We start from the raw sequence: 288,358 nt of genomic DNA on the forward strand, positions 1-288,358 counted from the left end.
GCAGTCAAATGGAACACTGATCGGAGCGATCGAGAGCAGTCAAATGGAACACTGATCGGAGCGCTCGAGAGCAGTCAAATGGAACACTGATCGGAGCGATCGAGAGCAGTCAAATGGAACACTGATCGGAGCGATCGAGAGCAGTCAAATGGAACACTGATCGGAGCGCTCGAGAGCAGTCAAATGGAACACTGATCGAAGCGATCGAGAGCAGTCAAATGGAACACTGATCGAAGCGATCGAGAGCAGTCAAATGGAACACTGATCGGAGCGATCGAGAGCAGTCAAATGGAACACTGATCGGAGCGATCGAGAGCAGTCAAATGGAACACTGATCGGAGCGATCGAGAGCAGTCAAATGGAACACTGATCGGAGCGATCGAGAGCAGTCAAATGGAACACTGATCGGAGCGCTCGAGAGCAGTCAAATGGAACACTGATCGGAGCGATCGAGAGCAGTCAAATGGAACACTGATCGGAGCGATCGAGAGCAGTCAAATGGAACACTGATCGGAGCGATCGAGAGCAGTCAAATGGAACACTGATCGGAGCGATCGAGAGCAGTCAAATGGAACACTGATCGGAGCGATCGAGAGCAGTCAAATGGATAACGCTTTGGGAGGCTTAGTAGTAATTACAGAGCGTCCAAGTACGTCAGCGCGAATCAGGTAAGAATTGTAGATTTTTCAGCTTCAAGACCTTTAATCAGCTAGGCACCACCTTAGGTCCAAGCTAGTTAGCGACTTTTAATGCCTTTGAATAAGGTGGCCGAGACAGAACGCGTTGGAAGGTAGTGGCCAGCCCTTCATATTAATGGCTACTGTCCCTGAGCACTCTGACGCGATTCGACTGCAAAATAGCCACCGTCGTCATGTTTTTCGCATCAAAAGTTGATCAATTTTGGTTTTTGGTCACTTAATCTATTTTTTCTATTTTTGGCATTTTAAAAATTTTGAAATTTGTTCAAAATTTTCACATGGGGGCCATAGGAATCGGTCAGAATCCCATGTTATTTTCAATGGGAAAATGACAATTTTTTTGTTGTCAAAAACATTTTTCGTTGCCATGGCAAAACGGTTGCCTATTGAATAAATTCCCTTTAGGAATTTTCAAGTTACACGAAGGTCTACCAATCCCCCGAGTTTGAACAAAATCGGTGGGTTACACTTCGGGATGTCTCCTTGAGAGTATAGTTTTCAAGAATATTTCGATACAAAAGCAACTCGTACAAGTTTCCACTACACGTTTCCTATGGCGGGTTTAACCTCTATTTAACCAGATATTTATCGTTAAGCGTTAACGAAATAAAATTGTCGTTAGGTACCGATAAATTTTCGTTGAGTAGAATCGCATTGTAAATAAAATAAATTAGGTACAAAACAATATTTATTATATAAAATAATACTTTTTACATTGTTAAAACAAACACATTTTAAGAAATAATTTTAACGCTTAAGCAGCTGTGAGCGCTATCGATTCGAGCCCTTCAACATTGTCGTTTGGATCGTTAGTTTTAACGTGTAAATAGTTAGTTTTTATGTTGTTGTTGTTAGGCTGAACTTTCCCTCCTAGAGAAACATCCGCGCATCAATTAAAAGTTTAAAATTCATAAAATAATCAATTACCAATTATTTGTGAAACGACAACTCCAACCAGATATGTCACCGCAAACCCAATGGCTGGATACCACATGAAAGAAATTTTGTACAACGGCAAGAAGTAGCTGAAACGGACATAGTTTTTAGACAGTTTCGAATGAGATAATTAACATGATCAGTTTATGGAGAGGTCAGTGCACACCCGTTTCTTTCTGCGAAACTCGTTAGTCAGTTTCAGGCAAAGAAACAAAATGACCGTTGTTTTGCGTAAGAAATTATATAAAATAAATTATTTTATTATACATTAATAATTATATTATTTGCAATAATATATTAACATTTAAAGATAAATTATGTATAATAAAATAAAATGTTAAGATTCAATAGATGGCGTATCGTAGTGTGTAGCCTTTATTCAATACATTATAATATTCGCGCTTAAAGGAGATACAACACCAGCAGGGTAGATGAAGGTTCAGCTAATACTCATTGGTGGAGCGACAGTCTAGAAAATCCTACTGCTAGCGAAATTTTAAAAACTTCCCAGCAGGAAGGGAAATTTGAATTTTCTACTACATTTTAGATTGTCACCCCACGAGAGAATACTGATTGAAGCTTGAAGTTCCCCACTAGGGTCATACTCCCTTTTAAGTAATAATAGTTACAATAGAGGTTGTTAGATGTTTCTGTAAGACTAATATTTTCCGCTCTACTATTTTCCACCCACAAGGAGCAGAAGCAGCTTAATAGGCGAAACTATAAAGTAGAGGGGGGCTGAAAAGATAGTAATCACGTGACTTAGTGGAGAACTGCAGCGCCATCTATCCTAAGAAATACGAACTATTATTCATTTTATTTTGCTAATGGCCGTTCATCTAAATTATCTAATTATGAATATTAATATTACTATTTAAAACATTTGGTAATAGAAAGGTGCAGTATTTGGAAGGGATAATTTTTTCTTTACCGTCGCACGGCCAATTATGAACAGGAGTTACCGAATGGAAGTTGGCTGTGATATGGTAGTCACATGATTTTGTTTTCCCATTTTAACAAGTTGGTTAAGACCATATTTACTTTATAGTTTTGCCTATTGTGACAAACGAGTTGCAACAGGCGGTAACAGAAATTATTTTGGTTGTAGCTAACTTGTTAAAATGTTCCCGGAAATCCGTCAGAGCACTGACAACTTCTATAAAGCGCTTCCGCTATCGGGGTTGGCCGTGGTTAAAACATAGGGGCTGCTTCACTAAGCCTAGGTTAAAAACCTGTTATAGTATATGTTTTAATTTTTTTTAGAATTTTCTACTTCGCGCCTACAGCGCCGGCTTGTGTAAAGTTTCTGAACTATAATCAACTATTGTTAAAATAATATTTATATTTAAAAATGGAGCGCCACATATATTTTAAATTTAAATGTATCGTAGATAATTAATAAATTCTAAAATACATATTATCAAATTATAAATACGGTAGCTCATTAGTGTATTTATAATTACAATTTATAATAAATTAATTAGTACTGTTTATATACATTAGAGGGCGTACCAGTAGCATAGTAGAAGAACTTAAGAGGCTCAAAACGCTAGCACGTATGAAGGTACAAGTAGTCTAGCCTGTGTAAATATATAAACCGTGACCTGTACAGGTTGCACTCGCTTTAGTTAACACAGACTGCGTATCCCGCACGTTTCGCCTATGCGTTTGCTAGAGCGAGCTTCACCTCGATAACACTTTCCGCTACCTTTCAGATTCGGTAAAGGTGACGTTCCTGGTAACGTTGACTTCGTTCGTCAGAATGAATGTCTCTGCGTCGTCCTCCCAGTGGCATTCCTCGGTTGAGTGGTCGAGCGCCGTGAATTTCCGATTGGAAACATGCACGAAACTACCCACGATAATCCAGGCGTTGAAAGCGATGCCTATCAGCAAAGACCCCACGCAAGACTACGACATTTGAGATATTAAGTTATATCAGAAACAAAACGTACGGTTAAAAACTATACAAAGGGTATCGGCCAAAGTAAATGAACCGAAGTTATCAGACTGCTATACTCCTCATGTTGGAGGCGTTTTCCTTATGAAGTTACATTTTAACGTCGAATTTTAAATTTTGCGCGCTCCTAGGCCGAAAAAAAAAACGTTTGTAATACCACGGCCAACTTTGATCTCTCGCGCTACAGCGGCCATCTCATTCGTTGACGTTTCTGTGTTAACCTATGAGCAAAAGATGTGTATGACGTGAGCGCCCCTAGCGGATTATTATTTTTAGAATAGCTTTTACATTGAAGCCAATAGAAAAACCGAGCGTGGCGCTGAACTCCTACACGTTATAGTACAGTTTATAGGGGGAAAATCCTTGCTCGTGGAATTTCGACGAATATGTTGGCCGCTGTAACGCGAACAGCGCGTGATCAAAGTTAACCGTGGTTATACATAGAAATAGCTATACCCACAATTCCCAAGTGCAATTTATCGCGTCAATAGACGAGGAAGGAAATTAGGTATAATTTGGCTCGATTTTCTCATCATTTTCATAGGGAAAATGCCCTCCTATTCTGAGCGCTATTTCGATAACTTCGGTTCATTTACTTCTGATATCGGTTAATGACACGCATCTTTCCGTACAGATAAGTTTATACCTCGTGTTTGAAAGAATTACTAGCAGGTGTAACGTTGATGGAGATACGTAACAGCGAAAACGTGTTTAAATCTCAAATTTGAAAATGTTTGAAATTTAAACAATTTAATTTAAAAAATGATTACCGTACAAACCTTGAAACATTTATATGTTCGAACTATATTTAATCATTATTTATACAAAAATAAGCCTTTGAAAGTTTTGGAAGTTTCGTTAAGCCTTTTCAATGTTAAAAAGACAAACATATACCTGCAGTTCCCAAGGCTAGTCTTTAGTTTAGTTTAGATCAGGGGTACCCAAAACTTCCAATTAAGAGATATTAATATATTTTCGACAGAAAATTTTTGAAGGTCGATATCACCATTTTCAAGGTCAAACTCACAACTTGGGTAACCTTGACATTTTCATAACATATTCCGAATTAAAGAACTCTCAAAAGTAACGTGAATGATAGGTGAAAACTATTAGTAAGTTCGCAACCGTTCAAAGAACTGATTCGGACTAAGCTATGACGTCACGAAATCGTCCCGGACAGTTCAGAGCTTGACCGGATAGTCTGAAATTCCAGCCTAAAAGCACGTATTGACTAGTCTAAAAAACTATTGCAGACGAATTTATCAGAGCTCAGCCTTGGGTTCTTGGTGGTACCTGCTCTCGAACAAGTCTTGCTTGAACAGTCCCGAAAGGTATCCGAGAGCTCTTCAAAAGCTTCCAGACTGGCGAACAATTTTCACCAATATTATCGAAATGGAGGGACAGTCCTAGTAACGGATGACTTACTTTGATGGTGGTTTTGTGACAGAATAACACGAGGAACGAAGCTCCGACTAGTGGTCCTCCGAAAACCCCGTTGACGACACCCAATGCTTTGACGGCGTTACCAATCAGGGGTATCAAGAAGCTACCAAAAATTGGTACGATACCAAAGGCGAAACCTAGACAGTTGATAGCCGTTACGAACGGTATAAATTACAAAATGAATCGGTAGTATCACCATTGAGTTGGGAATATTAATCTAGAGATCCAATCAAATCTGCTCGCCGCGAAACAAGTTTTTGAAAATTACGAATGTGTCGTCTCCTCTAAAATGACGAGAAAGCTTAATCAGATGACCCGTGGCGCCATCCATTTTTTTGAAATGGAAAACGCGTCTTATTTGAACGAACCATTGAGAGATAGACGGCGCCACGGGTAGAATGATTAAGTTTTCTCGTTATTTGGGAGCAGACGGCAGTATTCTTATTTTTTAAAAATTTGTTTCGCGAAATACTGAAATCCGACGGGTTGATTGGACCTCTAGATTAATATTCTCAACTCAATGAGTATCACTTACTCAAACACATGCAAATTAGCAAGCTGTGTTTCTCGGATATCTTTGGAAACATTGGCTTGACGAAGTCCTCCAAACTCACAGCGGCGAAAGAATTGATGAACGACGAGAAGGTACTTAGAGAGGCGCTGATGATACCAGATATGGCCACTCCTTTCAGAAAAGGGTAATCCGCGAACAAGTCCCCGATGGCGTACACGAAAAGCTACGTACAAGGTAAGATATTGCCTCGGGAAATACGGAATTGAGCTCGTGGCCGAGGGACAGGTCACTTCCTTGATTAACGACGCACCCCTCAAAAGATTAAATCCGATTTAATCGTGATTATTTTGATTAATTTCAATTTAATCACGATTAAGTTGATTAAATCACGTTTAATCATGATTAGAATGTTTAAATCTGATTTAATAATGATTAAATGATTTAATCTGATTAAAATGATTAAATCTGTTTAAAATTATTAAATCCTGATTAAAAATTTTTTATATCGTGATTAGTATGTTTAAATCGTACTTTAGTTTTGATTTTAATGATAAATTCTATATTCGACCGATTATATTGGTTAAATCGTGATTAAAATAATTAAATCTAATTAAAATGATTAAATCTAATTAAAATGATTATATCATGATTAGAATTATTAAATCTCGTTTAAATGATTAAATCCTGATTAAAAAGATTAGATCATGATAAGAATGATTAAATCTCGTTTAAATCGTGATTAGATTTTCTAATCTTGATTACCCTGATTTAATCATTTTACTATGATTAAGACGCACCCAAAATGGAAGTGACCTGCCCCTCGCTCGTGGCTCATGTTTGTACCTGGTCAATTCGATCGACTCCCGTGTATTTCGTAAACTTCATGGGATCACATTCACGATAGTAAACATACATGACAGCCCCGGTTAAGGCAATTGCGACTCCAAATACCAGACTCAAGAATCCTCCGAAGATGACAGCTCTAAGAATGTATAATCGAGTTCGGTAAATGGTTGGTGAAAGCGTATGTAACAATCACTCATAAGTATGCCTCTGTATAACATTTCCATAGAAAAAATTTCAATGAGACCTTGTGTCAAATGGAATATACAATTAGGAAATTTAGCGCCATCTGCCTTAATATCAGTGAACTAAATATGTGAAGAAATAGCAGACGACTTTCGAATTTCAATGTTTTTCGGTTGAAACCATTGAGTTGGGAATATTAATCTAGAGGTCCAATCAAAACCTCAGATTTCAGTATTTCGTGAAACAAGTTTTTAAAAAAGAACTGCGGTGTGCTCCCAAATGACGAGAAAACTTTATCATTCTACCCGTGGCGCCGTCTATCTCTCAATGGTTCGTTCATATAAGACGCGTTTTCCGGCAAAAATAATTTGTTTTCTCAAAAGTAATGGATGGCGCCACGGGTCATATGATAACGTTTTCTCGTCATTTTAGAGGAGTCGGTACATTCGTAATTTTCAAAAACTTGTTTCGCGGGGAGCAGATTTGATTGGATCTCTAGATTAATATTCCCAACTCAATGGTTGAAACTTTCAGCTGTTGTGAAGATAATTTTGAACGAGCAGACAGCTTTCATATATTCAATTTAAAACTCGGTCGGTAGGCGGCGATACTAAAATTTAAACTACGCACGAAGCTTAGAAGTGGACCCAAAAATGCATAAAACCGTATAATGCTGGCGCTATTGAAAATGTTACCGCGGAAACGAAATCTATAAGATTGATAAAGTTAGAAACCGCTTCTCTAACTTTAGTTTCCTATCAGTAAAGCGGATGACGCGTTTAAGTGACGTAATTTGCGCCATATCCCGTGAACGAGGTTTCATTGAAGAAAATGCTTTTATGGCATACTTATGTTGAAACTTGAAAGTAACAACAAGATTCTATTTATAGAGAGGGCAGTTCGTAAATAAGTATAACCCTTCGTTCCTAACGTAGTCTGCTGCTGGTGGGGGTGAGGAGAAAATATCACGGTCTCTTTGCGCCATCTAACGAGCGCTAGTAAAACTAAATAGGTTTCGGCGCGTAAGTTATGGTAGACTGAATACAGGCTGCACTACGGTGCGCCATCTATAAACTAAGAATGCTTTGAAAATGCGACGATGCGTTTGGAAATTTTGTCTTCCCATATTCAAGGTAACATAATTCTTCATTTTATAATTACCATTTAAATATTAGTACGATATTAAAAATAATTAAGAAGACCAAAATAGTTATATTGGTACCATAAAATAATTCTATGTAGTACCAGTATAGATAGCGCAAAAAGGCACAGTGATATTTTCCCCAGCCGGAAACTGACGAACGAGTCACGCAAAAAACAGCGAAGTACGTCGACCTCTCCATAAAACGATCCTGTATAATATCGAGGAGTACTTTTTGGCGGCGAGGTCCGAATGAGCTCCGAAAATCCGTTGAACTAACGCCTGGTTGACCATGAATAAATCCAGCGACCACATAAATCCAAAGGCGAGTGCTGACCAGGCGCTGTACCGTGTAGTGTCATCTTCCGTAAAACTGAAGATGAACACTAATTAGTTACGCCTTAGTAGCAAAAGGTGTACACCTTTAAAGACCTAGGTTTTCTTCCGCCTGTTTTCCTTTAAGTTTACTTCCCGCCGCGCAAATATCCTGGTGGTAGGCCAACGTGCACTGCGGTTGGCCTACCACCAGGATATTTGTGCGGCGGGAAGTAAACTTAAAGGAAAACAGGCGGAAGAAAACCTAGGCCTTTAAGGCTAAATTAATCTATTCGCTTGTTCTGGTGGAAATAATTACTTGGGGCTACACTTTTTACTCCTTCTCAAAAGGAGTTGTAAAGATATTAAACTAATAAAATAGTCTGCTTATCCGGAATGTGTCTGCTAAAAGAACCGTTTGAGAAATCATTTTCAGCCAACTTTTCGCCACCACAGAATCGGAGTAGAATTCCCTACTCCGAAATCCCAGAACAAGCGACATCGAAAGAATATCAGTGGTACTTTATAGCCGTGACGAAATGGTGTTCAACCGCTTCCTCCCACAGTTCAGAAACACCACCAATTCTAATGATTCCTTGGAAAGCGACCATCATCAAAGTGACGAACATCAGAAGCCCTTGGATTACGTCCGTCCAAACCACAGCTCTCAAACCACCCTAACCGTTACGTAAACCGTTACTTCATCTTCTAGTGTCGGGAATTTTCAATATATACTCACCAAGGTGCTGTAAAGCGTGCAGACGAATCCCAAGACCACGGTGGTGATTCTGTAATCAAATTTCGTCAGAGTCATCAAGGACAGAGCTGGAAGGTGTAACACGAGTGCCAGAAAGAGTAACTACGCGAAGAAGAATGCGGTTAAAGGAAACTGGTCTTTAAAGTAACGAATGTAAATTTAAAACCTTTTGGAGGATGTACGCCATGGAAAAGACCTTCCTCATGGTACGATCTAATCTCTTCTCCATAATCTAAGTGATTTACATTCCTTTATTCACATACAGCCATTAAATTATCAAGTCGTTAAGTTATACCTCAAAGACACTGACGTACTGGCATTCTCTGTAAATGGGCACGATGAAATACGCGGCGAAGACACTTCCGAGGAAGATGCCGATGTACTCGACGCAATACTGAATCCCGTAAAGGTACAATTCCCCCGTGACGCTGGTCAGGGAGAAGGCTGACAAGGACGTGGCTGTAATGGACACGGCCACTGGGAAGACCGACAAGTTCCGACTGGCCAGGACGAACTCCATCAAGCCAGTCCCGTTGTCGTCACGCGCTCGCTTCGTTTTCTTCTGCCGGAAGTAGAAACCCAACCCGGTGCATAAAGCCAAGACGCCGAAGATGACAAAGTAATCTGACCATTCCAGAAACGTTTTTGGACTGAGGCTTACGGACATCTTGTTTCGCTGGAAAGTATACCACTAGTTTAAAAGAAAACTATTCCTAATCCTTGACACCCGAATTTTTCCGCCATAATCGCTTTGCGCGGCTACTACGGAGTGTTCAATATTGTCTACATTTTTAGGGCGCACGGCGCTAACTACTAACCGTTTAAATACATTGCTAACCGAGTGCTTCATTTTCGCGTTTCTGGCGTCGCGAGGAATCGATTTTGTACGGGGTGCAGCGCGCGCATTGGGCTTAAGTCGAATTTGACTACCTCCCCTTTATCGACCATTGACGAATTCTATAGTTAACGCGATTCAGAAGCACGTGACTACTCATTTGTTGAAAATCGAAAGTCTCGGTACTACTTGTTTTTTTACGTGTTGAATTATTTAGCTCCACTCATTTTGGGGTCATTCTTTAAACGCAATGAGGAAGATTATCGTTTGAGGTTAAAGGTGATAATAATAATAACAATTACCTTTCGCAGACGGCGACACAAAGGCTTCGGGAGTGATGGAAGGCGAAAAATTTACCTTTTTAAAAAAAATGTACTAGTACTCTTTCCGGAGGTTATTTTTGGGACTGAACTTTTCCCCAACTCGTTCAGGCAATTTATGGATATTCTTAAATGAGATTTCAGAGTAGAAAATTCCGGCAATTTTTTTCTCGTACTTTTTTCTACGTATATTTTAACTATACCGGTTTAAATTAGAAAAGCAAATTTGTTATTAATTTTTTAATTAATGTATTTTATTTTACTGTACGTTTTTTCCCGCTAAATTCGGGGCGTTTTAATGACGTAAACGGTGTTAGACGCTTTAGTACAGCTGCGAGCGTAAAATACAATTTTTTTATGAATCGTGTACTTTAGTATACGAGTCATTATAGGCTGGTATCGTCCATGTGTGTGTGATCGGGTATGATTGGGAACGCGAAAAAACGTAGCCAAGCGGGGGAAATTCCTCTGAGTTTGCGTTGTGTAGATCATCAAGAGCGCTATATATTGCAACGGCAAATTGACGTGGCAAAACAGTTGGAAGTATATTCGTTTCACCAGTGCGCGCATACGTTTTTCGGTTTCCCGGCTAGAAATAAAATATAAAAAATATGGCCGAACGACGTCGAGAAAATATGAGCATTCAGGCAAAACGGGTTTAATCAAACTAAGGAGAGTACCCGAGGTGTTTATTGCCGATTTTGTTCCAAGTCGGGCGTAATGTAGACCTATATGAAATATGAAATTTCCCAAAAGGAGACGTTGTACTACCCATTCGATTTGCCATGGCAACCGAAAATGTTTTTGACCACTTAAAACCAAAAAAATCTCTTTTTAAAAAAGCATGGGATTTTCTCCGTTTCGATTTTTTTAATTTTTTTTTTTAAATCACGAAATGGGTAACATGGACCACATTTAGGTAAATTTCATAAAGTTTGGGTAAATTGGAACATTTTTGGGTAAAATAAGGAAAAAATCTTATTTTTGTTTTAAGTGGTCAAAAACATTTTCGGTTGCCATGGCAAATCGAATGGGTAGTGCAACGTCTCCTTTTGGGAAATTTCATATCTCAAATAGGTCTACATTACGCCCGATTTTGAACCAAATCGGCAATAAACACCTCGGGTAAAGGACCTTCCCAGTTGGAAATAAACGCAATATCGTAATAAGTATAATAAACGTGATTTTTATTATTAAAAGGAAAAACATTTAAAAATGTGATTTAAAATGCGCGTAAAAATTGTCCGGTTTTCTAAAAGTCGTAAGCGCCACTTTGTTACGACAAGATGAAGAAGCATTGAGGCCTTCACGAGTGAATATTGGGGTTGGTCATTTTCCGGGGCAGCGGAAGGTCAATGCGTTCCATTTCGAACTCGGTGGGCGGTGGGCCGGCGTTCTCCAGTTCGTCCTTGCACAGATGGCCCACAATTCCGCACGCGAATGCGTCTCCCATTACGTTGTTGACCGTTCGGCTACGGTCCCTGCAAGACAAAGATGCTTTTTAACATGAATTAATTAATAAATGTAGACTCTAAAATAAACATTACCACGCCACAATATTTTAGAAAAGAAATTACCACCAACACTGTATCATTGTATTTGGTATCTGTTTTGAATTTTGACCCGTATCAACTGATCTAAAAATATCTGAGCGTAACAACTCGAAACTACCAAATATTTATAAAATGCGAATCTGGTGGCAGCCATGTTTTAGCGCGAAATGACGCCTATAGAACGAAAATATGTTTTGTATGCTTTGAAATAATTAGCCTTTTAAATTTACATAGAGCTTCATAAACTGCTGTATTTTTGTCCGCTATTATAAAACACGCGGCTCTATTTAAGCTGAAAAGCCTTATTGGCCAGAGTCAGAAGTAAAGTAAATGAACCGAAGTTATGAAAAAACCGCTCAGAATCGAAGGGCGTTTTCCTTATGAAATTGATGATAAAATCGAGTAATCCTTTGACGCGATAAATTGCACTTGGGAATTGGGGATATAGCTATTTCTATGTATAAAAAATGTTTTCTTAAAAACAAAAACGCGTTTTATTTCGGCCTAGGAGCGCGCAAAATTTCAAATTCAAGGTCAAAATGTAACTTCATAAGGAAAACGCCTCCAGCATGGGGAGTATAGCAGTCTGAAAACGTCGGTTCATTTACTTTTGCCAGAGTGTATTTATATTTGTTCCTACAAATTGTTCTAAATGTAAAGATTAGTTTGTAGAACTATGTAGGAAATCGTTTATAGATAAATCATGTGAATTGTTTCCCTTACAGAATCCATTCCATGACAACGATGAAACTGATATCTTCCACCGGAGCTCCCACCACGGACAAGGTCATCACCATCAAGAATATCGAGGCGCTTGGCACCGATGAAGTGGCGATGCTAACGGCCGTGGCTGTTAACCTGACACAAACCCAACATTGCATTATACTCGATACCTTACAAATCAGTGGCGTACCAAGGGTATATGGCGCCCCCTATATACCAAAAAATTTAAATTGCTTTGTATTTTTTCATTATAGTCTAGACTATGCTAAATTTCACCGATCGTTTAGTATCGTCGTTGGTACGGTCTTACTTCAATTTTTATATAACCTACCGATTAATTTACCAACCACGAAACTAGTCCGTTTTTCGTAAGTTCGATTTGTACTGTATATATCATATACTTATATATCATATACTTATATATCATATACTTATATATCATATACTTATATATCATATACTTATATATCATATACTTATATATCATATACTTATATATCATATACTTATATATCATATACTTATATATCATATACTTATATATCATATACTTATATATCATATACTTATATATCATATACTTATATATCATATATACTTAGAATGCTTATCCTGGCGTATCGCGTTTGGTAAGATCACTCTGACACCTTTGGCCCCACCTACGAGATAAAAAAATCCCCTCTACGCGCGCTCCCCTCTCACGTTGTTGTTTGTAAAGTGAACATAGTGACGTCAAAAAAAACTTATGCCACATCCAGACGAAAATCTGCCGCGATAAGCATTCCTAGTAGAGCTATGGATTCCTGATATGAGATATTGTGATAGATTTTGGAAAAACTAGAATTTGTTTTAGATAGAAATCTGAACAACTGAAAGATTAAAATTCTATTGAACGAAGAATCAGAATTATCACTGGTTGAAGAACAATTGGACATTAAAGATAGGAGTGTTTTGGCGCCCCCCCCCCCCTATATGATAGCCAGCTTGGCACCCGGTTAAATATTAACTCTCTTAACCCGGGGCTCGGTACGCCTCTGGTACCAATATTTGAAATAATTACAGTAGAGCGATGACTTCTCCAGCGCCGATGGTGACTTGACTGATTTGCGCGATGAAGATGGTGGCCACCGTGATGAACAACGCGGTGCCATCCATGTTGACGGTGACCCCGATGGGCACCACGAAACGAGTGATCCGACTGTCCACTTTACATTTCTCCTCGACGCAACGGAGCGTCACTGGCATGGCTGCCGAGCTGTCGAGGATATTGTCAACGGAGAGGCACTTTTATCTGATAACGAGTCCTTACCTGGAGGAGACGCCGAATGCCGTAATGGCCGCTTCCAGGCAATTCCACATGTACTTGAACGGGTTCTTCTTGGTGACGATCCAGTACAGTAGGGGTTGTAAGGCGAACAGTTCCAAAGCTAAACCCACAAGTACCGTGACGATAAACAGGGCCAATTGGTTGACTAGTAACACGATGTCGCCGGCTTGCAGAAAGTTGGCAGTTATCAGGCTTACCACGCCCACGGGCATTAGACTGCAAATTGATTATCTTCGGTAATTGCGAATGTTATTAAACCCTTAATTATTATCTTACTAGAGAATGGTCAGGGCTAACTTCATGACGATACGATCCAGGGCGATGAAGAATTGTTTCATCAGCTTAGCGTGTTCGCCCATAGCACCCATTGACACCCCGAAAATCGCGCAAAATGTGATGAGTCCTGGGAAAATATAACGCTAATTTATAGCGATATTCTTAACGGATTGCTTTCGCCCGAAACGAACCTAGCGAGTTGACACCCAGTCGTTTTGACACGACTTTTTCCAAAGACACATTTTCCGTCCCGTTGACGTCCACTTCAATTTTATCCCTGTAGTTGGTGTATTCCTAAACGGTTTATTCATACCATGAATACCGAAGAAAGAGCTTCGACATAATTTTTAAATACAGCACTTACTTGCCGGAAACAAGCTTGTACTAAATTATCGGGAAACGCGTTCCTACCAAGAAAATAATTGGTACGTAATTGTACGAAAAAGTCCAGAATACTTTACCTGACCATATCCAGCAACGTATCCACAACTTTGGTATGATAAGCATAGCCTCCGATATCCAAATCTTTCCCCTGGATTTCGCGTATTTCGGGGGAACCCGGCTGTATTGATACCACCAACACCAGTCCAATTAACGACGATATGAAACTGGTAATGACGAAATAACTCATGGTAGTCAGGGCGACTTTTCCCTGAGATTTTCCCGTCAAGGTAGCGCTACCTGTCACGAAACAAAAAGCGGCTCTTGTAACGTCAAAAGTCACGCGGGTTACTTTAAATCCATACCGCTAATCACGCTAGAGATCATGATGGGCAAGACTAACATTTTCATCAGGCTCAAAAAGATGTATCCGGGTAATTTGACCACCATCAAGATTTCCTCGGACACGTCGGTGGTCCGCAACGCCAGGGCCAAGGTGATGCCCAATATAGCGGACGCGATGGTGGCCAGTAGTAGCCATTCCCGTCTCAACCATCTGGCGACTCTCTTCCAGCGAGGCGGCGAAGACACGTAAATTCCGTCTTCGGTAGTCGCCATGTCTTGAAAGACGCGAAAACTTTCTCGGGAACTTTGGCAACGGTTCGTTTCGGGAGGGAGAGTGGAGCACCCAAAGAGGTTGGTAGTTGCGTCACGTGTTAAGCTTATTTTTGTTAGCAATTACGAGCTGTTTCGAACGCGAAGAGTTGAAAAGCGTCGTCGATCTGATAGGGCTGATACGAAATAGCTTCTAGAATTTCTCCCTTCCAGATCTGTCACAACACATTTAATAGTCGGAGATACGTTGGTTACTCTGTGGAGACTCCAATTTATTACGCTCGTTTATGGATCAAATTCACAGTTGCTTACAATCGTTATACTAGAATCTCTTCTTCTTTGAGTATGTCCCCGATCGTTTGAGGGTTAAAAATAGAAGATAAAAATTAGGGTGTACACTAAATACTTATAGGCAACGTTTTTGGTTAGTTTATTTTTCTCTTTTCGTATTCTTGGCAGCTTACGAAGTTGTTTATATAAAAAACCCTATAGTTAGTGTTGTCGGTAGTTGTACGAACGTGTTTGAGATGCAAATTTCGTATAATTTATAGCTATATTGACTAGGTAAACAGGACTAGTTTTGGATATAATTTTATTTGTGGTGTTAAGTTGATTTCCGTGTCTCGAAAACACTAGAATTAAAAGCTGTTGTTTTCACGCTAGCGTCCAATTACACTCAGTTGCCATTAATTATTATTTTATTTCTTTTAATTGGGGGCAATGATGTCTAATTAGCTAACACCCACGACAGTCTGACTTTAAACAATAATAAGTTGAGACCAAAAAGAGGAAGCGAGGTAATTACCGCTTAGAAATTTAACGGGATGCACGTCAACGCGTAGCGCTGGTTGATTCTACTGGGATATTTTTACAGCCGACTTTACCCCTTTCCTCTCTTCAAACTGCGTTTCATTCCGTTCTATTCGAGGACTAGACTATACGCGTGTTTAGACCATTAGCTTGATATTGCTTGATAATTATGGGAACATTTGTGACGAAGAATTTCAATTGGAGTTCCAGCCCCTCTTTAGAATGACATTCGCGTTCAGAACACGTGATCTATTGGGATAATTTTTGTTTATCGAAAACATGCTAAATTAATTATCAATTTAATTTTAATCTGACATAGAAAAATAGGCTACTATCTTCTTTAACTATACTGTGCTTTCTTTTGTTTTGGTTAAAGTAGGAAAATGTTCTTAACCATTGTTCTGACTTCAAATGTTACTTCATTTTTCGCGCTTCAAAGTTTAGTTCTGTTAACTGCCACAGATGTCGCTAGTTGTCCGTAAAGGAGACTCTTTTTCGCTTTTAAAATTTGTCCTTGAGATTCCCTTTCACTCTCGGTGAAACAGAGAATCGAGCTTACAGGTTTTAAAGCTTTGTCTGTCCCTCTCTTTCGTTTGCTTCTTATGAAATGGAGAGTGACCTAATTTCGATATTATTCGATTATGATTTGTTAAAGATGCTTGTTAGAAATTTAAGTTAAATTTAAAGCACAATTTTTCAAAGTATAATTTACTAAATATCACGCAATGCTATTAAAAAAAGTTTCATTCCGAATTTCCGGTAGCTCCTCATTTTCCATACCACGTGATAGCGGATCCTACCAATCATAATTATGATAGGAACAATTTTGTGGACCCATAAACCATTTGAATTGTGTCGTACCTGGGTATTATATATTTATACACTACGTATATATCTGTGGAATTGCTTGAGTTATTGTCGTAGAAACGGTCGGGCTATTTGTACATTTCAGGGCGCAAATGTGCGTAGAGCACGACAGTTAATTTGTAATACACCTTACGTTTTAACATTATACGTAGTTTAAGCCCCGCCCATGTCTCCAGCTGGTTTTACAAATATTAATATTTTATTCCTCCTGTAATATCTACGTCTTATATCACTAAAATATATTTAATTACATATATTAAATTGAATTAAATAATATATATATATTATATTAAATAAAAAAAAATATAGTATATATCATATTAAATAAAACAAAATATAGTATATATCATATTAAATAAAATATAATATAATATATCATATTAAATTAAAATAAATTAAATATAGTATATCATATTAAATTAAAATAAATTAAATATAGTATATCATATTAAATTAAAATAAATTAAATATAGTATATATATCATATTAAATTAAATTAAATATATTACATCAGATTAAATGAAATAAAATATATTACATCATATTAAATTAAAAAAATATATTACATCGTATTAAATTAAACTAAATATATTATATCATATTAAATTAAATATATTACATCATATTAAATAAAATAAAATATAATACATCATATTAAATTAAATTAAATGTATTACATCACATTAAATAAAATAAAATAAAATATATTACATCATATTAAATTAAACTAAATTAAATACATTACATCATATTAAATTAAACTAAATTAAATATATTACATAATATTAAATTAAATTAAATAAAATATCTTACATCATACTAAATAAAATAAAATATCTTACATCATACTAAATAAAATAAAATATCTTACATCATACTAAATAAAATAAAATATCTTACATCATACTAAATAAAATAAAATATCTTACATCATACTAAATAAAATAAAATATCTTACATCATACTAAATAAAATAAAATATCTTACATCATACTAAATAATATAAAATATCTTACATCATATTAAATTTAATTATATAAATTAAATATCTTACATCATATTAAATTTAATTAAATTTAATTATATAAATTAAATATCTTACATCATATTAAATTTAATTAAATTTAATTATATAAATTAAATATCTTACATCATATTAAATTTAATTAAATTTAATTACATAAATTAAATATCTTACATCATATTAAATTTAATTAAATTTAATTATATAAACTAAATATATTACATCATATTAAATTAAATTAAATATATTACATCATATTAAATTAAATTAAATGTATTACATCATATTAAATTAATTTAAATATATTACATCATATTAAATTAAATTAAATATATTACATCATATTAAATTAAATTAAATATATTACATCATATTAAATTAAATTAAATATATTACATCATATTAAATTAAATTAAATATATTACATCATATTAAATAAAATAAAATATAATACATCATATTAAATTAAATTAAATGTATTACATCATATTAAATTAAATTAAATTAATTTAAATATATTACACCATATTAAATTAAATTAAATATATTACACCATATTAAATTAAATTAAATATATTACACCATATTAAATTAAATTAAATTAAATATATTACACCATATTAAATTAAATTAAATTAAATATATTACACCATATTAAATTAAACTAAATTAAATATCTTACATCATATTAAATTAAATTAAATATCTTACATCATATTAAATAAAATAAAATATCTTACATCATACTAAATAAAATAAAATATCTTACATCATACTAAATAAAGTAAAATATCTTAAATCATATAAAATTTAATTATATAAATTAAATATCTTACATCATATTAAATTTAATTAAATTTCATTATATAAATTAAATATCTTACGTCATATTAAATTTAATTAAATTTAATTATATAAATTAAATATCTTACATCATATTAAATTTAATTAAATTTAATTATATAAATTAAATATCTTACATCATATTAAATTTAATTAAATTTAATTATATAAATTAAATATCTTACATCGTATTAAATTTAATTATATAAATTAAATATCTTACATCATATTAAATTTAGTTAAATTTAATTATATGAATTAAATATCTTACATCATATTAAATTTAATTAAATTTAATTATATGAATTAAATATCTTACATCATATTAAATTTAATTAAATTTAATTATATGAATTAAATATCTTACATCATATTAAATTTAATTAAATTTAATTATATGAATTAAATATCTTACATCATATTAAATTTAATTAAATTAAATTAAATATCTTACATCATACTAAATAAAATTAAATATATTAAATCATACTAAATAAAATTAAATACATTAAATCATATTAAATTTAATATATTACATCATATTAAATTAAATTAAATTAAATTAAATATATTAAATTAAATTAAATTAAATTAAATATATTAAATTAAATTAAATTAAAATAAATATATTACATCATATTAAATTAAATTAAATATAATATATTACATCATATTAAATTAAATTAAATTAAATATATTACATCATATTAAATTAAACTAAATTAAATATATTACATCATATTAAATTAAACTAAATTAAATATATTACATCATATTAAATTAAATTAAATATATTACATCACAATAAATCAAATATATTATATTAAAATAATTTCATTATATCAATTTAGCTATAGTCGGTTCTTGGGCGCATAAAGACTCGCCAGATTCGTGATAATTGCGCATTCATCCGGACTGTAAATGGCCCATTCTCACGCTCCTAATGGGCGTGGCTTCCAGCGGCCATTCTTTGGTGGCGATGCCGGGGTGCGTGATTCGTGATCCACCGAAAGCGGATCGTGTCGCTTCCATGATCCCGGCAGCGATGCTGTCGTTGAAGTTTCCGAATAAAAACCGAATATTAGATTTCTGACCTCAAATATGTTATTAATGGAACCACTTGTCAATCCCATTGTTTCAAACTCGTGAAGATTCAAATTAAAATTACTTATCGAATTAAATCTTCTTTTATATAAAATAAATACCGGAAGTAATTCATAACAAAGAAATTTACCGGTTAATATTTCGGAGAATGATTAAAAAACATGTATTATTCGGAAAATTTCAGCTTTTTATCGAAAAAAAAACGTCGTTTTCCCGATAAATTTTACAAATTTATCAAAAAATTAATCGGGTAATACAGAAATATAAATTACTTGATCAAAACATTTTACGAATAATTTTGAGAGCTTTATCTATTGAATAAATGTTAACCATCCCCGACCTCTATAATGGCTAACATAAACCTTCAAAATAAAAATAAATAGCTAATAATAATCAGCTAGGCTAATTCCCAAGGCACCACTTGACTTATAATGCCATTAATTCGGGTTACAATGCGTAGGAGGGTGGTGGTAAGCCCTTCATGCCACGCGAGCCAACAATTCCCTACACTCACTATTACCGTTAAGGGGGAAGACTACAGTGGACATTGTCTACTTTCGCGCTATTTCAAGCTGAACTCTTTTAATTTTGTATTTTAAATTATAAAATTAATATTTAAGTGTAGAACAGCCTCTTGTTTAGTGACTAAAATAATTTAGAAAAATTAAAATTTAAAAGTAATTAAGTTATTACGTTTTAATTCGGACCCGCGGAGCTAAACAAGTTGGGCAAGCGCCCAAACTACCCTTTAGTTAGGACCTTTTATCTCGTTAACTATTAATATTAGAAATATCAAAATTATTTTAAGCACTAGAGGAAGGTTCTGTCTAATATGAAAAATATAATTAAATTATGTAATTGTTAAAACAGAAACGTTCAGATTGAACGAAAAAGAGGCTTTTACTGTATTCTTCCCCCTTAACATCTACAAGCTTTTATGGAAGGGGAAACCGAAGAGCTTAGGGGAAAACCCCTTAAACCAGTGAAGAGAGAACTTGCAAACTCAACGCGGAAGGAGTTGTTCCGAGTTTTCACCCAGTGCCACAAGCTGGGATCGAATCCGGCTCCTCTTGCTGCGAAGCGAAAGTGCTAACCACCTTAAAAAAGCAATTGATTTAAAAGTCGTTAAAATTATTTTAAGCACTTGGATTTAATGTATGTTTAACATCTGATACGAAAATTTACTACACTTTGATCTTACAGGCCTAGGTTTTCTTCTGCCAGTCACCCTTTAAATTTACTTTCCTTCCAAACAAATTTAAAGGGTGCCTGGCAGAAGAAAACCTAGGCTTTTAATCAAAAAAATAATTTCATACAAAACTATTTTAAACATTCGTATCTACACATAAACGTTTATGTTTTTCAAAAGGTATGTAATGCTAAAATATCAACCTTTGTAGAGAATCTAGAGTTCGGTAACGCGTCCGTACAAAACACACGCGGGAGTTTTAGTGAGTAAAACCTGTCGGCACTTGGTTTTTAAATTTTCTATCGCGAAATTTGTTGGTTTAAATTTTATTGTTCTCATATCTGCAGCGACTAATCGACGAAGGGCGAGGTAGTAGACACGTTAACCTAGTGTTGTAAGACAGAAAATTTTCAGCTCGGAAATTTTTCCTGAAAATGACCGAGACCTTTTCTTCCGGAAAAATACGGAAAAAAGTTTTCATTCCATGATTAGTCTAATATATTGTTTGCAAATTTAAATAAAGCGGAATTTTCGCCTAAGTTTTTCGAATCTGAAAGTAAAACTAAACCTCTAGACTAGTTTAAACTGATTAACAATGTAGCACTATTAATGTTTTGTAGTATGTTTACTCAGTGTCCATGGTTTACTGTTATTAGACGTTTTATATCGATAAAAAGTTTAAAAAATTAAAAATCCTTAAAAAGAAATTTATGTTTCAATTTTTATATTTCCGACTTGCGGAAAAATTTATCGAAAATTTTATTTTTTCCGGAAAATTAACAACACTACGTTAACCAATAGTACACGTACGTCTATACTTCTAGGGTGTACTTAACGTGTCTAATTTATCACCAAATTGCAAAAAACGAACGGTCACCTCTTGTCTGCCCTTGAGTCGAGTGAACGCCATCAAATATCACTGTTGGCACTATAGCTTCGAACCCTAAAACGATGACCTTTAATAAACAAGACCATTATTATTTGTCTCTGAAACACCGCCTTAGGTTTTAGGTTATCACGCAAGGCCAGCGTACTTCGATATACATTTTCCTTTCGTAGACCCAAGAACTACAGACACGGGGACTAAGTCCTGGCTCGCTAGCCCCCTATTTTGATACGTCTCAAAGTAATTGAGGAAGTTGAACCTAGTTATCTTAGCAGTGGGCGGACTGAGTCGATTCCCCCTTGTCCCTTCCCAAGTTGCTTTGTCGCGGAGTCAGTTGGCCCACTTAGATTCGACGGGATTCAGAATTCGTTTTAAATGTTGAATGGACTCCCTGGTTTCGCGTCTAACGAAGTTTTTGGGATAATTTTGCGTCCGTTGCGTTTGTAATTGGGCTTCGTCCCAGATTACCTTGATTTTTTAGTTTAATGATATACTTGGGTGAAAGTGTCTGCTTTTATCGGAAGTTATAATGGAGAGGCCTTCTTGTGGATTTACTCGACGTTTTCACAGTTGCAAATCCAATTGAAAATGCTTAGTTTTCATCCTTTGAAAGTTGAAATTATCTAAATTAAAGTTGAAATAAGGTGTGGTTGGAAATTCATACATTATTATCTTTTTGAATTCGCTATTAGCATAAGTAACGTAATATACATAAGTATAACCTAACGACTAGTAACAGTTAGCGGATAGTTCTTTCTTTAGAACAGGGTTGCCACTTTTTTGATTTTTTTAATAAAAATCAAATCAATATATTTTTTTGGATTTAAATCGATTTTTTGTATTGAATTTATTGATTTTTATACAATTAATGGCTCTAACTTTTTCAGTTAACTAATCTTGAATTAAATAAAATCTTAATTGAATTTAATTACTATTTAATATTTTAGTTTGCTCAGAATTTCTATGTATTTTAATTTTAAGAACTTCTTTTTTTGCCAATTTTTACTCCCCCATTGAAATACATTGTGTGATTTAAATTAATGATTTTAAAAAAATTATTTGATTTAAATTTTTATTTTAATTACGATTTAAATTAATTTAATTAAATTCAGCCAACCCTGCTTTAGAAACGAAATTATAATTATTAGCTAAGTCAATATCCAAGGCACCACTTTAGGCCTAAGTCATCGAGCGACTTTTAAAGCCATTAATTCATGTGGCCGGGTTACGATAATTATTGATATGGTCATTTTCGAAAAAGACTAGCATTGAAAAACAGAACAGGAAACGATATACTTAAGTTAATTATGTTACTTACGTTATAAATCATATACAAACTACCCTAATATCAGATTTTGTAAAAGGGACTCATTTTAGTCAAATGCTTGTTATGCCCATTAACCGCGTTTCTAAGATGTTTTCGATTTTTTGACAGAAGCCACTTTTGAGATAAAGTAAATTTTTGTAAGGACTTAAATCTTTCAGTCATTAGGTCTGTTCCTATAGACAAACAAACAATACCATCAAAGCAGACAGACTGTCCACTTTGCAATTTGACGTGATCCTCTTGTACTCGTTGAATGTTGATTTTGGAGTCGTAGGAGCTTGAATTTACGAAATCTTACACAATGGTGGTTTAAAGTTTCTGAGAAACAATATGTTTTACTATTCGAGAAACGTAATGGGCGTTAAAATAAAGAGCATTGAATTTGTCACTCGCATTTGAAAGGGATACAAAATACGTTTGAACAAAAGTATACAATATCCATTTCTCTGTAGTGCAGGACAAAATAGGTAATAGAGAGGTTAAAGGGAATATAACCTTCTCAGGAATTTGGGGCAATACATAATTCCCTCCTCTCATTTTTCTAACCACGTGTTATACGTAGTGTGAAATACAGTGGTTTTTGAGAAAGTATCCCCGCTTTGGTAGTGCTTTAATTTCTCATATCTACTAGAACGCCTTTCGTAAATCTAAAGCCACGTACCTCATTATTAAGAAATTATATTTGAATAAATATCCAAACTATAATGAAAATAATTAATTTATAGCTCGGATACTGTTGTTTATATGTTAAGTAAGGGTGCATTTAAAAAATAAACACTAAATGTGACGCAATAAAGGTTTCAAGCGAGAAAACCTCTTCAGGGCGGGCACGCTTCCTCTAATAGAAGAATTGGGTGTTTTAACCAGGGTGGAAAATAAGGATTTTTTTGAAAGTGGACAAATGACCAGTGACCCCCCTGGCCAAGAATAAATAAACTGGACCATGACCAGTGCATGTCGTCTGCTACATTAGAATACAGTGTTTTAACTTTTAACCATTTTTAATAGGGTTAATTTTAGGGCTGTGCAAGTACTCGAACATCATCGATTACTCGGCATTTTTTGAAATCGAGTACTCGAACTGGACCTCGAATAAGTAATTGGAAAACACTTGTCGATTATCGAGTACCAAGAAATTGAATAGTTGGGTATCCGATTACTCGAATAAGCGGCTGTAAGTTCAGAGACGAGTGTTTGCAACTTTTTGGGGTGGAAATAATAAACGGTACCTACAATAAGTTAGAACTTAGGAGTCTTAACTTCCTAAGCAATATACGAACAGATGGTACATTAATAATTTAAAAAATGTATATTGTATTGTTATTTTACTATTAATTACTATAATTAGGCTAGTAGTTTAGTATACTAGTCTTTTTATATACCACTAGTCACTATAATGTTACTAAAGTTCTGGAAACTGTGGTTCATTTAAATTTGAGGAATATTTTTCAGCATTGAAAGCTAGTTAATACTCATTTTAAATTTAATTTCCTAATTACTCGAATAAAACCAGCTCCTATACAAGTATACTCGATTTTTTTCTGAATGAGAAAGTTTCCCCTTAATCAAGTACTCGACTACTCGACTCGACTTCAATATTACTCGACTCGAATTTTCGATACCCGACACGATTGCCTAAAACCACTACTCGCACAGCCCTAGGGAATTCGAATTGGAGTGTACAAACATGCCACAGCCGCCGTTACACAGACCTTCAAGTCCAAAGACTTATAATAGGCCAAAACTATTCGCTTGCTTTGGGACGAAAAGAGTACACCTTTTACCCCATACTACCAACTTCTTTTATACAATAACAGCCAAACTGTATTTGGAAGTTGCTCGCTATTTCCTAAAAATTACTCCAAAACTAGCGAATAGTTTTCGCCTAATATAATCATTTAAAAAAATTAAAACACCTCGAATTAATTAAGTGGTCCAGTGGACCACTAACCCCCCTCCGATTTAATTAATAAACTAGTCCGTGCAATTTTTAAACTGGTCATTTGCCCACTGCCACCGCCTTATTTCCCACGCTGGTTTCAACTATCGCTCTAGACTAGCGCCATGAGCGAGAAAAGAGAGAAGCTATGGCGCACCCTACCCAACAAGAAGGGTTCTTTAAGCAAACAACAACATCGAGGTACTCAACGTTCGAGGAGAAACATCAACGCAAACAAATACGTTTGCAGTCGTATTTTCACAAATTGCGCGCCTTCCGCTAACCCAGGGTGCACGAAGAATTAAAAACGTCGTTAGAACAATACTCAAACAGGAGTTATGTAATGATATGAGTATTGTCCAAATACAATTATTTGTTTCTTCGTGTGTCCGGTTGTACCTCGTACTTATTTCGCCAAATTCGTCTAGGCGTATTTCAATCCAAACAAGTTTTTACCATCTTAAAGTGACAACAAGTACGCTGCTAGATAAATAATAATTTGGTAAATTATAATTATTTAAACACTATAAATATATTACGACGTGTCACGTAAGCTCTACAGAAATATGTCGTCAGCTCTACAGAAATATGTCGTCGTCTTGAAGTTGTTAATTATTCGACTCCGAAATACAAACGTGAAAAGTAAAACGTCTAAAATGTTGACGAGACTCGCGACGTTGTTGTTCAAACTCCTATAGGGCTCTGCTTAACCTATCAATTTGTTCAGTCGTAAGCAAAAATTTAACCCATTAGAAACAGTTTTATTTTAATGACCTAGAAATATATAATACACTTTTGATTTGCCGAATTTATTTATGGAACTGCGCAAGCCCTCATTACGTTCCTACTAGAGTCTTAATACATCGTTATAAGTTCCCTTTGGATAAGTGGGATTAGGTTGCTGGCAAGATTACGACAGAACACACCCATTCATTCTGTACTTGATTGGTTAGGCATGGACACCGTGCTCTTGCAAAATGTCTCTCTCGGAGTTTGCGCAAACGATGGTTAAAGAATCCAATATATACAGACTTAGCCTAAAACTTCGTCTTTTTAAGTAATTACAAAGAAACAAAGCACCACGTTTTTTTTCGGTTTTTACGATGATAAAATTCTGGTTTAGAAAACTTTAATATTTTTTCTAAAGGAACGTGTTTTTTTTTGATGGGGTGAAGTGGTTTTTGGGCATATAATTTTTCTTATTATTTCGGAAGAAAATTGAAGCAAATCTCAAGACGGGCCTTTTTATATTATCTCTCCTACACCCAAAGAACGGCCTACATTCGATACAGGCCCCCACAGATTTTTCATTTCATTTCTCTCTCGATTGTTTAGTTGAAATATTGGTTCTTAGTTGGGAGGGGCGATGGATAAATGGCGAATCGGTTTTTAAATACCGTATGGAAATTCAGACACACCAGACAAATTAATAGATTTCGAAAATTTATTTAAGCAAATATATAGCTATACACGTTTAGTTCCGGTTAATTTTAATTACGAAAGAATTAGATTTATTTGATTAGATAGTTTCATTTCGGTATTATCGCTGCAAGTTAACAAACGGGGCATAGCATCAGATAATGATGTGCTAACGCAAGTTTTCATTTAACAGTAGCATGAAAGTCATTCATAATGAACTCTATAACTATTGCTAGATCTGCTTCTTCTTGAATTTAATATTTTATAATAAACTTTAATTTTTTCAATTAATGTAACTAATTTAGAATAATTTATACTGCTATCATGGTATAAGAATCATGTTTGTTTCCAGTTGAAATGTAAATATTATAAAACATGATATTATAAAACATGATATTATAAAACATGATATTATAAAACATGATATTATAAAACATGATATTATAAAACATGATATTATAAAACATGATATTATAAAACATGATATTATAAAACATGATATTATAAAACATGATATTATAAAACATGATATTATAAAACATGATATTATAAAACATGATATTATAAAACATGATATTATAAAACATGATATTATAAAACATGATATTATAAAACATGATATTATAAAACATGATATTATAAAACATGATATTATAAAACATGATCTTTCTTAACTCATCAGCCAGAATATCTATTTTTGTAATATAGCTAAGGTCACCTATACGAAGACAGTATTATTGAAAATATAGCAATATTATTAATTTCACCACATACAAAAGTTTATTTTAGAAAAGTTAACCAATAAATAAGTTGGGTGCCGCATTCATATCAAAATATTTCAAATTTGGGAAAAAAACCTGAACCTTTTAGACTCAAAACAGAGAAACCATTCAAGCAAAAGCCGCTGTAGGATCATAAAAGGAATTTTCCAATATCCCCGCCTACAATCGCTACTAGTAGAACGAGAATAGAGGACTAACTTGTAAGTGAGTTGTAATGGCGGCCGCCATGTTTTGACGCGAAACTAGGCCTATAATTCTACCGAAACAAAAAATATAGTGTTTTTTGCCAGGTTACCTGATAGAACAATGCATGCCCAGTAGTACGGAAAGAACTTTGCTGGTTCGAGTATCAAGTAACGATCGACGATGGTGGTCTTCTTAAACGCGTATATCTATTAATTTTTAATTTATTTGGGAGTGCTTTCACTCTCAACAGGTGTGACCTAAATGTGTCATTGTAAGCCGCGCGGTTCTAATTATTTTATTTTTCCTTTTAAGTGTGAGGTAGCGGTTCTTATATGGCAAAAAAAGTTACCAAATACTCTTCCACGCGATGTTAACGAAATTGGGGGAATTCACTGACCTGTCGTAACCTTTTAACCTTGAGAATTTGGGCGTTTTCCCAAACGTAATCTTAAGCCGTTACAAAATCACAGTTTATTCTATAATTTGAGTTTATGATTTGAGGCTTTTTGCAGTTATTGCCCATTTGAGAATAACAAGATAAGGTGTATTTATTAGTATATATTAAACTTATTATTTACCATGGTGAATATTAGTAGAAATTATGTTTAATTCAGAGAAAACGGCATGGTATTAGAAGATAAAACTTATTTTATACAAGACGTTTCGAGCCGAGGCTCTTCTTCAGTCGTTCGTTAGTTTTAATTTGATTTAAAATTTTACCACGCGCCATATTCAAGTTCTAATATCACGCGAGCAGAAGGTCAGCGTGTTAAAAAATAAACAAAAGTTTTACTGATTTTAACAATTTACGTGTGTAATAGAATCAATGTAACCGATAAATCCAAAGTATATGTAAGTCAGTGTGAATTATTAAAATATAAATATAAAATAAAATAAAATTTTAAATCACAATATTACCCCAATTAGTTACTTCTTGACATCCTTTATCTAAATTTAAATTACCTAGTTTACGAATATACAATCCTTCATAGAATTTTCTTTTGTACCAATTGGTTTCCCGTTTTAAAATTTTGTAATCATCCCATTTAATAGAGTGGTTTAACGTAGACCAAATATGTTTTGAAATTCCGTTATTCATATCGCCCTTAGCCACGCAGGATTTATGTTCACGTATCCTGTCTAAAATGGAACGTTTTGTTTCACCAATATACGTTTTTCCACATGAGCAAGGGATTTCATAAATAACGCCTCGAATGGCGGAATCTTCTATTTTAGGTTTTAAATGAGAAATTTGATTTTTTAGTATATTAGTGGTTTTTGATACTAAGTTTATTTTATAATTTTTCAAAATACGTTTAAGTTTCTCTGTGGTTTTAGGTATATAGGGTAAAACTAAAACCTCCTCTTTAGGTTTACTTTTCATATCAGAAGGCATGCTGATTAAGTTTCTGTCAAATATGGTTTCTATAAGTGTTTTTGGATAATCTGATTCAATTAACTGATTTTTAATTTTTAATTTATCCGCAATTGGGTTATCAGATATGGATTCAATATGGTGTTTTAAACCTTTTACGACTGATGTTTTTACATGGTTGGGGTGGTTTGAATTAAAGTTTAAAAAGGTTTTTGAATGAGTAGGCTTTTCCAAAAGCCTACTCATTCAAAAACCTTTTTAAACGTTATTTATGAAATCCCTTGCTCATGTGGAAAAACGTATATTGGTGAAACAAAACGTTCCATTTTAGACAGGATACGTGAACATAAATCCTGCGTGGCTAAGGGCGATATGAATAACGGAATTTCAAAACATATTTGGTCTACGTTAAACCACTCTATTAAATGGGATGATTACAAAATTTTAAAACGGGAAACCAATTGGTACAAAAGAAAATTCTATGAAGGATTGTATATTCGTAAACTAGGTAATTTAAATTTAGATAAAGGATGTCAAGAAGTAACTAATTGGGGTAATATTGTGATTTAAAATTTTATTTTATTTTATATTTATATTTTAATAATTCACACTGACTTACATATACTTTGGATTTATCGGTTACATTGATTCTATTACACACGTAAATTGTTAAAATCAGTAAAACTTTTGTTTATTTTTTAACACGCTGACCTTCTGCTCGCGTGATATTAGAACTTGAATATGGCGCGTGGTAAAATTTTAAATCAAATTAAAACTAACGAACGACTGAAGAAGAGCCTCGGCTCGAAACGTCTTGTATAAAATAAGTTTTATCTTCTAATACCATGCCGTTTTCTCTGAATTAAACGTATTTATTAGTATTAGCATAAGTAACATAATAACAATAAGTATGACACTTCCTATTGCTTTAATGCTAATTTTCTAACCGAACGTTTTTCGGCACTGATACTCTCTTCAAGCTGTGACTTGGACTCGCGACTTATCGTTTTGGATGGCTACGTTTTGATAAAAATTTAAGCCAAATATCGGAGAGCACGTTCTGGAGTCTCGAGGGGCTTTGGCTTTGTTTAGAAGCGCGCGTGCGAATCACGCGTGATAAAAAAACATGAGCTCGTGGCACCGAGAAAAACTTTTTTAATTTTTATCATTTGAGCCTAATATTCCGCCTATCTATCGGAAACCAGATATTTTGGCTTAGTGGAAGTCTCGCGTATTTTAGACACTAGAGGGCTCTGTAGTGAGAAAACATCTTGATTACGCAATAACTATGAAAATCAGTTTGGTTGTGAATCTCGTTAATTGTCATACTTATTGTTATTATGTTACTTATGGTATTAGTATTAGTATTAGTAAACACGTTTCCTTAGTTGCGAACAATATTGAACTAACTTGTAAATTATAGGTGGTTTACGACACTAAGTACCAACATGTCGTAAATCTATTGTTAGAGGCACTATGGAACGCTAATATTCGAAATAACGATAAAATTAGGACAAACGAGCACCTCGACCTTTCGGCAAACCTTTTGGGAATTGAAAATACTCCAGATACGGGGGCCAAGTGGGCCTCTTGTTCTAGATAATCCGGCTAACGTTGTCCAACGGTTTCCTCGAATGATCAATGAAAGCGTCGAAGGTACTTTGGATGGCGGGGGTCGTACTGGGTCCGCGGACCGTAGGTCGGAGATATACCCGAATTTTGATACTGATAGTGTCGGAAATTGCGCGCAGTCCGAACGAGATCGCCGGGGCTTGTGTCCCAACGATCCGTCGGACGTCTGCGAGGAAAGATTATACGCGGTTCCGATATAGATTAACGGAAATTTGGCAAAAGGTGCTCTGATTTATGGAAAGTTGTTTTTTTATTTTATCCGTCGACTGGAAGGCCAAGAGGGCTTCGGGTTTGATAGTTAAGGAGGGGCCCACACTACCAAAATACCTCGTCAGGAAGAAGGGGCCCAGATTTTTTTAATTGAAGAGAGCCAGGGTTGTAATGGGGATGGCGAGAGGTATATAAAGAACATCCGCTTCGACAAACGGACAGTTCATTCGTGTGCCACGAAAAGAAGCATTGCAGTTTCATTTGGATTCATTTCGGTGTTTAATCGTTGGAAAATGAAGGTAATTTGGTCTCTCTTTTTGGTATCCGAAACGGAGTTTTTATAATTCGATTCGTTGACAGGGTTTGCTGGTAATTCTCGCTTGCGTGTGGTCAGTTTACGGAGGCGTCGTCAATCGTCCCGTCTTGCAAGCGGCTCCTTTCGGGGAACCACTCTACTATCCCGAAGAACAGCCGTTATTCGCCGCTCCTCAGCCGGCTCCATTCTTCTCGGCACCACCCGCACCATTCCCGCAAGCACCCTTGTTTCAAGCCCCTCCCGCACCCTTGTTTCACGCCCCTCCCGCACCCTTGTTCCACGCCCCACCCGCACCCTTGTTCCACGCCCCACCCGCACCCGCACCCGTCCTGCACGCCGCCCCACCTCCACCACCCATATTTCAAGCCGCTCCCATCGTCCACTCGGCTCCAGCACCACTCTTCCACTCCGCGCCCATTTCGTACAGCTCGCCATATTCCTTCAGCGCCCCGTTCTCCTACAGCGCCCCACTGTCGTACAGCGCCCCTCTTCCAGTGGCTCCAGTTTTGCACTCCGCAGCGGCGCCGATCGTTAAAGCTCACCCAGTAGCGCCCATCGTCAAGGCGGCACCCGTTGCGCCCATCGTCAAGGCCGTACCAGCGCCCGTGTTCTCGTCGTATAGCACGTACACGTTGGCCGAGGAAGCGCCCAGGTTTTTGGCCAGCGCTCCAGCTCTCTTCAAAGGCTGGTAAAGTCCTAAAAAGGTAGGCATTTTTCACTCTAGACCCGGTGTTCATATTTAGTTCAATGGTAACGAGTTCCTTTTCCCTTTAATTAGAGAAGGATTTTTTTGAGTCAAACGTAAAAGACCTTTTTTCCAAATGCACCTATCACACGTTCAAAGAAATCTCACCTTCACCTTTAAAACAAAATCAGAACCTCAAGGCTACTTTTCTCTCAATACAACGAAAATCAAAAATGAGATTGTATTTTTTTTATTGTTTAAAGAAATAAAAAAATTTCTTTGAAAAAAACAAAAATTATTGTTCGTTATATTTTGACATATTTATTTTATTGTGATCGGTTTTCTGGTTATCTCCCAATTGATGGATTTTTCACATCCATTGTTAGTTTTCTTCAACTGCAGCTCGAGAATCGAAGTATGTAGGGTTTTTCTCGGTGTTGCATTTTGAAATCCTGTTAGCTCAATTTGGGTTAGGATCAGTGGAGTATCTGAGGTCTCCTAGTACCCCTCTCGAAAATAATTTTGGTGGGTCACTTAACAATCAGTGTCGTTAAAACCGTTTATTCCCATTCGACCGAAATCCCATTCGACCGAAAGAATTTTAAAATGTAGCCCAATTGGCGGGGTGATTTGGTATTTTATTTATAAGGTATGTACTATCGAAGATCCATGTTTAGGTTAGGTTAGGTTAGAGTTGGTTAAGTTTACTATTTCAGTTTTGGTTCAGTTACTTTTGTATCTTTCTTTTTATTAAGACGGAATAAATAATTATTATTGATGTATAAATACCCTCCTTTATTAGCTATCCGCTCCATTGCAAACGACTTCAGTAACTAAATTGAAAACATAGCAAAAGCCAATTTATATAGCAGCGTTCGGTCGAATGGGACACATAAAAACCGCACGTTTCGGTGGAATTCGGTCGAATGGGACACCTCAAAAACCGCCTTCGGTCGAATGGGATTTCGGTCAAATGGGACTAAAGCGTTAAAACGGGACATAATGAAAGCTCTTAGATAAATAAAAATCTATCTTTGTTCCAGCAACCATCGACTGTTCCAATCCAATTAAAAATTGGCCCTTTATTTTATAGATTACGATCTCGTATTAAAGTTTTTTCTTTAATTTTTCGTAAGCCGATTGAAAAACCACTTTCTCTATCTTTCAGCGTATCCTATCGATCTTTTATTTCAAAGCCTATTTCCTTTTCAGTTAAATAATTTATACAACGGGCATTTTAAAAGAGGGTTCAAATCTGGTTTTCAATCGGCTGAAAACACCGCTTCAGCGAACGACGACGCAAAAACGTTGTATTAGGCCTAACGGAGATTTTTTGCGTCTTCACTGGCTATCGCGTCGTTTTCGCCCGAGTGAAAACCAGCCATTATCTCGCTACTATACGTGACAGTGAAGTTAATGTTTTTTTTACTTTAATCAGCGGGAAGGACGCAAAAACCAGATCAGACGCTGCCCTCGCTAGAAAAGGGTTTGGTCGGCCACCGATTGGTCGCGCGAAGGGTGCAGCTTGTACTCGCCTGGTAACCTTTCAAAGTCGATTTAATCGTCCTATTTTTTCGTAATCCGGCAACCCCTACTTGTTTCCGTTTGAATTTGGGGCTAGCTTTGATGGATTACGCTTAAAGGGTTAACCTTTTTTCTGCTCGACTATCTAAGTCGAGATCGAACTAGGAAGAAACGTCACGTAGAACGACTTTTCAGGGTTCTAAAATGTCTGGCGGGCGTTACTTGATAAGGATTCAACGATAATTATAATTTTATCGGATTCACCGTTCGTTATCTGATATCGCTTCCGATATGCAATATGATCTGAGAAAACTTTTACTTCCAACTACGCTTACTTTTCGCGTTGAGTTGATTGACGATAGGAAGTGTGATACATTTGAAATAAGATAGTGCAAGTAGATTTTATTACGGTTTAACATAAATACCAATATTTTATTTATTCACATTTGACACCGAAGTTAAAAATATTTCGAGTTGAAGCGGATAAACTAACAATTTAGGGGATTGTTCATTATTGATTTCTCTACTATATAATAAGCTACTGGCAGAGTTAAAGACTTGAGGAATTATATCTCTAGGTCGTAAAACAAGCTCCAATATTTATGACACACAATGCGACATCAGAAGTACTCTGTAGATTAACCTTATTGAAAGTGTCCAATCTGGTGACCAAACATTGCCCAGGGCCTACGAAGGTTCGAATGAGCCCAATTTGATAAATTTCTTCTTAGAAATGGGGCCTACAAAGGCCTTTAAAAGGCAATGCATCTACCTATCATGGTAATGTTATTCGCGTTGGTTTTTCCAAAAACGTTTTGGGAAAATAAAATAGTGTTGATCGAAAACAGTCATATATTAATTTTCTAATAATAATAATTCTTCGGGAAAATATGCTTTATCCATACGCCTATTAATTTTTACATTTATGACTTTTAAGCGAAATAATAGACATTTTGAGCCGGGATGCAATTTAGCAGGTAATTCCCGGCCAACGAAATTTGCTTTCAATTTAATACTTATCCCGTATGAGATACATGTATAATAAAAACTTCTGATGATATGTATTCTTCATACATATTGAACGAAGTTCTTCGGACTACACGCGGCTAATAATTCAGTTTATGTAGTTTCAAGCCTTCACCAACGTACCATTTACGAAACGAAGACGTCAACAAATCTTCCAATCTTACATAATGGTTGACCAACCAACGACCGGCTTAGGAAAGTGCAAATTACCCATAGACCATAAAACCATCCACATTGAAGGGGTTTCGAAAAAAGGACTATCTCGGTAGGCTCTCTACGCGATAATTAGATGGGCGATGATTTGATTTAACATCCATCTACCGGTATGTCGCCATCGGAGAAAGCTAGAGGATGGTCTCCCGCTGGGTCCATCCGAAAGGGGACTCCGCGGTTGGTCGCAAATCAATTTTCGTAGGACCCCTAACCCAAATCCCAGTCGCGTACTATCGTCTACGGTGTCTACGCTACTTAGGAAATCTATAATTTCACTGTAAATTTAACTTAAAACCCGGGGAGGGTACTATTAAATGGGAAATTTGATGCCTGTACCGGAACTTCGTCTTTACTTCGTTTCGCGCCTCGTAAGATTGCGGTTAAATGAAAATTAAAATATTTCGTCAACTGAATTAAGCAGTTTCCGCATTTTGACGCGAGTATAAAAGCCAGTCGAGACGATGGCAATATCATCACTCGAACGTCGTCTTCGATAGCAACCAATTCAATCACCACAATGGCCCAGGTATGCTCGCTAATCTTCTTTGGATAAAGTCTCCCAACCACCACTGACCGCGTCTTCTTTTACAGATCGTGTCCGCTATTGCCCTGATGGTCGTCATCTGCTGCTCGGGTGTCTTCTCGGCACCCGTTCTGCTGGCTGCACCCGCTTCGCCGTACTTAGCCGCTGCACCGGTGTACAAACCAACGGGGGCCCTGATTCCGGCAGCTACGGCCCTAGCCGCGCCATTCTACGGGCCCGCGGCTACGTCATTCTCCTACACCCACCAAGTTCACCCAGCACCAATTCTAGCGCAAGCTCCGGTGTTAGCCGCACCAAGTTACGCTTCTCCTCTGTTTACCGGTTACTATTGTAAGTAAACACTGGCATTTGCACCATTTACGAAATCTTAATTAAAGGGAATACAACCTCTGAAATTAGTGACAGATTCAGCGTTGCTTAGTAGTATCTTGCGGAGGTAATCCCCAAAGTGTTGGGATCTTCCGTAAAGAAAGCCTTGGAGGCTGTAGTCATTCAGTTTGTTCAAAAATGAACTCAGGTGCCTAAAAATATTTATGCAATAGCATTAGACTCTGATAGCACCAAGAATTTAATTCGGGTACCTAAGAATATTTCTGCAATAGCATTAGCCTCTGATAGTACCAAAAATGAATTCAGGTACCTAAGAATATTTGTTCAGTAGTATTAGACTCTAGTAGCACCAAGAATATTTCTGCAATAGCATTAGCCTCTGATAGTACCAAAAATGAATTCAGGCACCTAAGAATATTTGTTCAGTAGTATTAGACTCTAGTAGCACCAAGAATCAAATCCGGTACCTAAGAATATTTCTGCAATAGCATTAGCCTCTGATAGTACCAAAAATGAATTCAGGTACCTAAGAATATTTGTTCAGTAGTATTAGACTCTAGTAGCACCAAGAATATTTCTGCAATAGCATTAGCCTCTGATAGTACCAAAAATGAATTCAGGCACCTAAGAATATTTGTTCAGTAGTATTAGACTCTAGTAGCACCAAGAATCAAATCCGGTACCTAAGAATATTTCTGCAATAGCATTAGCCTCTGATAGTACCAAAAATGAATTCAGGTACCTAAGAATATTTGTTCAGTAGTATTAGACTCTAGTAGCACCAAGAATATTTCTGCAATAGCATTAGCCTCTGATAGTACCAAAAATGAATTCAGGCACCTAAGAATATTTGTTCAGTAGTATTAGACTCTAGTAGCACCAAGAATCAAATCCGGTACCTAAGAATATTTCTGCAATAGCATTAGCCTCTGATAGTACCAAAAATGAATTCAGGTACCTAAGAATATTTGTTCAGTAGTATTAGACTCTAGTAGCACCAAGAATATTTCTGCAATAGCATTAGCCTCTGATAGTACCAAAAATGAATTCAGGCACCTAAGAATATTTGTTCAGTAGTATTAGACTCTAGTAGCACCAAGAATCAAATCCGGTACCTAAGAATATTTCTGCAATAGCATTAGCATCTGGTAGCACCAACAATAAATTCAGGTACCTAAGAATATTGGTGCAATAGCATTAGACTGGTAGCACCAATAATAAATTCAGGTATCTAAGAATATTTGTGCAATAGCATTAGCCTCTGATAGCACCAAGAATAAATTCAGGTATCTAGGAATATTTCTGCAATAGCATTAGTCTCTGGTAGCACCAAGAATCAATTCCGATACCTAAGAATATTTTTGCACTAGCATTAGCTTCTGGTTGAACGGTTAGCACCAAGACTGAATTTATGTATCTAAGAAAATTTGTGCAAAATCATTAGCTTCTGGTAGCAACCAAAAATGAATGCAGGTACACGAATGCGTTCTTAGTTTGCTAAATTTGTTCTATAATTTTAATTGAGATTCGGCTTTGAACAAAGTCAAATGGAACAATAATGTTTATGGGTGGCCCATCTTGGTATAAAAAAAGAGGGTGACTAGGGATGTAATAAATTTGGGGGAACTTAAAATGAGATCAATTAACCCAATTAAGAAGAAAAGAAAACTTGCTGGCGTCATTAGAAAACCAAATTTTTCGCGCAATTTTCAGCGACAAGTCAGCGATAGGACAGAATTATTAATTTCGTAATACCTGACTTCAGTGGCCCATTAACTACCTCTCTAACGACGACTTAGCGTTGTTGCAGGCAGACGATATTAAGTTTTCGGGTTCCAGTACTTCATTATAGTTTTTGAGGAATTTAAATTACTTAATAAAATTAACATTTATTCTAATTATGGAGCTACGTTATCGTAAATATTATGTAAACAGAAAATAAACGCTTTCAAAATGACTGCGAGATCCAGGTTGGAAATTCTGATAATACTTCTTTGTTTCGCGACCCTAAAAAATAATTTTAAAAGAATATTTCCGATTTCATAATAATTTAATATTATAAATAGTAACGCCCGGTTTTTCCTACGATCTGCGATAATTAATTATAAAAGTGAAAAAATTCGGGGTGTGTTTATAATGTATTCATAATCCAGTTTTTAACGAAGTTTCTTTTGATTTCTTAATGCAATTAATGTTTTCCTTGTTTCGTTGAAATTTATTCCAATATCTTTAATTTTCTAACATCATTTATTTTTTTTCAGAATCGATGAAATTTAAAATTATCCGGAACCTTACATTGATATTCTGCTCGGTACAATCCTGAAATTACACTTTTTGTATATATATATCTGAGAATTTGTATTTAATTTGAAATGAAATTAAAATTTGAAAGCAAGAATTATATCACTGTTTTTTTTTAATTCGTTTGTAAGCGAATTTATTTATTAATAACTTTTATTCTTTATTTAAATTAAAGATGAAATAATAAACATAGTTTTGTGTAAGTCAGATCAGCTTTAAAAATAATATAATATATATTTGAGGTTATTTGAAACCCTTTGAGGGTAACATAAATACTTAAATAACAATTGAAATCTAGATATTTGTTTTTATTTAGGTTTCAAGTCGCGTCAGCTTAAATCATTCTCTTAATCAAGTTCAACCATTGTGATTCTATATAGCAAACTCTGTCAATAAAATTAATTGACAACTGGAAAAACCACTATTGTTAGTTAAAGAAACCCGAAATTTAACTTTTTAACCTTTTGAAATTTCGAAATAATGTTAAATCATAAGTAACATAATAACATTAAGTATGTCAATTGGGAAAAATTATCACCGATATGTTTTTCAAAGCTATTAGCATATGTAACATAATTACTCATAAGTATGCCACTAGCTCTATTTCTTCACTAACGGTTTGTTTCACAGATATTGCGTCATCCGTACCCTACGTAATATTTGCCGTCATATTTGATGTAATATTTGACGTCATCAAATCTCAAATGCTGATTATGCCGTCGCCCAATTAGCTCTACGTCTGATAAACCGACGGCCATTATTTTAGTAAACAAACCGGTTTGAACAACCAAGGCTTAGGAGCTAAAATGAACTACAATATAGTGTCAAGTTCTGTTAATGTAATTAATTTGCAAATTAATGAAGTTCTCAGAGACTCACGTTCTAAAATAAATTTGCATTGTCAAATAAAAGAAGCGGGTTCATTGGAAAAAATAGTTGAAATTCAGGTTGAGCTTTTCTGGCGCATCTACAAGGCTGGAGTCTTTGCAAGTTCTTTTGAGCCTAGGCATAAATCTTCTAGGCTTGATATGGGTTTTAATAACGCTGGTGGAATATCCCACTTCGACGACTTGTTCCATTTTCGGAAAACGATCACCTTTTATTTTTCTAAATTACTCATAATTTAACTTCATCCGCACAAACCGAGTGAGTTTATAAATTTCAATAAAGCTACATTGGGCTGACTAAAATTCCGACGCAAAAAATTCCTTCTCAATTTCGAGGTTTTCCATTGGCTTAAATACATACGTTAGTAGCCAATAGTGTGACTCCCAAAATTACTAAGATGAATAAAAAGGTTAAAATCTAACGTAGTCCACCTTTTTACTGGTTCGTGGTGAAACAAACCGTTAGTGAAGATTTTTGAATGGAATAAAGTACAGTGGCATACTTATGAGTAATTATGTTACATATGCTATTAGGTTTAGTTCCCAACACAGAGCCCCCTAGTGTCAAATATTACCACGGCGAAATATATTAATACCAAGGATGATAACAGGCTACGCAATAGGAGTGCGAGTACAAGAGAATGTCAGTGTCGAAAAAAGGTTCGGTCAGAAAATTAGCATAGGAAGTGTCATACTTAAAGGTATTACGTTACTTATGGTCCAATTCACTTCCGAATTTCGCAACCGGATGTTTCTTGTTTTCCGGTTTTTTTACGGGATAATTTATAAGATAAAGGCGGTAATTAAAGTTTACTTATAAATAATCATATAATATACTAAGCTTCCAAATATCTGGTTTTTGATACACTATAATTTTGAACAAATCTTGAGTCATGAAACAAATAAAACCAATTATCCGGCAGTGCTGCCAATCTTTAGTTTCCTAGCATAATAGGGGTGTTTCAAGGTTATAAATCGCTATGAACATTTCATTTATGAGTAAGTTCGTTTTATGACTACGCCTACTCAAATTTTTATATAATTTTAGTGTAAATATGTTATAATTTAAATATTAAAAATGTTAATTTATATTTAGCTAAATTTAACGTTTATTTAGAGTTTAATCTAATTAGAATAACGGTAATCATAAATATATCATATGCAAATTTACTTATAATTTTTCGATAAATACGTAATATTAACACTATTAATTTATATTTAGTCAAATTTCATGTTTATTTAAAGTTTAATCTAATTAGAATAACGGTAATCATAAATATATCATATGCAAATTTATTTATAATTTTTCGATAAATACGTAATATTAACACTATTAATTTATATTTAGTCAAATTTCATGTTTATTTAGAGTTTAATCTAATTAGAATAACGGTAATCATAAATATATCATATGCACTGAGTCGAACGCCTATTAAAATTTCTTTAACATTTTACGGTAAATAAGTAATATTAACAATTTAAATTTATATTTGCCAAAAATTTAATGTTTATTTAGAGTGTAATCTAATTAGAATAAGGGTAATTATAAATGTAGTATTAGTGGGGAGTCGAACGCAAATTTGAATAATCTACTTTGAAAGTATTTTGGTCCGCAAATTCTGAAAAAGAATTTGGGTGTGTAAAATCGGAGACAGACCTTGTCAAGTTGGTTGATTTTATTTCCTAGATTCGCCGCGGCTGACTAATATAGGCGTTGATATTCATAAATTCGAATCTGCGGGCTCTTTAGTTTTTCCGGATTGTACAAATATCTGTGGCGCGATTTTCTAACCCTTTACTCTCAATTTCAATTTCTCAAATTGAAACTGCGATAAAACTATGGAACTGAGCTAGTATTTCTCGTATAGATCGATTTCATCTATACGATTTATGGAAAAATCCTGCAATGATTTTCTATATAAAAAAACCTTGAATTTATAACAAACAAAATTATCGACAGGTTCAACTCTTTATTTTGACGTAGAACTTCGTAACACGACGAAAACAAGTTTCGTGTTTCAATTCATTATATTTTTCGTTTCAAAACCTTAATTGTATCCCTAACAGTTTCTGTCGATCAACCGTGGTTTACTTGAAAGTACTATAAAAGGTAGCTAGTTACTAAGAAAACCCTACGTAATAATATAAAATTGTTAACTATAAATACTAAAACGTTGGACTCACGAACAATAAAATCTTTTATTTATTCGAATAACAATGAAGAAATGACCGGTTAAACGAGTGCTGATATTTCGATATATTTTTTAAAGAAATCTTATAACACGGTGACTGTAATTCGTAACCGCAAATGCTTATAAAATCCATCCAAATCCATATTCAAATCCAGTTCAAATTTGACGCGTTTAGATGACAGATAATTGTAACGTATGTAAATTACACAACCAGCCCGACGACAATCATAGTTTCTCAATAAATAGTTGATAAGATTTTAATTGGGGGGTAATTAGTGGTAACCGTACTTGAGGTTTTTCGTTTTGGGGGGGCATGCAAATTTAATAATGAGGTCATGGTTTAAACGAAATTATAGTATTTGACCAACGATAGATCGAAATGTTGTTTACATCGATTTTAGACGAAAATGCGTTATTAAAAATTGCAAAACTTTACCCTAAGTTCTTTATCGGGCTAGACGAATCAGCCCGACAAAGCCGCCAAATTATTTCAATTTATTAGCCATTAGTGTCCCTTATGGAGTCAACATTGCGTCAAGAACATAATAGTAGTAGTAATAATGGGAAAGACACGACATTTTACACAACACCGGCTCTCATTCTTCGTCCAAATGTACATCGAAGCTCTTCTCTTATTAACTCTTCCGGTTATCCAGCCTCTCATGAGCGGGGATTCACGACGTTATAACAATGGCCGCTCGGTTTCGGTTTACAAAAAACCTACTTTTCAGCGAGAAAGTAATACACCTTCAAAACGCGCGGGGAAACCATATTTTCTTTCCTTTCGGCCGAGATTTTTCCCGCTCGAAATGCCCCTAATTTCCCTTTCTATGGCGTGTCTGTCACGCGGAATTCAAAGCTGAGAGCGTTCTAGGGTAACACGCCTCCCTTTTCCAATGCCCCGCGGCTCCACGACGAATATCTCTGTTAAGCCATTGGAGATGGCGTAATCCTCTCGTTCTTAACAAGAAATAGCCCCCTCCATTTTCCAACTTCCCCCTGGTTTTTATATTATAAGCGTTATAATAAAACGGGACTTTAATGAGAGAAACGCAACGACTCCGTTTTTTTTTTTCGAGAAAAACCCGCTCGGGTGAAGGACAAGTTGAAGAGAAATTCGGGCTGGTGGAAGGACCCACCCTAAGGGTCATCGCGTTTCCGCGAAGCCAAAAAAATTAAAGAGGTTTTTCTTCCGCCCTCCCCTTCATCGTATAATCTTTGATTTCAACCAGTGAGAGCGCGCCTTCCGAAGGCTGGTGTCTGGGAGTGGTCCAGTTTCAACTGGGCTTCCACCACGACCGACTTGGGTAACTTTTTAGGGGTATATAAGGACGCCGATCTCTCCGAGAAAGTATTCCAACTTCTTCCATCGTTCTAGTATTATCTCTTTGCTTTCGCAAAAACCCTCAACTTATCTTAACATGGCCAAGGTAGGTTGCGTGGCGTTCCGCTCTAGGATAACCGTTTCAATTCTCACCGATTCTTTGCTTCGTACAGATCATCGCCCTCGTTGCCGCTTTGGCTTTCGTCGCCGCCGCTGAAGCCGGTGTTGTTGGTTACGGTGGAGCCATCGCTGGTACGATACTCTGGTCACTCTCACCCCCGCTCAAGTTCCCAGACTTAAGTTCCATTTGTCTTTCTAGCCCCAGCTCTCGGTTACGGATACGGCGGTTACGGTGCCGGTTTAGGTTTGGCTTCCCCACTTTACGGAGCCGCCTACGCCGCCGGTACGAGATTTACTCTCACGAGTCACCCACGAGACCAAAGTCCAAAATCCAATGTTTTATTTTTTAATTTTAGCCCCAGTTGTTAAGGCCGCCACCCCAGTCTACGCCGCCGCCCCAGCTTACGCCGCCCAAACCGTCGTCAAGGCCGCCCCAGCTCTCGGTTACGGATACGGTGCCGCCATCGCCGGTACGTCGATAATTTCTTTAGCAACTCACCCAAAGTCCAAGACTCAAGTGCAATTTGTCTTTTCAGCCCCAGCTCTCGGTTACGGATACGGCGGATACGGTGCCGCCATCGCCGCCCCAGTCGTCAAGGCCGCCGCCCCAGTCGTCAGGTACTTGATTTTCTCGGACAAACCCGCCTAGGGACCCGAATCCATAAACTAACGACCATTTTTTCCCGCTTCCAGCCACTCTTACACCACCTTCCACTCCGCCCCAACCGTCGTTAAGGCCGCCGTTCCAGCTTACGGTGCCGCTTACGGTGCCGCCATCGCTGGTACGTGAAGAGTTTATTTCGTCGCCAAAGTCCAAATACTGAAGCGCAATTTGTTTTTCTAGCCCCAGCTCTCGGTTACGGATATGGTGGATACGGAGCCGCCATCGCCGCCCCAACCGTCGTCAAGGCCGCCCCAGCTCTCGGTTACGGATACGGAGCCGCCCTCGCCGCCCCAGCCGTCTACCACGGTTAAACATTACTTGTGTGAGTATTTGAACCATTTGCCGCGAACTGTCTCCGGCCGTACTCGACAATTGGACTAATCTTATTCTCTTTTTTTTCCAGAAATTATTCACTAGTCCAATAATCTACATGTTAATTGCAGATTAGAGGGTGTTAAAGTATTTTAATATCGTCTACTTTGTTAGACTTTTACTCAAACCTGTAAAAAAATGTTAAGACAGAAAATGTGAGAATAAACTATTTAATTTTCCAGCAAAAACACTATTTTTTCTTTCCTTTCTTACACAAATCATTCGACGCGTGGCTTTTGCGTGAGGTAAAACATTAACTTTACGCTACTATGACGATGAGGCAAAGAGCGCGTATTAGGCATTACGATTGAGTTTAAAGTCCATCAAAAAATGTATGGTCATTCCAAGAAATTCCTCTCGGTAATAATGAAAGTGGCAGCTAGGAGCAACAAACACAGCACCCCACAAAAGGAGAACGCAACCCGTCCAAAGTCGTGGATTTTCTTGCGTACATTTTTCATTGGCTCGTGACGCTCGTCCAATGAAATTCGTACACAACCCTTCGTTAGCGTGTTTAAATGCTAGCTGCATTCTCCTTGTGTTTGTTGCTCCTAGGTGGCAGCTGATTGGGAACTTGGGACTTTACCGATCTTTTTATCTACCTCATTATATTGTTGAGTCTAGTTTCGTAAAAAGCTACCTCGAATGAAATTTTCCCGTAATTCAGTGGCATATTGATTAAATTCGGTTCTTTTACTCCAGAAATAGTTTAATCAATAAGTCGGAGCTTTATTTATCGAGCAGCGGGTTGCAGCTGCCTTCCAGATCCCTTCCGGACTCGAGTCACTTTTCCGTTATCGGAGGAGAAGACTGCGAATAAAATGAAATCAGTTCAAAGTTGCTCATTTATATTTTACGAGTCCGATAATTCTCCAGAAAGCCAGAATGCGGATTCGACTCTTCATTTGGCTCCGATCTCGAGAAGTACAACGTCTAACTAACAAGTCGTATATCCGCGCATCAGCGAAACTGGCTTTTTTACTGTCCAACCGGAAGCGAACGTGGCCTAACGCCTCCTCGGATGACGGCTATGACTTCAACTCTCTCAACAACTCTTCTAATAAGCCCAACGATTCTATCGCTTTGACGTCGGACGACGCGACATGGATTCTCACCGCGAGTTTCGTCATCTTTACCATGCAGACTGGTTGGTACTCGACGTTCAGTCGATACAATTGCTAAATTCATTCTATTTCTTTGTCGCTGCGGTCCAGGCTTCGGACTTTTGGAGTCCGGGGCAGTCACCAAGAAGAACGAAGTCAACATTATGATGAAGAACGCGGTGGATGTTGTCCTCGGCGGAATAGGCTATTGGATGTACGGTTACGGACTTCAGGTATTTATGAATCTGTTCCATTGCGCCGAATCCCATTCGACCGAAACCAATCCCATTCGACCGAAAAAGCCGCACTTTGGTGGATTTAGGATTCGGTCTAATGGGATTGTCCCATTCGACCGAAAAACCCGCACTTTTCCGTGTTTAGGATTCGGTTTTATCCGTTTCAGCATCTGTCAGAACAGCATGCAGTGTTACCTAACCTACTCTAACCTAACAGACTTAAAAATATATTAAAACGCTTCCATCAAAAATCAAAAGGAGTAGAAAGAATTTTTTTTTTGCGTTCGCTCAATTGTAAATATTGCGTCGGTCGATTAGAAAAACACAAAATCCGCCTTTGGGCTAATTTCATCAAAAACATTGGCTGATTTCGGTCTAATGGGAATTCGATCGAATGGGATTCGGCGCAATGGGAAGATACCGTATTTATCTGCTGGATTTCAGTTATTGAAGCGAGTCTTCAATAACTGAAAACCGACTCATATTTCGATGATAGCCGGGTTTGATCCCAGCTTGTGGCACTGCGTGAAGACTCTTCCCGCATTGAGCACTTGAGCTTGCAAGTCCTTAAATGGGTTTTCCCCGGAGTTCTTCACATGTTGAGGTTAGCGGTAATAGTGAGTGTAGGGAGCTGTTGGCTCGCGTGGCACGAAGGGTTTTCCACCACTCTCCTAAGTATTCTAACTTCACCACCTGATTTAAAAAGGTATTAAAAGTCGCTAGATGACTATCACCATAAGTAACATAATAACGATAAGTATGACAATTAACGAGATTTACAACCAAACTTATTTTCATAGTTATTGCGTAATCAAGATGTTTTCTCTGCACAGAACCCTCTAGTGTCTAAAATACGTGAGACATCCGCTAAGCCGAAATATCTGGTTTCCGATAGATAGGCGGAATATTAGGCTAAAATGTTAAAAATTTAAAAAGTTTTTCTCGGCGCCACGAGCTCATGTTTTTTTTTATCACGCGTAATTCGCACGCGCTTCGAAACAAAGCCAACGCCACTAACGACTCCAGAACGTGCTCTCCGATATTAGGCTTAAATTTTTATCAAAACGTAGTCATCCAAAACGGTAAGTCGCGAGTCCAAGTCACAGCTTGAAGAGAGTATCAGTGCCGAAAAAAGGTTCGGTTAGAAAATTAGCATTAAAGCAATAGGAAGTGTCATACTTTTTGTTATTATGTTACTGAAGATTTAAAATATTTGGGTTGTTACTACGAGACCCAAATTTGGTTCAGTGGTAGAGCAGTCGCTTGGCAAGCAGGAGGGGCTGAGTTCAAAACCAACATGACGCTTTCGTAAATTGATAATAAAACTTATAACGTTAACATTTGGTGGAAACCCTGACATTTAACGTAACCCTTAGCGCTCTGTCCGTCCCAAAAATCAATAAATAGAAGTTGAAGAGTAGAAACCCCTTACATACACACCACAAACACAACGCGTACAGCCGTACAACACAAACACAACACGCACACACGTCGTAACACAAACACGCATTTGAATTACGGCGTTTTAAAAACATTAAACCCTTTTCCAAAATTCGGTTTGGAAAACCCTGGTACACGCACACATACACCCCAATAGACACGTGGATTGTAAAACCCCTCTTTGGGAATCCGAATAGTTCCCTCGGAGAGGTAAAAACAGCCTAAAATAAAACCCCATAGCCCGCAGTTTAGCCGAATTAAAAGAAAGAACAGTGAGTTAATTAAAAATAAAGCTAAATCTAAATTGGGAGTGAAATCTATAACTATAAGTCTTAAAGCTTGTCCTTTTATTTATTTATTTGCATGTCATGTTCCTAGAAACTACCACACCTTGGGCTCTTCGCGACAATGGACTCCGTCACGTCGTTAACTGTCTTGTGGAACCTTTTTATGGATTTACTAGCTTTAATACCCGTCTTCGTACGGGGTCTTAGTTTATAGAATTAGATCTGAATTGTACGTAAGAAAGGTAAACGCTGTAGCAAAAACGCATCACGCTTAGCAAAAATGGTAGCAAAAACGGTAGCAAAAACGAAACACGCGTAGCTTTGAAATTTTAACTCAATTTTCAGGGCCTGATTTCCAACCAAACGCTCCTAATTCCAAATACCTGACATGGTTATTAATTTAATTCAATTTTATTGTACTCGACTTTGGACTTTCGCCTCTTTGTTTCCCTTATCTATTTTTCCGGCTGGTCTCGGAGCGAGGGAGGGAGGGAGGGAGGGAGGGTCGGGGATGGCGATTGTGGCTCCCCCTATCTCCCGCGCCGGCCCTATGCTTCTCTTATCTCCTCCTTTGAGTTCCTAGCGCCCGTCCCGACCTTTAAACTTTTTTAACGGGTTAGTGTGAAATTCGTAGAAGGGGAGTTAGTGTCAAAGAAAGGGACTTCGTAGAAGGGGAGGTTTAGTTGGGATTTTTAAATAGTTCAGGACTTTTTGCTACGCGTGTTGCGTTTTTGCAACCGTTTTTGCTACGCGTGTTGCGTTTTTGCTACCGTTTTTGCTACGAGTGTTGCGTTTTTTCAACCGTTTTTGCTACGCGTGTTGCGTTTTTGCTACCATTTTTGCTAAGCGTGTTGCGTTTTTGCAACCGTTTTTGCTACGCGTGTGGCGTTTTTGCAACCGTTTTTGCTACGCGTGTTGCGTTTTTGCTACCGTTTTTGCTACGAGTGTTGCGTTTTTTCAACCGTTTTTGCTACGCGTGTTTCGTTTTTGCTACCATTTTTGCTAAGCGTGTTGCGTTTTTGCAACCGTTTTTGCTACGCGTGTTTCGTTTTTGCTACCATTTTTGCTAAGCGTGTTGCGTTTTTGCTACGAGTGTTGCGTTTTTGCAACCGTTTTTGCTACGCGTGTTGCGTTTTTGCTACCATTTTTGCTAAGCGTGATGCGTTTTTGCTACAGCGTTTACCTTTCTTACGTACAATTCAGATCTAATTCTATAAACTAAGACCCCGGACGAAGACGGGTATTAAAGCTAGTAAATCCATAAAAAGGTTCCACAAGACAGTTAACGACTTGACGGAGTCCATTGTCGCGAAGAGCCCAAGGTGTGGTAGTTTTCCACCCAAGGTGTGGTAGTTTTCCACCCAAGGTGTGGTAGTTTTCCACCCAAGGTGTGGTAGTTTTCCACCCAAGGTGTGGTAGTTTTCCACCCAAGGTGTGGTAGTTTTCCACCCAAGGTGTGGTAGTTTTCCACCCAAGGTGTGGTATTTTTACACCCAAGATATGGTAGTTTTACACCCAAGATATGGTAGTTTTCAACCCGAGGTGTGGTAGTTTTAAACCCAAGTTTTTTAACTCAAGCTGGGGTTACAAAAATTTCAACCCTAAGTCGAGTTGCATTTTTAACCTTTCGTGGGTTAATTCTAAACAACCCAAATTTTGGGCTGGGTAAATATATGACCCAGGTTTGCGTTGAATTAGAACTCATTTTGGGTTGAAAACAACCCAACCTTTTTTAAGAGTGTAGGGCCTCAGATATTAGCCTAGCTGAGTATAATTATTAGCTTCCCGCTTCGCAAAACAAGTGAGACTCCGTGGGGTCACCCTAATATTTCCAACGATTCCCAGTCAGTTCACTGTATTTCGAGTGGTTTTAATTTTGTCAGTACGGCGATGGACCAGGAACCAGTCCTTTTTGCGGAGTTGGTAAATTTCTCCTGGACTCCGACATGGAAAAGATGGGAACAGTGTTTACCACCTTTATCTTCCAACTGTCTTTCGCTACGACAGGTTCGTAATCTTATTTCTATCATTGTGGTATCATTCTTAGAAATTCTTTCTCCATTAGCCACGACCATCGTATCAGGTGCCATGGCGGAGCGCACCGATTTCAACGTAATTCTCAGAATTTTTAACTCTTTCGCCAATTAATCTAATTTGGCGTTAACTAATACGCGAAGTAGGCCTATTGCGTCTTTTCGTTTTTGAACACGATCACGTATTGCATCCCGGCTGGCTGGTTGTGGGGAGACCACGGATTCTTGAGGAAATTGGGAGTGCTGGATTTCGCCGGTTCGTCGGGAGTGCATCTTCTGGGAGGAGCGTCAGCCCTGGTCGCCTGTGTTCTGTTGAAGCCCAGGCTAAGGCGATACGACAACGGCAACGCTTCCTCGCAAATGGGGAACCCAACCAACGCCATGATCGGAACTTTTACCTTATGGTAATTTCATTCAGTAACAAAAACGCGTTCTAGTTTGTACCAGAAGTTTATAAGAAAGACCATCGGGGGAGGTGACTAGCTCCCTATTCCACCTGTGACCAAAGAAATCACTTCACGAGAACGGACTTACCATTAAAGGCCTAGTAACCGATCCACTGCTAGTCCATAGTATTTTACAACAATCGATATAGCCCTGTCATGACGCAAACATGGCGCCATCTCCAGATTCACCGTTGAAATGTTAATTAGAAAAGCTCGCTGCATCCAGAAACTGAAGTCTGCTAAATTGTCGTTCAGTCGGGTAGCAGAGTGGTTAGCACTTTCGCATCGCAGCGAGAGAAGCTGGGTTCGATCCCAGCTCGTGGCATTGCTAGAAAACTCAGAGCTACTTCTTCCAAGTTGAGTTTCCCCTTTCCATAAAAACGTGTAGAGGTTAACGGTAATAGTGAGTGTAGGTAACTATTATTATAATCTAGAAACATACGCCACAAAATGGTGGTTCAGTGAAGAATCTAGTAACTATCGCCTGCTAAATAGTGGTTCAGTGAAGAATCTAGTAACTATCGCCTGCTAAATAGTGGTTCAGTGAAGAATCTAGTAACTATCGCCTGCTAAAAAGTGGTTCAGTGAAGAATCTAGTAACTATCGCCTGCTAAATAGTGGTTCAGTGAAGAATCTAGTAACTATCGCCTGCTAAATAGTGGTTCAGTGAAGAATCTAGTAACTATCGCCTGCTAAATAGTGGTTCAGTGAAGAATCTAGAGTGGAATAGGCCTTTTTTTAAAGTAACATTGGTCTTATTGTGTTGATGTTGCTGCTGCGTCACGGGTGACGTATCGATGACGTTTTTCTACGGATGGGCCTAGACATAAGTGTAAATTTGACGAGGCACCCTGCTTTAAAGCCTAAACTGAACTGAACTTCTACGCATTTCGTGACGAATGAGCTAAATAAAAATAATTTCAGCAAGCGTAGCTTATTTTATATAAAAGCCTATTATAAACTTTCGACTACTAGGGTCTTCAATCAAAATCTATTAGGACTGGACATACAACGGGTGTAAAGCCTCTAGCTTTGACTATACTAAACGGATTACGTCACTGAACCACAATTTAACGAAGACTAGTCAGTTTCATCATAGGGTGTTTCAAAAGGTGATGCAAAATTTTTAACGAGTTGTAGGGGGTAAGTTGAGAAGTATGCCTGTTCTTTCCCATTTCCCTATGATAAGTTAAAAGAGCGCCAGAGAGCTTCAAAGTGTGGCCTGCTAGCCCCTGGAAGCAGGCTGCAAGTGCAGAGGCTGTTCGAAAAAAGTACAGTTAGATACTTCTCGAAAAGGGCTTTCTTATAAACTTCTGATTTCACTATAAGAATATAAACGGATATTTAAATGCAATAGGTGGGGATGGTTGGTGTTCAACTGCGGCAGTACGTTTGGAATATCCAACAACAAGTGGCATTACGCCGGAAGGTGAAATATGACGTCTCGGAAGTGTTCAAAGCGGGCCTAATTACCATTTTAATTCGGTTAACAGGGCCGCCGTCACTACAATCAATGCTTCCATCGGCGGTGGTTTAGTGGGAATATTTTACAGGTAGGCCATTTGCGAATTATACGAGGGGTCGGACATTCAAAGAAATCCCGTACACTTTCCAAGAAATCCGAATTACAGCCTGGATTTCTTCAAAATATTGAAATCTGTAAAGAAATCCAAAAATCCGACGATAAATCCTGAAATCCGACGATAGATTTGGAAATGTGACGAGAAATCCCGAAATCCATCGAAAAATCCTGAAATCCGACGAGAAATTTCGAAATTTCACGATAAATCTCGAAATCCGATAAAAAATCCTGAAATCCGACGAGAAATCTCGAAATCCCTGACAAAAGTTAATAAATCGTAAATCCAACAAGAAAACCCTGGATTTGAAAATCCCGTACACATTTTTGGTGAATGTCCGACCCTCGGAATGAATGAAATCATCGGTACACGCTAACGATTCCAATCACGCAGCCATTTCATAAAACACATGTTCCAAGTGAGCGACATCATGAACGCCGTTCTAGCAGCGCTGGTCGCCGTTACTGGTAAGCGTTTACCGCTTCAATAGAGCGATTCACAATTCGCTTTGAGTTAAACAAACATTTACTTCGATTTTAAAGCTTACTAAAATGCTTCTAAAAGCGCTTCTAGGTGGCAGCACCTTCCGGGAACTTAAAGATAAAGGCGAGTTGTCCGCGATCTATAATTAGCTTCCCGAAACCACGTGTTTAATAAGTTAATAATCACGTGATTTTGAAAAGCCAATCAAAGCGAGAAGTTCCCACTTTGCCACAGCTTGTAGGCTAGATTTTGATGCTTACTCAACTGGGTTTGATTTATTTGCAAACGACATCTATAGTGCGAGCGAATGCAACTAGACAGGAGCCGCCACTTGCTTTAATGCTTTTAGCAAGAGTGACATAATTACCAAAAGTGTGCCAGATCCTATTAACTACCACTGGGGTCCCTAGGCTTGCGCTTTAATAGGACTCCTCTGACCTTTGACCTTTATTCCGGCCTCTTAGGCTTGAGACTACTGATATTTTCAAATGCTAAAGGTTTGCTGAATTCTGCTATCGAGATAGAGCGCGTAAAAGGATAAACCCACATTATGGTTTGTTGTTTCTTGTTTTGTATTAATACGTAGATAGATGGCGGTAGCTTTTCCGTCTAGTGACAAAAACTCCATAAGCCTGCTAGCTTTCTCGAAGCTCTCACCAGGCGACACTGTTTCTACTTTCTAACTTCTTTCCCAACTTTTAATTCACGATTAACGCTCATATCAAAAACGATTCAATTGGCACACTTTTTATAATTATGTCACTTTTGAGCCAACGGATGACACCAGTGACGGGACGCAATAGGTGCTTAAATAAAACATATCTTCGAGAGCCAGGACCTGAAATTTACTGTTTATATAGTGCTTGTTGAAATAATGGCCACTTTTTCGTCGTATTTTTGCTAAGCCTTAATATGTCAAAAAGGCTACCTGGTTAAATGGAAACACTTGTTGCATACCGTACAGGTGAAAAATTTCCATGTTTTATCGAAGCGTCTATTACGCCTATCATTAGTTAAACTATTCGCATGTTCTGGTGGAGAGAATGACTCTACACCGTTATTATGGACTTTTCTACCTCGTACCCTAGATTCGAAATCAGAAAGCTTTCCGTTTGACGATTTGTAACGATTCGCTTACCCACTTCCGGCACGTGACCTCCGAAAAATCTCTCTCCATCGGTCACGGTATTCATAGTAATAGAAATGAGACTAGAAGCACGATTAGATTGTGGTGAGATGTACGAGTTAGAAGGCTAGAAGGTTTCCATGAGAGTGGAATCACCAGTATTCTTTGTGGGAGCACGCCATCTATTAAAAAAAAGTTAAAGTTTTAATTTTCTTTAATAGATGGTGCACTGCTGCGTAGATTAGTAGCGATTCCACTCACATGGCAGCCTTCTAGCTTGCCCGTTTTCCTCGGGATTACCGGATAGCGCAGTGGTTCTAGTCTCATTTCTATTTCTATGGCTGTATTGTCCTAAGACGGCCAGCTTTGATGACGCGCTGTTGCGCGAACAGCAGCGCGTCATCAAAGTTGGCCGTTATTAGACTGTGGGTATTAGCCTAGCTGTTTATTATTATTATTATTATTATTATTATTATTAATATTAATATTTTGATTTATTCCAAAACAAAACCACTTTGAACACTATTTTCGCAGCTGGTTCAGGATACTACACCGCCGTCGACTCTGTGATAGTCGGGATCCTTGGCGCCATCGTGGTTTGCCCCGTCCCCGCACTGCTGGACAGGGCCAAGATAGACGACCCAGTGGGGGCCGTGGCAGTCCACGCCGTTGGAGGCATTTGGGGAATGGTCGCGGTGGGGCTCTTCGCCAAAGACGATCACCTGCTGGACTTGACCAATGGTCGAAGGGGACTGTTTCGCGGTGGTGGTTTCTATCTGTTAGGCGTTCAGCTACTGGCTTGCGTCTGTATCAGTGCCTGGAGCATGTCCACCACCTTTATTCTCTTAAAAGTAATCTTAAGACTATCAGAAGGTCCCCGTAAGTAAAGGTCTACCATAGGAACCCATGTTAACGGCGTTGTCCATGCGATAAGAAAATTAACGTACGACGATAGGGCAGTAGCGCCATCTTCGTTTTTAAAATGTTATCTTACTTGGTAGAGCACAAGGTTCCTAGAAAAATCTCTTATGGGCAGAGCAGCCACGCTCGGGTTGATAAATGCCACACAAAACGCGTCTAAATCTCAAATTTTAAAAAGAAATATCTTCAGAAACAAGTTATCTTATTTCTAAAAGCCAGTTTTAGGTTTTGATGAATCATTTTGCAACGATAAGTGTTAGTTTTAAGTTTGAAAGTCACAGAAAGTGATAAAATTGTGAATAAGCCTTGGCTACGGTGCTAAGAGCTGGCGGCGGAGATTTCTCCCGCGTGGTTCCAAGTTTAAAAACGTTCGCGCACGCCTTCTGCGCATTCATCATGCAACGCGCGAAATTCATTTGGGGTAATGCCTAGTTGAGAACATAACCACTAGGAGGTGCGGATTTAGAATGCCTACCTCATAATAACGGGTATGTGATCGTCAAAAATGTGGCCCAGACCTTTGCTTATGGGGACCTTATGATAGGCTTGTAAAGTAATCTTAAGTTACCGCGTCTTGTAATAACCACGAATGTATTTATTTCTATAATGAATATCTAACTGCATTGAATAGTCTGCCGCGGGCTGAAGATGGCGCCACACTACACTATTGAGCTTTCTCAATTCGATTTAGTAACGGCACGCGACGCACGCGCAGAGGCCCGCGTTTACCTACAGTTTAGGAAGAATATTGTTACAGTTTGATATTCATGGTAGCAAAAGTGACATAATTTCCAAAAATGTGCCAATTCCTATACTTTACAATGCTAAAGATTCACTAAATGCTGCTATCGAGATAGAGCGCGTAGAAGGCTAGACTATATTGGACGACGCACCCACTTTCTGGTTTGTTTTTTTCCGGTTTGGGTATTAAAACGTAGATAGATGGCGGTAGGTTTTCCGTCGAGTGACAAAAATGAATAAGCCTGATAGCTTTTTCAGGCTCTTCCTTAGTTCTCGAATTATTTTCATTATAGTTTGTATATATATTCAAATATAATTTCTTAATAATGAGGTACGTGGTTTTAGATTTACGAAAGGCGTTCTAGTAGATATGAGAAATTAAAGCACTATCAATTTACAATGTGGCCAAAACTGGTACATTTGTACTTTTTCGGTACGATTTAAAATAACCAAGTACAAAAGTACATTTTTAAAAATTTAAGGAGAATTTTAGTACGTTTCAGAATTTTGGGAAATTTTCCTTTCAAAACCGTAAAATTATGAGAAAAACGACCTTTAAGAAGCTCCTGACTAGGTTAATTAGGCTTTTGAGACTCACATGTTCAAAGTTACCAAAATTTGAATTTGGTTATATCACATTTCAATTTAAAATTGAAACATTTTTGAGAAAAAATAAAGTTAAGCGCCATCTATTAAAACTTGTTGGCATTAAAAATATACAGAAATAGGTGGCGCTCTGTTTTTTATAGCAAAAGTACAAAAATTAAGTTTCCGTATTCTATAAAGGTACATTCAGAAAATACCTAGCGACAACACTGCTACCAAAGCGGGGATACTTTTAGAGGGATAATTCCTCAAAAAACCACTGTATTTCACACTACGTAAAACACGTGGTTAGAAAAATGAGGGGAGGGAACTATGTATTTCCGCAAATCCCTTTAAGACAGATGCCCATCCCTCCCAACTCTTACTTCGCCAGTAACATTCATTTGAAAACGCTTCAATTGGAACACTTTTTGTAATTACGTAACTTTTGATGGTAGATACATTCGAGTGACTAATTTCATTTTAACCACAGGTGATTAATTTGGTGTTCCCAATCCGAATGCCATTGGAAGAGGAGATTATGGGCGCGGATTTCATCGAGCACGACATTCACCACGAGGGTTACGATTACGAGGCCATGATGGCCGGTATCGAGAAGGAATACGGTATCGATATGAATCACCATCGACGTAAAAGACACCAAATCCCGTCCAGAGTGGAATTCGACGAATATCTGATCGAGAACTATCTAATCAAGATCAACCCGATAAACGCGATGATAAACACTCGAGTTTGCGCTCGATCGCGCCCCACGTCTTCGAGAATTGGCGACCGAAAGAAAGATACCAAACTCAACGAAGAATCTTGCATTATACTTTAAAGATATTATTGACTCTAGTCTTAAAACCTCAATACCATAGCGTCTTTCGTAGTTTGTAATTTCAAAAAGTAATATAATTAATCGTTTCGTAAAACAATTTTAAACACCATAAAATAAGAAGGTCAACACGGGGTCTTTTTCTGATAATAATAATCAGCTAGGCTAATACCCAAGGCACCACGCGCTCAGGTTTTCACAAAAGTGACGAGTTAAAATTGTTTTACAGCACCACTACTGACCTTTTCTCGGCGATAATTTGAAGCATTTTACAGTTATGTTATTGAAGAAGATATCACAAATTGTAACGCGACAGATCTGTACCGATTTATGGCGGTTTTATTGCTGTCGCTATTTCAATTACTTTTTAATCTGATTTCAACGAAAGTGATTGACCTAATACCTCCAACGAGACTGTCTGGAAAATTTTCGAGTGTTTATTGGCGTCAAGAAGAAGCATCTAAACGTGTTTCGAAAAAAAATCTAATTATTTTATTTAAGAGCTATCAATAAAGTTCTAAAGTAGGTGATAATTTCGTTCCGTAATACCCCTGTAAAACAAAAAGAGCCTAAGCCCCAATAGGAAATGGGGAAACGTCATGAAGATTAGATAAAGAAGGCCAACCCAGCCAGCTAGTGCCCATGAGATGTCGATTACGAAGCTAACTCATCAACTGACATTCATCCGCGTCACGCGCTTTATTTTCCCCGCTCAATGTTAAAACATTTATCGTTCTTTGTCAGGCTTCGGCGGATTTTCTAATAAAGTGGGCGTTTTTTTGAAGACCTCCAAAATAGCAAAAACCCTATTTTATTTTAAATTTCATATAATTCACGCACGAGTACCGAGGGAAATAGTATTAACATCGTCCTGGGAATGCAGAATACGGAATTGCAAAGACGAAAACACAGTTTCTTCTTGAGAATCGGACATGTCGTTACAACCGCTCGATGCGTCGCTACGTTATTCTCGTGCGGCTTAGCCGCTTTGATTGTGGGAACTCTCTGCTTCAAACGTGGTCAGGAAATTGACGAAACGGACGGCGACCACGTTCAAGACCCGCTGACCACCGCCGGTATTATCTTTTTGGCTATAGGAGCTGTCACGCTGTTGCAAGCCTTTATACTGGCAGCCATGTCTTGCAAGAATTGCGTCTTGGCGCCCAAAACGTTCGCGTCGGCAGCGACTACCACCGATTTCGGAAACGATGAGCCGGCGGTCAATGTAATGATCGTCGAGGAAGTAACTGATGGTATTTTTGTGATTGAACTCGGTGAATCGTACATAGATAACCCACCCCCTTATCCGGAAGAAGAACCACCACCACCTTATCCTGGGATTGTTTAGTTCGTATGAAGTTTTTAAGTTTTGTGGCTGTAATTGCAAATTTTAATCGCCCACAAGGATACGAATATAATCGAGGGAAGTATCTCTTTCCAGTAATTATTTTATAATGAAGTTTTAAATTTCATTCGGCGCCTTTAGAGTTCGAATTTAATTGATAGGAAAAGTTCAAAAACCCCGCCATTTATCGTAATGATAGCTACCTAGTTTCCGAAATGAAATTTGGAGGGCGCCACGTGTCCCGTAAAGGTAGTTTTCCGAGCAGACTACGGTGAAAGGTATATGTGGAATCCTTTTATCTCGCTTCCCGAAGACAATATAAACGTTAACGGAGCTTTTCTTATCAATGGGTAATTTTATTAAACATCTTGAGAAAACCTATCAGTGAGAAAGTTCCGTTTTGAATAGTTAGAAATGGATGGCTATGTACGAAAGTGTTGTTTTAAGAGTATAAAAGTTTAAAGTCCGAAGCCTTTGGGTTACCTCGCCGGTTTTTGTGGACTTTGTGGTTGGTTTCCCGCGCACCTATCATTCCGAAGACCGTCATTTGCCGAACATTTTTTAATTTTGTTATCCTAAAATTAATGAAAAAAAAATGCCAAATCACGGCGAAGATTCGGAAATGGGCAACGTGATCGACCGAAATGTTTTGGTCAGTGAAGCTGGAGGATGTTTGGCGAAAAAAGTACTTCGCTATCCAGGAATTTTCTGTTCCCTTCTGGGAGTTGGAGGTTTTGGGGGCAGTTTCTTCAGCCTTTCATTTTTGAACCGTTGGCTTCACCTTGGGCATTTTAAGTGGATCTTACATTGTGTACCACTTCTCTTCGGCCTTATTGGACTCGGACTTATATGGTGTTCTTGTCCAAGCGCAAGAGCTAGAATAAAGCAAGCTTGCTGCGGCAAGTGTATGAAGCGTAAAAACCAGTATGATAGACTGGTTAACTCTTCCGTAGATGAACATGGTGAAATAGCCACGTAATGCTTGACCAAAAACAAATAACCGTGACAAGTTTTTGACATATTTATTTAAAAAAAGTAATTTAACTAAATATGCTTCATTTTTGTTAAAACAAAAGCCAATATTAGAAAATTTCCAATTAAAGCATATGTAAATATTTTAATTTAATCACGAGTAATTTCAACAATTGTTGATCTTTTTAGTTTTGTACTTGGCAAAATGTAAATAAACTTTTTTAGTGTCTTCTCCAGCTAAGATAAAACTTCTGTTTGATTGTAGACTTTTTTCACATACGATTCAATTAAGCTTAAGCAGAGAGTAAGCATATATTGTTCCTGGAATCCCAGATTCAATTAATATTCTTTCAGCAAAAACAAACCTTCTACCTAAGTGTTAGGGCTAGGGTAAAAAAAAACATATTATGGAAAACCTTCCACGTGGGTGGGAGAACGCCACAGACAGGTGTTTAATGTTTCTGTTTCCTATTACACTTATTTTCTATATACACTGATTATCTCTCATTGGTTGGTAGTTCAGCGAAAGGAAAACCCCAAGGTTCTAAACTTCTAATTCGCCTAGCAACCGAAAGAAAACTTGCAAAATTTCTTTATTTACTAAAGCAATTTATTTAAAAAAAGCACAAATTGTTTTGTTCGTTACAAGTACAGGCAACCATCCGTAGACGTCAATCCAAAGGTATAGCCGAGGTTGGTCGCGGCGGTTTCCGGTTTGCAAAATAAGCGTAGCTGTATCTTGTTTGTTTAGTTTTCGGGGTTGCCAGGCTGGGATCGGGAATACGTTGAATGCGAAAGAGGCTGGTGCTACGCAAAGTGATCATCACCACGCCCAAAAAGGTGAAAAAGACCAAAACTTGAACTTGCGGCGATCCGGCTTCCGAGAATGGGATGAAGATAAGGTAGTGGATCAATCCCGCCAGTATGAAAATAATGCCGAAGTAGATTTCCACCTTACGTAACTTGCGACCCTTGGCTGTCGTTACGTCGTACGTCTCCCGATCAAATTCGGTTACGGGACTCTTGTAGGATCGAATGAAATCCAGTTTCATTTTTTCACCGCTGCTAATGGAAACATAGTATAAATTACTGGATGATCGTGTTACGAATGCCGGAAGAAATTCCAGCTCGTATTACATTAAACGCACCCAACAACTTCTAACGGTTAGAAAGTAATGGCGTTAGGCGCTTAAATAATACATCCTTCAAGGAAATCGCCAAGAGGTAATGTTTTTGATAGCCGACACTGATTATATAGGCCTAGTGCTTGTTGATAATAATGGAAACTTTTCAAATGTAAACTGAACGCCGTGTTTTTGCTAAGTCTTATTATGTAAAAAAAAACTATCGGGTTAAAAGGGAACACTTGTTGCATACAGGCCCGTAGCCAGGGGGGGGGGGGGGCGCCCGTACTGGAATTGTTTTCGCCCGACCTGGCGTTCTTCGAACTTAATCTATAAAGACGGCACTGAATACTACTGGCCCCTTCTAAATTACGGTTCGCCCGGTCTACATATATAGCCTGGCTACGGCCCTGGTTGCATACCATAGAGGTGAAAAGTTTCCATTATTTTAACAAGCACTATATAAACAGTGACTTGCAGGTCCTGGCTCTCGAAAATTTTACTTCTTGGCAATTTCCTTGAAGATGTTTTATTGAAGCAACAATAAACATGCACCTTCGCTGGCTTCTGCTAATTTTTCAAAATACGTTTCAGAAGAAAACCTAGTGCTGGGCGAAATTCATCATGTAAAGCATGATTCTAAAACTATTACAGACAGAAAATGATTTAATTATGGGTACATAATCATACGCAGTGCAATTTTTACTATTTACACGGTTAGTAAGAGTAATTCGCACGGTAAACTTTGAGCAGTGATGAGGTGTATACATCCGCGGTCTACGTCGAGCCTGCGAAGGTTCTTGTTTCATATTTATGATGGATACTTATCTCGTGTATAAACTTCTGATACAAATTAAAAGTAGCATCGGACGCCTATTACGATGAATTTAGTGACGCCCCTCGTAACAATGAATTGCGTTAATATTAACTATTTTATTACCTTTTATTTTGTCGATATTCAATATGACAACTGTTCCGTTTATAGCAACAACTGCGAAGTTCGAAGGAATTGATTTTTGTATTCGCGTTATTTATATTTCGGCAAACGCGAGTTTGTCGTTCCGTGTAGCTGTAATATTTCCAGCCTAATAATATAGCGAGAGGCGATTCTTAACGCCAGTCGCCAGCGATCAAATAGCCTTGATAGAAATATACGAGCGCCTTTTTTAGAAGGATAGTTAGATCTTGGTGGAGAATGTCATCGCGTGAGGAATGAGGATTGTAACGAAAGCTAAATATCCTATTTCATTCCTTACGCTTAATTAATTCCAATTTGACCATTCTCGGTTTACGAAAGGAAGCGTCAGTTTATTCCACCCTCGTAAAAAATACAGAAGCGTAAGCTTTCGTTGTATTTCTTCTTTGCCTAATTATGAAGAACACTTTATTTTCAACGCGCAGAAAATTTTACAACTTTAAATGGTTTAATTTGCACATATACTGCGTCCCATTTTAGCGCCTCGACTAAATTTTTATTCGCTAATCCATTTGATTTGAATCTAATAATTAGAAAAATCACTGTATGTATTTCTTTAAAAATCAATAAATTACGAAAATAATTTAGATACCAAAAGATTGATTTTGTAACAGAATCTACCATTTTCAAGTATTAAAAAAACATTCTACATAATTAGCGTAATGGCGCTAGCTTCTGCGATGTAGCGCCTATAATCTAGCTTCTGCTACAGACAAATTAAAATAAAGCAAATAATAATAATAATATAAGCAAACGATGCAAAAATTATATTAAAATGCAAGTATCAATATTTATTAAGTCAAATTTACGAATAACGATGAGGAAAAACTAATAGCGTCTGCTTTAGCCGAGGAGTCGGGTATTCACCAATAATGTGCACGGGATTTTGGAATCCGGGATTTCACACTAGATTTCCTATTGGATTTCGGATTTCTTAACTTTTGTCCCGGATTTAGGGATTTATTGTTGGATTTCGCGATTTTTCGTCGGATTTCGACATTTCTCGTTGGACTTCGAGATTTGTCGTTGGATTTCGAGATTTGTCGTCGGATTTCGAGATTTGTCGTCGGATTTCGAGATTTGTCGTCGGATTTAGGGATTTATCGTTGGATTTCGCGATTTCTCGTAGGATTTCGACATTTATCGTCGGATTTCGACATTTATTGTGGGATTTCGTGATTTATCGCTGTATTTTGGGAATTCTTGCCGGACTTTGATATTTCCCGTCGGATTTCTGGAAAGTGTACAGGATTTCTTCGAATATCCGACCCCTCGGCTTTAGCCGCTAGCTTTCTAGGTTTCAACTAGGAGGATGGAAATACTGGAGGGGAAATATGGGATTCCTAGGCCTGGCAATGTGGGGAATTCAGACATAAGATACTAGGGACACCTAGCGGACACCGTAGTCAAAATTTCGTCCGCGTGTTCGTTGGGATTTGGTTAGAAATACGTGCTGGTCTTAAAATCGTGTTAAAAATTTATTTATTTTGTCTTCAAATTCCATAAACATCTCCGAAAATAGTTTCGTAGAATCCAGGTAGAATATTCGTGTTTCAGCTTGTACAAAAAATCGTTGTGAATAGAATGAAAAGTAGGCAAAATTTATAGTGACATTAAATTCCGCCTATTTTTACGATGGCGCTACGCTCGTATGTCCGAAATTGTATAGCTCTCGCGTTGCCGAAGCGAAAACAGTGAGTTAGTGATGGGGGAATACAAATTTCTGTTCCAGGTACGCAGTATTATATTCCTAGGTTTCAATGGCGAACCAAAGGGGGCGTAGCGATAGTTTTCGGTCACGAATAAGGTTCCCTAATAAAACACTGCATGAAAGTGTGCTCTTCAATAACGTCAGTTTTAGGGAACCAATGAGATATCTGGCTGATTGGTTTTTATTTAGGGGGGAGGAGCTTACTGTTCGAGCATGGCGTGGACGGTGGATAGGGAGCCAAAAACCGTTCAGCAAAGTAGGGGAAAAAACACATTCTTGATCATATTTAAAACGCGTCTAGGCATAAAATCTTAAAGGCCTAGGTTTTCTTCTGCCTGTCCCCCTTTAAATTAGGCCAACATGTTCAGCGGTTGGCCTACCACCTGGGTATTTAAATAACTTCAGAAACAAATCAAGTTTTTATAATAGTCAATTTTTTATTCCGATTCAATACTTCAAAATAAGCGATATTTTTTCTTTTAAAAGATTTTCAATTTTCAAGGGGCCTTGGCTGATCCGTAAAAAAATGCTGGCGTAGGATATTTATGGCAAGGGCCAGTTCACTTTGATGATTTAGTTTTCACCCTTGATCGATTCAGGCCCCCCGTAACCAGAGGGGGGCGATCCCTGAAAAATATCATTTTTAAATGTTTGTTTGCATCGTGAGTCATCTAAGACTTTTTATTATTCGATTTATAACCATCTAAAATTTCTAATAGTGCGTTCCACTGGTAAGACCTCAGAGCGCTCTAAAATTGGTATCTGACGTCATAGTTCTGCCTCCGATTTGGTTGGAGCGCCACTGATATATTTTATAGTGGAACACGCGTGGAAATGTTTCTTGGTCTAGGTTTTAATTAACCTTCCCGTGAAGTAAAAATCGAGGGGCTAACCACTCTTAGAAAGTCTGTACACCGGATTACGCTTAGATTAGCAATGCCAAAGGCAGGGACTTCAAAGATTACGCGTAATCCCATTAGTACAGTCAAAGGTACGGCTCTGTACACCGATTACGCGGAGTGACCAGCCCCTCGGTTAAAATGGCGGTAGTACAAAGACAAGGCTTAAATACTTACCTCTTTCTCATTTACATAATTAATAATTTTGGGTCTAGTTATGTTCGGTAAATAATATTATAATGCTATAGCTTCCAATTCTTCATCAGAGCTGTCAGAAGATGACTCCAATAACATAATTCCCAAAAGTGTGACAATCCCTGTACTTTCGTATGGTAAAGGTTTAATGAATGCTCGACTCAAGATCGACCACGTAAAAGACTATTTATTGTCGCCTTTCTGGATATTTTTTTAGTCTGTGGTATTATATCGTAGGTAGATGGCGATAGCATCTCTACAGAACGACGAAAAATCAAAAAATACACTAACTTTGACCAGTGCTACTTAGTTTCTCCATTCCTCACTAGGAGGCGTTAATTGTTGGTTTTAACTTCCTTCCCTCCCCAACGCATACTTTCCCTTCTCCCCTCCCAACTTGTACTTCGCTCGTAACATTCATTAAGAAATAGGTACGATTGCAACACTTTTGGAAATTATGTCACTTTTAATAACATGTAAGCTAGCCGAAATCGAGAATTTCTGTCTCTAACAGCCGACATTTCGCACATAAAAAATTTGCACAATTTGTTGATCTGGCAAAATTTTCGGATCGACTTCGAGTGCTCCCTGGTAGATCTCGATTTCCCAGTGGAATCAAAAATCGAGCTATCTCGGAGTGCCCGAGATCAGCCAGTGAACGCGCTATAAGATTTTTAAATCTGGACAAATTCAATTCTTATTACGCTAATGTGGGATATTGGATTGCTAGCAAAGGGCTGGATACTTGGGCAATAGTTGATTTTATAAAATGTCTCTACGCTTGCCCAACTTGTTGAAATGTTGCCCTGGAATAGTTCAGCCAATGCCTAAGAATGAGTTCATAAGCTCTTTAGTGGGAGAGAAAACGATCCACAGCTGAAGCGGGGAGGCAACATTTCAACAATATGGCCAAGGTTATTTTATAAAAAGAACTATTCACGAATGAATTCAGAGCAGATCAGGAGACATTTTAGGGGGTCCTGCAAAGTGTTTCAATCAAAGTTTTTTATCCGAAGCTGGGCCCACTTGTTCAAGACGTGAGTGCATCTGAGATCGATAAGAGATAGCACTTTCTTAGCTTCGTGAATAAAATAGTTTATAGTCTGACCAGTTGGTGTTTCAAATTACGCGCGTGATGCTGGCTTTACTTTGGACCATTTTAAACTGGTTCTTTACGGCTTCCGTATGTGGAGACCTGACGGTGAAACCATTTGCCTAGATAGGCCTCAAGAATTCGTGCGTAGTTTAAATTTTGGTCATAAGTATCGCCGCCTACCGACCGAGTGGGGTGGCGGAGTGGTTAGCACTTTCGCCTCGCAGCAAGAGGAGCCGGGTTCGATCCCAACTTGTGGCACTGGGTGAAAACTCGGAACAACTCCTTCCACGTTGAGTTTGCAAGTTCTCTCCCCGCTGGTTTAAGGGGATTTCCCCCGAGCTCTTTGGTTTCCCCTTCCATAAAAACTTGTTGGGGTTAACGGTAATAGTTAGTGTAGGGCGCTGTTGGCTCGCGTGGCATGCGGGGCTTGCCACCACCCTCCTACGCGTTGTAACCCGGCCACCTGAATTAATGGCTTCAAAAGTCGCTTGATGACTTAGGCCTATGGTGGTGCCTTGGGTATTAGCCTAGCTGATTATTATTAAATTGAATATATGAAAGCTGTCTGTCGTTCAAAATTCTCTCTGCTCAAGAGCTGAAAGTTCAACCGAAAAACCTAGAAATTCAAAAGTCGTCTGCTATTTCTGCCCCTCTTCTTCGAAATAAATGTTTTTTTCCATTTTTTTAATATAGTCAAAAGGAAGGTCTAATTTTTTTAGGGGCCCCAACTTCTACTTTGCCTTTGCAATAGTGTGATTCTAATGTTCGTGATTAAACAGATTAACTTGTGATTAAATCAAGATTAAAAAATAAATCAAGATTTAAAAGATTAAATCAAGATTTAAAAGATTAAATCAAGATTTAAAAGATTAAATCAAGATTTAAAAGATTAAATCAAGATTTAAAAGATTAAATCAAGATTTAAAAGATTAAATCAAGATTTAAAAGATTAAATCAAGATTAAAAAAATTAAATCAAGATTAAAAAAATTAAATCAAGATTAAAAAAATTAAATCAAGATTAAAAAAATTAAATCAAGATTAAAAAATTAAATCAAGATTAAATCAAAATTTAAAAGATTAAATCAAAATTTAAAAGATTAAATCAAAATTTAAAAGATTAAATCAAAATTTAAAAGATTAAATCAAAATTTAAAAGATTAAATCAAAATTTAAAAGATTAAATCAAAATTTAAAAGATTAAATCAAAATTTAAAAGATTAAATCAAAATTTAAAAGATTAAATCAAAATTTAAAAGATTAAATCAAAATTTAAAAGATTAAATCAAGATTTAATCAAGATTAAAAAGATTAAATCAAGATTAAATCAAGATTTAAAAAGATTAAATCAAGATTAAATCAAAATTTAAAAGATTAAATCAAGATTTAATCAAGATTAAAAAGATTAAATCAAGATTAAAAAGATTAAATCAAGATTAAAAAGATTAAATCAAGATTTAATCAAGATTAAAAAGATTAAATCAAGATTAAAAAGATTAAATCAAGATTTAAAAGATTAAATCAAGATTTAAAAGATTAAATCAAGATTTAAAAGATTAAATCAAGATTTAAAAGATTAAATCAAGATTTAAAAGATTAAATCAAGATTTAAAAGATTAAATCAAGATTTAAAAGATTAAATCAAGATTTAAAAGATTAAATCAAGATTTAAAAGATTAAATCAAGATTTAAAAGATTAAATCAAGATTAAAAAAATTAAATCAAGATTAAAAAAATTAAATCAAGATTAAAAAAATTCAATCAAGATTAAAAAATTAAATCAAGATTAAATCAAAATTTAAAAGATTAAATCAAAATTTAAAAGATTAAATCAAAATTTAAAAGATTAAATCAAAATTTAAAAGATTAAATCAAAATTTAAAAGATTAAATCAAAATTTAAAAGATTAAATCAAAATTTAAAAGATTAAATCAAGATTTAATCAAGATTAAAAAGATTAAATCAAGATTAAATCAAGATTTAAAAAGATTAAATCAAGATTAAATCAAAATTTAAAAGATTAAATCAAGATTTAATCAAGATTAAAAAGATTAAATCAAGATTAAAAAGATTAAATCAAGATTAAAAAGATTAAATCAAGATTTAATCAAGATTAAAAAGATTAAATCAATATTAAAAAGATTAAATCAAGATTTAAAAGATTAAATCAAGATTTAAAAGATTAAATCAAGATTTAAAAGATTAAATCAAGATTTAAAAGATTAAATCAAGATTTAAAAGATTAAATCAAGATTTAAAAGATTAAATCAAGATTTAAAAGATTAAATCAAGATTTAAAAGATTAAATCAAGATTTAAAAGATTAAATCAAGATTTAAAAGATTAAATCAAGATTTAAAAGATTAAATCAAGATTTAAAAGATTAAATCAAGATTTAAAAGATTAAATCAAGATTAAAAAAATTAAATCAAGATTAAAAAAATTAAATCAAGATTAAAAAAATTAAATCAAGATTAAAAAAATTAAATCAAGATTAAAAAATTAAATCAAGATTAAATCAAAATTTAAAAGATTAAATCAAAATTTAAAAGATTAAATCAAAATTTAAAAGATTAAATCAAAATTTAAAAGATTAAATCAAAATTTAAAAGATTAAATCAAAATTTAAAAGATTAAATCAAAATTTAAAAGATTAAATCAAAATTTAAAAGATTAAATCAAAATTTAAAAGATTAAATCAAGATTTAATCAAGATTAAAAAGATTAAATCAAGATTAAATCAAGATTTAAAAAGATTAAATCAAGATTAAATCAAAATTTAAAAGTTTAAATCAAGATTTAATCAAGATTAAAAAGATTAAATCAAGATTAAAAAGATTAAATCAAGATTAAAAAGATTAAATCAAGATTTAATCAAGATTAAAAAGATTAAATCAAGATTAAAAAGATTAAATCAAGATTTAAAAGATTAAATCAAGATTTAAAAGATTAAATCAAGATTTAAAAGATTAAATCAAGATTTAAAAGATTAAATCAAGATTTAAAAGATTAAATCAAGATTTAAAAGATTAAATCAAGATTTAAAAGATTAAATCAAGATTTAAAAGATTAAATCAAGATTTAAAAGATTAAATCAAGATTTAAAAGATTAAATCAAGATTTAAAAGATTAAATCAAGATTAAAAAAATTAAATCAAGATTAAAAAAATTAAATCAAGATTAAAAAAATTAAATCAAGATTAAAAAAATTAAATCAAGATTAAAAAATTAAATCAAGATTAAATCAAAATTTAAAAGATTAAATCAAAATTTAAAAGATTAAATCAAAATTTAAAAGATTAAATCAAAATTTAAAAGATTAAATCAAGATTTAATCAAGATTAAAAAGATTAAATCAAGATTAAATCAAGATTAAAAAAATTAAATCAAGATTAAAAAAATTAAATCAAGATTAAATCAAGATTTAAAAGATTAAATCAAGATTTAAAAGATTAAATCAAAATTTAAAAGATTAAATCAAAATTTAAAAGATTAAATCAAGATTTAATCAATATTAAAAAGATTAAATCAAGATTAAATCAAGATTAAAAAAATTAAATCAAGATAAAAAAAATTAAATCAAGATTAAAAAATTAAATCAAGATTAAATCAAGATTTAAAAGATTAAATCAAGATTTAAAAGATTAAATCAAGATTTAAAATATTAAATCAAGATTAAAAAGATTTAATCAAGATTTAAAAGATTAAATCAAGATTTAAAAGATTAAATCAAGATTTAAAAAGATTAAATCAAGATTAAATCAAAATTTAACAGATTAAATCAAGATTTAATCAAGATTAAAAAGATTAAATCAAGATTAAATCAAAATTTAAAAGATTAAATCAAGATTTAATCAAGATTAAAAAGATTAAATCAAGATTAAATCAAGATTAAAAAGATTAAATCAAGATTTAAAATATTAAATCAAGATTTAAAAGATTAAATCAAGATTTAAAAGATTAAATCAAGATTTAAAAGATTAAATCAAGATTTAAAAGATTAAATCAAGATTTAAAAGATTAAATCAAGATTTAAAATATTAAATCAAGATTAAAAAGATTTAATCAAGATTTAAAAGATTAAATCAAGATTTAAAAGATTAAATCAAGATTTAAAAAGATTAAATCAAGATTAAATCAAAATTTAACAGATTAAATCAAGATTTAATCAAGATTAAAAAGATTAAATCAAGATTAAATCAAAATTTAAAAGATTAAATCAAGATTTAATCAAGATTAAAAAGATTAAATCAAGATTAAATCAAGATTAAAAAGATTAAATCAAGATTTAAAATATTAAATCAAGATTTAAAAGATTAAATCAAGATTTAAAAGATTAAATCAAGATTTAAAAGATTAAATCAAGATTTAAAAGATTAAATCAAGATTTAAAATATTAAATCAAGATTAAAAAGATTTAATCAAGATTTAAAAGATTAAATCAAGATTTAAAATATTAAATCAAGATTAAAAAGATTTAATCAAGATTTAAAAGATTAAATCAAGATTTAAAATATTAAATCAAGATTAAAAAGATTTAATCAAGATTTAAAATATTAAATCAAGATTAAAAAGATTTAATCAAGATTAAAATATTAAATCAAGATTAAAAAGATTAAATCATTTCGGGTATACGCCTATTTTAAAAGGCGGGTAAAAATGTCGACCCAACCAGCAAAAATTTCATTAACATGAAAGACCAATAAGAAACGGCTATTTCGATTCACGTCGTCTGAAAAGCAGACGATTTTAAACCGAAAACACGAAACTACGCTAGACGGGAAATTCGTCTCCATAAAATTTCCAATTTCGTAGGGTGGGTCACGTTCGAAAAGTTTCCATTTTTATTTTATATAAAAAGTGACTTCAAAATACTAACCTTTTTTGTTATAAAATAGCGGCTGCCTTAATAAAATAAAATGGCGTATTTCCGGTCGAAAATTACCATTAAAACCATTAGTAGTGTTATTACAATAGTCCTCATTTTAAAATTACAATTTTTGTTAAAGTAATATTTATTTTAGTAATACTGTCGATTTCGCTCAATAGATGGCGGCATCTGAGTCTTACCAAAATGAATAATTTTTTTGTAAAACTACGCGAAAAGGAAATTTTGCCAGAACTTTCCTAGTTCTTCCTTGCGGAAATTGGTTATACTTTATCAATGCCCCTGGTAACAGGCTCAGGTGCAACGTTCAGGCAAGGGCAATAGCGGATGAAAGTAAATCAAAAATAAATCAGATTGCTGTTACGCGAGTGCTGTCTTTTGATGAATTCTTCGAATAATTCGCGTCAAGAATGTGAAATTCTGTCGTCGAAGAACCCGTGTTTAACATCTTTACGAGTGCAGACAGGATGTTGTTGCAGCAAAGCATACAACCTTTACTTTGGACATTTCTATCAGCGAACGACTATAGCCTCTTATCTTTTGCCATGATAACGGCGCTACCTCCAATCTGCAAAAGCATCGCGATACCTCAGAGAATAAGGTGTAAGCCTCGCTTACCAAACTCGCTAACTTTTCGGAAAAAAATAATTGTAAAATAATTAGCTAAATTAAAAATTAAATATCGTTGGAGACAGAGGATTACAATCGACAAAAATTGAGAAGCAATTTCGACAGTAAAACCCTACAGGTACGATCTCTAATAGTCAGTCATCTTTCGTAAGATGATAAGCTTAAAGTTGCTTTTGTTGTGACACGTAAAAATGGCGCGTCAAGTTGGGCCGATGATGAGGCGGTATTGAACCCTACTTTAAAATTAGTCAAATCATCGAATTCTTTTAAGCGTTGTTGAGGAAATAAAACTCTTCCAACCGTTCCATATACGGATAACGCGAACGCGTCAGGTAGTTAGGCTTAACAACTGTCCATAATGTACTGTGCCGTAACGTTTTTAACAAACGAGTGTAACATTTTCTGATCTAAACTTTTTGCCGCCCACAGTTCTTGGAGAATTTAGCGAGGAAATGGCGTTTTACAGCAAATTCAACGCGTTAAAAATGCGCAGTGGTGGTAATTACTTGAGGTTTCTTATCGCGTGCTCCGCCGGATTCGCTTTGATCGCTTTTATGCTGTTCGGGCTGGGCTACATCGTCTTCGAGCCGCACCACGAAACCTTAGAGGCCCGCAACGTCGAAGCCACAGTGGCTTGGATCGGCGGAGCGCTGTGCATGTCGGTATCGTTCCTCTTCAGCGCCTTGTCCTTGTTGCAGTTCCAAAGAATCAAGAAGATGAAGGAGTTGGCTCACATTTTGTTGGTTGACGGACAAGAAAACACCCTTTACCAAGTCATGCACCAAAAACGGGCCATCGTCGAAGGCGCCAATGCCGCTCCTCAAAATAATTACCAAGCTTTACAGAATGAAACCGTTACTGACGAAAGATCAACAATATAAATTCCTATTTTCAATTCTTATAACCATTTTGATCATTTAAGCCTTACCTTCATCCTAATCTCAAACGATTAAAATGTTTGCGTAAAAAGTGTAGTATAATTTAATTATTGATACCAATTTCCGAATTAAAGGTTTTTATTTTATATCGGTAGTTTTTTTACTCTACGTTTGTACCGAAAATTACCTCTTAAAGCAAGTGTCGGCTCGACGTGAAGTGGCTCTTTTTTCAACAGATGTCGCTAGCGTCGACATCAAAACAAGATGGTTAATCTACATTTTGACCCAAAAGGAGGGACATAAAAGTAACCCTCACGTTGATTGTCTAGTTTTTAAATTTGACAATAACTTAAATTATATTAATTTTTTACAATATATTTTATATGGGATGTATAATTTGGGTTAAAGTCCACTAAGTAGAGTATAATTTGTCTAATTGTAATAATTATAAATAGTTTTATGACGACTTTATCGTGTCGCTAATTTTAATTTGGGCTTCCTTTGCCGTTTATAGATGGCACCACGCTCTCCAGTAAAGTCGTATATTCATAGCCATCTCTAATAACAAGGGCCAATGATAGAGCCGACAGTTGCTTTAATGGTGTCTATTTTTTCGACACCCAGAAAATGGTAATTCCGACTTCCAAAACAACAACACTATCAACTTGTTATATACTTCTGATACTAGGCGACGTATCTTCAAGTAGCATTTCGCGGTTATGCATTTTTGGCGTTTCCAATTTTTTTTTTAAATTTTGGGCTTGATTGAAATTTTTGCAACGATGCGATTACCCACTTCCGGCTCGTGACCTCCGAAAAATCGGCCTCCATCGGTTGCTGATTTTGGCGCTATCTATAGTTGGTTACCATGGTAACAATGGAGCTAATTTTTTCGGAGTTCTGACAGAAAGTGGGTAAACGCTATTGACTACGCGCGAGGCGGTGATTTCGATTCTAGGGTACGCGAGGTCTATATCTTTGGTCAATCGCAGTTGCTCAAAAGTTGTTTCATTTTCATTGTTTTGTTTTATTTGCATAGTTTTTGATTGAATGAAAATATAAAAAATATTAAGAGCAAATACCTTCATTTACGATTATCAACTGATTTTGTACTTGTACCGGTGTTATTCGAAAAATTACAAATCATTTTCTTTGCCGGCTAAAACGCGCAATCCAGGAAACATTTTGTGGATCGATTCAATGACAAAAGCCGAAAGGTACCGTCCATCTTAGCCCCAGAAGGTAGAAAGGAAAATGATATAGTTAGATATTTCATAAATTGATGGTTGAAATGAATACATCGACTTCATCGTTTCTGCTCATGGTATAAACAAATTCATTCTCCTTCAATAAAACATCTACCAGAAAATTGCCAAGATGTAATATTTCCGAGAACCAGGACCTGCAAGCTACTGTTTATATAGTGCTTGTTGAAATAGTGTACGGTGCGCAACAAGTGTTTCCTTTTAACATGCTTTTAACAAGGTAGCTTTTTATACATATTAAGCGATTAAACGTGAAGAATGTTTTTGGGCTCGAGGGGGGAGGGGGTGCAAAACGAAGGACCCGTGAAAACTTCTGCACGGTCCTGGGGGTGTCACAAAACATTTCCGTACCGGGGACTGGGCTTTGCCATTAAAATTTTGATTTCTCGCCGAACATGGCATCGCGGCGCCATGCTCTTCCGAGGTAGCGCCCATTTTCCGGCGTCTGCTATTGACAAATGAAATACCATTACCAAAGATAATATAAGCCTCGTTTCCAAGATTCGAAATAATTAACAGCTTCGAGGGTAGTCAATAGCGTTTAACTATTTCGTGCCCGAACTCAGAAAAAATTAGATCCATATTTAATATGGTAAACAAGTATTTTACCAACCTTGATGGTAACCACAAGACTACGGCAACGACCGACGGAGGCCGATTTTTCTGAGGTCACGTGACGGAAGTGGGTAAGCGCTTTCCTTGGAAAGCTCTTAGAATTCGAACATAGGGAACTAGGTTTATATTAGCTTTGCCATCACAAACCTAAATCGGGGCGTCGTATTATCAGGGAGTAAGTAAGTCCTTACTCCCTGGGCATATCACCCTATTATTATTACTATTTATTAATTTCTGATTATGACTCATAAAAAAACTCCAGTTATTTCGAAACAGTGTTGCCAATGTTCAAGAGTTGAAATTCCCATTGCTGGAGAGTAGATTTCCCACGAATTCCCACACGTCATGATATAATTTTAAATTTTTTTGGAAAATTAACTTTTTAAAATAAAATTTTATAGAAATTACCATTTTTAAACATTTTGGTTGTTAGGCCTATGCATTGATTGTAGCATTAGGTGGCGTCTCCTATATATTATTTATAAAATCCCAAGATTCACGAAAATACACTGCTCTATAAAATTTTGAGCTTTCTATTAACCGATTTTTCGCGTGACAGTAAATTTACATTGTGAGGTATAGCAGGCATAGTTACCTGCTTTTATACCCTAATATGTCGGGGTATTTTCACGCGCAAAATGAATTTTAAGATCCACCAATTGATAGTCAAATTAAAAAAAAAGGATAAATCCCCGCAGACACAAAAATTCCCCCAAATCATAGTTTTAAAAAAAAAATCCTTTTTTTCACAAGAAGACAAATTTAAATCAGCCAAAATGGACCCCAAAAATTCCCACTATATGGAAAATTTTCCACAATCTGGCAACACTGCTTAGAAATTGCAATTCTTTTCAGACAGGCTGAATCATTGAGTTGGGAATATTAATCTAGAGATCCAATCAAATCTGCTCCCCGCGAAACAAGTTTTTGAAAAAATTAGGAATGTGCCGTCTCCTCTAAAATGACGAGAAAACGTTATCATATTACCCGTGGCGCCATCCATTATTTTTGAAAAAAAAATTGCCGGAAAACGCGTCTTATTTGAACGAACCATTGAGATATAGACGGCGCCACGGGTAGAACGATAAAGTTTTCTCGTCATTTGGGAGCAGACGGCAGTATTGTTATTTTTTAAAAACTTGTTTCGCGAAATACTGAAATCCGACGTTTTGATTAGACCTCTGGATTAATATTCCCAACCATTGAATTGGGAACAATACTGCTAGAATTACAATTACGATTTCAGTTGCCATGGTTACGCGGGACCTGTTCTGATAAGACTGTACGAAATTCAACTTTATAATTAGGTGGTAGCGCCATCTATATTTGGTAAAGTTATATGGCTAAAAATAAATAATTATTAGCTAACTCACCGTAACTTGAGTTAAAAAGGATCATGTTGACAGTATAAAATTATTTTTAAACAACTTCAAAGGTTTGTTTGTTACGATAAATCATACATTTCAATTTCGCATCAGATTCGCGAAAAAATTCAATTGTAATATTGTTTTCGCCACTAGAGACAGATGCCGCCACGGTAGAACGATAGAGTTGATAAAGTCTCCTTATTGAACGAAATTGGTCCCGCGCCAGCTGCTGCTACCTACTGCCACCTTTCGATAACCTTAGGAAATTAGTTTGAATAATTTTCATGATTTTTCATCCCCGTTGTTTTTGTTACACCATTGCAAGGATTTAAGTAATTTAAAATGGAAAATGCAGCGCAAGAGAACAACGATGATGAATGGATAGAAGAGGAAGTGTTAGTTTTGGGGGAAATTTCAGGAATCATAGATGAACAGATGTTAAATCTGAAAGACAAAAAGTGCAAGATTTTGGGTATGGAAACAAATGAACCCATCCTACAAATTGGCGAAGTTTTCTTTTCCGGGGAACATGATGAATGTGTGGGAACTGCAGTGCTATTTGAAGAAAAAGAAGCAGTGAATGAAGATTCCAAAAAGAAATTAGAATACTTTGACATAACATCAAAGAAAATAAAGTTCAAAAGGGTATTTCTCAAAGAGAAAGATGTCATTGAATCCAGTAGTGATAAACTTTCAAATCCATAATAAATACTTCAAAATTATACAACCCAAAACTTTTCATCGTAAGATAAAATTATCATTTATTGCAGTCTCATAGATTAATTTAAATCACAATGTTAAAGCACTTTCGTACATAATTTCTCAAAAAAATAAATATTAAAATTTTATTTTACCTATATTTTTAATTTATAGAGTAGAGGTTTAAAAAACATAACTGGTTTACATAAATAATTTTATTCATCTTTTTCCTGAGCTTCATCACCAACAGTTACTGTACACTTCTTTTCCTCATAAAGATTTTTGGCATAATTTATAAGTTGCGCAACCTAATTGACATTTAAATTTCAATATAGCCTTTTAACATTAGAATATAATGTCCTACCTTTTGAGCTATTTTCTCGGAATCACACCGAACTTTGGGCTTTTTACTATGGACATCTCCTGATAATGTTAAAGCAGCTGCTGTTGAACTCTCTGGTTTCATTACAAGCTCAACATAAAAGTATATATCTCCTATAACACCAACTTCCGTCGTAATACTTTGACATCCTATTAATTCTGACAGTTGCGCTGTTGTGACCAATGTGACATTTGTAGATGGGGGATTTAAGCTGACTATATGAATTTGTAAACTAGTAATTAGAATTCTAAGATCACTTGTTTCCGATCTTAACTGCTCATAAGCAATACACCTGAGGAAATTTTTTTAATTAGTTTTAAAGATGCATATTTGAAAAAGTGTAAAAGGCTTACAATTCTTCGTAATTTCTATTATTAAGACTATAAAGCAATTCTTGACCAAGTGACTGCTGGTTAGAATATTTTTGTACAAGTCCTCCTCTACCAACGCAAATTCTAGGTCTCCTACATCGAACTGCAGTGTGTCTGCTGCGTTTACTCGTATCACGAACTGCACTAGCAGCGCCAGAAGCAAAGTCTAGAAACCCCACAGTTGGTTTGGTAACTGTGCCGACTAAGCCTTTCCCAATTCCAGTTAGAAAGCCCTAAATAATAGCTTTGGTAAATACTTAGTTACACAATATTAAAATAAGTATAGAAAACCCACCTGAACACCTTCATTCGTTGCACCATCATAGGCTTGGCTAACTATACTGGTTACACCTCCCAAGAGACCAAAGCCAAGTCCTTTCAGTCCTGCCATGAACTGATCACTACCACCACCCGTATTCTCTTGAAGAATACGATTTCTAATGGTCTGATGCTTATCGTCCATTGTTGCCATACCAATACTGTCCGAAAGAGTTCCTGTTACCTATAAAAGAAAAGATTAATGGTTTTATCTAAGTTGCTAAATTTTACAATAAATTAATCTTTTTACTTTGGCTGCTGAGTTTGAGAGCCCATGAGCAACATTCTTGATGAGACCACCAACATTTCCATCGTAAATAAGGCCGGTTAGTCCATCCGAAACGTCGTTCATTAAACCCAAAGGATTTCCTAAAAAGTTGACAGCTCCCAGAATTTTAGCAGCTTGACTTCGTAGTTGCTAAAACAAATAATAATTAAAGAATTAAAATTACATCCTAAGTAAAATTTGACCTACGAGAACCCACTCTTTGATAATGATCCTTGATACTATCGAGAACAAATGGTAAGGTTTCAAAAGGATGGAACTCTTCAAAAGGATCCAAATTGACAACTGCATCTTCAAATCGAATTAGTGTCCATCCCATTTTCTTCTTTATTCTTTGAAGTTCCGGTGGTAAAAATGTGGAAGTAACGCAGCTTAAACGAACTTGTGGAAGACTAAGCCTAAGTGTACTGAAGTAAAAACGTTGACCTTGTGGACATGCTATTGACAATGATCTGAATAGAAAATTTTATCAACAAATATGTTAAGTACTATTGATAAGCCAAAGAAATAGTTACTTTGAGGTTGCAAGCATGTCCTGCTCGTCAATGTCTTGCAAGTCCTTGTTTTCATGTAGCCTCGCAAACTCCACTAGTTTCAACATCAACTTCTCTTCCATTAAAAGCGTTATGTTACGGACTGTCACTATAAGATGCTATAAAGAAAAATCAAAATTTATCTGGAAAAAATTTTATTGAAGCAATAAGCTTACTTTGAAAATTTGGGCATTCTTTTGCGGAGTTGCTGTTCTTTGAACAGAAACGCAAATGGCTGGAAGAAATCGAATTTCATCAGAGCGGCTCAGAGGAGCTAAATACAAAATTGCAGATCTCTCTGCATCCCTCAGTTGATTGTCAACTTGGATATTTTGCACGCTAACTTGGAATGTGTCGCCCAAATAACTTTTGGAATATTCAACCACGATATTCTTTAACAAACCATACAAAAGTTCTTCTCCATAGTGTGATATAACAGAAATTCCCAATCCACCAACCAGATTCAGAATAACCTAGATCATTTAGATACATTATTCCAGTTCAATGAGGAAGGTAACAAAAGTAAAAAACTCACCACCAATTTACGTTTAACCTTCTCACTTTCATCAACAGGAGAAAGATCTGGAGATTTTATAGAAATTTCGGAACTGGTAGATGGAGTAACACTGCGGGAAGACAATTTATTTTCATCCACTAAAACCCATTCCGAAGAAAGAGATGTTTTTGAACTTATTCGCTAGAAGGCAAAACAAAAATATTAGTGCCATAAACGGTAAGTTTCAAAATTAAAATTACTTATTTACTTTGCTCATTTTGTCACTAATTTGAAGAACTCTAGTTGGTCCGTCATTGATAACTTTAACACTTAGCATACCTGAACCTTTCCTCAATTTTTGACTAGAAACCGCCTGTTCAAATGGAATCCCATTTTCCATTGTATAATAACACACAGGTTGTGATGGACCTAACACAACATCGTTACCTAAAAATAAACTTTAATTAGGTTTTAGAAGCGTCGATCTAAAGACAAGATCACACTATCTCTTGAAAAGAGCTGTTTTCATAGTGAAATACTGAAAACAGGAATTTAAACTGGGTTTCAAGGCCTAGTCTCAGTTAAGAGTTGTTAGTGACTGGGATTTTGAAAGATATAATGATCCAAAAATACTTCTAATGACTATTAGACCACACTCCAACACAAATAAGCAGTGTTAGTTAAGCGTATTTTTATCTCTTACACATATTCCAGCCTGCAACATTACGACCTACAATAATGATTAACCAAATAAAGAAAAAAATCTACGATCAATCCTAGTAAATGAGAAAGGAACTTACCAGGTTTGATACCATCGAAACCATCCTTAGCCTGCACAAACAAATTTGGATGTCTACAAGACATTCTGCCATCTTCGGTGAATTTCCAGGTCTGAGTAAAGCTTCTTCTTTCATCATATTTACGAAGCATTAGAGGTGCATATTCCCCCGGTCGTGGACCCAATCCCGCAATGTCCAGATACAATGTTCGACCATTATCAGATTGTGGAGTGCTTGGCTTTCTCAAGTCTCTGGGTGGGCTAGACCCTTCATGTTGAATCATTCCTGTAGAGGTCATTCGCCACAGTTGCGATCGTTTCCCTGGTTCCTAGCAATTTTATAACGAGTTAGAGTATACAATAGGCAAGTTTTAAGAAATTACTTACTTTTCTGTTCAGTACCACTCTTGTTCCCTGAGGTACGTCTAAAACCAACTCTTGACTCAACATGTCATCCTTCCCAGTGGAACTATTATAATTCCTGAGGTAAAAGCAGACAATGAGAAAAATTAAACAATCCCATTTCTGGATATAACTAACTTTTGGAATGTAGCTGTAAATGCAATATAAATAAAATTTTCGTAGTAAAGTGGGTTGCCTTCTGCGAAGACATCCATGTTGTACGTGTCTGTAGACCCTCCAGGGGCACTAACAGTGATCAACGAAGGGAGTGACGGTTCATCAAATGCGTAAGGTACTATAGAAAAACACTGCTAGTTATTATTTCTATGCCTACATAAACGGCTGGTGCAAGAGAGATGGCAAAACTATACCACTAAAGATATTACCTGAAGTGTGAGGTTGTATTAACGATTCCAATCTTTCCTCTCTGTTACTTGTTTGATAGAAAGTGACGGATACTTCAGAAAGGTTATCAATACGAAAGGGAGGTGGCATTTTATCAGCATCTGTGAATATCGTGAAAAATGTTGCTCCTTGCAGAAGTGTCTCCACTCTAAGGAATTGAGACTGCCCTTGGCCATCTCTGAAAAACAATTTTGGTCATTTTCAGATAAAAATATAAGCTAAGAGAAAACTCACCTCATATTAATGTGAAAGGAGCTAATTTTTTCAATTTGGAACCCACCAGACCAATGACACTCGGGAACATTAACCATTTTAACGCAGAGCAAATTATCTAGATCAACTCTAGGCCAATGAAAAGGCAAACTACAGTTGGGCATTGCAGACATGATGTACTGCGTTTTTGACTAAAACGAAATTCTAGTTAATAAGCAATTAATGACTTTTTAATTATTAAAATCATTTGTAACATAATAACCCATAAGTATGCCATAAACCCTTTTAGCTTACTGACACATAGTTCAAGAACTGTGGTGTAAATTGTATGATGAAATATGCCAAATTTCTCTTGCCAGTGTCTTTAATTAGCAAGGAAAATCATCATCTTGATTTTGTGAACCTTTAACCTATTTTATTTCCTTTATATTAGTCAATTAGAAAAGGAAACTATATATCTATAGTTGTATACACTTGGAACGTCTAAGAGTTCATTGCCACCATGCTCCGAAAGTGGCTTGAAAAATGGGTGGAGCTTAAATGTTGAATGTAAGACGTGATACATTTCTTCATATTCATTGACTGGCTGCCATAGCTAAAAAGGCACGCTGCGGGAATAAAATGAACAACACTTGCTCAGAAATTTATTTTAGAAATTAGTTCTCATACTAAATCTCTTGTAGAATTTTCACGTTCTTCATGAAACTACTTTTGTTCCATGTAAAATCCCGTAATTAGGTCGTTTAGAAAGAGCACAGAGAGTAAGTCCAGGCTTAATGTGAACTACAGGCAGAATTTAGCTTAGCATATCGCGAACAAACTCCCCGCTGGAAACCACGCCTGCTTATATGAGAATAATCAGTGCCACCATGCTAAACAAGATCTCGTTATGAGTGATTATGTTACTTTTGGAAAAATCTTACGGAGTCTCTGGACTTGGCAGCAAATCTTTGAGCAAACTCAAGTTTATACTGACTTTTGTTGGTTAAGTAGAATCTCGGAGATAACGTAACAATATGGGTATCTCTGTACTTGCCCTTTCCAACTTGGACATCTATTCCTATAATGTAAACCCTGGAAAATAATATTGTTGGTCTTAAAATTCAATAAAAAACTAATCATACAGATGTATGGTTGACAAACCAGTCGGGTCTAGAATCCATAGGAGTAACTCTAAGTCTTCGCACACTCATTCCATGTTCTAAATGAAATCTCGAACACCACTGAGCAGCTCCGTCATAATGCAGAGATTTTCCAACTCGCATACTACACATAACTGAAGCTTCATTGTCAGATAACGAGAACAGTAACGGAGTAACACTACGTGCAGTTTCATGTTCTTTAAACTGCCCAGCTGCTTCTCCTGGAGTACCATCTTGCTTGAATATCAGTGGAAGACCCGAACGATTGACCATCCAAAATGGTGCACAGATTGACATCTACAGAAGCAGATCAACATTAATTTCCAGTACTATCAAAAGTACAATAAATGGAACGTACTTTCATTGCCCCCCCTTGCAAAACATTAACTTTGGCCGTTAAGGTTAAAAGCCTATCTTCTATATCATACATTTCTATTCTCATAGCAAAATCGTGACTACTGCGGTTAATAATCAAATCACCAGAATTGCAAAAGTTTTCCAAGGTAAATCGAAAAACAAGTTGATCTTGAATGTCAATGTTATGTAGATGAACACTTTTCCCAGGTTTTATATAGTCCTTGATTTCGGGATCGCGCAAATAAAAGTGTAGTTCATAAGGTAGCAAATTGACAATTTCCATCGGAGGAAGTAAAGATATTTTATGTCCAGGATTTGTGTGCATTTGGGTAGATGAAGTGTTAACGTCCAGAGGGTAATTCTCGCGTTTAACCATCACACATATGCTACAAACAAAATTATTTGTCGTGAATTTTACAAATTGTTGCATTTCAAAATGATCAACTCACTTGTAAGCATTTGTTCCAGTGCTAGTAGATTTGCATCTGTATATACTACTCACAAGCTCATTAGGTTTAGTAACATGTTCCCAACAAATGGTATTTGAGGATAATGATACAAAATGGTCACAAGGTCTAATCCAAATGTGTGAATAGACACAATTTAATGGGATTGGTAAGGTAGAGTTTGGAACCAGAAACATGGTTTGTGGAGCTGACCAAATTAGAGATAATTAGTAGGAGAACAAAAAAACAAAATTTGACAAAATTGAAATAAATAAATTAATACCTCCGGTAAAAATAGGACTGTGTTTGAGGTGTATTTCCATCGTGTCGCGTAGCTTATTCTTAAAAAGTAAGGCAGATCGTACTGTCACTAGTTTCTTAGCACTGCCTTCCAGAGATACGTCAAATACCACTCTAGCAGGTGGAACTTCAACATACTGAATAAAAATTATAGGAAAGTTATAATTTAAAGTATCCAATTATAGTGAATAATAACATTCACCACAGAAGCAGAACGTCTGACTTGAGGTTTTGCTTGACGAAAATAAACACCAACTCTATCAAGAGATATTGGAGAGACTTGTTGCCACCCATCAACACGAACAACTAACTGATGTATCTTTATTTCTTGAGATTTCTAGTAAAAGAAATATTAGCTTCAATAATCTCAAACTCTTAACTTAAAATATTCTCAATTACTCTATGTCTAATTTTTCCTCTTCCTTCAAATGAAAATGGTACAGTTTGATTATTAGCAACTTCAGTCCAAGATAGAGATGCCATGTCTTTTGAAGATAGTGAAGATTTGGATGTTTTTCTGTACCTTCTCGTTTCCTGGCTAAACGTGAAGTAATGATAATATATCAAGTAAAAGGATTTTATTTATTATTTTTAACCAATTTGTTAACTTGCCTATCATCGGTGCTGGTAGTCATGGAAGAGAACCACAATTTACAACCAGTATCATTCTTTAAAGCAAAAGGAATAAAAGGCTGGCGATGGCGATGAGGTCCTGGGGAAGCGGTTTCTTGATTCTTTATTCCGAGTTTATAATAATCTTCCATCCAGTTTTTCTTGACCGTACTATAGAGTTCCAAGAGGGTACGAGATATGTTGACATTCAAGGTATCATTAGCTATAATTTTTAAGGTTAAATTAGAAATATTTATAAGACTATTCATAGGTATGTAAATAATACCTTCTAATTTTACAAGCAGTTGAGACGTATTTTGAATTTTTTTCTCCCAATTTGCCGAACAGCTGCAATAAGAGGATTATTTCTTAAATATTTATATTATGTTGGAGAGGGAAAATTTATGTACTGTAATTTCAGGTAGATGTAAATAAATCATAAGATATATCGCAACAGGTTATAAGCAGCACCCAATGGAATAAGAAAAATAGGAACTCTGCCACTGTGTCACGATAGTATGTATCGCCCTTGACGGGCAGTTACAAATATGAATGAACGCAATGGGCCGTAATTGATATTTGCTATGTTTAGTAACACATTCACTTTTAACAGCATGTCGAAAGAAAAATCATTAGGAGGCAAGCCACATTACCAATTTTTTAGCTAAGAGAATCATAAGCTGCGGCATATCTACCTGAAATTATGGTAACTGTCAACAAAATGACCTACCTCCATGGTTCGATAAAGGGTTCCCAGCCAGATAAGGAACGATTAAAATAATCGACATTGACTGAAAATGAAGCTGATGCTTTTTCAGATCCAACTAACTTTTGTTGGATTACAAAATCTAAAATAAATTCAAATAGATAATTGAAAAAGAAACAGAAGGTAATCCCTTCAAAATTAAAGTGTTACCAGAAAGGGTTATTTCAACCAAAGGAACATCCGCATCGCAATCATCTATAATGCACAAGCTTCCACACTCAATTCTAACTTCCACAGCTTGCAAGTTAATACTTTTCTTCTCTTCAACATATGTTACAGGAGTCAGCGCTTGAGCAGATGCACTTTCATCCATAACTGAAGCATTCTTTGTGAGCCATATAGCAGCTTCATCCAATTTCCCATCGCAACTTTGAAGGGCTCTTAAACAATCCTCTCGTTGAAAGCCGAGAGATTGGAGATTTTCTATGATGTGAACTATAAATTGAAGATTAAACAAGTGTCGTTTTATACATTTCATTACATTACAAAATAAATTACCAGAGTAATCATTGTAGGAATCAAACTCTGCATTGGAATCCCTTCTAGGTTTTTCAAAATTAATTCCAGTTTGTTTTTTGAAAGACTCAAAAATTTGCAAAAACATTGTCATATCATGATAAGACAATCGTAGATTCGTTGTTTGCAATGAAATCTACAGAAAAACCAAATTTTCTTAGAATGAATCTATTTAAGAATAGTAATATATAAACCCGTGATGAAAACAGTATCAGTTACTGATATTGTTATTTTATTGCTTAATTAGTTTATGTCTAAATTACTGCTTGTCACCAACTAATCAGGAAAAACTAACGATAGAATTTTACTTGAATTTATGTAAAATACAATTCTATTAATATGGTGCGATAGATCAAATAACCTTGAACTTACAAAATATAAACATTAGATAATATTACAAATAAGCAAACAGGAGGATCTACAACATTGCTATAAAAGGGATGTTATAATTCTTTAATATAAGCACAAAACAGAGCAAGATATTCCCTCCCCTAGAAAATAAAGCATACCTCTAAAGTGTGAACGATGTTTTCAGCTGTTAATAGACTTCTAGCTAGAGAGTCTGATTTTCCAGTTATTTCAATGTGAATCGTAACTGGATCAATTATCGATAATTCTGTTTCATCTTCAATACCCAATATTGCCGAAAAAACCTCCAGGCTTTGCAAACTACAAGACAATGGCTTCTCAAGGTACGATGAGCGGTACGATAAAACAGCAGTTGCCTATAAAAATTTATTTTAAGAACCTATATTTGTGCCATATACATTACAAGTAAATCATTACTTTCAGTATAACAGCATTGGTATCCCATAGAGCAGGGTCTTCAACTATAACTAATTCTGTATCAGTAACATTCAATTTCATCTCGAACAAAGGTTGCTTCTGTTTGCAAAGAAATATGTATAAAGATATGTGAGATAAAGTCATAAAAGTTGTTCAGTTACCTCTGAATTATCTTGAGGTGTAGTTTGAAATGACCCATAGTATGATTTATTAGCTGCTATTTGTAGCGATTTAAAACCTGGAAAACATGAAAACTTAGTAAAAGAAATTATAAAATCATTATGGTACTTTGAAGAGGATTACCTGGAGGTTCTTCGGGGGACACAGTAATAAAATCATACACTTTTTTAAGCCAATCAAAAATGCCCATAACTCTCATGTTGTTCAACAAAACCGTCAACCTAGTTAAATCTTTCGTTCTTCGGTAATGAACTTCGGCTTGAAGTAATGAAGATTCTTCATCATTCTTCGAAGGTTGTAAAATGTGAGTGAAAACATTAGGTCTCGTATTTACAGGATCACCTTAACTCAAATGAAACTTATAAGTTTTAAACTCTTATAAATGCAAACAGAAACATTTTACTTTGATATCTGGTATCTAATACACGTATCTGGTGAGATACTAGATCAATATCTCTGGCTTGATCGGAAAAACTTTCATAGGAAAGTCTTGATTTGATTAAATCAAATTTAGCCAGCGGAGATCCAGAATTTGCACAGTCTGAGCGACAATGGCTGTTTACGAGTTCAACTGTGACATTGACAAGGTCTAAGTCGATAGACATACAAGTCCAATTGCGACCCGCTTGTACAGCTTGGAAGACTGGTTCTTCAAGTTTGCCTGTATTTCCCACAAACTGATCAGTGGCTTCACCCAAATTGTAATTGAGAAGGCCCAACACAAGTTTAAGCTGAGATTGATCAATCAAAAAATGTACCTGTAAAATCGAAGAAGTTAGTGCATGAAAGGTTCATAAGGTTAACTAGATACATACCGATGAAACCATTCCCTGTATACTCATGTCAGGAACTAAAAACCAAAAAATTGCTTATTATGGCATGCTATTCAGGCAAAAATGCACTTTTTCACAATTTTTGTGGAAAAAGGGCCAATATTTGTCTTTTAAACCAAAAAATAATAATTTTACAATCCAATGTCATTTGGTCAAAATTTAAAAAATATTTTCATGAAAATAAAAATGGCAGTCATGCATGTTTATGGTTTCATGCGTATTTACTAAGGTTGGGCGAATAACCGAATTAACCGAATAATTCGATCGAATATCGAGACGAATAACCGTCTCGATATTCGCTTCACGCCTTTTATGGTATTTGATCGAATATCTAATAGCATTTGTATTATTCGGTAATTATTATTCATTAAATATTCGGCGAATATTCGGTATAGTATTCGGCGAATATTCGGTATAGTATTCGACGAATATTCGGGCCTATTATTCGAAGAATATTCGATAAGGTATTATTTGTACTAAGCCTAACTATTCGGTATTTGGTTCAAAAACTACTATTCGTCTCGGTATTTGATTAGAAATTTATTGGGTATTCGATATTCGTCTCGATAGGCTAAAAATGCTATTCGCCCAGCCTTAGTATTTACTTTATTTTTCTTTCCCCAATAAATATATTTTTTTATGTAATTAATTTTGACCTGAAAGACAGGCAATAATAATAACACAAGGGCACAACATTTTCAAAACATTTACCAGAATGGCTCATATCTGTGTCTAAATTACGCTCAACTTGAACTCTCAACATGAATTTCTCTTTCAGAAGTTCACCACACTGAAATAAAGTTAAGTTTTGTTAATCACATCCAAATATAAAATAGGTTGCAAAAATTACCTCTCTCTGGATTAAGAAAGAAGGAAATTCAACACCATCGAGTTTTCCTTCCACAATATCATCAACATTTTTGGAAATTCGACAAGCTGAATACAAATCCATGTTGGAAAGTTCAATGTACATAACATCCAAGAGACAAACATGATCAGGAGTGGCAATTCGTTTTTCAAAATATTTGTCAATCATGAACTGAGCGTTAGCTGGTTCAAATTCCTGTGATCGCACATCAAAATCAAAACTTCCATAAATGCTTTGAGACATTGCACTTTGTTTTCCATCCACTTCAGAGTCGCAGACACTGAAATGCAACTGTCAAAATTACATATTCAAATGTTATTTAAAAGAGTAAATTTACCTAAAATCGGGTGAGATTATCCGTGACACTTTACTAATAGTTTCCGGATTTCCAGCCCATAAAAACTTATTCTTCACAGTCAATTTCCCCAAAACAGCAACCAACACATTGCTAGATTCATAACTATATGGAATTACAATTATAGGAGAGCCAGCATTTATATCCAACAAGATTCTAGATCCTCGGCTAGCTGTAGTATTTAACTGAAGAGATACATAATTACTGTATAATGCAAATATCTAACAAAGACGTGGCTTACTAAAGTTCCGGCAGCAGCTGCTCTGATTCTGGCCATAAAATCTTGCAGTTGACTGAAATATTGAAAGAAAGCCATAGTTTCAGTTTGAAACCTCTGCGTGTGTACATATTGAACTGACGACATGTTGCATTTGACTCTGATATCACAATCTCTTTTTAATTCTTCGTCACTTGTCCCATATCTGAAAATTGGAGAAGAATATTAAGAAGAGACCCCTAAAATGTTAAAAATGGGCTTACTTAAAAACATCAAAATGTAAGGCTTCTTTCCCAGTTGTAATAAAACGTTCCTTATACAGCCCATTTGGAAATGTTAAATCAGACAAAGACAAACTGCCAATTCGACCTTTTATCGATGTGTTTGAGTCTCTTAGGGTTATGTGAGATGAAAACTTTGATAAGTTGGCTTTTGCCAGCTCGTATTCTTGTTTGTTTAATATTAGAGTGAGACTGGATACATTGATTTCAATTTCCGAATTATTTTGGGATAAGTCAACCGAAAACGCATCTGTTGATGTAGATCTCTGCAAAGGGTTATCTTTTTTTGGAGAGTTAGTAAGTTGTACAGGATCAGAACCAATTCCAAAAAAATCCAAAACCATCACCCACGTTTGCAAGTTTATGGTTGTTTCTAAACAACTGAAGTCAATCTCAATGAATTTGTGGGTCTAAAATAAAAAGTGTAACATTTAAAAATGTATAACGTCTTAAGTATAGCATATTGAATTTCACATGGCAGCAATACACAAGCTTACAGATTTATATTTCCCTTTAAAATCTGGTGAAACTGGATCAACCATAAGGACATTAATGTTAACTAAAGCATTAAGAGATGCACCACTAGACTGCCTTCTTCCAACAGTCTGACTAGTTGGAGAAGGAGGAGGTGTACTTGGATAGCTTCCCGTACCAGTTTGTTTCTTTTTCGATTTTGTGGAGTCATGGGTACTTTGAGCTGGGAAGAAAGTATCAAAATAAAAATATTGTCATGTTAGATTCAAATTAATTGTAAAAAAAAATCTTACTCGAGTGCCTTTTGCCCTTGGATTGTTGTAGTTGAAACAGATTTTGGGTATTTAAATTATCAGGAAGTGAGAGACGAGAAAAGACCATCGACGATTGGTTATTACTCATATCAGGGCATGAGTTTGACAGATATTCTGATTTGAGAGGTGAAGTAAAACAAGCTCTTGGCGTAGACTCTCTCGAAACTGAAGCCATTAAAAGGCGATGTTTAGACTGAATCGGTTCCAATAGATCCTCCATTATAAGTCCGCGCAATGTGACCTAGATAAATTAGGACTGATTTTCAATATTTTATCCAGTAAATTTACATTACTGCGAAATTAACCTGAAAAGACGTTTCAAACTGTTGTATTTTAGCATAATCCAAGGTGAAGTTTTGGAAAGAAAGCTTGACAAGACCCTGTTCCCTTTCCCCCAAATCACTGGTTAGCTGAATTGTAAATTCAGGAATTGAAAACAGTGTTTTGATGGATACTGGGGTTGATATTTCCGGGCTTTTAGGGAGATTGATAAAAGCGACGTTAGTATTCGCAGGGTCTTCCATCAAAGATTCCTTTTCTTCTTCCACTAATACATCCAAGGCAGATACGTCTTTATGGCTATCAACTAGTTCCGTGGCTTTTTCGGTAGCCAATAAATTGTCCAATATCTTCAGTACTTGCTCGTACTGTTGTTTCAGGAGAACAATTTTAAGTGGAGTCACAACCTGCCCCTTAACTTGTATTAAGTGGCTATCTTTCCCTTCAACAGTCGTTTCTTCGGAAACTTGAAAAACATTTTCCTCCAAATCGGGTGTTACACTTTGATTGAATGTTACTATTTTATCTACTGAACATTCTATAACTGTATCATGCAAGATAGGGATTCCAAACTGTTTACAGCAGTAAAGTTCATGAATAGGTAACAGACTAGCATTTCCCAGAACTTCATCAGCGCAATTTTTACGGATATTCTCTTCAACATTTAACGAATGTAAGTTCATGTCTCTAATTTCAACAAAAAGGGTCTCTGCTCTGTAGGGGTCACAACTAAATAATGTAAACTCTTGACTTTGAAGTGCTCCTGAATTGATATTTTGTATGCAAATTCTTCCCAAATGAGCTACTAAGACATCAGGATTGTGAGGAGAGGTTGGTAGTACAATTACAGGGGTTTGAAGCAAAATGTCCAAACGAAGGTCGATGGATTTTTCTCTAGCAATATGACTATATGCAGTGGTATGTTTTGCCGTTACTTCATCAATATCAAATGAATGTTCGTAGAAGATTCCACCAACATCGGGCCAGCGACCAACAATGCCCTTCGCAACTTCTGTAGCAGCAGATTTTATATTATTTGCCAAAGTAGACACGTAATATTTGACTTCAGCTGCGCAAGATGCGAGTTCGGAAAGAGGTTCGGGTAAATGAGTGTAACAGACTGAAGCCATACGAATGTTAACTGAAACCTGTTCTTTGTCAAGGGATTCATTCTTGGAGTGTTTAACTTGAAAAGATAAGGCTTTTTCTTTGTCACTAATGGAAGTTGACGATTGACTAGGTTTATAAACCTCTGTATGAAGTCTTGCCATCAAGTCAGTTTGTTTATCAGCTAAAGGGTCATGACCCACACTCAATATCCTCTGATGACTAGTATTATCCGTAATAAGATCCAAAACTTGCAAACCTCCTAAAGCACCAGTAATTTCAATATCATCACCAACTGAAGCTTGAATTTTTGCTCCACTTAATGTGGCAGTAGCAATTTTAAGTCCAGAAGATCCGCGCTTTTTGGTAGTTGCTTTTAAAAGTAGTACATTCAAATGATGAAAGTCAAATGTTAATTCGGTCTTAGTTAGCTTATCAGGAGCACCTTTATCTTTTGCCAATGTTTCTTCAACAAGTTTGAGTTCATCTGGAGTAACGGGTGTCAACAATGTCTGTTTTCCTTTCAAATCACATATTCTTCTCACAAAATTAACCAATTCCACTATAGTTTCTTGGTTGGCAATCACGTCCAAATTGTTAAATTGAACAGAAATTAGCTTCAAAGTTTCACTGTTATTGGTATCACCTTGGACTAGAGTAAACTCAATGGATATAAGTGCATCATTATCCAATATCTCAATAGGAACATGTCGATGGGACAAGCATTTTCTCGGGTCAGTTTGAAGGGAGCTCAAAGCAGCGTGCAAGGCTGTAGAAGAAGCTGTATCCACCACATTAGTAGGAGGAGAAACTGCAAAATTAGGACTAGCAGGTGAAGTTGGAGAGTTTGGTTCACTGTCCTTGAGACTACCACTCATGCTGTCCATACTGCCCAAAAATATAATGTATTTAATAACTGAACAAGTTGACCAAATGACACAATGAATTATACCTCACTCTCTTATGAGATGCAATAAGTAGTTCAAAATCAGGACCATAAGTCTGTATAGCATCAACTAGAAGCAGGGAATGCACGCATAATGTGACAGATGACTCAAAAGGTTTCTTGGTTAGGGTAGCTTTCACTCCTGTTACTTGAAGTTCGGCTATGCTTCTCCCTGTTAAAAAAATAAAAAAAATAGTGACAGAAACTGTAAAAATCTTATGTTTACATTCATCGTACCTCTGCTTTGAACCTCAAGGGACATTTGATCGACACAAAATTGGGTCAAAAGCAATACTGATGCCGCTGAAACTTCTTTCTTACCCTCTTCTTTGCCAGAACTGCTAAAAAATAAAAAAAACTATCTTAATAACTTCCACACAAGAAAAAATTTACATTTTATTACAGATCAGAAATAGTTGAAATTGGATCGTCTAATTCTTCAAGTTCCCCAAAAGTGGCATCTGTATCTAGCACCCCAGTTCCTGAAAATTTCCTCGGGAACCCTCTAGATATGGGGGCACTCACTATGTCGATACAGGTGAGTAGAGCTTGAACTTTTTGCTCATTGACATGTAGCACCATTTTTGGTAAATTCCCCGATATGGTTATTGCGGGCCAAAGAGGGTCCAAAGAATACAGGAGGCGTCTTTCCAATAGAACGGAAATTGAAAATCTATCCAAAATGTGCATAGTACTGGTTCCTCTAATTTGGGCAAATTTCCAATTATCTCTGGCTCTACCAACTAACACTTGAATATCACAAAGTTCCATTGTATATCTGCAGATCAAATAGCTTATTAACTTTGTGGAAAGTTCAATTTTAGCACAGGCATTTGTTTACTTTTCATACAGCCGCTCCCTAATTGGAATATCAGTTGAGGAGGAATTTCCCGTTTGGCTGTTATCATCAAGTGTATAGCTGCCCTGAGTGTAGAAAGAGTTGGTAACTTCCGAACTTCCATCTTCTTCTTCATTAACAGGTGTTGAACAAGGTGTTTTGAATTCATCTAAATATAATATAAGGTAAATAAAAATATACCAAAACATTTTGCAAACTAGCTTCTACCATCGTCAGAATCATCAATATCTTCATTTTGTTTCTCTTTCATTTTGTTGGCAGGTGTAGAATTGGAAAACCGTAGTCTTCCCAAGTCAAATATCACAACTGTTGCATTCTTGTCTTGTAAATTATCTGGGATGATAATTTGAGGGGCACAAATATCCAGACTTATTTCCCAACGAACGGCTTCAGGCTAAAAATAAGATGTATATTAAAACCCATCATTTTGGTGTTTTAATGGATAACTTACAAATTTGTCTTTGCCCTCTAAAATTTTATCCAATTTCAACTTCAGGTCTCTCTTTGTTTGTTGCTTGATATTCTCATAATGAGTTAGAGCGGTGCTGGATAAAAGAGCCGTGTCCTTTTTGTCTCTAAAGTTGCTCAATGAAAAAAACTCTACCAACGCCTTCAAAGCCAATGGGTTGTATATCATGTCCAAGGACTTTGTTTCGACCACCAAACGATGATCACTCTTCGAATTGAAGGGTTTATACTCATAAATTAGCTCGAAAAGGGGATCTTCGCTATCTCCCCTTGGTAGAGTGGAATCAAGCAGATTCTTCTTGTATGGATTTGGGGCTGATGTCTTTATTACAGTTGGCCGACTGGCAAAAGCAATTCCGTAAGAAACAGATTTTGAATAACTTACGGTTATTTCCTAGATTATGAAGAAATTTTAGTAAAGTTTAATAATAAACATGAAAAAAAAAAAAACAAGATTGAATGGTACAACACTTACTTTACTCTGGGGAAAAACAATGTGTGGGAAAATTGGATTCTGGATAACTTTATCATGTAAATATAAAGCTCCCAATTTGATTTCAAACAAATAAGATCTATTTCTTGGACGAGTCTCTAATACGGTTTTCACATCAGAAAACTCCAGTTCAATAAAAGGTCTGATACGAGAAATGTCAGAAGTAAACTCATCCAGAACCTGGGGGGAGTTTCTTGCAAGATCTTTTTTGGGACAACCAACCAAGACAAACGTTCCTTGTTGTAGGGAGAAATTTAAACGCGCAAAGACTGTATCTCTCTTCAACAGGGTGTCATTTTCCACCGTATCAAGTACATCAAAGATTTCACCCTCTAGCAAGAAATGATTATAAATACAAATTTTACTCAGAAATAAAAGCTGACATTCCTACCAAGTTTAGTCCTGAGATTTTCATCTACATTTGTCATCTCACTTAGATCCTCATTTTCTGTAGATGCTGAATACCAACCTGACCAACCTGGAAACCATCGCTGCAAAACTCCTCGACCTCTTTCCGCTTTTGTCAAATCACTTTGACATGTTTTTTTGGTTTCTTCTTCAAGTTGGTCCAACACTATTTGTCTGAGGCTGCACAACTCTTCAAAGTCAAGTTCCCTTTCGTATTCATCCTTGCTAGCCTATACCATAATCAATAAATAAAATAACGTTATCAGACTTATTCAAGGAAGATGGTCACTCTACCTTCATGGCTGGTGTCAGTCCTTCTGGTTTAGTCAAATGGTATTTGTAAATATCAACATAGTCCACAATTTTTCTCGCTCTGCTAAGGGCAAACTCCCAAGTGTTACAAGAACTTTGTTTCTGTATCTCCTCTAAATGAGTCATAATTGCAAAATTCCACCAATCCTTTGGACTATGGAAGAATCAAGAAATCAAGCTAAGACCTTTTTTTTAAGATACCAGTATTTACTTTTTGAGAATGCTTTCTGAAGGTCTCCATTTCCTAAACTTTAAAACCGTATCTAATTCTCTAAATTCTTTCATCCAGTCAACCATTTGTTTGTACTGAATCTAAAAAGAAACAATCAAGTCAGTCAATTCCCTAGAGTCACGATGGTAGAAAAAACCAACCTCAGTTAAAGTTAGCGGTATTTTTTCCAAATGGAGGTCACAAATTAGCCTCGGTGAATTTCTCTGTCGGAGAGGTTGAGAAGAGCAGTTTCTTTGCAAATGAGCTTTAGCACACACGTGTGACAGTAAAAATTCATGATTTTTGACTAAACCTGTCATTGTAATGCAAGATTCTGTGTGCTTTTGCATAGCAACAAGGAACTCTGTTCCATCTAAATGGCCCAAGAGAGTTGCACTCGTGTCCCAATAAATGGCCAAGTTGTCCAGCTCTAAAAGTTTCCTCATGATATCAGTATTATCTCTCAAAACATATTTAGGCTCCTAAAAATGGGAAACCAATGTTTAGATACTTCTTAAGAAGGGCATGACTATTCGTGTTAGGGCAGTGTTAGAGAATAAGTAATTTAAACATAAAATCATGGTAGATTGAGTTGTTTTAAGAGGGCTTTAAGTATAAGGGACTGGAAAATCAAAATAGATAAAATGATTTTGAAAAACATTTTTAATAGTTTAAGAAAAAGTGTTAAAGCAACTAGTGGAGTGGTTTGTTTCAAAGAATGACAGCGAAGGCAAGGTAAAGATAATGATGTTTACCCAGGTTTCATCCGTGCTTTGAGCTGATAGATTTTTAATGAGAATCCCAGCACTAAAGGCTGTATTAGGAATGCTATTTTTGTCTTCATAGCGCAAATGTACATCTTTGATTTTAAGCTGAATATTTTCTACTATATTTGAAATGAAAGATGTGCCATAAGAAAGCCAGGAAGAATAAGAGTTTGCGTAATAGGAAGATTCCTTTTTAGCTTCATTTTCCACTTTCCATTTTGACTCTAACGTGTCTAGTTGACTTAGTTTATATTCTTGTTTCACTAGTTCTTCTTTCTCCTCGTCATACTGAATGATAAGGAATGTAATTGTTTTAGTGTCTCTAAGAGAAATCAGTTTTCTTTGGTTATTCAAGATTTCACCTTTTCATTTACAAGGGGTCCAACTACCAAATGAAGTTTTTCAATTGAAATAACCCATGGTTCACTTCTTAGTCTATATACTGGTATTTGAAGACGAATTTTACCAATATAACCTTTAAGAAAAAAGAAATATATAAACATTTGCAGCTTATTATGGTTACCTTTCCACGTAATAAGATCACATACCAGCTTTAACTTCAACAGGTAAACCTAGATACTTTAAAGCATCTTTTTTCAGAGGTAAGTTGTCAAGTTCAACTTCTCCTGAAATTAAATACTGTTGTTATGGTATTTTAATTAAAATTTGTTAAAACGGCAGATATTTATCAATACCCTGAAGAAGCCCAATGCTTAGTTGGTCGGTATTTAGATTTTCCAAGTACTCCCCTATGTATGTATTTAAGACCCAGGCTGCTAATCCTTCTAACATATTGATGCCCTTTTCATTACGTTTAACGTCAATTTAAATCTTCAAATAGTTACAAATCAATAATTTTTATTATAATAATATAAGAAGCGATGCATCATCTTCCAAATCATCAGTCATTCAACATTCATCGCCTGCATTATTGCATCATGGCAGGGTTGCCAGATTCCAAGCGCTGGATTATCGTACCGAGTTTCGATTTCGATCGTACTAGATGAAGAAGGATCGTACGGCTGAAAACAAGACAGTCACTTAACCCAGTTGATTCGTCCATGCTTAAGCCCATGTACGAAAAAACATGTTAGAAAATATTTTGTAAATATTTCCGATTCGTGGCAACAATTATCACGCCCCCAAACAAACCGCAAGAGAGTGTTTGGAAGTTGGAGTCTGGAATCTGGGAGATAACCTTTGCTTAAGATGCAATATTTAAAGATATATAAAGGTTTCCGCTCTAAAGAAAACAGTTTTTACACGGATCGTACTTTGGATCGTATTTTCTCGTAAGTAATGAAATGGAAAACGCTATTAAATTAATTTTTAGACAAACATTTTTTTTAGTTACCTGGTTTTGGAAATAAGGTAGCGAAACACAAACACCTTATTTTGCAATAATTTTTAGACAAACCGATTTTTTCGAGTTACCTGGTTTTGGAAATAAGATAGTGAAACGCAAATATTTTTGGAGCTAGATGGCGCCTGTATCAATTGGTACGAAATTCCAGGGAAATTCCAATATCACAATAGGGACTTGCGAGGGGTAAGACACTCTGCGAACTCGGTGTACACTGCTAAATGGAACTCTCGAACTCTTGAAAATATGTAGCTTTAACAGTGCTAAATGCAGGAACTCGGTGTACAGAGTATCTGAGACTCAGTGGCGGACTGGGTCTAATATTTTGGGCTGCCAGAAGATAAAGGGCCCCAGCTTTAACAACTATAACGCTATCATGTTTGAGGGGCCCACTTCATGAACGGTCCGTGGGGCCCACCTGCTACGGAGTTGATACGGAGAGACATATAGCGACAACGGAGGTCCAATGGAATAGTTATGTTGACACAGATGTTCGCAGACACGTGCAGTCTAAATGGCAGAATAGAGTAGCGGGACACAGGTCCCTACAGATTTATAAAGCCAAAGCTAAACCTAGTCCGGAAGATTTCTACGGCGGCAGTTTCTGCAGTGGACTCTTATTTCAAGCTCGGACCAGCGCTCTATTGACAGGCGAACGTTGCGAACAACTATTTGGCTGTTCGCCGAAATGTGTACAGTGTGGAGCGGATAAGGAGACCCTTGAACACGTTTTACTTCAATGTCCGGCCATGGAGGTTTTTGAGGAAATTCAAGATTGGAGAGAGTCGTATTTTCATTTGCCCATGGATGCCCTTCTTGGTTTCACGATAACTAACTGGAACCCATCACTTCTGAAGCATCTACTGAATAAATGGCACTGGAAGAAACGTGAGATCTTGCAGGGGAAGTGACAAAATCTAGAATTTCTTGTTTACTCTTTTGTGACCGCTTGATTTTTTATTGTGTGAACTCTATAACTATATCTCAATTAATATGTAATAATATTTTGTATATTCATGATAACTGATTGTGCTCCCCAAAGCGGAGCCGCCCTGATCTAAAAGGGTGCGTATTGTACGCAAATCAAATAAACTATTCATTCATTCATTCATGCTGCCAACTAGGAGCAACAAACACAACACCCCACACAAGGAGAACGCAACCGGTCAAAAGTCGTGGATTTTCTTGTGTACGTTTTTCATTGGCTAGACGCTTTAGCGCCGGCTGCCGTTGGAAGGGTAAAATTCGGAAATTGTCTTCCCCCCGCCCGTAAAACGTTCATCGTAAAGGCTCATGACGCTCGTCCAATGAAATTCGTACACAACCCTTCGTTAGCGTGTTTAAAGGCTAGCTGCGTTCTCCTTGTGTTTGTTGCTCCTAGCTGCCAAGTCGCGTACGCGTGTTGTGGGCGAATTAGCCAAAAATCTCACTTAAATTTAAAATTTAATGCGACTGAAAACCTAGTTCAGAAATTATCAGCTAGTACTAACTAAAAATGTAATTTCCAATCAAGTCGGTCATAATTTTGAAAAAAGCATGTAGATTTAAATCGCCAAAAAGCACTAAAATGGGAAATTATCACCTTGTGGGCCCCGATCTGCCAACTTGTGAGCCCCCGATCTCCAAAATTCATAGTGGGTTACCGAGGGCATGATATTACCTTTCGATTAAGATATCCCAGGCCCTTCTAAACCTAATTCTACGAGAGTTATGTGGAATACGGCGGCATCGGCGGGTGGGGTTCATTTCCCCAACTTCTCATATCTCCAACCGTCCATTTCACCAATTTTTCATTTCCCCAACTACTCATTTCCCCAACTAAGCATTTCCCCAACCGGTCATTTCCCCAACCGAGCATTTCGCCAACCAATTTTTTTACGGAGTTGGCGTAATGAGCAGTTGGGGAAATGAGTCGCCCATTTCCCCAACTCGCAAACCCAAAGCATTTCCCCAACCGAGCATTTCGCCAACCAATTTTTTCAAGAAGTTGGCGTAATGAGCAGTTGGGGAAATGAGTCGCCCATTCCCCCAACTCGCAAGAGCCTTTGCATTTCCCCAACCGAGCATTTCACCAACCAATTTTTTTACGAAGTTGGCGTAATGAACAGTTGGGGAAATGAGTCGCCCATTTCCCCAACTCGCAAACCCTATGCATTTACCCAACCGAGCATTTCGCCAACCAATTTTTTTTACGAAGTTGGCGTAATGAACAGTTGGGGAAATGAGTTGCCCATTCCCCCAACTCGCAAACCCTATGCATTTCCCCAACCGAGCATTTCACCAACTAATTTTTTTACGAAGTTGGCGTAATGAACAGTTGGGGAAATGGGTCGCCCATTTCCCCAACTCCCCAGTTCTCAATTCTAGTAGGAAGTGGCAGAGGTAAAACGACTACAGGGTTAATCGATAACAGTGTGAGAAATAAGGCACTATCACAGGCCAATCGCAAGTTTAAAAATTAGCGGGACCAGTTTAAAAATTAAATGCTCGGGGTGTTAGTGGCCCTAGGGACCACTTAAATAATTCAAAGTTTTTCCCTTCAAGATTTTAGTTCGTTAAAATATGAAGGCCTGATTTTGAAGGTTAAAAATGGTAAGTGGCCAGTGGCCAGTTTTTTAATTAAACTATCTAGGCTCTACTGGCCACAGGTCCAGTTTTAAAAAAAATCCTTATTTCTCACCCTGATCGATAACGTATCATTTTCGCACGGTGTTTTCGAAAACATCTTATAGTAATAATAATAATAATAAATGAGCTTTCTTGGATATTCCTACTAACGAGGAGACTACCCGAGGTGATTATCACCGATTTTGTTGAAACTAGGTGGCTACCATAGACATAAATAAAGACATGTAGTCACGTGCGACACACTCAACTGCACGTGCAGTGGAGATTTACCCATTAGGTGCGCGCCTAAGGCCCCCGCATTTTTAGGGGCCTCATTTCGAGCCATTGAAATGAGCCGAATTTTCTTCTTTTTCATATGAAAAATATTTATGATCGGCTGGTAGTTTTTAATAAATTTAATTGTTGAACCAGGGGCCCCAAAATCACACTGCGCTTTGGGCCTCAAGTGGTATAAACGCGCCACTGTGCACATGGCTTCGCGCTGACCTCAACGTCAAGCCTTTTACAGTCTTCCCTCTTGTCAGCGGAAGTATATTTCGCTTGCCTCAAATCGACTGCAACAGTCGATTCCCAGATTACAACAATAACTATCATGACCGCCATAACTGTATTCTGTTTCAATGGGAAAAAGTATTGGTCACGTTATCTGATGCTCGATCTGATGTCATCGTGCAAAGTCTATATTGCGGAAAATACTTATAGGAGGCTCACACTCTCAAATTAAGAAGAGTCGGGGTTTTGATTCGTCTTACGTAAGATAATTACGTAGATCAGATCTGTAACGCATTTTCAAACTAGCGACTGGGGAAATTAAAGGAATAAATATTTTCAATTTACAGCGGAAGTTTATAATTTTATTTGAAATTTTTAGTGTTGACGCCTATACATTTCGTTCACATTTTACAACTATTGTGGCAAATTTCTTTAATCTTCATTTTCCCAAATAATAATTGAACCGTGTAAAAGCGGTACAATTTTTAATTTTCGCACTGTACTATTAGTTGAGCGAATAAAAAATGCCAAAAGAAATTGACCGATGAAAGTTACACAGTGTTAATGACACCTTTGTCTAAGACATTTCAAATGAATTAATAATTTCATGATTAAACACATTTAACCTAAAATTTGTAAAAGAACTTAGCGTAAAATATTTTCCTCAAAACCCTGCATTTCGTGTATTTTATCACAAAACAAATTCTCCAAAATCAGGCCTCGCAAGCTGATTTTGAACGAAGCCTCGCAAACTCTAAAGCCCCATTTTCATGCTCGCTAGTAGCGGGTAAAAATCGACAAAATCCGCTTCCGCTACACACTTGTTCACTTTCCGCGTCGATCTGTTTCAAACAGATATTTTAGCTTTATTTTCACGCTTGCGAGTGGCGGATGCGAATTTTGATGATTTTTATCCGCTACCAGCGAGCATGAAAATGGGCCTTTAGGCCGGCACTAACTATTTAGGTTGAAACTGAAAAGTCTAATTAAATTGGGCTAAATTACCTAAAGCGATATTTTAACTGTTTTCTACTAGCGAGCATATTATTTTTGTTTTTCGATACCTTTTTTTTGGTTTTAATGAGAAGATTTATTTTTACTATATCTCCTTTAGGTCGTTCAGCCTTCGTCAATTTGCGGTGCTTCCCCTACACACCACGACTCCATGTCCCCTGCCTTCAATATACGTTCTTTATGGGTTTTCAAGGCAGGGATGGCCCAACGCTATCGCCTCGGAAAAACCCCCAGAAGGGCACTCTCGCGTTTTACATTGTTGTATTGTTAAAAAGGACCATTTTTAGAAAGAGGAAATTTTCCAACGCATATTGGCAAAATTTGACATTTTAAACACGATAGCCTACAAGATTTTACAAAAATGAATACACTTCAACATATTAAAATTAACAATTACATACAAAACTACAATAATTATAAAAATACACAATATATTTAACAGTATGCCACTGGATAAAATTATTTAATGAAGGTCTGTTTCACAGCGATTGCGTCATTTTGGTGTTATTACGTCATCAGGAAACGGAAATTGTGCCGTCGCGTAATTATTATTTATTAATTCCGGGTGAGCGCTATAAAATTTTACAATCCGTTTTGAACTAGTCAACTGTGTCCAATCTGTAAAAAAGCTTAATTAAATTTAATTAATTGCAATAAATATATAGTACCAGAAGCCTATAGGCCTACAATAATTATAAATTAAAAAAAATTAAATGTAAGAAGTGTAGGGATTAAAATAAATATGGATGCCTTTGGTGACCAAATGCAGTGGCGTAACGACAAGCTTTGCGGCCCTTTTCCACCCCTCCCCGGGCAGGATATCCAAGGGACACTTTATTAAAAAAACATTTTTATATAGGGATTGTGTAAGTCATATGTGACTAAGGCATATGAATCCAAATCTGTTTTCAAAATTAAAATCGGACGAGTGGTTAAATTTAAAATCACCGGCAAAATATGACTGCCGTTAGATTTTCAATCCTAGAATACGTGCCCACGCTAAGTTGACGTGTCGCGAAATCCCCGCTCAAAGCAGCGTTAAAAAGCATCCTATACAATTCAGCAAGTTTTTAGGGCGGAGGAAAATTTTGTCCGGGGTCCCGCGAGGCAGCTTCCTTCTTAGGCCCTTTGATGTTCAATCTTTATGTTAGTAATAATTATATGTCTAGTAAAAACCTAAAGTTTTTTCTATATTCAGACTTGGATATAGATGAGTTAATTACTAACATGGAAAATGAGTTCAATTCTCTTAGGCGACTACTAGAGGCCAAAATATGTTAGTAAATTTTACAAAAACTGTCTTATATGTTATTTGCTCCTAAAGAGTCCTAATCGTTTTGAAACGTTGATTGACTCTATTTCCAATTTAGACAATACGGGTACAAAAAGAGATTATAAGCATCTCGGAATTATAGCGGAAACCACATAATAGACAGTTTCAGCAAACATATTTCTAGGCGTTTACGCGAACGTCTAAAAATGGGTTAGCTGAAACTGTCTATTAATTATATAATTTCAAAAATCAATAAGAGATTATGACTTCGTGCCTACTTAGGTTGGTCAACGTTAGAACAAAGATTTATTTAAATAACTTTAATTTTTATGTTTATGTATTCGTTGGCGTAAATAGCGCCCCCGCACAAGGGGGTCTAGGCCCGACAAGAGAGGGGGAAGCCGGTCCAAATTACCGGGGCCCGTACAGTCTTAGGGGGCCCGAGTTTAAACTTTTTGACTATGCTTCTTCCGTGAAACATCGATATTTTAAGAAATACGCTCTCTTTTGGGGCTCGGAGGTAAGATGTTACCGGGGCCCGGAACCGCTCTCGACGGCCCTGAGGGGGTCTAATGTCCGAATATAGAGGTTATTGGCTAGAACCGAGTGACGTCACTGCAACTTTGGGAAGGCTAGCTTTTATGGAACGGACTGACGTCACATACTAGAGTAGAAGGCTGGGAACAGACCCAGAATCAACGACGCGTAAACCAAAACTACCCAAACGAGACAACCTGTCCGCAGTTCTGTTTCTAAAATTTTTTACTAACCTTGCCCCCGCAGACCCCGTGGTGCCGGGGGGGGGGGGGGGTGAGACCTAGAGGGCCCCAAAAGGTTATGAATAATGAAAATGAAACGGCCATTTATATTTACAGCACCAAACATTTTTAAAAGTATTACGATTTAATTTCGTCACGATAACAAAGTTATAAAGTTATGTCTTATCACGACATCATTTCGTGCAGAACTCTCTTAGACGAGGAAGGTTGTCTTGGTTTTCTTGTACTGGTGGCTCTGCGAGAATGCAGTTGGACACCGGTAAAATGAGAATCTCTGGTAGAAACGCCAAAGTCTTATGCAACCGATCCATTCGCCATACTTATTTTTCACGTAGAAATCAATAGAAAGCAAGTTATTTACCGATTTCAGTATCCCTTTAAAGCCGGAGAACTCACGAGATAAAATCTCGTGCTTCGCTATCCTAATTCGACGAAAACTTATAGTCCCGATTATTATATGTTATCTTACCTGGTTTTCTCTTTTTGAACCATATAAATACCTGAAATTAGGTATCACAACAAATTGGGGTTTTGAAATCCACTTTCTGATAAGCCTTTTTTTTTGCGCGGGAAGATCACCTATTAGTTACCATGGTCACGCATTCTTTTCAATGCAAATCACGAGCCAATAAATTTAAAATGTGTTAATATATGTCTTACACTCGACGTCATTTAAACGCCGCCTTTTTCTCGACACGCTTTCGTAACACCATGCCAATGGTACCTTAGACATTCCAAGTATATACCTATATAGTTTCCTGATCATACCCATACAAATTCTACACTGTATATTATCTACTCTTAGTTTTCAAATCCTAATGGACTTTAAACGCTTAAAACAGTGATTGGTCGGCAACATCATTTTCACTATTTTTCATTTTCGTGGAATTATTCTCTATGATTCTACTTTTTAAGATTTCTATGGAATTAAACCTGTAGTGATCGTTTTTCTCGTTTTATACATACTGTGTTGTCAAAAACATTTTCGGTTGCCATGGCAAAACTAATGCCCATTGCAACTTTTCCCTTTTGAAATTGCATGTTACCATAAGGTCTACGTAGCCACACAGTTTCAACAAAATCGGTGATAATCACCTCTGGTAGTCTCCTCGTTAGTAGGAATATCCAAGAAGGCTCAATTATTATTATTATTATTACCAAAAGTAGCTACTTTTGTTATTACTATAAGATGTTTTCGAAAACACCGTGCGAAAATGATACGTTATCGATTAACCCTGTAGTCGTTTTACCACTGCCACTTCCTACTAGAATTGAGAACTGGGGAGTTGGGGAAATGGGTCGCCCATTTCCCCAACTGTTCATTACGCCAACTTCGTAAAAAAATTAGTTGGTGAAATGCTCGGTTGGGGAAATGCATAGGGTTTGCGAGTTGGGGGAATGGGTAAATCATTTCCCCAACTGTTCATTACGCCAACTTCGTGAAAAAATTGGTTGGCGAAATGCTCGGTTGGGGAAATGCATAGGGTTTGCGAGTTGGGGAAATGAGTCGCCCATTTCCCCAACTGTTCATTACGCCAACTTCGTAAAAAAATTGTTTGGCGAAATGCTCGGTTGGGGAAATGCATAGGGTTTGCGAGTTGGGGGAATGGGTAAATCATTTCCCCAACTGTTCATTACGCCAACTTCGTGAAAAAATTGGTTGGCGAAATGCTCGGTTGGGGAAATGCATAGGGTTTGCGAGTTGGGGGAATGGGCAACTCATTTCCCCAACTGCTCATTACGCCAACTCCGTAAAAAAAATTTGTTGGCGAAATGCTCGGTTGGGGAAATGACCGGTTGGGGAAATGCTTAGTTGGGGAAATGAACAGTTGGAGTTATGGCCATTTTTGGTTGGGGAAATGAGTAGTTGGGGAAATGCTCATTTCCCGGCATCGGCTACACTGTACGCATGGATATATAAGCTGTACGTGGGCCCAGTACACAAATCCTTTAGGATTATTGTGAGTAAAAAACACCTCCAAAATATTTAAGTGTAACGGAATTTTAGATTTAAAAATTAATTTTATTTCTTCCAATGCAATTGTGTTCGATGGATTTAAACAAACATGTTCAGATAGGGTAGACTTGGAAATTTCTTGTTTAATTACATTAGTTGTATGTTATTTTAATCGTGTAGATAGACGTAGTCGAGTTTGTCCAATATAAGATACGTCACAATCACACGAAATCTTGTAAACACCATTGCATAATAAATTACAAATTTTATTAAAATGTTTAATAAATAAAAAAAAATATTACCACTTTTTTATATTCCTGGATAATAGGGTAAAACAACTCTACTCGAGGGTTTGTCCAATATCCGTAATCGGTGTACAACCCCGTAGTTTTGACTGTATTAAAGTGATTACGTAATCGGTGTACAGAATAGTCTACTTGACAGCATTCTTTCTAATCATGACTAATAAATGTTTTAACTTACTTATATATTTGGATCCTGATTACTTCATTTCAATCAGGTTTGTAAATTTAACCACTGCTCTATCAATCAGATCGATTTTAAAACCCCTATCTGTCGCTATCTGTTTTAAATAACATATTTCAACAGCGGGTGCTTCTGGTGTAACATTGATAGCGGTGTATACCAACGTTTATAGGATGCGCCGAAGTACATTGGGGGTACACATACTGAAAAGGGTTTCCTGTAAACTATTATCAGAAAGATCCACCCTAGTATCTAACAAGTTCGCTAAGAAGGCGATAATATTATTTCATTGCGCAATAGACGCTCCAATAAAACATCTTCAAGGAAATCCCCAAGATGTAATATTTCCGATAACCAGGGCCTGAAAGTAACTGTTTATATAGTGCTTTTCAGTGTGAGAAATACGGCACTATCACCAAGGATCCTATTTGTTAGAAGGATAGGTAGCCCTCCGGCCAGCCCGTGTTTTCAAAACGCCGGCAGCGCCGTCGATATTAAGAGAGCCTTTAAACGTGGGACGTCTTGTTTCTATTCCCTCAAGGACAAATTTTGGCGGTGCTTCCTCCATGTTTTGTCCTTGACGGAATCTAAAGACGGATTCTCTATCGCGCATGACCCACCGACGGTGCTGCCATTTTTTGTCCCTCGCCTCATATCCTTCTAACATATAGGATCCTTGCTATCACAGGCCAATCACCAGTTTCAAAATTAAATGCTTGGGGTGTTAAAATTTTTTATATTAATCCTTAAAATTGTTTGGTCTTTGCTTCTATGCTGTGTGCTTGGCCTTGTGTCAATGGTGTGTATGGCTGGGGGACTGGGTGTCGCGAGTCTGTCTACTCTACACTCTACACGCAGTATAGAAGAAGCGAATTTAGCAGTTAGCAACAAGTTGGCAAGCCAAAATATACCTCTCCTCGGAAGAATTATCCCTAGTGGTATTAATTTCTCGAGATGACCCTTAAAGATATCTCCGCAATTCAGAGTTATTTACTAAAAATGTAATCCCGGTTCAATCCCGTCCGGTATAAAATTTTAATTTTAATTAAAATAATTGAGACGAAACAACCGAGTTTAATTTATTCAGAATAATATAAATTAAGTAGTTACAACATCGAGTTAGACGTACTAAAACAATGCACAATTGAATTTAACCCTATTTACAGAACAAGTTTATCAGTTAAATATATTACGAAGCAAATTTTAGTACAGAGGGTATTTGTATTTTTCTCGCTTACAAAATAGTTGCCGCATCTTTAACGCTTATGTTATTTCAACACTCGCCCTTAGAATAGCTTTATTCGACATCTGGTAGTGGACGACTCGTAGACTTCCTGTTGACGTTCTGACACATGCCGCATGAAAAAGACCAATACCGTCCAATTTCCCATATCATATAATGACTCACACACCCAGGAAATCAATGACTGCATAAGGAATTCTAGATGTCCAAATATCCACACCAATAAAAAATGAATTAACAAGAATCGAAAAACTTACCATTCACAAAGCACAGAAAGCCCCTTGACTAAACGACAGCTCGTATATCAATAAATGACCGTAGACGGAATAGTTAGGGCTCTTTATAAATAAAACAAACGAACCCAATTGATGAACTGCATTAAACATCTTAATCAGTCGAGAAAACGTTTAAAATAAATTACGAAGTAAATGACGACCCAGTTAAAAACCCAGACCACTATGTAAACAACTCGATATTTTCTTCATAAATGAACTATTACCCTTGAAAACTAATACGCTAAACACACTGAAAAACGAAATAAATTACAAAAAACTAACGGGTTCTACCCTTTAACCAATTTGTCTGCTGACTGCGCTAAAACAAGATTTGACCTTTAAATTTCCATACGTAAAATATTTAGACTTTAACAAGTTCACAAAAATTAAAAAACAAAGTTCAATAAACAATACATACAGTTATTGTGTTCATCCGTTTAGTAAAAAAACCCGCCTTATCATAATTGTTCCTTTACTTTAATATTTTCCCTAAGGAAGTCAATGGATCGGCGGTGAACTATCCGCATTAATTGTAACAATGCGACTCGAGTTCAATTACTGATCACGATCAAATTTTACATTAAAATACTAAAATATTTAATTAAATATAAGATTAATAATTTATAAATATTTAATTAAATATAAGATTAATAATTTATAAATATTTAATTAAATATAAGATTAATAATTTATAAATATTTAATTAAATATAAGATTAATAATTTATAAATATTTAATTAAATATAAGATTAACAATTTATAAATATTTAATTAAATATAAGATTAATAATTTATAAATATTTAATTAAATATAAGATTAATAATTTATAAATATTTAATTAAATATAAGATTAATAATTTATAAATATTTAATTAAATATAAGATTAATAATTTATAAATATTTAATTAAATATAAGATTAATAATTTATAAATATTTAATTAAATATAAGATTAATAATTTATAAATATTTAATTAAATATAAGATTAATAATTTATAAATATTTAATTAAATATAAGATTAATAATTTATAAATATTTAATTAAATATAAGATTAATAATTTATAAATATTTAATTAAATATAAGATTAATAATTTATAAATATTTAATTAAATATAAGATTAATAATTTATAAATATTTAATTAAATATAAGATTAATAATTTATAAATATTTAATTAAATATAAGATTAATAATTTATAAATATTTAATTAAATATAAGATTAATAATTTATAAATATTTAATTAAATATAAGATTAATAATTTATAAATATTTAATTAAATATAAGATTAATAATTTATAAATATTTAATTAAATATAAGATTAATAATTTATAAATATTTAATTAAATATAAGATTAATAATTTATAAATATTTAATTAAATATAAGATTAATAATTTATAAATATTTAATTAAATATAAGATTAATAATTTATAAATATTTAATTAAATATAAGATTAATAATTTATAAATATTTAATTAAATATAAGATTAATAATTTATAAATATTTAATTAAATATAAGATTAATAATTTATAAATATTTAATTAAATATAAGATTAATAATTTATAAATATTTAATTAAATATAAGATTAATAATTTATAAATATTTAATTAAATATAAGATTAATAATTTATAAATATTTAATTAAATATAAGATTAATAATTTATAAATATTTAATTAAATATAAGATTAATAATTTATAAATATTTAATTAAATATAAGATTAATAATTTATAAATATTTAATTAAATATAAGATTAATAATTTATAAATATTTAATTAAATATAAGATTAATAATTTATAAATATTTAATTAAATATAAGATTAATAATTTATAAATATTTAATTAAATATAAGATTAATAATTTATAAATATTTAATTAAATATAAGATTAATAATTTATAAATATTTAATTAAATATAAGATTAATAATTTATAAATATTTAATTAAATATAAGATTAATAATTTATAAATATTTAATTAAATATAAGATTAATAATTTATAAATATTTAATTAAATATAAGATTAATAATTTATAAATATTTAATTAAATATAAGATTAATAATTTATAAATATTTAATTAAATATAAGATTAATAATTTATAAATATTTAATTAAATATAAGATTAATAATTTATAAATATTTAATTAAATATAAGATTAATAATTTATAAATATTTAATTAAATATAAGATTAATAATTTATAAATATTTAATTAAATATAAGATTAATAATTTATAAATATTTAATTAAATATAAGATTAATAATTTATAAATATTTAATTAAATATAAGATTAATAATTTATAAATATTTAATTAAATATAAGATTAATAATTTATAAATATTTAATTAAATATAAGATTAATAATTTATAAATATTTAATTAAATATAAGATTAATAATTTATAAATATTTAATTAAATATAAGATTAATAATTTATAAATATTTAATTAAATATAAGATTAATAATTTATAAATATTTAATTAAATATAAGATTAATAATTTATAAATATTTAATTAAATATAAGATTAATAATTTATAAATATTTAATTAAATATAAGATTAATAATTTATAAATATTTAATTAAATATAAGATTAATAATTTATAAATATTTAATTAAATATAAGATTAATAATTTATAAATATTTAATTAAATATAAGATTAATAATTTATAAATATTTAATTAAATATAAGATTAATAATTTATAAATATTTAATTAAATATAAGATTAATAATTTATAAATATTTAATTAAATATAAGATTAATAATTTATAAATATTTAATTAAATATAAGATTAATAATTTATAAATATTTAATTAAATATAAGATTAATAATTTATAAATATTTAATTAAATATAAGATTAATAATTTATAAATATTTAATTAAATATAAGATTAATAATTTATAAATATTTAATTAAATATAAGATTAATAATTTATAAATATTTAATTAAATATAAGATTAATAATTTATAAATATTTAATTAAATATAAGATTAATAATTTATAAATATTTAATTAAATATAAGATTAATAATTTATAAATATTTAATTAAATATAAGATTAATAATTTATAAATATTTAATTAAATATAAGATTAATAATTTATAAATATTTAATTAAATATAAGATTAATAATTTATAAATATTTAATTAAATATAAGATTAATAATTTATAAATATTTAATTAAATATAAGATTAATAATTTATAAATATTTAATTAAATATAAGATTAATAATTTATAAATATTTAATTAAATATAAGATTAATAATTTATAAATATTTAATTAAATATAAGATTAATAATTTATAAATATTTAATTAAATATAAGATTAATAATTTATAAATATTTAATTAAATATAAGATTAATAATTTATAAATATTTAATTAAATATAAGATTAATAATTTATAAATATTTAATTAAATATAAGATTAATAATTTATAAATATTTAATTAAATATAAGATTAATAATTTATAAATATTTAATTAAATATAAGATTAATAATTTATAAATATTTAATTAAATATAAGATTAATAATTTATAAATATTTAATTAAATATAAGATTAATAATTTATAAATATTTAATTAAATATAAGATTAATAATTTATAAATATTTAATTAAATATAAGATTAATAATTTATAAATATTTAATTAAATATAAGATTAATAATTTATAAATATTTAATTAAATATAAGATTAATAATTTATAAATATTTAATTAAATATAAGATTAATAATTTATAAATATTTAATTAAATATAAGATTAATAATTTATAAATATTTAATTAAATATAAGATTAATAATTTATAAATATTTAATTAAATATAAGATTAATAATTTATAAATATTTAATTAAATATAAGATTAATATAATTTATAAATATTTAATTAAATTTAAGATTAATATAATTTATAAATATTTAATTAAATATAAGATTAATATAATTTATAAATATTTAATTAAATATAAGATTAATATAATTTATAAATATTTAATTAAATATAAGATTAATATAATTTATAAATATTTAATTAAATATAAGATTAAGATAATTTATAAATATTTAATTAAATATAAGATTAATAATTTATAAATATTTAATTAAATATAAGATTAATAATTTATAAATATTTAATTAAATATAAGATTAATAATTTATAAATATTTAATTAAATATAAGATTAATAATTTATAAATATTTAATTAAATATAAGATTAATAATTTATAAATATTTAATTAAATATAAGATTAATAATTTATAAATATTTAATTAAATATAAGATTAATAATTTATAAATATTTAATTAAATATAAGATTAATAATTTATAAATATTTAATTAAATATAAGATTAATAATTTATAAATATTTAATTAAATATAAGATTAATAATTTATAAATATTTAATTAAATATAAGATTAATAATTTATAAATATTTAATTAAATATAAGATTAATAATTTATAAATATTTAATTAAATATAAGATTAATAATTTATAAATATTTAATTAAATATAAGATTAATAATTTATAAATATTTAATTAAATATAAGATTAATAATTTATAAATATTTAATTAAATATAAGATTAATAATTTATAAATATTTAATTAAATATAAGATTAATAATTTATAAATATTTAATTAAATATAAGATTAATAATTTATAAATATTTAATTAAATATAAGATTAATAATTTATAAATATTTAATTAAATATAAGATTAATAATTTATAAATATTTAATTAAATATAAGATTAATAATTTATAAATATTTAATTAAATATAAGATTAATAATTTATAAATATTTAATTAAATATAAGATTAATAATTTATAAATATTTAATTAAATATAAGATTAATAATTTATAAATATTTAATTAAATATAAGATTAATAATTTATAAATATTTAATTAAATATAAGATTAATAATTTATAAATATTTAATTAAATATAAGATTAATAATTTATAAATATTTAATTAAATATAAGATTAATATAATTTATAAATATTTAATTAAATTTAAGATTAATATAATTTATAAATATTTAATTAAATATAAGATTAATATAATTTATAAATATTTAATTAAATATAAGATTAATATAATTTATAAATATTTAATTAAATATAAGATTAATATAATTTATAAATATTTAATTAAATATAAGATTAAGATAATTTATAAATATTTAATTAAATATAAGATTAATAATTTATAAATATTTAATTAAATATAAGATTAATAATTTATAAATATTTAATTAAATATAAGATTAATAATTTATAAATATTTAATTAAATATAAGATTAATAATTTATAAATATTTAATTAAATATAAGATTAATAATTTATAAATATTTAATTAAATATAAGATTAATAATTTATAAATATTTAATTAAATATAAGATTAATAATTTATAAATATTTTATTAAATATAAGATTAATAATTTATAAATATTTAATTAAATATAAGATTAATAATTTATAAATATTTTATTAAATATAAGATTAATATAATTTATAAATATTTTATTAAATATAAGATTAATATAATTTATAAATATTTTATTAAATATAAGATTAATATAATTTATAATTATTTTATTAAATATTAGAGTAATATAATTTATAATTTATAATTATTTTATTAAATATTAGAGTAATATAATTTATAATTTATAATTATTTTATTAAATATTAGAGTAATATAATTTATAAATATTTAATTAAATATAAGATTAATATAATTTATAAATATTTAATTAAATATAAGATTAATATAATTTATAAATATTTAATTAAATATAAGATTAATATAATTTATAAATATTTAATTAAATATAAGATTAAGATAATTTATAAATATTTAATTAAATATAAGATTAATAATTTATAAATATTTAATTAAATATAAGATTAATAATTTATAAATATTTAATTAAATATAAGATTAATAATTTATAAATATTTAATTAAATATAAGATTAATAATTTATAAATATTTAATTAAATATAAGATTAATAATTTATAAATATTTAATTAAATATAAGATTAATAATTTATAAATATTTAATTAAATATAAGATTAATAATTTATAAATATTTAATTAAATATAAGATTAATAATTTATAAATATTTAATTAAATATAAGATTAATAATTTATAAATATTTAATTAAATATAAGATTAATAATTTATAAATATTTAATTAAATATAAGATTAATAATTTATAAATATTTAATTAAATATAAGATTAATAATTTATAAATATTTAATTAAATATAAGATTAATAATTTATAAATATTTAATTAAATATAAGATTAATAATTTATAAATATTTAATTAAATATAAGATTAATAATTTATAAATATTTAATTAAATATAAGATTAATAATTTATAAATATTTAATTAAATATAAGATTAATAATTTATAAATATTTAATTAAATATAAGATTAATAATTTATAAATATTTAATTAAATATAAGATTAATAATTTATAAATATTTAATTAAATATAAGATTAATATAATTTATAAATATTTAATTAAATTTAAGATTAATATAATTTATAAATATTTAATTAAATATAAGATTAATATAATTTATAAATATTTAATTAAATATAAGATTAATATAATTTATAAATATTTAATTAAATATAAGATTAATATAATTTATAAATATTTAATTAAATATAAGATTAAGATAATTTATAAATATTTAATTAAATATAAGATTAATAATTTATAAATATTTAATTAAATATAAGATTAATAATTTATAAATATTTAATTAAATATAAGATTAATAATTTATAAATATTTAATTAAATATAAGATTAATAATTTATAAATATTTAATTAAATATAAGATTAATAATTTATAAATATTTAATTAAATATAAGATTAATAATTTATAAATATTTAATTAAATATAAGATTAATAATTTATAAATATTTTATTAAATATAAGATTAATAATTTATAAATATTTTATTAAATATAAGATTAATAATTTATAAATATTTTATTAAATATAAGATTAATATAATTTATAAATATTTTATTAAATATAAGATTAATATAATTTATAAATATTTTATTAAATATAAGATTAATATAATTTATAATTATTTTATTAAATATTAGAGTAATATAATTTATAATTTATAATTATTTTATTAAATATTAGAGTAATATAATTTATAATTTATAATTATTTTATTAAATATTAGAGTAATATAATTTATAAATATTTAATTAAATATAAGATTAATATAATTTATAAATATTTAATTAAATATAAGATTAATATAATTTATAAATGTTTAATTAAATATAAGATTAATATAATTTATAAATATTTAATTAAATCAATCCGTTAACGCTCACCGTCACACGGTGGTTTTGCCAACCCTTCGAGAAACTGCGAACGCAGAAATTTCGAGAAACTGCGTACGCAATTATTAACCTTTGCCCCGAAAATGCGAACGCGTTCGCAGGCCTGACAGATTGTATAACCCCTCGGAGGGGTAATAAACCGTCTCTCTCCAAAATTTTGTTATACCAAGAATGTATTGAAGTTACTAAGAATATTGGACTACAGGATTCTGATTCCCATCCTCGCAGCCTTTGTAGCTTAAATTCGTCTGCTTTCCCATTCAAGTTTGCTATACGGTATGACCTTGAATGCGCCTTAAATGCAGACGAACTTTCTCCACAAAAGCTGCGAGGATGGTACCAGGGGTTAATGCTATGCTGAAATATTCTTAGTAACTTCAATACATTCTTGGTTATACCCATAATAACTAACCTACTAAGCCTATGCCCAAGCACATATTGTCAAGAATAGATAATTTTACCATAAATTATGAAAGCCTGATTTTGAAGGTTAAAAATGGTAAGTGGCCAGTGGCCATTTGTTTAATTAAACTACCTAGGATCTACTGGCCACAGGTCCAGTTTAAAAAAAATCCTTATTTCTCAGCATGGTGCTTGTTGAAATAATGGAAACCTTTCACCTTCACGGCAGCAATAAGTGTTTCCTTTTAACAGGGTAGCTTTTTTGACATATTAAGGCTTAGCAAAAACACGACGTTCTGTTTACAGGTGAAAAGTTTCCAGTATTTCAACAAAATTAAGCAGTAACTTGCAGGTCCTGGCTATCGGATATATTACTTCTTGGCGATTTCCTTGAAGATGTTTTATTTAAGTGCCTATTTAAAGTGTTCTTTCACAATGAGTTTCTCCCGTAATCGAATACAAAAATGTGGCAAAGACCCAACCATATTGGTACAAGCGTAAGTAACATAATTTATAAGTATAACAATTCAATGTAATCAAAATGATAAAGCTGAACTACCTGAAGCACCAATATGGCACCGATAGCAAAATTGTTTCCTCCCCAAAACTCTTTAAAAAAATCCTTATAGCGTAACACTTCCAAACCGTACGTAATAAAGAGTGGTATATATAAAACCACTCTTTATTGACATACTCAAATATAAAATATAAACATTAGAACATACAGTGTGTAAACTAAAAATTATCCAGTGCTAATAGCTCAAAATGTGTTTTAGCTAGGAATTTTAAATTTTCAGAACATATAATACGTGCTTGACAGCGGAAATTATCATGACCTTGAACCAAGTCTTCAAGGTCACTAAAAATTTATCCCGAGAACCATGAAAGATACAAAGTTCGTTTCAGTTAGAAAAGAGTTCCCCGTCTCATTTTAAGTCTAAATACAAGATTTGGTGTGATTGTGACAAACTCGACGACGTCTATCTACACGATTAAATTAATTTTAATTTATTTTAATATAAATTAATTTTGAAATCTAAAATTGCGTTACATATTAAATCTAAAATTCCGTTACACTTAAATATTATGGAAACGAGGTATACTTTTCTCCGTAAAAGTATAGCTATCTCTAGATGCATAAGTTTATGCATGAATGTATTCATTTCAACCATGAATATCGAACTGCATTAGATAGTCTGACCTCAGTCGCTAGGATGGGAGGGGCTTAGCTATCATGACGTCGGTCACGCACCACCGCTCAAAAATTGTATTGAAGGAAAACTTTTTGAAACTTGACTAACTTTCAGTGCCAAGGCTTAGCGTTAAATTTTGTTTCTAAAATTTTAATATGAATAACAAATTCCTTTATTTATGATTATCAATTGTTTTTGTAGTAGTAGAGGTAATTTTCTAAGAATCACGGGTCATTTTCTTCGCCGGTTAAATCACGCAATCCCGGAAACGTTTTGTGGATCGAGTCAATGACAAATGTCTGTCTCCTGATTGGCCGAAGTGATTACGTAAAACGCAGAAAGGAACCGTCCATCTTAGCCCCAGATGGTAGAAAGGGTCATGATATAGTTCGATATTCATGGTTGAAATGATACATTCATGGTTTATGATATAAACTTATATCTAGGAGAAAGTTAGGAACGTTGGAGGAATAACAGGAGGTAGACTCTCATAGGAGGTTTCGTTCGATAGTTGGAAGCAAAAATTCAATAGTAGGTCGCAAAATGTTTACTTCGGAGACAGTCAGACTCTTTGACCTCCGTACAAAACCTATTTTATAAAGCGAAAAAGGCGTTCATGTGTCGTTCTGTCATTGACTGATACCGTTACAACTTTTTAATTTTCGAATGATAGCTTGAATACGGTTTTTATAAGGGCAGGCGCGCAACCTCCCTCAACACCTCGACTCTGGCGATAATTATCCCATTCTAGTGGTTTTTCGATAAGTATAGCCAAGGATAATTTAAGAATCACAAGATTATCCTTGGTATATCGTAGAAGGATCTCTCTATCAGTTTAGGAGGATATAAGATAATTTTTCTCTTGAGTATGGAGGTTTGCTTTCAGTGGTGTAGTCCTAAAAAAACCGGGGCGCTAATAGGTTAATAGGTTTTATTGTTGCCGTATAATTCAAAACACCCTTTTGAAACAGGGCGGCTCCAGTGGGAGCGCAGCATTAAAATTACAAAATAATAATTACATGGAAAAATAGGTCTTTTTTTATCTTTTTACAAACTTTGAGCTTTAAAATTTATGTTATTTACCGGCCGCTATAAATGTACGTCCAACTTCGATTTCGCGCGTAATCGAAGTTGGCTGTACCGCCACGCTATAAATATACATCCAACTTCGATTTCGCGCGTAATGCCAGTCCAACTTCGCAGGCAGCAATTCCCAGTAGAATAAAGCCCAGTTCACACTATACAATTAATTGGGTCACTTAAATGTATTCAACTAATTGTAAGTAAGAAAATTGTATAGTGTGAACAGAAAAAGTAGGGACAATTGTTACAATTTGTCTGTTCACACTGTACAATTTTCTTGCTTACAATTAGTTGGATACATTTAAGTGGCCCAATTAATTGTATAGTGTGACCTGAGCTTTAGTCTTTACCATGAATATAAACAAGGCGCAAGTTCAGTCGCTTGATTATAACAATTTATTTGCCCTGGAATTGCTATGGATGCCTGTGTTCAGTCCGGACCACTTTACGTGGTGTTCTCAAGATTCGCAACCAAAACAAAACGTGCTGGTCTGTGTGTAGGGTCGGTTCCCGTTTCGCCGCTTTTCATTTCGCCGCCAAGTGGTCCCGTTTCGCCGCTTTTCATTAAGCCGCCCAGAGAGTTGCAATTCGCCGCTAGTGCAATTCGCCGCCTTTCAATGTGAATTAAAAATTCAATTTAGCAATAAAAGTTTTTATTAAAAAAAAATAATTTACATTTTACAATTTATTAAATCGTCCACTACTTTCCCTTCTTCTTCCTTTAAAACTTGAATTAGTTCAAATATGTTAGGATGTGTGCGACCGACTTTATTGCAGGGGCGGATCCATAGGGGGGGGCGATGGGGGCGTTCGCCCCCCCCTTAGAATACTTGAAAAAACATAACAATTTTTGAAGTTATTGAAATATATTTATAGAAACTAGAGTATACTAGACTTTCTAGTTGTAGAAAGTACTTCGTTTAAGCAAACGAAAATGAGAGCTCCACGTTACATTTTCACGCTCCATGTAGGCTTCGAGCTTAGAAACGATAGCGCCATCTACTTTAATACCTGCCAACTAAATTTGTGAAGAAATAGCAGACGACTTTTGAATGCCCATGGTCGCCCCTCCTTACATGATGGCCTGGATCCGCTCCTGCTTTATTGTTAAGTGCATGGTGCCACCCTTCCATATTGTTGGTAGTTCTTTTACCAGAGTTGCTCCAATGATTTCATATAGCTCTGTCAAACCTTGCATCAGAGTCATCTAGAATGATGACGATTAGCATTTTGGTCATTATACACTTTATCAATATCAACTAAAGTAACTCGTGCCTTACAAAATGGTACGATACATTTATAGTCGGTTTTCTGGTCTCTGTCTTTAGTTTTTCTGAACTTGTTACTTTTGTAAAAAGGCGCATAACCTCCCCTCGAGGCCTCGACGTTTCAATCAACTCTAATTTCGGATCGGAAATCATTTCTTGAACTGCGATGTCGGAAAGAACTCATCAGCTCTTATATAACAATAATAAATAATAGTTTATTTTTTAAATTATATTTTATTGAATTATCGTTATTTATCTTCCGGAATTTCAAACCCAACCGAAAAAATGCGTTATTCATTTTTTACTCTTTTAAAAAGTAATTAATAACAGGCGGCGAAATGGAAGGAGACAAAATGGAAAGACGGCGAAATGAAAAGCGGTGAATCGAACAAATTTTTGGCGGCGGATTGATGAGACGGCGAAATGAAAAGCGGCGAAACGGGCCCGTGTGTAGAGACAAATATTTCATTGACTCACATTTCAAATGGTTGGTACTTGCTTTATTAAAACCACGTCGTAATCGACAATTTGTTAAATTTAATCAATAAAATATTGATATTTAATACTACTTGAAACAATTTAATTTTATAAATGGGCTTTATTTTATATGTATTTAACTAGCAGCTGAGCTAGAAAGGCCGCTAATCATGATTTCATCGAAGTGAACTGCCCCTCTGCGAAATCACGTATAAGGTTACAGATATCATACCTATGGGTTTTATATTACTTACAATAAACCGAACAACTTAAAACATGAATTGTCTTTAATTTATTTAAATATATTTTTATAAAATCATATCATAGGTCTATAATTAGGTTCCATAAGCGCGCAGTTAGTCAAAATAATTACTGATAGCTATGTGTGGAGTGACGTAGAATTGACTTCATTCCTCAAAACGATAAGCGCCTCTAGTGGGGAAAATAGGCAACTTTAAAAAAAAATATCAAGCGCCGGCCCTACGGCCAAGAGCTTGTCCAAAGTCCACAAAAAATATGTACTCATTCTAGAAATGGCTTTCAGTAAATATTGAAAACGCGGACGACAAGAAACTGACCAACTTATGTGAACAATAACTATACACTTATGATCATACAAAACGTCACAATGAAATCTATTAAAATAACAAACAACGGTTGATCAATATTTAAATAGTCGTAACACGAATGTAACTGGTAAAATGACGACGAAGAACATAGACAAGTGTTGAGACGCTGAACAGGGTACTTGCGTCAAAAAGTCGCAATCCCCGTAGGCCCTCGTCAAGCCCGAAGGTTGTCTGAAATCAACTGGTCTACCTTCGCAATCGGTTTGCGCGGCGGCGTGGAGCACGCAACGGCCCCGAATGCTTAATTCACTGAAATTTCCAGATTAGATTTAATACTATGGAATTGTGTAAGGTCTAATATTAGACATTGCGTTTTAGACGTACCAACACAATACTGCACTTTTGTTGAAGATTTCAGGGTCCTCTAAAACGTGAATAACATTGGAGTTGTAGGTTTCGTAGCATTTTTCAGATAGCTTTTCGAATTCGTCCACGTTACAAACAATGTTATCTGAAAGAAATATTTGTCAATATATATACTAGAATTGAAATGTTACGCGCAGCTTGGTGGTTCTGAAAACAATGAAATATGTTATGGACTCACATAACCGATAACCTAATCCATAATCGATACAATACGGGAATCCCATAACCTAACCTATTAACGGATAACAAGCACGTAGATATAGAAAGTCTAAGGGGGGGACGGGTTATAACACAATCAGATGAAATCGCGAGCGCGAAATTTTTCGTTAGCAATAACGCATATTTTAAGTACTGGCTAGACTCGGGACGAGTGACAATGAAATTTCCGCGCGTGTATCAAACGAAGTTTTTTAATACTTTTGCGAGAAAATTATAATATTAATGATCCTATTAATATATTTAATATATTAATATATTTTACTGTGATGCGTTGCGGATATTTCAATTCATTTTTACGTCTTACTGTTTATTTCTTAATGTTGCGCTCCTTTCGTAAGAAAGGAATCGGGTTATAAGGGGGGGTTTGAACCCCCTAACCCCCCCCCCTATATACGTCCTTGACGGATAACCTAACGGATAAGCGAACCCAGGATTCCATACCTCTACTTGGAATGCTTATCCTGGCGTATCGCGTATGGTAAGATCACTCTGACGGCTTTGGCCCCGCCTACGGGATAAAAAAAATCCCCTTTGCACGCGCTCCCCTCTCACGTTGTTGCTTTTTAAGTTAACATAGTGACGTCAAAAAAACCGCCAGCCACATCCAGACGAAAATCTGCCGCGATAAGCATTCCAAGTAGAGGTATGGATTCCTGGTGAACCCCATAACCCAACCTCTTAACGGATAACCTAACACATAAGGGAACCCCATCACCCAACCTCTTAACGGATAACCTAACACATAAGGGAACCCCATCACCCAACCTCTTAACGGATAAAATAACACATAAGGGAACCCCATCACCCAACCTCTTAACGGATAACCTAACACATAAGGGAACCCCATCACCCAACCTCTTAACGGATAACCTAACACATAAGGGAACCCCATCACCCAACCTCTTAACGGATAACCTAACACATAAGGGAACCCCATCACCCAACCTCTTAACGGATAACCTAACACATAAGGGAACCCCATCACCCAACCTCTTAACGGATAAAATAACACATAAGGGAACCCCATCACCCAACCTCTTAACGGATAAAATAACACATAAGGGAACCCCATCACCCAACCTCTTAACGGATAAAATAACACATAAGGGAACCCCATCACCCAACCTCTTAACGGATAACCTAACACATAAGGGAACCCCATCACCCAACCTCTTAACGGATAACCTAACACATAAGGGAACCCCATCACCCAACCTCTTAACGGATAAAATAACACATAAGGGAACCCCATCACCCAACCTCTTAACGGATAAAATAACACATAAGGGAACCCCATCACCCAACCTCTTAACGGATAACCTAACACATAAGGGAACCCCATCACCCAACCTCTTAACGGATAACCTAACACATAAGGGAACCCCATCACCCAACCTCTTAACGGATAACCTAACACATAAGGGAACCCCATCACCCAACCTCTTAACGGATAACCTAACACATAAGGGAACCCCATCACCCAACCTCTTAACGGATAAAATAACACATAAGGGAACCCCATCACCCAACCTCTTAACGGATAAAATAACACATAAGGGAACCCCATCACCCAACCTCTTAACGGATAACCTAACACATAAGGGAACCCCATCACCCAACCTCTTAACGGATAACCTAACACATAAGGGAACCCCATCACCCAACCTCTTAACGGATAACCTAACACATAAGGGAACCCCATCACCCAACCTCTTAACGGATAACCTAACACATAAGGGAACCCCATCACCCAACCTCTTAACGGATAACCTAACACATAAGGGAACCCCATCACCCAACCTCTTAACGGATAACCTAACACATAAGGGAACCCCATCACCCAACCTCTTAACGGATAACCTAACACATAAGGGAACCCCATCACCCAACCTCTTAACGGATAACCTAACACATAAGGGAACCCCATCACCCAACCTCTTAACGGATAACCTAACACATAAGGGAACCCCATCACCCAACCTCTTAACGGATAACCTAACACATAAGGGAACCCCATCACCCAACCTCTTAACGGATAACCTAACACATAAGGGAACCCCATCACCCAACCTCTTAACGGATAAAATAACACATAAGGGAACCCCATCACCCAACCTCTTAACGGATAAAATAACACATAAGGGAACCCCATCACCCAACCTCTTAACGGATAACCTAACACATAAGGGAACCCCATCACCCAACCTCTTAACGGATAACCTAACACATAAGGGAACCCCATCACCCAACCTCTTAACGGATAACCTAACACATAAGGGAACCCCATCACCCAACCTCTTAACGGATAACCTAACACATAAGGGAACCCCATCACCCAACCTCTTAACGGATAACCTAACACATAAGGGAACCCCATCACCCAACCTCTTAACGGATAAAATAACACATAAGGGAACCCCATCACCCAACCTCTTAACGGATAAAATAACACATAAGGGAACCCCATCACCCAACCTCTTAACGGATAACCTAACACATAAGGGAACCCCATCACCCAACCTCTTAACGGATAACCTAACACATAAGGGAACCCCATCACCCAACCTCTTAACGGATAACCTAACACATAAGGGAACCCCATCACCCAACCTCTTAACGGATAAAATAACACATAAGGGAACCCCATCACCCAACCTCTTAACGGATAACCTAACACATAAGGGAACCCCATCACCCAACCTCTTAACGGATAACCTAACACATAAGGGAACCCCATCACCCAACCTCTTAACGGATAACCTAACACATAAGGGAACCCCATCACCCAACCTCTTAACGGATAAAATAACACATAAGGGAACCCCATCACCCAACCTCTTAACGGATAAAATAACACATAAGGGAACCCCATCACCCAACCTCTTAACGGATAACCTAACACATAAGGGAACCCCATCACCCAACCTCTTAACGGATAACCTAACACATAAGGGAACCCCATCACCCAACCTCTTAACGGATAACCTAACACATAAGGGAACCCCATCACCCAACCTCTTAACGGATAACCTAACACATAAGGGAACCCCATCACCCAACCTCTTAACGGATAACCTAACACATAAGGGAACCCCATCACCCAACCTCTTAACGGATAACCTAACACATAAGGGAACCCCATCACCCAACCTCTTAACGGATAACCTAACACATAAGGGAACCCCATCACCCAACCTCTTAACGGATAAAATAACACATAAGGGAACCCCATCACCCAACCTCTTAACGGATAAAATAACACATAAGGGAACCCCATCACCCAACCTCTTAACGGATAACCTAACACATAAGGGAACCCCATCACCCAACCTCTTAACGGATAACCTAACACATAAGGGAACCCCATCACCCAACCTCTTAACGGATAACCTAACACATAAGGGAACCCCATCACCCAACCTCTTAACGGATAACCTAACACATAAGGGAACCCCATCACCCAACCTCTTAACGGATAAAATAACACATAAGGGAACCCCATCACCCAACCTCTTAACGGATAAAATAACACATAAGGGAACCCCATCACCCAACCTCTTAACGGATAACCTAACACATAAGGGAACCCCATCACCCAACCTCTTAACGGATAACCTAACACATAAGGGAACCCCATCACCCAACCTCTTAACGGATAACCTAACACATAAGGGAACCCCATCACCCAACCTCTTAACGGATAAAATAACACATAAGGGAACCCCATCACCCAACCTCTTAACGGATAACCTAACACATAAGGGAACCCCATCACCCAACCTCTTAACGGATAACCTAACACATAAGGGAACCCCATCACCCAACCTCTTAACGGATAACCTAACACATAAGGGAACCCCATCACCCAACCTCTTAACGGATAAAATAACACATAAGGGAACCCCATCACCCAACCTCTTAACGGATAAAATAACACATAAGGGAACCCCATCACCCAACCTCTTAACGGATAACCTAACACATAAGGGAACCCCATCACCCAACCTCTTAACGGATAACCTAACACATAAGGGAACCCCATCACCCAACCTCTTAACGGATAACCTAACACATAAGGGAACCCCATCACCCAACCTCTTAACGGATAACCTAACACATAAGGGAACCCCATCACCCAACCTCTTAACGGATAAAATAACACATAAGGGAACCCCATCACCCAACCTCTTAACGGATAACCTAACACATAAGGGAACCCCATCACCCAACCTCTTAACGGATAACCTAACACATAAGGGAACCCCATCACCCAACCTCTTAACGGATAACCTAACACATAAGGGAACCCCATCACCCAACCTCTTAACGGATAACCTAACACATAAGGGAACCCCATCACCCAACCTCTTAACGGATAACCTAACACATAAGGGAACCCCATCACCCAACCTCTTAACGGATAACCTAACACATAAGGGAACCCCATCACCCAACCTCTTAACGGATAACCTAACACATAAGGGAACCCCATCACCCAACCTCTTAACGGATAACCTAACACATAAGGGAACCCCATCACCCAACCTCTTAACGGATAACCTAACACATAAGGGAGCCCCATCACCCAACCTCTTAACGGATAACCTAACACATAAGCGAACCCCATAACCTAACCTCTTAAAGTATAACCTAACCCATAAGCGAACTTCATAACCCAACCTCTTAACGGATAACCCAACACACAATCGAATCCCACAACCCAACCTCTTAAAGGATAACCTAACCCGTAAGCGAAACTTCATAGCCCAACCTCTTAACAGATAATGTAACCCATAAACGAACCTCTTAACGGATAACCTATCCCACCCCTTCCCATAAAAACTTGCTGAGGTGAAGGTTAATAGTAAGTGTAGGGCTAGCCACCACCCTCATTACACATTGTAACCCGGCCCTCTGAATTAATGGCATTAAACGTCGCTAGATGATTTGGGTATTAGGATAACTGATTATTATTATCATTATTATTACACCATAACCCAACCTCTTAACGGATAACCTAACCCATAACTTAACCTCTTAACCGATAACCTAACCCATAAGCGATACTTTTACAGTACCGAAAGTCCAAGAAATGTACACTTACTGCAATTCTGCCTCTTATACGTCATACATGAAGTGACATTTTCGAATACTTTTGTCGGCGCCGCCAACTCCTTGGACACTTCTGTGCAGTTCGTGTCACTCCCAGATTCTAATATACAATCGATCAACTCAAACCCAGCACTGAAAATAAATACCCAAAATATTTAGAAATAACAATTTAGAAATAAATCATAGCATATGTAACAAAATTACTCCTAAGTAGGCCATGTTGGCGGGATATGAAATAAATTACGTCCGTGATGAGAAACGCGTCATGAACCTTACGAGAAACAGAGGCTAGGGAAGAATGTTTCGCGCGTTTCAAGCTTCGACAGTCTTTAGTTTATGATGTGCTTCGCGCTCACGAGATGGTTTACACAGTATCCTTTCCAATAACGCGAGAAATTTTCCATTAATGGTCCACTTATAGTATATTCCGTTTGAAACAAAGCTCCATTGATTTTTTTCCATGAAAATGTTACACATGACACATGAATCAATATAGCAAGAGGAGCCGGGTTCGATCCCAGCTTGTGTCACTGACGACTTGAGTGAAAACTCGGAACAGCTCCTTCTGAGTTGAGTTTGCAAGTTCTCTCCCCACTGGTATAAGGGGTTTTCCACTTTTCCCCCGAGCTCTTCGTTTTCCCCTTCCATAAACACTTGTTGAGGCTAAAGGTAATAGTGAGTGTAGGGAGCTGTTGGCTCGCGTGGCATGAAGGGCTTGCCACCACCCTCCTACGCATTACAACCCGGCCACCTGAATTAATGGCTTTAAAAGTCATTTGATGACTTAGGCCTAAGGTGGTGCCTTGGGCTGATTATTATTATGTTACATATGGTCTAGCCAAGGAAGTATTTATTTATATTTGGGATAATTACTATGTTGTCGTTTTTCTTTCGACCATGATGCACACGGCTCGTCTCTACATAGTCATACTACAGTATTAATCCATACATTATTGATCTAACTACGTAAAAATTACACACCACAGGGATATTAAATTATTTACAAACTACATTAGTAAATTACTGTATGATGTATTTTACTCCGCACTATTTTTACCGCATGATAATAATGTAAAATTTATTTATTATTAAATCACCAAGGAAACAAGTTGGCAAGCCAAAATATACCTCTCCTCGGAAGAGTTTTTAATTTTCAGTGAAGCGTAACTGTATCCGTGGTTCTGCGGTAGAACGCTCACCTGTCATGCAAGAGGGCTCGGGTTTTAATCCCGGCCGATTAAAAAATTATACTACACCCAATGACAAAAAGAGGGCGCTTTTGGAAAAACCTTTTCCCTGATTCTAAGAAACTGGGTACGCAGTGATTACCCTTTGCCCCGAAAATGCGAACGCGTTCGCAGGCCTGACAGACAGACCCACCCACAGACAGACAGACAGACACGGTGGTTGTATAACCCCTCCTAGGGTACAAAGTCCCCTTGGAGAGGTAAAAATGTATTTATTTATATTTAGAGGCACGAGAGGGGGAGGAAAAACGTTACCAGCGAGCACTTCAATAGCGTCAGAAGACATCAGTTTTGATAGCGAGCTGATTTGATATTGTTAGGGGGAAGGAACTTATTCAACGAGCATGAGCACTGAGCAGTACCGGATTCACTGAAGGTGGGGCCGTAGCAGCGTTGATAATTTCTAGATAATTTTTGGGAAGTACGATATTTTCAATGGCGTACTATATAGAACGCATTTTTCGATAATGTACGATAAGTTTTTTAATTGGCTGAAATTAAACATAAGTTTTCAATCGGTCGAACTTTATGTGTTATTAAAAATTTGGATTTCACAAGTTTAACGTCACTATTTCACACACAATTTAAATCTACCGCCAGTTTTCAGGCATACGATATTTTTTTCTGAGATCGATAATTTTTTAGCTTGGGTACGATAGTTTGAGTTTCAGGACCTGGCAACGCTGGGCCCTAGGCAGATTTTTGTCGGGGCCTATGACTAAGCTTTAGTCCCATTCGACCGAAATCCCATTCGACCGAAATCCCATTCGACCGAAATCCCATTCGACCGAAGGCCGTTTTTGAGGTGTCCCATTCGACCGAATTCCGCCGAAACGTGCGGTTTTTATGTGTCCCATTCGACCGAACGCCTTTATGTGTCCCATTCGACCGAACGCTTTTGTGTCCCATTCGACCGAACGCTGCTATACAAATTGGCTTTTGCTATGTTTTCAATTTAGTTACTGAAGTCGTTTGCAATGGAGCGGATAGCTAATAAAGGAGGGTATTTATACATCAATAATAATTATTTATTCCGTCTTAATAAAAAGAAAGATACAAATTGCTATTTTTCTTGCCGAAACGCGATGTGTAAAGTAAAAACTGAAATAGTAAACTTAACCAACTCTAACCTAACCTAACCTAACCTAACCTAAACATGGATCTTCGATAGTACATACCTTATAAATAAAATACCAAATCACCCCGCCAATTGGGCTACATTTTAAAATTATTTCGGTCGAATGGGTTTCGGTCGAATGGGATTTCGGTCGAACGGGAATAAACGATGACTAAGGTCTTAAGAATAGCGTAAAAACGCAAAACTCGCTTGTCCCGAAGTTGAGCTTATGTCACGAGGATAATGATTTATCAAATAATAAATCAACAAGTCTGATGTTTCTCTTAAAGCGAATCAGTGGAAAATCCATTGATTTCGAGGTGGAACCTGCGTAGGTAGATGGATACTTATATCGTAAGAGGAATCTTATTTAATTCTGATGATACGTACCAGCAGACTCTGTCCAGTTTATCGGGATGGCCACTTTGAAGAATAAACTGAAGATGGTAGTCATGGAGCTTACGGCAATATCTTGTTTTATCGTCTACTTTCTTCTCGCAGCCAAGCGCCAAAGCCAGACCTAATTAAATACAATCAAAATTAACTTAGTAACATAAGTATGAACATAAGCCTATCAACCCTAAGTTTGAAATGCGCATAGCGCCCTTTGTACCACCACTGGACGGGCGAAAAAGAAGAAATCAGGCGAAAGTATCGGCACCTGGTAGAGATAAATTGAAGCTTCTTCCTTCACCTTTCTCTCTCTACGCACCTCTCTCTTACTAAAGCAGCTGGCATCATGCATTGCGAGACGCGTTACGTTTCTCTTTTCCGCCACCGAGTGGATTTAGCGCTGTACTTTCGACAGTCGTTAGCTTGAACCAACACTGCCTTTCGATTCAAACTTAGGGTTGATAGGCTTATGGTATGAAACAATAAATTACGCGAAAATATAAAAAATGTCAACTTTGGAGGGGGGAAAACGAAACTTCATTTTTATTCTCTTAATTTTTAAATGATAATCTGATTTGCCCATTACACCATAAATCATAACGTGACTAAGGACTGGCAACTCTACAAGAGCCGTTATAGTAGTCCTTGGAACTACCAGTGCCAATTAAGTAACGATAACCAAAAAATATTCCCCACCGGACTAGTTTTAAAGACCAGCCGAGGCCTTATGAAAATTTAAGTGCTTTCGAGATAAAAATAGCGCTTATTTTGCCACAATAATGAATTATCGAATCGGAATATAAAATGTAGTGTTATAAGCACTCTTTCATTTCTGTAGGTAGTTACGTTGGAATTTGAGACCTAAACGCATTTGAATAGTATTTATTGCCATCAACCTGGCAGTGATTATGCCAAATAATGCCAATAAAAGTGGTAGATATGATCAAAAGGATAACGCAGCTAGCCTTTACCCGCCCTAGCCCTTTCTTGCGTACAATTATCATTGGACGCACTTTTTGGCAAAGCATTTCCCTTTCCGACGGTGGCAGCTAGGAGCAACAAACGCAAGTAGAACGCACCTAGCCTTTAAACACGCTAACGAAGGATTGTGTACGAATTTCATTGGACGGCCGTCACGAGCCTTTACGCTGAATGTTTTACGGGCGGGGGGGAAGACAATTTCTGAATTTCCCCCTACCGACGGCAGCAGGCGCTAAAGCGTCTAGCCAATGAAAAACGTAGACAAGAAAATCCACGACTTTTGACGGGTTGCGTTCTCCTTGTGTGGGGTGTAGTGTTTGTTGCTCCTAGGTGGCAGCTAGGAGCAACAAACATAGCACCCCGTCAAAAGTCGTGCATTTTCTTGTGTTAGACACTTTAGCGCCTGCTGCCGTCGGAAGGGAAAAATTCGGAAATTGTCTTCTCCCCACCGTAAAACATTCAGCGTAAAAGTTCGTCCAATTAAATTTGTACTCGCGTTCTCCTTGTGTGGGCAGATTCCAGCTCCGCGGTTTTACCGCGGTTCCCCGCGGTATTGAATTTAATTTCGCGGGAAAAAACCGATATCTTACAGCATCAAACTTGATACCATATAACAATAATTAGTCAAAAATAATGTCCTCCGCGTAAAAGAAAACCAAAAAAAAACAACACAGCCCACCATTGACCTACCTTGAAGAACGGTTTAGTTACTCAATTTAGAACTGACGACTTAGACGTTGTTCTTTCGTAATTGCCTCTACTTTGTTTGCAAATACTTCAAGGGAGGTAATTAAAATGCACGGAGACGCAAAAAGGGGGTTAAACAAATAAAAGACGATTAGTGGACTCGGCGCGGGTATCTCTTCGAATTAGGCCAAGACATTATCAGATTGTAGAAGCGAACTTGGCCCAATTTACGATGGTGAAATTTCTCACACGAAATTATTGTAATGATGGATTGGAAATACGGGTTTTAAGCTCTAATATATCGCTATAATCATAAGTTTATAATAATATCTCTTAAAAGATAAGTATTCATTTAGGCCATTTAAACGAAACATGTACCTTCGTGGTCTAGAGGCAGATTTCAATGGGCGCTGATTTTAAAACCGCGGAAGCGTACACCGCACCGCGGTTGAGCATTTACTACCCCTATGAAAATTACTGTGCTTAGTTATATTATTTATTGTTATAAATTAATTATAACTCATATTTTCCCGATTAATTTCGACTTTCTTCTGAAACGTATTTTGCGAAGATACGTGTTTCAAGCTTAAAGCATTAAGGTAGGTTTATCCTAGGGCTAGCGTTGACGCAAAAATCTCCGTTAGGCCTAATACCATACTTTACATCTATGCTAAGCGTGGTGGCATTTTTTCCATAGCGAAAACCACTCTTAGACGTATAGGTCTAATTTAAACACATGCAAATATAACAATAAGGTTAAAGTTGAAGCTTTACGGTAGTTTTTAACTGGAAACTTGGGATGTGCAACATTTTATCTTACTTGGCCCGTGTTCACCTTCTGATATTTCTCGCATTTAGCAGTAGCTTATTGACTTATTGTGTGCTTGCTCGTAGCGTCGTAAGCATACCCGCCTTGAAACGGCCGCCATGACATTAATTTCACAAAGCACGATTCCGCGAAATAATCACGTGACCACCATGCGCGTCTTAATGTCATGGCCGACTTATACGCGGTACCATGGCAACGAACACAAGCCACACCCACGAGCAAGCTACGAATTATTTTTCATTGTTACATTTATTTCTCTTTTGATACTATAACGAATTCATATCGCTACTTACGCGTTGTGAACTCCTGATAATAATAAACACTGTATTGGTAATTGCATTACCCCTGCAATAAAACCACTATTATATTCTTTTTAACATATACCTAGTTTTACCTACTTTTTCTTGAGATAATTATTAAAACATTTCGATTATTATTAAAATTTATCCACTTTTGGTACGGAACATCAATTTTCAATAATGACATTAAATGGAATATAAAAATTAAAATTTCGTTTGCCAATATTGTCTGCTCCCACCTATGGTTTTGGACATATTCGGCGAAGCTTACTGGTTTTTTGCGGAGGGGTCTTCGGTATTGAACGCGTTGGAGGTTAAATTATCTTTGGGGTACCAAACCACCGTATTTTGTTTTGTCTTTTTAACTAACTTCTACTATTACATTAGAAATACATAATATATTCTTACCGGATGAAGTATACATTTATGCCATTAAATTGAATAGTGTGCCGTGCAGTTTAAAATGGCCGCTAAAAACGTGGATGGGTACACCGCATCACGGCTCAAAATTTAAGGGCGTGTATTACTCAGTATTACATTTTAAAACTACACAAACTATAGGTAGTTTTTTTTCGCTTGTTCCGGGATTTCGGTGTAGGGTAAGAAGAGTAGACGTCATTTTACTCCGATTCTGTGGTGGAGAATAGTTTGAGTCGGAGTAAAAACGTTTTTCCAAAATGGCTACCTGTGGCCTTTCCACTTTCCAGCAGATAAATTCTGGCTAGCAGACAACAAAATCCGATTTACTCCTTTTCAGTAGGAGTAAAATGAGTAGCCCTAATACTCCGGAACAAGCGAATAGTTTATGGGCCGGAGTAATTCTCATCCCCGGAACAGGCGAATAAAACGTTTTAGGGAAAAAGAGTACACCTTTAGTCCGAGAACAGGCGAAAAGAAACCACCTAGTATTTTCATAATAAAATAGTATTAAAAATCTCTCTAGTGATGAATTTTCCCATAACTATTTTGTAAATTCAGCTTGAGCTAGAGAAGATACACATTTTGAGCAATAATGAATTCAGGTACCTAAGAATATGGTGTACCAACCTCGCATACTTTTTAAAGAAAGTTCGTCTGCTTTTAATTACAAATCGAAAGCAGACGAACGTTCGTTACAAAGTAGACGCTAGTGGAGTTTCAAATCTCTGTAGCCCCATTCTTAAATACCTGAAATTAATTATTGTTTTAAACTAATAACATAAGATAACTTATTTTAAATTTCCGTAATAGTTATTCGTTCTGCAGTACGTTAAATGAAATCAAATTACCTCGCAAAACTCACCGATGAATAAGATGAACGTCGTTTTCGTTTTGCTGGTCGTCATATTGGATGGAGAGCGCACAACGCAAGTTGATTGTCCTTAACCACTTTCACTTTTATCGAAACCCGTTGAACTAGCGCGCTGTAGAAATTGAAAGTACCTGTTCGCAAACACATCAGCGCAAGCGCCTCGCAAATATTACCGGTTTTTCACTCCCGCTTACCGAGTATTTAAGTGACGTAACGTCTTACAAACCTCCTACGGCCGTTAGAAAATTAGGTTGAATTTTATACCGAATACGACCTCTAAATTTACAATCAAAACAAGGTCAACGAGCCAAAAATAATTTTTAGAGTGAAAACGCGTTACAATTGCCGTTATAAACTCGTTTTGTTTTAGTTTGAGGATGACGTCACGTCTGTACCTCCGTCGCTATCACTATCGTGGTCAACGGAATGGTTCTAGTTGGTACCGAATTACCTTGGCACTGAATCCAAGCCCATTTTCCTGTTCAAACTAAGCTGAGACTTTGTAACAATGTAAATCCGTAATCCTTGATTGACAAGAGTTCCCACCCAAGTACTTTAGACCCAGTTCCTCACAAACGACCTAGTTCCAACAAAATCTTACGAAAGTAAATCAAGGTTTCGAACAAACGGCTGTGCCCCGTACAACATATGCTAAAATGACCAAGCTAAAATTCACAGAAAAATAACAAATATCATGGAAACAGTATGATTGATTGATTTATGGAAGTAATAACCAATCCCACCAAACAAATAGAAACCTTGGCTTAATGGTACTAGCGCAAGTATATAGTCATTTACATAAGTGTGCCCGTTTGTCGAAATAATTATTGACAGCTTTGAGTGGAGTGACGAGGAATTGGACCATGGATAATAGATTTTAGAGGATCGGTAAAAAGCCGGGTTTTTAGCCCCTGTAAACCAAGGTTATTTAAAAAAAAAACAAGTATCGCTAAGAGTGGACGATACTGTTCGAAAAAAGAAAAAAGATAAACAAGAACATTTTTACGCCTAAATATATTTTTTCACGTTTTTATAGATTAAATATGATATACTAAATATCAGTTGATAGTTTTTATTGAATTAAAAAACCAAAATTAAAAATTACTAAAATATCAACCGCATTAGATTGCCATTTTGAAATTTTAAGATCACGTGGCCCAAATGACCTTGCAAGACTTCCTCGGAGTCTCTCGAGCTGATTGATACGCGGGGAGAAATAAAATGCACTGTGGAAGCTAGGAGCAACAAACACAAGGAGAACGCAGCTAGCCTTTAAACACGCTAACGAAGTCACGAGCCTTTACACTGAACGTATTACGGGCGGGGGGAAGACAATTTCCGAATTTTCCCCTTCCGACGGCAGCAGGCGCTAAAGCGTCTAGCCAATGAAAAATGTACGCAAGAAAATCCACGACTTTTGACGGGTTGCGTTCTCCTTGTGTTGTGTTTGTTGCTCCTAGGTGGAAGGGTATCGAAAACCTGTCCTCTTAATTTACTGTCCATGATTGGACGTCATATCCGAAATGATAAGCGCCACTATTGAGAAAACTAAGCAACTTAAAATACATTATTAAGCATCGGTCCTACCTTGGATGTGTTTAGTTAATACAAGGTCCTACCCCTCACTACGCGATCACTATTCGTTACCGAAAGTTATCCTTTTCGCTGGTTCTGGGATTTTAGAATAGAGTAAGTAGAGTAACCCTACGACGCCATTTTACACCGATTCTGTTCGAATAGGAGTAAAGATTTTAAAGTTTCTTTATTTGCCGTCTAAAAGACACCCTTTTATAACAGTTCAGCTTACGAAGAGCCAGGGCCGTAACCAGGGGGGGGGGGGGGCGGTCGGGCCGTACCCACCCTGAACCGTATGGTTGTATGTACAATTTTTTATTTTTTTTATTTTTTTCCATTGCGTGCCCACCCTGAAATCCAATCCGGATTACGGTGCTGCGAAGAGCTCAGCGAATACATCTTACAATAAAATGTTTTCCCAAAATGGCTGCCTGAGGCTACTTTAGTAGATAAGCAGACGAATTTATCAGTTTACTCTCATTACGCCTCATTTTCATAAGGAGTAAAAAGAGTAGTCCTTAAATACGTGGTTTTTTCCTGCCTGTTCTGGGTTTTTTGAGCCCTATGACGTCATTTCACTCCAATTCTGTCTTGACGAAAAAACCGAGTTGGAGTAAAAAGGGAGTAGTTAAAGGTTAAAGGTTATTTATAAAAAGATTGCCCGTCATGTTTTCGTGAAACGAAATTTAAGCAGACAACAAAGCTAGATTACTCCCTCTACACCTCCTTCCGAGGAGTAAAAAGTGGAACCTTATGGCTCTGGAACAAGCGAACAAAATTCGGGACAGGTAAATCTTACCCCAAGAACAGGCGAATAAAACGTCTTAGGGTAAAAAGTTTACACTTTTTGTCCCCGGACAAGCGAAAAAAATTGTCTATGGTGTGACATCAGTAACCTATGAGGCCGCATCTTCAAGAATGGTTAAATTTTGGGGGACAGTTTCGTTTGGCCGACCACAAAATACACGTTACGTCGACTGTCCATTTGTCAGACAGTCTCAGACTGAAACATTTGTCCGACTGAGAAGTCGGACAAATGGACAGTGCATTTGACCGACTGCTCATTTGGTGGTTGAACGATACTAGGTGCGTTTGGCTAGGTACTGTCCTCTAGGTCGCGTTTTAGAAGGCCCAGCTTGGTTATAAAGAACGGGGTTGGGGGGTCGCCGGTCCGGCCCCCCAGCGCCGAAGCGAAGTGAGTGCGCGGCGCCGTCAGGCGTCAATACTTAGAATGCATTGCCCGTTCTATAAGTCAACCTAACACTAAAGACATAGTATAACAGTCGGTCAAATGAGCCGTTCATCTGAACGACTGAGCAATCGGCCAAATTAGCAGTCGGTCAAATTGGTTGCTCATTTGGCCGACCCGAATTTCGGCTAAAAGGGTAGTCGGCCTAATGAGTAGTCGGTCAAATGGGTTGCTCATTTGGCCGACCCGAATTTCGGCTAAAAGGGTAGTCGGACATATGGTCTGCTCGTTTGGCCGACTGAAAAGTTGACCAAATGAGCTGTCGGCCAAATGGGCATTCGGACATATGAGCAGTCAGCCAAATGCACCCCATACAATTTTGAGGGTGGCGCTACAGAATTGACGGGGGAGGGGGTGGTGTACCTGAAATTCGGCGTGAGTTTTACAAACGATTCAATCCACAACCCATCTATCTTGATGTGAATTAATTGAACTATATAATGGACTTTATACTTTTATTTGAAAACTAGAGCAATGAAATAAAAGCATTGCATTCTTTGGGTACATAAAAACCACTGCTGATTTATTAAAAATGTTATTTCTGAACTGTTAGGCTCACAAATGATTCGAAGAAATATATAAACATTTAGATAGTGTAAAAAACAGAGACATAATTCGAGATTTATTTATACCATGAAGCGTATTGGTCTCTGTAGTTTACGCTATTTATATCATCACCATGGTTAAAAACATTTGCGCATATAATAATAATTTAGATATGACTAAATGATAAATTAGTAAGAATAATTACACGTACTTTCATTGTTAAAATAAAAACTTATTAACAAAAACATTAAATTAGCAACATGTCTCAATGTGATACATGGCCTCCTACCAGTTCTTGTTATCTCATTTTACAGACTTAAAACATACCATCGTGGATTCCAATAGGAACAAGAATTAGGAAGAAAATAACTATGTTGGCTACTAAGTATCTCCAGTCAGTAGGGATGGCGTATTTAACTAGTTTTTCAGTAATTATGTGGATTTCATGAACAGCGCACACAAATATGAAAGTGGTGACAATAATATTTAAAACTGGATAGCTTGGAACTAACACTAAAACTCCGTGGGTATCAGCTGCCAACCAAATGTGATACTGAGCGACAAATAACTGGAAAAGCACAAAAAATGAATGTTTCAACTTTTCACATAAATAACAACTTAAGATATACATTTTTTAAATGAAACCTTCTCTCAAAGCGTGTAGCATAAATTGGCAGTATTGCTAGCTTTTGCAAACTGTTTGACTAGTAACTTCTGAGATGTAACCGGAAGACTGATTTTCATGTCCCTATTATTTCCACTGATTGTATATACCCTGAGGCCTTCACATTTTACATCTACTCTGAGCACCTATTTCCGTTGCTATAAAGGGTGTCATCACCTGGAGCTTCTTAACAGAGGACTTTGGATTAACTAATCTTTCATAGGGAACTTTGGATTGTCGACAAAAGATTTTCCACCATCTGATGGATTTGCAAGAAAATGCGTAACTAAATCTGCTAACTAAAATGTCACAATAAGCAATCCTACTGTTTTTTTTTAAATAGACACTAGCTGTGGCACATTCGCTGTTATGTTTTTTACATGTTTTTCCACATGCTAGGTAAATTGGATTTATACTATGACACCTACCTCTAAAGATATTTTTCCAAACCAACTGAAGAAAGTGCTGTAGCGAGTTCGAAGCAATCCTGTTATGTTTCTTAATATGATGTATGATAATATCTGAACACAATTATAAACGGAATTATACTATTGAAATTTTATATTAAAAATTGAAGTGAAATGAAAGAAAAAATATTTACTGGTAAAAATGATATATAAGGATGAACTTCAGTACATTCAGGTTTGTTTCTACATAGAAAGGCAAAAGCAGCATAGACCTACATGGAAATCAAGATAATTCGAAACTTAAATAATCTAAATAAAGGTATCAACTAATTGATGGTCCCACTAAAAAATTTTTGGTTTGCCACAAACCTATATAAAATCAGTTATGGGTACTGGTATATGATTTTACAAATAGTAGACTAGTGTTTAAATTACCAATTTTAATCGATTGATCAAGAAAAACTAGGGCTTTCAATTTTACCAGGGTTTTTCTTTCAGCGACATAAGATAGATGGTGCTTTAGTTATAGCAAAAAACCTATAATTCTAACATAACTAACGTCAACTTCTATTTACATGTCCTTAAAACTGAACACTAGTCTTTTTAAATAAATCACTTAAAGGGGTCACCGAATTTCACTGGCACTGGTATCCATTAAAAAAAGTGTGAAAAGAGTGATAACAGAAAATTTTTCAATGTAGAATATAATCCCTTTAACACAATAATCAAGGCACAATCTGTCATTTAAGTTACATCATAAGTAACATAGAACAATAAGTATGACACTTCCTATTGTTTAATGCTTATTTCCTGACTGAACCTTTTTTCGACCTTGGCATTCTCACCAAGCTCGAATTTGGACTTTCACTGGAGCTGAGTAACGTGTTATCGTCCTTGGTGGTAGTATATTTCGCCTTAGGCATTAGACACTAGGGAGCTCTGTGCTGATAACTAAAACTAGATTGCGCAATAGCTCTTAAAATCATTTGGGGGAAATTTTTACCTAATTGACCTACTTATTGGCATTATGTTACTTATGGTTACATGTATAGTAATAACTTCAATGTATAAAATAATAATTACCGCAATTCCTACAAATGAAGCTAGAGTTATTAAGAGGGAAAGTCCTTTGGAAAACAAATTGCTGTGATTGTGATCATCAATGAGACGATACTGTTTCATTAAATAATAGGCAAATGCGAAAAGCATTCCAGATCCCACACTCTATAAAATAAACCATGTTAAAGCTACACTTTGTAAAAATACCAAATATTATGATAAAATACAACATACATATCTGTCAATTTTCCAGCGGAACCACCACTCTTTAATTGAATCATCCGTCGTTACAAAAAGAGCCTTCCAAGGCCTAGTAACAAATATTTTTTCAAATAATACCTGAAAAAGAAATATAAACATTTCAATAAAAATCCCTCTTTAAAACTCAACAACTTTTGAATCTTACTTCGGATAGATATAAAACTGTAATCAAACTGAAGAGAATGACTAGTTTAATCACAACATACAAAAACTGCAACGGATTCGCTATGAATATTAATTTATTTGATTAGTAATTATCGAATCATGAAAGTTAAATACTAAAAATTAAGGATGTGCGAATAACCGAATTTCCAGATACCTGTTTTTTGAGTAACTGGAAATTGGTGCAAAATTCTGTTTGGGGCTTAAAACGAATTTGATAATTTCTATTATTTATCTACAACTATTTGTTAATTTTTTCGGTTAATTGATTTCACAGATCATCTTAATAATTATTTGAATTTACAATTAAATAACCAAAAAAAACAACAACATCTGAAGCTGGTTTTCGCTATGGAGCTAAGTGGACCTCGACACACAACAACTGGTTTCATTCTACCGAAACGTTTGGTGTAGGGAAAGAAACGCCACAAATAACAGGAGTCTTCTCTTACCTGATATCAGTAACTGATATAGATCCGTATAGGTTAAATTGATTACAATACCAAACCAAAAAAAAAATACCTTCTGATGATGAATTTGTGACTTGAGGCACTGTAACTACAGCAGTGTAGAGAACAACGAACCAAAATGACACCAAAGGCACAAAATAATAAAACTGGTAGGGACGATTCATACACAAGCACATGATAACCACCAATAAATTCAGTCTGAACAAGACCTAAAATGAAAAACATTTTTTAAAGTGTTAAATTAGTAATTAAAAAAAAAATTAACACTGAGAAAAAACCACAAAAACCAATCTTAACTAAGTTCACTCTGTTTTAAGTACAATCAAACACTTACTTCAAGAATTCTCCTGAGACTGCAACGTTCGGAAGTCCAGTAGTAAGGGAAATGTCTTAACCCGGTCTGCAAAGGACGGGGGCCAGTCAAATTCTGTTCCTTATGCTTACTAACAGACTCAACTGCCCTTAATTAAGATTGGTTTGTTTTTTCTACAACCGATTTTGGAAAATTAGGGGAAATTACCTGCCACAGGCGGTAGAGTCCGTAATCTCCTCTATACCAAAAGAATGTGAAATGTCCATAGCCACTTAGGAACAAATAGGAAGCTACCAAAACCCTCATTAACATATAAATCGGAAGAACCTAGAATTAAATTTCTTATTAATATTGGGCCTCTCTTGGGAAATTGTTTCAACAAAACTAACTTCACTCGCTCCTGTCATATGATAAATGAGAACAACTAGTTGCATCCATCCTTTCCATTCATCAGTTTGGTCCCGATGAAGAACTTGAGTCTTTAATATGAATAAGAACTTTGTCAGAACTTCAGTAACTTTTGCAAAACTTTCCGCAGAAGATAATAATAAACGTCCTTATGGGGAGTATCAAAATTCCTTTTTCATCTAAATTGAAACATCACTGACTACAGAAATAAATATTTGGCAATGGACTGACCAATACCGGGTAAGTTTTTTATGGCCTTCAAAATGTAGATGATACTGTCATCTGCTGGTATTTAGTATAATTATTTGGGAATTTTTAACAATTCTAAGTACACAGCTGAGAAATCAGCAAGGCCCATTAGGTTTTGTTTTTTTGATCTTTTCAAATGTGCGCAGTTGGAAGTCAAAGCCCATCAAATGCACATCACAAAGAATATGCCTAGTTAGAGAATTCTCCCCAAAATGCGGTTTATTATAAGCTTTTGTAATATGTTAATAATGACATGTCTGCTTTCTTCAGTGAAGAATAGTCCCAGAGCAAAAACATAAGCAAATGGAAGAAAGAAATTGAGATGGGTATAGTATTTGTTTTCTTTCATAAAGAAATTGGTCCTGCAAAAAAAATAAAAAAATTATATTTGTAGTGTTTAAATTCTAATGACGAAATTGGACTAAATACCTATCACATAGAAACATGTAAGCCATTATAACTCCTAATTTTGCAAGACATATACAAAGTTCTTGCCACGATTTATTTGAATCTGAAATTTCCAAAATTCGCATGTATTTTTTAAATCTTCTGAAAGTAGGTAGAAAATTAAATTTACATTCATTGCCATTGGAGGCAGAGTTTGAGGATCTAGTATTTAATTGTTGATATTGGTATCTTCTAAAACGGAGCTTCCATTTGCGATGAATTATGATCACAACTGCTAGAATCATACTGAAGATAAAAAAAAGTAGAATTTTTCATTTAAGACTTCTGTTAGATCAATAAAGTTTCCCAAAAAGTTACTTACAAGACAGCTAAAATAGAAAAACTTATAATTTGTAGAGTTGTAACAGGTTCGGAACTACTGCAACAGCTTCCATCATTAAATGACATATAATCATTACAATACATGTTTAAGAGAATTTGGGTGGCCTAAAATAGCATAATTTTAAGTTACAAGAAGTTTATTTTCCACTAATAAAATATGAAAATAAAACTTACGTAATTCAATGCTACGTCACCAACATGAAGACCATCAACTTGGTCACTATTATAGCCCTGTGAGACTAGCCTGGATGATTTCCACAATACAGCACTGCTATACTTTCTAGTAATGCCATATAAATAAAAAATTATATTTATATTTCCTAAAAAATATACCTAATACTGACAAGATGTCCATGGCAGCCTTGTTGTACATATCAATTTGCTCGTTTGTTATCATTTTGCGAGATGGTTTGAGTTTTTCAGGTACGACTGGATCCTGGAGGACCCACAAAACTTTGGTAGAATTCCTCATTCTGTCAATGTATGGAACAAGTCGAGTCATATTGTTCTTGAAACTTTCTAAGGCATCTAAGCTGGCATTGCTTGTTTTTATGGCCCAAGTAGCACTGCCAGTTATGACTATATTGGGCCGCTTCTTATCAGGAAGTGACAACCATTCATCAAAGACTTTATACATAGAATAATTTACCATAGGTCGCCATAAAAATTCCTATGAATAAAGCCATTAATATGTTTGTCAGATATAAGGCTCGGTAAAAGATACTAACAACACGCAAGTTTAGTTCATCTTCCGTAAAACTAAGGTCATGGTGAGCCTTCCTATCCGCTTCCTTCTGTATAACACTACCAGTACTAACTTGACGTACAAAAGAAAAGTACATTTGCCTTGTACGAGAATCACCTAAAAATATTATGTGATTCCTGCCACCCCAATATGCTATGTAACGCATACACATACGGGATTGCCTAGAATACAAAACGACAATATGTAGATGACATACCTGATTCATGTTTAAGTTTCTACTTGAAAGTGAAAACTAAATTTTTTTACCCGTTGCTATATGAATGCATCATGCATCCGTACGGCTGCCATACACGATAGCCCTGAAACCTTCCATCACTAAGTAGCCACTTGCAAGAGTCGATACCTATTACAAATAATTTTAAAACTTCATTATGAACACATGCCAAGAAGGCGTAACCACTGAAACGTTCAACAACAACAACATTATCAGTTTCTCGAGTTCCATTCTCTCAATAACAAAGGCTTAGATTAATAATGTGAAAAACATACTATAATAAAATTGATACTTTACCATAAGTTACGTGAATAATACCATGATACACGACTAAGCCGAAAACTATTATTAAAGCTAAAATTTTTGCATTTTTCGAATTAATTTTATGAGTAAACTCAACAGGACCGCTTCCCACAAACTTGCTCTCTTCCGCCATTTTATTTTAACTCCTTATTTGATATTTAACGGGAATACTACCAGATGGCAACACAATGCGTCGTCTGCAAGAAAGTGGGTAATTTTGAATTTTGACTTTGAACAAAGATAATTTAAACTCGTACCCTAGATTCGAAATCACTCTCTCCCGCGTTGCCGATAGCGTTTACCCACTTCCCGCCGGAACTCAGAAAAAATTCGCTCCATGGTTTGCGCCTTACCGCAACCACAGCCAACTTCGATCACGCGCTGCCGCACTATATAGCGCGACAGCGCGTGATCGAAGTTGGCCGTGATATTGAAAAAGAACATAACCTATGTAAAGTAGAGGCCGTAGGCCAGAAACAGAACGCTCGCCTTCTGGCTAGTAAGCTGGATTCCCTTCAGCTAAAGGTTGAAGAACAAAATAAATTTATTGCTACTCTGCAACACAAAAACTAAATGAGGCCCCAGTAGAAAACTTAGTGGCCTTCGGAGTGGATTTTGACGACATGGACACGCCAGAAGGGGCAGAAAACTGGCTAAGAAAGAATCTGGAACTAGAGGAGACTTTCTCTTTTTCCGTCAAAACCAGCACGCGCTTTGGCAGAGGCACAGAAAGAAAGGAGAAACCGGTACTTATTTGTTTGGATAGCCACGAATCTCGACAGGTCATACTACAAGCAGCTCCTAAGTTGAAGACTAATCAAGTCTTAGAATTCAGTAAAGTTCAGCTGGCCCCCGATCGATCCTTGGAGCAGAGGATGTTTTCTCGAATGCTTATGTGGAAAAAGCGGAGGGCTATACCAAAATCTACTGCTAAGGGTTCCAATGCTAAAAAAAACTTGAAGCCTGAATTCTGGGAATCAGGCCCTTCCGGTGATGTCACCCACGGACACGGAAAAGACTCTTCCCAGCAACCAATGAGAGTGCAGGAGGATGCCCTAGACGATATATCTTTCAACACGAAGATAAGTCGCGCACAAGTTTTGAACTTTAGGGCAAGGGAAACAATGTGTAAATATGTAAATAGCTCTTTCGGAAATGTTAATATGTCTGTGAATGACCCTGTGGACCGAGATCATAGTGCTGAAGTTCCTGTAGCAAAAAAAATGGTTCAGAGAAAAATTAGGAAGAGAGGGAAAAGGCGCAGCCAGAAAACAAAAACATTCCTTTTCTTCCGTTTTGGCTATCTGAATATACAGGGTGGGGCATCGGAACAAAAGATGCAGGAGCTATCATCTATTATATCAGGAGATAAGCTGACTTTCTTTGCGCTAGCAGAAACACATCTACGGGACGGAGCCAATCCTAACTTACCCAAAGGTGTGCAATGGCTAGGAAATAACCGCCAGGACCGTGAGAAGAAAGGTGGAGGGATTGGCGTTATGGCCCCTGTTTCTGTGCCCCTTACGCTACACAAAACTTGCACAGACCACATGTGGTTCTACTTTGAAAATTTGCCAAATATTCTTTTTGCTCTAGTGTATTTTGCTGTGGGAATTTCTACAGCAGCCAAAACGTTGAACAGTCTTATCTATGAATGCCTCAGTAGGGACGTCACAGAAGCAGTCATGAACGGTTACAAAGTCTGTATAATGGGCGATTTCAATGCCCATATTGCGGAGTGTGGGAAGGAAGATTCAAAGGGCCGGCAGGTGAAGCTGTTTGCTGAAAGTTTCGGCCTAATAATGGGTAACTTGGCTCCAATTTGTAGTGGAATGTATACATGGCACAATGAGGCATACCGTACAACAGTAGACTACTTTCTCTATAGCGAAGAATTAGTAAATTTCTTTACGAAAATGGAAATCGATGAGCTTGGTGTAAAGAGTGTTGGTAGCGACCATAACAGTCTATTTTTGGAGGCAATTTGTGAGTCACCACAAGTTGAAGTTACAAAACCCAATTGCCTCGCCCTGGAACCCAACCCAAGGACTTTTTGGGAATTGGATAATGAAGAAAATATGAAACTATTCCAGTTGGCCATGGAAGAGGCTATGGGAAAGAGTGATCAGTCGTATGAAAATTTCGTTCAATTAATGCTAAAGTCAATGGAAGGCACGTTAAAAAAGAGACAGCCAGCCCCGCTCATTAAGAATAAGATACTGCCAAAGAAGTGGTGGAACAAGTCAGTTGGGGAAGCAATAAAACTTAGAAAAAGGGCAGCAAAGACCCACAGACTAGCTGTTGCTAGAGGAGCAGATACTAACTCTGTACGAGACCTCTGGTTTGCCTATAAAGCCGCAAAAGCCAACGCGAAATACGTAGTATCACGTGAAATTAGACTGGTGAACTTAAAAATGGAACGGGATATCGAAAAGGCGGCCAAATACAAAGGAAAGAAGTTCTGGCGTTACGTGAAAAAATTGAGGAAGCAGGGGGTGGTGGTAGAAAAGGCTTTTAAAGGAGTTAGAGCGAAGAATGGGTCCCTCTTGTGGGAAAAGAAGGCGGTGGCTCTGAGAATCACAGAGTATATCAAAGATCTAGAGAATGAACTACTCAGCCCCACAGTCGGTCCCACCACTCCATCCCTCTCAACTAGCTGCTCGGGCACTGAAGCGAAAGATCCCCTTTGTGACGATGAATTCTCAGTTATGGAATTAAATAAGGTGCTTGGTACTTTAAAAACGGGGAAGGCAGCAGGCCCGGACGGAGTCTACTCTGAAAGTCTGAAAGCTCTTGGTCCTAACGCTCGCCTGTCTCTGTGTAGTATATTGAATTCTATTAAGAGAAGTAAAGTGGCACCACTATCCTGGCTTTGTGCACGAGTGACTCTAATCTATAAAGGGAAAGGCAAAAATGCTCTGGAGCTCGACTCCTACCGCCCCATTGCTGTCACCTCAGTAATGTATAAGGTGTATGCAATGTTACTGAAGAATCGCCTTACTAACTTTCTGGAGGAAAATAATTTAATTTGTGAGCCCCAAGGAGGTTTTCGAAAGGACCGACGAATAGGCGATCATTTGTTTGTCATCATGCAATTAATTGAATTGACCATGAAAATGGCTCTACGCCTGGAAATTGCTTTCCTGGATCTGAGGAAAGCTTATGACAGCGTCGATAGGTCTAAACTGTGGGAATGTCTTTCCTCCAAGGCTATTCCTATTACCCTGAGATCAGAAATTGAGAGTCTGTACAAGGAATGTAACTACACATACTATCTGGAGGGGATTGCGACGACTGAATTATCGAGTAGGGTTGGTTTACGCCAAGGCTGCCCGTTATCTCCCACCCTGTTCACAGTATACCTTGATGACCTAGCCCAGTCACTACAAGTTTCTGGGTATGGAGCTAAACTTCCTGGGTATCCTCCAAAAAATAAGGACCTCTGTGTGTCTTGCCTTTTTTATGCGGACGACATTGTACTCTTCGCAAATCACCCTGACGACCTGCAGAAGCTACTTGACATTTGTTCGGCCTTTGCCAAGTGTAGGAACTTACTATTTAGCATGGATAAGTCAAATACAATGTCCTTTTCTACACAGCCTGTTGATGAGTGGTCGTACCTTCTCGACGGGAAGCCAATGGAGAAGGTGAACAAGTACAAATACCTGGGCATTACCATTGATAGTACTGGTCCTTTTTTGAGTACCATGGAAAAGATAGTGGCTGGAAAGGGAAACGCGATGCGGTGGGTAGTTCGTAACCTAGCCGAGCAGTCCTACAACAAATACTCGGTCAGCCGTACACTTTGGAAGAGTGTAGCCGTACCAACAATGACGTATGCAAACGAGGTCATTTGTTATTCAGCCATGACTAGGGAGAGGCTGGAGAGATGCCAGAGAGCGGTAGGCAGAACGGCTCTAAATGCAGGCCCATTTGCGGCTAATGCCGCTATAGATGGTGAGATGGGATGGAGTACAATGGCAACCAGAGAAGCTCGCAGCAAATTGAAATTTCTGGGACGCCTCAAATTTATGGATGCTAGAAGGATAGCTAAGAAAGTATACACATACATTCGAGACAATGGCTCTAAAACGGACTGGTCTCGAGCAATAGAAAGAGTGGACCGGCAATTATGTCTGAGCTCAAAGAGAGACAAGGCTTCCTCTTATAAGGAATGGGTAACATGTGTGGAGAAAGAGGTACAGGAAGCCGCACTGATATCATGGAAGTCCCAAGTACGTCAGAAAACAAGCCTCGGCTATTACAAAGCTAAAGAAAAACCGATGACAGAGGCATGTTATACTGGGTCGTGGGGCAGCGGTTTACTCTTTCAAGCTCGAACGGGTGCCCTACTAACCAGGGAACGTCAAGTGGAATTATTGGGTTCCGAAGCCTTATCCCCGCTTTGTAAGCTATGTGGTCAAGTGAATGAGGATGTTTACCATGTTCTCCTAGAATGCCCAGAAACGGAAATTGACCAATCGTGTAACAGCTGGCGGGCAGAGCATTTTGGGTGCCCCTTGGAAAATATTCTTGGTCTTGCAGGGGATGTTTGGGACTTCGAGGTGATCCAAAAGGTGTTAGAGACTTGGCAGAAGAAGAAAAATTAACTTATTTGACTACCCTAACTTCTCTGTTTCCCGGTCTACATAGTACTTCCCCCTAAAATTTATTACATAACGTTGTATATTACTTTTTCCTGTTTACGTTTTCCTGGTTAATTTTCCATTACCATTACCTGTTATTTTTATTACTAGTGTATTATTGTATAATTAATGCTGAGCTCCCATTGGAGCCGCCCTGTTACAAAAGGGTGTACTTTGTACGAGCGAATAAAAAACCTTTGAACCTTTGAACCTTTCGATGGAGCCCGATTTTTCTGAGGTCACGTGCCGGAAAAGGGTAAACGCTTTGTAACAAAACCGTCAATGGGAAAGCTCTCAGTATTCGAATCTAAGGTACGAGTTTAAATTATCTTTGCTTTGAAATAGCACAGCCAACTCGCGCAAAGCGACCAGCCCAAGGTTCCTATAAGCAGACTTGTAAAAAGCGGCAGTCCACGCGTCAAAAACCCCGGAAAAAAATCACGGGACTCCTAAAAAAATGTCTTTAGAAGGGGGTAAAGAGTCCACGGGACTCCCTCAAATTATATCGTTAGCTGTGTAAAAAGAGGGAAATTTCGAGAATTAAATAAAAAGTTGAATTATTTTTTCCCTTTGAGGCATCTGTATATTGTATACTGACCGCCACTATTTAAGCTCTCCGAATATTAGTTGGATTCCCAACGGAGCTAGAGCTCCCCTATCTACTTATCTGTGAGGCCTATAGAAATTGACAATGACCAATGAAAAATTTGGAAAACTTGGGCCTACCAGGGAAAAAACCTCTTTTGACTTAAACAGGTGTGGCCCGTGTGGGGAATAATTTCCATACTTCGTTAAGTTAAGTTAGATGAAACCACCTATGGACTGTGAGAAGGATGATAAAATACGCGAAAAAGTAGATTAGTCCATAATTAAAAGGGATAATATAGCTAAATCCTAACAAATTTTAAGAAATTAAAAAACTTACTAATAACTCGTACCAAAAGGTCTTCGAGCAAAAAACGCGAAACTCGGATCAAATAGATCTTCGAGTAATAAAATAAATTAAAATTAAATAAAATAAAATAGCCAGAAATTCCAACGGTAGACCGGTTTCGTTCTATTTGGAACTCATCAGTACCGTGCGCGAAATCTGGCTGGCGACTGTCAAATCTAAAGGAGAAACTAAGCCTAAACATTAAAAATTTCAAAACGCGTTGCATATAGCAACGGAAAGCCGAAAAGGGGGGAGTGTGGTGGAGAATAGAATATACGATAAGTTAAGTTAGAAGAAACCACCTATGGACTGTGAGAAGGATGATAAAATACGCGAAAAAGTAGATTAGTCCATAATTAAAAGGGATAATATAGCTAAATCCTAAACAAATTTGAAGAAATTAAAAAACTTACTAATAACTCGTACCAATAGGTCTTCGAGCAAAAAACGCGAATTTAATTTTAATTTATTTTATTACTCGAAGATCTATTTGATCCGAGTTTCGCGTAGAATTGGGCCCAAGACGCTTCCCTGCGGTACGCCACTGAGTGGGGTCAGAGGGGTGGAGTTGTGGCCCTGCAGGACTACAGAGTGCAAACGCCCAGTAATAAAGTGGGACAGCCAGGTGAGGGCGTCGCCGCAGATATCAGCACTGACCGGCGCTTCGATGAGATTCTGGTGCGGTCGAGGTAGATAATATCGACAGGTTCACCAGCGTCTAGCCAAGATGTCCAGTCGTTCGTGGCAGTGAGAAGGTTGGTTGTGCATGCCATTTTAGACCGGAAGCCGTGCTGTGAGGGATGGAGGAAGTTTGTCACGGACAGGTGGGAGCGGATATCTTCGTCTACAAGACATTCACAGATTCGTGCCATGTGGCATGTATTGGCGATGGGGCGATAGTTGGTTGGATCATTACTCTTGCCAGCTTTATGAATGGGGGTGATGAGTGCATTTTTCCAAAGAGTGGGGACCGTTCCGGTTGCAAAGCTACGGCTAATGATCATGGATAAAGGAGTAGCAAGAGTAGCCGCCAACTTTTTAAGTAGGTAGGGATGAATGCCATCAGGACCAGCAGCTTGGTTGTGGTCAAGTTTAAGGAGTTGCCTATAAACCGAGGTCACAGAAAATGTGAAATACTGTAGAGTAGGGCCTTGGACAACGGTGGAAGAGGAGGGCCTGGCCGGAAGGCGAGTGGTGACTCCCGGATTCGAGGAGACGCTGATGAAGTGTTCATTGAGGGTGGTAGCCATGGAGTTGAGGTCCGAAGAGAAAGAGCCGTCGGGGGCCTTCATTTCAGTTATTCAGAACTTCGACGTACGAAGGCGGTTTACGTGGCTGAAAAAGACTTTAGGGTTGGACGCAATGTGGTTAGCGAGATTAGATTCGAAATGACGTTTGAATTTTCTCGACGCATTGGTGGTGGCATTTCGGGCATTCTTGTATGCGGAGTAGGCATCATCAATCTGAGTCTGAGAGTAGCACCTAGTTTTGGCTCAGACATAGCACTCCCAAGTAGCGGTTTGTATTGACGAAACTTCTTAAACCGAATGGAATGGTGCATGGGGCGGTGGGGGCGAAGAGTGCGAATGGGCAAAAAGTTCGTTATGCCAATATTAAGGATGCGCAAAAAAGCGTCCAGGCTATCGTCGATAGTTTCGTAATTGAGTTCTGTTATCCAGTTGAATTGTGATAAGTAGTCACTAAAGCGGTGGTAGTCGCCTTGAAAGAAGTTGCGGCAGAGGCGAGTTGGCTCGCACCGCAGGGGTTGATCTTCACGTGCGATATTGAATAGTATGACATTATGGTCACTTTTTCCAAGTGGTGGTAGCTGGTGGACATCATAAACAAGGTTCTCATCGGAGGTCAAAATGAGATCCAATATACTTGGCCTTTGGAAGAGGTGACCCATCCTCGTAAAATGTTGTACTGATTGGACTAGGTGGTGGCCGGTAATGCAGTCAATGAAAGATTTGGTGGCCGCGTCGGCAGAAGGGAGGGCGTGGCTCAGAGACCAATCAATAAGGCGGTAGTTGAAGGCACCCAGCAATATAGGTTCAGCGTGTTGTGTATGACAGTACTTGAGGAGAGCTTCTATAAAAAGCAGTATTTCCCCGTGATTGTTGTAACTGGGCGAACGGTACACCAAGCAGAATATTAATGTGAAGGACGGTAGGGCGCACTCCACAGAGAGGAGGTCGATGCCTCGTTCTTCAGAGAACGCTGCGATCTGTTCTGGGGGAAGTATGGCGATCCGTTTGGCACGAAGGCTCGGAGGGAAGAACAGTGCAACACCACCACCTTTCACGGGGCCGCAGCGATCATGACGGAAAATATCGAACTGAGGTAGACGGAGTTCACCACTTTGTACATCGGGTTTGAGGGCAGTTTCAGTGAGTGCTAAAATGTTTGGTTTGGATTGTTGAAGAATTGACGAAAGTTCGGCTGTTTTATATGTCGTTAAGGTACACACATTAGTCAGAAGAACAGCAAGCTTATGAGTAGGTGGGGGATAGGGTGCAGCTGATGAAAATGAGGAAACTGATGGGTTAAGTGGGGCTGCAAGCCCGAATGGAGGGCGAGAAGTAACGTCATCTGTAATTTTACGGGAGCACAAATAAGACACGGACTCAGATTGGTTTACATTAAAAATAACATTATTAACAGTATCAACGGAGGAAAGGGTGGCAGGATAAAAACCCTGCAGCGCTAATCGTTTTTTGGGATAGATTGGGAGGCAGCACTGGTCGGATTTTCCAGGAAAGCTCGCGGGAGAACTTTGCCATTGCGAATACACAGGTTGGATTCGCCATTGTCCACGCGTTTCTTGAGTTCGGAGACCGCAAGGCGATGAGCTAGTCGTTGGATAGGTGATCGATCGATAGAGCAAGAGTAGGTAATTGTATTGTCACTAGCCTTTAAAGATTTAACACCGTTTAAGAAAACATGTTTAAGCTCTAATGAGGGAAACTCTAGTTTGATTGGTGGAATTCGAGATGAAGATGATGCAAGAGGGTGAGAAGTTCGTAGGCGATGTATTTTGACGTCTGGAACATCCTGTGGAGCTATACCAGCAGAGTGGAGAGGGGTAATAATAGCAAATTTTTCCGCCGCATCGTCCTTGGCTTCAGGAAATTTGTATAGCATCGCATTGAATTGTCTGGAGCGGTCGCGTTGGTCATGAGAGAAGGCTTGCAGTGAGGTTTGGATTTTTTCATCCAAATGGGCGTTTCGTTCTCTGTCCATAGAGATGACAGTTTCTCGGATTTGTTGTTCAAGATCATCAGGTAAATTAGATCTGTTGAAACTTTGTCGTAGATCAAATAGGGAAGATTCCATTTCTTTCACGTGTGTGGTGAAACTGGCTTGGAAGGTGCTGGTGGCAGTTGCGAGGCGAGCACAGCCCGAGTCGATAGCGGATAAGCTGTTGAGAACAGTAGTGTGGTTTTTGTGTACTAGTGTCTTGAGGTCTAGCAGTTCTTTGCCCTGACTATCGACGTTTTCATTGAGAAAGGAAATATGGGCTATTTGGTCATCAACTAGTAGTCGCTGTTCTTCGACGTCCGCTTGATAATTGGTTAGGTCGTTACGCTGGGAGTTCATGGAATCAGAAAGCAACTCAACTGTGGCCAAAAGGCAATTAATGGTGGCTTCTTTCTCGCGAAGACTTAACTGTAGTTGCGAAACATGGCTTGAAAGTTCACCTTGCTTCAGAGAGAGATCAGATAACTGGGATTGAAGTTTAGCAAATGCGGTTTCAAGATCCATCATTAAGGGTGGAGGAGTAGGAGTACATGCACTAATATCTTCAATAGTATTTCCAGCAGACTTGCTCGATGAACTATAAGCTGTCTTCCTAGGACGCAAAAGTGGGGGCGAAGGCACTTCCAAGACAGTATCCCCTCGACGAGAGCGTAAATGAGATTCAGCGATCGACATATTCGCGTGACCGTAAATAACGCGATTTGAAAAGTAATAGAGCGCACGCTCAAATAAAAGTTAAAAGTTTCAAAACCCAAAACAGGCCTAAAAATTGAAAAAACCGACCTTCCAGAAGACCGAAAAAACAGTTATAAAACTGAAAATAATGGGTTTAACACGAAAACAACTAATAGGTCAAATAGCTGGTCACTTGACGAATCAGAATATAGCAAAAAAACGCGTTGAACGGCGCTGGAAACACGAATATATGAAAAAAAAAAAAAAAAAACCAGAGCACCAAAAAACGCGACTGGAGGAAGGCGAAACAATAATGAACGCGTTTTGAAATTTTTAAGGTTTAGGCTTAGTTTCTCCTTTAGATTTGACAGTCGCCAGCCAGATTTCCCGCACGGTACTGATGAGTTCCAAATAGAACGAAACCGGTCTACCGTTGGAATTTCTGGCTATTTTATTTTATTTAATTTTAATTTATTTTATTACTCGAAGATCTATTTGATCCGAGTTTCGCGTTTTTTGCTCGAAGACCTATTGGTACGAGTTATTAGTACGTTTTTTAATTTCTTCAAATTTGTTTAGGATTTAGCTATATTATCCCTTTTAATTATGGACTAATCTACTTTTTCGCGTATTTTATCACCATACCTCGTTATTCCATGGACTAATTAATTAGTTAATTGTAACAGTGCCATTGAAGACATTTTGCTTTATTAAAATGAATAAAGGTAGAATAAAAATTAAGCTCTATGGGTTTGGAATGAAGACTTTAATGGTTAAATTAATTGTGATAATATTTACGAGCATTTCAATTTACCCGATCACGATTATGTATGAAAATATGTAAACTTTGATGTTGGGAATATATAATGAAATAATGCTGTAGTTCGATTACTGACTGTCTCTTGTATAATTACCATAAAAATTTTATAGGCTTTGCCTGGTTAGGTGTCATTTATTTTCGAATATAATATGGAGGAATAAAGAGAGATTAAAGAACATATAAATTTAAACGAGTGGGGGCAAGAAAGAGGGAAGAGTCGACTCGTCGAAAAAATAGATCGTCGGAGGGGTCCGGGTCCAGCGGACTCTCTTAAAAATATACTCTATTTACAAGTCTGCCAATGTTAACCTACGAACAAAAATATCTCTCGGCGTCAAGCGCCTCTAGCGGAAAATTATTTTTAGAATAATTTTTGCACTGAAGCCAATATAAAAATGAGCGTGGCGCTGAACGCCGATAGCTTATAGCATGGTTTATAGCGGGATAATCCTTGTTCATGGAATTTCGGTTAATGGGTTGGCCGCTATGGCGCGAGTGTCAAAGTTGGCCGTGGAAATAGTGACAGTTATCACAATAATTAATTTAGTTATAAAATTTAAATACAGATCTTTTTGATTGAACGAAAATAAGTAGGAATATTAGCAATAAATTCCTTTATTTTTGATTATTAAGCAATTTTGTTCAAGTACTGGTATTGTTCTAATAATCACGACTCCACGAGTCATTTTCTTGGCGAGTTAAATCGCGCAATTAAGGAAACGTTTCGTGGATCGATTCAAAGGCCAACCCTTAACCACTCTCGTACCCGCGGTCATCCCTTAAAGCTGGCCAAGCCTAGAGTTTCTTCCTCTCAGCGTCATTTTCCTTGTGGGGGTCATAAATGACTGGAACTCCTTACCCAAAGTTATTGTATCCATCGCAAATCGCCGCCACGTCTCTGAATACTTACGTTAAAATACTTCCCTTAAATTGTTTTTTCCCCAAACTTTACGTTAAAATACTTCCCATAAATTTTTATTCGAACTTTATAGCTGTGCATAGTATTTTTATGTTATTTGATCCCAGTCTTTAATATTAACGAAATGTGTTTCTAAACTTGGTTAAATTTACCATTATCAAATGTCCCTAGTAATGTTTCTCAACTAATTCATTGATTATAACTTCTTTTTGGTGCTGTTGTTTTATATGTCCTCCGGGTCCTCCCTACACTCGTTGTATCGATGCTCAAAGAGAAGCCCATAGGTGGCTTATTGAGCAGTTTTCAATAATTAAATAAACAAACAACACCTATCTTCTGGCTTAAAGGGGAACAGAGAAGCTTTTCCAAATATCACCTTATTTGCATATAAAAAGATCAACAAGACGTTCAATATACTTACACGTACCTTATTTTGTCTTGAAAACTAGTTTTTGGCCTAAAAAGTCTTTTTTTTTATATAGAGCTAATACCCAAGGCACCACCTTCGACCACATAAGCAATGTTGCTTGTGCGTGATTAAGTAACAGGTGGCCGGGTTACAATGCGTAGGAGGGTGGTGGCAAGCCCTTCATGCCACGCTAGCCAACAGCTCCCTACACTAACTATTACCGTTAGCCTCAGCAAGTTTTTATGGGAAGGGGAAACCGAAGATCTCGGTGGAAAACCCCTTTAACCAGTGGGGAGATAACTTACAAACTCTACGCAGAAGGAGTGGTTCCGGATTTTCACCCAGTGCCACTAGCTGGGATCGAACCCGGCTCCTCTTGCTGCGAGGCTAAAGCGCTAACCACTCAGCAAAATAACGCCAAGTATTTGGGTTGTAATTTTCGCCGCCATCTTAAGGTGTATCGCCAGCGCCAGCAACACCTTAGTGAGCGATTTGCGAACCATCCTGACTTTTAAAATCGCACAATTTAGGCTTAGGTCTCGTATAACTGGAACAAATTTTTCGCGTCTTCAGCAGCGCGCGCTTTAATGTTGTTTTTCTGTCTCACCGATTTCTCACCAGGTGTCGCAGCGGACGCGCGCTTTTCTATTTCCTGAAATTTATTTATTTTATTAAGAATTAACCACTCAATATTTTTTTATGCGGTTTTCGCCATAATTTTTAGTTTCTAACGGGCTATAGTGCTATCTAACTGGTTAAAGCTTGACCGTTCCCCTTTAAGCTATTACGTAAAACCGAGAAAGGCACCGTCCATCTTAGCCCCAGATGGATATTCATGGTTGAAAGGAGTACTTTCATGATTAAAGTCATTCAGTTCAATGTTTTATTAGGAAAAAAAAAACACAGAAACAGTGGAAATGAACCACCGACCCTGAATGTTTCACTGTCGAAAGCTTCTTAATTTCTCGCTATTTGCACCAGACGGGGAAATAAGTATTGAAATAGGGTCCCATGTCTCCCAGTGCGAGTAGGAATTGTTGGTATGCAGAGTTGGGAGTATTCTACATGGGCCGTAGGCTACGACTCTACGAGAGAAATAGAGATAAATGTTTTTTAGGGTGTGAAGCGCCATTTGACCATAGATATAGGAAACGTATATGAAGGTCTAGATAAAATATTTCAAAGGGAGTGAATACGGAGGCGACAGCTAGCAGAAACGCGTAATTTCTGCAGGCTATAATTATAACGCGCTATCTATCGGTAAGAAAGCTCGTGCTATCGTCGCGACAGCCATTGTCTCCTGCTTAAAAATTATACTAAAAGTCACCAACAGATGGTGTCTAAAGACTTCCGCCTGCGGAAAGGTCAAGCACTTAGTACTAAAATGCTAAGAGAGCTCGCGCTCTTGGTCACGTGCCTTCCTCGGTGTCTGCTATGTGTCAATTTCGTATTTTATGTTAGGCTTAGACGCCCCGAAATTTATCTAGACCTTTATATACATTTCTTATATCTATGCATTTGACGCAGAGATCCTATATAGCTACTATACAGGGTGTCTACTAAAAAATGAACCAGGGTGAATATCTAAAAATCTGTTTTAGGTACGATTTTAAATTTCCAGGTCGCATAGAGTGTGTAGGGGGAACACTTACTATGAAAATGTCGATGACCTTGAACTATGTCTTCAAGGTCATCCAAATATCTCGAGAACCGTAAGTGTTAGAAAGTTTGTTCCAATTAGAAAAGTGTTCCCTGTCGCGTTTTAGGTCTAAATAGCTTGAATCCGATCGGATTTGACCAATAGGTAGTCGAGAAATGTTTTACTAAAATCACAAAGGTCGTAATGGGGAAAATTGCAAGAAAGCGCTAATAACTCATTTTTTAGTGGACACCCTGTATAGGATCTCTGATTTGATGTCAGACCTCTAGCACCATATTAACTTACAGAATACGGATACATTTTGTTCCCCCCCGACCTTTGGTGTTGTCCAATAGGCTTCGACGATCACAAAGTGGTTAGTCACAGGTGCCATTTGGGAGATTGAGCTCCACTTGAAAGAACAATATGGCTAATATCATATGTAACATAACTACTCATAAATATGCCTCTGTATAACATTTCCATTGAAAAAAATTCAATGAAACCTTGTTTCACGCGGAACATACATTAAGCGGACCCAAAAATGCCAAAATGCTTATAATCCTTGCGCTATTGAAAAGGTTACCAAGGAAACAAAATCTCGTGGTAGCGAGACACGAGCTAAACTTGACATGGGCAAAGCCATAAACGCGCGAGGAATTCTCACTAACTTCCGTTTCACATTAGTAAAGTTGATGACGCGTATTTCGTCACGGAGCTGTAAGTGACGTAATTTACGTCATATCCCGTGAACAAGGTTTCATTAACGAAAATGCTTTTATGGCATACTTATGAGTGATTATGTTACATATGCTAATATAAAATAAATAAAAAAATAACAATTATAAGCCTTTCAATGGTTCTGATTTCGTGATTAAACAATATTTGGAGGGTGAATTCTTGGGCTACTCTCGTTTTCATTTTGGAGATGTCGCGTCCGAAAGAGTGTAGGTGGCGTTACAGATAGGTCGGCAACACTTTTGGTCTCCAGTCTCCACTCGAAGGTTGGGACTCCAATCTCTGGTCCTCCAGTTTCCAATGTAAGGTTGGGCCTCCAGTCTCCATCGCGACTAGAGTCCTTCGGTCTCCAGGTCTCCAGTCACCATCTCGGCTAAGACTGCCCAACTTGTTCTTGAAATTATGCAGTCAAACTTATGGACGAATTCATTAGCTCTCTTTAGCTGTAGAAGCATTGTAGAAGTTAGAAAAAAACAGTAAACAATAATGCCACGGTTTTTAAAGAAAAGCCTATTCGAAATTCATTTCAAATTAAAGTCAGTTTCAGTTGGCAGCGAGGAATCGCACGACGCCCCGGTTATACGATTTTTTTTTAGTTTTTGACGGTGTTTGACCGATATGTCTTCGTAGTTTTTTAGGTAATTTTAGGATATTGAAATCATATTTTATAGCAGCAGATGTGCATAATGGGAGCAAGGTACTGTAATACTGTTTCTATAGTGCTTGTTGAAATAATGGAAACATTTCACCTTAGAGCAAGAAAAAGAAACAACACGTGAAAAATACGCTGCTGGCATGTGCTTCCATCTATTGATATATATAGAAACTAATTGGAAGCTACTATAGCCAAAAGCGACATAAAATAGCGCAATATACTAAATGAGGGACCTGATTTCATGAGCTATTGTGGCTTGACTAACTTGTTTAGATTTCATTTTTGGCGACATCTATTGAGCGACATTCGAAACGAGTCAGAGCCAAGACTTGCTAGCATGTGCCAAAAACCTACCGGGTTAAAAGGAAACGCTTTTGCATAACGTACAGGTGAAAAATTTCCATTATTTCAACAAGCACTATATAAACAGTGACTTGCAGGTACTGTCTCTCGAAAATATTACTTCTTGGCAATTTTCTTGAAGATATTTTATTTAAATACTAGCTTTAATACCCGGCTTCACCCGGGGTCTTAGTTTTAATGATCTGATTTGTACGTAAGAAAGGTAAACGCTGTAGCAAAAACGCAACACGCATAGCAAAAACGTAGCAATAAGTCCAGAACTACTTAAAAATCCCAACTAAACCTCCCCTTCTACGAAATCCCTTTCTTTCACACTAACGAATTTAAAAAAAGTTTAAAGCTGGTTTCAAACTCAACGGAAAATTAGCAGCGTAAAGTTGGACGTTAGCGGTATATCGAATGGCAATCAATTTTCAGCTCGGCGTTTATTATCGTGTTTCCGGCATATTTTCCGTCGATTGTGAAACCAGCTTTAAAGTCGGGACCATTGAGTTGGGAATATTAATCTAGAGGTCCAATCGAAACGTCGGATTTCAGTATTTCGCGAAACAAGTTTTTAAAAATAAGAATACTGCCGTCTGCTCCCAAATGACGAGAAAACATTATCATTCTACCCGTGGCGCCGTCTATCTCTCAATGGTTCGTTCAAATAAGACGCGTTTTCCGGCAAATGTTTTTTTTTCAAAAATAATGGATGGCGCCACGGGTCGTATGATAACGTTTTATCGTCATTTTAGAGGAGACGACACATTCGTAATTTTCAAAAACTTGTTTCGCGGGAAGCAGATTTGATTGGATCTCTAGATTAATATTCCCAACTCAATGGTCGGGACGGGCGCAAGGAACTCAAGGGAGGAGATAAGGGAAGCAAATTGGTGGAATGGTGGAAGTCGAGAAAAAAATGGAAAGCCGAGACCAGCCGTAAAAAATTGAATTATGAGAAAAATTGAATTAGATTAATAACCATGTCAGATATTTGGATTTAGGCGCGTTTAGTTGGAAATCAGGCCCTGAACATTGAGTTAAAATTTCTAAGCTCTAGAGCTAACGGTTCTCGAGTTTTTAGGAACATGACATTGACATACAGATAAATAAATAAAAGGACAATCTTTAAGACTTATAGTTATAGATTAAATATTACGTCTAGTCGACTTGGAAGTTTTTTAAAGGTAAAATAAGAAAATACGATTAAAAAAACTTTAAACTTTATTTAAATGCCTAAACAAAACAACAATAAAGTTACAAAAACTATAGATTTTGTATTAAATTTAAATCATATGCTCTGAAATGAAATTAACTTATCACCTGTTGGTGGGGTCCTTCTCATAAATAGCCAATGAAAATGAATTATCTGACTAGATTATAAATTTAAACGAAAATCTAAACGATAGTTTTACTACAGTGAAACAATTAATAAAGCTTTCTATATCACACGCCGAGCTGTATCATATTATTTTCCTTTATTATAAGACTAATTCCTGACTATAAAATGGGATGGGGGGGATAAAACTTGTATTTAAAACGTAAAAATGATTATAATTTAAATAAATTTAGAACGGGTCTAATAAAATAAAGGTTTCTATGTTACGTATGGAAATGATATCTTAACTTCACCTCTTTAAGTTAGTTGACTTTAACCAATGAGGTAGAATATGAACTAGAGATACAAACAAATCTGTGATTCGAGGGACACGTTTTATTTGAGAAGTAGAATTAGGCTTAAGTTTCAACTCTATCCAATCGTGTTGCCGCCATCTGTTTCCATAAGCAGACACTTTTGCAAAATATATTAAGATTTAGTTTTCAAATAACTCGATAGATGGCGCCAACACGATTTGATTAAGTTCATTTACTAGGCCTAACTCTCCAACTCAACAAATACTATCCCGCGAAACGGTAGTTCCTGGAAGGCGGTTTTATATCTCTATTTATTCTACCTCATTGACTTTTAACTTCAAACGTAATATTCCGAACAAATAAACCGATGACTTACAGGGAAGCAAACATTTAGAGTGAAGACCTTAGAGGTTCAATTTTAACGCTTGTATATATAACAGATGGCGCCAATTATAACCTCTTATAGTATAGCCTAGAATGTATTTATTTATACTCAGGGAGAATGAATATGTCGAGATTATTTTTAGCGTTTCTCCAGTTCCACCCGTTGGGGACCCCGGTATGCTCCTCCGCTTTAATAAAATCAAATAATACTGCAATCTCATTGGTTCTTAAGAATTACGTTTTTCGACGCGATTAACGCTGCTGCAAGGACGCAAAAAAGACCGCCACCTTTTTTCCTCCCCCCCCCCTAGCTTGACTGGGTTAGGGCCTCAACGTGTCCGTCGATAGTCTCGAAATATTCATTCTCCCTGACTATAAATAAATACATTCTTGGTATAGCCAAGAATGTATTTATTTATACCTAGGGAGAATGTCTATGTCGAGACGGTTTTTAGCCTTTCTCTCAATCCACCCGTTGGTCCCACCAGTACGCTCCTCCGCTTAAAATAAAACGAATAGTCCCGGTATTTCATTGGCTGCTTAAAATTTACGTCACCTAACGCGATGGTAATCAAACGCCAGTGACGTTTTGTCTCCCCCCCCCCCCCCCCGCGCGAGACGGGGGTAAGGCGTTCAACGTGCCCAGCGATTGTCGCAACATAATCATTCTTCCTAAATATAAATAAATACATTCTTGGTATAGCTCAGGAAAAATGCGGCGTAAACAAACAAAATAAATATTTTACACGGTTTTTAGATGATTAAAAATTTGTAAGGCTGCGTTCAGTAAAAAAATATTTTCTGGAAAACAAATATTTTCGTTGCTCAATATGTGCTTATTTTGTGAAACAAGGGCCTATCCCGAGAATAGTTCTTTTTATAAAATAACCTTGGCCATCTTGTTGAAATGTTGCCTCCCCGCTTCAGCTGTGGATCCGTTTTCTCTCCCAATTCTTAGGCATTGGCTGAACTATTCCAGGGCAACATTTCAACAAGTTGGGCAAGCGTAAGGACATTTTATAAAATCAACTATTACCTCGCTTCATAAAATTACCACATTCACAAATAATTTAGATAAAATATTGGAAATTTTCTTAATTATTTTAATTGTTTTTGTAATTACTTTTATGGAAAACAATAGAATAATTATTCTGTTTAAATACTTAATTAAATGATCTCATTATACCGTTCAGCAATGGAAAAACCAGCTCTTACAAGTTACAGCCGCTGACTTCGTTGAGCAGAAGTTGAGCAGAACTCAATGTAGAGCATTACCATAAGTTTATAATATTGTTCAATAAGTTTGTAACTTTGGGGAATATTTTACCGAGAGCTAGTAACGTAGTGACGTCATCACAAGAAGAAAATCTCCCCTTAGCGAGGCGCTGTCAAAGGCTACGTGTGACGCGGGAGCAAGCGGACGCAAAACGGCGAAGAAGCCCGTAATGCAGTCTGTCTTGTGAATAGCTCTCAGTAAAACTTTTGCGTGTGAAGGATAGGAAATGTCACACTTATGTATCAATAATATACACTTATGGCGTTACTGAACGCAGCCTCGGTTTAAATTTGGGTTCTATGTGGTAAGACCTCTAATGGCTTTACCCTTTTCAAATATGTATCGGTTTATCGTCGCAAAATTTTCAAATTGAATAACTGCAAATTTCTGCTCGAATAATTAACGAAAAGAGGGGTCGAAAAGACAAGGCACGGTTCTTTATAGCTACGCTAAGGGATATATGAAACACTACGCTAGAGTAAAGGTAAAATCACGTAGTGTCTACCCCCTTTTGTTTCCCTCTGCTACGCCAGCGCCTCAGTGGCAGGGAATAAAAACATTTATTTCCCGAAAATTATACCGTGTTTCTGGTTAGTTATACTCCATTCCACTAGATGCCGCCACGATACGGGTGTACGACCTCTCGAAAAACTTAGCGTAGCTATATAGGATCTCTGGTTTTGCGTTAAGGCTTAAGATTATCAAGAGCAGAGTTGCTTTGATTTCCAAATTTAAATTTTCTCTATTAACAAAATCTACATTAATTTAATGTAGTATAAAACTGTTATCCGTCCTTCATTGTAGTAAATACCGGCATATATAAAACTAGTTAAATCTTAAGTCAATTAAAAAATCATTAAGCACCCCAAACGTGACATTTCTCCATTGTGGGGTTCATGTTACTCTTTAATTTACAATCAAAATCTCGGATGAAATTTAAGTTGTTACGCAATGGGCTGTTAACCCTAAAAATTAAATCATCTTGTTAGTGTAATTCAAGAGAGATACTTAATAGCCCGTTCTATGAAATCCAACTTATCCAAGGTAAACTGGCCAAACCTTTCACAAAGACTATTCGACCAATTTGTGGGACTAACAACATTCTCTATTCTTTGATTAGCTTATTTTCGGTCTTTGTGTGGGCCAGACCATTGAGTTGGGAATATAGTACTTCTAGAGTCAAAATTTATATCTGCTGTGCGGGCCTCTTGAGGAACACTTTCTTGAAATCATGTACGAATCGAAACAGTTATCATTAGTCGGTGGCGTCACCTATCTTTCAAAGAAATTATAATCTTTTTAAATGTCGTACGCTTATACTCGTTTCACGCTAGTGGTAGAGAGCGCAACTGGCATAAATTAATATCTTCGCTAACTTGAGATAGATGACGCCACCGACTAATGATAACTGTTTTGCTTATAGCGTTTTCCATTGGAAACCTCCGAGCACTCCCGGAGTGCTCCAAAATCAAAATCGTATTCCATTGGGGAATACGATCGTCTTCCATTGACCAAGGTACTCCCTCCCGGAGTGCTCCCGGCTGCTCCAACTCAAGAGTCGGAGGGAAACAAAAGAGTGCTCCGAAAACGTTTCGTATTTCATTGGGAGCTACCAGGGCCCATCCTCCGAGCGCCTCCTACAGAGAGCAGTGACGTCTTTCAACCAATCCGGATCACACTCGGAGGTTCCCAATGGAAAACGCTATAAGTAAGTCCGTACCTGATTTCAAGAAAGTGCTCCCAGACAACAAATATAAATTTTGGCTCTAGAAGTACTATATTCCCAACTCAATGGGCCCGACCAAAAGTGACATAATTACCATAAGTGTGGCAATCGTACATTTTTCTTAATGAATGTTACGAGCGAAATATCAGTTGGGGGGGGGGAGAAGGGAAAGTATGCCTTGGGGAGGGAAGGAAGTTAAAACCAACAAATAACGCCTCGTAGTGAGTAACGGAGGAACTAAGTAGCACTGGTCAAACTTAGTGTATTTTTTGATTTTTCGTCGTTCTGTGGAGATGCTATCGCCATCTACCTACGATATAATACCATAGACTAAAAAAGATCCAGAAAGGCGACAATAAATAGTATTTTATGTGGTTGATCTCGAGTCGAGCATTCATTAAACCTTTAGCATACGAAAGTACAGGGATTGTCACATTTTTTGTAATTATGTCACTTTTGGCCCGACAAATTATATTTTTGGACTTATTTCCAGACTTTTTTTTTTTAAACCGTCGAAAATCTGACCAAACTTTCACCAATTAACACCCCTCATTCTTCCAAGGGGGAAAGCACACGTACTGGATTTTATAGAACGGTCTATTATTAAACTTAATTAAAAAATAACCTGTATTTGGATGGTGGATGTTCGTTAGTTCTAATTAAATTAATATAATAACTTTCCGCGTCTTTTTCACACCAGACCTTACAAATATAAAAAGCTCCGTTAAAGAGTAAATCAACAATAAATTATAGTAATAAAGAAAACAGTTTCGAAAAGGTCTCATGGGTAAAAAACTTTTTATTAAAATCAAAAAGCCGTGGCAAGCTTTCGACCGTCCTCGCGGTCTTCGTCAGGCACACTAATTACAAAATATACAGAAAACGTCCCGACAATACGTATTTTTTGCAACAGACACCAAAAAATACGTATTGTCGGGACGTTTTCTGTATATTTTGTAATTAGTGTGCCTGACGAAGACCGCGAGGACGGTCGAAAGCTTGCCACGGCTTTTTGATTTTAATAAAAAGTTTTTTACCCATGAGACCTTTTCGAAACTGTTTTCTTTATTAATAATTACCATGGACGTACTAGGTTTTCAAGTTAATAAATTATAGATTGGTATTAAAGAACTAGACTTACGGAAGCGTAGTTCACCCAAAACAGCTGATTGGGTGTCAGCTCTACTCCTGGAAGCTTCCTTTGCGGCTCCAAATCGCTAACTTTCCTGTAAGCCTTTGCGAGTAAATGTCAAGGTCACGTAATGCGTTTCAAGGTTATCAAAAGGAAGGTTCTTTTTCATGAATACCTCGTAAGCTTCTTGTACACCGATATCATCGGCTATGTTTTCTCCTAAAGTTTTGGTCCCATTCAACTGTAAGAACAGAAATGTTTCAATAAAAGGTGTCCTGGACTATTATTATACAACCGGCGCTTCGATAAAAGACCTTATCTCTACGTTGCGAAATGGGGGAACTATGAACGAAATATATCCGGTTGAGCGGTTACCAGATTCGCCTGACTAGCCAAAGAAGACAACTACAATCCATAATCAAATCAAAGCAAGTCAACTAGGTTCGACATTCACAGAAACGATTTTTTTCCTTAAAGGGGAACGGTCAAGCTTTAACCAGTTAGATAGCCCTATAGCCCGTTAAAAGCTAAAATTTATGGCGAACACCGCATCAAAAATATTAAGCGGTTAATTTTTAATAAAATAAATAAATTTCGGGAAATTGAAAAGCGCGCGTCCGCCCCGACACCTGGTGAGAAGTCGGTGAGACAGAAAAACAACGTAAAAGCGCGCGCTACTGAAGACGCGAAAGATTTGTTTTGCACGCGCGGCGCGTTCCAGATATACGAGACCACGGCCAACTTTGATGTCTCGCGCATCTCTCGCGCTACAGCGGCCATCTCATTGACGTTTCTGTGTTAACCTATGAGCAAAAGATGTGTATGACGTCAGCGCCCCTAGCGGATTATTATTTTTAGAATAGCTTTTACATTGAGGACAATATAACAACCGAGCGTGGCGCTAACCTCCTACACATTATAGTACAGTTTATAGGGGGAAAATCCTTGATCGCGGAATTTCGACGAATGTGTTGGCCGCTGTAGCGCGAACAGCGCGTGATCAAAGTTGGCCGTGACGAGACCTAAGCCTAAATTGCGCGATTTTAAAAGTTAGGACAGTTCGCAAATCGCTCCCTAAGGTGCTGCTGGCGCTGGCGAAACACCTTAAGATGGCGGCGAAAATTCAAACCCAAATACTTGGAGTTATTTTGCGTTTCAACTTTTTAGGCCAAAAACTATTTTTTCAAGACAAAATAAGGTACGTGTAAGTATATTGAACGTCTTGTTGATCTTTTGATATGCAAATAAGGCGATATTTGGAAAAGCTTGGCCGTTCCCCTTTAATTTGAATTTTTAAATGGAAAATGGCTCTAGGCTAACACAAGTTTTTCCCATCGACGCTCTCCATCGTGGTGTTTTTGCTCTTTTACAAGGACCATATAAAGAGCTTGCACGTCCACGCTTCATGTATTAATACTTCCTAGCGAATCGCCGAATTCGTTTTATTGAGGCGCCTATTGAAGAAGTCATTGTTTACTTTGATGGTAATGTTCCTATTAGGTATGGAATAAGTCATTTCGTTGAAGAGTTTGACTAGACACGTTTTAGCGTGATCAAATTTCTGCTTCGTCTCGAGCGCCCACCAATCCACCCAGTTACCGTAGCCATCCATCTGAGCTCCTGGGGAATGGTAAGTTGAGTTAGTAATTATTAGCAGGAAAATATACGCATACACTTGAAATTATAAACATTAAAATTTTTGGCCATGGCAAGTTAAAATAATCAATTTAGAAAAGAGGTATCAATTTCATGGCCAAAATACAAAATGTTTACTTAAAATTCTAAAAGTTTAATTGTTATGAAGTAGCTGCAACGATACCATATATTTACGAGATTTAAAAGATGATTTTATATCGCAATAGATGGCGCTATTGTGAAATGTCTTGAACTCTTACATGACTAAAATTAGCTGCTATATTTTTCGGTAAAAATTGTTTTATAGTAGTTAAAATATGGGAAATATTTGGTATCGTTACCCGTTTGCCATATCGGTAAAACACGGGATCGGTTAAACCCTGGACGAATAAACTACTGGACCATAATTTAACGCAAAAGCCCATTCTTCAAATAGAACTCCTACCGTGAGAAACGCGCAACGTTTCAAACCAAACGTTAAAACAAAATTGCGCCACAAAATACCGCTAGATGTCTAAGACGCGAGTGAATAATTCCGTTAATAAAGGTAAGAATTTTAAATACAATAATATACGATAAGTAACATTATACCAATAAGCATAACAATTGGCAAAATAGGGACTTGGCAGCATGACGTCGCACCGTACCTTTTTCTATGGCCGCCATGCTGGTATTATTTTTTTTTTCCCCTATTATCACCGAACTTATTTTCCCAATTATTGAGCAATCAAGGTTAAGTATTCCCAGAAGAAAGAATGCACCAACGGGCTAACGATATTAGGTCTAACTAAAGCTACGTTCACACGTAAGCGCCAAGCGCAGGCCCGTACACGGGGGGGGGGGGGGGGGGGTAGCCAGGGGATGCTCAGCGCCCTCAAATGAGTACTTGAGCATCCCCAATCTGACTGACCCAAAAAAAAATCGATTGCTCAATTACCGAAAGATATGATCTAAAATATTTGTATATTAATCAAACAGGAAAATTACTTTTACTAGAGAGCTAGTATCAGTAAATATTTGAAACCATTTTACTAAAGTCCATGAAAATTGCTTTCGCGCGTCTCACTGCACCAGAAAAACTTTTCAATTGTAGAAATATTGAACCAGCTGATCAAAGATGTTTCGACGGATATTTTAGGGCTACAACCGGATTAGTATATTTACTAATTTCATAGGTGAGGAGATAACAATTACTCAAGGTATTGGCACCCCCAAAAAGAATTTGAGCGCCCCCGAGTTTTGGCGGCTGTGTACGGGCCTGGCCAAGCGGTAAAAACAATTTAGCCTGGTTCACACAACTCCTTCGAAACGTTTTGAAAGTGTGATCGCGGCTTTAGGTCGCTAATAGGTGGTTTCTTTTCGCCTGTTCTCGGACTAAAAGTGTACTATTTTTACCCTACAACTTTTTATTCGCTTGTTCCGGGGATAAAAATTACTCCGCCCCATAAACTATTTGCTAGTTCCGGAGTATTAGGGCTACTTTTTTTACTCCTTCTGAAAAGGCGGTGTAAATCGGATTTGTCGTCTGCTAGCCAGAATTTATTTGCTAAAAAGGCCACATGCAGCAATTTTGGAAAACGTTACTCAGAATCAAACTAATCGCCACAGAATCGGAGTAAAATGACGTCATAGCATTACCCTTCTTACCCTACTCTGAAATCCCGGAACAAGCGAAAAGAAACTACCTTTTATCGCGCGCGTATTCAATATTTCAGTGGAAATCATTCCAATAGAGCGTTCTATAAAATCGGTGTGGTGTGCTTTCCCCCTTTTGAGTTCGGAGGAGGTGAAGGTTTGGCCGGTTTTTCATGTGAGAAAGAAATATTTATCTGGCAAACCCGTAAGAAATTGAGAGCAGTCGATTTTTAGGAGTAGCGTAGTTGCTAGCCTAGGCTTCACTAATTTCCGGCTTTCCGCGCCGTTTTTCTTATTTTAAATGATTTTTGTAATAAATGTATGATGGCAAATAAGCAAAATACTAGTCCCAAATCCACGGGTTTGAAAATAAACTTAGATCATGAAAATATTCTTGACCTCAAACCATATGTAACATAATCACTCATAAGTATGCCATAAAAGTATTTTCGTTAATGAAACCTTGTTCACGGGATATGACGTAAATTACGTCACTTACAATTCCGTGACGAAATACGCGTCATCAACTTTACTGTTTGGAAACGGAAGTTAGTGAGAATTCCTCGCGCGTTTCTGGCTTTGCCCATGTCAAGTTTAGCTCGTGTCTCGCGATCACGAGATTTTGTTTCCTTGGTAACCTTTTCAATAGCGCAAGGATTATAAGCATTTTTGCATTTGTGGGTCCGCTTAATGTATGTTCCGCGTGAAACAAGGTCTCATTGAATGTTTTTCAATACAAATGTTATACAGAGGCATACTTATGAGTAATTATGTTACATATGCTCAAACATACTTCAACACCTATGAACCCGCCTACAACTCCTAAAAGGTACGTCTCTAAAATAATCATATAAAGACAGGACATAAGCCGAATTCTCTTAAACCAAAGAATAACAATTATTGTTAGTCCTGCTGAACTAGTCTGTATGAAAAGTTTGGCCGGTTATGGGCCGATTTTATAGAACGCTCTATTAGCCTTTTCAGTTTACATAGAGCCACGTAGTGTCAAATGCAAGAAGCTCATAAACTGCTGGATTTTCGTCTGCTAAGCAGACGCTTTATTGAAAAATCGTCTGCTTAACAGACGAAAATCCAGCAGTTCATGAACTTCTCGCATTTGCCACTACGTGGCTCTATGTAAACTGAAAAGGCTAATACCGGACACCGTGGCGCTACAAGTGTTCAATCTAAAAAGTGTATTCGTGCAAGGTTAGACCTTAAAATCGCCTAGACCAAGGTATAGATAGATAGATATAAATCCTACCGGCATTGTCGAAAGCATGGGACATCTCGTGACCCAATACGAAGCCAATACGACCGTAGTTGGCGTATCTGGAAGTCCAAAAAAAGTGTCGTCACTAAAACAATGACCAAAACCACGGCCAACTTTGATCACGCGCTGTTCGCGCTACTACGGCCAACACATTCGTCGAAATTCGGTGAGCAAGGATTTTCCCCCTATAAACTGTACTATAATGTGTAGGAGTTCAGCGCCACGCTCGGTGGTTATATTGTCCCCAATGTAAAAACTATACTAAAAATAATAATCCGCTAGGGGCGCTGACGTCATACACATCTTTTGCTCATAGGTTAACACAGAAACGTCAACGAATGAGATGGCCGCTGTAGCGCGAGAAATCAAAGTTGGCCGTGCCAAAACAAATGGGGGATAGAATTGGTACTTACGCTGGGCCTTCCTCGTTGAAGAACCACATATGAGCTACGCCCAATGGTATAACTAAGATCATTTATTTCATTAATTTAATCGTAGTTCAAAAAAAGAAAAACCTACAATTACTTACAAATACTGTTACTTTGGGCGGTGTAATACGCGTTCGACTCCAATATGGAAGAAGGTAGGTATTTCCACCTTGATTGGAAAAAGGTGTATTATTCACTAAAATAGCGCTACTTAGTGATTGCAGGATCTTTTTATGGAGAGGTCGGCGTGGGTTCTATCTATGCCGTATAACACGTTTGTCACAATAATCGTCAAAACCGCCGGTGCCCGGTGGAAGTAAATGGTGTAAGCAAGAATGTATTTATTTAAACTCGCGATTATTTTTAGCGTTTCTCCAATTCCACCCGTTGGGGCCCCCGGTATGCTCCTCCGCTTTAATAAAATCAAATAATACTGCAATCTCATTGGTTCTCAAAAATTACGTTTTTTTGACGCGATTAACGCTGCTGCGAGGACGCAAAAAATAAGACCGCCTCCTTTTATCCCCCCCCCCCCTTAGCATGACGGGGTTAGGGCCTCAACGTGTCCGTCGATAGTCTCGACATATTCATTCTCTCTGAGTATAAATAAATACATTCTTGGTGTAAGTAAAGGGAAAAATATTTCCATGTCTCTTTGCGCCATCTATCGATTGCTAGTGGTATAATACGTTTGTCACAAGAATTGTCTGTACCATTCCATCTATCGATCGCTAGTAGGATTATTTATTTTCGCGTAAATTATGGCTTACTCGATCGTAAAATATTGAAATACGAAATCATTTTTCTTTAAACATTAGTATATTATTGCAAATATTAAAAATGCTAATTATATAGCTATATAAAATATTTTTTTTATAATTTCTTAAATATAGTTTTGGGAACCAATATAGATGGCGCCAAAACGAAACTTTCCGTCGGCCTGTAACTGACGAAAAAAACCGAGAGTGCGCTGACCTCTATGTAAAAAGATCCTGGCACTTGTTTCACTTACTCTTCTTTGTTGACCGGCTCTCTGAGTCCTGTCATTTGAAGATTATAAAGAAATATGTTACCATTCTTCATATTTTGATAGTAACTGTCAGTTACTTTCACCTAAAATAAATCAGCCTTCAACAGTTAGCTTTAATCTCTATTCGGTGCGCGTCAAGAGCTATATGGGTTATTTAAAGGGTCACAGAATCACTTAAAGTTTGAGGGCGAGGCTACGGAGTCACGCGGCGGTAGGGGAGGAGCAACTCGAAATTCGGCCCGACTTTTTCAAACAATTCTGTGCACCTTTAAAGGCAATTTCGAAAATTGTACTCACCGGTTTGAAAAATAGATTACAAAAAGTATCATTTAATACGTTTTCGGGGTAAACTGCCATTACTGATATTTCTCTGAGCTGAAAGTTAGAAACAAGAATGGTTATTTAATCTTAAAAAGTGGGAAAACTGACAAAACGCTTCCAGAAAATGCTTCTAAGCGGAAGCTAGGAGCAACAAACACAGCACTGCCCACACAAGGAGCACGCAACCCGTCAAAAGTCGTGGATTTTCTTGTGTACAATTTTCATTGGTTAGACGCTTTAGCGCCTACTGCCATGGGAAGGGGAAAATTCGGAAATTGTCTCCCCTCCGCCTGTAAAACGTTCTGCGTAAAGGCTCGTCCAATGAAATTTGTACACAATACTGCGTTAGCGCGCTTAAAGGCTAGCTGCGTTATCCTTGTGTTTGTTGCTCCTAGGTGGAAGCACCTTCCAGCAACTCCCAGTGGAAAGCGACTCATCTGGACTTCATCTGCCATCTATTGGTGCCAATGCGTACTAACATACAGAATATATTCTAATTAATAAAGGCTCCAGTAAACCGTTGTTAAGTATAAAAATTAGCCAAACTGCTTTCTATAATTAGTGCACTTTAACCTAAGATATAAATTATATTTAGTATACAGGGTGTTTCAAAGATTATGCAAAAATTTTAAGGAATTGTAGGCTGCAACAAGCGCAAAACCAAGCAGCAAGGACTTTAAATATTGTTTAAGTTTACTATTTTACGCTGGTTACCTCGATTTGTTTACAAAGTCCTTTTTCACCTATCACACGAACCCAAAGCTTAATGTTCGCATTTCCCTGCAGCTTGGTTTTGCACTCGTTGTAGCCTACTTCCAGGGGCTAGAATTCTTCACTTTGACGCTCTCTGGCGCTCTTTTAACTCATCGTAGGAAAATGGGGGAAAAACAGGCATACTTCTCAACTCACCCCCTCCAAACTCCTTAAAATTGTTGCATTAACCATTTTGAAACACCCTGTACAAAACAAATATGGTCAAAAGTTACTGTAATTCTTGTTAACGCGACTTTTACGAAGAGCCAATTAATTAGTGACAAGGGGCGCGATTTCATCGGCTTTTGTAGCTTCAAGATGGAGCCCACACTCGCTTAAAGGGAATATAACCTCAGATATTTGGTGTGGAACACCAACGTTTGAAGCTCTGGCCGCTCTTGCCTTTGGCGTTAAAAATGTTTGGCGACACTGTACAGGGAAACTTGAAAAATTAAAGGGGTCTTCCACAAAGATTGCTTTGAAGGTTATATTCCCTTTAAAAAGTAATTTCTCCCAACCTTTTCGATGGCTCTCTCCTGAGTGGCATTGTCCATCCAAGAAGTCTCGTTAATAATGACGCTCAATTCTTCTTTAATTCGATCTACTAGATTAACTATCTATATAAAAATTATCAATTACTAAGCGAAATCAAGAGGTGTTGATTCTTAATAGAGAGCTGCATTTGAAGCAGAAATGGTACCATTCCCGACCATTTTATTTCCATCCCATTTCTATTTAAATATTTATTTTCCAACCATACCCTATCCATCCCATCCCATTTCCATTTAAATATTAAATTTCGAACCATACCCTATCCATTCCACCCCGTTTCCATTTAAATATTTATTTTCCAAACATACCCTATTCATTCCATCCCATTTCCATTTAAATATTAAATTTCCAAACATACCCTATCCATTCCACCAAATTTCCATTTAAATATTTATTTTCCATCCGTACCCTATCCATTCCATCCCATTTCCATTTAAATAATTATTTTCCAACCATACCATACCCTATCCATTCCATCCCATTTCCATTTAAATAATTATTTTCCAACCATACCATACCCTATCCATTCCATCCCATTTCCATTTAAATATTAAATTTCCAACCATACCCTATCTATTCCACCCCGTTTCCATTTAAATATTAAATTTCCAAACATACCCTATCCATTCCACCAAATTTCCATTTAAATATTTATTTTCCATCCGTACCCTATCCATTCCATCCCATTTCCATTTAAATAATTATTTTCCAACCATACCATACCCTATCCATTCCATCCCATTTCCATTTAAATATTAAATTTCCAACCATACCCTATCTATTCCACCCCGTTTCCATTTAAATATTAAATTTCCAAACATACCCTATCCATTCCACCAAATTTCCATTTAAATATTTATTTTCCAAACATACCCTATCCATTGCACCCCATTTCCATTTAAATATTAAATTTCCAACCATACCCTATCTATTCCACCCCGTTTCCATTTAAATATTTATTTTCCAAACATACCCTATTCATTCCATCCCATTTCCATTTAAATATTTATTTTCCAAACATACCCTATCCATTGCACCCCATTTCCATTTAAATTTCCAACCATACCCTATCTATTCCACCCCGTTTCCATTTAAATATTTATTTTCCAACCATACCCTATCCATTCCATCCCATTTCCATTTAAATATTAAATTTCCAACCATACCCTATCCATTCCATCCCATTTCCATTTAAATATTTATTTTCCAAACATACCCTATCCATTCCATCCCATTTCCATTTAAATATTAAATTTCCAACCATACCCTATCCATTCCATCCCATTTCCATTTAAATATTTATTTTCCAACCATACCCTATCCATTCCATCCCATTTCCATTTAAATATCTATTTTCCAAACATACCCTATCCATTCCACTAAATTTCCATTTAAATATTTATTTTCCAACCATACCCTATCCATTCCATCCCATTTCCATTTAAATATTAAATTTCCAACCATACTCTATCCATTCCATCCCATTTCCATTTAAATATTTATTTTCCAAACATACCCTATCCATTCCATCCCATTTCCATTTAAATATTTATTTTCCAACCATACCCTATCCATTCCATCCCATTTCCATTTAAATATCTATTTTCCAAACATACCCTATCCATTCCACTAAATTTCCATTTAAATATTTATTTTCCAACCATACCCTATCCATTCCATCCCATTTCCATTTAAATATTAAATTTCCAACCATACTCTATCCATTCCATCCCATTTCCATTTAAATATTTATTTTCCAAACATACCCTATCCATTCCATCCCATTTCCATTTAAATATTAAATTTCCAACCATACTCTATCCATTCCATCCCATTTCCATTTAAATATTTATTTTCCAAACATACCCTATCCATTCCATCCCATTTCCATTTAAATATTAAATTTCCAACCATACTCTATCCATTCCATCCCATTTCCATTTAAATATTTATTTTCCAAACATACCCTATCCATTCCATCCCATTTCCATTTAAATATTAAATTTCCAACCATACTCTATCCATTCCATCCCATTTCCATTTAAATATTTATTTTCCAAACATACCCTATCCATTCCACCAAATTTCCATTTAAATATTTATTTTCCAACCGTACCCTATCCATTTCAATTGACTTAGGTCACGGTCATACTGTCGCTTTAAACCAATTTTACTGGCTATTTTCTATCAATTTAAATTTATTGGTGAGTTAGGTCTGACCGTAGCTATAGTTTTCTAATAAAGCCCATCCCTGAAATTCCAACTCCTGATTAAAAGTATTGTTAGCAGATTTAAAATCCATTCTCGAACTCCAAATTAATTTTTTCATCCATTAAAGCAACCCAAAAATAAGAGATCAACCCGATTCCCGCCCATTCCCACGGTTACCGTGATAGATGGTAAACGAATGCTCTCACCCCTTCCTTCTTCTGCGCAGGAAAGAACTTTCGTATGTAAAGGGAAGCCAATGAAAAGTCGAAAATGGCTGACGTCTGCGCCAAACATTCTTCCCATTGGACGGGCGTGCTCAATTTACCGGTGACGTAGTTCTCGAAATCGTACGATGTCCTCTTAAAATTCAAGTTGAGATACGGGGCTGCCTCCCAGACTTGACGGTAAAACATGTAATTGGCCAATGTCCGATTTCTGCTCGAGTGTCGTTGGATTATTCCTAGGTTGATATCATTCCCTTTTTAACGTTCGCTTACCCTTCGACGGTGCTGGTCAAGTTTCGCAATAACTGCGTTATGTTTTGGATGAACTTTGGAACAGTAACCAGAACCATCTCCTTCTTAGTCAGTTTATAATTGTAGGGAAAGTAAATGTCAAGTAATCGAATCCAAGAATTGTTGCCAGGCTGGTAAAAATATCGGTAATAATTTTAGCAGTTCTTTTTTAACAAAGCGAAAAGGGTATTTTTACCAAAGGAGCTTGCTTGTCTAACTCGCCAATCGTCATCAAGTTGTAGGTGTTATTGTTTTCAGAGACATATTCTTTAGAGTACATCATCTATGGTGAAGAATTTATAATTATATTCCAGAAATGTGTCAGTAAGTCGAAATTATTAAGACCATTCGCCAGGAATCCATACATCTACTAGGAATGCTTATCGCGGCACATTTTCGTCTCGATGTGGCTGATGTTTTTTTTTTTGACGTCACCTTTTTAACTTTACAAACAACAACGTGAGACGGCAGCGCGCGCAGAGGGGATTTTTTTCTCTCGTAGGCGGCGCCAAAGCCGTTAGAGTGATCTTAACATACGCGATACGGCAGGATAAGCATTCCAAGTAGAGGTATGGATTCCTGTATTCGCATAATTCTGACACACATACGTGAAACATAAACTTATTTATTTACGCTTTTATTTTTCTATTTAAAAGAAATAAAATTAGGTTTCAAAATAGAATAGCGCTGATAAGTAGTTTCGGTAATTTTAAATGTAATAGTTTATTTGTTATAACGTATTAAGTATCTGAATATTATATCTCATTGACTAATCAACTAAAAATAAAAAAATGCATAATTTTGCGCAGAGGTATGTGTGCACATATTTTGGACCTATCTCGAGCTATTTCTACCATGTAGACTAGTGTGCACATTAATTTAAATGTACCGTCGAGCTTTGAACTTGTTACCGAACAGCTTTGCAGAAACACTACCAACTTTGAACAGAAAGTCTCCTAAGTTTGATCAGAAAATCGACTTCAGCCGATAGAAATTATGCGCGAGCAACAAACACAGCATTTTCTTGCGTACATTTTTCATTGGCTAGACGCTTTAGCGCCGGCTGCCGTTGGAAGGGTAAAATTCGGAAATTGTCTTCCCCCTTTCCGTAAAACGTGCAGCGTAAAGGATCGTCCAATGAAATTTGTATATAGCACTGGTTTAGCGTGTTTAAAGGCTAGCTGCGTTCTCCTTGTGTTTGTTGCTCCTAGGTGCCAGTATCTGTATTGGTGTCCATCTAGAGTATAAGGTACCCGAGGGCAGATCCCTGCCTCGCTTATTAGGACACCCTCTTACGATTAAATCATGATTAATCTGATTAAAATCAAATTTGTATCTTTGGCTGCATAAAAATAAAAATTATCAAATAATTATTACATTTTTAATCTGTATTATTAGGACACCCTGTAACAGAGTGATCTGCCATTGATAATACCTTGCCAATATATTTTCAAAAGAAACCTATTTATTAAATTCATTTTCTTTTGTTCGTGGTAGGACCGACATTTTTATCTTACTTTTTGTCAAATATGAGTGAAGTGTTTGAAACTTTGAATGGTTTCTGTAATTTAAATCCCAAACTTGTGCCCTTACATATATCGTATCATGACAGTTCATTTTATGCTCTGCGCTGCTTTATAATAATCAGCTAGGCTAATACCCAGCTAGGCTAATACCCAAGGCACCACCCTAAGCCTAAGTCATCGAGCGACTTTTAAAGCCTTTTAATTCAGGTGGCAGAAGCTTGAAAATTTGGTAAACGGTTTGTGATTCGTGCAATCAATATCTTGAAAATTTGTTGTGCTATTTTATTATTCGTGCAGATTTGACAAATTGGGTAAAAATTTGACGTGCTACTTTAGGATACGTGCAGATTTGATCAAAAGTGTGCAAAATCGCTTTCAGGTGGGTTTTTTCTAAAATGTTTTTGGTGTTCACTTTAAATCAAAGACGTTTAAACGAAACTAAAAAGTTTTTTTACATAGACCTAGATTAAAAGAATGGATCTACGTTACGTCACCTGAGCGATGGTTCTTTCAAGGTCGACAGCATCGCTGGCGTCGTCGTAAATCGAATCCACGGAAACACCATATTCAGAAGCGTTCATGAATTGACCGACCAAAATGGCGTACGACTGAATGGTTTTCTTGTAAAGTTCCACCGCGTCGTCGTTCTCGAACCAATCACGTTCCGGCAGCCCCAACAAAGTTTGATGAACCTAACGACATGGAACGAGTTAACTCCCGGTCGACTATGTTTCGGTTTGGTGTACCATTATCCGGAGGAACGAAGTGTTTTTGTAGTCGTTGGTTAAAGCGATCGAAAACAAGATGCCATTGTCGTAGCCCATAGACAGCATGTTCTGGAGTACCTTCATGTAGTCGAACGTGGAATTGTCCCAAGAATAGCCTTTGGTCATTGGCCAGCCGCCACCCATGTCATCCAGGTCCGAGATGAAGTCCATGACACCTTCGGATTCTCGATCACCTTCGTTGTTCGAACGAGAATAGAAAGTTAAAATTTCCCTAGTTTTACGGACTAGTCACATGCCCTAATAGTCCTCATTTTCAATGGTAGCGGCAGTACCACATTTACTGAAGGTGGGGCGCCTAGGCAGATTTTGGTGGCGGCCTATGTAAGGAAAGCGTAAAAACGCAAAACTCGCGTGTCCCGAAGCTGAGCTGATGTCACGAGAATAATGATTGTTCCAATAATAAAGCAACAAGCCCGATATGTTTTTCTCTTAAACCGAATCAGTGAAAAATCCATTGATTGCATCAGTGTTGGGGGCTTTCTGTTGGTGGGAGCCCAAAGGGCTGTGCCTAGTAGGCCTAGTCCTTAATCTGGCACTGGGTAGCGGATTACCTCATGGGCTCGTAGCGGAAGTATTTATCTTAGAGAAGAATCCATTTCCATATACTGTTAATGTTATTTTTTTGAAACTCGTACCTTTGCAACTTCCCGCTGATTTTTTCAAATGGCGTTTCCGAAGGAAAATACTGATTTTATAAAAAAGGAAATAATCTCTACGCTGTTTACTTTCTATATTTTGTGTCGTTAGTCGGAGTTCATTCGTAATGCACATCTCGTCCAGGAAAAGGTACACGTTTCATTTTTAAATCCAAGATGAATACTTCTCGCGTAAGAAAGATATTACATACATTAGTTTTAGTTAAATTAGGTTAGCTAAAGGTATATTAATTTCGTTAGATTAAAGTAAATTAGGATAGGCCATTTCTTGAAATTCTGAACACCTATTACAGTGAGTACAGCCTCTGGTAGTGCAAAGTCTGTAATTGATTATGTAATCACTTTAGTACAGTCAAAGCTACAGGCTTGTAACCATTACGGATACTGATTAGCCTCTCGGGTAACAAATTGCAAACTTAGCGCAGAAGGAATTTTCACCCAGTGCCACAAGCTTGGATTGAACCCGGCTCTTTCTGCTGCGAGGGGAAAAAGCTAACCAGTTCGCCCCCCAACATTCTGGACATTAACCACTCAGCAGGCCCGTCTTAAGACCTTTTGGGGCCCTGGGCTAAATTATTTCTTAAGACCTTTGCGACCCCCAACGGTCAGCCTTTGTATGTCCGTTGTCTAAATTCAACTACACAATAATCAAACCAAAACTTTTAATTTTAAAAGTGTAACATAGGTCTACTGAAAATAAGATTTTGGTTTTAGAAATTGTTGGTACCGTATGATACGCGATGTGGCGATGAGTCAAATTATTCGGTGGAGTAGCTAACATGGGTGACACCCGGGGCGGATATCATGATGTACTACTTATTAGTCTCTATTTTGTGTAAGTTTTTATTTTTTTCACGGTCGGGTGTCACCTTCAAATCACGCCCAAGCTACGCCACTGAAATTATTTTAGACGAAACTAAAAGGTACATAATATTGAATGAGTATAAATAATATTTAACTAACTAAACCCTTACCCCTAGAGTAGAGGCTGTATGGCTGGCCTTTCTGGGGGCCCTAAAACTGGCTGGGGCCCCTGGGCTGTAGCCCATTTAGCCCATGCCTTAAGACGGCCCTGCCACTCAGGACTCTTCGAGACAGTAATTTCTCACCCCAATCCATGCAGCTTTTATAAAACTTTCTAGCTTGTACAAAATGATTCGGAGGGTTAGTGAGATCCTCGTCCAATAGTTCTGTAAGAAAAATTCTTAAGTTGAGGTATAACTACAGTGGGCCCGTGTAGAATCTGAACGTACCTTTCAACTTTTCGTTGAGGGTGGTGGTCAGAATTGAGAAGCGGTCGGTGACGTCGTCCACCAGGGACGACCTATTGATCCATTGTTGACAAGAGAATTCGTAAAAATCGTCGCAAGGGTCCAAATTGTGGTTTATTGAGGTCAAGAGGTCGGCGGCTATAGAGACGGGAATGATAGTCAATGTCGAGAACTGTTATACGAATGCTCCTAAGAAATAAACACCTAGGTGCCAATATAATAATAATCAGCTAGGCTAATACCCAAGGGACCACCTTATGCCTAAGTCATCAAGCGACTTTTTAAATCGGGTGGCCGGGTTAAATTGCGTAGGAGGCTAACCACTCTGCCACCCAACTATACCTTAAGTCTATAATTATTTTTCACATAAGTGTGTCAATTAGTCGAAATAATTACTGCGTAGAGTGACGTAGAATGGGAATGTATAAAGTACAGTGGCCATTGTCTACTTTCGCGCTATTTCAAGCTGAACTCTTTTAATTTTCTATTTTAACTTATAAAATTAATATTTAAGTGTAGAACAGCCTCTTCTTTAGTGCTTAAAATAATTTTGACAATTTTAAATTTAAAAGTAATTAAATTATTACGTTTTAATTCGGACCCCTGGAACTAAACAAGTTGGGCAAGCCCCCAAACTACCCTTTAGTTAGGACCTTATATCTCGTTAACTATTAATATTAGAATTATAAAAATAATTTTAGGCACTAGAGGAAGGTTCAGCCTAATAAGAAAAATATAATTCAATTATGTAATTGTTAGAACAAAAACGTTCAGCTTGAACGAAAAAGAGGCTTTTACTGTATTCTTCCCCCTTAAAGCGAGAATAAGCCTCACCAGGGAAGGGAAAACTTACGTCAATATAATAGACGCTTCAATAAAACCTTTTCAGTTGTTGTCCTAGAAGTAGTAATACAGAGATCCAAGACATACTTGTAAAAGCAAATGTTGTATTTTAAATCGTGCTTTGCTTAATATTTCGATATTGAAGGGCTAGTTCAATTTCGCACGCGTTTCACAAGAGAAAAAAATGCGCGCGCGCTATCAATTTTAGCCTTACAAATAAAACTAACATACACACCTGATTTTTTATTTAGTGACTCGCGCATGCGCCAATGGGAGGAAATAAAAAAAGAGCGGCACTTATTGAAGCGCCTATTCCAATTTTCCATCCTGCAGAGAGGTATCTAGAAGCTACCTGAGCAACAAACACAGCACCCCACACAAGGAGAACGCAGCCAGTCAAAAGTTGTGGATTTTCTTGTGTACATCTCTCATTGGTTAGACGCTTAGCATCTGCTGCCGTCGGAAGTGGAAAATTCGGAAATTGTCTCCCTCCCCCGACCCGTAAAACGTTCAGCGTAAAGACTCCTCCAATGAAATTTGTACACAACACTGCGTTAGCGTTCTCCTTGTGTTTGTTGCTCCTAGCTAGAAGTATCCGATCGTTGGGAGATTACGCTCGCGGTAGGATTTCCTACTTCGTTCTAGACTGTAGCGCCACGAGTGAGTAGTGATAGAAGCTTCACCTTCGCTGCTGGGGTTATACTCCCTTTAAGGTCATCGAAGCAGACGGCGAATTTTAATTGCATTGGTAGTCTTGACAACATGTGTTTATTCTATAAGCTGTCTTGGCGACGCATGTTTTTGATACAAAAAAGCGGCGAAAGTTTCTTCTTACATCCCCATTGACGTCATACCCAAAACGATAAGCGCCTCTAGCGAGAAACATACACAAATTATAACCAAATTATCACGCGACTTTCCTACAAATCTCCAAAGATTAGGTCTAATTTCAAAGAAATGATCAAATAATTTTGATCAAGATTGGATCAAGTAATTTCAAAGAAATGATCAAATAATTTTGATCAAGATTGGATCAAGTAATTTCAAAGAAATGATCAAGTATTTTCAAAGAAATGTTCAAATAATTTTGATCAAGATTGGATCAAGTAATTTCAAAGAAATGATCAAATAATTTTGATCAAGATTGGATCAAGTAATTTCAAAGAAATGATCAAGTATTTTCAAAGAAATGTTCAAATAATTTTGATCAAGATTGGATCAAGTAATTTCAAAGAAATGATCAAATAATTTTGATCAAGATTGGATCAAGTAATTTCAAAGAAAGAACCAAGTAATTTTGATCAAGAGTGGATCAATTCATTTCAAAGAAAGGATCAAATAATTTTGATCAAGATTGGCTCAATTCATTTCAAAGAAAGGATCAAATAATTTTGATCAAGATTGGATCAAGTCATTTCAAAGAAATAACCAAATAATCGTGATCAAGATTTGATCAAGTCATATCCAGAAAGAATCTATTAATCTTGATCAAGATTAGATCAAGTCATATCTAGAAGGCATCAAATAATCTTAATAAAGATTGGATCAAGTCATATCCAGAAAATATCATATAATATTGATCAAGATTGGATCATGTCATATCCAGAAAGCATCAAATAATTTGGATCAAGATTGGATCAAGTCATATCCAGAAATTATCAAATAACTTGGATCAAGATTGGATCAAGTCATATCCCGAAATCATTAAATAATTTTGATCAAGATTGGATCAAATAATTTGGATCAAGTCATATCCAGAAATGACCAAAAACCTTGATCAAGATTGGATCAAGTCATATCCAGAAATAACCAAAAATATTGATCAAAATTGGATCAAGTCATATCCAGAAATGATCATATAATCTTGATCAAGATTGGATCAAGTCATATCCATAAATGATCATATAATCTTGATCAAGATTTGATCAAGTCATATCCAGAAAGGATCAAATAATCTTGGTCTTTCGGTAAATATTAAAGACGCGGAAGATTTGGGAACTGACACGCTGGCGTGAGCGAGATTAATAAAATTGTGGCCATACCAATGGAAACGCATTCTTGGTTCTCGCAAATGGCTAGTCCCTCGGCGTCCTCTGAAACGAGAAAGGGTGGGCGTGTGTTGAATGCGAATGGGGAGGGCTAAATTAGAGAGACCAACTTCTCCTTCTTTGGTTCCTCCAGACGCCGACGGTGATGCTGAGAGCGGTGATGACGATGACGGCGCAGAGGGTGAAGACGAACAGAGAGCGCTCTATCCGGGTGCGGTGGTGCCACACTGATCGAGACAACTTCATCGTGTCGATTTCAGTCCTGTTATTCAAAACAAATATTTCAAGCGGAAGGACGTTAAAAAAGGTTTCTTTAGTTCCATTTCCAAGTTTCACATTTCAGGGATGACGCAATTTTTTAGATATTTTACCCAGTGTTGTATGATTTAAATCACGTATTATACTTCAATGTATTTATGATAATGTACAAACGTTGGCACTCTGCCAATGTTAATTCAGAGCAAACTAATATAAATTTAGTTTTTAAATAGTAATTTTTAATTAATATTAGTTTACGTTACCTTTTCACTCAAATTATTAATCAATTTATCAAGAAAACGTAAAAAATCAATAAAATAAAAGGAATAAAAATCCAATTTAAAAAAACAATACCGATTTTCATTGGCCTTTTTAAATTTCCTAAAATTATGCAATTTTTAATTGAACATTTTACGTTATAAGAAGTTGATAGAACTTAATGAGTTATTTAACCTTTCCCCGAATTTTTAGGCATATTTTCGAATTCCTTAACCTTTCCCCGAATTTTTAGGCATATTTTCGAATTCCTTAACCTTTCCCCGAATTTTTAGGCATATTTTCGAATTCCTTAACCTTTCCCCGAATTTTTAGGCATATTTTCGAATTCCTTCACCTTTCCCCGAATTTTTAGGCATATTTTCGAATTCCTTAACCTTTCCCCGAATTTTTAGGCATATTTTCGAATTCCTTCACCTTTCCCCGAATTTTTAGGCATATTTTCGAATTCCTTAACCTTTCCCCGAATTTTTAGGCATATTTTCGAATTCCTTCACCTTTCCCCGAATTTTTAGGAATATTTTCGAATTCCTTCACCTTTCCCCGAATTTTTAGGCATATTTTCGAATTCCTTAACCTTTCCCCGAATTTTTAGGCATATTTTCGAATTCCTTAACCTTTCCCCGAATTTTTAGGCATATTTTCGAATTCCTTAACCTTTCCCCGAATTTTTAGGCATATTTTCGAATTCCTTAACCTTTCCCCGAATTTTTAGGCATATTTTCGAATTCCTTAACCTTTCCCCGAATTTTTAGGCATATTTTCGAATTCCTTCACCTTTCCCCGAATTTTTAGGCATATTTTCGAATTCCTTAACCTTTCCCCGAATTTTTAGGCATATTTTCGAATTCCTTCACCTTTCCCCGAATTTTTAGGCATATTTTCGAATTCCTTAACCTTTCCCCGACGTCTTAGTCATGTTTTCAAATTCCTTAATCTTTCCCCGACGTTTTAGTCATGTTTTCAAATTCCTTAACCTTTCCCTGACGTCTTAGTCATGTTTTCAAATTCCTTAACCTTTCCCTGACTTTTTAGACATATTTTCAAATTCGTATAATTAATTAACCATTGAATTAAATATAGTCAAAACAATTTTTTTTCAGTTTCAAATTCCTCGTGGAACCCTCGATAGAAAAAATAGACGTTATTTTATTTTAACATTTTAGTGCGACGATTGACACTGATTTTCAAAGATCAATTGAGAATCACTGCCATACGTGAAAATGAGTTTAAGTTGTGTAAATAAAATAATAAAACACATTTAATACACTGGAACTAGAGAAGTCAAGAGTCATAGTACTCCTCCTTAATAGCCACAAAATTGTTCAAATATTACCATAAGTCTATAGTATAGTTCCAAAAGTTTGTCACTTTGGAGAAAATATTTTACTGAGAGCTAGTAACAAAGTGACGTCATCGCAAGAGGAAAATCTCCCCCTAGCGAGGCGCTGTCAAAGGCTACACGTGACGCATTAACAAGCAGACGCCAAACGGCGACGAAACCCGTAATGCAGTCTGTCTTGTGAATATCTCTCAGTAAAACTTTTGCATGGGAAGGATAGGAAATGTCACACTTATGTATCAATAATATACACTTGTGGCGTTTCTGAACGCAGCCTCAGTTTAAGTTTGGGTTCTATGTGGTAAGACCTCTAATGGCTTTACCCTTTTCAAATATGTATCGGTTTATCGTCGCAAAATTTTCAAATTGAATAACTGCAAATTTCTGCTCGAATAATTAACGAAAAGAGGGGTCGAAAAGACAAGGCACGGTCCTTTATAGCTACGCTAAGGGATATATAAAACACTACGCTAGAGTATGTAATGCAGTCTGTCTTGTGAATAGCTCTCAGTAAAACTTGCATGTGAAGAATAGGAAGTGTCACACTTATGTAAGAATATTATACACTTATGATATTACTAATTTCACATGTTAGTCGCTGGAAATAGGGTTGGGAAAATGCCCTATTCTGATTGTTCCGACGTGCTATCACGAGGTATGGAAAGGGAAGAACTCGACGAAGAACTACTTGCAATTCTGCATCGGGACAAGAAGAGCTTGTCACAGGGATTTGGGTACATTTGTTCGAATTTCATTCGTCTGAACGTTGGTACAAATGTCCGAATGCCGGAAAACAGGATCGTATGTCCGAAAACGTATTTCATTTGCCCGAAAAATTTATCACAACTTTTGTTGGTGATTTAGTCGTTCAATTTATGTTAACTTTACTGGCGAAAAAAACAACCAATTCCTAATGTTCGAAAAAACGGACAAACGTTTATTCGAACATTAGGAATTGGTTGTTTTTTTTTTAATATTGTTATCCGGACCAAAAAACACCAATAAGAAATACTAATTTAGCGACATAATTCGGACAAGTGATGCTACCGATTCGGACGAATGAAACAAACAAGCTGTCCAATTCGAACAATTGAAACATTTGTTATTTCGGCGGTTCGGACGAATTAAATTCGAACATTTGTTCCACAGTCTGGACGATTGAAATTCGAACAAATGTACCTACCCCGTCACAGGAGGCGCTATTACCAGATGAATAAAAATAAAAGATTTCTGTCCCTTCTATAGTGATTTGCAGGCTATGAAAGACAAAATATATAGTACAGTTGGCGCAAGGATACCTCAGATCATTTCCGGCCAGTCGACCGCGCGTAATTTAAATTTGACCACTTTACGGTCAATTTCAAATTTCGTGAGTTTCATCGTATTTTCGCGCCATCTAGGAACCGAAATTGGAATCTATTTTTTAATTTCATGTTGTCACGAATTTAATTACTGAATACAGCTAAAGAAGGTTCGATAATTGAAGCTCCAAATATTTTAAATAGCCCAAGAGGTTACTATAAAAAGCATGATAAAGGTTTATTGTTAACAAGTAAAGAGAAAAATATAATTTTAAACGTCTATAGCTCATTAAGACAACGTTACCCCCAAGAAAGCGTGGTAACTATTTTAAAAGTAACTGCTGATTTAACTGGCAAGACGTAGAAATAAATTTACAAAAATAAATAATTATACATACTATTTTAAATTTAAGAATGATAGGAATGCCTTATCTTTTAAATTTGCTCGCCACCACAATTATGAAATTAAAAAATAAAGATTCCAATTTCGGTCTCTAGATGGCGCTAAAAGACGACAAAAAGAGCAAAATTCGAATTTGACCGTAAAATGGCCAAATTCAAATTTCGCGCGGTGGAATGACCGGAAACGATCTGAGGCATCCTTCCGCCGATTGTACTATATATTTTGTCTTTCTTAGCCTGCAACTCACTATACCTCCCCCCTTAATTCGACTTTGTTGACACGTTATTCAAGTTACAATGCTTCCATAATCAGGGCAAGATTGTAAACATTTGAAACCGATGCAATTTAAAATAAAGGTAATTTGCGGAAACGTTCCGCGTAATAAGTGGAACATTAAAAAACAACACGTAGAAATTAACCAGTATAAAACCTTGTGGAAAAAGTAGAAGTTACGCTCACAAATTTCGTAACACAGTGGTTATTAAAGAAGTTACCATTGCGAGCCGTAATGGTAAAAGGATTATTTTCATAACATTTCCGCACAAGTGAAGTTGGCCGTGGAAAAAACCGTTCACTCAACCGTGAAATTGAGACAGCCTGCGAGGAAAGTATTTCCTCCTTTTTTCCCCGATGAACTAGCAACCAAGAATTGACCAATTTCTTTGCATCACAACAAAAGCCGCAACAATAACAATCAAAGCGAAGCTCCATTTGTCATTTTCGTATTTTCGTCGCCAAAGCCTGAATTATATTTCAATAGGCGCTTAAATAAAACATCTTCCCAGAAATTGCCAAAAAGCAATATTTCCGACAGCTAGGACTCATAAGTTACTATTTATATAGTGCTTGTTGAAATATTAGAAAGCTGGAAACTTTCTCGAACGTAACATCGGTTTTTTGCTAAGCCTTAACATGCCAAAAAAAGTTACCTGGTTAATAATAATAATCAGCTAGGCTAATACCCAAGGCACCACCTTAGGCCTAAGTCATCAAGCGACTTTTGAAGCCATTAATTCAGGTGGCCGGGTTACAATGTGTAGGAGGGTGGTGGCAAGCCCTGCATGCTACGAGATCGAGCCAACAGCTCCCTACACTAACTATTACCGTTAACCTCGACAAGTTTTTATGGAAGGGGAAACCGAAGAACTCGAGGGAAAACCCCTTAAACCAGTGGGGAGAGAACTTGCAAACTCTACGCAGAAGGAGTTGTTCCGAGTTTTCACCCAGTGCCACAAGCTGGGATCGAACCCGGCTCCTCTTGCTGCGAGGCGAAAGTGCTAACCACTCCGCCACCCCACTTATCTGACGCAAAATTCTCATGAGGACCAAAACGCGTCTCCAATTGGCTTAAATATGACTTTTTGGCTAGCCATTCTAACTGTTTAACCGACCGACCTGAAATAGTTCCTTCCCAGATGAATTTGGAGAGGGGAGTAAAAACCGAGTATCTTTTATTGAAGCGTCCATTCCGCACAAATGGTTACGCGTCTAAATTACGGATTTCAAAAGATTCTTTAAAAATAAGAATTAAAACCTTCCTTACGATATAAGTATTAATTTCCCTATACTGCTAATACTATTTGTTTGAAACATGCAAGCTCACACTATTTTTCAAAATAGATTTCGGTAGAAAAAAATACTTCATTTACAAACTTTCTAAAACTATAGACTAAAAAATGGTTTTATAAATAAGTAATAATTTTTCAGATATACCGTAAGTCTAAAATATTGTTCCATAAGTCTATAATATTGTTCCATAAGTCTATAATATTGTTCCATAAGTCTATAATATTGTTCCATAAGTCTATAATAATGTTCCATAAGTCTAATATTGTTCCATAAGTCTATACTATTGTTCCATAAGTCTAATATTGTTCCATAAGTCTATACTATTGTTCCATAAGTCTATACTATTGTTCCATAAGTCTATACTATTGTTCCATAAGTCTATAATATTGTTCCATAAGTCTAATATTGTTCCATAAGTCTATACTATTGTTCCATAAGTCTATACTATTGTTCCATAAGTCTATACTATTGTTCCATAAGTCTATACTATTGTTCCATAAGTCTAATATTGTTCCATAAGTCTATACTATTGTTCCATAAGTCTATACTATTGTTCCATAAGTCTATAATATTGTTCCATAAGTCTATACTATTGTTCCATAAGTCTATACTATTGTTTCATAAGTCTATAATATTGTTCCATAAGTCTATAATATTGTTTCATAAGTCTATAATATTGTTCCATACGTCTATAATATTGTTCCATACGTCTATAATATTGTTCCATACGTCTATAATATTGTTCTATAAGTCTATAATATTGTTCCATAAGTCTATAATATTGTTTCATAAGTCTATAATATTGTTCCATAAGTCTATAATATTGTTTCATAAGTCTATAATATTGTTCCATAAGTCTATAATATTGTTCCATAAATTTGTCACTTTGGGGAATATTTTACTGAGAGCTAGTAACGGAGTGACGTCATCGCAAGAAAATATCCCCTTGTGAGGCGCTGCCAAAGGCTACGTGTGAAGCGTTAGCAAGCGGACGCAAAACGGCAACCAAACCCGTAATGCAGTCTGTCTTGTGCATAGATCTCAGTAAAACATTTGCATGTGAAGTGTCACACTTATGTAACAATATTATACACTTCGAGCCTGCGAAGGTCCACGTTTCATTATTACGTACTACATGCATACTTCTTTCTTTCGTTAGAGCAATCTTATATACTTCTGATAAAGTTAACAGTTTGTAACCAAACGAAAACTTTGAAGTAGCTTGATGCGAGGGGTTATTCCCTGTTGCAAAATTTTGTACCCCTGATTTCAGATTTCACGTGATTTCACTTTTTATTTAACGTTGTGAAAGCTACTGATTTGAAGTGATTTCAGTGATTTCACTGCTGATTTGTACACATGATTTCAAAAGTGGTTAACCCCTCGGCTTGATGGGTGAGACAAGTATTATGTACTTCTGGTATAACAATAGCGAGAGTTTTCTTTAATAGGTTCGTATACCTCGAGTTTTGAGCCCTATTTGGGGTCGGCGGTCACGGACCAGGGTGTCAACGACTGTTTTAAATCGTGTGTCGTCATGTAAGAGAATCAAGGGAAGTAGAAGTACAAGCCCATCCGGGAGAGTGACGAGGCAAGTTCTGTTCACTAAATATTTGCATTATCACCGTTAACAACTTGGTGATTGGTAGCTATTGTGTACAACACAGGCATCCAGTTTTCAGATAAAACTTCCTTCCTAAACGCCCTATCGCTACGATACAGACTAAACAACGAAAAAATACGTGCAAAAGTACTTAAGATATCGCTTACGATAGAAGTGTCCATTCACGCTAAACAAGTGAAACGTGTAACCAAACCGCGTGGCAACTCAAATATTACAACGGAAATATTGCGAAATTAAATACGACATTTGAGAGATTATTTCTAAAACTATTACAATAAGGGAAATTGTATTTGTTGTTTATAAATAAGCGCAATGAGCTTGAAAATTCCCTACATCTAACCGGTCTTCATTCATATATCGTTAAATTAGCCATAACCCGTTACTAACTCGCCAAATAATAATTAAAATTAAAAATCACTTTTGTTCCAATGCTAAAATACAGGATATTTTCAAGCTCATTGCGCCACCTCTGAATTTTTCTCAATTTATCTGATGAATTATGTTTCATAAATTGGAACAAAATTTAGAGAGTAAGACTTCAACATTTAAGAAATAAATAAAATAAAGACCACCCTAATATTTATATTTACAAGAAGACTAAACGAGGTGGTTATCACCGATTTTGTTGAAACTCGAGGGTTAGGTAGACCTTATGGCAGTATGAAAATTGCCAAAGGGAAAAGTTGCTATGGGCTTTAGTTTTCATATGGCAACCAAAAATGTTCTTGACCTCTCCATTTAAAAAAGCATGGGATTTTCTCGGTTACCAAAATTTAACCAAAATTGATCAATTTTAGCCAAAATCATTGATCAATTTTACCCAAAATAGTTCAAATTCACCTTTTTTGGGTAAGTTTTGAAAATTTAATTTTTTAGAATTTTTAAAGTAAGTACCCTGTGGAACCGAGAAAATCTCATGCTTTTTTAAATGGAGATTTTTTGTTTTGAGAGGTCAAAAACATTTTCGGTTTCCATGGGAAAACTAAATCCCATTGCAAATTTTCCCTTTGGCAATTTTCATACTACCATAAGGTCCACCTAACCCCCGAGTTTCAACAAAATCGGTGATAATCACCTCGGGTAGTCTCCTTGTTAGCTATATTTCTCATTATTATCGCGGTGTTTTTTTATCATTCAGCTTATCTAATGTATATGGAAATAACACGCGTTAAAAGCGTGAACATTTAAAAATAAGCCAAAACTATAAAGCAAATTTTTGTATAATTAGTCAGAGACAAACCTCAATGTCGACCCTTTTATACCGGTACAAACGACGAATTCAAGTTGCAACCGCGCATTCGAAATCCATTCAGGGCGCGGCAACAGTGTCTCCCAAAAAAAACCGCCGCCTGTCCAAAACAACAGCGCAGACCCAAATAAAGTAATTAGAAAAAATTATTCTCGCATAGCGCGAGACAGAGCGGCTTTCCATCGGAGAAGGAAAAGTGAAAAATGTTCGTCTTCGGCCGCGAGCAATTAAAATTAAAGGAAACTGGAGCGTCTTTAGCTTCACAATGTTCTTAATAGTTTCCAAGGAAATTACGTAGTAACAGAAGTATGTCGTGAATCTCTTGAGACGGAAGTTTGCTTATCCCGCTGATTGGAAACATATGGTTTTGATATAAGTATACGTATTCCTACGGAGTGTAAATATTAGGTTTCACTTCGTTACATCAACGATTTGGTGGGAAAATCATGCTGTTCAAAAATACTTCCAGCCTGCGAAGGTACGTGTTACGTATTAAATGTAATATAACCTGAATTTTTTATGTTACCCACGCAAAAATTAATGGTTCCAATATTGTCCGCTTCTTCTTATGGCACTGCTTACAATTGTTAGTGGTTAGTAGCGGATGTAATACTTCAAGTTACTATAACACTGGCATTGAAGGTCAAGCTTTCTTCAAAACTCACTACTACTACTACTACTACTACTACTACTACTTCTACTACTACGTTCTAGACTGTGGCGCCACGAGTGACTAATAAAGGAAGCTTGACTTCCCCTATTGGGATTATACTTCCTTTAAATTGTAGTGGTAAATAACGTGTTGGAAGTTACATCACCTTTAATGATCAACATGGATACTTCGGTCTTAAAAAATATTATAAACTTCTGATAATACCATCTAGAGCAAACTTTACCAGTATACAAGTAGACTTTAGTGTGACTGATGTTTGTATATTAGGTAGAATTGAATGTTGAGGCTGAAACGCAGTTGGTGTGCGGGATGGGTTCCGTGGGCGTAGATGCGCGCTTTTCAACGTAAATTGGCGGAACACTTTTAAGGCTTCAAGTACGAACGAGTCTTATTATTTTACCATCATCATTATGATCATTATTCTCAAAGGATGCATTTCTTGAGACAATTGTACAACCTTATTCGACACGCTGTCCTGGCCATGAAGCGTGCCCTATGGCGCGCGTTTATTTAAACGTAAACAAATTTTAAGTAAATTATAATTTTTTACTTTTTCCTTGTTCACACAATGGAATAGCGTACTTTTTTCGAAAAATATCAATACAAATTTTACATTTAATTTAACCGGAAATTACAAACAGCGCAATTATATTCGTACGGGCATAAGTAACATAATAAAAAAGCTGATTTTTTTTACTACCACCACCAATTCAAGCTTCAACCATGGTTAACATGTTTCTAACTATAATTAGTGACATATTTGATAATTCGACATAAGCTATTATTGTACTTATTCAAATCTAATATATTTTAGCCGGGCACCTTTATGAGATATGAAATTTCCCAAAAGGAGACGTTGCACTACCCATTCGATTTTCCATGACAACTGAAAATTTTTTTGACAACTTAAAACCAAAATAAGCTTTTTCCCTTATTTTACCCAAAAGTCTTACAATTTTACCACAAAAAATTTCCAATTTACTCAAACTTGATGAAATTTACCTAAATGTGGTTCCAAGAATGTATTTATTTATACCTAGGGAGAATGTCTATGTCCAGACGGTTTTTAGCCTTTCTCTCAATCCACCCGTTGGTCCCCCCAGTACGCTCCTCCGCTTAAAATAAAACGAATAGTCCCGGTATTTCATTGGCTGCTTAAAATTTACGTCACCTAACGGGATGGAAATCAAATGCCGGTGACGTTTTGTCTTTCCACCCGCGCGAGACGGGGGAAAGGCGTTCAACGTGCCCGGCGATTGTTGCAACATAATCATTCTTCCTAAATATAAATAAATACATTCTTGGTGGTTCAAATTACCCATTTCGCGATTTCCAAATTAAAAAAAAATTTCGTGGGAAACCGAGAAAATCCCATGCTTCTTTAAATGGAGATTTTTTTTTGTTTTAAGTGGTCAAAAACATTTTCAGTTGTTATGGAAAATCGAATGGGTAGTGCAACGTCTCCTTTTGGGTAATTTCATATCTCATAAAGTTCTAGATTATGCCCGACTTTGAACAAAATCGGCAAAAACACATCAGGTACTCTCCTTGTAAGTATTAGGGGTTTAAAGTTATTTCCACGAATGGGAAAGCGCGTAAAAGGTTATTGCTTTTTGCCCTTCTTTTCTATTGGGCAATGAAAAAGCGTGACCTTTCACCCGCTCTCCCATTGGTGAAAAGAGCTTACACACCCTAGTACTTACATTGTTAGTGGCGCCATCTAATCGCTGGCTGCTCGTATAATTTTCCCTCATTAACTCTATTTCGATACACGACCAAATCTGTCGTTTCAATGTCTCTAGTTCCCCGAACCACCAAGTGCCGCCTCTATCGAGTATCCGGATTTTCTATTTCGCACCATCATTACTCAAATTCACATTGATATTTCGCAATTTGTACGAATAAATTATCGAAAAGAATGAACGGTAGGATGCTGTTATTTAGTAACCATGGATCCAGCGAAAAGCGCTTAGTCATAGTTGAGAAAATACTCGGCGATAAAATCATACTGCAATGTCATTAATTCCGCATTTGGCGAAACAAAAACGGGAAAACTGATTTGCATATTTCATTTTTTAAATAGAACTTAATTTAATGGAAATTATGAAATCAATGGCGGCGCCCAGGTTTTGGCGCGAAACAAAGTCTTTAAAAGTGGACTTGAAATCGTTTTTATCCTTCCGTTCTTGGTCGAATAGTGCTGTATAGTTATTTTAGTGTAATTTTATGTCTATGTTTTGACAACCTTAAATAAATAATTTATAAAATTTTGTCTTTAATTTAATAAAAAGGTCATTTGGCTAACGTGGAGACTACCCGAGGTGATAATCACCGATTTGGTTGAAACTAGGTGGGTATGTACAAACCTTATGGTAACATGCAATTTCACCAAGGGTAAAGTTGCAATGGACATTAATTTCGCCATGGAAACCGAAAATGTTTTTGACAACACAGTCTGTATATTTTCTCATTGCAAATAACATGGGAATCTGAGCACTTCTCCCCCCAGTGAAAATTTTGAAAACCAAAAAAATAGATCAAAATTGATAAATGAAATTAATTTTATGATATTTTGATGAGTTTTGGTCAATTTGATCAAATTTGATAAGAATCGGAAGCGATATATAAAAATAAAAAGGTGTATTTACCAACTAATCGCCAAATCGACGGTAATAAATGAATTTTATCAAAATTAATAAAATAGAATTTAGTTGTTTGAATTTGATCAAAATTAATAATTTTAATTAGAATTATTATTATTATTTTTTACAAGTGCTCAGATTTCCATGTCATTTTCAATGGGAAAATATACATACTGTGTTGTCAAAAACATTTTCGGTAGCCATGGCAAAACTAATGCCCATGGCAACTTTTCCCTTGGTGAAATTTCTTGTAACCATAAGGTCTACCTATACCACCTAGTTTCAACAAAATCGGTGATTATCACCTCGGGTAGTCTCCTCGTAAGATCAAAAAGTAGTATATTTTCGCATCACCTGTTAAAAATATCAAGCCACGTTCACCATCGTTTAATAAGATACAATACACGTTCGGCCCCGTGTTTGTCGAGTAGATTTAACTGAATCCTATAATAACATTACATGTACCTACCTACTTCGCGAGACAGTAGGTGGTTTTTTTTCACTTGTCCGGGGACTTTTTACCCTAAGACGTTTTATTCGCCTGTTCTCGGGGTAAGATTTACCCTGTCCCGAATTTTGTTCGCTTGTTCCAGAGCTCTAAGGTTACACTTTTTAATCCTCCTCGAAAGGAGGTGTAGAGGGCGTAATCTAGCTTTGTCGTCTGCTTATATTTCGTTTCACGAAAACATGACGGGCAAGCTTTTTATAAATAACGTTTAACCTTTAACCTACTCCCATATTACTCCAACTCGTTTTTTTTCGTCAAGACAGAATTGAAGTAAAATGACGTCATATGGCTACACTTTTTAACCTGCTCAAAAAACCCAGAACCACATAATAGCTACTTTTCAACACATAGTAGTGGCGCAGATTATAACGTAATTGAAAAGTGTAAACTTACCCCTGTTTGTCATCTTTTGACGCGCATTTGGAATTCGATTTCCAATCGGGCATTCCATTTACGAGCAAAGTTTCTTTTTGTAATTTGTGGTTCTCAGTTTCCACAGAGTACTTATCGGTATTGGTCGGTGGGCGCAAAATTAGAGGACCCGTTTTAATGGGCGCTCGAGAATCCAGGGATGATGGCACCGGCACGTTAGAAACCGGAGAGGTCGCCCACGAAACAGGCAGTGACTGTGGCGAATCGGGCTGGTAATCCGGTAAATCCGGTAGGTAATTGGGAGACAAGGGCGAGAAATCCGATGAAACGGGTAGGGACTCTGGTGAACTAAGTATCACGTTATCCGACACGACCAGGGACTCTGGTGAATTGGGTAGCGCATTATCCGACACGAGCAGGGACTCTGGTGAATTGAGTAGAGCATTATCCGAAACGAGCAGGGACTCTGGTGAATTGGGTAGCGCATTATCCGAAACGAGCAGGGACTCTGGTGAATTGGGTAACGCATTATCCGACACCAGCAGGGACTCTGGTGAATCCGGTAACGCATTCTCTGACACGACCAGGTACTCTGGTGAATCTGGTAACGCATTCTCCGACACGAGCAGGGAATCTGGAAAATCCGGTAACGCATTATCCGACACGAGCAGAGAATCTGGAATATCCGGTAACGCATTATCCGACACGAGCAGAGAATCTGGAATATCCGGTAACGAATTATCCGACACGAGCAGGGACTCTAGCGAATCCGGTTGAACCACAACAGACTGTTGGAGAGAAGTCGCGTTCATTTCCAGTTTAACCGGAACTGAATGCGGTCCATTTTTAAGCGAATCAATAGGACCACAAACCCGCGTTACTCCCGCCACGTCAGCCATAATAAAAACCAATCTAGTGAGAGCCAAGCCAAAAACGCGCTAAAACCGGCTTAGCAATCTATTTTGCGAGACTTCAACATACATGTAGATATAAAATACGGTTTTCAATTGATTGTTAAAAATAAACAGAACGCAAATGATTCTGGTGAAGGCGTACTTCTAGCCTACTTCCCCGTAAATGATTGGGAAAGTTGTAAAAATTCGTTAATCAGGAATATAGAAGCGAATTTCATTCCTTTAATGGCGAAAGTGAGCTTTCCTCCAGTGTCGATGCCGACACACGCGTCTCCGGCCCAAAAATCGTACTTCCTTTATGGGACGATAACGGCACGCTTTTTGACTTTCGACGAAAGTTTTTCCTTCCTTAAATTCCGAACCCTTCTTCGAGATACCCAACCAGGCGTGACCAGCGGGGGGGTGACGCTGACCCATTCCCAAAAGGATGGCCCGGGGAAGCGGCACGCCAGTCACAATCGAAAGTAGCATTATCGAATCACTGTGGCGTGTCTGCCCGGTCGTTTGGATCAACACCCACCGCGATACGAATTGCGTCTTTACCTAACAATTGCCTAAAGCGCGCTACCGTGGTCGAAAGAGAAAGTACACACTCGAACGAGGAAAAAGGTGGTTTAACCTTGTCTCAGCAACCTTGGTCGCGATTTCGCTGTAAACGTTAGCGTGTTTAGGACTACCTGAACGAGGAAAAGCTACTTAAGACTAAGAGGTCAAACACTTGCAAATTTCGTCTAAGGGATTTGAAACCTGAAGGTGCTTTTTCGAGATCTGAAACTGATTTTGAGATTTTAAAGTTTGATTTAAAGTGTTGGTTGCACGAAATTTTAGCTATGGCTAATTAATGATTCATTAGAAAGAGCAAACATTTTATAGCGAGTACAGAAAATTTCATCAAAATCGGTTAAGCGGTCTTTGAATTATTATAAAAAGAAGTCGAAATGGTGGAAATCAAGTTTTTCGGCGAATTTCCAGACTTCTAAAATTCTTCTCGGCACCCATGACGTCAGAAAATGCGAAGCGTATCATTGGCTAATTGTCTGTAATACATTTCTTTACATCTGGGATTAAAAGCGGGTTGATTTAACCCAAAGGAAAAAGTCCCACGCAGTAGTAATTGAAATAGGCATACACAAGCCTACGTAGCAGAAAAACGATATGAAACCGAAGGCTCCTTGTAAATTCTTCTTAAAACGTCGGGTCGCGCGCGCGTAAAAATAACATTTTTTATTTCGATAATAAGCCTAATATTATTATTAAAAACCTCTGGTTTGAAAACTTCTACAAGTAAACAGAATCCCTCCACTTCAATTCCTTCTACTCGGGGAAAGGAGAGAAATTCGCCGAAAATTTCAGGATTTTGGGGAGCGAAAAAGGTCAGTTTCGGACTCAAAGTAAATACACTTAGGCTTGTAAATTTGTTTCGACAATGACATTTTTTGGAAAGGGAACGTCCTGGGCTTCAAAACAAGCCCACACTCATTCGTTTTTATTACTATCGATTTTTCGTGCAACCCAACACTTTAAACTTTTGATTTTACGGTGTACGGTATTTTAAGGAATGTTCAAGCCATAAAAACATGCTGGGTTAACGGTCATAGCATAAGTTTATAATATTGTTCCATAAGTTTGTCACTTTGGGGAATATTTTACTGAGAGCTATTAACGGAGTGACGTCATCACCAGAAGAAAATCTCCCCCTGGCGAGGCGCTATCAAAGGCTACTTGTGACGCGTTGGCAAGCGGACGCCAAAAGGGGACGAAGCCCTAATGCAGTCTGCCTCGCGAAAAGCTCTCAGTGTCACACTTATGTAACAATATTATACACTTGGTAATAGTAAGTGTATACGGCCTACACTTACAGTAACTATTACCAACTGTGTAGGGATTTGTTGGCTGTTAGCTCGGCCGCCGGTAATTGGCTCCACTATAGTTGACTTGGCATAGCTGATTATTATTATTATTATATAAGAATACACTTGTTGGTGGCCTAATGATTTTCATTGAAACGGGCGTGGTTTACAGTCAAGATTTTAATTCGCGACGGACAGCCAATGATTTTGAAAATACACGCGACATCTTACAGCCGCACGGTACCAATGGACTATATGGATCCTTAGGCCTTCCAAGTGTATACATTAATCGTTTGGTATATAGACTTAAGTTTTTACGTACCAGTTATCAGATTCTATATTTATGGGCGCTAATTCGGTGTCCACATAAACGGGGTGATAACCGAAAAACATCCTAAAAAATCTACCTGGGGACACGTATTTCAAAACGACCTAGTCAGGCTTTGGAGACTTCGGAAATATTTTTCTAATGAAATATTAATTTCGTGTTTCTTTCAAGTTTAACAATAGACAATAGGTACCCCGCGGTTACCATAAAAACCTTTGTCTACCTTAATCAACATTCTCCGTATCGTTTCAACGCGTACAGAGATGCCAAGGTCTAACGCGACTCGATGTTGACTTACAACTTATACCTAGGACTGAGGTTGTTTAACAATGTAACTAATCTTTTGGAACGTTCACATGTCCTACCTAATTGAAGTTGATGATTCCTGGCCGGTGACGTACGACTTAGACACTTCGGACCATAGTTCAGATTTCAGCAATGGTTTTTTCATGTCGAATTCCTCGCTCATATCAGACGAGGTTTGTTCTATTTTCGCTCTATAAATGGCTGGAGCCAATTCTTTAATCGGAACCTTAATTACCGCCGATTTTAGTGACTTTAACGGCCATTTTCTATAACGACCAACAAGTGAATCGTCACGCAAAAGTGTGGACCTCGACAAGGCTTATACGAAATAGACGACAGTATCCGTACATATTATCCCCGTCGGAACACCAAAACTACGACAGGGTTTTCGGGCGAGTTTTTATTCGCAGCTGCGTCGCTGTTGTTTGAGCGAAAGCTTGACACTCGTACACTGTCACAACATTTACTACATTATTATTACCGTAAAACTCGCGATAGTTAACAGTCAGTCAGTGAAAAAAGACGACATGTGTACGCGATTCTCCAACACGAATCTCAGTCAAACTGGGATTCTTGGAGTTAGCGCTTTTCTGGGACAGTGGCGGAAATTAGAAGTGCCGTATATACGAGTAGATTAATTATCACAGGTGAAAATAGGCAGATACTCTTCCCCCGTTCTTGGATTTCGATCCATTGTATCTGGTGTAGTCGTTTAACGTCATTTTACTACAATTCTGTCATCGCGAATAGTTAGCGTTGGTATAACAAAAATAAAAAATTGAAACATACATTGTATATTACTTTTTAATGCTTTTTATTCTAGACTAGTCTAGAGGTTTAGTTTTACTTTAGGATTCGACCAAATGATTCGAAAATGCCGATTTTAATTACCGAACAATATTATGCTAATCATCTAATTAAAACTGTTTTTTTTCTTTTTTCCGAAAATACGGAAATTTTTCCGACTTACAACTTAACTTTTTTCTCTAAATGAAACCATTCACCTGCCATTAGAGCAACTCCAAACACGACTTTTAGCAGACAGCTTTAAGCGTAGACCTAATCCAATTACTCCTCTTTACAGCCTAAATTGCATCTGCCCTTTGCCAAAGGTGTACATAGGAATAGGAGAAAATCATTCGAAACATAATACCATAAGTCTATAACTATAGAAATATGGTAATACGATTTTAGGTAATTATAGGAAATATAATCCGCAACTCGTGTTTTTAAGGAAGAAGCCAACAATTTGAGCGTTTTCAAAGATTTTGGGAAGTCAAACTCGAGGTCATTCTACCCTCCCAAGACCCATCTACTTACAGGTAATACGAGGAACCGGCCCTGGAGCTCATGATGTCAGTGCGAGACAAACGGACAAGAGAAATTAAGAAAAGACTAACGCAATCGTACCATGCTTTCTTGGAGATATCGAAACGGAAAAGGTGTACTGTCTCGAACGTCACAGATTCACGTACGCGATAGACTATTCAGATCTTTTTCTGGGAAGTCGAACAAAGGAGAACGATACAGTATAACACCAACCTCGGTTCAACTTGAAATACCTTAGGCGAGTATCGGCTCTGTCATCCCGCGAAACATTTCAACCCATACACTAATAAGCGGATCCCGAACACATACTTCACTAATTAACAAATGACACAAAAACTCGCGAGCTGACACGACGACGGGTGACAAAGCAGTTGGAAGGTCAGTCCCCGTACTCGATCGACAGGGTAAAGACTGCGTACGCCTATTAGCTATCGCGGAGTGATACGCGAAAGCAGTAGCTATCGGCTGGGTCAAGTGACGGGGATGACTGTCCGTGTATTTTTGGGCGCAGACACGTACAATATACAAGAATAGCTACCTTGTAGCGCGTTCCTTAAGCGACCGAAACTTAAATGGCAAACTGGAAATGCAAAGTCACGTTTTTATTTCTTCTCGTGTAGAGATCGCGGCTGATATTTAACACAATATAATCGCGTGAAATTACAAATAAAATGAGAGAATGAAAAATGTCGCGAACACCTCGACGACGCGATAGCTGGATGGATATCCAGGATTGCGTTCAATTGTTGTCTCCTTTTTTTGTCAACGTACATTTTATACGCGAAACCATTTTGTAACGTGACACTTTTTGACATTATTCTTCGGCGTCACCTTTTCATAATCAACAGCCATACGTTGCAGTTTCGACTGGAAGTTAGGCCATAGACAAAAGAGATGCCACCGGAAGAAGTGTTTTAATTCAAAGTCGAAAACCGCGCCTATACTAAATTACGCGTTTCGAACTGTATTTTTATAGGGTGCCGATTTTTACGTCAATGCTTCCCGTTTTTACTTTTAAAAAGACCCCTTCAACCGGTTTTATTTCAAACACCTTATCAAAAAATAACCCGTTGAAAAACAAACAGTAGGGAGATTTAGAACGTGGGCCAAAGTGGAATCCAAGCGTAAGTAACCTAACAAACTTAAGTATGACACATGCTATTTCTCCAACGTTATTTATTTTAACATAAGTAACATAATACCCCTAAGTATGACATTAAGAATTTTTTTTACTACATCGTTTCTTTACAATGACGCAAAAAAAAATCCTAAAAAGCGGCACTCGGTAGCGGGGCCATGAACTAATCTAACCCAGCTTCCGGTAATGTGATATTTCGGGAATTAGGCACGCGATTTTGAATACCGCCATTTTTAGGCTTAATGCGTGTTCAGCCGCATTAAAGGGGCTCGAAAGGTCGGTGGCAAAAAAAAAAGAAAATTGAGCATGCTTTTCATTCCCCCCAACTCCTCACTCGGCCTTGGCAGAAGCGGGCAGAGTCAACCGTAAATTTCGCACTTTACTGACTTTACACACATTTTGCTACCGAACTTTGGAGCCCCTTTAATTTCGTTTTCGCGGGGCCATGAACTAATCTAACTCAACTTCCGGTATCGTGATATTCCAAGAAATGGCGTGCGATTTTGATTACCACCATTTTTAGGCTTAATGCGTATTTAGCAGCACTAATTTCGTTTTCGCCACGTGCTCGTAGGCAGTGGCGTAGCCAGAACTTCGTCAAGGGGGGGGGGTCGAAGTATGTGAATGTTAAGAGGGGGTTGAGAAGGGGGTGAAAATTTTGTACAGTCAAAGGTAGGCCCAAGAGGGGTCTGGACCGAACCCCCCCCTTGTCTACGCCACTGTTCGTAGGCGACACTATGGTTACGCAACAGATGAAATTTGTTTGGAGTACTATATGATTGGCTGAATTTTAACCCTGATTCCTTTTGGATGACCAATAGCAAAATTAAAATCAAAAAGAGTGTTAAACTTTTGGGTTACAGAGTTGCTAGTCGTTTTATTGATTTATCTTTGGTGAAGAAAGGATGTAATAAGAAAAAATGCAGGAGCAAGGCTTCAAGTGTCATGCTTAAGGTTATTATGTTACTTATAATATTAATGATAGTCTGTTTTGCCAAAGACTTTATTAATTATAACGTGATTAAAGACTGTCAAATCTCGGCCCCCGACTATTTTGATACAACACCCAAGGCCTAATGAAAATTTAAGCGCTTACAAAAGTAAAAATTAAATTTACTTTAAAAATAATTGCTGAATTGTTGATTCGCTTCTAAAGGCAGAAAATTTCCTAATTTGAAAACCTAAACGCGTTTCGTTCGTATTTATCGCCGTCAAACTAACCTGGTATAGATCGTTCAGTGTCATACTTCCTCTAATATGTTACTTATGATCCAAGCGATATTTCTACACTCTAAACCTTTCTTCTATAATATCAATTTAGGAAATATAAAAATTGGCACACAAAAAGTTAAAATTAAACGTAGGCCCTCTTTAAATTTAGTAATATCATAAGTAACATAACAAAGTAAGTATGACACTGATAGATTTTTCCGTTGGCAAATTTACTGCCAGGTGATGGTGATAAATACGCCTTTCGAAATGAAGTGGATGTTATAATAATTAATTTTATTTTCCGGTTCAATAATTTATCATTATTATGCCACAGTAAACGTTATTTTACTGTTGAAATTTCCTATAAGTTTTGGCCGATCCTGAAAATAGGCACTCCTTAGCTACGTAATTCTTTATATGGCCATTAGCGAAAAGTATATAAAAATTGTCATACTTAAATAACGAATATGTTACTTATACTAACAGTGAATACTAGAAATACGTCAGAGGTACTTCCGTATGCTTTAACCTTGGCTGATGGCTATTTAAAAGGGACTACTTGTTTCAACCAACTTCTTACGAGTTTCACTTTTCTTTGGGGGGAAATAACCTTAAATTCCGGATCACATTCATTTTTTGGATGTTTAGTCACGAAATATTGCGTATAATTTGAAAAAGGAACCTTATTAAAATTGAAAATAAAAGTGATACTTACCTCAAGTAGCATTTCCAAAAGTTGAAAAGCTCATTCGAATGACCGTTTTCCGCCATATTTTCTCTAATTTTAGCCCCTTTTAAAATTGTTGGCATCCTCCGAAATGAGGGCATCCCGATTACGCGGGCTCATTTTCAAAATATTTATATTATAACCAAGAGCGCCATTGTGAAAGAAAGTTAACAGAAAAATAATCATTTTCATTACTAAAACAGATACCAATTTCCACGCGTAATTACTTAAATATACGAAATTTCGTTTTTTTTTTGTTGTTCAGGGCTGCCACCATTTTTTCGGATTCAAATTCCCTGACCTTAAAGAAAGAAGTTAAATTTATATTTTATCGCTATCAGAGGTTAATTAATATATTCAAATTATAAACTTATTTCATTATTCACAATGCGGGTTATGTTTTAACTAATAAAAGTTTCATTGTTATGTTTAAAAATTACTAGAATGTTAAAGCTACTAAATAACAATTTTATATTAAATTATAATTTAAATTAAATATTATATTATATTTAATTAAATATATTATAATGTAATTAATTTAAATTAAATTGATTAAATATATTATATTACATTATTAAACTAAATTAAATACATTATATTATAATTATATTAAATTAAATAATTTAATATAATTATTAAACTAAATTGATCAAATACGTTATATTATATTAAACTAAATTGATTAAATATATTTTATTATTAAACTAAATTGATTAAATATATTATATTAAACTAAATTGACAAAATATATTATATTATTAAACTAAATTGATTAAATATATTATATTATTAAACTAAATTGATTAAATATTATATTATTAAACTAAATTGATTAAATATATTATATTATTAAACTAATTAAATATTATATAGTAATCATAAAATTTTAAAGATTAATTTAAATTCTGATTTTTAAATCAATTTTCAAATTCCCCGACCTATGACAACCCTGTTATTTTATGACACCAAATAATTAAATAAAAACAAGCCAGAACTAAAGCCTAATTACACAATTTTCTGAAAGCGGTAAAGTTCATAACAAACTCAAAATATAAAATATAAAATGTTTTTCCAATTTACAGTTTGGCATCTTATGACCTTTGGCTTCGATATAAGCTCATTTACAAACAAAGTAGAAATAGATGTAAACTATCAACTGTTTGAAAACCAAATTTAATGGGTTTAATATAATTTACAAGCTTTTATAAACAATTAAAACTAAACTTATCGATTAACTCTAGCGTGGATTTTCATTGTAACTTGTTGCAATATTTAAAAAATTGCGGGAATAGGTAAAATATGGCAAATTATTTTTTTCAATTAAGAATATTTGAACAAAGTAGTGAGCTTAACTTCTATTTAATACGATTCAAGCCTACAGAATGGAATTTCACCCAAAAATATATATCTAGGACTAGGGATTATTTTATATTACAATTACACTACTAGAGAGTATTTTCCAACCATTTTAATTTTTAGAGCTAAGTTAATTTACCGGCGTCTTTGGTATTATGGCCACTGGCTAACTGCCTAACATTGTCCAATATCATTTTGGTGCCTTTAAGTATGACGCCTTGTAGGCAATATTGTATTATTAAAGCTCCAAATCCACGATACAAGCCAGAAGCTCCTTCCTCGGCTACAATTGTTTGAAAACAATCGAGAGGGCCATCATAACGGCTTACAATTGGAGTTACCGCTAGTCCCGTATCCAGATCATCTATTATGGACCTAGTACCTTGCAAATACAACCGGTGAATAACAGTCTCTAGAGGGTATAATATTACATCAGCTACTAAGCTACCCACAAACCCTGACATAACTTCGATTAAAAGTCTGTCTGTTTGGCTTATGCATGCATTTTCCTTCAGTTTATCCGTCACGCCCCTTTTCCTTAAAAGTCTTAAACGTAGATACCAAACGGCAACAGAATGAACGATGGCCGATATTGTGTAGCTCATGACACCGTGAACCACAGTAGGAGCTAACAGAACCCAAATGGGTTGGAGTCGGCTGGTTCTAGGTTTACCCCATTGAATTATGCGGAAAAAACCTTCCTTCACACAGTCAATCAATCCGGGTTTCTCACTGGCAATATCACTTTGAACAGTCTCGACCAGACTTGAGCATAGGAATGGAGTTACAAGCGTAAAAGTTATACATTTCAGGGCTAAATGTTGGGCTAAGTGTTTAATATGGCTATAGATTTGGACTTCTTTAGGAAAGTTGGTAAAATCTGACACAGCTGTTTCAGTGGCCAAGGCTATTCCATGTACGATAAAAACACTTCCTGCCCCTTTCCATAAAGTACCAAATCCTTGACGGCCAATAAGCTTTCCAGTAATGGGAAGTAACGTAAAAGGAGTAAGGTGATACTTTGCGGCTGCCTTGTTAACTTGACATTGCCTTCGAAGTACAATACATGGATGAGATAGTAAGTGTTCCAGTAAAAGGGTCGAAATTCCAACACTAATGCTAGCGAATCTTTGAAGTTGTTCGACATTAACGGGCGTAGGTTGTTGCGTTTGCGGTCTGTTCATATTTATGGGCGTACTAGCACCGCTAGTATTGACACTGTTGGTGTTCGAACCATCCGCAAGCCTTGGCCCGTGTCTCGGGCTCGAAGTTGGAGTTACATTGGCGCTCCCGTACGAAATTTTATCCAGTCCGTAATCGTTCAAATTGTAGCTCTTTTCCGACATAACGTTTTGAATTATTTTTTTAATGAAATCTTCGATTATTTGTTTAATAAACAAAGCATTACCTACAAAAAATTATTGACCGGTAATTTCCTTGTAACCTTTGGTATTCTGGAATCACCTGTGACCTGTCGCATATTCCTTACCCGTCGTCTGCTTAAGGTACCGTATTTTATTATACATCGAGGCAGTGTCGCCATCTAAGCTCACCTTTTTCAAATTTCTACATTTGGCGGTAATTTTAATTTTCAAATTTACCTTATTTAATTTTCGTTACAAGCACACTTGCCAATTATAAACCGTAACATTTTTACCTATAGAATAATTTTGACTGAAACGAAAAAACGGCACCCCATTCCAACATCCACGATCATTTAGAAAAAATACTAAATTTGGCGTAAACAGTCCATTTCCGTTTCCCAAGAGATCTAATTTATAAACACTTTTGTTTCTCCTGGTAGAAAATTTAAAAAGAAATGGCGCAAACTGTAAAATTCTTCTGAACTAAATTCTCGTAAAATCAGATCGTATTAGTAAATCGGGCATACAGCACTCTGTTTTTGTTTTGAAATTGGCAGCTAGAAACCCAAAACGCTTTTCCAGCGAAGTGAGAAAACAAGTTAGTCGCTTAAAAATTGCGTACTTCACCAAGCTATCATCCACTAAAAACGGATTTTCAAAAAACAAAAACAACTAGAATTCTGTTTGTTTCCTCTCGTTGAACGAAGCGCAACCGAAAAGTGGTGTTGGGATGGCGAGAGGATGCTCTTGAGCCTCTGATCCCCCTCCTCCACTCCTGGCAACAATCTGGATGAATAACGAGAGCTTTCTTGGCGCGGGGGGCACCCAGCCACCCACCGGACAAAATAGAAAAAGAGAGTAGAGCGAAACGTGACGTCACTAACGGTGGAGTAATGGTGTATTTTTAGTACAGACTCCCAATTTAGGCCGGAGCATCCTTAGCGCCTCGGAAGTTGAGGAGTAACTTTTCCAACGGGACCATCAGAGAAACCGCTTCTTTTGCGGAATATCGACGCTGAAATATTTCAGAGGACGCGAATCTAAAACTTTTCACTTCTGATCGATCGACACAAAATGGGCTGGCCCTGATTCGAAGGTGAGTTTTTAGTATTTACAAATTTACTTTCAAAATTGTAAAAAATAAAAAGTAAAAATAATTACCGGTATATTTTTACTACGCTACAAAATATTGAACAAAATATTTAATTTTGTATATTTTTATTGAATTAAAATTATTTCTAGCACTGTTGCGTTTAAAAAGCAACCACCCTCGCGCGCTTTTGAAAATTTATAAATGTTAGGCTTAGTAGTTTTATACGTGTATATTTGGTACGCCGTGATGATTCAGAGCCTACTTACTCAAACTACTATTTTCGTTTTCTCATCTTTAGGCCGGCTAGAAATGATGACGCTACGATTTAACATTATACGCCGATAAATATTACGCTTGCATCCGCTTAAATACCGCTTGAAGCCATAAATAAAATCATTGAAGAAAAGTATAAGAATTAAAGTAAAGTCAAGATGTCTGCTTGGGGTCAATTGGATCAATTGCTAACCTGCGCTATTTGCTTGGATCGGTACAAGAACCCCAAGTTGTTACCATGCCAGCACACGTTTTGCATGGAGCCCTGTATGGAAGGGTTGGTGGACTACGGTCGAAGGCAAATCAAATGTCCCGAATGCCGAGCGGAGCACAGAATACCGTACCAAGGAGTCCAAACCTTGCCCACCAACGTGACCTTAATTCGGTTTTTGGATTTGCACCGGAATATTACGGGGGAAGAACCGGAACCACCACCTACTGTCATGGAACGATGCGGCGTTTGCAGTGAAAAGTCTTACGTCGAGAGATGTTCCCATTGCGAGAAAAAGGTCTGTTCCGACTGCCGCGAAGCCCATTTGGATATTATGCGGAGGGAAATCAATCGCATCACTAACCAAGTCCGAAGGGGACTCAACCGACTAACCGACTCTTTGGATCAGACGTCGAAAAACGGAGAAAAACTGAACCAGAACTTCGTACAGGTCAAGGAAGAAATAGAGGAACTGGTGCGAAGATACATAAAAGATCTCAAGGACACCGAAGAAAGGTTGCTTCACGAATTGGAAGTTTACGTAGAAACCGAGACCAAGAATATCGATAAACTGAAAGATGATTTGGATTTGGAAGTGAATAACATGAACAGTAACTGCGAGTTGGTCGATAAGTACATCGTCGACGATATGGAATGGACTGATGCGGAACTGCTGGAGTACAAAGAAATCTTCTTGAAGACTTTGGACTTTTTAAGGAATTACGACGCCGATCCTAGCGATTTCGCTCGAAGGATCAAGTTTCAGCACAATTCCGATCCAGAGGTTCTGCATAAAACTTTGGGCACCTTTGGCGAATTGAAGATGAACACACCACCAGCCCCGACACCGGCCCCCGCCACTACCACCCCTCCTCAAGCACCATCTTCGTTTTTGTCCCCTCCATCTAACGCCTTGATGAGAAGTCAAAGCGATCATCGTCTTGCCAGCCAATTCCAAAGACGACAACAGGAAACTTCGTCTTCGAGAAGCCACATCGATTCCGGAAGCGGTCGATTTGGGGGCCACGCCAGCGACTCGGAGAGAGATTCGTCTACGCTCTTTAGCAGGACCAGAAAGGACAGCGATACCGGTTCCGGGTACAGGAGATACGGGGACCGATCCGGCATTAGAGACTACGACTCTTCCGATAGGGAATCCTCTACCAGAACTAGTCGTTTTCTTCGTCCCAGCGACTGCGATTACCCTACTTCTCGCTGGAGAGATTCGAACGACGATCTAGCCAGTCGATTTCAATCTCGTTTCGCAAGGGAATTGTTGGAAGATTCGGGCCACGAATCGGAAAGCCACGGTAATACACGGTCCGTCAGATTCGAAGAGCCGTCTCAAAGTCCGCAACAACCAGCCAGAGAAAGAGTTTTGGACACCGAGGACGCTACCAGAGGTCCATTAAGTGGCGTCATTCGTTTGATGGATTCGGCTTACGTCCTGGAACGCTTGCACCAAAATGAAATCAAGCAGAAACAAGATCAGTTGGAGAAGGAGCGAAAGGCCAACGAACCTCCGCCAGCGCCGACACCAGCTCCTCCGCCGCGGGTCGCCCCTAGACCGCCGGTCAGGCAAGTCAGTGAGGACGAAATCGAGAAACAGAAAAAGCAAAACCAGGCGGCCGCTGCCGCTGCTCCAGTCGCCACCGCGCCTAGTTCACCACCGCCCACCGCTACGCCACCACAGAGTCCTTTACCAACGGTCCCGGAAACATCTCCGGCTTCTACCAAGCCCGTTCCTAAACGACTGGCTTCGCTGAAAGACGACGACACCAGCAGTTTGAGAAACACCCGTCAAGACTCGAGAGAGTCAACCGAGAGCGGAGGATCGTCGAGAGGCTCTCCCTTCGAAGACGCTCCATCCAGCCCGGCGGAACCGACGCCACCCGTTAGAACGTACGGTTGGAGACGATCTAGCACGGACGCCGACAGCCAGCGTCCTTCGTCGACCGAGTCCAAGAGACCCGATTCACCCAGGCAAACGGGAACACCGCCGTCCAGGCAACAAACGAGGCAAGTATCGAGAGACGAGTCTCCGGAGGTTGAGTTAGACCCTAGTTATTACCCATCTTCCTACGTCCCTCACGCACCGCCGCCACCGTCCGCGACGACGCGCGTCGAGCTCCATCCGCCGCCGTCTAGTCGCGTGTCTGAAAACGGGCCGACCACCAACAGGTATCATAGGAGCCCGCTCAGCTGCGAAGAAGGGCCGTCGACTCGCAAACCTTACAGTTGGCGCCATCAGAGCGACTCTGTCTTCGACAAAATATCTCCAGGTGGCCGTAGCGGGGGCGGGCAACACCTCTCCAGGAACCAAGATCTTCTCGTTTCGGACCGTCCATCCGGAAGAAGCCTAGCCAAAACCATGAGCAGCGAGAATTTGTCTTCTACTCTGCGCAGAATCAGCTTGGATGACATCTCGGGCCAGGAGAGGCCCAACTACAATCGTTTCCGGAACGCCATCAAAACCCGCTCCCCGACGACCAACTCGAGTCCCTCGGACACGCCCAGCAGTGGCGGCCACCTCCACCACTACCCTGACACGCGCGGCGTCGGCGGAAGGAGCCCGACGACGACGCCTCGCCTACCTCCTCTCTTTCCACGCCCCTCCGACTCGCCTGGAGGACAACAATCAAGTAAAGATCCCGTCTTTGTTTTTATCATAAACCTACGCGTAACCGACTTAACCAAGACTTGACCAACAAAATAAAGGAGGAGGGATTTTATAAATCTAGATACGCGTAAAATCCGCCCCTTTTTTCTAAAAACAAGACCACCAAATGACCAAAACACGTCGTCGTATCAACCACCAACCAACCTTCACCACCAACTGCCACCTTTGGTAAAGCCACACCTTCGTCCTCACAAACCCGAGACCATCCTGTTGCGTTTTGATAATTACAGAAATGGACGTTTTTCTCTCTTTCTCTTTTCCCCTTTCTTAAGTTAGCTAGAGCGATGTTGAAAGCGCATTGTGTGAAAATGTCTTCCTTTATTTTACAGCCAAGATAATCGGACCAATAAACGAAGTAAATTTTAAACTGTAAATAGATTCTAGGTTTTTAAATCAATAAAATAAAACGCGATTGCAAAAACTACAAATTGCTTTTTATTACTCAAATCAATTCAGAGCCAATTTCTAAAATGTCACGCGCGATCTCAGTCTAAACAATGACCAGGAAATGAGAATGGTTGCGAAAAAGGTTTGAAAGTTTCACGAATTATCCGTTTTTGCATTTAACCACCCCAGCTAGAACCGAAACTAGATAAACGTAACATTCAAAACGTTACTAACGCGTGTTAACCAGCCTTAATCACCGGCTAGCAGCATTAAATAGAATTAATAAATTCGTCGAAACATTCAAAATCAAGCGTACTACGTGAACCCCGCGCTATCCCTTAGTTCGCGTTTTATTTCGCTAGAGTGAGGAATGTGATTCGATGGGCGGGTCAATAACTTGCAATTCCTCCATCATTCTGTCTCCTTCAGGTCTCCTCGCCCGCCGATGGGGAAGAGCGTATCGCTAGACGTGGACAATCGCGAAGAGCGGAGGGTTTTAGGAAAAACAGGCTCAGTAGACAAGAAGGAAGACCCCAGAAGCAAGCCCAGCGCCGTCCAATCCTCGTACTTGAGCCGGCTTCAGAGTCCCCGAAAGATCCCCGAGGCCGACAAGGACGAAGGCTCGGACAGCGAGAGCGAGAGCGAAGTCAGCAGCTCCGAAAGCGAGAGCGACGAGCCAGTGACCCCCAAGAGGACGGAAGGACCCACCACTAGTTCCGCTGTCAATAGCCTTTTAGCCAGAAGCGCCCAACTCCGCAAGGAGGTCCCTGACCCCAAAAAGGATTACTCGCGCAGCACGCGTCACTCCAATTACGCCAGAGAAAAGGAAAAAGAAGATTCGCCCAAAGCCTCGACGGGCAATCGAGGGCGCCGAGAATCGCTGACCAAGAAGGAAGAACCCGTCTCCCGGTACGGCGTCACTTCCGCTTCGAGAAGAAGGACGTCAACGGTGGACGACGAAGCGAACGATGATAGCAGCGCTTACAATCGATATCTAAACCGCAGCCGAAGTTCCGCTCTGGTTAGCGGAGTCGGAGGCAGTCGCGACGGCAGTCCGGAAGACGGACGATCGTCCAGCGACCGACGCGGCGATAGTCGAAGCATCTCCGCTTTGAGACGAAGCCGCATTTCGCGCAGTCGGAGTTCCCACGACATGGCTCACAACGACGACAGCGCCGATGACGATCGCTCGACCTCGTCACCCTACAAGTCTCGTTTCGAGAGGCCATCCGATTCTCTGACGACTTCGGCTTTGGCTCGAAGTCGCAGTCACCACGCCATCAAATCCCGGGAACACAGTCCGGAAGAATCGGCTCCCAACAGCACTTGGGCCCAATACTTGAGGACCAAGTACGGGTCCCGGTCCGGTTCCGGCTCTGGCGGTACTTCAAGGTCACCTGTAGCTCGTAGCAAGAGCTCCGGGTCGCTCTATTCCAGAAGCGGCAGCGATAATTCGTCGGACGAAGAAGCTGGCGGGCACGACGGACGCAGAGACTCCGTCTTCTCCAGATATGGAGAAGGTCAGTACAGCTTCTCATACCCCCGCAGCATGTACATGCAGAAGAGGAAAATGACCTTGAGGATCGGTTGCCGAGGAACCGAGCCGGGCTGCTTCACTTGGCCTAGGGGCGTGGCCGTCGGAATGGATAATTCCATCGTCGTGGCTGACAGTAGCAATCACAGAGTGCAGGTACACGCTACGCCACCTTTTCAAATTCACGTTCCAACTAAGCGTTCCAACTTTCACTCGTAGGTTTTTGACTCGAACGGAAAGTTCCTCCAAGAATTTGGTTCCTACGGTAGTGAAGAGGGCAAATTCGACTGTTTGGCTGGAGTGGCGGTCAACCGTATTGGCCAATACATCGTCTCCGACCGGTACAACCATCGAATCCAAGTCTTCGACCCATCAGGCAGGTTCCTGAGAGCGTTTGGTTGCGAAGGACGGACGGATGGCCGATTCAGTTACCCTTGGGGTATAACGACCGACAGCCTTGGCTTCATCTACATTTGCGACAAAGAAAACCATCGAATTCAGGTAATTTATTTCGCCCTTCACTTCGAAGAAAAAAGCCTATTTCGAAACGCGCACATCTGGTAAACAATTTTTTACCCCTCAAAACTACAGCTAAGAAACGTCTAAGCTAGTTTAAAAACGGGCTTTGTTGCTCGAGAGGTTACAGAAAACTTAGTAAGCTCTTTTTAAGTCGACGATCTTTGTCCTGGAAAAAACAGAAGTAAAATCTTCTCTCAGCATTCGTGGGGAATATTTTTGTCGTCTCTTTCGGGCGTTTTTGGATCTGTCCCAAAACCGTGGCTATAAACTTTCTTTAAAACCTCGTTGCGACTTCACTGTAAATCACGTTAAAAGTTAAAGTTAGGGCACGATTCGCTATAAAGTCAAACTGATACTTCGTATAGGAAAACCAGGAAATGGTTCCGCGTAACTTTGTAAGGCGAGCCAAAGTGGGTGAGACCAGATGTTTTGGCAGTAGGAGTGAAGTTAACGCGGGCAGGATTTATAAGTCACGGTAGACTCCGTTTACCTATAGCCAGGTACCAGACACATTCTCCGGGGAGAGGAAACTTTTTAATGAATGCTTTGACTAATGACACCCAGGTATGTCGGTGTAATGTCAAAGCGGGGTGATCTTGATATTCCAATGCAAATAGGTGATGGTTAGAAAACCACGCGTACCAGCCATGTCTATTCTTTAAAGCCTACATACCGAGGTTGTACATTCTCCGACTTAAGATCTTATCTATTCATTATATTCTAAAACCGTTGAATCAACCAAATGAAACGTCGATTGAGGTAGCTTGGCCCTCAAAGTTCCGAACACTGACATGTTTAACCACGTCACGCAGGTCTTCCAATCGGATGGTACATTTGTTGGCAAATTCGGATCGATCGGCAGTCGTCCGGGTCACTTGGAGCACCCTCATTACATATCAGTCAGCAACACCAACAGAGTCATCGTCAGCGACAGCAATAACCACCGTGTCCAAATCTTCGACGTGAATGGCCGCAGCCTTTCCACCTTCGGCTCCGAAGGGTCAGACGAAGGTCAATTCAAGTTCCCGCGCGGCGTCGCCGTCGATGACCAGGGTTACATCATCGTGGGTGATAGCGGCAACAACAGGATCCAAATCTTCCACCCTGACGGCACTTTCTTGCGCTCCTTCGGCACTTGGGGAGCCGCGGACGGCGAGTTCAAAGGTCTCGAAGGCATAGCCGTGACGTCCACAGGCAATATTCTGGTCTGCGACAGGGAGAACCATCGTATTCAAGTCTTTTAAACCGGGTATGTCCATCTACCACTTAATCACCTACTTAGGCCTACTGCCCAAATTAGATCAAAATGACGACCGTAACTTACAGTCCAACGAAGCGGTCGTTAATTAACACTCTAATGACCTAAATAATTGTACGTCCAAGCTATAGTCTCTCGATGTGATAGAACTGTCGAGCAATAGGGGCGCGCTCGGCAACCTGACCCGGATTAGGAAGGAGGTATTCTTTCCACAACCTTGGCAGCCGTCCAACTTTCACCCCCAAATTTGACCTCTTTACCGTTGTTCCCGTCGTGTTATAAGCAACAGTTAACCGTTCGCGCTTTCTTCTTCCGAATTCCAGCAAGAGAATATTTTTGAAACGAAAAGGAATGTCCTACACTTCAGCAGCGTTTTATTCAGAGGCCCGGAATTACGTCTAAATCCGCCTATTTTTATGTAAAAATCACTTCAGACCAATAGGGGAAATAATAATCATATGCATGGATTTATTAATTTCAACCATCAATATCGAACTACATCATTACCTTTCTACCATCTGGGGCTAAGATGGGCGCAGCTGTCTGTCTGTGTTTTACGTCATCACAGGCGTTGACGAATAGCGCATTTAACCGGTGAAGAATATTCCTTGTAATTCTTAGAAAAGTATCTGTATTCAGTTGATAGTCATAAAGGTATTAAGTGTTAATATTTTGGTCTTTTTTTCGTTCAATCAAAAATATGCGTATTAAAATTTACGAAATAAATTTCCCGCTAAGCTTTGGCAAAGAAATTAGCCCAGTTTCAAAACTTTGTCCTTTTTGAGCACACGACCAACGCGTCGCAATAACGAAGCCCCTCCCATCATAGCGACTGATATTCATGGTTGAAATAAATACATTCATTACATAAGTTTATCATTTCTGTATCATAAAAGTGCGTCAGTTCCCTATCTCTCGCTGGTTTTCACTAAGCCAAAAACGCCATTACTAACAATGTAAGCAGAATTCTGATGTAAGTCATACGCGCTCTTGGCTTCATTGTCAAAGTGAGCTGGTGCGTGAAATCTTACCGAGATAGTTTGGCTTTAAGTCGCTAATGGTTTTCGCTAGAGCACTAAAAGTTTTTGAGTATTACGTGAATTCTATGTCAGTTTAGAAGAATTCTATGTCAGTTTAGAATATATATATCAGTAACTACAAACATATGGTTAAAGTATAAGACTAGTTTTCACTATTAAGGCAAAAACGTATCCACAGCTAACCTCGAGGCAAAAAATTCGCGTTAGGCTTGGCTGGTTTTCACTAGGAAAATTAACGCCTCGAGGGTGAGCCTCGACGCAAAAAAATTCCCGTTATGCTTAAGGGCTGGTTTTCACTAGGGAAACAACGCCTCGAGTGCGAGCCTCGACGCAAAAAAATTCCCGTTATGCTTAAGGGCTGGTTTTCACTAGGGAAACAACGCCTCGAGTGCGAGCCTCGACGCAAAACCCGTTATGGAAAAAACGCTTTGAGGGCGAGCCTCGACGCAAAAAATTCCCGTTAGGCTTAAGTGTTGGTTTTCAAAAGAGACTGAATTACTAAAGTTTTTTTTTTTAACTTGTAACCGTTAATATCAACTGTAAACTGCCAAAAATTAGAACGCGATAATAAACGATTAGACGTATTTAGAAGGTAGGGCTAACGGGCTAATAAATTCGGAGAAAGATGATCTTTGTGGCGACTTTATGGGAGCGTGACATCTTACATGAGGCGCGTGTCACCGTCTCTATTTTTTCTTCTTTCAGACGATGAGTCGAAAAACGTTAAGAATGTTAAACATCGAAAGAGCTAGCGCGTCGGGAATGCAGATATCATAATTTGGGAGATGTTGCGTAGGTAGGCCTGGAGGTCGAAAGGGCGAATTTAAATGGATGGATCACTGGATTAGGCTGGCGCACACGCGTAGGAGCGGTAGCTGAGTGTTGGCAAGCGAAAGGGTTTTAGCGTCAAAAGTCCCGAGACAAATCGAGAAAAAGGGCGAGGGAACAGCTTAAATTTAGAAACGCATCCGGTTCCACCAATTCGTAACGTGTTTCAAACACGGAGCCCTTTTCCCCTAATTCTCGCCTAATTTTGTTTCCGCGACCGATGTAAAAATTCTGAGGCGCTGATGACCCGGTGTTTTACTTTTAATGCCTAATTGGTTACTTTCTTAATTCAGAAGGGAAAAATGCGCTGAATACTCGGAGATTCAATTTTCGATTTGGCACCATCACAGACAATAAAGATTCCGTAATCTTATGTCTTCACGAGAACATAAAACCCTCTCAACCATCAACCTGAACTAAATAGGGCTGCGTTCAACAACTATCAACTGAGAAAAACCGTTGAGTTATCGTTGAGTTCTTTTAGTCAACGCTACGTCACAAAAATCTAAAAGTTGTTGTACGATTTATAGTTCGCTGATTTAACGAACAAAATATCGTCTGCTACCCCTCCTTTAACTTTGTTGAAAGACGTCACGATACCGATGAGCAACGGAAAAACCATCTCGCTCAGCCGATGTTTCCGCTGAGTCTCCGATGATCAACGTGACGTCAAAACCGGAAATAAAAAAACCCGTTCAGCGAAAAACCGCTGACCGTTGAGCTTTTTTATAGTTGTTGAACGCAGCCTAGGACTTTGATTTAATTTTGTATAGCCACGGCCAACTTTGATTTCTCGCGCATCTCTCGCGCTACAGCGGCCATCTCATTCGTTGACGTTCCTGTGTTAACCTATGAGCAAAAGATGTGTATGACGTCAGCGCCCCTAGCGGATTATTATTTTTAGTATAGTTTTTACATTGGGGACAATATAACCACCGAGCGTGGCGCTGAACTCCTACACATTATAGTACAGTTTATAGGGGGAAAATCCTTGCTCGCGGAATTTCGACGAATGTGTTGGCCGTAGTAGCGCGAACAGCGCGTGATCAAAGTTGGCCGTGGTATAGCCCAGCTGGTATGGTCGTTGATAAAAAAAATTTAAATTGTTATAGTTAGTCCATGGTTAGGCCAAGGAGAAGTTGAAAACCAGTAGTACTGTTTTCTAATAGTTGAGACATAAGTTATACATATATATATAACAATAATGTATTTATTTATACTCAGGATATAATATTTCACGAAAATATATATTCATATAGTAGCCTAATTTAATCCCACTATTAGCCCTGCTTCAATTCGCGATTTTCTAGTCTACGTAATCCGCAGCCAATGGGAATCGCTACTCTGTACGTTTAGTCGCTTCTCCTGTTTTTGCCTTGGTAAAAAACGGCTTATAGGCCTAACGGAATTTTTTTTGCGTCGACCCACGCCGTTGAAATCCAAGCTTAAACGATTCCACCCGGCACGATAGGGGAGAAACACGCGTCCTCGCTCAGTCAATCTGGACGTTCTTTTCGGTATTTCCCGCCAATGGAGAAAGGCGCTGCGGATCAGGAGAATTTATCGGTTTTCCCTCCTCAGAGCCTCGAAGTCACATTTCGACGGGTTACTAGACTTCTAATTATTTAAACATTACAGATACAATTGATGAACAAGCGACACAAAACGAACCCGAAAAGAGAGAGGTTTTTCAAGGCCATAATCCGATGAAAACAATCGACGTAGCAACTCTCGCCACAATTTATTTTGTGGGGTTTTTATGTGTTCATTGTCGTAGACTTCTTTATAAACTTTTCTCCGTTTTTGTGGAGGAGCTTCGACAAAACGCGGTGATCCTTTTTTGATACTTTTCTATACGATTTTCAGACGCATTATATTTTTAGAGAAAGTATACGAAACCAGCAATATAACGCAAAAAACCTCTAAAATATACTCTCTCCTCCTCACGCCGTCAAAGTTTATTAGTTTCATTTTAGTGCCAACAATTTTGAAATGACTTTTTTTAAAGCATTCCCCTGAGATTTCAGCTTGAAAAGAAGCTTTTTTATGGTAAAATATTAGGCCGTTATTGAATATATAAAATATCCCACGAAAAAAAATCACGTCGAATATCTCTTCCCAATTCTTGACTTTCGAAACATTGACTTTCTTCTTGTCTTTCTGCCTATTTTTCTTTTTAAAGCCTCGATCGCTTTTCGTCTAGCGTGAGTTATAATAAGTTAAAATTAAACGCTAAAGAATTAGCCCACTAATTATTTTTGACGATATTTTTCGGAGGTTAATGAAAAATGTAATTTTTAAGAAAATTTGTATTTCAAAAATGTAAAAAAAAAATGATATTAAATTATCAAATTTTCTTGTTTAAATATAATTTGAAATACGATATAGTCATAAAAATAAATAAAGATTGTGTACAAAAAATATTTTTGGCGTCTTAATTATTTACTACGGCAGTGTGTGTATGCCCTTGATAAGTTGATTACGACTGTAAGTTGGCAAAGACCGTTTGTCTATGGAAAATACCTCCACTGCAACGGTTTAAACTCACCTCTCTCGGTACGCCACGCTAACCGCTGTCATTTAATCGACGATCACGAATTATCTAATGTTAAGAGGTAAATGACTACGAGAAATTACCATGCCAATGGTCATTTATTATACCAATTAAACTCTTAAACAAATACAATATTAAGCACCTAAACAATTTCAATCACTATCGACAAATAACGTGCAAATCCCCGACAATCCCAACCCACATGCATCATCATTCCAAACCCTCATTAAAATAAACCCCGACGCTACTACTATACAAAATCATTAAACCGATACTAGTAAAATCTTATAAAAACTATTTGCCAAGCCAGCCATGTATTATTTATAATTGTACTTATCACAATGGTCGGTACCGACCGCCGATGCGTCACCTTCGGAAACGGAATTTGAAGAGTTGAGTACAGTTGGCCACAGAGGAAGACTAGACGATTGAAGATAGAAGCGACGAACGATGGCTCCGACAACGAGACAGGTGGTGTTCGCGCATAGCGCGACTAACGAGCGAAAAAACTGATATTTATATGGTTCAACTACGAACTCTTTTAAACGCACATTTGACCCTTAGGTCCAAGCCCCATACTAGGGTTTTAATTTTACGAAACACTGTAAGTTGAGTTTTAAGTTGAGATTCCGGATTGAGAGACAAGTAAAGATAATAATAATAATTTTCCACAGAGTTCCCTGGTTTTGATGTCAAGGTTCATCCGGGAATCTTGGGTCACGTGTGGGTGACCCAATCGCTGACCATGGGTGGAGTTTATACTACCCAATCCAAAAATTACGAGTTGTTACAATAGAGTTCTACAATTATTTGTGATTTACAACTGATACTAAGAAATTTTAAAAGTTATTCGGAAGATGGCTTTATGGCTTTATGGCTTATTCATCATGGCTTGGCAGTTGGCTTGGCAATTACCCCAATTACTAACCCACCAAAATACACTAATAAATTATATAAAAAGTAAAATCCCCTGACAAGTAAAAATATTCCCACAAAAACCTAAGCGTACACTTTCAAAACAAAGTCATAAATTCGTCAACACGAAAGGTGAAATATTTTTCCCGAGAAACTCGGACGTTTGGCGATTTGACCATCGGCACGGTATTTTTTTTTGAAGAAAGGATTAAAAAGAAAGGTTGGGGGCTCCCTGGCGGCAATTACGTGGGGGAAGGGGGAGCACTTAGGACGGCGACCAAAAAGGGCGATTCTTATCTACGCCGACCGAGCGGGTTCCAAGAAATGGGCCCCACACCACTTTATCTCAAACGTAGGGAGGGGTTATTCTACTATTTTACCTCCCCGTATAAAATTAGGACTCTTATTTCAATAACTCTATTTAATTCAAAAATTTCGTTGCATTCCAGAGTTCAAAAATTTCGTTGCATTCCCTCCCCTCCAAGAGCCGATCGACCCCGAACGGCCCATAAAAAAAGAGGAACTCCCACCTATAATACGCGTGCTTTAAAAACTTAAAGGAAATTATTATTTACATTAACATGGAAGTATTTGTACAGGTACTTACAAAATGTATTATCTAACCCAGATGAGAGGCGGACGAGAATGACACTGTAAAGTAACGTTGGTACCATAACACTAGCCCTACAAACTCGCACGAGAAAACTTTCTCTTACTCCCTCCGAACGTCCATAAGCATTAATTAGGCGGGGTTAGATTTTCTAGGTCTCAAAACCATGTGAAAGGTATCATCGGCTGGAGGCCGAATAATTGAAGTGGTTGGGATTGTATTGGGTATTTCGACGGGCTTTTCTGCGGCTTCGCTTTGCGGGCGTTCGACGTAGGTCTTTAGCTCTCGCAAATTAAAAGTTCCCTTTAATACCTTCCCCTTTTCCGTGCACAACCTATACGTGTGTTTCGACAGTTTTTCAGCAATTTTTAACGGGCCCTCCCAAAGTGGGGCTAGCTTAGCAGAGAAATATTTCCCCGCAGACGACTGGTGGTGCGTCTTTTTGGCGACGATATCCCCTTCATTGAACTCAAAATCACGCTTTTTCATGTTGTAATATTTAGCATTTTTTTCTTGCGATTGCTTAACCCGTTCCCGGGCCTTGCTAACCGCAGCTCGGATAAGTGTGGCTCTAGCTATTGGGGTTAGTTGTTTACACAATTCGACATTAACATTGTTGTCCACATTCATCACAGCGGGTTCACGAATTTCGCGACCAAAATTTAAATAGGCGGGCGAATAACCCCTGGAATCATTTGTCCCTGTACGCAACGCCATCACGAGTTGTTGAAGGCCCTCATCCCAATACTGGTGGCTCTTCTCGACGTAACATCTTAATCCCGTTCCTAATGTTCGGTTAATGTTCTCTACCGGGTTACCCTGGGGGCTATAGAACGAAGTGAATCTTTGTTTGATCCCATAGTATTTGCATACTTCCTGCATTAATTTGGACGTAAACTGGGTTCCATTATCACTAACTATTTTCTTTGGGATTCCAAAACGACTAAAGACATCGTCAATCAGACGACTGGCAATATTTTTACTTGTGGCTTTTTTTAGCGGAAATGCCTCAACCCATTTAGTGGCGTAATCCGTAACAACCAGAATATATCGGCTGCCCTTTTTGCTCCTGGGGTACTCCCCCTTTAGGTCAACCGCTATCACTTCCCATGGCTCTGAAGGTTCAGCGGATTTCATTAATCCCGCCTGTTTAATGGGTGGACTTTTGTTTGCCTGACAAATTCGACAAGACCTAACGTATCGGGTAATGTCTCGGGACATTCCATTCCACGTATAGTATTTTCTCGCTCTATCCAATGTCTTACTAATTCCCTGATGACAGGCTGCTTTTAGATCGTGACACGCTGACGCTACAACTCTTACTAGACTACGGGGCACAACTATTCGGGAAACTTCATCCCCACCCTCCTTATCGCGGTCTACTATCAAGGTTCGATAAACCATACCATCGATAAGGGTGCAAGAGGGTCCAACGTTTTTCACCCACTTACCGATCTTGTCACTATTACCAAAAGATCCGCTTTTAATGAACGTCACTAATCGACAAATTTTCGCGTCTTTATTCTGAGCCTCTATAATCGACTCTCGATCTAACACAATCAAGTCACCGGTATCAACTAAATTTACCTCTCGAACATCATCAAATATTTTATCTACAGTCTTTCCCTCTAAATGTGATGTGGTATTTTGCGCTCTTTGTACCGCATCTGTCCCGTTTACTACTGGCACCCTCTCATCGGTCACTTCGTGAGTTTCTGGGATACGTGATAAAGCGTCGGCGATGACATTGTCCTTACCGGGCATGTATACTATTTTAAACTGAAATGGTTGTAGGCGTGTGCTCCAGCGCGTAAATTTCCCTGTGGGGTCTTTCGCGTTTTTTAGCCACTCGAGCGACTTATGGTCAGTGTAGACCTCAAAGGGCTTACCCTCCAAATACACGCGGAACTTCTCTACTGCCCACACAATAGCCAGACACTCTCTCTCGGTAACGGAGTAGTTTCTCTCGGCTTGATTGAGAGTTCGGCTTGCATACTGCACTACTCTCTTAACGCCATCTATCTTTTGAAGAAGAACGGCCCCCACCCCTACATTCGACGCGTCGGTCTCTAGAATAAAGGGTTTTTCGAAGTCGGGGGACGCTATAACGGGCGCGTTGGACAACAAATCCTTAAGAATCTCAAAAGCGGTTACCTGCTCCGGCCCCCAATCCCAACTTACGTTGTCGTGCGTTAGATGATGCAGAGGGGCGGCTATCTTAGCGAAGTTAGGTATGAAGCGCCGATAGAATCCAGCCATTCCCAAAAATCGCCTCAGCTGCCTAACCGTACGCGGCGCGGGATACAACGCAATCGCTTCTACCTTTGACGGATCTACTTCTATCCCTTCCTTGGATACGACGTGACCCAGAATGCTAGCCCTCTTACGGCAAAACTGAGTTTTCGATGATTTCACGGTGAGACCCTCTCCTTTTAATATTTCTAGGACTCTCTCTAAACTATCTAAGTGCTGTTCAAAAGTGTCCGACACTATATACAAATCATCGAAATAATCAAATACACCTTCTCTGGCTAAGCTACCGAAGAGGTCATTAACCATTCGCTGGAAGGTGCTAGGGGCTCCGGTTAGGCCAAACATCAGAACATTAGGCCTAAAAATTCCCTTATTGGTGACAAAGGCGCAAGTGTCACGGCAGCCCTTGTGTAATGGTACCTGCCAGTATCCCGAGCGCATGTCCAAAACTGTAATGAAGTCGGGTTCTCTAATCGACTCGAGGATGTCCTCCATTCTGGGGAGCGGATACGCGTCTTTGCGTGTTACGTTGTTAAGCTTTCTATAATCGATGCAAAGACGGTGCTTCCCATCAGGCTTTTTGACCAATAGAGTAGGAGCACTCCAAGGACTATGGCAGGGCTCAATTAAATTTAAATTTAACATTTCTTGCACTATTTCGTCTATAATTTCTTTTTTATATGGGGAATATCTATAGGGGGGGCACGCGATAGGGGGGCTGTCTCCGGTATCGACATAGTGCTCTACCGAAGTGGTGTGACCTGGGGTTTTGGAAAAAACGCTCTTAAACTTCCAAACTAAGGCTCGCAGGCGTACGCGTTCGTCTTCACTGACGGGCGCGTCTAATATTGCCTGGTCAATCACCTCCTCATCGAAGTCTTCGTCCTCAAAAAGGTTACACTCATATAAATCGAAGTTGTGACCCACCCCACGAAAATAAAAACAAGTATCTGGATTGTCTTTAAAACTATATGACATTTCACTACAATTAACTATCATCCCTGACTTATTTAAGAAGTCCATCCCCAATATACATGGATACGATATATCCTTAAGAACAAGCGCCTCGTGATTAATATATTTTCCTTGCAAATGAAAATTCAGCAAATAACTTTCCTTTGCTGAACAACTCTTACCGTTCACTGTGCGTAGTTTTAGATTAAGTTTATTTGGTTCTAATTTTAACTGTTTAAAAATGTTGTTTAAGTCATTATTAATTAAAGTTACCGAACTACCTGAATCAATTAAAGCAGTGGTGGGTATACCACCAATCGAAAGTTCTATAATACCCTTATTTTTATTTTTTAAATCACTAATAGTTAAGCAAGAGTCGTCGAAAGGATCGCACTTAAGCCTACAAGTCGTTTCTACTTTTTCGGGAGGGGTTTTCCTTCGGCTTTCCCTCCCACTCCCCCGTTTCCCGAATTAGTACTTTTATACGGACAATTCCTTTTCAAGTGACCTTTTTTATTGCACTGATTACAGACTATATCTGGGCAAAAAGGTGACAGGTGGCCCTTTTTTCCGCAGTGGAAGCATTGTCTATCAGCCAAGTTCCCAATTCCACTACTGGGATCAGAAACAGTGTTATTTCTCACAAACCCTGTCGGCGGTCTAGCCTGGCCATTATTAGCTCGCTGGTCGTTCCCTTGTCCCTTTATTAATTCTAATCGCGAAGTATGTCTCAAAAGTTCTCTAATGTTCTGATATTCGTGTGTCGCTAATTGCACCTTAAAGTCCTGGCGAAGATTTCTAAAAACACACTGAACCTGGGCCTGGGGAGTCATTGGGACGTCTAATTGGTTTATTAATCCACGCATACTGTCTACGTAGTCGCTGACGCTCTCGTTGTATTTTTGACGGTGATTAATCAACTGCTCGTGTAAATACGCGTCATTTATTTGGTACGCGAATTCTTCTTTTAAAAGAACCTGAAACCCGTCAAACGAAGTGGGCTTTACGGGCAAATTTAGCCACCAGTCGCACGCCTGACCCGTCAACAGTGGCGGGATCCATCGCCGGAGAAAAATATCATCCGGCACCCCCATTGACTCTTTTATTTGCCGGGCTTTAGCTAAAAACTCTTTCGCGCTGATATCGGTATGTTTCCCCGAGAAAACGGGTAAGGTTGATTTGGGCAATTGAAAACTTGGCGTGGAGTGATGCGCGAGCCCAAAGGGGCCCCCCGTGGACATGATTGAACCCTGCGACGAGACGGTAGGATTTCCTCCGGCCCCGCCAGTATAACAATTACTTGCCGACGACAAGGGGTTGTTCGTAAAATTTTGGGGAGTACTATTCGTAATGTTTTGACCTCCGCTATTCGAAAAAAATTGATTTCCACTATTCGGAATAAATTGATTTCCACTATTCGGAATAAATTGATTTCCGCTACTTGGAATAAATTGATTTCCACTAATCGGAAGAGTTTGGGTTCCACTAATTGGAAGAGTTTGGATTCCACTAATCGGAAGAGTTTGGTTTCCACTAATCGGAAGAGTTTGGTTTCCACTAATCGGAAGAGTTTGGTTTCCACTAATCGGAAGAGTTTGGTTTCCACTAATCGGAATAATTTGATTCTGGGTATTAACTAGCGAACTAGCAGTACAGTAAGGAATTTGGGTGCAGTTTGAAATTTGCGAAGATAAACTAGTTACTACATTTTGCGGACTACTAATTTGTGGTTGTACCTGGGTAATAATCGTACTAGTCGTGCCACCATTACTAGGAACGACATTGTTACTCTGGGATTCTAATGTTTTTACCTGCGCTTCCAATTTTGAAATTTGCTTTTGCAAAGCGACCAAAATGGACGATGGAACGTATTCCATCGGTTCTCTATTCTGTGTGGATTTACTTGAATCGTTAGCTAAGCCAGTGTCACTCCCGCCTGATGGCTCTAATCTACTGCTACCTACCCCGTTATGCTGGCTTCCATTCAAACTAGAAACTAATACATCGTTGGTGATATCAACAATATTCTCACCCCCAGTTACGCGAACCTGTTCCGTATCCATATTTCCAGCTACTATCAAACGGCCGCGATATCTATCTTCGCGTGCTCGTTTCTGGTAGGCTACCAAACAGTCTCTACAACTATAATCTTTACCGAGTGCGGGCAAGCAGTTATGTTCCATGCAGGGACTAAGTAACACCGACTTTCGACTATTTTTTTAATCTCGACTCATTCTACACACTGACTCTTTATGAATCGTCCCCGTGAAAGTGTTTCTAACATTGGGAGACGATCCCGGACGGGCCCCCAAAAATGCAACGGTTTAAACTCACCTCTCTCGGTACGCCACGCTAACCGCTGTCATTTAATCGACGATCACGAATTATCTAATGTTAAGAGGTAAATGACTACGAGAAATTACCATGCCAATGGTCATTTATTATACCAATTAAACTCTTAAACAAATACAATATTAAGCACCTAAACAATTTCAATCACTATCGACAAATAACGTGCAAATCCCCGACAATCCCAACCCACATGCATCATCATTCCAAACCCTCATTAAAATAAACCCCGACGCTACTACTATACAAAATCATTAAACCGATACTAGTAAAATCTTATAAAAACTATTTGCCAAGCCAGCCATGTATTATTTATAATTGTACTTATCACAATGGTCGGTACCGACCGCCGATGCGTCACCTTCGGAAACGGAATTTGAAGAGTTGAGTACAGTTGGCCACAGAGGAAGACTAGACGATTGAAGATAGAAGCGACGAACGATGGCTCCGACAACGAGACAGGTGGTGTTCGCGCATAGCGCGACTAACGAGCGAAAAAACTGATATTTATATGGTTCAACTACGAACTCTTTTAAACGCACATTTGACCCTTAGGTCCAAGCCCCATACTAGGGTTTTAATTTTACGAAACACTGTAAGTTGAGTTTTAAGTTGAGATTCCGGATTGAGAGACAAGTAAAGATAATAATAATAATTTTCCACAGAGTTCCCTGGTTTTGATGTCAAGGTTCATCCGGGAATCTTGGGTCACGTGTGGGTGACCCAATCGCTGACCATGGGTGGAGTTTATACTACCCAATCCAAAAATTACGAGTTGTTACAATAGAGTTCTACAATTATTTGTGATTTACAACTGATACTAAGAAATTTTAAAAGTTATTCGGAAGATGGCTTTATGGCTTTATGGCTTATTCATCATGGCTTGGCAGTTGGCTTGGCAATTACCCCAATTACTAACCCACCAAAATACACTAATAAATTATATAAAAAGTAAAATCCCCTGACAAGTAAAAATATTCCCACAAAAACCTAAGCGTACACTTTCAAAACAAAGTCATAAATTCGTCAACACGAAAGGTGAAATATTTTTCCCGAGAAACTCGGACGTTTGGCGATTTGACCATCGGCACGGTATTTTTTTTTGAAGAAAGGATTAAAAAGAAAGGTTGGGGGCTCCCTGGCGGCAATTACGTGGGGGAAGGGGGAGCACTTAGGACGGCGACCAAAAAGGGCGATTCTTATCTACGCCGACCGAGCGGGTTCCAAGAAATGGGCCCCACACCACTTTATCTCAAACGTAGGGAGGGGTTATTCTACTATTTTACCTCCCCGTATAAAATTAGGACTCTTATTTCAATAACTCTATTTAATTCAAAAATTTCGTTGCATTCCAGAGTTCAAAAATTTCGTTGCACCACGTCTCTTCATAAAAGATTTATTCCTAGCCTTGGAGCCGCACTGTCTATAACAATCGAGAATAAGTTGGCTCATGGAGGAAATGAAGAGGAGAAGAATTCATCTTCGAAGGTCTAATGCCATACTCCCACAATGGAAGGAAGAGGGGAGAGACGAGGCTTTATCTCCTTTCTACATCACAAATATTTGACCAAGGTACCCCTTTTTTGTCTCCACCACATGCTTCCAACTGTGGGAGGAGTATACGCGCGAGTATACGTCTCCTGCTCTTAATATATACTCCCAAATGGGGATATCCCTCTTTTGTCTCCCCTATATGTTCCCAACTGTGGGAGGAGGATCTGTGGCGGACTGGGTCTAATATTATTGGTTGCCAGGAGACATAGGGCTATAAAGCTATCATGTTTAAGGGGGCCCATTTCATGAACGTTTCGTGGGGCCCACTTGCCATCGGGCCGGTTCACTCTATGGCCAGCCCGTCACTGACAAGGACTCAAGGAGACATCCCGAAGTGTAACCCACCGATTTTGTTCAAACTCGGGGGATTGGTAGACCTTCATGTAACTTGAAAAATCCAAAAGGGAAATTATTCAATGGGCAACCGTTTTGCCATGGCAACGAAAAATGTTTTTGACAACAAAAAATGGAAATTTTCCCATTGAAAATAACATGGGATTCTGACCGTTTCCTAGGACCCCCTGTGAAAAATTTGAACAAATTTCAAAATTTCGAAAATGCCAAAAATAGAAAAAATAGATAGAAATTGACAAAAAAAAACATAAAAATTGATCAACTTTTGATCAATTTGAGGTCAAAATCCCATGTTATTTTTAATGGGAAAATGTAATATTTTGTGTTGTCAAAAACATTTTTCGTTGCCATGGCAAAACGGTTGCCCATTGAATAAATTCCCTTTAGGATTTTTCATGATACATGAAGGTCTACCAATCCCCCGAGTTTGAACAAAATCGGTGGGTTACACTTCGGGATGTCTCCTGTGAGTAGGATCCCCTCTTTTGTCTTCCCCTACCGAGCCGAGGGGTCCGACACTCTTTCAAATTTCGTACACGCCAGTGATTTGAAAATTTCAAAATTTCAAATTTCTGATTAAATTTTAGAAAATCTTTTAAAATTTCTCAAATTTCTCAAATGTTTTGGCAAATTTTAAAATTTTTATCGATTCCGACAAATTTCTCAAATTTAATAAATCTTATGAAATTTGATGGTTTTCCGCAAATTTTTATGAAATCTTGCAAAAATTTGTAAATTGTAATTGAAATTTTAGCAATTCATAAATTTCTACGGGAAATTTAAGAAATCTTCAAAATTTACAAATTTACAAAAATCGCAGCGAAATTCCTTTCGCACTCGCTAATATTTCCGAGGCAATATCCGAGCTTTATAGGGTCGGCCCTCGGATCTACCATAGGGTTTGCCGAATGATCGTTCACATACTATATATTTGTAAAACAAATGGGATTTTTACCATCAACTTCGAGCGCTCAACTTAGTCTAACATTGTTTTTGTATAAATCGTAGTTCTACTTCACCTACCTATACATCGACGTTGAATTTTGCCCCGTTTTGGTTTTGTCTCAGTTGTTCGCTCGTTTTTACTATAAAATTTACACACAATCAGTGTTGCCAATGTGCGGGAAATTTCCCTTTTTGCGGGAATTTTCGTCGTTAAATTATCGGGGAGGGGAAAAGGGAATTTTTATCGAAATACTCATATTTTGCGGGAATTTTGAAGGGATAAGAGACGAGATAGAAAAAGTGGAGGCAGCATGCGATAGTCTCGTCATGCGCAGTAGATTCCGGTTTTTGTATCCCCTCAAGGTCAAATCGTAAAGTCCCTGCTCCCAAAACATTGTGCCTGTTTTCCGAGGAGTTTTCACGAATGTAAGGGGGTTGTGGTTATTGCGGGAATTTTTGACCCAAAAAGGGAAATTTTTACGTTCTGAGAGGTAAATCTTACTTTCAAAACTTGGCAACACTGCACACAATCCTAAGGATTTGTGTGTATTACCCTCACGTACAGTGTAGCTGATGCCGATGCCGCCGTGTCGTGCATATCTCTTCAACGGTTAGGACTAGAAGAGTCAATGATATCTCGTTCGAATGTACATACATAGCCATTGATAGCATTTCATAAAGTTTTCAAATCGGAGCCCTAGAAGTTGGGCATTTTCGCAATTTACTATTTTCGGTGGTTTCGCTTTATGAGGTAGATATTTCTTTTACAATTAAGTCCAATAACGTTCAAAAAATATTATTGTATAGGTTAGGATTCAGCGGACCTACAACTTCAGTTATATCAGTAAATATTACATTTAAGTAGAGCTTTCAGGGTAATTTACGGGATGCCAATTTACGTGGTTTTATATTTTGGCCTAAAAATCTATATACAGTTCCTTAATTTAAGTCCGATTTCCATGAAAGTTATATTTTTGAATAGCTGTAGTTTTCATATAACCTAGAGTTGCAAATACGTTCCTTAATTTTAATTCTAAGTAAGGTTTTTTGTTCAGCGTATACGGACCCCCGCAATTTCCGATACATAGTTTGCATCCCTACGTCATCAATGACGCAGTTCCAAGTATAGATATAAGAACCAAGAATAAATATTTAATTTGAGCAAGAATAAACGTTTCTTTGCCGCCATTTTGAAGGGGTAGATTTCTTAGTAAAACGGGAGGGTTAACAGTTTCAATCGTCTGTTTGCGGATTTTAATTATTTTCAAATGATTAAGGAATTATTTTCACGTTAAAAATGGTTATCTGCCTGGTTAAAAATTGTTCGAGTAGTTCAATTACCAATGGAGAGCGAAAATTGTTTATTTTATTCGATAGTGAAGGTAATTGTAAAAAGGATGACCGCAAAGGCCTAACTTTGATAAGCTTTGTTAACTTCTTTTCGTAGATATTTCTGTCGTAATTTGATATTTTATTTAAATAACCCGGCCTTAGAATCTTATCTGGCTTTGTTTAGGGCCCATTTAAAATTTTAAAGCATAAATCTAATACGTTTTGTAGCTTTGACGAGATTACCAACAAAATTGCTACCTATATAGTAGCTACGCGCGAAATGGTTTGAATTTTTGATCGCCCCTCCCAGTTTCCTTGGAGACCATAGGCCCCTCCCTTCGGTGCAAACTATGAATATTGTAAATCCGCGTGTTTATAGAGGTCTACGCGCCCGTTTCCCTCTAGCGTTTTTCAAGGCCATTCAGAGTGCGCCGCGCTTTCAATGTATGACCAGAAGTAACAATTAATTATGACACTGATCGTCCTACTTTTCGGCGTATGACCAGAAGTAATAAGTGTAACACTCAACGACTGACTAGTAGTAACAAATAAGTGGGATTAGAAGTAAAAAATAAGAGTGACACTGATCGAAGGAATCTTCGATGTTTTCAAAGTATGACTAGAAGTAACAATTGAATATTTTAAAATTTATTAAAATGAATTAAAAAATTAAACGGCACTTGTGCATTTAAATAATGAGGAAATAAGATTTAAACCACTTAGTGTACAATAAAAGTTTTTATTAGAAAAAACGACGACTAGTTTCGTTTCCCGAATACAATTATGTGTAACCGTGGATATATATTGGTTGTGATACCGGCGTTGCCGGTTGCTGTGAATAGCTCAAACAAACTTAACACATTAGAAGGGTTGTGTGTATTCTGACCGTCGTACGTCTTTTTGTTTCTCACTCGGTCCAGAATTTAAAGGTACTGTTACAATCTTGTCTATCGAAAAAATACTACCTGAATATTTCTGTAAAATCTCGGACATGTTGGTAATATCGAAATGTTGATTGACTACCCTTTAGTAATAATAAACCGAGTAATACCCACTTTTAGATTGATTAGTTAAGTAAATTCAATAAAATTGGCCTCTTAACACCTTTGGAAATTCAAAAGCTTAGATATCCCTTAAAGAAATACTTTGGCTTCGTTGCTTTAAAATTAATTAAATTTCAAGTTTAAATATCTAACTGCAGTAAGTTTCCTAATTACAATCAAAATTTGCTTTTCTCATAAGCTTTGGTCACACGTTGGATTTCGAAACGGTTTTGGACCACTTTGGAAGGACGGTGTTACGTCACGAAAACGATTTCGAAGCCCTTTGAAACGGTTTGAAGATAATTAACGCGGTTCACACTAGCCTTTGAGAACCGTTTTCGACCGTTTTGGAATGGTCAACTTGATTTTTTTGAGCAACTTCGATAGAGTGATCGTTGAAAAATGAAATTATGCTTTTCAAAATTAATTTTGATTTCTCAAAACGATCGAAAATGGTTCTCAAAGTCTCTAGTGTGAATACGACTTGAGTCGCGTTAACACTAGAGACTTTGACGAAAACGGTTTGAAGCCCCTTGAATCGATATGAGATAATGAGAGAAATCTTCTGCGTTGAGTTTGCAAGTTCTCTCCCCACTGGTTTAAGGGGTTTTCCCCCGAGTTCTTCGGTTTCCTCTTCCATAAATACTTGTCTAGGTTAACGGTAATAGTTACTGTAGGGAGCTGTTGGCTCGATCTCGTGGCATGCAGGGCTTGCCACCACCCTCCTACGCATTGTAACCCGGCCACCTGAATTAAGGGCTTCAAAAGTCGCATGATGACTTAGGCCTAAGGTGGTGCCTTGGGTATTAGCCTAGCTGATTATTATTATTATTATTATGTGAACCGAGCTCGAAAGAGTTATAGATTTTCGAAAAACAGTCAAATTAATGAAATATTAAAATGACAATCACGATCAAATCTCATGAAAATTTTAAAATCCCCATCAAACTTCATAAAAATTTCCAAATCCTTATCAAATCTCGTTAAAATTTCCAAATTCCTATCAAATGTCATCCAAATTTTCAAATCCCTATCAAATCGCATTGAAATTTGCAAATTTTGTAAATTTATGAAATTTCGGTCAAATCTTCAAATCTGGACGACAAGATTTGAAGATTTTCAAATTTCGTACGCATTTTAGACGAGTGTCGGTCCCCTCATCCCCTACCCACATGATCCCAACCAGTGTTGGAAATAAGGCGGTGGCGTCGGTCAAAGACCAGTTTATTTTGGGCTATGACCAGTAAATTAAATAGAAACTGGGGGGTTCACTGGTCATAATGGCCAGTTTATTACCGAAAAGAGAAAATGATAAAAGCGTTGCGCTCTCAGCTTATCACAGCCAATGAAATTGCGGCTTTTGTCTCCTATATCGAACGTATTTCCTGGCATCTGGCAGTAATGCAATTTGACGTTTTTCTGCTACAATCAGTCAGATTCGTCGAGCTAAATGCGAAACATCTAGATCAATCATTAAGAATATGTTTAAGAAACATAAGCATAGAAGACATTGATGCAATTTCTTTATGGCTTTTAGAAACAAAAAGAAAGTCGGAAAGGAGTAAAACTATTTTTATTCGAAGGACTAGAAGATGATGTAAAACTGTAAATACGGATAAGTTTTTATTCGAAGTACAAGAAGATGATGAAATATTTTTAAAAGTTCCTTAAGAAATGTAATAAATATCAAAGCTCTTTGGTTTGTGATAAATAAATATCATTATAGTTCCCAATCGCTATTAACAATTCACTTTCAAAAGTAAAATACAAGAGGGAGGGAGATAAGTGGGGTAGAAAAGAAAGGTCATTACCAGTAAATTATTTTTTAAGTAGGGGGTATTATGGTCATATTGACCAGTACTTTTAAAAAGCTTATTTCCAACACTGATATCAACTATATAGAGATGTATCACGTCGTCTGCTCTCCCTAGCTTTACCAGTGGAAACGGTCGCCATGTTGTGGGGGTTTCTCTTTGCTAAAAAGCATTAGTGACGTTAGTCACGTGGTCACTAAAATATCTCTATAGAATCCCCCGTTTAACGTTTATTTTTAGTTAGGCTTACCAATATTTTAGGAGCTTAAAAATCTAACCGTTTTCTATTTTTTTTTTCAAAACATATTCTAATTTTATTATTTTCTTTTTTTTTAAACGTGGCGCGCGCTTACAGAATGATGCAACACGTGTTCTTATCTTTCAAAATATATTAGACTTGAAGATATTACACCAATTGTGGGAGTAGAATCCCCTCTTTTGTCTTCCCCTCCCCCATATGTTCCCAACTGTGGGACATGTTGTCAGAAATTTATATACTGGTGCTCCAAGCGATCAAACAGCCTACTACACCGGTGGTCTCATCAGAATGCCCTACGCCAGCATCCACAAGCCCGGACAGGTGACAAATCCAGCATGGGCAGTAGAACCCTACAACTGATGGTCTCACCCTCGACGCAAGCCACTCAACCCGAATAAAAGGCGCAGCAATGGGCAGTGCCGTATTTCCGCCTAGGTCAAAATATGGCCGTGGCCTAGGCGTCCATCCTTGGAAGGGGCCCTCCAGTGACCGTAATTACTGTATTCGATTGCATAAATCTATAATATCAATCGTAATTTATATTGGAGAAATTCCTAGGTAGAAGATTTTGTTTTAAAATTACCAAAATTTCTGCCTGGCAGTTTACGGACGCAGCCTTAAATCGCAATGTTGCATAATTATCGCATATTTGGTCGACGATTGTTAAGAGCTTTTATCAAGTAATATAACTGTAGAGCTCAGCTCAGATTTCTACGCTGAATCAGGGAAATTCAGGCACAGCCTAGTTCCAGGGATAAGAGTAAATGCAGCGCCTGAAAAGGGGGCCCAGACTCCTTATCTGCCTATGGGCCCAGGATCTCTAAGTTCCCCCCTGGCAAGACCAGCTCCCACTTCGCGCACAGCTGTGGGATAGAGAGTGGATGCTAAAGCAACTCCAGCCAACACCCTACCTACGTAGGTAAAGAGTTCCACCTTCGGAGAGAGCTCCTAAATAGGGGAACGACGGGCACACAGCGGTCCACATAACCCGGCACAGCTGGCACCGGAGATCCCGGTGTGCTCCAAAAGACTGGGAAACAGGACCACCGTGCCCTCATACGGAGGCCCGCCGCCCCACAGCAAGCTACCCAATCCACCGAGGTGGCCAGTTTGCCTGCACCTTCTCCGTTAGCCTGAGCCGAAGCTCAGTTTCCAGCCCAAACCTGACCGAAGTCGGAGGTGGAGATAGGACCATTAGATCAGAGCTAACAACTTCCAGTGCGCCACCGCCCTTGTGGGTTACAAGAGCCGGACCGCGACTCTCCGGTAAAGCCACCAGTTAATACACACTTTAACCCTCCCAACTGTGGGAGTAGGATCTCAGCTCTTTTTGTCTTCCCCAATATGCTTCCAGCCCGTTCGGTTCAAATAAAGCAACGCCTCGAACCTCTGATTGGTCATATCAGACACTTTTTCATTTTAAATGATTTGCACATTTAAAGAAAACAGCTCAACTAAGTATTAGGAGAAAAACTAACGTTTCCCACAAATTAGGTTACATGCCAAATTAATAGGTAACCATGGACAGCAGTGGCGGACTGGCCATAGAGTGAACCTGCCCAATGGCAGGTGGGCCCCACGGACCGTTCATGAAGTGGGCCCCTCAAACATTATAGCGTTATAATTGTTAAAGCTGGGGCCCTTTGTCTTCTGGCAGCCCAAAATATTAGACCCAGTCCGCCACTGGTGGACTAAATGGTGTTACGAACTTGTAGAATTAAGTCAACTTCAAATTCCAAGATGGTATGAAATCGAGGTTAAGAAAGAAAATAAGATAACGCAATTACACTGATTTTTCGACGCAACCCATTTATCGACGAGATCGGTTTATTGCGCGTCGGCGGGAGACTAACAGATTCGAAACTCAGCTACGCTAATCGTCACCCAATAATTCTACCAGAAGGCAGTGGCGTAGCTGAGTTCAGAGCCCCCCCCCCGCAAAAATCTCAATGGGGCCCCCCTTTTCAATTTTTTTATAGTGAGCGGGGCCCCTTGAAGCTCGGGGCCCTCCCGCGCCGCGGGTCCTGCGGACCATCTCTTCACGAAACTACAAATTATAAGCTGCCACGAGAAAGTGTTTCATTTTGGAGTAGCCATCACACTTACACTGCTACGCGAGAAATACTGGATTGGCCTAACTTGTAGAAGACTAAAATCAATGCCAGCGACTCGTATGATATGGCTCCACTATCGAAGGAAAGAGTTATGGAAGCGCCGCCTTTCCACGTTACAGGCGTGGATTTCTTTTGTCCTTTGTTAGTGAAGAACGAAAATCCTGACTGCGACCGAAAGAAAGTGTACGTCGCCCTATTCACATGTGCCGTCAAACGTGCGATCCATTTGGACTTACGAGTTAGTGTCGAATATGAGTACCGGCCGATTTATCATGAGTCTTAAAGCAAGTGTCGGCTCTATCGTTGCCCTCTGTATTTTTGATTGGGTCTATGTAACGAAGATGGCTATGATTGCTTAGATCGCCGGGAAGGTGCTTCCAGCTATTATCGACTTTCAAAAACGTATTGTCATTTATTTTAAAGTCGACGATTACGTGATTGCAGAAAAGCCAATCCAAGCTAAGTTGACTGCGCACGCGATTACGCAAAGCCAATCAAAGGAAGGGGTACCACGAGGCACCTACTTTTGAGGGAATAATTTGCTTGCTCAACTTGTTTCAATTACGTCTAAACTCTACATTAGTGACATCTCTCGCTCGCCAATGATACTAACCTTAAAATAGGAGCCGACACTTGCTTGAAGAGATTTATATCTAGACGAGGAATAAGTGAAGTTATTTTCTCTGATAACGCCAAAACCATTCATAAGACAAGTACCGAATTACAAAATCTCTGGAAGAAAATCTGGACTACGGAACTTAAGGAGTATTTTAGTAAAATGCAAATTTCTTGGAAATTTCACACCGAAAGAGCTCCTTGGAGAGGAGGTTTTTTTGAAAGGCTAGTTGGTACTGTTAAAAACTGTCTGAAGAAAACACTGGGAAGATCTCAGTTAGATTACGAAGAACTGGAAACAGTTTTGAAGCGACCATCAACTCAAGACCGATAACTTACGAGACAAGTGATCAGGGCCGGCGTTAGGGGGGTAAGCGGGGCAAAAGTACCCCGGGCCTAACTAAAAGTCTCTGACTATTTCCAAAAAACCAGATTTTGGAGTAAAAATTACCTGGGGCCGGAAAATCCTAGCGCCGGCCCTGCAAGTGATGTCCGTGTACCTACTCCTTTGACACCGTCGCATTTCTGGATTGGTCGACGATTAAATACTCTTCCACCGAAAAGAATGGCGGGAGAATCTCTACCGAACAGACGAACTGAATTGAATCGGAAGTGGGTACATCGCGAAACCTAGGAATATGAATGACCCTTATCTTGGAATGGAAAACTGTATTCCCCAATACGGGCTCCCCGACGCATGTAAGGTAACGTAGCTCGAGCTAAAACTTTAACCTAAGGCTGTAGCGCCATCTCACGGCAAGCAGTATTACTAGATTAACATATATGCGTGTACATATAATTCCGTCTGCTAGACGATCGAAATAAACAGTAGTCACGGGTTTTTCTTTGGTTCAGTTGTGTAAACTGATTTTTATTAGTGGAGGAGGCTGAATGTTGGATTTTAGTAGCAAAATATTGTAATATCATATTTATCATTATTTGTCTCTTTTTTACTTTCGGAAAAAAAACAGCATGTTTTTGGAAAATTAAATTAAACGCTTTTCCTGGTTTCATTGTAAACACTATAAAAACACGTGGCGTGCCAACAACTAGCAGACGAAAATATTTTCTTAAGTTCAAACTATTTCCGCTAAATGTCTATAATGTTTTAAATTAAATGGTTTAACGTTGCCAAGCATACCTACTCAGTCTACCCCATAATTTCCTATCCAGAATTTCCATCCACCTAGTCGAAACACTGCTATAGATTTTGGAAACAATGGCGTAACGAGTACATACTGCAGTTACGTTCTGCTCATCAACGAAAAATCGGAGCTGAACCATCAGCAGAGGGGCAGCCAGATAACGTCGTTCTTGTAAAAGAGGATCAGCTTCCTCGACATCTTCGGACGATGGGACGAATCCTTGAAGTTCATCAAGATCATGTTTGGTAAAAACTCCCAAGCCTGAACTCAAGAGAGCAGTACAGCTTTTATACCCCTTTGAAGTAAATTGAACTTAAATATATGTGATAGTTATCATTTCCTAAAAATAATGTTGCCCTAGTTCATAATGTTAAGTCACATAAACAAATGATATGGAAATTTATATGTATAATTACGAACCCCTAAATAATCGAAATTTTGTGAACGGCCCCTTTTTTAAATCTTAATTGCGCATGACAGACCGTGCCCAATTGCCCATTCCAGAGAGCAGAGGTCGTACACCCAAGGTGGGCGTCAGATGACGAAACGAAAAGAACGCTAAACGCATAAAATTAGACTTGTCAATTCATTTAATGTAAAGCCATTTAAACAGTAAATAAACGTTCGTTAAGCTTTCGACGCTAGCGAAATCCGACACTCGTTAAAATCACGAACAGAGAGATTTAGAGGCAAAAAGAATGCCTCGAAAGAATACCTCAAATATTTATTTAAGTATGACTGATGAACTGAATTTATATTATTCGCCATTATTTATGAATATTTAGGTAAATTTCGATAAATTTTAGTAGTCAGAGCATTTATTTTAGTAGTCAAATGCCGTGACTAGTGCCTGGTCGTACACCCGTATCGTAGCGCCATCAAGTCGAATGGAGTAAAACATATGATAATTTTCGGGAAATAAATGTTTATAATCCCTGCCACCGAGACACTGGTGTAGCAAAGGGAAACAAAAAGAGGTAGACACTACGCGATTTTACCTTTGCTCTAGCGTAGTGTTTCATATATCCCGTAGCTATAAAGGACCGTGCCTTGTCTTTTCGACCCTTCTTTCGTTTGGTAAATTTTTCACTAGTCAAATTGACTAGTGAGCCCCCAGATTTCGATTAATTTTAGTAGTCAGAGCATTTATTTTAGTAGTCAAATGCCGTGACTAGTGCCTTATGTCCAACCCTGCCCGAGATGGAGGAAGGTAAGACGTCACCGGCGTGCCCTTCAATCGCGTCTGAACACGTTAACTTTCGGAAACCAATATGAGATAGCGTGCTGTTTCAATTTTTCAGAGGAAGGAGCTCATACTCGTGATGGGGATTGGGAGCAACTCTGAAATTCGTATCAACACAAAGTATAAATAAATACAGTCTCTAATGCCTACTTGCGCCAATGACCAAGTATGTCTAATGGTTCCGAAATTAGTTTATTTCTTTTCGTATAAGACCTATAATACGTGCAATTTAATAGACAGGTAACGTGCAGGAGAATAGACCAGGTTGTTTACCCTGCGCGTTTTCTAGTACACCATCTAGTTACTTTGGTTGCTTTCTTTGGCTTTTTATCATTCGTTGGTTTTGTAACGCTCGTCTTCAATGAAGTGGTAGGTTCGGTTGGTTTTCCAAACGGAATGACTTTTTCCGGTTTACCCTCGCAAATGTAACCTCTTGGGATATTAACGCGACAGTCAAACCAAAATCCGTTGAATTGTTGGTATTCCGCGAACTTCGGGTTGGTGCCGTTGGTACTCATCATACAAATCGAGGAACCGTTTGCACCCTGTAAATAATTAAATTACTTTATAAGGCATTATCGAAACCTTTGAATTGAATCCGCATTACGTCATTTGGTTGTCCCTTAAACCAATTTTGGAAATTTCCTTTTTCCACCGGAATATTGGTGTATTCCCAGGTGAATTTTGTTGGGGTATTTTTGTCTTTGTTACGTGCGGCAATCCAATACCAATCCTGGTACCTGTTAACTTTTCGGTTGATGTGTAGTAGGTTTTGGAGATAATCTATCAAGGAAAATTTTTATATATTTCCAATCTACATAGAGAGTGATAAGTATTTGCAGACGATTAAAAAATATCATCGTTTTTTAGGATAATTAAGCTTCATTGGGGAACAAACGCGCTACTTTGGTTGGCGGGCTTTCCAGAAGAACATAAAACTTAAAGTCAATAATCAGTAGAAGTTGGAGAGTAGTTATCCAGTACATACAAAACACAAACACACATATCATTCAAGAACACGATACAAACAGGGGCGTATAGCGAAGCACTTAGGTTTGGGAGGGGGAAGGTCAATTTTTGCCAACTCAAAGCCTAAAAATTGTTAACTTTATGGAATATATTTTTCAATATCAAATTCATAGTAAATGGCTTTAATTTAATAATTTCAATAAAAATAAAAACATTTAGTGTAAACCCAGTTTTAACGCCTATGGGGTCTCGGTTTGGCGAGTAGTTAGAACTTCCGACGGTTAGAGGCTTATGGCGTTTTCCATTGGAGTCCTCTGAGCGCTCCTGGAGCGCTCCTAAATATAAAACGTGTTCCATTGGGACAAAAAGGGCAACTCCAAAAAGGAGGCACGTCTTCCATTGGCACTGTTGCTCCCTCGCGGATTGATCCGAGCTGCCCCAACTCGAGGGACGGGGCAACCAAAAAAGAGCAATTTTTAAGCAAAGTGACTCCGAGAAAAATTCGTATTCCATTGGGAGGGCTGGAAGTCTAGTCCTCCGAGCACCTAGCGGAGTTCTCCGTGGTAGAGCGATGACGTAGAAGGCAAATCCGGATCACGCTCGGAGCAGTCCCAATGGAAAACGCCAATAAGCCCCATTTTCATGATCGCTGGTAGCGGGTAAAAATCGACAAAATCCGCTTCCGCTACACACTTTCTCACTTTCCGCGTCGATCTGTTTCAAACAGATATTTTAGCTTTATTTTCACGCTTGTGAGTGGCGGATGCGAATTTTGTCAATTTTTATCCGCTACCAGCGAGCATGAAAATGGGCCTTGAGCAATCTCTAGGTATTTTTGCGCAAAACCGGGGTACACGAACAAATGAAAAGTGCTTAGACGAGGCTAAAACAATTATCATAAAAAGCTCATTGGACTGCAGTTCGTGATTTCTATTTCAACGTCATGTACCATATTGTAGTAAAAATACTAGCCCTCCACCTAGAATAACATTAGCGCTCGCGCGACTACTTTCAATTAAGTAATATCAGGGGCTAAAATTAAGATTTTTTAGAACCGCTGTTACTCGCAATCGCGTGCGAGGATTCTTCTAAGTTTAGTATGATTTCTACCGTGCCGTGTCATGCCTACGGCGGCGGCGGCGGACGCCGGACAATGGAGCGAGACCAGGAGTCATAATACCATGTTCGCACGGAGAAGCTAGGGTAACCTAGGGGGGTTAGCTCACCCTCCCAGGTGAATAGCGGTGACCGTTCGGACGAGGAATTTTTCTCTCCGTTTTCCCAGAATTTTGAAACTCCGGAAACCGTTCGCTCGTTCTTTTTCTGCACCGATTTTACAACACACAGCTATTTCGATTTTCTGGTGCTCTAATCACGATATTATCTTTAATCATGATTAAATCGGATTTATTCAATATAATCATGATTAAATCGGATTTAATCAATATAATCATGATTAAAACGGATGTAATCAATATAATCATGATTAAAACGGATGTAATCAATATAATCATGAATAAATTGGATTTAATAATCTGAGGGGTGCGTCGTTGATCAAGGAAGTGAACTTCCCTGGAACCATTGCTTATGTCAATATATAGATTCACTATTGAAAGATAATACTGTATTATTTATTACGATTTTATTATAATTACAACGGGCAGGTCATTACTGGTTTGGATGCGTTATATAATCAAAGTAAACTAATTAAATCAAAATAATCACGATTTAATCATTCAATCAATATCAAGATCTAATCAAAATAATCACGATTTAATCATTCAATCAATATCAAGATCTAATCAAAATAATCACGATTTAATCATTCAATCAATATCAAGATCTAATCAAAATAATCACGATTTAATCATTCAATCAATATCAAGATCAAGATAATCACGATTCAATCATTCAATCAAGATCAAGATCTAATAAAAATAATCACGATTTAATCATTCAATTAAGATCAAGATCTAATAAAAATAATCACGATTTAATCATTCAATTAATTATAATCAAGATCTAATCAAAATAATCACGATTTAATCATTCAATCAATATCAAGATAATCGCGATTTAATCATTCAATCAAGATCAAGATCTAATCAAAATAATCACGATTCAATCATTCAATCAAGATCAAGATCTAATCAAGATAATCGCGATTTAATCATTCAATCAAGATCAAGATCTAATCAAAATAATCACGATTTAATCATTCAATCAAGATCAAGATCTAATCAAAATAATCATGATTTAATCATTCAATCAATATCAAGATAATCAAAATAATCACGATTTAATCATTCAATCAAGATCAAGATCTAATCAAAATAATCATGATTTAATCATTCAATCAATATCAAGATAATCACGATTGAATCATTCAATCAATATCAAGATCTAGTCAAAATAATAACGATTTAATCATTCAATTAAGATCAAGATCTAATAAAAATAATCACGATTTAATCATTCAATTAATTAAGATCAAGATCTAATAAAAATAATCACGATTTAATCATTCAATTAATTAAGATCAAGATCTAATCAAAATAATCACGATTTAATCATTCAATTAATTAAGATCAAGATCTAATAAAAATAATCACGATTTAATCATTCAATTAAGATCAAGATCGAATAAAAATAATCACGATTTAATCATTCAATTAATTAAGATCAAGATCTAATCAAAATAATAACGATTAAATTATTCGAAACATTTCAATCATTATAATCACGATCTAATCTTTAATCATGATTAAATCAGATTTACTCAAAGAAGGTACCATAAAGCGTTCGCACGCGCATAAGTTCTCGGAACTGGACTTCCCGTAATCCGTCAATTGTTCGCACCGAAGAAAATTATTGGTATCTCACCCCCCCCCCCCCAGGTGATCAGAAAACCGGAGGCGAACATCTTCAAGGTCCGCCTCCGGTTTTTTCGTCCGTCTTTTCGCCGAGCGTTCGGACTGTAAAAATGCTCACCCTAGCTTCTCCGTGCGAACATGGTTTACGAAGAGCCTATACGGCTCGTGTAAGACTAACAAGACGTACGACGGTCGGAATACACACAATCCTTCTAATGAGTTAAGTTTGTTTGAGCTATTCACAGCAACCTGCAACGCCGGTATCGCAACCAAAATATATCCACGGTCACACATATAAACATATTTACACTTATTTGTTACTTCTAGTCATACTTTGAAAACATCGAAAATTTCTTCGATCAGTGTCACTTTTATTTTTTACTTCTGATCACACTTATTTGTTACTACTTAGTCAGCCGTTGAGTGTCACACTTATTTATAAAACCACGAACATTGGGGTCCGGTAAATAACCCCGAAAACTATACTTAAATTTATTATTTACTGATATAACCGAAGTTGTATTTCAAGTGAATCCTAACCTATCCAATAATATTTTTTTAACGTTATCGGACTTAATTTTAAAGAAAATATCTACCACATAAAGGAAATCACCGAAAATAGTAAATTGGGCAAATGCCCAACTTCTTGGGCTCCGATTTGAAAACTTTATGAAAGGCTATCAATGGCGATGTTTGTACATTCGAACGAGATATCATTGACTCTTCTAGCCCTAACCGTTGAAGAGGTATGCGTGACACGGCGGCATCGGCGGCATCGGCAACGGCTACACTGTACGTGAGACTAATACACACAAATCCTTAGGATTGTGTGTAAAAACGCTTCCGTATTTCCGCAGCGAACAACAGACAAACACACACACACACACGGTGATTGTAAAACGCCTCCTAGGGACATAGTCCCCTCGGAGAGGTCAAAATACGATAAAGGTAATTTTTTTTAAGCTATCAATAATCAGAGAGTTTTTTATACATATTTTATCTCTCTGTTTTTAACAGATTAGAATTTTTTTTTGACACGCTTGGTTTTCGGTATAAATCACCCGGGCATTACATTTTTTGTCGCAGTTATATTTACGTCTTAGGTGTAGCCATCTCGTTATCGTGTTGCGTTAGTTATACTTAACATTTGTTTTTTAATGGTCTCGATCATTTTATCGTTGCGCCCGGTTTGCCGCGCTGTAAACTTCAACACTCTCTTCATTGGAAAAACAATTCTTCCAATTAATTTCATTGAAACCATGTGAAATGAAAAATATATTAATTTAAAAACAATGTTAAGTTTGTATTCAACTAGACTAGTTTTTGTATTTTCATTGTGTCTATTGGTAGAATAGTATTTATTAGAAACACAATTACTTTAACACTCTTTCAATGGTGTTTTTTAACTAATAAAAGGTGTTATTAAACACTTTAAAATGACATAATAACACCATTAAAATTGTTAGTGAACTATTAAGGGTGCAATGTACCTTTCACAAGGGCATTTATGTGTAATTTAATCATTTTTATATTAATTGGTTTATTAGCTAGGTGTAATTTTACTCTTTAAAGGGGCATAATTATACATCTAAAAGTGGGATTTAAGTCTTAGCAGGTGCAACTAAACTGTTTTAAAGTGCGCATTAACACCATTAAAAGTGTGATTTTACTCTTTATAAGGGCGTATTTACACCTTTAAAAGTGGGATTTTTACCTTAATATTATTTGAAGGTGTTATATAACTCTTTAAAAGGGTTTTGAACTCCTTTACGGGTGTGATTTTACTCTTTAAACAGTTGTATTTTACTCTTTAAACAGGTGTATTTTACTCTTTAAACAGGTGTATTTTACTCTTTAAACAGGTGGATTTTACTCTTTAAACAGATGCATTTTGCTCTTTAAACAGGTGTATTTTACTCTTTAAACAGGTGTATTTTACTCTTTAAACAGGTGTATTTTCTTGACAAAAGGTGTGTATTTTCTTGACAAAAGGTGTGTATTTTCTTGACAAAAGGTGTGTTATTTTCTTGTCAAAAGGTGTGTATTTTCTTTTCAAAAGGTGTGTATTTTCTTGTCAAAAGGTGTGTATTTTCTTGTCAAAAGGTGTGTATTTTCTTGTCAAAAGGTGTGTATTTTCTTGTCAAAAGGTGTGTATTTTTTGACAAAAGGTGTGTATTTTCTTGACAAAAGTTGTACTTTGTATCCCGAGAGGGTGTACATTAAGTATCTGGAAGGTGTCATATTTCTGGCGAAGAAAAACGTGTTATGAAGCACCCTTTTTTAATAATTTTTGGGAAGGTACTTGTTTCAACGCTTTCAGGGTAGGGATACGAATTGTGAGGTTCGACATTTGCAAATTTTGCGTACGGAATTTTGAATCTTGGAAGACCTATCACTAAATGCCACTGTTGAGTTCTGAGCCTAAAAGCAAGTGTCGGCTCGACGCAGGGCCGGATTAAGGCTTTATGTGACCCTAGGCCCAAGTTAATTCTTGTGCCCCCCTTTCAATAGCGAGCGAAGCGAGCTAGGCGCTTCCTCAATTTATAATTGAGAAATGGAAGGAAAATTCATTATGCTGCCAGATTTAGTATGTTGTCAGACGTCAAGGGCTAGACGGCAGTCCATCAGAGAATGTGACAATCAAACGTTTTTGTTCATAGGGGTGGACGCATTTACTAAAATTACTCCGGAAAATATTTTGTGAAAAGCAAATGATTAAAGTTTTGTACTTTTATTTTTTCCGAACCCTCTTGGTGCCCCTTGTAGGCTTGGTGCCCTAGGCCCAGGCCTATTCGGCCTATTGGTTAATCCGGCCCTGGCTCGACGTGTACTAGCTCGTTGCTCAACAGATGTCGCTAGCGACGACATAAAAACAAGATGCTTAAGCTACATTTTGACCCAAAAGGCTGGACATAAAAGTACCCCTCACGTCGATTGGCTCGTTTGTAAATTTGACAATAACTTAAATTATTGTAACTTTTAACAATTTACTTTGTATGGGATATATAATTTACGTTAAAGTCCACTAACTTGTAAGTAGAGTATAATTATAATACTCTACAATGTTTCTCTGACGACGTTATCGTTTCGTAATTTTGAATTTTAGCTTCCTGTGCCATAAATAGATGGCACCACGCTCTCCAGTAAAGTCGTTTTTTCGAAGAATCGTCTATATTCATTGCCATCTCTAATAAATATGGCCTTATCATAATACAGGTGGCAATGATAGAGCCGACAGTTGCTTTAATTGTTAACGTGATATTAATCATATTATCATACAGACAAGAACTGCCTTATTTTGTAAGCATTAAAAGAATAGAAGAATATAACTGATTTGGTACTTATGTTAAACATAAGGAGAAAATCCGGAACCACTCCTTCTGCGTAGAGTTTGTAAGTTCTTTCCCCAATGGTTAAAGGGGTTTTCCCCCGAGATATTCGGTTTCCCCTTCCATAAAAACTTGCTGAGGTTAACGGTAATAGTAAGTGTAGGGAGCTGACGGTTGGCTCGCGTGGCATGAAGGGCTTTCCACCACCCTCCTACGCATTGTAACCCGGCCACCTGTTACTTGATCACGCACAAGCAACATTGCTTATGTGGTCGAAGGTGGTGCCTTGGGTATTAGCTCTATTTAAAAAAAAAAGATAGGATGCTGGTGGACTTTCACGCGACGAAATAAGTTTCGTATGAATACATTAATTTGATGATAGGATAAACCAACCATTTTTTGCTGAGGAATGGATTTCAGGTAATCGCGCGTTCAGACTGACGCAAAATGTCATCGCGTCAAGATAAAGACGTCTATCGTCGTAAGTGCTCTGAAAGTAAAAACAATTTTCCTCTGTGGGAAGAAAGGCGAGTATTGATCCATTTTGTCCAATGTACCAAAACCGCGACACTTTTATTTTTAAATTACCATATGGGCCGTACCATCCTTCGGGACAAGATTCAGATTCTCCGGAAGCGGAAGTAGAAACGTCTTTCGTGAAGTATTGAAATAAAACTATTAATAAATTGTTAAGTTATTTGTGTTGAGTACGGTCGCTGTACTCACCATAAAAGATTATAATTAGAATCATTATTTTTAAATACCGTTCCATAGAATTTCTTTTCACAAGCGGAGCTTGAACGGTAATGTGTCGAACGGTATTGTCTTTAGATATGAAATAACTTTGCTAAATAGGATATTAATATTTATTTTTCCAGATAATGCGATTCGTGCGTATGAATTTTGGAAATAAAATTTGGGACAAATAAATATTTAACACATTTGATATATTAAGTTTCAATTTTTGAAATGCCATTATTCAGGATTTTGCTAGAATGGTTCAAAGAATAATAGCATTTGCGACCTGATAAATATGTAAAAGACAGAAGATAGCTCACAAATTACTTGAAGGAAAATTACACCCTGGGAAAACGTTATGCTAGTTAGAAAGGTCTTAAAAATAAGCAATTAATGGAATTTTCATTATATTTCTTTTGGAATCTGTACACCAGATTTCTGAAGTGGTTGGCCTCTCGGATCGGAAATATGAGCAGACCTAATGCAGTCCATAGTAATCGGCTTCAAGGCATTAATTTCTCATTTTAAGCACCTGTCACTCAAAAAGAGGCACAATTTGAAAGTGGTTACTTTATTCTCTAATAATAGTCACACCGTAATAGAATAACAATATTCCGCGGTGATTTACAAATAACAGTATTGCATTGTTCTTACTGTCGAACGTATCATGAATGCATTACTTAACTATTCATTTATGAAAATATCAATGCCCTTGAACCATGTCTTCAAGGTCATTCAAAATGTATCTTAAGAACCATTAAAAATAGAAACTTGGTTCCATAACAATTTATGTTGAAATGGCGTAATGTGACCAATCGAAACTTGATATATTTTATACCAAACACAAGAGGGTCGTAAAGAGAGTAATTATCTAGAGACTACACTTAATGGCCAATAAATCGAAAAGTACTATTTCTAAAGCATAAAAATTTGCCAATTAGCTAGACGTTGGTTCAAGCTCATTAAAAATTTATCTCGAAAACCATTAGGGGTAGGGGAATGCACGTTTCTAAGTCAAATTATCTTTGACCGATGCAAAAATAACCCAAATTAAAAAACCTATAATGTCTAAGAATTTCCTAATTATTAACCAGAAAGGGATTTTTATAAGGATCTGAATAAAGTAAAGTTTAACGATATCACACTGCTGGTCTCCTTATGACGACAAAGGATCATAAATTCCCATTGGCTGATTTTATTTTAAATCTTTGTTAGATTTCAAAAGTTGAAATTAATTAAGCTTTGTTTTAAAATTGCATTAATTATTTTGGTCAATACGTCGTAGAACGTATAGAACACATAGCACGTGTAGGGGTCACTTAACAACAGAAATTTCGATGACCTTGAACCATGTCGTCAATGTCATACAAAATTTATATCGAGAAACATTAGAGACACAAATCAAATTTGATTAGATATATTTTTTAATAAAACTGGATTTCAAACAAAACAGTGGGTATAATGTGTTAAAGTTTACCCAATTATAATATGGTTGCCAATAATAATTTATGAATTATTATGTAACTCAGGATAATATGCTATTTAGCTAAATGTATACAAAATGTATTATGTGTAAATTAACGTCATAAGCAGTCAACAAACTATTAATATAAAAGAAAATATCAACACATATTCACAAAAAGTCCAGGAAAAATGTGCCCAAGGACTACGAACACCAAAATCCGGCCTTGGTTTACCGTTTTGTGTTTTAAATTGCTAAATGGTTTAGCAATATAATTAGTAGTTACGCAGAAAGTAACTTCTGATAAAAAATTTCAGCACAAATCCCGCTCTTGTCAAAGCAAATATCAAAGTCTAATTTCATGAGAAATAAGGTTTTGGCGCTACTTCAGGGTCAGTGGTGGCGCCCTTGCTGGGCGCTACTCAAGGCCCTTAAGCTGCCCTTGATTATACTATATTTAATTAATTTAATCTGTCTTCGGGATGAACATAAAGTAGTATCAAACGTAGCATTGTGTGCAGACCGTTTATCCGAGCTTAAATATCTTGTTTTGATTTCGATGCTAGCGACATCCGACACTCGCTAAAATCACGAACAGAGAGATTTAGTGGCAAAAAGAATGCCTCGAAAGAATACCTCAAATATTTCCAGAAGCATGACGTCCCAAAATCCATATTAACGTTAATCCCCAGACGACGATCAGGATTAGAATTTTGAAGACGCAAGAATGTATTTATTTATAGTGTAGACAGAATGACTACGCGCAGACGATCCGCTGCCCTCACGGTCGAATTTATCACCCACCCTGAGATCAGGGTTGAACATAAGGATATTTTTTTAGTAGTCAGCCTGACTAGTGAGCCTCCTACCTTAATTTATTTTAGTAGTCACTGACTTGGGGGTAAAAATGTTGGTATAAAAACAATAAGGACAGCCAGCATTTGGCTTTACCCGTCAGAATTAAAATGGGAGTTTATTTGAGTTACATGATGTGATTTTTTTTTAAATGTGATTGATGAATGCTCAATTTAAATTATTCGCCATTATTTCTCAATATTTAGGTAAATTTTTGGTTTGAGTCTATTTGATCGATTCCCAAATGATCGAACGGGTTCCATTTGATCGAATTTCCATTTGATCGAATTGAATTTGATCGATTGGCATTTGATCGAATGGCATTTGATCGAACGAAATTTGATTGAAAGCTACTGTAGGGTAAAACTACTAGTTTTTGGGAGTAAATCGAAAAGGCAACGGTGCATACGCGCCTACGGCGCGCGTACATCAACCTAACCTAACTTAACCGGCCCTATTTATATATATCAAAAACAACGGGCCGTTATCGTCGATGTCATAAAAAATTCCATCATATAGTGTATAAAGTAAAAATCTCTTCATCTTTGTGGCTTAATACAGTTAAAGCAATGAATTATTCCATCATTATTCCTTCTGCACTTAAGCAATGAATTATTCCATCATTATTCCTTTTCCACTTAAGCAATGAATTATTCCATCATTATTCCTTCTGCACTTCATATTGACATTCGGTAAAATAAAAACATACCAACTGGTACTATAAATACTTTTGAATTCGATCAAATAGTATTCGATCATTTGAAGGTTCGATCTTATGAAACAAATGACAAATGGGATTCGATCAAATGGAATTTCGATCAATTGCAACGTATAATGATCGACTGTCGATCACATATTTTTCGATCAAATGGACCAACACAAAATTTTTCACTAGTCAAATTGACTAGTGAGCACCCAGATTTCGATTAATTTTAGTAGTCAGATGCCCTGACTAGTGCCTTATGTCCAACCCTGCCCGAGATGGAGGAAGGTAAGACGTCACCGGCGTGCCCTTCAATCGCGTCTGAACACGTCAACTCTCGGGAACCAATATGAGATAGCGTGCTGTTTCGATTTTTTAGAGGAAGGAGCTCATACTCTATGATCGCGGTGGGGATAGGGAGGAACTCTGAAATTCGTATCAACATAAAGTATAAATAAATTATAACAAAAACAGTTCTCCGAACTGGAAAAACTGTTTAGAGCAGTGGCGTAGCCGGGGGGGGCACAGGGGGTACATGCCCCCCCCCCGAAACATATGGTCGTACGTACAAATATTTTTATTTTTTTACTTTTTTTTTCAATGGTGTGCCCTCCCCCCCCCCCGAAACAAAATCCTGGCTACGCTACTGGTTTAGAACTCTTACCAGCTAAAGCCTTAAAGGTGCAGATATTACTTTTAGTCTAATTTTATATCTTCATATACAAGGTGTTTAAATAGGTTATCCAAAATTTGAAGGAGTTGTAGGGGGTGAGTTGAGAAGTATGCCTGTTTTTTCCCATTTTCCTACGATGAGTTAGATGAGCGCCAGAGAGCTTTAAAGTGTGGCCTACCAGCCCCTGGAAGTAGGCTGCAACAAGCGCCCGGGTACTTTTGCCCCATGGACTAATTAATTAATTAGTCCATGTAGTCCATGTTTGCCCCGTAGGAGGATGGTGGCAAGCCCTGCTACTATGCCTAATGATGAAGACAAACTGATGGTTCCGAAAATAGTTTATTTCTTTTCGTATAAGCAGAAGTAAATGAACCGAGGTTATAGAAATAGCGCTCAGAATCGGAGGGCATTTTCCTTATGAAAATCATGAGAAAAACAAGTCATATAAAAGCTAATTACCAGCTCCGTCTTTTGACGCGTTAAATTGCACTTGGGAATTGTAGGTATAGCTATTTCTATGTATAAAAACTTGTTTCATAAAAACAAAAACGATTTTTTTTCAGCCAAAGAGCGCGCAAAATTTCGAATTTTAGGTCAAAATGTAACTTCATAAGGAAAACGCCTCCAACATGGGGAGCATAGCAGTCTGATAACTTCGGTTCATTTACTTTTTGTACAATTTAATAGACAGGTTAAGCACGCGCGAGGAAACGCTTTGCGGGAACGTGGAGGAGAAGAGGTTGTTTACCCTGCACGGTTTCTAGAACACCTTCTACACTTTGATCGTCTTGGTTTCACAGCCTTCTTCACATTCCTCTTCTTTGAAACTATCGTCTTCATTGTTGTGGTAGGCTCGATGGCTTTTGCATTTTGAATTACTTTGGTTGATTTCTTAGGCTTTTTATCATTCGAACGTTTCGTAACTGTCGTCTTCGATGAAATGGAAGGTTGTGTGGTGACCTTTACACTTATACTTGCTCTATTTGGTTTCTTAATTTCTTTTACAGGTGGATGCTTTTGAACTTTCGCCTTCCATGAAGTGGTAGGTTCGGTTGGTTTTCCAAACGGAATGACTTCTCCCAGTCTACCCTCGCAAATGTAACCTCTTGGGATATTGACGCGACAGTCAAACCAAAATCCGTTGAATTGTTGGTATTCCGCGAACTTCGGGTTGGTGCCGTTGGTACTGATCATACAAATCGAGGAACCGTTTGCGCCCTGTAAATAATTCAATTACTTTATAAGGCATTATCGAGGCATTTTAATTGAATCCGCATTACGTCATTTGGTTGTCCCTTAAACCAATTTTGGAAATTTCCTTTTTCCACCGGAATATTGGTGTATTCCCAGGTGAATTTTGTTGGGGTATTTTTGTCTTTGTTACGAGCGCCAATCCAATACCAATCCTGGTACCTGTTAACTTTTCGGTTGATGTGTAGTAGGTTTTGGAGATAATCTAGCAAGGAAAATTTTGATTTATTTCCAATCTACATAGAGAGTGATAAGTATTTGCAGACGATTGAAAAATATCATCGTTTTTTAGGATAATTAAGCTTCATTGGGGAACAAACTTTGGCAGGCTTTCCAAAAGAACATAAAACTACGTTTCACTGCGTAGGTATATGTATCAATACATTAATTTGATATTTGATGATAGGATAAACCAACCATTTTTTGCTGAGGAATGGATTTCAGGTAATCGCGCGTTCAGACTGACGCAAAATGTCATCGCGTCAAGATAAAGACGTCTATCGTCGTAAGTGCTCTGAAAGTAAAAACAATTTTCCTCTGTGGGAAGAAAGGCGAGTATTGATCCATTTTGTCCAATGTACCAAAACCGCGACACTTTTATTTTTAAATTACCATATGGGCCGTACCATCCTTCGGGACAAGATTCAGATTCTCCGGAAGCGAAAGTAGAAAAGTCTTTCGTGAAGTATTGAAATAAAACTATTAATAAATTGTTTAGTTATTTGTGTTGAGTACGGTCGCTGTACTCACCATAAAAGATTATAATTAGAATCATTATTTTTAAATACCGTTCCATAGAATTTCTTTTCACAAGCGGAGCTTGAACGGTAATGTGTCGAACGGTATGGTCTTTAGATATGAAATAACTTTGCTAAATAGGATATTAATATTTATTTTTCCAGATAATGCGATTCGTGCGTATGAATTTTGGAATTAAAATTTGGGACAAATATAAATATTTAACACATTTGATATATTAAGTTTCAATTTTTGAAATGCCATTATTCAGGATTTTGCTAGAATGGTTCAAAGAATAATAGCATTTGCGACCTGATAAATATGTAAAAGACAGAAGATAGCTCACAAATTACTTGAAGGAAAATTACACCCCGGGAAAACGTTATGCTAGTTAGAAAGGTCTTAAAAATAAACAATGAAAATTTCAAAAAATAAATTCCAAAATGGTTTTGAAAAAAAAATTAAAGTTACTTAGGAAAACTCAAAAAATTCGGCGGCAGGAACAAAATTTATGATGCTGATAAGCTACAAATTAGGCGCTTACGAAGTAAATTACTAAGATTTTTGAAAATGGCTATTGCTATTGCCTCCTATGACTAACTTGTTATTTTTATGACCATATATTTTGGTGTAAAATCCGTCTTTTTCAACCAAACCAATATTTTGTACGTTTTGAAGTATTTACAATTTTCTCATTGACAGTTTTCGTCAATCACTTATACCGGTCAAAACATAAATTTTGAAAAACATGATTATCCTTTTCAGTTTTTCTGAAACTTAGAAATTACATAATTGCCCTGACAATTTCAAAGCTCTACCGATTATAGTTTTTGAAATAAAAACCATTTTCTAGCAAGATCGGACACTATAATTTCCTGGTTTGACTGGTTTCCGTTCGAAACGGCCGAAGTTGGGCAGAAAAAATACTGAAATTGAATTTACCGAAAATTCGTCCCGAATTTTTCGAATGATTCCGTGACTATAAATGATTAGAAAGCTTATTTCATTGTAACTGTTTTGATGAAGTAAAGCAAGGGACAGGAAGCTAGTGTTTATAGATCATGTATTGGATTTCAAATTATACGTCTGTGGAATCTCTTGGTATAGAAAAGACTAAAATTTCAGTTCAAATCTGGCATAGCTTTTTCAACGATTCTAATAATAATAATAATACTAATAATAATAATCAGCTAGGCTAATACCTCGGATAATACCCAAGGCACCACCGTAGGCCTAAGTCATCAAGCGACTTTTAAAGCCATTAATTCAGGTGGCCGGGGATATAGTTCCTCCAAGATTTGATGAAACAATTTCCAAAACTAGCGTTCCAAACATGTATTTATCTTTAGTAATCCAATAAATGTGATTTAAAGAAACTTTTCATTGGCTGATTTTTGCAAATATAGTTTAGACCAGAAGAAAATACAGGGCTGGATTAACTATTAAACGAGAGAAGCAATTGCTTAGGGCAACAAGAGAATTGGGGGCAAGCAAAAAGTTTCCATTAAACACAATTCCCAAACTTGAAGAAAATAGAGGGAATTTCTCCTCTCAAACGTTGGCAGTCGAGAGAGTTTTCTACCTTCGTATCCCGTCGCTCGTTTTCGCTGGCTGCCCAGGAGTCACGATTGCAACCAGTCTCCATAGAGCCGGCGCAAGCGTGCATCGCGCGCCGCAACGTTAGTTTTTAGATCCACATCGATATATATATATCGAGGGAGATCTATTACAATCGTCAGATAGTTGTAAATGTTGTCGTTGTCGTCCTAAATTGCAAAGACTTAGATATCTTTTTATTGAAGTGACATATCAACGCCGTTTTTTTTTTCAAGAACACTTAATAGGGTTACCGCTACCTGAGAAACCGAGTTCCGAGTGTTAAAATTAGTTAGCGGAGATTTAGTGGCCCCTTTAATCCGACCCCCATCGCGTCTGTTGCGAATTTTTACGCAGGGTGTAATTTTTGATACAAGTGACTTATCGGATTAGTTTTATTATATTTTAAACCTACTTCAACCATTTACATTCGATATCAGTTTCAGTGCCGTAAACTACTTAGGGGCCCAGCTGAACCCCCTTTCCCGATTGTGGGCATTTTTCTAAAAAAAAAGCAACGACTTTTTTTCAGGATCACTTAATAGGGTTACCGCTACCTGCGAAAACAAAGTAACAAATAAGTGTTAAGCTTGTTTTCCCCTGGCGCGCGCAACGACACGTTTCTCAGCTTTGAAACGTTCAAACGTTTTTACGCGCGTAAATAAAATAACATTATGACGCGCGCTAGTGGAAAACAAGCTTAATTGCTTGTTTTCCACTAGCGCGCGTCATAATGTTATTTTATTTACGCGCGTAAAAACGTTTGAACGTTTCAAAGCTGAGAAACGCGTCGTTGCGCGCGCCAGTGGAAAACAAGCTTAACACTAACCGTCTGACCAGAAGTGTGACGAGAAGTAATAAATAAGTGTTACACCAAATTTTTTAAATAATTCTAACAAAATATGGCCATAACAATAACGTATAACCAGAAGAACGAGAAGCTTTAGATATTAGACGGCAAGATGCAAGATTAATTAACTAAACCAGTGTCGTCCCGCTGGCAATGGACGAAGGGGGTATTTTCGGTCCCCGAAGAAAAACAAAACTCGTAGGCTCCGGCGAAAGTGAGATTTATCTTCAACAACTAATCCTATAAATGTCAATATTAGCAAGAATGCATGGAGGCACTAACGACGTAAGAACAATGAAAAAGTGAAATGTGGGCAACATGAAGTTATACTTCTCAGTTTTTGGGGAATTGACTGGCGCCCTCTAGTGTTTACATTTTCAAATAGTCATAGAAAATGTAGTCTCTCGTATCTAGTGAAAGATACAAACACTCTATAGCTTAAAGTTGGCTCTATCAGACTATCATTGCCACCTGTATAATGATAAGGCCCTTGTTATTAGAGATGGCTATGAATATAGACGATTCTTCGAAAAAACGACCTTACTGGAGAGCGTGGTGTCATCTATTAACGGCAAAGGAAGCTCAAATTAAAATTAGCGACACCATAACGTCGTCAGAAAACTATTTATAATTATTACAATTAGACAAATTATACTCTACTTACGTCGTTAGTGGACTTTAACTCAAATTATATATCCAAAATAAAATATATTCTTAACAATTAATATAATTTAAGTTATTGTCAAATTTAAATACGAGGCAATAACGTGAGGGGTACTTTTATGTCCCCCCTTTTGGTTCAAAATGTACCTTAAGCATCTTGTTTTGATGTCGACGCTAGCGACATCTGTTGAAAAACGAGCTAGTACACGTCGAGCCGACATTTGCTTTAAAGGACGGGTAACTAAGTATAATATATATATTCTTTGGGAAAATATTTTCTTCGAGCCGCTATGTTGGGCGCTACTGTGAACTCGAGTAGAAATGATGGATTTTTCAGAATATTATGATAGCCTAGAAGTAAATGTTAAAATTAAATATAGAGAAAAAAAATATCTTCTGTTAATATTGTTGCCCTTATTTAGTTAAAACAAAAGATTGTAATATAATAAACCCAAGTGAAGTTTCTAGTTTTATTCATTTGCCTCCAGGAACTTTTGCTGATATATACATCTATTTAATCGATGGTATATCCCCATTTACTAAAATGCCTTTAGTCTATAGTTGAGGAACGGCCGTCGTTGAGGCTATAGCAGAAGTCATATATATATATATATATATATATATATATATATATTGTTGTTTAGACAATACTAAAGTATTGGATTTTTTTTTAATTATTTTTTTATAATAAAACAGGTACGGCTTACATTAAATGCAGGATTTTGATTTAGTTGAGCTAGAAGTTTGTTATAAAAACTTGTCTAGGTTAACGGTAATAGTTAGTGTAGGGAGCTGTTGGCTCGATCTCGTGGCATGCAGGGCTTGCCACCACCCTCCTACGCATTGTAACCCGGCCACCTGAATTAAGGGCTTCAAAAGTCGCATGATGACTTAGGCCTAAGGTGGTGCCTTGGGTATTAGCCTAGCTGATGATTATTATTATTATTATTATTTATTATGAAACATTTCTGCGGTTTTACGGTTTTCTAAAGTTCCGAGTGTGATTTATTCATTTCAAAAATTAAAATTTAATTTTACTATTTATTATTGTTTTCATTATCCCATAGGGGCACGGGGGGGGCATCGAAATGTTTCAAGTGCTTAGGGCAACAAAGGGGGTTAATTCGCCTCTGAGAAAATTTTCTTCTGTTTTGACGGATGTGGTTGCAAATAGTAATTTAAAGAAAGGGACAAAAAAATGTTTATTTTGGGTTTCAATTTTTTTTTATATTATATATATATATATATATATATATATATATATATATATATATATATATATATATATATATATATATACATATACATATATATATATATATATATATATATATATATATATATATACATATACATATACATATACATATACATATATATATATATATATATATATATATATATATATATATATATATATATATATATATATATATATATATATATATATATATATATATATATATATATAAATATGTATATGTATATACGAGCGAGAAGTAAGCCAAAGTTCAAAGTCATAATCGGACCAAACTCAAGTAAGATAAAAGCACTGGTAGAATCGATAACTTCCTTCCTAACTTTTAACGTCTGTGAATTCCAACAGGACAGGATAGTACAGCTCTGGGACACCAGTTCTCTGCCTCCAGCCCCAACACGACCCCCAGTTGTTTTAGAACATGGCGACGAAATCTACTAACAACGCGTGTTACGTCACGCCATAAATAAAAACATATCTTCTAGCTAGTTTTTCTGATGGTCATCATGACGTCCCAACCGGAAACCGGCGTGGCCAGACGTACGATAACTATCGTACACGTCGATAACTTCGAGCTAATTTTTGGGACGTACGATATTTTCAATGGCGTACTATATAGTACGCGTTTTTCGATAATTCAGCTTGCGCGTAGGATAATGTACTATAATTTTAAAATTGGCTGAGAATATGGGGATTTTAAACGTAAGTTTTCAATCCGTCAAATTTAAGTGTTATTTAAAAATTGGATTTAACAAGAAAATTCAAATTTATCGTCAGTTTTTAGGCGTACGATAATTTTTTAGCTCTGTTACGATAATTTGAGTTTCAGGAACTGGCAACGCTAAAAGTCATACATTAAGAAAATGATTTCATCAATATTTTTTATGAGCGTTATTGAACGAACCCTTAAGTTCATTGGTGTTATCGACCTTTTAACTGTACATCAGAAATGACAGGGTTAACCAAAAACAATCAATTTGAACAGAGCGCATGTATTGAGGCTTAATTCTATTTAACTGATAAAAAAACTTTCTTAAATTTCTACTAGACAAAATTTATTTTTAATACCAATACAGAAAAGAAACCTCTACAGCTATAATAATGGCCGATTTCTATTTACGGGTGCCAAAGTACAGACTTGTTACATGAAAAGTTTCTCTTCACTCAAAATAAAATGAAAGCACTTTTTCGCTCAAAATGTTTCAGTAACTAGAGTATAAAGTGTTGAAACGGGAATCGTCAAATATACTTTTAATTCAAGTGCTTTTGAACTTTTTCCAGTTCCAAAACAGCGGGAGGTTATAATGTAAAATAAAACGTAGTATTTGAATATGTACATCTCGAAAGAAGAAACTTTTTATCCCATGTCCTGTCACTTTTTTTTTTCATAAATTAGCCAGTTTAAAAATAAAAGTATCTCCCAACAAATAGAACAATTAATTTATCATCAAAGCTGTTACTGGCGGAAAATTGATTTTTGAAAAAATATAAAATACTAGTAACACTTGAAGAAAACTTTTTATATACCTAAAGATAAATTACAGCAGATTTGATTTTCCAAGAGTAACAGCTTTGAATGATCAAAACATTTCGGTAATAAAAAATACATAGAGAAATTGCGGAATATGCAAAGGGTGGCTGGGATAACCGAAAAATTTTGAAAAACTAGTTGGAAGTTTCAAAAATTAAACAACAGGAACACAGTTTGTTCGCGTTGGTCATTTTAAGCCCCTTTATGCGTTTTTTCTTTAACTTTTTATAAATTTAAATTTATTTTCTTGCTGTTTTTTATAATGAGAAGCACAGTTTTTCTGACCATGGGTAAAGAAAAATTTAGAAGTGTCGATAAAGGGGAGGTTTATTTTTGGTTTTTCAACTGATTGGAAAGCCAGTCGAGCCCTTCGTAGAGACCATCACCACTAGTGGCACACGTCGCTTGAATGTACCAGTTGCGGTTACGTAAGGAATGTAAGCCCAATTTATCGGTTATTTCCGCGGCATTCATGGCATTGGGTAAGTCCTGTCGGCGAAAAGATTAGTCGGATAATTAATGAGAAATCCAAATGTGTGCGATGAAATGTCAGATCAAAATATACTAGCCTGTTTATTTGCAAATATCAGTAAGACAGCATCCCTTAATTCGTCCTCCGCTAACATCCTCATCAGTTCTTCTCTGGCTTCACCTATTCGTTCCCTGTCATTACTGTCTACCACAAAGATCAAACCTAAGGGAACAACATTTATAAGCACTTGGTTTTTATATAGTTCATTTTCTTTTATTACCTTGTGTATTTTGGAAGTAATGTCTCCACAAAGGCCTAATTTTGTCTTGACCACCAACATCCCACACAGTGAAACTTATGTTCTTGTACTCTACCGTTTCAACATTGAAACCTAAAATGCAAATCAAACACTGAATAAAACCCCTATTTCTACTAAAAATGTCCAACTAAAACATTAAATCACTCACCAATTGTAGGAATTGTCGTTACAATTTCACCTAGTTTTAATTTGTACAAGATTGTGGTTTTACCAGCAGCATCAAGCCCTACCATCAAAATACGCATTTCTTTTTTGCCAAAAAGGCCTTTGAATAAATTAGCAAAGATATTCCCCATTCTGTATTGGTTTACTGGCAGAAATCACTAAAAATAGATCTGTAATGGAGAAATATGTTACTTCTCAGAGCCTTCAAAGGGAAGATTAAAATTTCTTTGGAAAAGTGCTACAAGGTCAATTTTGAAAGAAGAATTTAAAAAAAATATTCAAGGACTTTAAACCAATACTCCTAACATCAAACAAAATTCTATGCCAAATGAACAATTACAAAAGGCTTATTTTTAAAATGAGGGCCAATTATAGAATAAGTATAGGAGCAAAAACAATATTCATATCGAAGAGTGTAGACGTTCTCAAAAAGGAAACTATTTTTTAATCTTTTGCCTAAATTAGGGAGGGGAGTCAAGCGTTGATGAAATAAGCAGTCAAGACTCAAAGAGACGTTAATCGTTAGGCTTAGCAAAAATTACCAAAAACTCCCACTTGAGCACCACTTACTTTCAGGGAACGCGTTAACTTCAATGATTATTTATCTAATACTAATGCTCAAAGCGGTGCGTTTCGAAAGTAGCGAATAATCGTATCGTACACGTAAATAATAAACAGGCCGAATATAGGTGCGATCTTAGTTAAAATCACACTTACCGGTTTCTGCGAGTAAAATATGGCTGACGCTTTCAAAAAGATTTGGCAAATTTTCAGAAAACTAGGAAATCGCTGCCACGTCGTGTCACGACAATACTGCCACCTCACCTCGCAAACATGAGTCACTAAAATTCGATTTTTTGATATTCTTTTATCAAAGCATGGGGAAAAAATGCGATAAAATTTAAATCAATCGCGTGTGACAACAAATAATTACAAATACTGGGAAATAGTTAAAATGGGTACTATTTTAGACCCTTCAGTTTCATTTGACATGGGATTTCCGCCTTCTTTAAAAACATGCTTGAACTTTGACCCATAGCAACACGTGCATAATGAATTGATTTTTTTTACAGAGGGTGTGGTGGGGTGCATGGCAAGTTGCTATTTGTTAGACGAGTGACGTTTTTATGTCTAAAAATTATAAAAAATGTAGCTATTTCCTATTAATGCTTTTTTACTTATGACGTTTTATTATATAATAAAATAACCTGGGTCATTTCATATAAAGAAAATGAAGTCTAGCCAATGCAGATTGGGGATTCCCGAAGGCATGGTTCGGGTAATATCCTGCCACCACTTTAATTCCCAGGATGTGTTTCTGGCTGAAAATGAACCAGTGGCCTTGTGCACAGCCCAAGAAAAACTACTTGTAGCCACGGTTCAACACTGTGTTGAAGTGAGAGACCTGGACCGTAGAGGTCACATATTACACACCTTTCCCACTGTTGATCAAGTAAAACAACTGGTTTATTGCGATTCAGCGAATTATGTTGCGACCCTCGAAAGAAAGTCATTGAGACATTCAAATCCACAGATGACTTATGTAAGGGCTTATTTAAATTGGTGGATTGATATGAAGGGCCAACCAATGAGGGTTCGAATTGCTGGTTGTGGAACATCTAACACACTTTCTGCTGTTGGTCAATTAGAAATGGTTGAGCTTCCACTTAGTGATGTTGCACTCTGCATTGCGTGTTGTAAAGCTACTGGAACGTTGGCCATCAGCCTTGGCAGAGTTATACAAGTTTTCAGTTTCAGCAGCAAAATCCATGACATTTCCAAGCAAAAATTTAGAGATTTCGACCGTTTACTGGACTTACAAATTAATTTCATGGTCCAAGAGATTAACATCAGTGAAGATTATTTTGCTTGCCTTGGAACGAATGAAATTCACGTGTTCCAAGTGGTTCTTGAGCAAGAATTCAAAGAAAATTCCCTTTCAAGACAAAACAGTAGCAATACCTCAATAAAAAGTTCAAGCAAAGAAAACTCACACAATGATTCCGATTTAATAACTGATGACCCATATTTTATTGAATGGAAATTTGACTGCTTCCATTCTGAAGGAATTGTTGATGCAGAATTTGAAGATGAGCTAAAATCCAAACTGGATCCTAATTCCTTTCCCATTGAAATTAAATTCAAATCCATTGAAAGAGCCAATGTATCACATACAAATCTATTATCTCAACCGGAAGAAGTTCTGGGACCCACCAATATTTCCAGGGGCTGCAATATCGATGTTAACGTTGATTCGCGGCTTGACTGCATGAACAGTACAGGAGCGTTAACAAAAGCTAGAGCAGTTACATTATTATACCGCCGTTTCGTTCAAAATCCAGAGCATTGTGGATTACACGATTTACATCTAGTTCCTACTTACTGTGCTGGTAAACAGATTGTAGCTGGATTCTTTTAGCCCATTTAAAGTAATAATAAATATTTGTAAATAGAACCGCAGAAAGCAGATCAGTTAATGGATCCTTTGACAGCGGTGGCTGCAGCATCAGATGATAACACCATCCCACTACTTTCCCCATTACATTCCAAATGTAATACCCGATTGAACGCAGTGTGTTGTTTCTTTACGGGGTCTCAAGAGGGTTATCTGTATGACGTAACCTCAAAAGGCAAAAAAGTGGAAATGGTTTCTCATTATATATACACAGCTTTGGTCAAATGCGTGGTGTTAGAGCACAATTTGCTTCATGCCTTGACCGAAACTGGGTTGGAAACATACACACTTAGGATTGCTCACAGAGCTCTCTTTCAAAGCTTTCCTGAAAAAGTAAAGAATAAATACTTATAATAAGTATATAAACATCCAAAATACAAAAGCTATTTAACTTTGCAAGGTATATCCAAGCAGTCGAGACCCTGTATGTCTTGTGGGGTTGAGACCTTTCTTCGGAGTAGAGCAGTTAATCATGTCTGATCGGCACTTAGTATTAGTTTCAACCACCGATGACTCTCTTTCTAGTACCGAGTAAGGCTTATATTGTGATAAAATACTCAAAACTTAATTCTGAATTTGCATCTTTTTAGTTCTATAGAAGGGAATAGCTGCACAATATATTCACTGAGAAAACCATCCCCATTACAATTATTCCAAGATTTTGTAAGCTAGACAAAAAAATTTCTTAAAAATATGAGTCCTATAAATGAGATCACATTCACTATTACAGTTTGAAGTTGGTCTACTAAATCGTCTCTCGAGTCCACCAACGTATTTACACCTCCTTTCTGAAGGGCATATGATTTTAAGATCTCATTTACTTCTTACTGGAGAACAGAAGTGTGGCAGAGAGGGCATGGAACTTTACAGGGAGTCCTGCGCACTTGTTGGAGATTATTATGCTTGGTATTGCATCCTTTTTTTAAAATTGTAACCTAAGCTTGTGTTTATATAATTTATCTTCTTTTAGTTCAAGTGAAACCAGTGAACAAGAAATAGCAATATCATATTACTTGCTCTCAGAATTACCCGTAGAAAATATTCTTCAGAGATTTAAAGATTTGAAAGCTCAAGTTAAGCAGAAACACTTGATGCAGTGTTTGGTATTTTACCTAATTAGGCGTCTTTTAGAGGAAAAAACAGATGATACAGCAGATTTGCCTTTGGTATTAAACCTTAACTGTGTTAATAATATTGACAAATAATCAGCTATATTATACTTTCAGTCAACGACTGAAACTATTTTAGAGATATTTGCGGAAGAAGCGCCTCACTTATTGTGGAAAGTGATTTTGCTTTCTAATCTTTCGACTTATAGAACAGAAAAAGCAATGTTGCTTTTAAAAAAAAGAATCACCAGCAAAAAAAGTACAGCTGGCGATACTTTGGCTGTTGTTGTGCTTTTATACCGTAAAGGCAATGCGGAAGCAACCCAAAATATGATACTTTCAATTGCCAAAGTAAAAGGCTATTACATTAAATAATTGTGAAATGCTTTACTGATTATTTGTCCTCTAAAAGGAAGAATTAGTTCCGGTTCTGGTTGAGATTCATAGTCTGCTTTTGTCCGAAGGGAAATTTTCACCATTTGGACAGGTGTGAATTTATCATGCCTGAGTTAAATAATTTTAAGTTTTTTGAGATAATACAAAGTTTTTGAAAATTAAATAGATGATAAAGCAGTATAGGCCTGATGCATTTGTAGAGTCTTTACTGAATTTGGTCAGATTGAATGTTTTAACTCCAGATGAGATTATTGAAATTATGAAGGTACCATTGATGTACTTTAAAATACTAAAATTGGATTTTTATATAAGTTCTTTTACAGAATGAATCTACTTATGCCGAAACTGAGTCAATACCATTGATTAAAGAATATTTAGAGGCTCTTTTGAGTGGTAAAGTGATTTTCTGGCTTCGGTTCTTGCTTTATCGTAATGTTCTTTAAATATTTTTAGATAAAAAACTTTGTGGGTTTGCAAGCAAGAACTGCATTGTAAGACATACACCCCTTAATTTACTGAAAGTGTCTGATAATGATATATTTTTAGCTTTTACTTTTGAAAATATACTTAAAAAGGGTGCAATCTCCGCAAAAACCTTATTCAGGCCGATCTGGACATTCTTTGGTCTGTTTATACACATGATAATATTCATGATTTTAATCAACTAAATATTACTTTTATAGTCTAAATCTGCTGTACTTTTTGGTGCCAGAGACGCCTGGCTGGGAGATTTGCCTCCTTTTAATGGTAAAATAAATCAATGATGTATTGAAATGAAACTATAAAATCATGCTAATTCTAGGAAGGGGCATATCACGTAGCTGCTTGCTGAAAAAGCAAACTTTAGATGGTCAAAGATATTGTCATTGTTGGCACTGTAATGAAGATTTGTTAAGGCTTCAAGTATTACAATCTCATAAAAAAATCATGCATCCTTCAAATGAATTGTAATATTAAATTTTTAGAGCTTGCTTTGTTCAGACCTGTGCAAAGGAAAAGTACTGACTGAATTTAAGGGCTGTCTTAAAACCGTTCCATCCACAACCCGGGGGTATCTAAGTCTGCTTGTGTCATGCAGCGATTGGCAAGATGCAATTGCGGAGTTATCCAAGTCTCACCCCAGTGGACTTTTACCTTATGCTTCAGATACATTTGGAATGAAAAGTGACAAGGTGAAAATTGAATGAAAATCTTTAAAACTATTCATTTACTCAGTATTTTTAATCTACTTAGTGGTGTCAACTATTTGCAATCATTCAGAATGAAATGGATAAAAAGGACGAAAATGATCCAGATTTTGAGTTATATAATCAAATATTTCAAGGTCTGATTTTATATATATTTTTCCATATTATGATACTCCATTTTATATTCAGAATACAAACAAATTAGGTACAAACTAAATAATAGGGATGATTCTTGTTTAAAATTTTTAGGTAAGAGATACCTAATGAGCCTAAAACTACACTTTCCTCATAGACAGTAAATTTTGTCTAGCTCCCACTATATTATCATTGCTATATGTTTCTGACTTTCAATGATGCTATGTGCTTAGATAGATATGAATATCCATGTGTTCATAAGTAACATAACAACAATGAGAAAGACACTTTCTATTGTTCTAGTTCTAAATTTCTTACCCAACCTTTTTTTGGCTCAACTCAGACTTGGATTTGCATCCAAAATTAGTAGTATATTATCGTCCTTGGTAGTAGTTAATTTGCCTTGAGAAACTTTAGACAAAAGAGGGCTTTGTTCTGAGAACTTGACCTTGATTGCGCCATAGCTCTGAAAATAGCTTAAATATTAGCTGAGTGTAAACTTAATTGAATAACTTAAAGTTAGAACTTCGTTCCCTTAGGGATATACACTTGTTAGAGAAAAGACTCCCAGTTTCAAGGCCTATTTCAATTGCTTTGTTACATTTACTCCTGACAGTTTACTAATTATAATTCTTTTAAATTAGATTTACTGGGGCAGCTTGCTGATATGCTTCATCCTTCTGCATTTTTGGGTCTTTTACCCAGCAATCACGATACTGAATTCTATTTGCCATTTGTTAAACGATGTGTGGAGAAGCACCAAGCTACGTTACTCAAAGAAAAAGTGATAGCTATTGGTATGGAAGTCAAAGCTATCATGTGATAACTGTCATACAGCTTCATTAGAATAGCTCAGTGTTTAAAAGTCTTCTAAAATAGCACGCTTAAGTAGCGCCTAGGCTTTCCAAGAAGGTCACAATTATTTGCCACTAAGTGTTTAAACATGTACCTGTCCGCAATAAAAATATGCCTGAAGCTAGACTGGTCAGCACTATCTTTTCCCTCCACTCATGTGAATACTGTTGGCTAATGTTACCTTAAAGCAAAAGTCAAAGAAGTCGGGACAACTGAATTAAGACATTTGTAATAAAGATTTCTGCATGTTTCATCATTAGGCCGAATCAATTTTTCAGTTTTTAAAATGTTTATATTTAGATTTTTGCTATTTTAAATATAAAACAACAAGGCATATTGAACTAATAAAGAAGGGTATAACAATTTAGGGCTTTATACACCCAAGTTAAAATTTTAAAAGATTTATTAGCCATGTTTTTCCCTTCTTTATTAGTTTAATATTATTATAAATCTTCAATTTCAACAAAGTATCTTATTATTTATAAAAAAATTTAAATAAGGATTTTGACTTGCGCTTTTAGGTAACAAGCTATTGTAATTCAAATACTAATTTTGTGGTTTATTTAGGTAAAAATTATACAATTTTTCCTATATTTCAGATAATTAGCTACCCAATTATACTCTGCTTACACTAAACTAAACTTTTGGTAGAAAACCTCATTTAGGGTGTATGGCCGCTTATGTAAAAATTAATAATAATTTTTACTATATTTTGACATTATCTTCGCTAAAATCCTTCCAAGAAACTTATCTATATTACAAAAACTGTTTTTTTTTTAAGAATATTAGGATTTTCGAATTAGCACCACATTGCTTAAAATCGAAAATTTACATGCAAAATGACTATATCTCACATCAGTTTTTGCCCATTATAATGTATTAGTTTTCTTTTTCTTTCCACCATAACTTATTAAGAATATTAGCTTGCCAATACTTCCAGTGCCGAGATAATTGCATAATATTACAAGTATATTACTCAAAATACAAACTTTATTGTCATTTACATATAAATTACTGAACAAGAAAAAAGAACTATCTTTTGAAAAGTTTGTTGTTTTTCAGCTTCTTACTAACAACTAAAGATGGTTCACTTTTCTTCACCCATGTTGGAAGTTTCCGTTTACTGGGTGCAGCCACCATTTCTTCTTTGGCAGTTTCTTTATTCAACCAATCATTTCTACTTTCGCATTGGATTTGTGAGGTAGATACCACCTCAGCTTGAGGCTCAAATTGTGGTTCACTTTGGGATTCTTCTAGCTCCTAGAAATTAATAAATTAATTTGTTAAACACTGCAATTTACTCTTACTTAAAAAACTAGTTTAATTAAATCAGAAGGTAATGAACTGAAGTTATGGGGTAGATTAAAGTTTTTAACAATATTATCTATAATCGACGGGAAGATTCAATTTTAGTGCAATTCCATTATCATCCCCCACTCTTTCTCATGCAACATGGCTACTAACAGAGTGCTTCAGCATTTGAGTTTGCTAGACAATAACCCATATACTAGCTATAGCAATCCATATCTTCGGTTCATTAACTTCTGCTTTAATTTTATTTACCTACCTCTTCTTGAATATAATCTTCTGGAGTGACATCATACTTCAACTTATTTTTAACACAAAATTTCCACACAAATTCCGTTATTGCTTTCCCGTATTTTTTAGCTTTCACTTCGGGAACTCCAGGGATTTCCAACAAGAATTTTAAAGATGATGGACGATATTTTGATATCTCTTCCAAATTTTTATTATTGAAGATCATATATGGAGCCAGGGCATTTTCCGCAGCAATACTGTTCCTTAGACTACATATTTTGTAATAGAGTTCAGCCTAAAAAAATACAGTTAGTGTTGGCTTATATCATAATTTAACTGATTTCAATATATTTATCAATATCGAAAACTAATTCCGATATTGATTTTTCCTGACTAACTGATTTTTACATATCAGACAAACATTCAACTGAAGTTAGCTTCATCAAAATTTAATTATTTTGGTTTTTGAGAAAATCCTCTTTTAAATAATCAGTAAATATTGGAAATTGTGACGCAAACAAATTAATCCGTTAAATCTATTTTAAAATTCGGTTTTTAATTAATTCATTTATTTAATATCGTCACAGATTTCGTAAAACGGATTGATTTACTATATTTTTCTTTACCTTGTCACTTAACGGGGCCCTGCCCTGTCACTATCATTTATTTTTCTCTACCTTAGCTACCTCTAGTGGCTGGGGTTATAGAAATCTTGAGATATTACGGAAGTGATTGACGGGTGGTTACGAGGGTGTGGGTGCATGCTGGTAAGGTTTATCACTCCTAAAAAGCGTTGAAGAGCTTTTGTGTCAGGTGGTGGAGGTAGAGAAGTAATGGCTTTAATTTTTGGGGTGCAAATTTTCACACCTAGTTGCATTTTCTGCTTGGAGAATATGAGACCGTGGTCTTAGGCAGTGTTAACTTGCGTCACTAGATCTTGTTTGTGATGTTCTTTATCCAGAGAAGGAATGATCATGTAATCTGTAGATTTTTGTAGTTTTGGGAACAAATGATTTGGAAAGATTTAAATTATAGTTCGTTGGAATAACTCTGTTGCTGTGCATATGCCATAAGGAAATCGAAGGAATTGGAACATACCAAAAGGAGTGGCAAAGTGCACAAAATTTAAACTGTTCCATCAATTGGACTCACCGAAACTCACTATTTGCTGTGAATATCTTGGTACCATGAAGTTAGGCGTGCATTTGTGGATTGATAGTTATAGGAAAATACTCAGGTTTTATAGCTGAATTAAGTTGGCATGGGTCAAGACAAATTCTTACAGATCTGTTGGGTTTGAGAGCTACCACTATTGGATATATCCATTCAGAGGGACCCAAAGCTGGAACCATAATGTTACCATCAACCATATGTTGTAATTTGTCTTGTACTTTAGTGTGTTAGACACGCAAGAGCGATGGGTACAGCACTGGGATGTAGTTTTATGTTGTGTTCACCTGGGAGGCTGGGAATATCATCAGAGGGGATAGACTGTATCTGTGTGGCCAAAAATGGCTCAACTCACATCTCAACATACTACCCTATGTCAACCAGTCAACAACCTCTATACACACCATTCAGAGCGGAGATCCAGATGTAAATGCGCTATTGGAAAAACATTAGTCTTTTCACCCCAGATCTGGGAAAGCTGGGAGGAGTACAAGCTCACCTATACATGGACAATGATGAAAAACAAAAGTATTGAAACGAGTGGAGGACGAGCTCCGGCAAATGGAAAGAGAAGGAATTATCGAAAAGGTGGATTACTCATACTTCGCCTCACCTATTGTCATGGTACAAAAACCAAACGGCGGTATACGTCAAATGTGCAGACTACAAGACAACAATAAACCCTCAACTGAACATTGATCAGTACCAGAGGACATCTTTGCACGATTGGCAAAGTTCGACCAAGTCAAACTTGATATGGACTCACGAAAATACACAGTGATAAACACAACATTGGGACTATTCCGCTTCAAACGCCTACCCTTCGGAAGGGCCTCAGCATTGGCCATTTTCAGGATGGAAATGGTGCTTTGTGATGTCCAAAATGTCACACCTTTCCAGGATGATACGCTAGTGGGAGGCAGCACAAAAGAACCTTTAACAGTTATAGGTACTGTTATACAAAAATTCAATGATTACAGTTTAAATTTAAAGCTAGAGAAGCTTAAGTTCTTACAACCGAAAATTAAGTTCCTGGGTCACCGGCTAGATGAACATGGAATTCATCCTTTGGAAAACGAGATAAACACTACGTTCATTCCTCGTCATGCTGAATTATTATTCACACTTTCTCCGGAACAATTCTTCAAGCCTTGCACCAATCTACTCGCTTCTTCAACATGCTACACCCAGGATTTGTGGTAAAGCACAAGAAGCCGCATTCTCCGAAACGAAGACCACATTGCAAACGTCAAATCTCCTGGTGCACTTTGCCATAAACCGGGAGATCATGCTCGTGTTTGACGCCTCATCAGTGGGCGTTGGCACTGTCATATCTCATTTCATAGACGGACAGGAGAAACTTAATTTAAGGACTACTTGTATGGGAAGAAATTCATAATCTACACAGACCAACCCCTGGCATCACTTCTAGCTGCTCACAAATCAATCCCACCAATGGCAGCAGCCAGGATCAAGAGGTCATATCTTATGCTCGCTACATACTCCTATGAGATAAAGTTTCGAAAAAGGGCCATCAAACTTCAACGCTGATGCCTGTGCCTTGAGTAGGTCACCTTTACCAAATCACACTAAAAAAATTTGGTACAAGCCGAGTACGTTACCTCAAAAAGTATAGCAGAAACAGGTCACGCGTCGCCACCTAATCACTCCAGAAGCAAGGAGGATGGAAAAATCATTCCTGATTACAGCCGCTGTCTCATATGCAAAAGAGACCAACACAAAGCTCATGTCTGTCCTTTCAAGGACTCTAAGCGAAGGCATGCCTCAACCCTCCTGACAAGGCTAAAAAACGCAAAAAAGGTACCACCAAAGCGGAGTAATCAATCAAACAACACCAACGAAACTCCGAACAACAAATCTGGCTACGACGACAAGTCAGAGCTCAACGTCTATCACATTGGCGACACCGGAAGAGACACCGACAACGGTACACCACCACGAAGGACGACAACACTACCATGATCCAGAATAGCAATGCTACTAACGAAGAGGTTCCACCTTCCGACAAAATACAACTATAAGTTAACGGATTGGGGTAGTTTGGTGCTAGTGCTTAGTATAGGCGAAATTAGTTGACCGCTCTCCAATGCTCAGTATGCCTATCAAAAGAGCAAATCATTACAAGTTGCCTTGAATGTGCAATTGAGATTTAGGAAATAACTATAGCTGTTTTTCTGGATATCGATGGAGCTTTTGATAAAGTTTCTAGAGAGGTCATTCTTGAGCCTGCTAAGCGTTTTGGCATCTTTCTGCGGTGTGTCATTATTTAGACTACATACAATCATTAGGCATGTTAGAGAGTTGGCCAGCAAACCAAAATCACAATCTTAACTCGTTCACTTAGCTACCTCTAGTGGCTAAGTTAGAATTAAATTGTGATATCATAACTAATATCGTTCTCATATCAATTTGTGACTATCCCTAATTTTATAATTATAATGACTTTATACCTTTAATTTATCCTCTTCACTGATAATGGTAGGAGCCTTTTCGATATTGTTGTCAATTTCAAAGGAATCAACCATTAAATTACTCCTATAGAAAGTATGGAGCATTAAACAATGGATAAAATTATTCTTGGTTAATTTTTTGTTTACTTGTCATCTGCAGCATTAGGTCTGAACATACGAGATCCTTCTAAGATATCCAGTTCGTTGCTTGGTTCCAGTTTTAAGCTGAAATGATTTATATTCCTCCCATCAGACAGCCAATTATGCCCCTTCTCAGATAGCATCACCACAGAAAATGTGAATTTATGCGGCTGTCCAGCACGTGCTTTTTCCATCAAATATTGTTCATTCAGAAGCAAGCGGCCGAACGCTTTCCACCATTCTTCAGTTTTATTTCTATTTATTATATTATAGCTATATTTGGTGCTACATTAAATAAGAAGGCACTCTAATTTAAAGTATACCAACCTTCCTATGCCGTAAATAGGCTTGGATCTCATCCAAACAGGAACTCTTTGACTTACCTATAAGAAGAATATATATAAATTAATCAAAGGAAACAATGTCATAAGCATTTCTTTACATACTGAGCCACGTAGTAACAAAATTGGAACAGATAAACCAAAATATCCATTTGATACCTAAAAAAACTTTATTAAAAAGGCTTCAAAAACTGACAACGTAAACTGACTTCAACAGCTTCTAGTAGTAATTTGGCTTCATCCCCATATTCTTTCTCAGATGAAAGTTGGGATTGACTACCTTTAGTTACGCGCTTTCTAGCTTCTATTCTGTAATTAAATAATAAATTCTAGTGATTACTACAAACTGAATCTACTACGTAAAGAAACGTAGAAAGCTTATAAAACCACAACATTCTTAAAGAAATCTTACTTTGATCGACAATTATCGCAGCATTTCTCAATTTCTTTCAAGGAAACATCCTTCCCTTCAAAATACTTGAGTAGATTTCTCCTGCGACATGTTTTGGATGTGAGAAGGTTTTGTAAATTATGAATCATATTTAAACGATGCTCTACAAATTTCTGGTTTTTAATTCCATTTAAGAAAAACCTATATAAAAAAGTCATTACAAAATATAGGCTATAGTAATGCAAACACTCACTTGCACAATGCAAAATCAGAGTGAGTGAAAAAGACATAACAATTGCTGGGCAACCCATCGCGGCCGGCCCTTCCAATCTCTTGGTAATAAGATTCAATGTCTTTTGGGGCTAGTAAAATTGAAATCACATAACAATTGTTAATTCAACTAGAAAATTATAATACATATCTAAGAGGTATTCAATATTCACCCTCCTATATTGTTACTAGTTATTGTTTGAAACATGTACCTTTGCAGGTTCCTGCTGATTTTTCAAAATATATTTTGAGAGAAAACGTTAAGTGGCATAAAATAATTAAAGAGACTTTCTAAGACTATCACAAATCAAGTGTAATAATATTCATAGCATATTTTAGGCAGTGTGTATGTTACTGTTAGGGTTTGTTCTGCCTAACTTTTGGTTCTTTTGTTTAAAAAATATTTACCCATATTTCACTGTAATAATACTTTAATATTGGTTAATGATTGACATTACTGACTGTTCCAAAGAGCTACCCCAGGAGAAGTGCTTGTTCCCCGTTTATAGCTAATTCAGTAATTCTCCTTTAGGTTACATTTTCAGCGCCTCACTTACTGCGCCATCACGCAGAGTTTACAATAATTACGGATATATAAAATATACATAATCTACAATCCTAACAGTTACCATGGGTTTGCAGGCAATTTACTTCAAGTGTAATCTACTTCAAGAATGCTTAGGTAAATGTTTCACTTTTCCTTTGTTAATGAAGGTAAATAGTATTTACATCTAATACAACTTACCACCGTAATGAATAACTCGACGTACATCAGGTTTATCAATACCCATACCAAAAGCAACAGTTGCAACTATAACCTAAAATATGAGACGTAAATGTTAAAATACAGCTAGACCAAGTAATTATTAAGTGTTTACCGAAACTTTGTCATGGACAAATTTAGTGTGAGATTCTTTACGGTCATTCGTATTCATTCCCGCATGGTACATGGCACATTTTATTTTTGCATCTGAAAAACACAATTAATTACGTAAGTTAAACAGTCACACAATAATATATTGTACATATACCTTTGAGTAAATAAGTCACATCCTGGGTAACTTGTCGAGTGGGACAGTAAATGATTGTTGGGCCTTCTTGATAATTGCTACAACGTCCCCGATTGCTGGCTCCCAAAAATGGCAATAAATCATTAGAAGGAGAGTTTGTTTTGTTCAAAACTTCAATATACAAATTTGGCCTTGTTAAGGAAATAGGAACAAATTAGACGTTTCTAATTGAAAATCCCAAATCTGCGATAAGTTGGCTTACCGATCGAAGCTTGTACAAGTAATTAAGGGATTTTTAAGCTTCAAAGATTCAACAATGTCTCTACGAACGACTCTTGTTGCTGTTGCTGTTAGAGCTAAAAAGGGAACATGGGGGAAACTTTCTCGTAGATGACCAAGTTTCCTATAACTGGATCGAAAATCATGACCCCACTGTGATACACAATGAGCTTCGTCTACAGCTATTAAACTGATCCCTAAATACGTAATCTCAAATGAGAAACAAGGTAAATAAAAATTACAAATAGCTAGCAATTTTACCTATTTTTTCATCAAGCTGCTCCAGAATGTCCATTCCATTTTCAACATACTCAGGAGTCATGTACACTAGCCGATACTTTCCTCTTTAAAAATCACCTCTTTAGTAACTTTTGTTTTTTTTTACAAATATCGCAATTAAGAATATCTTACTGCAATATTTCTTGCTTAACTTGATGCTTGGCAGTCTGAGCTGAACCCAGATAACAGGCATTTATGTTGGACGAGCTAATTAAAAATTTTAAATGTTAAAAGTTGGATAATCAACAATTTAAACCCTTTCAATTACGCTAAATTGAGAACTTGATCTTCCATTAATGAAATTAAGGGTGATATAACAACTGCTGTTTTCTTACTATATATGGCAGGATACTGATAACATAAACTCTTTCCAGAACCTGATAGAAGAAAACAATAACTTAAATCCTTATTTTGTTAACTGGACTATTAAATTTAACTAACCAGTTGACATTACAATGCAATTGTCTCGTCCATCATTTAAAACAGACGAAATAATTTTCCATTGAACACTAAAATTTTAAAAATTTGACAATAAAAATCTTAAAGATGGATTTAATAATCACTATTACGGTCTGAATTTGTTGTGTCCAAAGTATTCTTTCAAGATTTTCAAACAGTCTACTGGTGGCTCTAGAAACCCATAATATTAATGTTATGTAGGTTCGATTAAAACTTTCTCCTTCCCACCCGTAACTATACTTAATAATTGGGGATAAATACATAAAGCTAACAACATACCATCTCCAGGTTGGTAGTTATTTTCTGCGTTGTCTTCTTCATCTGTTGAGTCATTTAAATTAAATGATTCATTATTTACTGGACTAATACTGTCACTAGTTGTTAATGTTAAGCTTTTCTCGGCGTCTTCACAAGCCTAAACATTTCAAAACATTATAGGGAGATAACAGTTCTACATCACCTATGCTTTTATCTGTAGAAAAACATTATACCCAACATGGCCACAGCCAAAGCTACGGAGTGTTATTTCCCTATTGCTTAAAAATACAAAATAAAATTTTATATCACCTTAAGCATATCTTGATCAAAATCGCAATCATCATCATCCCACTGTTCAGAGTCCGAAATAGATTGCTCTTTATTTATTATGGTATTAGAATCATGTGGTTTTGTATCATGGGTTTGCAGTTCAATGTCACGTAATACAAAATTCAAAGCTAGTAACCCATTTGAGACTGTTTCAGTTTGATTTTGTGTAAGAACTTCTTCATTGTGGGATTTCAATTTTGTTCTTAATCTACTTTTGACACCTTCCACGAGTCTAAATGCTTCTTCAAGATCGTTAATTTCTTCCTTCAAACTTAAACTTGAACACTCACGTCCGTTGATTTTGTTAAGGGACATTTTTATTTTCAAAAACGTTTATTGACAGAAAAAGAGTTTTTTGACTGTGACTATTTTGGTGTAAGGAAAGAAATTACAGCAACCGCAACTAAAAGTTTCGCTTTCATTGTGAGCATTGAGTTTTTTTTTTTTTTTTTTTTTTTTTGAGATACACACACATCGGTGTCGACCCGAGGCCTTAGACACCAGCACACACACAATAACTGATTAATCAGGGCGAGATATGTGTAACGGCCACGCCAACGGGGGGATACGTGGGGACAGGGGTGGGGACACCCTTGGCGGAAGTATTCCAACCACCCGTTAGGGGATTGGTGGTCGTCCTCACACGGCCATCCACAAACTCTGCCTCCCGGACGCCTGGGATTACAGGAGTGAGCCACTACTCCCGGCGTGAGCATTGAGTTGGGAACAGCGCTGTCAGATTTTAAAACGGAAATTATGGTATCGATGATAAAAAATTATTGAATTCTTCTCAAAATTATTGCACCTCCCATTTATGACGTATTTAGCTAGTTTAGCGAGAATTTCAAATATTAAAGTAATGCTGTAGTCGTTCTAAGTGTTTTCCTCAAAGATTTACATGTTCTTGAAATACTTGACCTGTCATTCGACCATAGTAAATCCCTTTTATAAATAACTGCCGGAAACAGTGACAGACCAGTAGACCACGCTACGCTACAGACGCTTGAACGCTAGGTTCATATAATTGGCTTGAACACTCCTCTGTGCTGGCTGCCAGATCAGTGTTTTATTCTACGACCAAGTCTGAGACTGCCATAGGTCATGCAGTAAAGAGGGTATTGAGATGAATTGATTTTCGAAACTCTACCCGGCTTTTGATGCCGAACTCCCCCAAACGGGTGGATGGGGCTTGAAAAAAAGAGGGAGTGCATCCAGGTAAAACTTTTGTCACGTGATATTGTTAGCTACCTGGATCCCTCTAGGCCATGCCATGGCCATGCTCTAACGGTTTGGGTTTTTGAAAATGCTGAGATTTCACAATTAGAAATTTTTTGTTAAAACTAATACCTAAAAAGAAAAGTTATTTGGAGTTAGTGAACGTATTTACACCAAGGCTTACCATTTATTTTTAGTTATTTTTTCACCTTTTTCGATGTTATTTAGTTGTGTCTTTGACATAGAAATCTCATAGGTAACTAGAATGCTGCCGTGTAACTGGAAAATGGGCCAAACGCCGTGGCAGACGATAGCCAGATCTCAGCCAATCAGAGCTCAAAGAGTGGTTCTGCCAAGAATTTAATGTCACCAGAGAGAATGACGTCACCTATCTCCCGCTATAGTAGCGGATCCAAGGAGGATTATTATCCTCCTTGGCGGAACCACTCTACGGCCTCTCATTGGCTGAAGGTTCAAGGCGAACTGGCGTCAAGCTCGGCCGTAGGCGGCAGCATTCTAGTTACCTATGAGATTTCTATGGTCTTTGACTGCTTTTTAAAATTACGTGATGATCCATAATTATATTGAAATTAATAATAAGAACTTCAATTGTGAGGAAATAAAAACATACTAAAATAGAAAAATAATTCGAACGCATGGCCTTGTAGATGTATTTTGTTATATGGAAAGAGGGCACCATGTAAGTTGTAACTGCTACAGCATGTTCACGTGACAAATATTTTACCGGGCTACCCCTTTTTGTCGTCCCCCAATTCTCCCAACTTTGAGTGGAGGGCGGCACGAAAGGGGAGCGAACACCCCACTTATTTCATCTCCTTACCCTCTTTTCTCCATGCGTAGGTTGAAATAGAGGAGTCAAGAGAGGACTAAGTTGCAAACCTGCTTAGCGCAGTGCTACCGCAGCCGTTACGAGAAAGCTGGGCGGAACACGGTGTTCATAACACCAGAAATCGAAATTTTTTGAGAATATGATACTATTGAAAAAATATGGAAATTATAGTACAGCCTATCAAAATTATTGTAAATAAGCGTACCATATGGTACATCGCTAAAATTATGGTACAACCCAAATTTCTACCTAAAATTATTGATTTGTACCATAATTATGGTACGTCTAACAGCGCTGGTTGGGAATATTAATCTATACTAGGGCGTCACAAAACCCCAACGGGTATTTTTGACAAAAACCTGAGCGGAACGAGCTAGCGACAATATAAATAATTCAAATATTGAACACACATTTAAAGAAATTAAGGTAATAACTTTTATTTTATGACATTCATAACTTTGTTCATATCATAGTAGTTTCAACCTCTCCAGTTCTTTTTTTTGAAAGCTAGCCCGGTCCATAGAAATCTCATAGGTAACTAGAATGCTGCCGCCTACGGCCGAGCTTGACGCCAGTTCATTTTGAACCTTCAGCCAATGAGAGGCCGTAGAGTGGTTCCGCCAAGGAGGATAATAACCCTTCTTGATTCTGCTACTATAGTGGGAGATGGGTGACGTCATTCTCTCTGGTGACATTAAATTCTTGGCAGAACCACTCTTTGAGCTCTGATTGGCTGAGATCTGGCTATCGTCTGCCACGGCGTTTGGTCCATTTGCCAGTTACACAGCAGCATTCTAGTTACCTATGAGATTTCTATGGCCCGGTCTTACTATTGACATTCAAAAGTCGTTCTACGTTAAATCTGGGATCGAAAATTATGCCGTCCAATGTTTTTACGCGCGAAACGACAACGTATGCCATGCCGAGAGCGAATTCGTTGGGTCCGAGATCAACAACTGCTTGCTCAAGTGTTAAGCCCTGGGAACGATGAATGCTGATTGCGTAAGCAAGTTGCAGTGGGAATTGCTTACGAGTACAAGTGGCTGCCCCCTTTTTAAACGAAACGGTGTCTGGTGGGATCGGTATCAGATTGTTGTATAACGACGGACCTGAGTATGTATGTTGGAAAATTAACAAGCACACAAAGTGGCAACTCGTTTAAATACTCGCGAGTATCGGTGGAAATATAGATAATATCAATGACTTTGCCTATAGTACCATTGCCAGTTTCCCTATCTCTCAATAAAAAAAACCCTCGAAGGGATTCCCCTCATCAATTACTGTTTTCGAGATATTGCGAAATTTCTGCGAATTATCAGAGCCCCCACCCCCCTCCACTTCTCTACAAAACGTTCCCGTACAACTCGCTCCTATCCCCGCTGAGCGCCCCCCTTCTACCCTCTCGCTCTCTCTCTCTCTCGCAACCCGTGGCTCATACAAATCCTCTTTCTCTTCCGCCCCTGTCCTTTGAAACTTACTAACGGACGACCGTTCCTATCCCCGTCTAGCACCCCCCTACTCTCTCGCTTTCTCTCTCTCTCGCAACCCGTGGCTCATACCATGCCTTTTTATCTTGCGCCCCCCCCCCCACTCCTTTGAAACTTACTAACGGACGGACGAACGGACAAAACTTTCCCATTGAACTCGCTGCTAAGAGCACCCCCCTACCCTCTCGCAACCCGTGGCTCATACCATGCCTCTTTATCTTGCGCCCCCCCCCCCTCCTTTGAAACTTACTAACGGACGGACGAACGGACAAAACTTTCCCATTGAACTCGCTGCTAAGAGAGCAGTGCTTCCACTTCCAAAAGATCATTTTACTCAGACATAAGCTGAAAAATGCCCACTTTTACCCTTTCCAAATTTCAAAAATACCCTTAAAATTCCCACAAGAATCAAACAATAAAATACCCACTTTTACCCATTTTAAATTTAAAAATACCCTGAAAATTCCCATAAAAAACACCATAAATAATTTAGTTTAATTATCACAGTTTTTTCTTTAATTTTTACAAAGAAAAAGACACTAATATTAATGGTAGGTATGCAATTCGCTTACTAAGGGACGAAAACAATATATTTGTCTGCTCCAATCGGCAAAAGCTGACAACAGAGAAAGAACCTAAAAGGGTCTCGACATAAGCAAAACCAGTTTTCCACTTACGGCCAACTTAGTTACACTTTGTCAAAAAGGGAAATTATATTTCATGGTAGATTATTTAAAAAAAATTTAAATACCCTTAAATTTCCCATGAAATGTTCAAAATACCCTAATTTTACCCATTACCCTCAACCTCGAAATAAAATCCCTCTCGGGGTCAATTTTACGCGAAAAAGGGTAAAATACCCTTAAAGTGGAAGCACTGTAAGAGAGCTACGCTCAACTATCAAAACGTCGTACTTCTCTCGCGACTGGGTTGTGGTCGCCTTCCCACAAACGCGACCCTACACCGGTTCGACCTCAGTGTGACGGCCGCTTGCACTCACTGCGGAGCTATCGACGATGCGTACCACATCTTATTCACCTGCCCCTATCACACTGGGCGTCGCCCAGCGCTGGTTTCAGCGCTCCAGAAGCGCAATCTTCCGAACACTCTCGTGGGGGTTCTTAAAGCAGTACATGGAGGTCATATGGACATTATTATTGCCACCTGTGCTATTCTGCGACGTGCGGTGCATTGACATTCTAATCGGTTTCCTTATTTTGTTTTCCCTTGTTTTTGGTGTAATTCTACCATTTGTACAGTGTTCTTCGGGCTTTTTATTGTTTTTCTTTTTTGATTTGTTTGTTTTAAATTGCGCGCCTGGTGTGAAGGCCCCCACTATATACACCAAAAACCTTTAAAACTTTATTCCTACCCCCCGTCTTATTTGAACGAACCATTGAGAGATAGACGGCGCTACGGGTAGAATGATAAAGTTTTTTCGTCATTTGGGAGCAGACGGCAGTATTCTTATTTTTTAAAAACTTGTTTCGCGAAATACAGTATTTCGCGAAACAAGTTTTTAAAAAATAAGAAGGCGACCACAACCCAGTCGCGAGAGAAGGGTATCGTCCTTGCGCGAGAGTTTCAAGTTAAGTATAGCACTAGAGCCGGGATAGGGTTTAGCCTCACGAAGAGGCCGCACTACCCTACTGGTCTGCCAGTCCGTACTCCACTCAGCTGAGAGAGCCCGACGACACGCACTCTTTATTTCTACAAGAGTAGACGGGAGGAGGAAGTCCACTCTAGAAGGGCGCTGGAGCTCAGTAACCGAGGCGAGACGATCGGCCGTCTCGTTTCCGGTAACTCCCACGTGTGCTGGACACCAGATTAGAGAAACTGGATACGGGTACTTATCGCAAAGCTCCTGGATACAGATGGCCACCGGATCCATAGACCGACTTAGCAGTTGGGTGAGTGCGCTTTTAGAGTCGGAACAGACAACTACCGGCGAACGCAGATGTGTGGACGCGTAGGAGAGAGCCATCTGGATGGCAAATAGCTCGACCCGATTAATAGGATGACCGGAGTACACTAAATTAACCGCACCAACGCTGAGGGAGGGAATTGCGAAGGCAGCACCCGCGACCCCTGAAACGGGGGAAGCCGAACCGTCCGTGTAGATAACCATCGCGTCCTTCGCGTGAGGTTCGATAGTTGCGAAAAACAGTTGCCCTAACTGCTCAGAGTTATTGTCATCCTTAGGACTGGTGAGCCAACGCGAGATGATGGTCGCCGACGGTGGGGTCCATGGTGGGGTCGCCGCAGTGACGAGGTGTCGACTAGTAACGTGGAAAAGCCAATCAAGATTGCAGGCCTGAGCCAGGCGCCAAGCTCTAAGTAGAAAAGGGAAGCGATGATCCAAAATCTCCAAGGAAGCAAGGTCCCGGCGCAGGAGAGTTCGGTCGAAGTGCGGAGTGTCCGCCGCCCCACATGGAGCAAGGGTGATTAGATCCATAATAGTCTCTCCTGTTGCTTAAGGGCGGAATGGCCACTTCGGCTTCCATTAAACTGATAGGAGAAGACGGTGGAGTCCCGAGGATGACTCGAAGGGCCGCATTTTGAATTTTATCTAGTTTCTTGAGGGCACAAGCGGGCGCCGACGCGTAAAGGGGACTAGAGTAATCCAGTCTGGAGCGTACCAGGTGCGTATACAGAAGCCGCAAAACCTTACAACCTGCACCCCACTGGGTACCCGAAACCGCTCGCAGGAGGTTTAGTCTCTTCATCGAAGAGGAGGAAAGGTCCTCGATATGAGGAATCCAAGAGAGACGGTCATCGAAAAGACCACCTAGGTACCTGTAGGGTGATACCTTAGTGAGCGGCTGAAGGCCCAGTGTGAGAGTGAGGGCCGCCGGAAAGTCGGTGTCGCGAGAGAAGGTCATAAAATTGCACTTGAGAGGTTGAAAGTTTAGTCCCCAGTTTGCGCCGTAGTCGGTGATCCTGTCAAGAGCGACTTGCATAGTCCTGAAAAGATTTCCCCAGTCAAAGCCACTGATCCAGACGGCGATCTCATCCGCGTGCTCCCCGTGATCGACCTCCTTTCGGCAGAGCGGAGGAATCCCATCCAGCATGACACTGAATAGGATAGGGCTAATGGCGCTGCCCTGAGGAAGTCCTCTATGGACCGGGAAAGTGGCTGAAAATTCACCGTTGACGCGAACTTAAGAAGTGCGGCCCGCCAAGAAGTTTTCAACCCACCGCAGCAGGTTGCCCTCCAAGCCAAAACTTTGGAGTTTGTAGAGGAGCGCGCGAAGGTGTACACTCTCTGAGATCCAGGAACACCGCTAGACAATGCTTATTGGAGGCCAGAGCGCAGCTGGCCGCAGAAGCGAGACGAATCGCATTGTCAGTGGCACGACAACTTTTTCGGAAGCCCGATTGTTCCGGAGGGAGCACCTTGTTGAGCTCTAGATACCAGTTTCTCGTAGAATGCCCCTGTAAGAGGTAGTAGCATCCGTAGCAGATTTCCCCGGCTTCAAGATCGGGTATAAGATAGCGTGTTTCTCCCTCGAAGGCATCACTCGTTCAGCCCAGAGGCGGTTGTAGAGCGCCAAGAGTGCCACGCGATAGGCCGGAGTAGAGTTTTTTATGATCAGATTAGATACATTGTCTACCCCTCACTCTAAAGGCCCATTTTCATGCTCGCTGGTAGCGGATAAAAATCGTCAAAATTCGCATCCGCCACTCGCAAGCGTGAAAATAAAGCTAAAATATCTGTCTGAAACAGATCAACGCGGAAAGCGAAAAAGTGTGTAGCGGAAGCGGATTTTGGCGATTTTTACCCGCTACCAGCGAGCATGAAAGTGGGGCTTAAGAAATCACCGTAAATTTCATAACCAAATTGCTGGCAGCTAGTTGCCGGTAGAGGTGTCAACGAGCCGAGCAAACTCGCGAGGGCTCGCAACTCGACACGCTCAAAGTGTATCGAACCGAGTCGAGCTAAGACTAAATGAGTCGAGTGTCGAAGCGAGCAAAAACGTATCGAGCCGAGTTCTAGAGCTCGCTCGTTAATCAGCAGAAAACAAACCGTGTCACGAACCGAGCCTATGTCATATCGAGTGAACAACGAGTCGAGCTAGTTTCTTGGCGAGTGAACAACGAGTCGAGCTAGTTTCTTGGCGAGCGAGCAACGAGTCGAGCTAGTTTCTTGGCGAGTGAGCACCGAGTCAAGTTAGTTTCGTGGCGAACGATCAACGAGTCGAGCTAGTTTCTTGGCGAACCCATCGAACTACGAGCTAAAAAGTTGAGCCCTGAATCGAATCAAGTGCCCTCGCTTGAAAAAACCATTGGCTCGCTATTTAATAGCTCGAAAGCTTACTTTCTAAGGTAAAAGGAACGCATATCGTAACACCTTTCTAAAAATGGATATTAGGTTCATATTATTCTGTATTATATTTGAGGCATTCAAGGACCAGGTGGTTGCTCAGCGACAATCATGGATGGTGATGAATATATAAAACTTTTTGTACATTATAGCTGGCCTTTATTTTAAACCCAGACAATAAACCGTTTAAACAAATGTGGTTTCCTGGAGCACTAAATTAAATGTATGCATTTCATTAGTGTAGCTTGCCTAAGCTAGGGTCGGACTGGGTACGTAAAGACTCAGGTGAAAGTTGCTGTAGTTAGCAGTAGGGTTTCAAACTGGGGTGACGAAACTGCTTCTTGAGACCAGGGCAAAAGGGCGATCGCTAATTCGGCCTATAGGTCAGTGTGGTCTTGAATTTAGCGGCCTTAATTTACGTTTCTGTACATAACAAAGACCTTTAACGGTCTTATATCCTAACACGATTTACACCGTAATAGTTGATTGTGAAAATTATATTTAGGCTTGGACAGTTCCTTTTTATTTTACTTATTGAAAACATTTTCTATGCATTTTTGTAGATTTCTACATTGCCTCATTGACTTGAACGTTACGCGTTAACTGTGCTTTTACTCGGTCTGCATTTGCACTGATTTAAAGTTCTAAATGTTTGTTGTTATTCATCAGTTCACTTTGAAATCACCCTTAAGGCTCATTCTAACTATCCAACTTTAGTCAGCTGACCAAATTAGGCAGACTAGTCAGCCTGACTTATTTTGCATTCACACTAACCAACCATGGACTAATTAATGTATACACAGGGACGGTCCGCACAACGCCAGTCTCTCACAAAATCGGCGACTAAGTCTTGTTAATGCTGTTCCCTCTTTTCCTCCCCCCTTAAGCAAAGTTAGCCGAGTCAAAACGTCATCAAACGGAAAAACGATGCTGCCCTCTATCTGCAAGTCTTGGAGTCTATCGATGTTGGCGTCTGCTTATGATTTGAAAAGAAACGTTTTTTTTCGTTCATTTGAATTTATTTAAGTAGTTTTACAAATTAATTATGAGGAAAAAGCTGTGTGTTTACCCTTCGTGTAAAAGTGATTCGAAGTATTGTCATAAAGAACACACGAAAGATTTCTTTATACCTTTACTGTTCATCTTTTTCTAAGCCTTGTCCAAAATAATCTTTGATTTACCATTATCGGAATCACTTAAATCCACTTTTTTAATTTTCTTTTGGTCTGGAGAAATTGAGAATAACGTCTCGAATGTATGGGCCGAAAAATTAATATCAATCAATTTAATTGTTAATATAAATGAATTCATTTACCAAACGCACGTGGAGCTTACAACATCGCCGGCAAGGCGACTGCTTTTTTTTGTACCCTTAAACCTTTCCTCCCGTTTCCATCCCCCTTGACTCAGTTTGTCGTTAGTTCGCACAATCGCCGCTCGAGGGCACATTTAGCAATCGCTAGCCGCTAAATTTCCTATGCGGACCGTCCCTGTGTATACATTATTAAGTCCATGAACCAACTGACACGTTCACATTACCCGCCTTGTTCCTCCGACAAAATTCTTTCAAGTTGTCAGCTGACTAAAGTTGGATAGTGTGGATGGGCCTTTAAACTGTCTAGTTCATTGAGTTGGGAATATTAATCTAGAGGTCCAATCGAAACGTCGGATTTCAGTATTTCGCGAAACAAGTTTTTAAAAATAAGAATACTGTCGTCTGCTCCCATCGGCGTCCCAAATGACGAGAAAACGGGAACGACTCATAATTTCGAAAATCACAACTCCGAATACAAAATTCCCATAAATTCCCATATCACCGATTCCCATTTTTCCGTATTCCCATAACTCCGAATTCCCATTACGTAGAATTCTCATATCTTCGAACCAAAACCCCGAATACAAAATTCCCATAACTTCGCATTCCCATAACTTCGAATTCCCATAACTTCGAATTCCCATAACTTCGAATAGTAGTTTTTTGGGTACGGAAATGCTAATTATTATTCTCAACTCAATGGTGAAGTTTGTTTTCGTTGTAAAGCTCTCTTACGGAAGTGAATAGGAGAAAGCGTGTTGATTTCAAATAAATGATAAGAAAAGGACTATAATTAACGGAAATAATGGAAAGATTCAATAGGCCATATCATAAGTAACATAATAACAGTAAGTATGGCAATTAACGAGATTTACAACGGAACTGTTTTTCATAGCTATTGCGCAATCCAGATGTTTTATCAGCACAGAGCCCCCTAGCGTCTAAAACACGCGAGACTTCCGCCTAAGCCAAAATATCTGGTTTCCGATAGATCGGCGGAATATTACACTTAATTGATAAAATAAAAAATAAAATTCGGCGGCACGAGCCCAAATATGTTTTTTGGCACGCGTGATTCGCACGCGGGTTTCAAAACAAAGGCAAAGTTCCTCACGACTCCAGAACGGCCTCTCCGATATTAGGATTATATTCTTAAAGAAAATTATTCACCAAGGACGGTAACTTCAAGAGAGTATCTTTGTCGCAAAAAGGTTCTGTAAGGAAATTAGAATTAAAGCAATAGAAAGTGTCCTACTTATTGTAGTTATGGCACCTATGGCTATATCTAGTTATATATTTGAAACTCAGGTATTATAAATATCATACGTCTATAATATTTTTCAATAAGTATATCACTTTGGAAAATATTTTACTAACGTCTCGTAAGAGCTAATCACAGAGTGACGTCATCATAGTACGAAAATCGCCCCGATAGACCCGATAACGAGCAGAAGCAAAACGTCACCGAAGTCCATTATATAGTCTCTCGTATCTAGCTCTCAGTAAAAGTTTTGCATGTAGAACATAGGAAGTGACAGACTTATGTAAAATATTATAAACTGATGTAAATATGTACTGGTGAAATAACATCACCCGAGTTCAACTGATAAATTACCTATACTTGAAAATTATCATTAATAATTATTTGTAATTTAAGATTAAGTCTTGTCACATCAGGGCCGTGCCGAGCTTTCGTGGGGCTTCGATTTGCACCCCCGCCCCCTTGAACTTTTCCCGTGGGCATCTTCAACTTGCGGGCCCCCTAACAGTCCCTCATGGGCCCTTTTCAACGGGACAATGCGGATTTTGCCCCCCCCCCCTTCCACTCTCCCCCCCGTCTGCACGGCCCTGTGTCCCATATCAACTCAATCTAATTATCACCCCGATAATCAACCCCGATCATTGCCAATTTATTTGTTGATAATTTGGAAGACGTTTTATGGACGATATTTTCTTTGCGTGGTCAGGCAATAGACAAAATTTAGACGCTTTTGACCAATCTATTAATAATATTAATTCGAAAATTAAATTTACTTTAGAATTAGAAAACTCTGGTTGATTATCATTTTTAGATATTAATATTGAGAAAAAACAAAATGGCTTATGTTTCACGATGTACCAAAAACCAACTCATTCAAAAACGTTTCTAAATTTCAATTCCAATCATCCTCACCAGGTGAAAACATCAGTGATAAAGGGTCAAAAAAGCCACATTGAGAAAATATCTGATAATCCCATTTTAGATAAACAAATTATAACTAATCAATGAACAAGCTCGGACTATCCTAAAAATTTGGTGACTTCTATTCTGAACCAAAATATAGTTCAAAATTTAAAACCAGTTGATTCGGAAAAATTAAAAACATTGGTTCTCCCATACATGAAGAACACGACGGAAAAATTAAAACGTATTTTAAAACCATTTGGTATAAATCTAGTTTCGAAAACCACTATCACATTAGGAAAACAACTTTCAAAATTAAAACCAAAAATTTCCGAAGAAAATTTACGAGGTGTAATTTATGAAATTCCCTGCTCGTGTTCTAATGTATACATTGGAGAAACCAAACGTTCAATTACCGATAGAATTGAAGAACATAAAATTTGTATAAAGAACTGTGATTTGACAAATGGTATTGCGAAGCATATTTGGGAAAATTCTTAGAAGGCATATTTATTCGAAAAAAGGGTACTTTAAATTTAGATAGAGGCTGTTCAGAAATAACTTAATAGGTGGTTTTTTTTCGCCTGTCCCAGGACAAAAAGTGTAAACTTTTTACCCTAAAATGTTTTATTCGCCTGTTCTCGGGGTAAGATTTACCCTGTTCCGAATTTTGTTCGCTTGTTCCAGAGCTCAAACGTTACACTTTTTACTCCTCCTCGAAAGGAGGTGTAGAGGGACTAATCTAGCTTAAATATAAAACTAGCTGAGAAGTCGCCTTACAGGCGGGCCCTCAGCTAGTGGTGTGTTTCGAGGCACCCTTTTCCCCATATTTGAACCACCGCAGTAAGGCCGCCTCCCCTTTTTCCCATGCGAGAATTACCGTGCCACCCTTTACCCCATAGTCGAACCACCGCAGTAAGGCCCTTCCTCCCCTTTTCCCCGTTTGATAATTACCGTGGTACTCACCTCTCCCTTCTTCCCAGGGGATAATTTCCATGGTACTCTTTTCCCCATAGTAGAACCACCCCAGTAAGGCCCTTCCTTACCTTTTTCCCCATGTGATAATTACCGTGGTACCCCCTCCCTCCTTTTCAAATGTGATAATTTCCTTAGTACCCCCTCCCCCCTTTTCCCATGTGATAACGCCCGTGGTACCCGCTCCCCCCTTTTCCCATGTGATAATTACCTTGGTACTCCCTCCCGTGGTACCCGCTCCCCTCTATTCCCATGTGATAACTACCGTGGTACCCGCTCCCCCCTTTTCCCATGTGATAATTACCTTGGTACTCCCTCCCGTGGTACCCGCTCCCCTCTATTCCCATGTGATAACTACCGTGGTACCCGCTCCCCCCTTTTCCCATGTGATAACTACCGTGGTACCCCTTCCCCCTTTTCCCATGTGATAATAACCGCGGAACCCCCTCCCCCTTTGTCCCATGCGATAATTACCGTGGTACCCCCTCCCCCCTTTCCCCATATGTGATAGTTACCGTGGTCCTCCCCTCCCCTTTTCCCATGCGAGAATTTCCGTGGTACCCTTTTTCCCGGAAAAATAACTCCAAAACTCGCCGCCGTCCCAAACCTCTCTGTACTCCTTTAAACCCCCTGTGTCCAATGGCTGATTTACTCTCATGACGAACAAATAAAAATACGCTCGTCCTTGAGTCCCGATTTACAGTGCGAAATTCGAGCCAGTGCGAAATCCGATCCGAAATTCCAAAAACAAACTTAATGACCAAAATATACTTGACCTAGTATTAAGGCGAAGCGCAACGACCACGGGTTATACACAGATAAATTACCTTCGGCGATGTCAAGTTAGACCCTATTTCTGAAATATACTCAATGACCTAGTATTAAGGCGAAGCGCTAGGGAGACCTTAAGTGTGTACCTCCGTGTACCTGTGGCGACGCCACGTTAGAGGCGCTTATATAGATTCGTCTGCTTAAATTTCATTTCACGAAAACATAACGGGTTTTGAAGCTTTTAATAACGAATATCCAATTGTTAAATGCTATTCAATGACTATAAAAGTTGCTTGATGACTTAGACCTAAGGTGGTGTCTTCTGTATTAGCCTAGCTGATTATTTTTATTAAATAAATAAGATAAATGAGTCCTATATTGATGATCTCACCACCGATCGCCATCTTAAAAACAAAACAAATATATAACCTTTAACCTCTAACTTATCCCTTCTTACTCCAACTCGTTTTTGGAGTAAAATGACGTCATAGGGCTACACTTTTGAACCTGCTCAAAAAACCCAGATCAGGCGAAAAAAAACCACCTAATGTTATATAAAATTATATTTTTAATAGGTGGTTTTTTTTCGCCTGTTCTGCGTTACGTATTATTTTGTACCCTTTGACGTTTTCAGTATAGGGACGTCACCACTGCCTTAATTAGCGAAAACGCATCAAGGACCGAAAGTCCATTTCGAGAAAATCATTGAAATTCATTTGGAAAAACCATTTAATACGTTTTTGCTTAATTCATTCAAAAAAATGCTATTTGCAAATTTGTTACTATCTAGTTTATACCAATTAATGTGTTATTGCACAGTAATTTTAAAATATCATGACTGCATGACGCGTCTATATCTAAAAAATATTCAAGCTAGAAAGGTTTGTTGATTTAATAATAATAATATTTCGCAAAATAAAACTCTGTGGGCAACCACAGAATCCTATACGTGGTGGTTAGATTCCATTAAAAATTAGATTAAAGATTTGAAAGCTCTACAAAAAAGGTTTAAATAGATAAAACCAAATTTAAAAAAAATTAAATTTAACATAAGAAATTAAGAATTTTGCGGAAGCCAAATGCCAAAAAAAAAGAATTCCGATACTCAAGAACGAAATAGCGGAATTGAATTCTGAGTGACATTCTCCCAGATTCCAGCCCAGCACCGTAACCAGGATTTGATTTCGGAGGGAGCACACAATGGGAAACAAAAAAAAGCCATACGTTTCGGGGGAGGTGGACTTGCCCCTTGGCCCACCCATCTGGCTATACCACTGCATGCTCCTCTCTATTTGAACTCTGTTTGAGCCCAAAAACCAACCTTTTTCTATTTGACTAGGCAAAAACCTAACTTTTCACCCTACCCCTCTAAGAACGAGGGGTAAGACAGTCTCATATAATGGGTACACCGAGTTCGTGCATTTAGCACTGTTAAAGGTACATATTTTCAAGAGTTCGCGAGTTCCATTTAGCATTGTCAAAGGTACGGCAGTTTACAACGAGTTCGCAGAGTGTCTTACCCCTCGTCTAAGACGAAGCACTTCATTACATACGTTCCTGATTTCCATACGTGACAAGTCACAACGTAACTAAAACCAAAAAAGAAATGCCATAGCACCCACTTAAAGGAAGAAACAACTGGACCATGATTATCCAAATTATAGTTCGACTATTCAAATTTGTTTAATGCTGGGAAAAGGGTGGGGCTACTACCTCTCTGCTGAGCGGCCTGACACGTAGTCACAGAGTGGATAAGAGATTGGCTATGTAAGGCTACAAGGTAGTCGTTTTGGTACGGTTTTACCTCTATAGATCACCGTAAAACGAAATAGAGGCTACGCGGTACCGTATTTCGACTTACTCGAATTCGTTTTTTAGTGTTTTTCGAAAGAGTATTTCATATTTCGTTTATACTATAAATATGAAAAATAGAATCAATATAGTTTCAAAGTTATTGGTTGTTTTCATTTTGAAAAAGCATGGGGTAAAACTGTTATTCAATTTAAATAAGCTTAATTTTTTTTGAACTAGCGTATTGACGTGGGATCTTTCGGGGCCCCCTGACCCAGGAACTCTAAGTCCGCCCCTTTGCGTCTTTGCGTAATACAGCAAACCGGAAGCTGTCAAACATGCATTGAAACCGGGTAAATCGATATTGTTTCCACATATTACAATTAAAGATTTTGTAAAATTGCCATGTTTAAATCGGGCGTCGAATTCGTGAGGTTACCGGCGAGCCGCGATCGGTGGAATTTCTCACGCAAAGAATTGCTATTGCGGTTCAAAGAGGGAACGCAGCATCAGTTCTTAACTCGTTCCCCCCTGGTGTTTCGCTCGCCGATTACCTGGCAACCTTGTGCTAATTTCTTTTATTTTATTTTGGTTCACCATAAACATTCTATGTAACTTTGTTTAAGTGCTTAAAGTGAATAAATCTATTACTAATAGTACGAAGCGCTCTTCTATCACACGTTTAAAGAAGAGTAAAAAATTCGCCATTTTGGAAAATGACGACCAAAGTTATAAAAAAGCTACGTATTCACAAACTGCTTAATACCATAAGTAACATAATACTGTAAGTATGACACTTCCTATTCTCCTAATGATAAATTTCTTGATGATAGTCTGTCTCGGCATGACCATATAAATCATTAATAATAATAATAATAATAATAATAATAATAATAATAATAATAATAATAATATTTATTTCGCAACACAAAGTTTGCAGGCAACCACAGAGGCAAAGCCTATACAGGGTGGTTACCAAAACAGTACAAACAATTAAAATAAATAATTTAAAAACAAATACACAATATAAATTATACCAGATATTAATTAAATTATAAATAAATAAATTAAGAATTTTGAAAAAGCCAATCCGAAAAGAAGACCAAAAATGTTGAATTGAATGAGAAGTGGCATTCTACCGGATGTCAGCTGGCAAAAGATTCCAAATCCGTGCACTTCTGAAGAAGAAGGAATTTTCTAAAGCCAAGCATCTAGCAAACTTTAGATTATACGTCTAGGGCAGGTCTTCCGGGTGCATAATGTCATTTTGTCATCTGTATTAAAGGTCGGTGACTTGACAATTTTCAAGAGTGTGACCATATCCGAAACACTTCTACGGAGAGTGGCCAAAGGTGAAGGTTTCGTAAGTGTTGGCTATAAGGAATATGACCAGGCAAATAAGACCGAGGCTACTTAAGGTAGTAACTCGGGAAATTACGCTGTACGCGTTCCAGTGCTGCAATATCCTTATTGAGATAAGGATTCCAAACTGGAGACGCATAGTCCAGCACTGGCAAGCACATCGAACGAAAGAATGTGGTAGATGTAGGCGTAAAACCAGTGGTTCTACGAATAAGACCACAAAAGCGGCGAGCTCGATTGCTAGCGTAATTAATGTGGGAGGTCCACTTTAGATCTCTTGAAACGACGACACCGAGAATCTTCATAGAGTACACACGGTTAAGTGGAATCCAATTAAATTTTTAACCTTGATTACTTTTGCACTCTAAGAAGGAGTGAACTGCCCTTCGGTTTGGCCTCGGGTTTGGCCCCGTTGGGCGCATTTTATTTCGCCGTCTAGCTTACCTTCAAAAAGTTCCGATTCCTCGTCTGCTTTTATTTTTGTTGACGTGCTTCGGTAAAGCTAAATTGTATCCAAAAAATTCCAAATTCGATTTCAAAGAACAAAATGAGCAGAAATGTTTGAAAAAATTAAGACTCGATGCAATGAAGTGAATAAACGACTACAGGCCAGCTCTTATTTTCAAGGAGTCGGATTCGACCTAACCTAACGTACATAATCTCAGAATGTTATAGAATTTTAGGAACGTGTGAAAAGTATGGGAGACGTCACACTGATACTACTCTATTTCCCATTTTCTGTATTTCTGCTTGAAATACTTTAACACAGTAATAATAATCTAAACTACTAACGCCCCCATTTCAAGTGAAAATTGGCTGCAATTTCTTGAAAACAATATAGTAACTTACGAAAGTTAGTTCCGCCATTTAGATCCCCAGATTTAATTTTCATAAACCATGGTACGGATACTAACAAGGAGAGTATCCGAGGTGTTTTTTTTCTGATTTTGTTCGAAGTCGGGCGTAATGTAGACCAATATGAAAATTGAAATTTACCAAAATGAAACGGTGCACTATCCATTGGTTTTGCCATGGCAACCGAAAAGGTTTTTGACCACTTAAAACAGAAATGAGATTTTTTCCTTATTTTACCCAAAAATATTTACAACTTTAACCCAAAAATGTTAAAATTTACCCAAAAATGTTCCAATTTACCTAAAAGTGGTCAAAATTACCTATTTCGTGATTTTAATTTTTTTTTAAATTTTCGTAGGTAAAACCGAAAATATTCCATGCTTTTTAAAATGGAGATTTTTTGTTTAAAGTGGTCAAAACATTTTCAGCTTCCATGGCAAATCGAAAGGGAAGTGCAACGTCTCCTTTTGGGAAATTTCATATCTCAGATAGGTCTACATTATATCAAAGATAATTTAAACTCGTTGTTAAGAAACTGTTAAAACTATGTAGCCACAAGCGGGCGTGACACGTAGGAGGTTTAACTCTGCATAGTGTAACTAAATACATTTCGGAGAAATGGGACTTCGGTGATATGAGCTTTCGGAGTAAAAGCAAGAATATGTCAATAGTTGATTTTATAAAATGACTTTACGCTTGCCCAACTTGTTGAAATGTTGCCCTGGAATAGTTCAGCCAATGCCTAAGAATGAGTTCATAAACTCTTTAGTGGGAGAGAAAACGGATCCACAGCTGAAGCGGGGAGGCCACATTTCAACAAGATGGCCAAGGTTATTTTATAAAAAGAACTATTCGGTGAAAAGGGAATTCGGTGATATGGGAATTCGGAGAAAGGGGAATTCGGTGATATGGGGATTCGGAGAAATGGGAATTCGGAGAAATTGGAATTCGGAGAAACGAGAATTCGGAGATGTGAGGTCACTAAATACATTTCGGAGAAATGGGACTTCGGAGATATGAACTTTCGGAGTAAAAGCAATTCGGAATTATATCAATTCGGAGAAAAGATAATTCGGTGATATGGGAATTCGGAGAAAGGAGAATTCGGTGTTGTGAGGTCGACCCGAGAAAACGTTATCATTCTACCCGTGGCGCCGTCTATCTCTCAATGATTCGTTCAAATAAGACGCGTTTTCAAGCAAAAAGATTTTTTTTCTTCAAAATAATGGATGGCGCCACGGGTCATATGATAACGTTTTCTCGTCATTTTAGAGCAGACGGCACATTCGTATTTTTCAAAAACTTGTTTCGCGGGGAGCAGATTTGATTGGATCTCTAGATTAATATTCCCAACTCAATGGTCTAGTTCGACGATAAGTTTTACTTTATTTTTTGGTGCTAGAATAAAAATTGTAAATAGCATTCTCGACTGGTGACGAAGGTTTCAATTAAAATAGCCGCATTTATTATTGTTCGGGTAATTAATTTTAACACATAAATTGACGGATTTTAAGTGGTTATTTATTTTCATGAACTCGCTCGGTACAACTATGTATTTTACACAAGTCGAACAGAGCAATTTAAATCGGAAACCATTTTGAGCGAATATACAACTCTGTTGCCCTATATACACAGCTTTTTATTAGTTTTAGTGATATCGGTAGTTTTTCGAGAAAAGCCAGAAATCCTACACAGTACTGATCAGCCACAAAAGGGCGAAACCGGTTTACGGTTGGATTATCCGGCTGAAATTTTGACTTTTAGACATTTTGAGCGAATTATGCGGCGAGCGAGTCTTAAACGAGTCGAGCGCGACTAAAATAGGGTTCGGCGAGCTAAAACGCCACCCGAGTCGAGCTCGAGCCGAGTAAGTTTCTTTCGAGCCTTTGTCGAACCGATCCATAAACGAGCCGAGCACATATCAAGTCGAGCCTAAGCCGAGTCGAGCCCATAGAAATCGGATAACAAACTAGAACGATTTTTTAAATTTTGTCGCGGGTTCCGATTAGAACTTTTAAAAAACCCAGCCTTTGGTCCATGCTTTTCGTTTGGCTGGCAACGAAAGTTACGCCATCGGTGCCAAACTGGTGAACTAACACTCTATTTCGCCTAAAATTAAATGGCCGACTTTAGCTCGACGCTAACGCGTTTTTTTTACATCTTTAAAGTAACTTATATTTAATTAAAGTAATCAAATCGTGTAAGAGTACATACTCAAAAGAAAACATATTTCTTTTCACAGGTTAGTGTTATAAATAGTTTTCTTTTTACCATAATTTCCAATCGCTAAGAACGCACTAGAAAACGCGTTTCTTTCAAACCGAGTCGAGCCTAAACCGAGTCGAACCTAAACCGAGTCGAGCCTAAGCCGAGTGAGTCGAGCCTAAACCGAGTCGAGCCTAAACCGAGTCGAGCCTAAACCGAGTCGAGCCTAAACCGAGTCGAGCTCGAAACTCGACTCGGCTCGCTCATTGACACCTCTAGTTGCCGGTAATTTGACTGTAAAAAAATGTCAAAATGATCATTAACATTTATTGCCATATTACAGTAATAAATACGGTAGCAATGACGTTTATTTTACTGTGCAAGGAGTGTCAAAGTAAGAGTCGTTGAAACCTTCATTGCACAATGACATTACTGTGTATTTTAAAGTAACAGGCTTGTGCATTTCACGCTAACAGGCCTGTGTATTTTACGCTAACATGCCTGTACATTTTACGGTGACTCGCTTGTGCATTGTACGGCGACGCTACTGTACATTTTATGATGACATGACTGTGAATTGTACGGTGACGTGACCGTGCGTTATACAGTGACGTGACTGTGCACTGTACGATGACGTGACCGTGCGTTGTACGGTGACACGCCTGTGTACTTAAAGGTATGGTGACTGTGCATTTTACAGTGACGTAGCTGTGCGTTGCACGTTGACGTGACTGTGCATTGTATGGCAACTGTGGATTTTACAGTTACTTAACTGTACAGTTCACGGAGACGTGACTATGCATTGCACAGTGACAGTGTATTGTACGGTGACGTGACAGTGTATTGTACGGTGACGTGACTGTGCATGCTACAGTGACGTGATTATGCATTGTACGTTGAAATAACAGTTCATTGACATTGATTTTGCAGTATAAGTAACGGTTGAGACATGTTTCATATTACTGTTATAGTAACATCAATTGCACATTGACCAGTAAAATTAGATATTTTCAAACTGTAAATTACCCATTTCTCAAACCTACATTTTTGAATCAACGTTTAAAATTAAATTCATAAAAACCGTTGTGTATTTGTACATTTCCAACCATAGACATAATAAAGAACTAGACCCAAGATAGTACGGGTGGTTAATACGGAGGCGACGACTAGCAGACAACCGGTAGCTGTTCCGTATTCCTGTGGTACTACTTTTAAGCGACGCCTGTCGATTAGGTGAGATAATAAAAAATCATCACGTGATCGTGTTTGTAATCTTTTAGGTACTCTGACGTGATTCGCGAATATTTCGGCTGTGAGAATTTAAAATAAGGTTAACTTTAATTATAATGTGTAAATAAGTCAATTAATTCTTTCGAAACCACGTATTTTCCAGCTTTCAAAATATTTTCGGATACTAATTTCCCCTCCGCTCCTTATTTTATTTTTAATCCGTCTTCGAAAAATTGACAAAGCAGTGGGTCTACTTCGACGAACGAAAGCTAGCAGGGGTTAGGCGTCTCATTATTGTCATTTTAGCTTGACCAAATACCCGGTGGAAGGCTCAACCTTCCGCTCGCGACTGATTGGCGACAATCCGATGCCGGGGTTTTGGATGCAACAATTAACGCGTCGAAAGGCTCGGAGGGAGGAAAGGGGTTGGGGCACGGTTGATGGTATAAAAAGGGTAAAAACACACAAATGGAGCACACTTTCTTGTTGATCTTAGCATCTTCAAGTATTATCTTTTCTCGCTGCTTCCTTAGTTTTCCCAGACACTTTGTTTATGGACGAGCCGATCCCTTTTCCAGAGTCGCAAGAATGGCCAGAATATGACCCGGATGACACGCAGCAATTGTGCAACGCAGCACGGAAAGTGGCAGGTCTTCCGATCATTTCGCCCGTCAAGCGCCAACCTTCAGGTAATATTATTAATCTATTACATTATGTAAATGTCACATAGGAATGAATAACCGTTGGATCGTGACAGTACCGTGTTTTTTTTATTATAGAGTTTCCAGATTCTGAATCTGAAACCTAGAACCATAATGGTTCTAGATTCAATCGATAAACATTACAAATATGATATAGACTCGGAACAACAAAAAGCTTCACATTCGGTTATTATAGTATATCATTAATTTATTAAAATTAAATATTCTTATATCATATTGATTTAGACACGACTATCATCGACGTAGCTAAGTACTAATCATAAATAATCATAATAGATAAATAGTCGGGGATTCTACAGGTGATGGGAATTCGTGTAATTTTCATGGTTTTATCTTGTTACTTAAAATAAAAATAAAAAAAACGGTGTAATATTAATAATTTTCTCCTTACATACTAGTAT

The 288,358-nt window shown here is 37.1% G+C and overlaps 20 protein-coding genes and 3 long non-coding RNA genes across 33 annotated transcripts; 9 read left to right on the forward strand and 14 right to left on the reverse strand.

Annotated features, from left to right (window-relative positions):
* Positions 1–1,373: 1,373 nt before the first annotated feature.
* LOC149925943 (putative sodium-dependent multivitamin transporter) lies at positions 1,374–10,104 on the reverse strand. Of its 2 annotated transcripts, XM_090161064.1 has the most exons (12): positions 9,928–10,099; positions 9,086–9,466; positions 8,957–9,022; positions 8,773–8,892; positions 8,556–8,710; positions 7,951–8,091; positions 6,392–6,530; positions 5,570–5,771; positions 5,017–5,171; positions 3,343–3,542; positions 1,626–1,723; positions 1,374–1,568 (listed from the first exon to the last, which is right to left on the reverse strand). In XM_090161064.1, the coding sequence occupies exons 2-12, from the start codon at positions 9,455–9,457 to the stop codon at positions 1,453–1,455; spliced, it is 1,764 nt and encodes a 587-aa protein (XP_090017190.1). In that variant the 5' UTR covers positions 9,458–9,466; positions 9,928–10,099; the 3' UTR covers positions 1,374–1,452. The 2 variants fall into 2 exon arrangements, with proteins under 2 accessions (XP_090017190.1, XP_090017191.1); XM_090161065.1 differs by lacking the exon at positions 3,343–3,542 and having other exon boundaries at positions 9,928–10,104.
* A 1,007-nt stretch (positions 10,105–11,111) lies between these two features.
* LOC149925944 (excitatory amino acid transporter-like) lies at positions 11,112–15,065 on the reverse strand. The gene is made up of 9 exons (XM_090161031.1): positions 14,571–15,065; positions 14,286–14,505; positions 14,189–14,231; positions 14,016–14,118; positions 13,825–13,951; positions 13,531–13,764; positions 13,282–13,476; positions 12,222–12,356; positions 11,112–11,426 (listed from the first exon to the last, which is right to left on the reverse strand). Exons 1-9 carry the CDS (start codon positions 14,821–14,823, stop codon positions 11,252–11,254), a joined length of 1,485 nt encoding a protein of 494 aa, XP_090017157.1. The 5' UTR covers positions 14,824–15,065; the 3' UTR covers positions 11,112–11,251.
* Positions 15,066–30,706: 15,641 nt separating this feature from the next.
* Positions 30,707–31,582, forward strand: LOC149925945 (uncharacterized). Its single transcript, XM_090161828.1, has 3 exons — positions 30,707–30,712; positions 30,774–31,433; positions 31,508–31,582. The coding sequence occupies exons 1-2, from the start codon at positions 30,707–30,709 to the stop codon at positions 31,419–31,421; spliced, it is 654 nt and encodes a 217-aa protein (XP_090017954.1). The 3' UTR covers positions 31,422–31,433; positions 31,508–31,582.
* A 3,082-nt stretch (positions 31,583–34,664) lies between these two features.
* Positions 34,665–37,452, forward strand: LOC149925946 (uncharacterized). Its single transcript, XM_090160592.1, has 3 exons — positions 34,665–34,703; positions 34,769–35,051; positions 37,313–37,452. Coding segments are annotated over exons 1-3 (294 nt in total). The 5' UTR covers positions 34,665–34,694; the 3' UTR covers positions 37,315–37,452.
* A 4,352-nt stretch (positions 37,453–41,804) lies between these two features.
* LOC149925947 (uncharacterized) lies at positions 41,805–43,099 on the forward strand. The gene is made up of 8 exons (XM_090160829.1): positions 41,805–41,861; positions 41,929–42,007; positions 42,075–42,158; positions 42,232–42,345; positions 42,412–42,493; positions 42,569–42,657; positions 42,720–42,861; positions 42,943–43,099. Exons 1-7 carry the CDS (start codon positions 41,853–41,855, stop codon positions 42,848–42,850), a joined length of 588 nt encoding a protein of 195 aa, XP_090016955.1. The 5' UTR covers positions 41,805–41,852; the 3' UTR covers positions 42,851–42,861; positions 42,943–43,099.
* Positions 43,100–43,796: 697 nt separating this feature from the next.
* LOC149925948 (putative ammonium transporter 3) lies at positions 43,797–55,010 on the forward strand. The gene is made up of 10 exons (XM_090161829.1): positions 43,797–43,999; positions 44,055–44,247; positions 47,861–47,984; positions 48,043–48,089; positions 48,158–48,414; positions 49,814–49,885; positions 49,950–50,009; positions 50,430–50,503; positions 52,180–52,496; positions 54,386–55,010. Exons 1-10 carry the CDS (start codon positions 43,797–43,799, stop codon positions 54,731–54,733), a joined length of 1,695 nt encoding a protein of 564 aa, XP_090017955.1. The 3' UTR covers positions 54,734–55,010.
* A 2,625-nt stretch (positions 55,011–57,635) lies between these two features.
* Positions 57,636–59,285, reverse strand: LOC149925949 (uncharacterized). Of its 3 annotated transcripts, none has more exons than XR_016476959.1 (2): positions 59,112–59,285; positions 57,636–58,109 (listed from the first exon to the last, which is right to left on the reverse strand). It is a non-coding gene; the product is annotated as an uncharacterized LOC149925949 (long non-coding RNA). The 3 variants fall into 3 exon arrangements; XR_016476960.1 differs by having other exon boundaries at positions 57,636–58,112; XR_016476961.1 differs by lacking the exon at positions 59,112–59,285 and adding an exon at positions 58,196–58,242.
* A 1,987-nt stretch (positions 59,286–61,272) lies between these two features.
* On the reverse strand, positions 61,273–62,094 carry LOC149925950 (uncharacterized). The gene is made up of 2 exons (XR_016476827.1): positions 61,935–62,094; positions 61,273–61,485 (listed from the first exon to the last, which is right to left on the reverse strand). It is a non-coding gene; the product is annotated as an uncharacterized LOC149925950 (long non-coding RNA).
* Positions 62,095–68,497: 6,403 nt separating this feature from the next.
* LOC149925951 (uncharacterized) lies at positions 68,498–69,588 on the forward strand. Its single transcript, XM_090160618.1, has 2 exons — positions 68,498–68,682; positions 68,994–69,588. The coding sequence occupies exon 2, from the start codon at positions 69,017–69,019 to the stop codon at positions 69,443–69,445; it is 429 nt and encodes a 142-aa protein (XP_090016744.1). The 5' UTR covers positions 68,498–68,682; positions 68,994–69,016; the 3' UTR covers positions 69,446–69,588.
* Positions 69,589–72,948: 3,360 nt separating this feature from the next.
* Positions 72,949–73,601, forward strand: LOC149925952 (general transcription factor 3C polypeptide 6). Its single transcript, XM_090161135.1, has one exon. It carries the CDS (start codon positions 73,032–73,034, stop codon positions 73,392–73,394), a length of 363 nt encoding a protein of 120 aa, XP_090017261.1. The 5' UTR covers positions 72,949–73,031; the 3' UTR covers positions 73,395–73,601.
* On the reverse strand, positions 73,431–92,782 carry Vps13D (vacuolar protein sorting 13D). The gene is made up of 57 exons (XM_090161134.1): positions 92,565–92,782; positions 92,418–92,495; positions 92,232–92,344; positions 91,858–92,157; positions 91,264–91,584; positions 91,103–91,203; positions 90,874–91,045; positions 90,563–90,809; positions 90,154–90,503; positions 89,662–90,072; positions 89,418–89,604; positions 89,193–89,358; positions 88,755–89,129; positions 88,589–88,692; positions 88,358–88,523; positions 86,325–88,293; positions 85,999–86,260; positions 85,729–85,928; positions 85,214–85,641; positions 84,975–85,155; positions 84,716–84,918; positions 84,361–84,658; positions 84,222–84,300; positions 83,493–83,527; positions 83,081–83,435; positions 82,801–83,019; positions 82,659–82,735; positions 82,498–82,596; positions 82,221–82,436; positions 81,694–81,847; positions 81,346–81,630; positions 81,160–81,277; positions 80,716–80,777; positions 80,426–80,652; positions 80,217–80,351; positions 80,020–80,154; positions 79,801–79,954; positions 79,521–79,725; positions 79,073–79,457; positions 78,716–79,011; positions 78,496–78,646; positions 77,594–77,763; positions 77,341–77,537; positions 77,093–77,249; positions 76,940–77,033; positions 76,575–76,881; positions 76,478–76,504; positions 76,043–76,221; positions 75,814–75,975; positions 75,455–75,751; positions 75,261–75,397; positions 74,945–75,197; positions 74,710–74,877; positions 74,437–74,643; positions 74,124–74,374; positions 73,753–74,062; positions 73,431–73,696 (listed from the first exon to the last, which is right to left on the reverse strand). Exons 1-57 carry the CDS (start codon positions 92,659–92,661, stop codon positions 73,604–73,606), a joined length of 13,125 nt encoding a protein of 4,374 aa, XP_090017260.1. The 5' UTR covers positions 92,662–92,782; the 3' UTR covers positions 73,431–73,603.
* A 22,778-nt stretch (positions 92,783–115,560) lies between these two features.
* LOC149925954 (uncharacterized) lies at positions 115,561–128,542 on the reverse strand. The gene is made up of 5 exons (XM_090161000.1): positions 128,432–128,542; positions 124,351–124,480; positions 121,589–121,728; positions 116,224–116,350; positions 115,561–116,148 (listed from the first exon to the last, which is right to left on the reverse strand). Exons 1-5 carry the CDS (start codon positions 128,472–128,474, stop codon positions 115,932–115,934), a joined length of 657 nt encoding a protein of 218 aa, XP_090017126.1. The 5' UTR covers positions 128,475–128,542; the 3' UTR covers positions 115,561–115,931.
* Positions 128,543–131,726: 3,184 nt separating this feature from the next.
* LOC149925955 (N-acetylneuraminate (7)9-O-acetyltransferase) lies at positions 131,727–138,095 on the reverse strand. 2 transcript variants are annotated; one of them, XM_090160726.1, is made up of 19 exons: positions 137,870–138,095; positions 137,605–137,701; positions 137,321–137,519; positions 136,937–137,262; positions 136,767–136,872; positions 136,573–136,697; positions 136,381–136,496; positions 136,233–136,314; positions 136,057–136,165; positions 135,536–135,625; positions 135,354–135,473; positions 135,168–135,233; positions 134,886–135,042; positions 134,347–134,426; positions 134,175–134,279; positions 133,965–134,105; positions 133,076–133,153; positions 132,903–132,995; positions 131,727–132,378 (listed from the first exon to the last, which is right to left on the reverse strand). In XM_090160726.1, exons 1-19 carry the CDS (start codon positions 138,006–138,008, stop codon positions 132,127–132,129), a joined length of 2,481 nt encoding a protein of 826 aa, XP_090016852.1. In that variant the 5' UTR covers positions 138,009–138,095; the 3' UTR covers positions 131,727–132,126. The 2 variants fall into 2 exon arrangements, with proteins under 2 accessions (XP_090016852.1, XP_090016853.1); XM_090160727.1 differs by lacking the exon at positions 135,168–135,233.
* A 16,062-nt stretch (positions 138,096–154,157) lies between these two features.
* Positions 154,158–189,670, reverse strand: LOC149925956 (neprilysin-2-like). The gene is made up of 21 exons (XM_090161830.1): positions 188,793–189,670; positions 176,665–176,816; positions 176,549–176,599; positions 173,646–173,801; positions 173,502–173,582; positions 171,695–171,909; positions 171,443–171,640; positions 169,619–169,705; positions 169,405–169,553; positions 169,114–169,342; positions 166,663–166,761; positions 165,368–165,445; positions 165,053–165,153; positions 164,142–164,209; positions 164,026–164,077; positions 163,604–163,671; positions 160,547–160,689; positions 159,245–159,310; positions 159,079–159,171; positions 158,563–158,639; positions 154,158–157,176 (listed from the first exon to the last, which is right to left on the reverse strand). Exons 1-21 carry the CDS (start codon positions 189,668–189,670, stop codon positions 157,068–157,070), a joined length of 3,150 nt encoding a protein of 1,049 aa, XP_090017956.1. The 3' UTR covers positions 154,158–157,067.
* Positions 189,671–190,943: 1,273 nt separating this feature from the next.
* LOC149925957 (uncharacterized) lies at positions 190,944–192,934 on the forward strand. Its single transcript, XR_016476995.1, has 3 exons — positions 190,944–191,058; positions 192,125–192,342; positions 192,417–192,934. It is a non-coding gene; the product is annotated as an uncharacterized LOC149925957 (long non-coding RNA).
* A 4,839-nt stretch (positions 192,935–197,773) lies between these two features.
* Slc25A46a (Solute carrier family 25 member 46a) lies at positions 197,774–199,435 on the reverse strand. 2 transcript variants are annotated; one of them, XM_090161119.1, is made up of 2 exons: positions 199,344–199,431; positions 197,774–199,265 (listed from the first exon to the last, which is right to left on the reverse strand). In XM_090161119.1, exon 2 carries the CDS (start codon positions 199,113–199,115, stop codon positions 198,057–198,059), a length of 1,059 nt encoding a protein of 352 aa, XP_090017245.1. In that variant the 5' UTR covers positions 199,116–199,265; positions 199,344–199,431; the 3' UTR covers positions 197,774–198,056. The 2 variants fall into 2 exon arrangements, with proteins under 2 accessions (XP_090017245.1, XP_090017244.1); XM_090161118.1 differs by having other exon boundaries at positions 197,774–199,435.
* Positions 199,436–200,235: 800 nt separating this feature from the next.
* Positions 200,236–211,391, forward strand: tn (tripartite motif containing protein thin). Its single transcript, XM_090161227.1, has 6 exons — positions 200,236–200,391; positions 200,687–202,891; positions 204,369–205,629; positions 205,693–205,974; positions 206,805–207,241; positions 210,757–211,391. Exons 2-5 carry the CDS (start codon positions 200,820–200,822, stop codon positions 207,234–207,236), a joined length of 4,047 nt encoding a protein of 1,348 aa, XP_090017353.1. The 5' UTR covers positions 200,236–200,391; positions 200,687–200,819; the 3' UTR covers positions 207,237–207,241; positions 210,757–211,391.
* Positions 211,392–229,794: 18,403 nt separating this feature from the next.
* Positions 229,795–239,154, reverse strand: LOC149925960 (low affinity immunoglobulin epsilon Fc receptor-like). Of its 2 annotated transcripts, none has more exons than XM_090160574.1 (6): positions 239,069–239,154; positions 238,931–238,993; positions 238,736–238,855; positions 231,779–231,954; positions 231,477–231,716; positions 229,795–230,223 (listed from the first exon to the last, which is right to left on the reverse strand). In XM_090160574.1, exons 1-6 carry the CDS (start codon positions 239,112–239,114, stop codon positions 229,906–229,908), a joined length of 963 nt encoding a protein of 320 aa, XP_090016700.1. In that variant the 5' UTR covers positions 239,115–239,154; the 3' UTR covers positions 229,795–229,905. The 2 variants fall into 2 exon arrangements, with proteins under 2 accessions (XP_090016700.1, XP_090016701.1); XM_090160575.1 differs by having other exon boundaries at positions 230,137–230,223; positions 231,445–231,716.
* A 3,952-nt stretch (positions 239,155–243,106) lies between these two features.
* LOC149925961 (uncharacterized) lies at positions 243,107–246,428 on the reverse strand. Its single transcript, XM_090161831.1, has 6 exons — positions 246,345–246,428; positions 244,775–244,895; positions 244,637–244,699; positions 244,442–244,561; positions 244,054–244,229; positions 243,107–243,991 (listed from the first exon to the last, which is right to left on the reverse strand). The coding sequence occupies exons 1-6, from the start codon at positions 246,426–246,428 to the stop codon at positions 243,518–243,520; spliced, it is 1,038 nt and encodes a 345-aa protein (XP_090017957.1). The 3' UTR covers positions 243,107–243,517.
* Positions 246,429–250,158: 3,730 nt separating this feature from the next.
* Arf1 (ADP-ribosylation factor 1) lies at positions 250,159–252,485 on the reverse strand. Of its 2 annotated transcripts, none has more exons than XM_090160705.1 (5): positions 252,334–252,485; positions 251,600–251,786; positions 251,413–251,523; positions 251,230–251,354; positions 250,159–251,149 (listed from the first exon to the last, which is right to left on the reverse strand). In XM_090160705.1, exons 2-5 carry the CDS (start codon positions 251,745–251,747, stop codon positions 250,988–250,990), a joined length of 546 nt encoding a protein of 181 aa, XP_090016831.1. In that variant the 5' UTR covers positions 251,748–251,786; positions 252,334–252,485; the 3' UTR covers positions 250,159–250,987. The 2 variants fall into 2 exon arrangements, with proteins under 2 accessions (XP_090016831.1, XP_090016832.1); XM_090160706.1 differs by lacking the exon at positions 252,334–252,485 and adding an exon at positions 252,187–252,327.
* LOC149925963 (BLOC-2 complex member HPS3) lies at positions 252,458–258,914 on the forward strand. 4 transcript variants are annotated; one of them, XM_090160702.1, is made up of 18 exons: positions 252,458–254,006; positions 254,070–254,404; positions 254,472–254,602; positions 254,662–254,734; positions 254,802–254,977; positions 255,042–255,237; positions 255,298–255,531; positions 255,593–255,667; positions 255,743–255,841; positions 255,900–255,969; positions 256,030–256,067; positions 256,123–256,200; positions 256,260–256,323; positions 256,379–256,479; positions 256,542–256,748; positions 256,810–256,900; positions 257,543–257,695; positions 258,816–258,914. In XM_090160702.1, the coding sequence occupies exons 1-18, from the start codon at positions 252,848–252,850 to the stop codon at positions 258,824–258,826; spliced, it is 3,291 nt and encodes a 1,096-aa protein (XP_090016828.1). In that variant the 5' UTR covers positions 252,458–252,847; the 3' UTR covers positions 258,827–258,914. The 4 variants fall into 4 exon arrangements, with proteins under 4 accessions (XP_090016828.1, XP_090016827.1, XP_090016829.1 ...); XM_090160701.1 differs by lacking the exon at positions 258,816–258,914 and having other exon boundaries at positions 252,458–252,765; positions 252,845–254,006; positions 257,543–257,933; XM_090160703.1 differs by lacking the exon at positions 258,816–258,914 and having other exon boundaries at positions 252,458–252,737; positions 252,854–254,006; positions 257,543–257,933.
* On the reverse strand, positions 258,726–267,092 carry LOC149925964 (bifunctional 3'-5' exonuclease/ATP-dependent helicase WRN-like). Its single transcript, XM_090160704.1, has 20 exons — positions 266,671–267,092; positions 266,383–266,518; positions 266,214–266,274; positions 266,086–266,153; positions 265,913–266,021; positions 265,777–265,851; positions 265,627–265,709; positions 265,349–265,562; positions 265,108–265,277; positions 264,955–265,046; positions 264,822–264,894; positions 264,060–264,168; positions 263,828–264,007; positions 263,625–263,724; positions 263,521–263,574; positions 263,402–263,457; positions 263,081–263,329; positions 262,934–263,018; positions 259,321–259,587; positions 258,726–259,013 (listed from the first exon to the last, which is right to left on the reverse strand). The coding sequence occupies exons 1-20, from the start codon at positions 267,004–267,006 to the stop codon at positions 258,786–258,788; spliced, it is 2,745 nt and encodes a 914-aa protein (XP_090016830.1). The 5' UTR covers positions 267,007–267,092; the 3' UTR covers positions 258,726–258,785.
* A 4,670-nt stretch (positions 267,093–271,762) lies between these two features.
* Positions 271,763–273,314, reverse strand: LOC149925965 (uncharacterized). Its single transcript, XM_090161832.1, has 2 exons — positions 272,674–273,314; positions 271,763–272,576 (listed from the first exon to the last, which is right to left on the reverse strand). The coding sequence occupies exons 1-2, from the start codon at positions 273,312–273,314 to the stop codon at positions 271,763–271,765; spliced, it is 1,455 nt and encodes a 484-aa protein (XP_090017958.1).
* Positions 273,315–288,358: the final 15,044 nt, after the last annotated feature.

Source organism: Leiobunum rupestre, chromosome 10 (genome assembly GCF_980474605.1).
Source record: "Leiobunum rupestre chromosome 10, qqLeiRupe1.1.hap1, whole genome shotgun sequence".
In the NCBI taxonomy this organism is placed as follows: domain Eukaryota; kingdom Metazoa; phylum Arthropoda; class Arachnida; order Opiliones; family Sclerosomatidae; genus Leiobunum; species Leiobunum rupestre.

Coding starts and splice junctions, on each gene's coding strand:
- LOC149925943 (XM_090161064.1), bottom strand. CDS start 9,457: ATGTCCGTAAGCCTCAGTCCAAAAACGTTTCTGGAATGGTCAGATTAC. Junction 5,772..6,391: donor GAGTCGATCGAATTGACCAG/GTACAAACATGA, acceptor CCTTGTACGTAG/CTTTTCGTGTACGCCATCGG. Junction 3,543..5,016: donor GTCACAAAACCACCATCAAA/GTAAGTCATCCG, acceptor CAAATGTCGTAG/TCTTGCGTGGGGTCTTTGCT.
- LOC149925944 (XM_090161031.1), bottom strand. CDS start 14,823: ATGGCGACTACCGAAGACGGAATTTACGTGTCTTCGCCGCCTCGCTGG. Junction 14,232..14,285: donor ACGTTGCTGGATATGGTCAG/GTAAAGTATTCT, acceptor TTTTCTTGGTAG/GAACGCGTTTCCCGATAATT. Junction 13,952..14,015: donor ACTGGGTGTCAACTCGCTAG/GTTCGTTTCGGG, acceptor ATATTTTCCCAG/GACTCATCACATTTTGCGCG.
- LOC149925947 (XM_090160829.1), top strand. Junction 42,008..42,074: donor TTACGGTGGAGCCATCGCTG/GTACGATACTCT, acceptor TTGTCTTTCTAG/CCCCAGCTCTCGGTTACGGA. Junction 42,159..42,231: donor CGGAGCCGCCTACGCCGCCG/GTACGAGATTTA, acceptor TTTTAATTTTAG/CCCCAGTTGTTAAGGCCGCC.
- LOC149925948 (XM_090161829.1), top strand. CDS start 43,797: ATGCGGATTCGACTCTTCATTTGGCTCCGATCTCGAGAAGTACAACGT. Junction 50,010..50,429: donor TTAGTGGGAATATTTTACAG/GTAGGCCATTTG, acceptor CCAATCACGCAG/CCATTTCATAAAACACATGT. Junction 50,504..52,179: donor AGCGCTGGTCGCCGTTACTG/GTAAGCGTTTAC, acceptor CTATTTTCGCAG/CTGGTTCAGGATACTACACC.
- LOC149925951 (XM_090160618.1), top strand. CDS start 69,017: ATGGCGTTTTACAGCAAATTCAACGCGTTAAAAATGCGCAGTGGTGGT.
- LOC149925952 (XM_090161135.1), top strand. CDS start 73,032: ATGGAAAATGCAGCGCAAGAGAACAACGATGATGAATGGATAGAAGAG.
- Vps13D (XM_090161134.1), bottom strand. CDS start 92,661: ATGTTAGAAGGATTAGCAGCCTGGGTCTTAAATACATACATAGGGGAG. Junction 90,504..90,562: donor AAATCTCAGGACTAAACTTG/GTAGGAATGTCA, acceptor ATTTCTTGCTAG/AGGGTGAAATCTTTGATGTA. Junction 89,130..89,192: donor AGGGAGCGGCTGTATGAAAA/GTAAACAAATGC, acceptor TTTGATCTGCAG/ATATACAATGGAACTTTGTG.
- LOC149925954 (XM_090161000.1), bottom strand. CDS start 128,474: ATGACGACCAGCAAAACGAAAACGACGTTCATCTTATTCATCG. Junction 121,729..124,350: donor AAACTGGACAGAGTCTGCTG/GTACGTATCATC, acceptor ATTTATTTTCAG/TGCTGGGTTTGAGTTGATCG. Junction 116,351..121,588: donor GTATAAGAGGCAGAATTGCA/GTAAGTGTACAT, acceptor TATTTCTTTCAG/ATAACATTGTTTGTAACGTG.
- LOC149925955 (XM_090160726.1), bottom strand. CDS start 138,008: ATGGCGGAAGAGAGCAAGTTTGTGGGAAGCGGTCCTGTTGAGTTTACT. Junction 135,474..135,535: donor ATATGACAGGAGCGAGTGAA/GTTAGTTTTGTT, acceptor ATTTAATTCTAG/GTTCTTCCGATTTATATGTT. Junction 135,234..135,353: donor GACTCTACCGCCTGTGGCAG/GTAATTTCCCCT, acceptor CGTCCTTTGCAG/ACCGGGTTAAGACATTTCCC.
- LOC149925956 (XM_090161830.1), bottom strand. CDS start 189,670: ATGGCTGACGTGGCGGGAGTAACGCGGGTTTGTGGTCCTATTGATTCG. Junction 176,817..188,792: donor TCAAAAGATGACAAACAGGG/GTAAGTTTACAC, acceptor TTTGAATAACAG/GACTGAAATCGACACGATGA. Junction 169,706..171,442: donor TTGAAAGAACCATCGCTCAG/GTGACGTAACGT, acceptor TCTTCACCATAG/ATGATGTACTCTAAAGAATA.
- Slc25A46a (XM_090161118.1), bottom strand. CDS start 199,277: ATGTCGGAAAAGAGCTACAATTTGAACGATTACGGACTGGATAAAATT.
- tn (XM_090161227.1), top strand. CDS start 200,820: ATGTCTGCTTGGGGTCAATTGGATCAATTGCTAACCTGCGCTATTTGC. Junction 202,892..204,368: donor CCGTCCAGGCAACAAACGAG/GCAAGTATCGAG, acceptor TGTCTCCTTCAG/GTCTCCTCGCCCGCCGATGG. Junction 205,630..205,692: donor GTAGCAATCACAGAGTGCAG/GTACACGCTACG, acceptor TTTCACTCGTAG/GTTTTTGACTCGAACGGAAA.
- LOC149925960 (XM_090160574.1), bottom strand. CDS start 239,114: ATGGAACGGTATTTAAAAATAATGATTCTAATTATAATCTTTTATG. Junction 231,955..238,735: donor CCATTCCTCAGCAAAAAATG/GTTGGTTTATCC, acceptor TTTCCTTGATAG/ATTATCTCCAAAACCTACTA. Junction 231,717..231,778: donor TTAAGGGACAACCAAATGAC/GTAATGCGGATT, acceptor AATTATTTACAG/GGTGCAAACGGTTCCTCGAT.
- LOC149925961 (XM_090161831.1), bottom strand. CDS start 246,428: ATGCACGCTTGCGCCGGCTCTATGGAGACTGGTTGCAATCGTGACTCC. Junction 244,896..246,344: donor ACGAGCGACGGGATACGAAG/GTAGAAAACTCT, acceptor TATCCTATTTAG/CAAAGTTATTTCATATCTAA. Junction 244,562..244,636: donor AGGATGGTACGGCCCATATG/GTAATTTAAAAA, acceptor TTCTTCCCACAG/AGGAAAATTGTTTTTACTTT.
- Arf1 (XM_090160705.1), bottom strand. CDS start 251,747: ATGGGGAATATCTTTGCTAATTTATTCAAAGGCCTTTTTGGCAAAAAA. Junction 251,524..251,599: donor AACGACAATTCCTACAATTG/GTGAGTGATTTA, acceptor TTTGCATTTTAG/GTTTCAATGTTGAAACGGTA. Junction 251,150..251,229: donor TGATATTTGCAAATAAACAG/GCTAGTATATTT, acceptor TTTCGCCGACAG/GACTTACCCAATGCCATGAA.
- LOC149925963 (XM_090160700.1), top strand. CDS start 252,848: ATGAAGTCTAGCCAATGCAGATTGGGGATTCCCGAAGGCATGGTTCGG. Junction 254,007..254,069: donor AGTTCCTACTTACTGTGCTG/GTAAACAGATTG, acceptor ATTTGTAAATAG/AACCGCAGAAAGCAGATCAG. Junction 256,201..256,259: donor GCCGATCTGGACATTCTTTG/GTCTGTTTATAC, acceptor TTACTTTTATAG/TCTAAATCTGCTGTACTTTT.
- LOC149925964 (XM_090160704.1), bottom strand. CDS start 267,006: ATGTCCCTTAACAAAATCAACGGACGTGAGTGTTCAAGTTTAAGTTTG. Junction 264,895..264,954: donor TTGTCCATGACAAAGTTTCG/GTAAACACTTAA, acceptor CTCATATTTTAG/GTTATAGTTGCAACTGTTGC. Junction 263,575..263,624: donor TACTACTAGAAGCTGTTGAA/GTCAGTTTACGT, acceptor AAGTTTTTTTAG/GTATCAAATGGATATTTTGG.
- LOC149925965 (XM_090161832.1), bottom strand. CDS start 273,314: ATGCTGGATGGGATTCCTCCGCTCTGCCGAAAGGAGGTCGATCACGGG. Junction 272,577..272,673: donor TCTAATCACCCTTGCTCCAT/GTGGGGCGGCGG, acceptor TTTTCTACTTAG/AGCTTGGCGCCTGGCTCAGG.